Consider the following 251332-nt stretch of genomic DNA (forward strand, 5'->3'; position numbering starts at 1 on the left):
CATCATAGCAACAGGGGGCTGAGCTCCATCAGCCCCCGCCCTTCATGTATAAAGAAAAGATTCTGTTCTGCCTGGACTATCATAGCAGCGGGATGCTGGGCTCCTCTCCCCCACACTGCTTAATGTCCTGTCTGGACTATCATAGCAGCTGGAGGCTGCCTTCCCCTCATATCTCACTAACAAGTCACTGTTTCTTATTCCTGCATTCTTTATTACTTCAGCACACAAATGGGGGGACACTGAAACGGTAGCACAGGAAGGCTGGGGGAGGAGGGAATCAACAGGTGGGGTTGTTGCAGGGGCACCCCCTGTGAATGGCATACAGCTCATCATTTCTGTGGGATCTGACACGGAGCGGTTGTGCTCTCTGGTTCTCTGATACACTGGTTCTCTAGTACACTTGCCCCATATTCTAGGCAGGACTGATTCTATTTTTAGATACCATAAAGGAGGGATTGACTCGGGGAGTCATTCCCATTTTTGTCTTTTGCGCCCCCGGCCAATCTCAGCCAGGGGCACCTATGACAGCAGCAGATGGTGCAGCACAAAAGGACTGGTAACCGTCATCTCATTGCCAATTTACAATGGCATGGTAGATGGTACAGTACGGCTGATAACCATCTCTGCTATCATGCAAAAGCAAATGAATGCTGCTGTGTAGTGCTGCTGAATCGCCTCTGTCAGCGGCATCTAGTACACATACGGTGGCAGTGACAAGAGGCAAAACAGGCTCCATGGTTGCCATGATATGGCGTCTGCCAGGGCAATCCAGGCAAAAAGGGCGCAAAATGATTGTCTGCCGTTGCTTCCCCGGAGGAAGAAATGACTGACGACATTGACCCAGAACCACCCGCGACAATGATTTTTGCCCCATCAGGCACTGGGATCGCAACCCAGAATTCCAAGGGGCGGGGGAGACTGCAGGAACTATGGGATAGCTACGGAATAGCTACCCACAGTGCAACGCTCCAGAAATTGACGCTAGCCTCGGACCGTGGATGCACACCACCGATTTAATGTGCTTAGTGTGGCCGCGTGCACTCGATTTTATACAATCTGTTTTACTAAACCGGTTTATGTAAATTCGGAATAATCCCGTAGTGTAGACATACCCTAAGTCAAACAATTCCTTGATCCTGATCAGGCTTAGGTGTGATTGGAAGAAATAGGCAGGGTGTGAGCTGCTCTCAAGTGGAATGCCAGCTATGCATGTTGATAAATCTGAGTTGTTTCCTCTAACCCAGTCATCAGGCTCAAAATGCCACTAACTGCTCCCACCTAAATAGGAAGTGACAAAGCAGGGGCAGGACAGGCCCTCTGTGCTTTCACCCCATGATGGAAACAAGGCAGAAGGTGACAAGAGTCAAACGTGTGGGAGGCTAGAAGGCTCCGTGAAGGGACGCAGGGCCTTTCACATCTGGCTCAAGCTCAGCAGTGAGCAGAAGTTAGCACTATCCATTAGGCAGTCGGTGACCCATGTGGAGTGAGTTTGGTGGATCTCAGCCTAATTAATAGAATCATAGACCATTAGGGTTGGAAGAGACCTCAGGAGGTCATCTAGTCCAATCCCCTGCTCAAAGCAGGACCAACCCCAACTAAATCATCCCAGCCAGGGCTTCATCAACCCTGACCTTAAAATCCTCTAAGGAAGGAGATTCCATCATCTCCCTAGGTAACCCATTCCAGTGCTTCACCACCCTCCCAGTGAAAAAGTCTTTCCTAATATCCAACCTAAACCTCCCCCACTGCAACTTGAGACCATTACTCCTTGTTCTGTCATCTGCTACCACTGAGAACAGCAAATCCATCCTCTTTGGAACCCCCTTTCAGGTAGTTGAAAGCAGATCCCCCCTCATTCTTCTCTTCTGCAAATCCCCCCTCATTCTTCTCTTCTGCAGACTAAACAATCCCAGTTCCCTCAGCCTCTCCTCATAAGTCATGTGCTCCAGCCCCCTAATCATTTTTGTTGCCCTCTGCTGGACTCTTTCCACATCCTTCTTGTAATGTGGGGCCCAAAACTGGACACACTACTCCAGATGAGGCCTCACCAATGTTGAATAGAGGGGAATGATCACGTCCCTCGATCTGCTGGCAATGCCCTTACTTATACAGCCTAAAATGTCGTTAGCCTTCTTGGCAACAAGGGCACACGTTTGACTCATATCCAGCTTCTCGTCCACTGTAACCCGTAGGTCCTTTTCTGCAGAATTGCTGCCTAGCCATTCGGTCCCTAGTCTGTAGCAGTGCATGGGATTCTTCCTTCCTAAGTGCAGGGCTCTGCACTTGTCCTTGTTGAACCTCATCAGGTTTCTTTTGGCCCAATCCTCTAATTTGTCTAGGTCCCTCTGTATCCTATCCCTACCCTCCAGCGAATCTACCACTCCTCCCAGTTTAGTGCCATCTGCAAACTTGCTGAGGGTGCAATCCACGCCATCTTCCAGATCATTAATGAAGGTATTGAACAAAACCGGCCCCAGGACCGACCCTTGGGGCACTCCACTTGATACCGGCTGCCAACTAGACATGGAGCCATTGATCACTACCTGTTGAGCCCGATGATCTAGCTAGCTTTCTATCCACCTTATAGTCCATTCATCCAGCCCATACTTCTTTAACTTGCTGGCAAGAATACTGTGGGAGACCATAATTCTCAGTGGGCAAGTCCTAAAAATCGACTGCTGCTCATCCATGCCACCAATCCCATGAACGCTGGGACAACTCTGAGCCAGTGTCCAGAATGCCCCTCGAGACCCCAGGAAATGTTAGCAGTGGTTAGCTCCTACAGTCATTAGAGGCTGCTGCTAGGGCTGCCTGCATCATGTGCTCTGCCCTGGCTTCGCACACCAGCTGCAGCATTGTCATGAGGACAAATGCAGCTAAGAAGATTCCAGTTTCATACTCCCCCTGAGCAGAGATGGGAGTATAAAGGGGAGATGGCACATGCAGGTGCTGGATGGAGAAACAGACCAGGTCACCATCCTTGGAGGGAAATGAGCCTGCTCTCTGACCCACACATAGTGGTGGGGACAGGAGGCCACTAGACTTATCTGCTCCCTCAAGAAAATAGCTGTAGGCTGTGTGAGAGGACGGTAGGTCTCCAGGGGTTTGGAGGTGCATCCAGGCTTCTTCCACATTGGCCCTGAACCCTGAGGGGAATTATACAGATTTGTGGCGCGGGCAGAACGGCTACTAAGGCTCTGACGAATTATGTTATTGGGCTGAAACCTCCTTGCTTGTTGCCACAGCCCAGGAGCAGCATGGTCTCGACTCTAGCACACAGGGCACTGGGCTAGGACTTGAGACACCTGGGTTCTGTTCCCGGCACTGTCTCTGCTGTGTGACCTTGGGCCAATCATTGCCTGTCCCGCTCTTGCCCCTCCCACCCACTACCTCTCCTCTGTTTTGCTCAGTGACAAGACCTTAGTGGTTCAGGCGCTGAATTAGGCATCAGCATTACCCAAAAAAAGCCACAGTCGTGTGAGTTCATTGTGTCATCTATTATAGTACTATTCATATTTAAACAGTATGATGGGCGAAATATTTAGTTTTGCCGTGAGAATTAAAATATAACAGTGCAAGTTGATAACTTAATTGGTTAATAACATAATAAAAGCATCCTGATTGGTTAATAACATAGGTTAGTTAATAATTAAATCACACAGTGTTTTAATACCATGTGCCACAAAGAGCCGCAGGAGAGACATTAAAGAGCCACTTGTGACCCACAGTCCAAGTATCCAATTAGCTGCATGTACTGTGCCAAGCAGAGTAGGAGCCCAATCTTGGTTTGGCTATCCCTATTTCAGGGTTCGCTTCTTTGAGGCACACAGCAAGGAAGTGAGTTGGCCAACATCACATCTGTGATGGAGCTGGAAGTAGAACTCATGTTGCTAGAGTCCTACTCCAGCACATTATCCCCTACCCCAAGCTGAACAGCCTGAAAACTGCCGTCGTTTGGGTGTCCTGATTGTTTCAAATCAACAAAGTTAAACTCCATCTAGGACCTGGAGTTACAGATGCCTACATAAGCTAAAGGTACATGAAAAGAGGGCTCAGGAAAGAGCTAATGAATCTTTAGGCAGTGGTCTTCAAACTGAGGTACGTGAGCTCTCCTTGGGGTACACGAGAAAACTCCTGTAATGACGGACAACGCACTTTATTTGTCTTATCTCAGGAAGTGAGAGCACTGTCATTCAAAGCACTGCTGGTTCAGAGAGCTAGAGGGTGAGTAGACACTGGGGGTTGAATGGCAGGGGATCCATAACAAGCTAGAAAACTTTTCACTTCTGGATCACCAGTTCTGGTCCATACTCATTGCTCTCAGTCCAGCAGAGGAGCAACGGCTTCAATGGACCATGGGAAGCAAATTCCTCTCACCTTTAGAGGGAGTCCCTTTAGGTCAGAGTTAAGTTATAACGGTGGGGAGTGGGCAGTGGTACTAGTTCTGGAAAGAGGGAGGATTTCAGTGACCAGTGCTGTCAAGACACCGCTTTTCAAAGCACTAAAATCACACACAGCATATAAGGAGAGTCACAGTTCAGGGCACCCGCTCTAAGCTCCAGGCTCCTCAGCCTCTGTTGGGTAGAGACCCACATCTCTTTCCCTCCTGTCTGGGGTATTTCCAGGCTGCCCAGTTCCCTGCCTACATTGTGAGTTCCCTAGTAAGGGCATGGCTACACTTGCAGATGTAGAGCCCTGTGAGTTAAACCCGCCTTCGTGCAGCGCAGTAGGGAAAGCGCTGCAGTCTGTCCACGCGGACAGCTGACAGCGCACTGGCGTGGCCACATTTGCAGCACTTGCAGCGGCATTGGGAGTGGTGCATTATGGGCAGCTATCCCAGCATGCAAGTGGCTGCAGCGTGCTTTTCAAATGGGGGTGAGGTGGGGTGGAGTGTGACAGGGAGTGTGCGGGGAGAGAGAGTGGGTTTTTGGAGTGCTGAGTGTGTCAGCCCGCTGTCTTGTAAGTTCAGACTCCCCTCCCTCCTCCACCCCCTCTCACTCACTGAAAGCAAACAGCAGCTGTTTCTTTTTTTCTCATAGACCAGATAAGCAGCCTCTGGCCAAAAGGGATCCCAACCCCCCTTCCGGCCTCTCTCTTCAAACAAACATTAGCTGTGGGTACTCCAAACGGAGCCCCCCTGCCTGCCTCTCACTCATTCAAAGCAAACAGTAGCTGTGTTTGGTTTTTTTGATAAGCAGCCCCCAAATGGAGCTTTGAAAGGGCACTTCCTCCTCTGGAGTTCACAACCAAACAAGAGAGGATGCGTCAGTTAAAAGGATTATGGAGAGTTTCTGGAGATCAATCAGTGCGTAATAAACGTTTACACTGGAGCCCAATACGCAACAGCTGTTATTCCTCTCAGGGAGGTGGAGTACCAGCGGCGCTGTAACCACGGAGACACAGCGCTGTACGTGCCTTGCCAGTGTGGATGGGGAGTATGGTACAGCGCTCTGGGAGGCTTTACACTGGCAAGCGTAGCCAAGGCCTAAGTCAGACTGCCTAAGCGGGCCTGCTTTGCCTTCCACGCAGAGGCTACCACATAAATGCCCACAGTTAAATTACCAGACAGCTCTGTCTAAGCAAGCACATTTATTCTTAAAACAAAAGCATTACACAGAAAACATTCTGAAACAATAAAAGCACCTACACACATGCTGACAGCTTACCAGAGATCAGCCCAGCTCCAGCAGGGCTCTGGTAGGCGAACAGTCCGTCAAACTCCACCAAGGGGTTTTTCTGTGGTCACAACTTGGGAACAGCTGTTAGCTCAGAATAAGCACCCCCACAGCTCTGTCATTCCTTTCAACAGGTGGGGCCTTGGGGAACAGGTGATCAGCAGACGATAGGTTGCTCCTCAGGGCGTAGCTTCAAAGGCTGAGTCCGGAGGTGAGAAGCTGCCTTCCCCTCTTCCCAAGTATTTTCTAGGAAACCCACTGAACCAGAAGTGCACTCTTACCTGGCACATTGTTTAAAAGAGTTCGCTGAAGCTCATAACACTTCCCAGGGTTGACATGAGCCATGTCTCCCTCCCAGAGATGTTACATACAATCCCACTATAATACGTGAACATTTGCATTTTTAATACAAGACCTCCTGGGATACTTATTTCAATAAGGTTTGTCCTGGATATTGCAGGAAATTACCGTAGCAGTCATAAGGGGATTTGAGTTGGCAATTCCACCCTCCCGTAGCTCTGCTGCTGATAGCAAGTTGTCCTGTCCTCCCTACAGACTATTGGGTTTGCTACCTTCAGATTTTCACTCTGGACATTGCAGAAGACTTACATGCAAGTCCCTAAGTATTCTGCCATTCGCCAGCTGCAAAAATTTGCAGGCCATTTCATTAAAAGAGTTGTGAAGAAAACCTTCCGTACACGAACCGCCCTATTTCTCTGTTAGCTACAACTCTGAAACCGACCGTTGACAATTTAAATGGCAGCACTGTGAACTATTGCATTGCTGCTTATTTTAGCAGAAATTAGCAACTCCCGTGTTTGTGCCATGATCCCAAACTGCTCCCCAGGTGCCAAGCCCTCATCCTCCCCACGCAAGTTCTACTATGTAATTGTGTGTTATGAGTACATCCTGCAGCGTACTGAAAATGCAGGGACAGTGAAAATATCTAAACACTACAGATTATCCATTTTCAGATTTAATTCTGTAAAAATCCTCATTTTTTTTTTCATTTCTCTAAAGCTGATGAGGAATTGCTGCAAAATCCAGGGGTGTTTATATCACAGAATGGGATAAACCTTTAAGGGAGGTGGGTTTAGCCCCACCTGTGACTTATCCTCCTAAGTCATAGGCGCCGACTCCTTGGTGCTCCAGGGCTGGAGCACCCACTGGCAGCTCCAGGGCTGGAGCACCCACTGGCAGCTCCAGGGCTGGAGCACCCAGAAAAAAATTAGTGGATGCTTAGCACCTACTGGCTAAGCATCCACTCCTTAGCACCTACTGGCTAAGCATCCCCCACTCCTCCCAGCATCTCCCCTCTGCTGGCAGCCCCGTCAATCAACTTCTCCCCTGCCTCCCAGCGCCTTCCGCCCACCGTGATCAGCTGCTCCACGGCATGCAAGAGCTGGGAGGAGGGGAAGGAGCAGGGATGGAGCAAGCTTGGGAGAGGGGGCAGAACTGGGTGGGAAGAGGCGGGGCGGAGGCTTGGGAGAAGGAGTGGAGTGGGAGCAGGGCATGGGGCGAAGTGGGGGTTGGGAGGAAGCCGGTGCCTATGTCCTAAGTGATAGGTCTGAGACCAGGGATCAATTGATAGCCTACAGGTTACATGGTCTTTAGATTAAAGATCAACAGTGCACCTCTGTTGGAGAAAGCCCTGCAGGTGACTCTGGGGTCAGGGGAAAAGACCTGGAAAGGGGCCAGGAAAACAGGAGCTGGTTTACAGAAATAAACCATCTCCGAAGAAAAGGACTGAAATTCTGCTGCGTTGGGAGCTTTATTTGATTCACTGCCCTGTGAGTCGGCCCACCAGCTTCTAGTTTGTCATAGAAGTTAGGTGCCCCTTTCGACAGAGCAGAGAGGACATGATTCCATGGGCCACATGGATGAACAGTCTCTGCTCAAACAACATTTTATTGATAGAAATGCAGGTGAGGGGAACGCAATCCCAAGTCTTACAAAATTGAGTTTAAAAAAAAAAAGTCAAAGACAATAAAAATAATCCATACGTAAAAAGGTAGAAAACCAGCCCACTTCCAGTCCCGGAGATCTCAAGCTTTGCCTGCTTCCTGGAATTTCTTCAGCAAGGCTTCGTCTGCCCGGAGGGCAAAGGTCAGCGTACGCTTCTGGTAGTACTGGGGGTCGAGCTCCAGATTGTCAATAACGTCCGACAGGAGGTGAGCTCTCTCCACTGAGCAGCCTGGTGCATCGTAGCTCAGAGCGGTGAAATGCACATGCAGGTGGAAGTAGGATGGCTGGTAATGCAGGTAAATCCGCAGCTGGGAGCCAGCCACGCCAAAGCGCTTTAATATGGCTTCCTGGGGAAGAAAGGGTAGAGAATTTAATCTCCCAGATAATACACTGAAAAGTTTTAGCATCATATCCAAGGGCGGGGGATTGGCTCGGAGCACACTGGTACATCCGATGACCTAGCCCACTCTCTTGTGACGGTGAATTAACATCAAGGGACAGAAATACTCCTCCTTTCATCCAAAGATCTCAAAACATTCAGGAGAAACTTTCCAAACTGTACAAAGGAATTGCTGAAATACAGCAACCTGCAAGGTGGAATATAAAAGTTCAGTTCATACCGACGCTGTGGATCGTTTAGAACAGAAAGTGCACAATACCAGCTGAAACGGCCAGGGGATGGGATAAGATTTAGGTAGCAGAATGCAATTACTTGACTGGAATTTAGCCAGGACAACAGGATTAATACTCCTGCTTTACAAAAAGTGCCATGGGACCTGTAATGACCATGAGGGATCAAGCCCTCAGTTCCAGGGCTTGTCTGAGAGTCACAGAAGACGAGGTTTTGGTTACACACTAAGGAACTTGTTCTCCGATGTTTTTACATATTTTCCCCTTCTCGGATTCCTGCCGAAGGAAATTGATGGACAGGGTCATGCAATACTGGATACTTGGCCGACAGTCCGTCCAGCTGTAAACCCACCACTCGGTGTCTCTGTGAGAATTCTAACCCAGTGCAGACAGAGGCCAGCTGCACACTAAAGCTTTATTGGAGAGGAGGGAAAGGAGGGGAACGGACTCTCAAAGCATTGCTTAGCCAAGCCCTGCCCAAAAGCCTGTTACCAGCCAAGCTCACTGGCCATCAGGTACATGCCTGCAGAAGAATTTAAAGGGGTGGAGAACTACTTTAGATTCAGACATACCATGCAGGAAAGAACTATAAAAACAGACCAAGCTGAGGGCTTACTGCACGTGTTTTACCAGAAACGATTTAGGCAAGCAGATGTCAAGGCTGTGACGATGTCTGAGCATCGGAGCCGTTACCGAACGTTTAAAGCACAAGCTGGGAGGCAGAAGGTGAGCAAGCGGGAGGTGGAAAGGGAGGAGATGGTGTCCGCTGTGTGGGAAAGCATCCCAGTACCATGTATAGAGGAGCAAGGGGAAAGGGAGGGTAGGTCACAGTTTCCCCAACTGGGCAGAGGTGGGAGTAGTTTTGGCCAACACCCCACACACATAGTTGAGCCTAGTGGCACATGTCCCCTCATGCATGTTATTCTCCAAGGCAGATGCCTGCTCCAGCAGTGATCCCAAATCACCAGGCCCGTATGCGCGGGACACATCCTCATGGGTAGGAAAGCAAAGCGCGCCTGCTCAGCACCTACCCAGCACAGGGAGAGCGGTAACAATAGGCCAGATTCTGATCTCAACTCTGCCAGGATAAATCTGGAGCCACCACTCTACTGAAGTCCCTTGAGTCTGTCCCCACAGGGTCACCCGTGAGACAGACCCAGAGCTGGCCCCGTACAAGCCCATTTGCTGAAATGGGGGGGGGGGTCGCGGAGCAGAAGGCTGCCTCCTTCCCATTAACTACCTCCACAATGAGGCCTGTTGCTTGTGGGGGCTGGATAACACACCCAGCATGTTTCCCCTTAACAGTGCATTCTCTCAGCTTTTATTGTTCCGCATCCCTCATCGCTCCAGTTTGCTGGGTGAGTTACAGGATCCTGTTACCAGTCGGTGTAATTAAAGCTATAAACAGCGACAGTGAACCTGTCAGGGACCTTCCAGCATGCTGCGCTCGTGTGCTGGTTGGGAACGCTAAGATGCCTCACCCAATCTTTTAATTAATCTCTGCTTTCCCCAGTGCAATTACTTCCTGAATTTCCAGTGCAACGAAGGGGAAAAAACTCAAGTCCCTGTTACTGAACATGCTGTATCATGGGCCTAGAAAGGTCATCAGGAGCAGAAAAACAGGCAGGAGTTTAGACGCAATTTATTAATGCAGGGGACAAACCTCCTGCTTGACTCAGGAGAGTAACTGCCCCTCAACTCCAATGGGCAGTTTCTGCAGGGGTCACGGTAATAATGCTTAGCACCTCTACATCCCTTTGTATTCAGCGATTCCAAGGCCAGAAGGGACCCCTGGGATCATCTAGTCCGATCTCCTGTATGACACAGACTTGATTAAAAAAAAACCACCCCGTGATAGAAGAATCTACCACAATCCTTGGTGAGTAGTTCCAATGGTTAGTTACCCTCCCTTAAGAATCTGTCTTAATTCTAGTCTGAACTTGTCTGGCTTCAACTTCCAGCCAGCCACTGGATCTTGTTAGACCTTTGTCTGATAAATTGAAGAGCCCATCATCAAATTTCTGTCCCCCATGTAGGTACTTACAGACTGTGATCATGTCACTCCTTAACTTTTCCTTTGGTACGCTAAACAGACTCGAAGGCATGTTTCCCAATTCTTCTAACCACGTCACATATTACCTAGCGCATTTGTCAGACCCTGGCAAAGTAGGTATTATCCCCGTGTTGCAGATGGGGAAACAGAGGCATGGAGTGGGGAAGCCCATGATCACACAAGTGAGTGGCAAACAGAAACAGACCCGTGTTGTCCTGACTCCCAGTCCCCTGCTCTAACCACTACCATCCTATTTTCCTCTCTAGAGCTAGGAGTTTCATATCTTGCAGCCATCCCGAGTTCAGCAATCTGCAGAGCAGCAGTGAGCTTTCTCCGATGGGCCCAGAGCTCCATTCTAAGTGCTAGTGGCTCAAGCCAGGGCAGTTATAGTTGGAATCATAGATTATTAGGATTGGAAGGGACCTCAGGAGATCATCTAGTCCAACCCCCTGCTCAAAGCAGGACCAATCCCCAAATTGCCCCCTCAAAGATTGAACTCACAAACCTGGGTTTAGCAGGCCAATGCTCAAACCACTGAGCTATCCCTCCCCCCACAGCGTTGGAAAGGAATGGAAGAGGAGCCTCATACAGCACATGCTAAAAACAGTCTCCGTGAAGGATTGACTTGGCTCTGGCTAAAAGTCCCAATTCCAAGTCAGACTGTGTGTTCAGACTTCAGCGCTCCAAGCCCAGGTGCCAAGAGGAAAAGGGTGTTTTATTTTAAAAGAAGCGTCAGATTCTGCTCCAAAGAATGGGGAATGTCACAGCCAGGGTTACATCCACCGTCTCTCCATGGCTGTTCCATAGGGCCAGCTAATGCAGCGACTTGGAAGCCAAGAGACAATAATCAGGTGGGAGGCTGAATTCAGTCAAGATGGACGCTGCTGCTCTAGGCCCTGAGACAGACACTACCAAGAGTTTGAGCCCAGTCCAGCTTAGGATGAGCTGCTGGCATCGAAAGTCAACATCCCAGCGTAAGAAATGCACTAGTCTGCCATGGAGAATCCTTGTCCTGCCTGCAGTTCTGAAGCTGGAGGAACCTTTTGCTCTTCTTGGGTCATGTTCACAGAACTGGGAGCTGCAGATTGGGTTTATCCCACAAGGACGACCCTGGCAAAGCTACGGAAGAGTGTGCTAGCCTTTGGAGCGCTGTGCTCTGAGCTCAGGAGCGAAAACAGGCTGGCAAGACAATCGAGACTCCCTGCTTCTGTCCAATGGGAGCAGGGAGATTGAAGGGAGAAAAGCAGAAAATGCTTCCCATGGCCCTAAAGAGACACGTTGCTTTCTTACGCACAGAGCCCTTATTACTGCCTGAAGCAGTTCAAGCAAGGCCCCTGTAACTCCTCTGGCCTCTAGTGAATAAATCGTGCGTCACACTTAGATTTTATCTTTTTCCTTTGCTAGTTTCTCCCTCTAACACAGAAGGACCACCAGGCGCGTCATATACAGCGACACAAAGGCCTTCGGTGGTGCCAAGCAGGGCAGCCACATCTAGGCATAAATTAGTATTTACCTAACAATTTTCATCCCCAAGAGCTTCACAAACGGCACTCAGTATCACTGGAATTGCAGCCACCTCTGGGGTGGGAAGGAACATGCCGGGTATGCAGTAAAGGCAGAGCTCTTTCAAACTGGATCCTTACACTTCTAAGCCATTTCCTCCACTTTGTGTTCCCATTTGGGTAGCAGCTGCTGTCAGGACCCTGTTTCCAACATCTGGTCTCACAGAAAGTGTCACTTTTCATTTTGTCAGTGACATATGACCGCAGAAAATTAATCACAGTCAACTTAGTGTCCCCAGCAGAATAGGTGCGGCTGGAGTACGAAACTGTAAATGCAGGGCTGGGGTGAGTAGGCTGGTGGGTATTAAACACTCCGGACAAAACCCCATGCGGAGAGATTGTGAACTCCGCTTGTGGCATATCCAGACACTTTCCAGTCTGCTCCCTGAGCAAATAGCTGTTATGACAGCCCAGGTCAACTCCCTAAAACCTCACTAGCGGGAATTCAGCATCAGCAGGGTGAAATTGGTTGCTATTCCCTGCTGATGGGAAACCGAGGCAGTTCCCAAACTGATCTTCCACGAGTAAAACAGAGACCCTGATGGGTGCTTATATGCTAAGGTTACAGGGGCCATAAGAAGCCGGATAGATAAATGACATAACACCCACCTTCCCTTCTTGCAAGATGTTCCTCAGCAAAGGCAGGTGCTCAGCGGTGAGGTCTCGCAGTGACTTTATCCCCCGACGGTGGCAGATGGCTATCAAGTACAGGTCATCTAGCTGCAGAGACAGGACATTGTTACCACCAAAATATAACATAAAAAGCAGCAGGAGATTCTAGGTCTTAGAGCTTCACAGAAAATATAACTCCAGTAGTGCAGCTATGAGAGGAGTCTTGCCCCATGTCGATATGGACTGTTGTCATCCATCGCACTGCCACCGAGATTTGGCTGAATAGTATTTGTGAAATAGGATACTAGATATCTTCCCCCCCATATACGCAGACACGCTTCAAACCAAACGCGCTGCTTCAGGTAGAATAAACAAACAAATTTATTAACTATGAAAGGCAGATTTTAAGTGATTATAAGTCAAAGCATAACAAGTTGGATTTGATCACATGAAATTAAAGCAAAACGCATTCTAAGCTGATCTTAACACTTTCGGTGCCCGTACAAACTTAGATGCGTCTCACCACAGGCTGGCTGGTTGCCCTTCAGCCAGGCTCTCCCCTTTGATCAGCGCTTCAGACGCTGGGTGGGGATGTCTGTAGACGGAGGTGGAAGAGAGAGGAAGAGCACGGCAAACGTCTCTCCCTTTTATCGTGTTCTTTCTTCCCTCTTGGCTTTGCCCCCCTTCCCCTTCAGAGTCAGGTGAGCATTACCTCATCGTAGTCCCAAACTGGCCAAGGGAAGGGGGTGACTCAATTGAGAGTCCAACAGATCCTTTGTTGCGGCCTAGGCCAGTGTCTTTTGTTCCTGTGAGGCTGGGCTGGGTTTGTCACATACATGCCCTGATGAGGTGCGAACTGCCCCTCTGTTCCTGGAGAGTTTTGCCTGGGATTGTTTTAAGCCATGAGGACACATTTTCAGCCTCATAACTATAGGCATGAAATTACAACCTATAACATTACTATAACAACAATGCTCAGTGCATCATGAGCCTTCCAAAGACACCTGACATGACAAACTTTGCACTGGATACCATGCAGTCATTTTATAAGGATAAACATGGAGGTGAAGGGTGTTCCCCCGAGATAGAGAGTGTCACAGTGACTCCCATTTTACAGCTGGGTAAAACGAGGCACAGACTTGCCCAAAGCCAGAGTGAGGCAATGGGAGAACTGGGAATAGAAGTCAGGAGCCTATATTCCCAGCCACTTGCTCAAAGCATTGTCTCCCTGCAGGACAAGAGAGCAACGTGTCCCCGTGAACAGATGATAAGAAGGAGATTTTTCTAAGAATTCAAAAGGGCAAAAGCGTAACTTTAGATTTCAAAATGGAAAGGTCCCATGTGTTTCTGTTTGAATATTACAAACTGGGCCAGTTTCCAATCACTCTGGTTCTTTAAATAACTCATCTCTCAAGAATTAATGAGTCAATTCACAATACCAGTATAGTGAGGCTACATCTCATCTACAAGATGATCAGCCAGGCTTCCAGCATTGCCCAAGGTAGTCGGTGAAACAAACATTTGATCACCCTTATGGACATAAGTCGTTATAAATGGAAAGAAACATTGGCTAGGTATTACATACAGGGTAACGCACATACACAGATGTTCTCTCAAGATTCTTATTGAGTTTCAAGGGCTGTACTGGCCATGAAATCAGTTGTAAAGTTCTGATTTGTCAGAACACACATGCATACTATTATTATTGATTATTTGTATTCCAGTAGCATCGAGAGACCGCAGCTGAAACTGGGGGCCCATATAGAGCCACACCTGAACCCCCATCTATATTCTGCATGTTTTCTGCCATGGGATGACAACGCTCTACAGAACACGGCTTTTGCAGCACATTCAATCAGCTGCCCCATGCTTCCAAAGCGTCATCCTTCACGTATGTAAACATTGTAGGGTTCTACAGCTTGTGCTCCTTGTACTGAGTTAGCTACTCTCTGAGGCACCTTCAACATGTGTGTATAGAACAAATAATTTAGATGTCTAAGATCCTCTCTGCTTTTTTTGCTGTTAAAATAATTCCACCTGGCTATTCTGAAAGAGCAGATGATTTGAGAATATGGCTCTCAAGATGCCTGCTCAGACACCCAAAGCATGACATTTCCAATTACATCTTTTCGTTTCCAAGGCACGAAGTGATTTTCGTTACTCGACGCTTATTTATCATTCTCAGGCTGACCTAGTTAGCTCAGTGGGTTCACTTTATAGCTCCTAGACAAGACAGCATATTATCGAGGCTTATTAAAATCACCCTGGGCTCCCTATTGGACCTGGACTACAGAAGCAAAGCAAATCTCTCTCTTCTCCTTAGAACATCTGTATGTTGCTGTTTAAAATAAATAAGCCTGTTGCTAAAAGCCTCTGGATGATGTAATGTACAACATTTCAGGCAACGCCTCAGGGCTCCTCTGGGTTTGAGAAGAAGTGAATGGTTAGAGAGATCTAAAACGGGCTTTTAGCAGCATGTTTAACTAAAACGCATTCCTCCATGCTGACCAAAAAACCAGCTACTGTATTTCCTAGGTATCAATTTGCTCCCATTATATATGGCCTGGTGATCCTGGAGAAGATCCTTCTAATCCAAACCTCAGCAGCTGAAATGGATGATTAGAGGCACTTCCTGCACTAGTTCAAACACTTGGAAAACTCAGCTAGTCCATGTGGGAATTCCCATTTCCCTGACATCACTGGGCTGGAACAGAACTTCACCCACAATTTCAATTTTGAAAGTTACAATTACACAGGGAGGTCTGTAGCTCTGCCCACTTGCCGCCCGTGGGGAGTGGTCAGACCAAAGAGAATCATGCAGACGTGTAATAAATCAGTGGCCACATGGAGTTTGTAACCACCCTTTACAGAGCGTGCTGTGGTCCAGATTCCCAGCTAACGTCAACCGGTGTGGTCTCACTGAAGTCAATGCAGCAGCACTGTTCAGAATCTGGCCCTATGACCGCTTAGGCTTTATAGATGTCAGCTGAACTCTGAACCTGTGTAAAGCCCAAATGCCTTAACCATGGAAGCTGCCCATTATCTGTAATCATACTAAGGCTTATAAACTCTGTGGGTCCCCAGCCGCTAGAGAAACACACCATTACACACAACTGGGCAGGTCAAATTCTCCCCAGCAGAGCAATAGCCAGCATACCACATGCCCACGTTGTGGGAAAAGGTCACACAATATGTACACTGCACAAACAGCTCCAGTCTTCTCTTTATACCCAGAGCATGCAATGTTTTGGAAGACTCTAGCCTTGCAGATGCTGATGCTGAAGCCTGAAATCACAGTTCTAGCTGTCCAGCAAGAATGTCACCTCCATTGCATTATTTAGGTTGGCGGCGGGGGGAGAGATTGTGCAGGTTTCACATTTTGACAGCGAGGACCGTTAGCAGCTTCTGTTCGTTTTATTGACATTCAGAACCATTTCAAAGAGTAAACAAACAAGAATTCCTGCTGCAATCCACCAGCCTGAAATAATTAAAAGGTCCACCCGCGCGTCATCCTCAATTAAAGTGCGACGTTAGCGGAACAGAACCCTACTGAGCAGGCTTCTAAGTCCTAGCTCGAGAGATGCTTTGACAGCCCTACTGGGAGCCATGTGGAGCTGACGTCATGTAATTTAGTGGCCTACGGCTCTGGGATGGAGCCTGCCACGCGTGCCAATTGGATGAATCGAAATCAGACAGTTCAGAACAGATGAGTGCTTTGAAGAATCACTGCTGAAATGGTTGTTGTGACAGACAGCAAGTTTAACGCGATATACTCCTTGTAGGACTCGAGATGCATTGGAGTCCAACTCGTTCGGTGTTTTTCAGACCGTAATTTATTTACACCGGGTGTCTGTCTTCTCCTAGATATTCTCTCCTGACTGTACATCCCTGAACTTCCCACAAGTCAGCTGATCTGAAGTACATAATTCTGCTCTTTCCAAGACTATGAACTGCGTATGCAACCTGCTGACTGCACGAGACCATGCAGTGCATTGTAACACAGGCTCTAGGATGAGTGTTTTCTTTGTTCTCACTCTATCCTCTTCCTCCCACTTCTTAGGGGATGTCCCTACTGAAGCCGCATTTTCTCAAAATAAAATAGTTTATTATTTGTCTAATGCCAACCGTGTCCTGAGGGCACTTTGCAATTCTAGAGCGACTTCCATCCACGGATCCCCCCGGTGTCTTGCGGATGTTAATGAAACTAAACGTCACAATACCCCATGCAAGGTAGGCAATTGTTTCCCCCATTTTAAATAGCAGAGAGGGGCCAGAAACCCAAGCACTTGAGGAGCTCCTCCCCAAAATGTGCATTAGGCGGCAGAAAGCAAGTGAGAACACAAGTGCTCTAGCCGGGGAAAAGCAGGTGGAAGATGGTCCTGGGAAACCCAGGGAGTGGACATTAAACAAGTCCACTTTGAAGGCCCAGGGAGGTCGCGTGCAGAAGGAAGGAGGACAGGACAAAACCGGCTTGCCTAAGGCACCAATACACATGGAATGAACCTGACGCCAAATGGCCCAGTGCTTGGTCAAAGCCATTCACAGCCAGGGACCAATCCCTGGTTCGCACGGGGCCAAAGACAGTGTTCATCACACTTCCTGGGCAGGCTCTCCGCTGGGGGGAGCGGCTATGAATCCTGGGGGTATCTAGATACTGGAGATGGAATCTAAACAGCCTCCTTGATCTTTTTACTGCTCCAGTGAATCATTAATTGAGGACGCTCTTACATATATTCGACGGGTTTTTAAATCTCAGCAGCGGCTCTGTTACCGACCGTTTCCACACATGCAGATCACTGAGCAGAAAGGGTCCGACGTCCTGCCCTAGCCTCAAGCTTTCTAGCACCCGAAAAGAGCAGAGGCCAGAAGACAGGATTTGCGTTTAAGAAACCAAACAGATTATCCTGTAGTTTTAAAGACAGTGGAGACCTGTGGGAAAGAAGGGTATTTTACGCATGCCAGTATTTGGGGATGAAATGGAAGGGCTCACACTGCTTGTTTTTTTTTTTAAATGAAGGAGTAGGAAACAAGGAAAAACAATACAATCTAGGTATCACCTGGCCTAAATATCTGAACTGGTTCCAATGATGCTGACAAACTAATTTCTCTAGAGCAGAGGTTCTCAACCTTTTTCCATTCTGAAGCCCCCCCCAACATGCTATAAAAACTCCATGGCCCACCTGTGCCCCAATAACTGGTATAAAAGCCAGAGTTGGCGTTAGGGAGTAGCAAGCAGGGCAACTGCCTGCGGCCCCATGCGACAGGGCCCTCCCCCAAAGCTACATTGCTCAGGCTTCAGCTTCAGCCCCGGGTGACAGGGCTCGGGACCCTGGGCTTCAGCCCCATGTGGTGGGGCTTTCGCTTTCTGCCCTGGGCCCCAGCAATGCTGGCCCCGATTGGAGGCCCTCCTGAAACCTGCTCGAGGCTCCCTATGGGGCCCTGGACCCCTGGTTGAGAACCACTGCTCTAGAGGAGCTCGTATCAGCACTTCTAATCCTGGCTGGAGTCGCACGTTTCAGTTCTAGGGAACTAGAATTCAGGCTTTTCGGAATTCCTACATGAACATATTTTCAACGGGGGCGGGGGGATGGTTAATTATAAGTAGCACTTTTCATCCTGAGATCTCAAAGCACTTGTCAAAGATGGATAAGTATCACTATTCCCATTTTACAGATGGGGAAGACCAAGGCACAGAGATTAAGAATTTTACCCAGTGTTGCACGGCAAGTCAGTGAAGAAGCCAGAAATAGGATCTCCCAGTCTGGTAACACTATTTGCTGGACCACACTTGAATACAAGAGTATAAAGTTATTTTGCAGCATTAACTCAGAGTGCTCATGAGTTATTTTCAGTCCTGGTCCATGTTTTATAAAGTGGAACAATAGAAAGCCTTTCCCAGCTTAGCCTAGATAAATGTTCTGGGGATCAGAAACCCAAGGCAAAATCCATGTTCCACTGAAATGAATGGGAGTTTTGCCAATGATTTCAATGGAGCCAGGACTGCAACCTTGGAGTCTTGTTATTTTGAGCTTTAGGGTTTAAACTCCATTTATTTGGTCCCAGGCCTTGCAGTTTCTAGACCACAAAAGTACCACATTAAACATATTTGGTATAAGAACCAGTACATTTAGGATTATAGGCTGGACTAAGGTCTGTGAACTTCAAATTGTGCAGAAGAAGGAGTATTCATTCCATAAGGGGTTAAGTAGTTGCTTATGAGGTGACTGTGTGATACAAGCTATGACAGTAACCTTGATGCAAGTGCAAATAGTTAACACTCTAGAAAGAAGGAAAGTTAATTGCATCAGTTAAAAGGGACACTGTCAGGTTGATTTATGTCTAATATTTAGGTTTACAAAAATGAGGCTTTACAAAATCTAAAAGTCAATACAAATTTGTCAGGATAAACAAATAACTTTGGCTTTAAACATGCGCCAGCAATGTTGGCGTAGGTGCAAAAGAACCAGAAAGTGAAGTTTATTAGTAAGTCACTAAACAAAAGTGAAACTGACCAGTCTGTTCTCATTGTCAAGCAGAGTGAAATGTAAAGTGTTACATAATTAACTAACACCACCATTAAGAATAGCAGTACAGTAACACCTCACTTAAAGTCATCCCGGTTAACGTTGTTACATTGCTGATCAATTTGGGAACATGCTCGTTTAAAGTTGTGTAACGCTGCCTTCTAACGGTCGTTTGGCAGCCGCCTGCTTTGTCTACTGCTTGCAGGAAGAGCAGTGTTGCAGCGAGCTGGTGGGGGCTTGGAACAAGGGTGAACCGGCAGCCCCCTATCAGCTCCCCGCTCCCCTAAGTTCCCTGTGCAGCAGCTGCCTGCAGTTCAGCTGTGTCCCTCCCCCCACTGCCATGTGCTGCTCCTGCCCTCTGCCTTGGAGCTGCTCCCTGAGACTCCTGCTTGCTATGCCGGGGGGAGGGAAGGAAAAGGGGGGCTGTCAGGGTATCCCCCTCCCCCCTGCTCCTGCACCCCGCTTACCCCATCTTCCATAGAGCAGGACTCAGGACGGAGAGAGCTTGTAGCAGCTGCAGAAAGGAAATGAGCATATCTCCTCCATTCCTGCTGCCTTGCAGAGTGAGAGAGTTAACCCTTGAGGGCTCAGCCAATTGCTAGTTCATCATTTAGCAGTAAGAGAAATATCCCACCCTCTGACTCCTCCACCTCAACCAAGCTGCACAATCATCATCACTGCGTACCAGTATTAAATTGTTTGTTTAAAACGTATACTCTGTGTGTGTGTATATATATATATATACATAATATAGTCTTTTGTCTGGTGAAAAAAATTTCCCTGGAACGTAACCCCCTCATTTACATTAATTCTTATGGGGAAATTGGATTCGCTTAACATCGTTTCGCTTAAAGTCGCATTTTTCAGGAACATAACGACAACGTTAAGTGAGGAGTTACTGTACATTTAATTTTTAAAACCTGCAGTTTTAATAATCTCAAATGTTGTTAAAAATACAGCTAAGGAGGCTTCTTGTGTGTTACTTTGAAACAGGCATTGTCCCTTTAAAGAGCTAGAGGATCAAATGAGAAGCTAACCTGTTTCTGATTCCATTTAAAATCTGGAATGAGAATGAAACCATTGGAAGAATCAGGGTTTTCGTGGATTATTCGATCAGCCTCAGCCGTCTTCTCCAGGATATTATACACCCACTGGAAGAAAGAAATACGCAGTTTACAAAGACAGCAAACAAACAAATACTGCACCCTTCACCTCAAGAGCTTAGATTAATTCAGATTCACTGCAAATAGAAGCTGCACTTGGATTTTAAAAAGGACCAAATAATTTTATGGCCAATAACATTTGTAGTTAATTATCCATGAAATAATCAAATATGCTCCAGGGCATCAGCTGATCACTAGAGAGGTCAGGAGGGAATTTTTCACATATGTACAGCATTGCACAATTGACTAGATGAGTTATGGGGGATTTTTGCTTTCCTCTGAAGCATTGAGGGAGATTTAGGTTAGATATTAGGAAAAACAAACATTCTAACTGTAAGGATAATTAGGACAGGTTACCTAGGGAGGTCATGGAATCGCCCCACTGGAGGTTTTTAAGGACAGATTAGACAAAAACCTGCCAGGAATGGTCTAGGTTTACTTGGTCCTGCCTCAGCACAAGGGAATGGATTAGATGACCTGTTGAAGTCACTTCCAGCCCTACGTTTCTATGATTCTACACCTCTACCCCGATATAACGCTGTCCTCGGGAGCCAAAAAATCTTGCCGCGTTATAGGTGAAACTGCATTATATCAAACTTGCTTTGATCCACCAGAATGCACAGCCCCCCCGCCCGAGCACAGCTTTACCGCGTTATATCTGAATTCGTGTTATATCGGGTCGCGTTATATTGGGATAGAGGTGTATTAAGTATTGACCACTGCTGGAGATGTGATACTAGACTGAGATGCTTTAATCCAGTTTAGCAAATGCTACATTCCTGCATAAGAGAGCTTGGAAAGAACTATCCCTGCCAGGCTCATTGATGCTATGAAACAGAGATTGCTGAAGCACGGCCGTTTAACATGCTTGGGAAGAGTCTATCTACGGTATTAAATGAGACTAAGGGTATGTCTACACAGCAATTAGACACCCGTGGCTGGCCCATTCTAGCCAACTTGGGCTCGAGGGGCTTGGCCCGTGGGGCTGTTTCATTGCAACGTAGACTTCTGGGCTCGGGCGGGAGCCCAGGCTCTAGGAACTTGCAGCAATGAAACAGCCCCTCAGGCCAAGCCCCATGAGCCTGAGTCAGCCGGCACAGGCCACCTGTGGATTTGCCTTTGCTGTGCAGATGTACCCTAAGGGATTTGGAACAGGCAGTCTTCTCTTACTGTGAGTTTGTACAGCATGTAACACAATGGGGCTCTGATCCTGATTGGAGGCTACCACAATAATAATTCAAAAGACTGCCAGTCGCCACAGAAAATATGGTGGGTTCCAATATGGTTTGCTCCTGCCTGTATGGCTGGACCAACCTATTTTAAAATCAGGTTAAAAAAAAAAGTGCATTTGCCCTGGCTTTAAACAAATTTTGATCCATCCACCCAGGCTATACCAAATGGTTATAACACAGCTTTAACACGGTTAGTTTTGCAGGGTAGACAGGTTCTGTTAGTGCTAATATCCATGGTCAATGTTTGATGTTACGGTCATTCCCGTTAATTTCTCTTTAAGGAGGTTTGCAATATGGTACGTGTACGCATGCATGCTCTGTTTTGCTAAATGACTCCATGGTAGTTTTGCTTGCATATGACACCGTCAGTAAATAATCTGTAATAAGAACAGCGCTTTAAAAAGGGAGCTGGGATCTCATCACAGCAAGACTCAGCTCAGAGGCAGAGTTAGTGAATCAAGAATCTTGACTTTATTAAGGCTTTTGATACTGCCTCGCATGTCCTCATAAACAAACTAGGGAAATACAGTCTAGATGGAGCTACTAGAAGGTGGGTGCATAACTGGTTGGAAAACCATTCCCAAAGAGCAATTATCAGTGGTTCACAGTCCAGCTGGGAGGGCATATTGAATGGGGTCTCGCAGGGATCAGTCCTGGGTCCGGTTCTGGTCAATATCTTCATCGGTGATTTGGATAACGGCATAGAAAGTACACTTATAAAGTTTGCAGAGGATACCAAGCTGGGAGGGGTTGCAAGTGCTTTGGAGGATAAGATTAAAATTCAGAACAATCTGGACATACTGTAGAAATGTTCTGAAGTAAATAGGATGAAATCAGCAAGGACAAAGAGGTTTTTAAGGCTCAGCTCCACAAAGCTCTGGGTGGGATGATTTAGCTGGGGTTGGACTAGATGACCTCCTGAGGTCTCTTCCAACCCTAATCTTCTATGATTCTATGAATTGCAAAGTACTCCACTAAGGAAGGAACAATCAATTGCACACACCCAAAATGGGAAATGACTGCCTAGGAAGGAGTACTGCGGAAAGGGATCTGGGGGTTATAATGGATCACAAGCTAAATATGAGTCAACAGTGTAACACTTGCAAAAAAAGCAAACATCATTCTGGGATGTATTAGCAGGAGCGTTGTAAGCAAGCCATGAGAACTTCTCCGCACTGATAAGGCCTCAACTGGAGTACTGTGCACAGTTCTCGGTGCCAGATTTCAGGAAAGATGTGGACAAATTGGAAAAAGTCCAGAGGACAGCACCAAAAAAATCCTTCCTGTCAGGGTAGCTAAGCACTGGAACAAATTACCTACGGAAGGTTGTGGAATCTCCATCATTGGAGTTTTTTAACAACAGGTTAGACAAACACCTGTCAGAGATGCTCTAGTTATTACATGGTCCTGCCTTGAGTGCAGGGGATTGGACTAGATGACCTTTTGAGGTCCCTTCCGAGGTCCCTTCCGGTCCTATGATTCTATGATCCACCAAGGCCCGAGGTTTCCTGCAGTCCCAGGAAATTGATCATGGGACACATGGTGGTATCTGCTGAGCCCCATCCTTCCTCCCATTTCCCAGCCAACATGCCATGGGGTTAATTCCATGGTTAATAAAATGTGAACTGCCTTTGAAAACACTACCTCCTCACAACTACAGCTGAGCAGCTACCTTAATGAGAAGAGGGAGCAAAAAACACATCTTAGATCCAAGCAGAGAAGATACCACCATGTCCTTCTATTGCGTTTTATACAAGGACCATAGGTCTCGTCACCGGCATCTCAACCTCTACCAGTGAGGCATTATCCCCATTTTATAGAGGAGAAAATGGAGGCACACAAAAGTGATAGGACCTCCCAAGACTGAAAGCAAGTCAGAGCTGGGACTAGCACTATTGAAATAATTGGAGCCTGACAGGCCTACCCCAATTGTGAGCCCAGCGGCGGGAAAATGGCTACAAGTTTATAAAATCACCGTTCCAATCACCGATAACAACTGTTGCTGGGGAAAAGTACAAAAGGAAAACTCCGTTAGTCCAAACAAAAAGCTTTGCGGATGTAACTCAAGGACTGCATTAAGATCACCCTGATACACAGGAGTGTGGGACCAGAAACCAATGGACCAACACTTCTTGTGTATGGAAATTAGTGGTGGACAAAATAACGAGGGGATGGGCTATTCCACCCACCATTCCTTTTTCAGGGCCTTAAAAAATCCTAGAAGCTGCCTGGAAAGGGGTGAACCAAACGAGGCGAGTTTTGGCATCATGGCTGCCACCCGCAGCAACTCCTGGGGCCCCAGGATCCACCGTGACACTCCTGGACCTTCATCATCCTGATCCTGAAAAGTGTCTTGCCCGACTGGGCCAGAGACAGCGACACAGGGATCATCGCCACCTCCGACGGCTTCAGCTAAATCCCAAACACCACCTGGCACGAGACACTTTGGATCCTGCTGTCGCCCGCTCTTTCATGTGTCATTTTCTCTCTCCGTTTTATTTCTTCTCTTTCCAAACGCTCTCTTTTTTGCTTCCTGTTTAATAAGAGTCTCGCTTAGCCAGCCAAAACTGCATATTTTGCATCACACTGGGCCTGTGACTGGAAAGGCAAGTAAAAACAATGCCTACGCAGCCTCAGGCTGCTACAAGTTTGCCAGATCTTGGAGTGGTTGATAAAATCCATGTGCTGTACCTGTGTTTCTCCAGCAGTGAGATTGCAAGCGAGAGCATCAAAGACAGAAGCTGCATTTTCTACCTTGGTTATGCTTTTCTTTCCCTTAGAGTTTTGTGTGTTTGTCTTGTTTCATCTTAATTTTTTTACACCCTTCTTATTTTGTCTGCTCTGCTGGTGTCAACAAGAGGAAGAGGATGAGAGACTGCAGTATCAACAGTGGATGGCTAGGGTATATCAGACCTACGTTGCGGGACCTCTCCCAGTTTACATCAGAGGTGCCTTGGTTACGCTGCTTTCCCAGGAAGATAGCACAACTCACAAGTGCAGACTGGAATATATACAGTTCATACAGTGACAACAGAGAGGGTTTATTCTAGTCTGGTGCCAACAGCAGACAAGTCCAGGCCGCTTACAGTTGTCAGAGCAAAGACATGGAGAAAAACGTTTGCTTTAGAAAGTTACAACAATCTACACAAACATCCTCTTGTTTTCTCCCAGCTAATAAAGGCCTATTGTATATGATTGTGCTGCAGTTTGATGATGCTGGCATGAGAGCTGAAAACTGTAGCAAACAAAAGGATACGAGACAGGAGAGTAATTGAGAGCACATTGCTGCCTGCAAAGTGGCCTCTCTCACTAGATGCAAAGAAGCCCAACCATGTTCAGCTGTAAATGATTAGAAAACAAACATCAACCGCTTCAGTGCTGCGTAGGTTAGTAGAGAAACATGGACAACTCTCCTGGCTGCCTGGGTACCAGGTACAACACTGATGGAGCCCCAACACTCCAATGAGAGATCAGCACTTTAGAGCGGTGGTTCCCAAACTTTAACAACCTGTGAACCCCGTTCACTAAAATGTCAAGTCTCGCAAACGCCCGCCTAAAAATGTCAAGTCTCACGAACCCCCTCCTAAAATTTCCAGGGATTTTCTCCTTTACCTGAGTATAAATTATAAAAGCAGTGATCCTGGAAATATAACATTGGTTTGTATGTCATGCTTAGTACACACTATTTATTAATCATTAATAAATATCATTACAGTATTTTTATTACATTATGAAAACGGCAACACTTTCCCAAGATCTCACTTTCGTAGCTTGTAGCACTTTGAATAAGCCTGTTGTAAGACAAGGCTCCTATGTTTCACCAAGGAGTAACAGATGTGAAACAGCAGGAAGGGATTGAAGAAGCCAACTCAGAGAGTTCCTCCTACACAAGCATTCAGGTCTTGAGCAGTCCAGGCAAACGACAAAGCTTAAACTTGTTCTTCATAATAATTTCTAAAACAAAAACAAGCTGCCTGTTTAATTTTAAAAACAGGAAAAAATATCCACCTCCCTTTCCATTTCTTATAAGGAGTCCTGACATTTAAATCTCCGCAGTGTGATAGAGATGCTTGCTTTGATCTGCTTAGCTCTTGGAAGTCCAGGGGCTCCGGGCAGCCAGCCCTTTGCTGCACAGGGTCCCTAGGGACAGCTCTGCCCACCATTAGGGAATTTTTTCCCCGAGAACCCCCTGTAACATTTTGCAAACCCCCAGGGGTTCAGGACCCCGTTCGGGAACCACTGCTTTAGAAATAACCTTTCTCTAACGTATTGCCTCAGTGGACCCTCACTTGTGGTCCTACGTCAGGGCATGCAACTCCCTCATCGGGAATCAGCCCAGGCAATTTCACAAAGGAAAACACATGGAGGCTGCAGCAAAGAGGGTTAGGAACAGTTTGGATTGGGGGCTGGTTTTGATTTTATACCAGCTGCTGCTCAGATTAGACAGAAGTTAATTACTATCATCACTTTTAATGCACTTTTCAAAGCCCTACGCAAATATTACCTAATTAGAGTCAATGTTGCATGTCCGGAATAATTACTCCTACTTCTGTGCAATCAGCATAAGTTGGTCCCGGCAGACTAGTAGAATTGTTTTCCTCGACCCTGCGAAGCTCAGAAGTGTGATGGCAAGAGGAGCTGTTCAGTCAGAAGGCGAGTAAGAAAGGAGAACAAACCCCTTGCTCCAAAGTGACCAAAATAAAAAAAATCTAAAGAGACAGAAACCATCCAAAATGGTGGGTCTGTGGATACTCAAGAGAGTATTTCTCTGCCTCTGGTGACCATCATCCTAGCACAGAACTGAATTTTTCCACACGGAATATTCTAATAGTAAGTTAGGAACTCGGCGGTTCAGAGCTTGTTTCGAAATAGTAACATAAAGGATCACCAATGTGTTGCGATGAAGCAAATCAAGGAGAAGGATTACAATGCCTCCCGTTTCTGAAACACTTTTCTTTCCGAAAGATCCCAAAAAACTTGAACTGAATCGCGAAAAGGCAGCCACCTCTCGAACAGCAACAACCCGCCGGGCAGCAAACTACCTCACTGGAGGGATGATGAGAGATTTTGGACAGGCAATCGCAGCAAACCCTGTCTCCTGAAAAGGGTCAGGGGGATTTCAGTGTCCAGCCACAGCACAGGTGTTTAGGGCCTCATCTGAAAGAACCGCGCACAGTAAACTTCAAGCACTCAATTATTATCCGTATTGCACGGGGAGCACAGATCAGGAACCGACCGTGCTAGGGGCTGTACAAATACAGAACAAGAGGATAGGCTGTAAGCTCTTTAGGTCAGGGACAAGGGACAACAGCTGGATACAGACACATAGAGAGGAGTACAAGGAAACAGTGAGGCAATATCAGTCAATATGCAGGGAAGTGGTTTCAGAACACCAGCAGCCTAACCGTTGTCAAGTTTTTTTGTAGGCATCACAGGCAAGGAAAGGGCCTTAGAGAGAAGACGAGTCATTTGTGTTTGGTATGCTGGCGAAAGGGGAAGCCGTGGAGATTTGCAAAGAGAGGGGCGATGTTTACACCAGTATTATGCAGGCAGAATGGGCAAAATTTACACACAGCCCTCTCTAGAGCCTCACATCCAGGTTAAGGGGAAGATGATGCCTTGGTTATGGTCTTGAGCGACAGGGAGGATGATGGTGGTGTCCGCGGTGACTATGAAAGGAAGTAGGGAAGAGGGCTTAGAGTGACAGATTAAGAGCTCAGGGCTTATCAACACTTACAGTGCTGTAGCGCTTAGTTAAGATGCTACTTACACTGAGAGCTTCTCCCATTGGTGTAGGGACTCCACCTCCCCAAGAGGTGGTAGCTGTGTCAACGGGAGAAGCCCTCCTGTCAACATAGTGCTGTCTACGCAGGGAGTTAGGTCAGTAATAACTGCGCTCAGGGGTGTGGATTTTCCACATTCCTGAGCAACACAGTTATACCGACATACGTTTGGAGCATAGATCAGGGCTCGGACTTAGCTACGTTGAGCTTAAGCTGACGGCTGCACATCCACGAGAACGTGTCAGAGATAGAGGGCAAGGTTTGAGTTTAGACACAGGGAGAGAAACCCAGCACAGAGAAGCAGATGTGAGAGCCATCGACAGAGACAATAGCTGAATTTAAGTTTGCAGATGAGATTACTCAGAGATCAGGTGCAGAGGGAGAAGAGAAGGGACCAAGGACAGAGCCCTGTGAAACCTCCCCCAAACCCGAAAGCTGGAGGGGGATAAGGAGGATCCTGCAAAGGACACACTGAAGGGGGAGTGGAGAATTAGGAGAGGACAGAGTCAAGAAAGCCAAAGGAGAACAAGATAGCAAGAAGCAAAGCATGTCAATGGTATCATAAACAGCTGACAAGTCAAGGAGGAGGAGGAGGATAGAATACTGTTTCTGAGCTTTGGCCCGGAAGAAGGCATTAGCAAGTTTGATTAGAGGGGTGAAGAGGGAAGGAGCTGGAATCAGAGGAGAGGAACTCCAGACAGGGAATTACAGACAGCGTGTTCAACGAGCTTGGAGTTGAACAGTAGAAGGGAGACGGAAATAGCTGAAGAGGCAAGAGGGGCTAAGGGTGTGGTTCGGTTTTTTGAAAGATGGGAGAAAAATGTGTATATTTGCACTGTGAAGGGAAAGAACCAGAGGGGAGTGGGAGGTTAAAGTGAAGGTAGGGGATGAGAGTGGAGTCTAGGGAGATCAGGAGATGGGATGGGATCAATGAGGCAGGTGGAGAAGTTAGAGGAGAACAGATGAGAAACTTTTGTATCGATGATGGGAGGTGAAGGAGGAGGGAGGGGTAAGAGGGAAAATGGGGAAGGTGGCCAGAAGGGAGGAGCTATCACAATTTATCTACCCTTGAGCTGAGCCTGCCAGGATCTGATCCTGCGAGCAGAGGCGCTCATGATCTGATATTTTCAAGAGTTCACCTGCGCAGATCAGCGCAAGCTGACAAAGACAGCAGATTGCCAGAGTGCTGCTTCTGCTCCTAAGACTCCCACAAATTCAAGTTTTCTTGTAGCTATTTGGCTCAAAGACAACTTTTTATTTCTGGTTTGTTTATCTGAAGAGCACGATGGGACATCTGCTGTAACATCATTAAGTTTGTCTCACACTTTGCAATTTTAAACATCATGAACGATATGTGCTCCCATATGCACAGCTAGCAAGATGGTGAGAGAGAAAGAGACATCAGAAGTTATTGAGAGAGAGAGAGAGTATACAGAAATTTCAAACTCAAGGTAGCTACCAAGCTGGGGAAAAATTCTCTGGATTAGAAGCCAAGGGCAACCAAATCCGGGCTGAACATATGATGTCTGACAAACTGACAAGCAGCCAACCAATACTATAAGGTTTTGGGTTTATCAACCTTTTCCCCCTCCTTAACTTCGGAGTTACTCCAAACCTACACCAATCCCATCCAGACTGGAATCTGGTCTTATTTATTCAAACTCAGCAGCCAGTGCCACACAAACTAGAACATAGGGGACTATGCCATTGTCCAAAAGGCTCACCCTCACAGACAGTCTTAGAAAAACAGCTGGATGCCCCAGATAATACTGGGCCGCAGAGGCGAGAACCTACCGTACCTGGATGCTGAAGCTCTGGGATTGTATAAAGGGCAGCGTAATGTTCTTGTAATCCTCCCCAGTCTCGCGGATGAGATACACCTCTTGGCGCAGATATTTCTGAAGGTGTTTCTCGGTGGCTGGGTACACCACGGTGGTTTTTATCTCTGGAAAGAAACACATTTGCAATGTTATAATCAAGAGAGACTAAAACTAAATTACGTCCTGTCACTGACAAATTGTTTCTCATTTTTAATCAACATCGTGGTAGCAGATTTCAGAAATTACTTCGAAGGTAGTGGGAGATTTGCATAAATAACACAGGAGCGCTATGCCTGAGAGCTCATACTGCTCATTTGCATCAAGAAAGGTTCACAGAACCCGGATGCTGAAGATAATCAGTTGATAAAACCGAGAGTGCATATTTCCAGCGCAGGCTGGAAGGGAACACATAGGTGAAAGTATTTTTACACAGTGGCATAAAAAGCAGCAGCCTGGATTTATGCAACCACTTCCAAGGGAATAGCTCTCAAACCGTCACCAATCAGATGAATAAAATTAATACAACAGCGCTGCACAGAAAACAGTCGTGTATCCGGAAGTGGATACACACAGCAGGTGGTCAGTCTAGAATCCCTCATTTTTTCTTTCGGCCAGATTGAGCTCAGGTTTTTGCTGGTGGAAATCCACCTAGGGAGCTCTGGAGGTGAAAAGGCCACCTGGGAGGGAAGTCTGCAGCAACAGAGAGTAGTCACCATCTCCACTCCATTAGGGCACAACAAAAGGAGGCATGACCTGAACAGCTGCAGCATGTCCCCGTTTTGCACATCACCACAGCAGCTTCAAACAGCAGGGCACCTATAAAATCTCCCCCCCCCCTCCCCCCGACCCACTAAAGCTGCCCACCCCCAACCACCCGGGAAAGGATGCAGAATAAATGCCTGGAATTCCCTCTCCTCCCAGAGGAAAGGCAGAGATTGCAGGGGGATGTAAATTACCCTTCCCTTTTGTGAACCTGGCCCTTCCAAAACCAGGACCGGCAGGCTACTACTCTTGAATGGAATTGGAGGGAAACTCGTGATCTGTTTCGACCCCGGGGTACAGCACTCCAGAGTCACAAATATTTATGCTACGCCAATGGCTCCCAAGCTTTTTAGCCTTAGGGCTTGGCTACACTTACAAATTTGCAGCGCTGCAGCAGGGTGTGAAAACACACCCTCTGCAGCGCTGCAAATTGCGGCGCTACAAAGCGCCAGTGTAGTCAAAGCCCCAGCGCTGGGAGCCGCGCTCCCAGCGCTGTCCGTTATTCCCCACAGGGAAGTGGAGTACGGACAGCGCTGGGAGAGTTTTCTCCCAGCGCTGGCGCTTTGATTACACTTAGCGCTTCAAAGCGCTGCCGCGGCAGCGCTTTGAAATGCAAGTGTAGCCAAAGCCTAAGATACTGGCTGTAGGAGGAGTGCCTGCGGTTCCCTCTCTGGCTTAATGAGGGGCCTCTTTGCCCTCTGCTGCCTGCTTGCCAATCAATAGTCCTTGCTCAAACCTGGCAATGTCTTCACGTTCTCCCCAAGGCTGAGGGTTTACAACTGGCTGGAAAATTTAGTCAAACTGTCCGTCACTGAACAGATTTTAAATCAGAGAAAAGAAACCCAGGCTGGGGTCTCCTGAGCTCGGATTTATTTATCGCTACTTCTGTAACGCAAAAACGATTCCATATTTACACAATAAAAAGCACAAATGCCCTGAGCGCCTTCGCAAACTGATCACGGACAACTGGGGAAGTGAGCTGGGGAAAGCCAGAGCAATTTGGAATGAGTTTCCCTCACCTTCAGGTGCACGAACAGTTCACACCCAAACCCCAGTGAATTTTAGTAAGGATTGGCTTGACTGAATACTCCGGGCTACGCTGGCCTGGCTCGGCTCAGAGGTGCCCATCACAGGATACGGAATCCATGGTGGAACTTCAAGGCATTGTAGAGCTGCTCTTCAGCTAGAATCTGGCCCAGATCAGCAGTCATCTGAAACTGTCTCTCCCCTCATGTCTGTCCAGTGGCCTATGAGCAATGAGCTTGGTGGGGGTCGGGGGAGTCTCAGTGCCGCTCTTGGTGCCCTTGTGTCCACATCCCAAAGTCACCACATCTGCCGTAGGGTGACCCGATGTCCCGATTTTATAGGGACAGTCCTGATTTTTGAGTCTTTTTCTTATATAGGTTCCTATTACCCCCCACCCGCCGTCCCGATTTTTCACACTTGCCGTCTGGTCACTTTAACATCTGGCCTCTCCAACGGCAGCCTCCTCAGACAGCCAAAGGCCTGGGTGGGCCATAGAGACCGAACTACTTACCAAACCTATCCCTGGTGGGGTGGGCCCACCTATGAGACACATTAGCAGCATGAAAAGCAGCCTGGGCCAGATTTTTAAAGGTATTTCGGTGCCTCAAGACACAGATAGAATCATAGAATCTCAGGGTTGGAAGGGACCTCAGGAGGTCATCTAGTCCAATCCCCTGCTCAAAGCAGGACCAAACCCAACTAAATCATCCCAGCCAGGGCTTTGTCAAGCCTGACCTTAAAAACCTCTAAGGAAGGAGATTCCACCACCTCCCTAGGTAACCCATTCCAGTTCTTCACCACCCTACTAGTGAAAAAGTTTTTTCTAATGTCCAATCTAAACCTCCCCCTCTGCAACTTGAGACCATTACTCCTTGTTCTGTCATCTTTTACCACTGAGAACAGTCTAGATCCATCCTCTTTGGAAACCCCTTTCAGGTAGTTGAAAGCAGCTATCAAATCCCCCCTCATTCTTCTCTTCTGCAGGCTAAACAATCTCAGTTCCCTCAGCCTCTCCTCATAAGTCATGTGCTCCAGCCCCCTAATCATTTTTGTTGTCCTCCGCTGGACTCTCTCCAATTTATCCACATCCTTCTTGTAGTGTGGGGCCCAAAACTGGACACAGTACTCCAAATGAGGCCTCACCAGTGCCGAATAGGCGCCTAGTGGGATTTTCAAAAGCATCTAGGAGCCTAACTCCCACAACAGGGGTCGAAAAATTGCACTGAGCGCCTAGCTCTCCATTGTGGTGCTTTTGAAAATCCCACTAGATGCCTATGTATCTTTAAAAACCTTGCCATGATTTCCTGGGCTGCCTCCTGTCCCACAGAAAGAGGGTTCAGTCTCCCGAGCTGGCAACTGGACAACTTTCTAATGTAGAAAAGCCCTTTAGGTGCTTAAGTGGGAGCTGAACGCATTTGAAAATCCGCCCCACACTGGCTAGTAAGGGGTAAATGGAGCCCTAGAGAGGCTGTGTGTAAAGCAGCCCATAGGAGAGGAGTTGTGAGGAGCAGCCAATCAGGGCCCAGAAGGCCCACATAAGAAGAGCCTCAGGGCGGAGCACAGTCAGTAGCTGCCTGGAGCTTGAGGAGGGAAAACTGTGTCTGGCGTAGACTGCAACCCTGTAGCATCTTGGACAGCAGTGCAGAAAGGAACTGGGTGAGAAAAGAAGGAGCTTCAGATGGGCTGCTGAGACAGAGGAAGGTGCTGAGACTGTGGGGAAGTGGCCAGGGAAATGCAGCGATAGTAGAGGCAAAAGAATGCAGTAAGTGACTGTGGTTTGGTGGGTCCCTGGGCTGGGACCCATAGTACAGGGTGGGCCTGAGTCCTCCCCACACTCACTCGCCACTGGGGAAGTGGCTGGACTGGGAGCTAAACTCCCCTGGCAGGGGGGAACATGGACAGTGACATGGCCGGAGGGCTGAGCCACGAAGCAGACACTGCAGTTCCTGACGCTGCAAGAGGGGTTGCAGGTGGACTGCAGAGAAGGAGTGATGGGGTGCAGACCGCGGATGGGGGAGTGAGTGACACACCCCGTGACGCTGCCCCTTAGAAGATATTTCAGCTGGCTTAAAAAGTAGCAGCATCTCCTAGAGGCAGAATGACATGAAATCTTGTTAGGTCTCCAGCAAGAAAGAGGAATCTGAATTACTGTCATTCCACGAGTCTTATCTTAACAGCTCTTTCTGATGTGGTACAACCCAGAAGGAAAAGGTGCATCTCAACTTTAAGTCTCTCTTTTGGGAACTGGTGCAACCAGGGGGGAGGGATAGCTCAGTGGTTTGAGCATTGGCCTGCTAAACCCAGGGTTGTGAATTCAATCCTTGAGGGGGCCATTTGGGGATTGGTCCTGCTTTGAGCAGGGGTTGGACTAGATGATCTCCTGAGGTCCCTTCCAACCCTAATAATCTATGATCCCGTACCCAGCTTGAGGCAGAACCTCACAGCACAAAACCCCACACGCCTGCCTTTGCTGAGAAGGGAAAGTAGCAAGTAGAGGGGGACAGTCCCGGCATTTAATTGACTTCCTGCTTGCTCTACCTGAAGCACACAGTCAGGAGCTCTTCCAAGAGTACAGAGTGGAGCAACAGAGTGCTCAAGTCTACCTGCTCTTACGATTCCATGCCACCAGGGGGCGGGGAGCACTCCTGTGATCAGAAGTCCACTCCCTATCTCATCCAGGCTGAGCAGGGAGCAGAGCAACTAGAGTCTAGACACTGAAGAGTTAACCACCCCGCTTCCTAAGAGGGTGTCTGAAGATAGGGTGACTGACTAGACAGCAAATGTGAAAAATCGGGGTGGGGGGTAATAGGAGCCTATATAAGAAAAAGACCCCAAAATCAGACTGTCCCTATAAAATCGGGACATCTGGTCACCCTATCTGAAGAGCAAGTCTACCCTTTACATAGACTGAGAGCAGGGGGCTGGACAAAAGAAACCTTCAGATTTAACAGTCACCTGCTAGCCAAGTTTCCAGGGATAACCTCTTGGCAGGAGGAGAGGAGCAGAGAACACTGGGCTTCCAATTCGGTCACTGCCTCTGGGCCCCAGGGGGCTTCCTCTCCTCCTCCCCAAACGTTGGCATCTGTCTCTGGCTAGTTACTATCTAGCCCAGGAAATTTTGTCTTGCTAAGGTGCACTGGAAGCATTCCTGAAGCAAAGCGAGTTCCCCTGGCTGAATCTTTAAGGTGGAGGCTGTTTTAAATCTGAAAGCTGTGTCTGTAACCCCTGCTGGAAACAGAGCTAGACAACTGGGTGAAGTTCTCTGCAGCCGATCTCAGGAGAGGCAGAAGGGGAGATCTTTCTAAAGCACATTGATTTCTCTCCAATACCCTTATCCTTGCAGCCCAGGTGCTCATTGTTATTTGTTCTGCTGACCTTTAGCTCATTGTTTTTTAATTTATTTGATTTTCTCATACCCCCTACAAAGCCTGGAACAATCTCCCTGATCCCACGAACTACGCAGCTCACTCCCCTTCAGATCCCTCCCTTGTGACTCACAGCTTTTGGCCAGACTCCCAGGGCCAACCCCCATCCTTGGCCGTGGCTCCCAACGTTGGCTCCCAACTTTCCTATATTCGATGCACATGAAAGAGCTGACGAGATGCACGTACGATAATCTGATTATCTCCTGACCGCTCGCCCCCAGAACTCCCACTTTGTACCACTCGGTCACAGCCGAGTTAGACTGAAGGCCTGTTCTTTGAGTTGTTTAAAGCATCACATGAACTTACACTACTACACAAATAATGATACTTGGCTCTTCTGAAGCCACTCCCATCCTAGGGCCTCAGTCTTAACCCAGCGATGGCTTTGAGTTCGGTGTGGATCTCTATACACAGCAGCTGGACCATCCCCTCCACCGTAGCAGTCGGCTTCCTGTTGACCAACCAGCTCCACACTCCCAGGAAGATACAAGGGCAGAGTCTAAGGGTACATCTTCACTACCCGCCGTATCGGCGGGTAGCAATCGATTTCTCGGGGATTGATATATCGCGTCTCATCTAGACGCGATATATCGATCCCCGAACGCGCTCCTGTTGACTCCGTAACTCCACCAACCCGAACGGCGGTAGCGGAGTCGACATGGGGAGCCGCGGACATCGATTCCGCGCCGTGAGGACGGTAGGTAAAATCGATATAAGATACTTCGACTTCAGCTACGTTATTCACGTAGCTGAAGTTGCGTATCTTATATCGATTTTCCCCCGTAGTGTAGACCTGCCTTAAGTTAGTGCATTAGTTTTGGTACAGATATGGACCTGGATACTCCCTGCCAGAGACAGGGGATGCGTCATGGAGTACGGCTCCCTTGCTCATTCTCTCCCTGCAGAGCTCTAGCAATGAATGAAGGCGAGATGCAAAGCCAGTGCCTCACCGTTTACACGCTCCCCACCAAAGATGCATCCAATCTGGTTTCCTCCCAAGCATGGAGAGGCGTGGTGTCCAAAGAAAACTGGAAAAGCTCTCAATGCAATTGAAGAGAAGGCTCAGAGAAAGGAAGCTTCAGTGATTCAATTACTTATTCCTAGATCCAGCTGACATGTGGACAGTGTTTAGAAAGAGTTTATAGCTCACAATGGAAAAACAATTTGTTTAATCTTGAGATTAAAGTTCTTGGCATGTACTTTCCACGGCAGGATAGGGGATATAGCCTTCCACCCCTGCAGCCTGACAGCTTTGACCTCAGCAATGAATCCAACCACAGCATTACAACAACAAAGAAATTTAAAAAGCCCTGCTTTTAAGCTCTTTAGGTGGGGATTCAGTGTGTAGCACAGAGCCTACTGTAACTTTAAGTGTGTGATCAATCCTCTTGCTGTGAAACTTGCATTGTTATGGAAAGCAGCTCTAAAGTTTAATGTAGGAGACGGAAAAACAAAACCTTGAACGACCATCTGATCCATTTTAAACAAAAGGTGGGGGGGGCAGAAGGAGAGGGGGGCGGCAGTTTCATTCAGTCCTAGCAAGCAATCGGGGCCATTTCAAATGAAAATATTTTCTCCAACCTAAAGGGTCCCCTCTCCCACATTTACTTTTTCAGCATGGATCGCCTCCACAAATACTGCACAGTACCTGTCAATTCAGATTTAGGCTTCGAGATGTATGCTGAGCATTTTATATATCAGGAAGGCAACATGGTTTAGTGACTAGGGTACAGACCGGGGATTAGGGAGACCCTGAGTTTTAATTACGGCTCTAACATTCCTTGACTGCATAAGGGTGGGTAAGGCACCGGGACACAAAATGATTTTGTTTCCCCATATGTAAAATGGGGTTAAATACCATAGCTGCCAGGCTCATGGAGTCTAAGCGATTTATCCATCGTGCAGCATTTGGAGACCCTCAGTTAGAAAGCTCAATGTATACATGGTGACTGTGCTTCGTGTAAATATATATATGTCTAAGTCTGGATAACATAAATATCTATTTGTCCTTAAAGCCAGGATATAACATTTTTTAGGTCAGAGCTGCACAAGCTGGGAGACAGGGCCTTTTCATTTCATGCCAAACCTAGCTTAATGAAATCACAGGAAAACGTTGAAATATGAAAATGGGAACCATAAGGAGAGTCTGGTCTGATTCCCACCATACACATGTCCAAACGAGAGCAGTTTCCAGCCATCGGTTAGCACTTCTCTGGATGAGGTAAGAGCAAAAGACAAGGCCATGACTTTGCTTAATCCCCCTCAAGACAAGGCCGTTTAAAATAAAACACAAACATTGGCAGCACAACAGCAATGTAGACAAAAACATTCTGAAAAATTCAGAGGTGCCAGGAGAAACTTCGGCATCTCAATTTCTTGCCTTCAAGCGAGGGTACAGATTCAAGTCGTGGCAGACTTGGTTACTGGAGACTACTATTTCTCATGCAGTCTGGAAAGTAAGTGCTCCAGCATTTTTCGCAGAGTTCCTCCTTAAGCCTGGGCTTTCCAGTGCTGAGGACTGCACACCATTCGTGGCTCGTTCCCCAACATTTAATCAAAAACTCGCCAACAAGAAATAGGCACCATTAGGGCTACAGTTTCCGAGTTGCTGCTTTCAGTGGAGATTGCAGCTTAATGCACTTTATACATTTCTAGAACCCAGTGCAGCGGAAAGGAAAAAATAAACCCTTAAGGCACAACTGTGGTCGAGAATTAAAGACTATGAAAGAAAGCGGAAGGCAGACTGTGGTTCATTAATGATCGTTTCACTTCTAAAGGGCTCACCTACCCCGGAACATCCGGAGACCACTAATTAACGTACATGACTAAAGCAAGAGAAGCTGTTTTAATACAGATCAAGTTCAGACCCTGACTTCAGTTAGGTGCCTGGAACTTCAGATCTGGTATGCGAGGGATCAGCTTGATTCACTTTGAACAGCTTCACCTAGCCACAGCCATGGTCCTCTGCACAGACATCAATGAGGCAATGCTAACCACTAAACTGCTAAATCTTTCCAGTCGTTGGTGACCAACTGCATTGGTTCTTCCTTTAAAAATGATACAGTTCCTGAGAAACTAGACACATACTGAAATAGCATTTATGGCTGAAACCTAAAGGAGCTGATGAGTTAAATGAGTCACTCTATCCTCTGCTCAGCCTGTGGTTCTGAGCTCTCATCAGGGCCTGGGGGATTGTCTGAACTAGAGGGTTTTTTTAATTGAATTAACTAACTTGCTTATGCACGCGAGTGTGAAGACTCCACAAATGTTTGTGATTTATCCTGGAACAACTCATAATTGACAGTTAAATGGAGTTAAAAACCTCTAGTGTAGACAAAACCTGAGGGCATGGCTACACTTGCAGATGCAGAGCGCTTTGAGTTAAACCGGCCTTCACGGAGCGCAGTAGAGAAAGCGCTGCAATCTGTCCACACTGACAGCTGCAAGCGCACTGGCGTGGTCACATTAGCAGCTCTTGCAACTGCCACAGAGAGCAGTGCATTGTGGTAGCTATCCCAGCATGCAAGTGGCTGCAACGTGCTTTTCAAATGGGGTGTGTGTGTGTGTGGAGTGTGATACGGAGTATGTTGAGTGTATGTGGTGGGAGAGAGAGTGGGTTTTGGGGGGGCTGAGAGCATGTCAGCATGCTGTCTTGTAAATTCAAACAGCAGCAGACACCGCCCCCCGCCTCTCTCTCTCTCACACACACACAGCGCAGTTCACAGTAATGGTTGCTTTGTCTTGGAGCAGATAAGCAGCCGGCTGTCAGAAATGGAGCTTTCAAAGGGCATATCCACATTCCTGCAGCAATTCCAAAACAATGATAAGAGCGGCCACTTGATTTAAGGGGATTATGAGACGTTTCCAGAGCTGATTAGAACGCAGCAATGCCACTCCTGGTTCACACTGACGCCCGGGCATTTCAGCCAAGGCGCACCAAGCGTTAATCTTCTCGCCAAGGTGGAGTACCAAGAGCGCACTAGCCCTGGAGTCAGAGCGCTCCACGTGCCTTGCCAGTGTGGACGGGTAGTGAGTAGGGTGCCCGGGGCTGCTTTCATGCACTCTAACTCGCAAGTGTAGCCAAGCCCTGAGAGAAGCAAACAGGAGCCACACAGAAGAGCCACTGTAGGTACTCTGATTGCACAAAATGGCTACCTGCGCAGCTCATCCTGGAAATGGGTTATCAGGTCCCATGGAATCATTCTGGTGCATCCACTGTAGCTGCAGCCTTGTAGCTGTGCAGCCTTGTAGCTGTGCTTATTCCAGTGCATGTTGGGACTCTGCAAGCACCTATTTTTATGAAATCTTGTTCAACCGATACAACTGCACTGATTGAGGCATCCCATCTACACTGGCTAGAAGCCACTGCAGCATGCACTGATTCAGCTGGACCAGTGCTGACGTCTTCACGACCGGTGTTGCAACAAACCTGTACAATCAATGATGGCAACCCCCCTCCAGATGTCCAGCTCTTTGTTGCAACGTCTAACATAGGACAGGGCTCGTATACACTATGATGCTGAGACACAATGAAGGTGGAATATAAAGTACAAGGACAACTTGCACTTTGATGGAAGTCCATATCTTGCCTGGCTTTCACTCAAACCCAGAGTGTTACGTCAGGATAGTTTTTTGTCTTAGGGTCTGGCTACACTTGCAGCTGTACAGCGCTGGGAGTTACAGCTGTCTTCGTACAGCTGTGTAGGGAAAGCGCTGCAGTGTGGCCACACTGACAGCTACCAGCGCTGTAGTGTGGCCACATTTGTAGTGGTGTTGGGAGTGGTGCATTATGGGCAGCTATCCCACAGAGCACCTCTTCCCATTCTGGCGCCGTGGGTTGTGGGAAGGGGGCGGAGGGTGAGGGGCATTCTGGTTCCTGTCCCAACGCCCCGTGATGCATCGCTTCACATCCCAGCAATCCCTGTGCTTCCGTCCACATTTGGCGCCATCTTTCCACGGTTTTTACCTTGCTTAATTAAAGAAGTAGGCAACCCTGCTCAGACAGTTAGCAGCTCCTTCTGAAGAATGACCCATTATGACCAAAAAAAGCTAACACAGATATTGCAGCATTCCAGTTTCAGATGTGTTTAGTATTCTAGCTTTTTAGCAACCTCTCCTTTGCCCCCCCATTCCTCCCACATACTGCAGTCTCCCCTGCACTCTCTCCAAGACATTTTAGAAATTCATATCTAGCTGAGTGTGTCAAATTTCAATCCAATGCAAATGTAAAAGGAGCGCACTACGGGGAGTCCCAACCGAGCCAGCTGGAGCAGAGAAGCCTTGTCCGCTCTTCTCTCATCCTACCCAAGCACACAGACAGCAGTATTAATGAGGTAAGCTTTTTAACAAATTGAAATGTATTCAGGGTTTGAATTAGGGCAAGATGCCTGCAGGGCTTGACACTTTGTTTTGGATGGGATCAAGTGACAATACACATGTTTTCCCTTAAAGAGAAATGGAAGCAGCGGTTGTTTGGCTCCTAATTGATAATATTGTCTATACTTTTAAGTAAATTAACACTGTTCCTGAAAAGTGCCCTCCCCAGCTAGGATGCCACAGAAATAGTAATGGAAAGTTTTAATGACAAGTTTGCAATCTTCCTCAGGACCCTTCTCTCTCTGCTTCTCTTATGTCCTACACTTGCTCTCATTTAGCCTTCAGGTATTCACTTCAATAACCAACAAAAAGCAGTAGCGGCCACGATCAACAACATGACACAAAATCCCCCTCTCTAGTACGCTCAGGACAGTTCTCTCTGACTTGTGAACACATTTGTATAGTTCTCTCAGCTAAGTATCCAGCTTTAACCTACTCTGCATCAAGCCCTTTCATAGACTCATAGACTTTAAGGTCAGAAGGGACCATTATGATCTTCTAGTCTGATCTCCTGCACAACGCAGGCCACAGAATCTCACTCACCAACTGTTGTAACAAACCCCTGACCTGTGTCTGAGCTATTTAAGCCCTCAACTTGTGGTTTAAAGACTTCAAGGTGCAGAGAATCCTCCAGGAAGTGACCCGTGCCCCATGATTCAGAGGAAGGCGAAAAACCCCCAGGGCCTCTGCCAATCTGCCCTGGAGGAAAATTCCTTCCAGACCCCAAATATGGCGATCGACTAAACCCTAAGCATGTGAGCAAGACTCGCCAGCCAGACACCCAGGAAAGAATTCTCTGTAGTAACTCAGATCCCACCCTATCTAGTGTCCCATCACAGGCCATTGGGCATATTTATTGCTAATAGTCAAAGATCAATTCATTGCCAAAATTAAGCTATCCCATCATACCATCCCCTCCATAAACTTATCAAGCTTAGTCGTGAAGCGAGATATGTCTTTTGCCTTCCCTGCTCCCCTTGGAAGGCTGTTCCAGAACTTCACTCCTCTGATGGTTAGAAACCTTCTTCTAATTTCAAGTCTAAACTTCCTGATGGCCAGTTTATATCCTGTAATGAAAACGCTTCCCTAATTATCCACTCATCAGGAAAAAGAAAAATGCCTCCATAATTTAGACCTTATCAGGCAAATGCTTGGCTGCTATTTAGCCTTCTCAAAAGGCCAACACGTTAACTCTACTGGACATTATCTTTGAAAAATCATGGCGATCAGGGGAGGTCCCGGATGACTGGAACAAAGCTAATGTAGTGCCCATCTTTAAAAAAGGGAAGAAGGAAGATCCAGGGAACTACAGGCCAGTCAGTCTCACCTCAGTCCCTGGAAAAATCATGGAACAGGTCCTCAAGGAATCAATCCTGAACCACTTAAAGGAAGGAAAAGCGATCAGGAACAGTCAGCATGGATTCACCAAGGGCAAGTCATGCCTGACTAACCTAATTGCCTTCTATGACGAGATAACCGGCTCTGTGGATGAGGGGAAAGCAGTAGATGTACTATTTCTGGACTTTAGCAAAGCTTTTGATACAGTCTCCCACAGTATTCTTGCCAGCAAGTTAAAGAAGTATGGGCTGGATGAATGGACAGTAAGGTGGATAGAAAACTGGCTAGATGGTCGGGCTCAATGGGTAGTGATCAATGGTTCCATGTCTAGTTGGCAGCCGGTATCAAGTGGAGTGCCCCAAGGGTCGGTGCTGGGGCCGGTTTTATTCAATATCTTCATTAACGATCTGGAGGATGGTGTGGACTGCACCCTTAGCAAGTTTGCAGATGACACTAAACTGGGAGGAGTGGTTGATACGCTGGAGGGTAGGGATAGGATACAGAGGGACCTAGACAAATTAGAGGATTGGGCCAAAAGAAATATGATGAGGTTCAACAAGGACAAGTGCAGAGTCCTGCACTTAGGACGGAAGAATCCCATGCACTGCTACAGACTAGGGACCGAATGGCTGGGCAGCAGTTCTGCAGAAAAGGACCTAGGGGTTACGGTGGACGAAAAGCTGAATATGAGTCAACAGTGTGCCCTTGTTGCCAAGAAGGCTAATGGCATTTTGGGTTGTATAAGTAGGGGCATTTCCAGCAGATCGAGGGACTGGTGAGGCCTCATTTGGAGTACTGTGTCCAGTTTTGGGCCCCACACTACAAGAAGGATGTGGATAAATTGGAGAGAGTCCAGTGGAGGGCAACAAAAATGATTAGGGGGCTGGAGCACATGACTTATGAGGAGAGGCTGAGGGAACTGGGATTGCTTAGTCTGCAGAAGAGAAGAATGAGGGGGGATTTGATAGCTGCTTTCAACTACCTGAAAGGGGGTTCCAAAGAGGATGGATCTAGACTGTTCTCAGTGGTAGAAGATGACAGAACAAGGAGTAATGGTCTCAAGTTGCAGAGGGGGAGGTTTAGGTTGGATATTAGGAAAAACTTTTTCACTAGTAGGGTGGTGAAGAACTGGAATGGGTTACCTAGGGAGGTAGTGGAATCTCCTTCCTTAGAGGTTTTTAAGGTCAGGCTTGACAAAGCCCTGGCGGGGATGATTTAGTTGGGTTTGGTCCTGCTTTGAGCAGGGGGTTGGACTAGATGACCTCCTGAGGTCCCTTCTGAGATTCTATGATTCTATGACAGCCACAGGGAGCAAGCTGCACAGCTAAGGAGACTCCACCAAAATCTCTCAGCCTCTGCTTCTCAATTGTCAACACTTAGGGACTACCATGACTTAGCCACTGCTATAATGCACGGGAAGGATTTGAGGGTGGGAGAAGAAATCTTTCAAGTGGCTGGTTCCCCAACCATGGAGGACTTGAAAGAGTCTTGTCAACATCTAGAAATACTCCTGGAACAAGCAGCATAGGTTTGTAAGATCTTTCCTGAGTCCAACCTCCCCTTTCTGGGTTGTTCTTCCTCATCTGTTCTCTCCCTTATTCTTCCTTTGTTTCCAGGTTCTATCCTCACATCCTGCATTGCTGCTGAAAGCTTTACTAATCGTTTCAGCACGTAGTGTGGTCCAGATAGGGACTGACTGACAAAAGGAGAGAGACTTGAAAGTGCTAGAGCACCTCAAAGATAAAGAGATTTCCATGGTGCAGCTCATTTGAGAGCATTTTCTGCTTCTGCAGCCTGGAACAGGGTACCACCTGGATCTATAGGAAGCAGTATCACCTCCTGTATGACTGAATCATTTTCTCCCTGGCTTCTAGACTCTCCTCTGCAACCTCTCCGCCCCATGTGCTCAGCAGCAGAGTGAGGTCACTAGAATGCGAATCACTGATGTACTACTGTGAGAGAGCTCAGGAGACTACAGTAGTAAGTTTCACTCTCCATGTGTTGCGGAAGCACTCAACTCTCCTACACACAATGACAGATACCCAGGAACTTGCTAATCATTAAAATGCATAGCTGTGCATAGCTAACTAGAACATCCTCCGAAACAGGGTTCATAAGGAAAGACCTTGAACTACAACTGTGCTTCCAGGTGCCATTCACACAAACCCTGTAGATTTTCCAGAAAATGCAACATCTTTCAGTGGCTAGACCAGATCAGACCATTTCTTGTTGGCACTTGGAAACACTGCTTACTAAGCACAGTTGGAATACTCATGCTGTCCCACAAAATATGAATGACAGGCTCTGGATAGTAACTTAAAAGAAACCAGATGTCAACTAAAACAGACCAGCACAAATAAAAAGTTAAGGAATACGTAGTTTAATTGATCTGGCTTTTACTCATGGAGCCTTTGGCATGAGAAACCCTTACTTCTGCTGTGGAAGCAAACTCTGCTCTCCGATTATTCAGCAAAGTTAGTTAGGGAACTATGGGTTGTGTTTTGTCAGCATTTCAAATTTTCCAACTTACAGTAAGTTGCCTATTGAATGAGAAAGAGAAAATTGTTGAACAGGCATTAATGTGTGGCAGGGAACTTGTTTAAACCAGCAGAATACAGAGAGTACTGGTTTTAGGGAAATCAATTCAACCCAGTTTTCGAAGCACATTAAAAGAATATTTAATGTTTGTCTCCACAGATCTATGTAGATGGATCACAAAGGCTTAGTGCTAAATGATCTCTCTCAAGACCAATGATTGGTTTAAAACAATCATGGAAACTGTGATTTTTAGAAGTTAAAAACCGTTTCTCTTCTGATTATTAAGTCACTCATGGATGTAGGAAACTGGTTAACATTCTCCAACAGCAAGTCCCCACTGCCCCCTAGAGTCAGTGTCTCGAACAAGGTCTGACTCCAACAAGATAACGTTCATCGCGTGACTCAAAAGCTAACTGTAACCAAAGTATTTTCTAATGAATTTCCCACTTTACATATCAGTGTCTCTTTCCTGATGGACAATGATACACAGGTGGCCTCCAAAGAAAGTAAAAAGAGGACCCAATCCTATTTTCTTCTTTGTGCTGAAAAAAGGAGGACTGGGAAAGGAGTTTTTTCTGCCTCTTTTTTGCATAAGAAATTCAAGTCTTGCCAAGTCCAGTTTTCCCAGAAAACTCGATGGATGATGGCAGAACTAACAGGATGAGGATCCCACAAACAGCAAGGAAGTGAAAGCTGACTGAGACAGGAATGGATTTTTTGAGTGTAGAGCACACAGATTTTATTTATTTATTTAGTCTTGTAAACACAGTTTTACTCAAACACACTGGAAACGCAGGGGAGAAGAGATGTCATTTCCCCTCTAGTTCTTTTCAACCTCACAAGATGAACTCATCAGACCACATGGACTGCAATATACAGATAATACACAGCTTTACCAATCCTTCACCACAGACGTCCACACCACTACCCCCAAGGCGGCCTAATTCTTAGATGGAATCAGCTCTCGGACGAAGAACAGCTGGCAGCCCCAAACTACCACACTGTATTCAGCAGGTGCAATAATTAGGGCACTGGTAGATTTCCATAAGGTTGCCATGCTAACACCCTATGAGTTGCCAGAAAACCCGCAGAGGAGTGCAACCCTCGACTGGATTTTACCACCTGTCTTCTTGATGTGTTGTCAAAAGGACAGAGCCTGGTCAAGCTTTATCTCCAAATAAGTAGGATACAGTTAAAAAATGATCGGTTGGTTATTCAGAAGGCCCCGCAGCTGCCAATGAGATTCAGGTGATGAGATGGAAACAAAGTGGCAGAGTCTTTAGTACATTTAGTTTAAGTCACCACTTTGAAAAGTACTTGGTCAAGGGGTCAAGATCAGATGACAGGCAGGACTCCAGCTCCTCAAAGCTCCTTCTGGCTACTTCCAGGCAGATGTCATCAGCATACACGAACTGAGTTGCCAAGATGAGCAGCAGACCAGCTGCATGTATATTAAAGAGCATCGGAGCCAGTACAGGTCCTTGGGGAAGTCCGTTGTTCATATGACATGGTCGATTCGAACCATCTCCACACTTGATGGTCACTATTCTGTTAGAAATCATCTGCATAATAAACGCTACAAATTTCTTCTCTGGGACCATGGAGTATAATGTTAGAATTAGTCCACAGTGCTGAACTGTGCTGATCTTCTGTCCTGCATCTTCAATAAAAGACGTCAGTCTAATCACTTGATCCTCAGCACTATGACTTGGTCAGAATCCTGCCTGGTAATAAGGTAACTGTGGGTTGATTGAAGGCAACAGTAATTTAAATAAAAGCCTCTGAACAGCATATACAGAAAGCTTCAATCTCCTGTGTTGTCAAGCTACACCCACCTAGCTATGTTATGTGCCCTCAGCTACGGCCAAGGACCTGGGTCTTAACACTAGCCATTTCCATGGCACTTATCACAGTATCCAAGCTTTGCAAATTTTAATTGATTAACCCTCACACAACTCCTCTGAGATAGGGAAGAGTTATTATCCCCATTTTACAGATAGGAAACTGAGGCACAGAGAGGGAAAGTCATTCACTTAAGGTAACCCAGGTCTGACCACATACACACAGCAATTTAATCAGCATTCCAGGCCTCCCTAAGTATGTTAACAAGCTTTAATTAAAATAGCATCCGTATTAGCCTTATACCATAGGAGGGTGAAGCATCAGTTTCACTTAGCAGCGGCGGGGGTCACGGGGGAATCTCCACATGCAGTGATCAGGAAACTACAGATTAAATCAGAACCTGCCATGGCCTTCAGCCCGCAGAGCACTAAGTGAAAAGAACGTGTCCTGCACAGATAAAGGTGTTCTGTTTCTTGAGACTTCCATCTGAAGTCAACTAATTGAAAGAGGAAACATACTGATTCTTCTGCTATGCGTTTACCCCTTATGTAATTGATTTAACAGTAGGCTCCCGCATTAACAGTTTGAAGTTGCAAATTCCTCTCTTGAAAGGGTTTGCAGGAAATGATTTTCCCTTAACTTCAAGGGATGAAGTCCCCACTGTGTATGTTTCATTCCCACAAACTAGGGGCCTAGATTCTATAGGGATGGGCACTGTGAAATCCCTCAGATGGGCAGAGATTGGAAAAAGCTATGCTTTAACCACAGATACTGAATCATTTTAGATCCCTGATTGCCACAGACTAACACAATTTCATAACTTGGTTAAAATGCTGTTTAGCCCCATCTATGCAGGCAAGAGAAAACTGAATTATAACCTGGCAAGGAGTTAAGCCTCAGGTTCTCCTTGGTATGTGTTTCCCCTACCTCAGGCCTATTTATCTTAATTTCTCCTGCTGACTCCCATCTTGACCTTGTGAACCCGCTCACGATACCAACTGCTTGTTTGAAATCTTTCAAAACAATGCGCTCTTCTGTAAGCCTTACAAAGCTCTGAGATCTAAGTGGGACTTCACCTGCTATCTCTAGTGATAGGAAAGCATAGAGACACAAACTTTGAGCTGGGTCAGCTAAAGTGATTGGTCTACAAATGCAGCTACCAAGACGACACAGCAATTTGCTAGACACCAAGAAGGATCACCCACACTACCAGCACCAACTGTGCAGCAGAGAGACGAGAATCAAGTGATTAGACTCCATTGATTTCTGAAGCCTGGAGCAGCATGTAACAAATTTGGGAAAGCAAAGAGAAACCTGCAGAGCCTAGTCAAGGAGAAGTCTACGTTGCAGTTTCTGAAGCTCTTCAGGGAGCAAGGCAGCTGCTACATCAAGGGTCTCATTTCCTTATAGGCAGAATTTCCTTTAAAAAAAATAATGATTTTCACTCTGTGAAAGTGGGACATAAACTGCCAAAAAGGGCTGGAGGGTTGGAAGATTTCTCCTTGCCGAGTTCATTATTTACCCTACTTACATTTTCCTCTGTGAAATTTTAATGAGATGTCGGCGTAGGAAGCTGACGAGATTAAGGTCCCATAAGTCATCCATATTCTAGTCAAGAGAGGCTTACTAGACTCTGAACCTTCACATAGCCACTGCACAGTGACAGCTTCCGATCTGAATGGCAAGGACTGTTGCTGACAAATGGCAGGGAATTCGTACCTCGACTGATCTTGCTGATCAGATCCTAGCAGTGCAATAGGCAGCTGTCTGGGTCCCTGCTGCAAGGTGGCACAATAATTCATTGCATGCACATACTGCACTCCTGTTGCCTCTGCAGCCCCTCCAAGGTTTCCATTAACCCTCCTACTGATGCCCTCTAGCAGGACTTTTTAAACATTATAAAGCACAAAAATAGATATTACTCCTGCGGGAATTCCTCGTCACTGCGCATGCGCAGAATTCATGTCCCCTGCAGATTTCTTTGCTTCCCCGCAGAAAAATGACTTCTGATAGGGAAGCAAAGGGAGGCCACAAGAGCAGTCACGAGCTCCTCCCCAGCAGCTCAGGCAGGTTGGTTCAGGTGCCCAGAGCAGCCAGTACACATGTAAATCACCACAGAGAGTGGCCGGGCAGTCGTGCAGGTGAGACAGAGAGAGAGAGAGATACTCTGTCCCTCTTGCTTGCTATTATGACACACTTGGCATGCAGGGGCAGGACTCTGGGATATTTCTGAGGAGGTAGGTGTGGGGGCAGGTTCTGTCCCCTCAGGCAGAACAGAATGTAGCAGCCTGCCTGCTTAGTGAATTGTTCCCATTGTCTTTGTGAATTCCCCCAGGAGTATAAAACAGGTGTAAAAAGGTTCCACTGCCAGAGTGGAACAAAGGACAGTATGGCCCTATAAATGCTTCTGGTGCTTTAGTGATTAGAATTGGTCTAAATTTTTGGACTGAAAAAAATTTCCTATCAAAATTGGCTCCATGAACTGTTTGGTACCTTTGTGGCGATGGCCAATAGCCAATATAAATTGTGAGTTTGATTCCCAAGCCCTCACTTGCTCTTCAGTTGCCTGTGATGCAACACTGAGCATATAGCTGCATATATTTGTTGAATACTAACTAGAAATAAAGGGTTAAACCTAGCTACATTACAATTAGACAAAGGGGGTTTGGGATTTCCTCCAATGCTCCCCACTCCCATTCGCCATCCACTGTATTGCAGTTTAAATGAATTACCAAAATAATTGAAACCAGTGTGATTATATTGCTTTATTTTGACAAATAAAGTATGCAGAATTTCAAAATATTGTGTACAGAATTGTTTGGTGCAGAATTTTTAATATTTTGGCACAGAATTCCCCCAGGAGTAAAAGATGTGGCTCTTCAATAGGGTGACCAGAAGGCAAGTGTGAAAAATTGGGAGGTGGGTCAGGGACAATAGGCACCTATATAAGACCAAGTCCTGAATATCAGGACTTCCCTATAAAAATCGGGACACCTGGTCACCCTGTTCTTCAGAGCTGTGACCTCCTTGCTTTCCAGAGGGAGGTGGAGATGCAGAGAGGACCAGGGGAGATCATGCAGGACTCAAAAAGTTGTCACTCAGCAGGTGAGAGACAACATGCACCTGGACAAACCTCTATGTTCCAGTTGTCACGCCGACCATTCTTTAAGCCACAGCTAATGCAAGTCCCTGTTAAAAATCTTACAGCCTGATCAATCCTAGCCCCTAGCCCCACATTCTCAGCGGGGCCCATTTTTATACTCGTTACACCATGTAGTCTACAAACCACATTAAGCCAAGTTCTTTTCACTCTCCTTCACTGGGTAAAGCAAATTGGAGGCCTGGGTATGCATGGGTGTGAGAGAATGCAAATACAGAAGAGAAAACCAAACAAGCCCCTTCAGGAACAGAAAAAGGCATTTGATGCATCAGCAACAGAAAGTGCTTCTAGAGCACCTTCCATCTGAAGATCTCAAAGCACTTTATACAGAGTTTATAGGCACTCCCAATCCTCCTGGGAGGTAAGTTTCTATCCCCACCTTGCAGATGAAGAAGTGAGGAAGAGGGCGGTGCCGTGACTTGCACAGCAAGTGCATGGCAGAGCTGGAACAGAACTCGTCTCTTCCAAATCCCCGTACAATTTCTCCATCCTCACTTCACTTGCTTCTGTCCTATCTTCCCGGGAGCAAAATTCATGCTCACTTCAGGTATATCAAGGAAGTGGGGGGAAAAAACCCCAAAAAACCACACACAGCACTTTGCTAGCCATTCAGGATAGGCAGCAAATGCCTGTGCAACCTTGTGGATTAACCCAGCCTTAACTGGGGGAAGCTGCGAGGTTATTCTCTTACATTACAAGTTTGGTCCAGCAACAGCAAGATGCTATCAGTGAGGTCTGACACAGGCAACAGTGTATAACAAAGCTACAACACATGGAAATATAATAAAAACCTGTGTAAACATTTCACTAGCACTTTTTGGCCTTTTGATGGTTTAATTATGGATATCAGTTTACGTATTGTAAAGGCAGGAGACAACCCTAGAAAGGAAAGTTTACTAGAGTAATAAAGTGAGTGTTTCAGACACACCTGTGAGGAAGGCTGGCCAAGACATGGCAGGGCGCAAGGGGAAAATGATCCTTCAACTTGTGACACTCAAATGCTGCCAGAGAGGTAGGATGTTTGAAGAGTAAAATAGATACTGAGCCCGCAGGTTTCAGCGGCATGACCTCTTCACCCAGCTGGAGCATCACTTTTCAGACATTACGGGGACAAGCAGTATGATCCAACACCCATTCAAATCAATGGGGAGATTCATCAACTTCAAAGGGAGTTAAATCAGGCCAGACTTAAGTGCAGCTCAAGGGATCGGTAATTTTCTATAAAGCTTTTAGTGGTCCCAGGCCTTATTACCTAGGAAGCTCATCTTTCCCCGTATATCCTTCTGTGGCATTTAAGACAGTCTGGAGGGTTTCTAGGCTGAGAGTCTCCGGGGGCAGCCTTAGGCAGGGGTGAAAGTAAAATAGAGCTATTACCGGTACGGGGCCGCTCTGGCCCCCCTGGAAGGGGCGGGGCCTCAGGTGGAAGGGGCGGGGCCTCAGGTGGAAGGGGCGGGGCTGGAGGTCAGCGTCCCCCAGCCAGTCCATCTGAGCTCCCTGGCCCGTGCTGCCCAGGGCTCCAGCGGCGATTTAAAGGACTCAGAGCCCCAGGCCCTTTTAAATCGTGGCCCCGGGGCAGCTACTTCTTTGGCCCTGCTCTCCCCCTCCTCCCCCCAGCGGTGGCCGGGGGTGGGGGTAAAAGGGGCAGCAACGTTAAAGCGCTGCCGCCACTTTAACGTCACTGCCCCTTTTGTGCCCTCCCATCAGCGTCCCTGCCAGGTACGGACCCGGCAGGGCCGCCGTTGCGGGACGCAAAAGGGGCAGCAACGTTGAAGTCAGCAGTACGGGCCGGTACTGGTGGCTACCTTTTACCGGTATGCCTGGCTACCGCGTTCCTTTCACCCCTGGCCTTTGGTCTCTCTCAGCACTGCCTCTGGAACTCCCTCATGCTTGATAATTCAGAGCCTGGGTCTAGTGGCCTTCGGGTTAGGATGCACTGCTTTGGCTTAGCTTTGGTTTAATTTTTCTCCACTTTGCCATTTGATGTCATTAATGTATTTTAATGCTGTAAATAAGCTCCTACCTTCTATGGCCACTGGCGCTCTACTGGACACTAAGTACAGGCCCCGGATGGCCACGGCATGTCGTTTTGATAGAGAAGCAAACTTTTCCCTTTGCATCGATAAGCCCCGTTTCCTTTTGTTAGGTCTTGTCAGCATGCCAGAGCAACCTGGCCTGGGAGAGGTTAAACCAAATGGCCAAGTTTCTCTCTGTCTCCCATGTGCGTGCTGTTATTCCACTTACTGCTGTAAATTATTCACATCAGAAAAAGCCGGTTCAGGAAACTGTCCACACCATTTCAAGCTTCAAATATCAATTTATCCTTTATCTGGCACCGCTCACCCCAAAGCCCTTTACCAACAGGAATCATTTTACAGTGTAATCAGAGAAACGCAGCCACTTCTGGGCTAAAACATGGCAGCTGATACAAAACATATTACAGCTCTACATAATTTAGGTCAGGAGATGAAGAATCCCATTGCCAACTAACTGCAAGGTCAGGGGAAATTCAGGGAGGCAGAACGGAATTATCTGGGTTGGGAATCTAGTCAGGACACTGCAACAAAAAGGGCCTTCTATGGGATCTTTAGGAGCCAGAAATCAGCAGGGTTTGGGGTTTTACGTTGCAGCTGAAGGATGCCGCCACTGGTACCACAAGGCCCCTAATCATGTGGGGCATTTGTTTTTTTATGATTCAGAGGGAAGAACACCTATTACTGAGTCACCAACACTGCTTCCTGCTGTGCCTAGGGGATCTCTCAACCAAGTATTTCCATTTTACTCTTTATAGTGTCAAAGCACTTTACAAACTTGAATTACTTTCTCTCCCCCGGTGCTTTTACCGACCCTTCCATCCAAGGACCTCAGATGGGTTACATACACAAACTATTCCTCAGAACATGCCCATAGGAAGATGATATCCCCATTTCACAGATGGGTAGACTGAGGTAGGACAGTGAAGTGAGTTGCCTACAGCTACAGAGGAGACAGTGGCAGAGCAGAGATTACAGCTCAGGAGTTCATGGCATCAAAACTACACAGCCCAAGGCAAATAGTCAACTGTTCACATGCTAGGCCTCGGTCCAGCACCACACCTGAGCCATAGCAAGTGCTGGTACGGCTGTAAGAGGTGAGCATCCCTGCAATTACTTTTTTAATCACAGGTGGCTAGTCTATGTAATACGTGGCATTCTAGATGGCCTGATCCATTGTGGCCGAGATATGGCTTCCTTGCACCAGTAGAACTCACTCCCTGCAATGGTCCCTCCAAAGCTAGAATTTGGTGCTGTTCAGGTGACAATGCAAGGCTGCTCTTTTTCACAGGCCTCCATTTTATTTTCAGGGATGGGTTGTCATCAAGATTGGACAACCAGGCATGTGAGGGGTAAGAATTTTATTAATATGTCTGAGGGTTAACTAGAGCCATTTGAGGGTTTTTTTGGGGTTTTTTTCCCCTCCAAATATATTCTTAGACCACTAAATACAAGGTCCTGGGCCTGATATAAATCGAGAAGAATAATACTGCTGCCATCAGACCGATGATAAAGTTATACGCTGCTGTAGCAAGATGGTAAAAGAGAAACCAGTGCCTAAGGTTTCTCATTACTCAGTACTATTACTACGGAAAGAGATTCTGGCATTCTAATGCAACGATGCCACCTTGTGGAAATCACTGCTTCTCATCACCCACTGAAACAGACAACTCAAAAGCACTGCCAAACAATACCAAGCTACAAAGCAAGATTCCTTTGAATTATTGAATGGTAACCGTGCAAAGGATCTGATGCAGACAGCAGCCTCTGTAATGTTCTCTTTATGTTGGACAATGGGAACCATCACCGTATCATACTTTCTTGCAATGAACTAAGGCATTTTCCCACTATTAGGATGTGACATCATGGGAAGGTAAAAAGCTTCTTATTTATAGCCACCTGCTGTATGGTACAAGTTTTACACGGTTAATGGATTGAAACTGGACAGCATGTTTGATCCTAGTCAGTGTAAGAGAAAGACTCTGTGGTTCTAAAATCAGTGTCTTTGAGACCAGATCAGAGATGTTTCTCCCAAACCTGGTGCCAAACGCCCTTTGGAAAAAAGCCTTCCCACAGTAACAAAGGAGGGATAGCTCAGTGGTTTGAGCATTGGCCTGCTAAACCCAGGGTTGTGAGCTCAATCCTTGAGGGGGCCACTTAGGGATCTGGGGCAAAAATCAGTACTTGGTCCTGCTAGTGAAGGCAGGGGGCTGGACTCGATGACCTTTCGAGGTCCCTTCCAGCTCTAGGAGATAGGTAACTCCAACTCCAAGCCACTGAAGCTGGGCATGAAGAAGAGCTGGGTTCCCTATAAACAATCTCAATTCTGTAACTGATGCCTAGATACTACCTTGAAAGGGGCATTTGAAACGCCAAAAATAGATTGGTGACTTGCTGATTAGGCTCGTGCAAATTCCTCCACAAATCCCCTTATTGCACTAAACAGTCCCTCCTTCCTTAGGAAAAACAGAGGCTTCACAACCATCGGGAGATGGTGAGATTCCTGACCTAGTACATTTGACTATTAACCAGTTATGCGTGAAAGAGTGAAATCACTACAAAGCAGACAAAAAGGGAGATAAACCCAGGTGCCCGTGTGCACCAGACATTCAAGGTCACACGCATCTATTAGTCCCACTTCTGGCATGTTACTTGCCTGTCCTACAAGAAAACGTTAGCCCAACAAAAAGAAAATGTGAGATGTTGTCCAAGAACGAGGGGAGGCTGTCGCAGGAAAGGTTAACAACTCCACAAAGGTTATTTATGATGCCCTAATGCAGGACAAGGAACCCAAGGCTGTGTACAAGTGAAAGAGAGAATGTGGGAATGGATAAGCATGAATGTTCTTCGGTTTGTGCCATCTCTCCCTCTCTTTTCCACCCCCTCCAGGGTTGCTGCTCTCTATTAAATTGTGGTGGGGATTCGGCTGTACCAAAAGAACCAGCATAAAGGTTATTTTCTGGGTATGGATGCGAGGAATTCTCCAAACGTAGTAACAGCTTGCATTATATACAGTCTCCCATCAATGGCCCCAACTTCAGAGATGGGGAAGTATCATTAGCCCCACTGACAGAGGGAGAGATGGCACATTCAGAGTCAGAGCTTTATCAGCTAAGCCACATGGTTAACTACAAGGTGAACTATCCTAGCACTCTGGTTCTCTTCCCCTCACCACAGCACCGCAGTAACACTGGACCCACCCTCCTCCCGAAACACACAAATACGTTGCCTAAGACATGGGAAGCCCCCACTGCACCCTCGGCACCATGGTTCTTTGGGTTACCAGCAGGTGTCGGAAAGTCTCCACACATTTTGTCTGCTTACCACTCAGCTGCGGAGGTGGGTACAGGTGGTAGGTGCTGTAGATATCATTGGACATCTGGAGCTTCAATCTCGTGTGTTTCTTCAGCAGATCGGAGATGCTTTCCTCCTGGAAGGGAGTCTTCTCCAGGATCACTACAGCATCCTTTGCGTCGCCAGAGGCTCCATTCACCTACAGTCAGAGGTCAAGATCAGCCTGCATACATCAAATTTATCCTAGTTCAGCACTTATATACGCCCCATCACTGCAGCAGCTACGTAGCTTCCTAGCATTAGCCGCTTCCCATCAACGGGATGGAGAGCTCACCTGCTAACAGCCATCAGCATACTTGCCTCTGGCCACTTAACCTGCACCGTTGCAGATACTGTTCTTCACTCTGAAGAGGATGTGAGGGCTATGTAAGGGAGAGAAGTGGAGGCTGTGACAGACTGGCAATACCCTGGAATATGCTGATTGAACTTTATTGGATTAAGTTAAACCTTACTGATTGAAAGTTAATACCTTTGGGGTACATTGTATTGGAAATGCAAATGTTTATGTACTAGTGAGAGATTGTATGTCACTTCTTTAGCAGGCAGATAACATTAATGCAATCTCTGAAAGGCACAGGGAAGTTCAAAGATCTTTTTGGTACTATACGTGTGATGTGGATTTCCTTAGGAAATGCCATGAGGTGAGGGGAATGCAAATTCTCCCTCTCCCAAGCCACCCGTTGGAGATACGCCCTGTATACTAACTACCTGCTTCTGGAAACTCCAGCTCAAAGACCCCTGAGCTGAACAAAAGGGTGGACTGAACTTGTCATGGGTGTGCTGAAGCTGTGAGATGACCTGTAATCCCAAGGACTCACCTAGGGTGGGGCGGGGGGGTAGAGAGAACTTATCCCACCATAACCCAAGTGAGAATTGGGATGAACTCTGGTAAGCTTATTAGCACGTGTGTAGGTTCTTTTATTTTTCTTTTAACTGTTTTCTCTAACACTTTTAACCTTAAGAATAGTGTAGATACCTGCTTAGAAAACTCTGCGTAACCTGTAACTGTAGCAATCACTCTGTTATCAGTCTCTGAAGAGAAAGCGAGCAGATGTGCTTGGGCCGCCTCCCTCTGCTGCACATAACAAAGAGAAGGCAGGGAACTGTACCGCCTGGGAATACCAAGGTCTGAAGAAAGAGAGACATGGGTTTCCATCCAAGACAGGCAACAGCTGGGGACTGGAAGCCCGAGAGAGGATGCCATGGCTGGACCACTGAAAGGAAGTGCAGGTGCAGTCGCCCTGAACTGCGATAGAGTCGTCAGATGCATCAGCAGCTAAACACACAAAACAGATGCACAAATACTCACCTGAGTGCTCCAGCGAGCAGGCGTTTTTCAAAGAATGTTTGCCCTGGGCAACTACGGGAATAAGCCATCCAGCTTCCTTTTAAGTCTTCGGTTTGTTATGTGAATTTGGGGCTGAGTAAGGAAGTTCTGTCACGGGTGATGGGTGGTACGGCTGTCTCAGCCCGTTAGCAGATGTTGGAACCCCACAGAGAGATGCTGACTGTTTTCTACCGACTCCTGATATCGTTGATTCCATTCCATATATAAAGGAGGTGGAATTGGGCTGCTGGGCAGAAGGATATAGGGTCTGGGACAGAGACCCCTTTGAAGAAACAGCCAAACCAGAGAGGGGGGAAAGACCTGGGGTGAAACTTATATTGCATTATCAGTTACTTTGTTAATAAAGCCACATCCCAGAAAGGCGGTGAGTTTGACCTTACAGACTTTGTCTGGAGCAGAGTGGGAACACCACCTGCTTTATGTACCATTTCAGCAATCAGGGGATCCCCAGAAATCTCGGGCCTTTACCACAACCCATCCAAGAATTTAAGATGGGTGTGAGCTGTATAGTTCAGGTGACGGGATGCGATGGTTAGACCCAGCTCTTGCCACACTTCCGCTTTGTTCCAGGTTATGCAGTAATTAGGTACAGGCCCAAATTCCTGTATCACCACTGAGAGAGATGGCACAGATTTATTCAGAGGTGTTGTGTCAGGTGAGGTAAATTGCAGAACAGCGAGCAAGTCTAAGCTGGGGTAATTTACATGCCAAGGGACGAGAAGAGAGGAATGTAATAAGAAGGGCAAACCAACAGGAGGATGCAAGACGCATTAAGCTAAAGTCCTTCACTTTCCCAGACTTAAGACACCTTAACTCACGCCCTCGGTATGTAAATTATTCTAACTCACACACCCTTACACCCACTGACAATGTTTAATTGGACCCACGTACACCTACTACCTGAATTTGGCCCACGGAACCTAATAAACTCTAGTCCTCTCTTCTAAAGCATTTATTCATCCAACATTAACATGCTGCTTTGAAATTATGAGACACTTTGCAATTTCCTGACACTTCTTCATCTGCTTCAGTCCTCTCAAAGGTGGATTTACTGCAGACAATAAGGACTAACCCAATAGTACGCCAAGCTTATATACTGAGCTGTGAGCTACAGTCAGACCTTTTCTGGCTGCTGTATGGCTGTAAAAGCTGAATTAAAAGAGCACTTACAAATTTCCCATTTTATGGCCCCTGAGTGGCAAGTGCATCTGTCTTATTTACAGCGTTTGAGTTACCAGCTAGTTTGCAATTCAATTTCACTTTAAACATGAAAAACTGATCTTCGGGCCAAAAGCAATAGATATGCTAATAAGAAAAAGAATCTAAGGCTTTAGATAGGTTTCCGATGCTTTGTTACCGAGACCAATTGCAATCGCCCCACTCCAATATTTGCCTGCTTCACAGCACAGTACACTGGATCTGGACAGCACACCCCAGACTTAAAAGCAATTGTTGAGCCACTCTAACACGCTTAAACTTATTGTGAAAAGAAGTCTCTCAATGGAAAGACATTTTAATAAGGTTAGTTTAATGGGGCTATTAAACTAACCTTATTAACCCACCAGTCAGTTTTGAAGTCTGTCACTAGTCAAAGGCAGAGACTATTCAGGGTGTTAAAAAGCTAAAGCCTGTTTGAAGGTTTGGGGCCAGGTCTTCCGGATTTTGCCAGCTGGAATCTCAGGCGTGTACCTGGCTGGCTTTATACCACCGGGAGTATGTGGATCTGAACTATCAAGTAGCACATGACTTGCTTATATAGATCTGAGCAGCTTGGGGCTTCGCACTTCTCAGTCCCAGGTGTGAATCCAGCCTGGGTGGGAAGGGAAGGCTGTTTAGTGACAAAGCTGGGGGTCGGTTGTGTGGGGGGGAATCAACATCTCACAGGCAAATTCCACACCACAAAAGCCAACTCAACTGGGGTTGTGGGGTTCAGAGGCTGGAGTTCAAATGGCTCATGAAGACTGAACTCCTCTTGTGATCCCATGGGAGATTCCCTTCGGGTAAGGGGTGAGGGAGACAAACTGGGCCAGCTGGGACAGTAACTGTGGAAGCTAACACTGCTCTTGCCTGTGTGGATGGACTTTACAGCTGTCAATCCAGCATCGTTTACTAGTACTGAATTCACTCATCAATCCAGCATCGTTTACTAGTACTGAATTCACTCATCAATCCAGCATCGTTTACTAGTACTGAATTCACTCATCAATCCAGCATCGTTTACTAGTACTGAATTCACTTCAGAAAAGTGAGGAGCTAACCCTGAGGAGCTAACCAAACGCAACCCAAGCAATAGTCAATTTCCACTAACAAAAGTGAATGGGAGAGTGCGGACTTAACTGGGCAAGTAATGCTATAGATTTCAGGCCTGGGGGACACAATTAGGTTCAAGCAGAGACTTGCAAGTGTCAGGATGGTGGGAATTCCTGAGCAGAAGGACACGGAGGAAAAGAAGAGTTTCCCGCAGTGGGGCTGGGTAATTTGTGTCTCCTGTTCTATGTCCAACATTGCTTAGAGAGGATCATGTAACACTCCACAGTAGTTGGAAGTGGGCAACACCTAGCCACAAAGAGCATGATCCTGCTGTCTGCTGAAGAAAACCATTTCACCCGGCTTGCAGCCATATTCTAGTAGATTTCATCGGGCTTTTCAGGGATTTTGCCAGATAGAATCTTACCGCCACCTGGTAAGAGACAGACCTGTTGTATGTATTATTGTCGTCCTTGGGTAAACCTCACAAAGGCACCTAAATTACCTGTCAAAACAAGAGGTGGCTACTTTTGAAAGCATTACCCCTCATTTACATAGCACCTACATAGTGAGTTACATAATTGTCATAGACACTGACTCTGGTATTCCTCTCCATTCTTTTCTCACTGCTGTACTCCAGGATCTCTCTCTGTCAGCGGGTGGCATTCCTCCACTGCTCCAAAACAAAAGCCATACATGTCGCACAGGTACAACACACACACGCCGGGCTGGATTTAACAACAAACCTAACAACATAACAACCTCAGCCCAAGTTTGCTTCCAGGCTTGGCTGTTTCCAAGGGTCCTTTAGAACTTCTCATCCCTACATCCCACTGCCCAAAGGGCCTTTTCCACCGCCCTTAAATCCAGGGTGGAATTAACCAGCTACACCTGGCCCGGGGAGTCAGCAGGAATCAGTCAGCATTTCCTTGCAGGCTTCAAACACCTACTAATAGGCTGGGGCAACAGAAGAGCTCTGCCACCCTGTTCCAGCATCCTGGGCCTTTATTTAACAACTCCTGCCTTGAACACACATAAGAAAAACTAAGACTGTTTCAGCTTCTTCTTGATCAATTTTGACTCTATGCCTGTCTCTAATTTCACATTCAGAGCACAGTAGAGTTGCCCCAAATTAACAATTTGTAAATAATAATAAAACACCCCTTTGGGGGCAGTTTTCCTTACCCTGCACTTGTGCCAAAGACTAGGAGTTTTAAAGGGCTTTGGGGGAGAATTAAAGCAAGAATGAGAAGGATTGGACATGACCTTCCTGCTGCCCTAGCACGATCTCCTTTGACTCTAGCACAATACAGCGGCAGGAAGGATGGCCTCAGAGGACCCACAAATGGGAGATTGCTTTTTGGCTGGCACTTTTGAAAACTTGTTTTTCTTCAGGGTTCAGTTACTCTGTAAAGAAATTACAAAAGAGGCAGCCAAGGGACTGTGGCAGGGGATCTGTATTCCGCTCTTTTGTATTGTTCAGTATTGGAATTAGTTACGTTGGAGTCTGCTCATGCTGAAAATCATAAGCATCATCTCAGCGGAGCCTAGGTTTCAGACAGACTTCACACAGAAACATTTACTATATGCAGAGAACAGTGTGTGTGTGTGTGTACACAGCCATTTTACAAAATACTTAAACTCCAGACCAAAGACAACTCCCAGGGACAGCTCTAGGTCAAATCAGCAGTGATGTGAAGGGTGGTATAAATGGAAGGAACAGCATATCGAGCACCAACTTGACATTCAGTAGGTATGGAAAACAAGGGCAGCATACATACTGAAGGGATGAAAAGCAGAAACAACACTAGGATGGAATAAGAAAAGGCAGCCCCTCTCTTACTCACTAACTGTCCCCAGCGCTCCTGGGGCTAGTTTCATTCCTGGTGGTAAGCAGGTGTGCAACTCCATGTGACTTCAATGAGAAATGCACCTGCTCATCACGGGGCTGAATTTGAATCAGTTCGAGTACAATGGATTTCCACCTCTAGAGCCCGAATCTGACCTCTCATACCAGTGCCAGGCAGGAGTAACTCCAGTGAGGACAATGGGATCCCAAAAATACAAAAGATATTCAGATTCTGTAGTGAACATGCTTAAAAAAAATATATCAGTCTAAAGCCCAATTCATTTCCTCCATACTCCCCTTCCCCAATTTGACTGGACAAACAATGTGCTTCCTCCTATGATGACGACTCTCACAGTACCATGTGATTTGAGGAAAGGTGGATGATCTAGTGGTTAGATCACAGGATTGGGACTCAAGTCTGCTCCCTCCCCCCCCCCGCTTACACTGCAGTCTGATCATCTGGAAAATGAGCATACCTGCTTCCCCGAGATGTTATAAAGCGTCCTTAAAGCTTGCAAAACACTTTGTGATTCTTGGGCGAAATGGCCATTTATAATTATTACTGCTGAGGCAAGGAGTCCCCAGTCCAACTAATCCATTCACACAGCTAGTGAGAATGTTACAACCAGAATGACTGCCATTTCCTCTTGCTGCCCTAGGGTGACCAAATGTCCCGATTTTATAGGGACAGTCCCGATTTTTGGGTCTTTTTCTTATATAGGCTCCTATTGCCCCCTACCCCTGTCCCGATTTTTCACATTTGCTGTCTGGTCACCCTATTCTGACCAAGTCAGTCCAAATTCTTTTCCAAGCCCAAACCAGGTACACACAGCAGCAATAAATCTTCATGAGAAAACCAGGTTGGTGGATCTTGCTTCTGCTCATGTGTGTTTCAAGCAAGGAGCTGCTGAAATCATGAGATGATGCAGTCCTGCCCTCTCTGGCTCTCCTCAGGCTTTGAAGGCGAATCAGCGCCCATGCTGACTATCTTGCTCATTAAAACACAGCACCAGAGGTGCTTTCCTCATATGGTTTGAAGCTCACACCACTTTTTTTTTTTTTTTTTAGTTATTTGCTCCGTGCTTCTTACATTCCAGGGATTTACTGGGCATGACAGAAGGATTTGATTTACTTGGATAATTTTAATAATGGAAATTGGATTTAGTCTCCTTTAAAAAAAAAAAAAAAAAAGAGACTCTCACCCAGAGCACAGAAGGAATGCAATTCCAGCACGTCACTGCCAAGCAGAGAACTGAGAAGAGGGCTGGAAAAAATATTAACAGGCACTGCAGGCATCAGCTATGGCAAATCATAACCCAGTGAAAAATCTACAGCATCACAACATAGAAGTGCAAAAGACCCATTAGTTCATCCAGTCCATCTGACCTGGGGACAAAGGCAAGATGGTAGCTCGCAAAATATTTTTAAGTCTTTACTCCAGCCTAGTTTTTAACAGCCCAGGCAATGTGGCTCCTAGCACTTCCCTTGGGTGATTATGTACAGTGGAGTCGCATCATACGCGCATTTAACTTATGCAAATTCAACTATATGCACACAATGAGCGTATGCCCCGGAGTGAGCGTGAGATGGGAGACGTGAATCTGCTGTTCCCTCAGTCAGTCTCAGTTCCCGCGTGCCTCTCACAGTGTGAGCATCTTGCTACTCTGAGTGTGATTTTAGTATTTAAAAATATGTATTTTTCGTACAACATGGCCCCTAAATGCAAGGCAACTACTTCATCTGGTGCTCAACTAAAGAAACAGTGATCTGTTCCAACGCTGGAGGAAAAACGGCTGTGTTGCACTTATTGAGAGATGGTATGTTGGTCTCCAACATGGCACATAAATATGGCCGCAACGAATCTAGCATCCGTGCCATCAAGATTCGAGAGAGAGAAATTCATCAAGTTGTGGAATCAGGTGCTCCAATAACTGCTAAGGTGACGAGCCAGGTGCGTGATAAGACTTTAGTGAAGACTGAAAAGGCATTAAACTTATGGCTGGAAGACATGAACCATCAATGTGTGCCTATCGATGGCAACACGGTGCGAGAAAAGGCTCTTCGCCTCTACGCGCTGTTCAAACCTCCTGCCGAAGAGGGACAGCCTTCTGATGAGAAGGAATTCAAAGTCAGCCCAAGGTTGGCTTAACAGTTTTAGGAACCGCTTCAACCTCAAAAACGTGCAGATTACTGATGAAGCTGCATCTCCGATGAAGAGGCAGCAAAAGCCTACCCAGAACAATTAAAGAAAATCATAGAAGAAAAGGGCTATCTTCTGGAACAAGTTTTTAATGCTGATGAGACTGGGCTCTTCGGGAAAAAAATGCCCAACCGCACTTATATTTCAAAATCAGAAAGACAAGCCCCTGGCTTCAAAGCAACTAAAGACCATGTGACTGTGTTGCTTTGTGGCAATGCGGGTAGGCATTTAATAAAGCCAGGCTTGCTCTACAGGGCTGCAATTTCCCGTGTCCTAAAAAGCAAGAACAAAAATCTCCTGCCTCTGTTCTGGCAATCAAATAAAAAGGCTTGGGTGACGGCAGTATTATTTCTGGATTGGTTCCACAAGTGTATCATTCCAAAGGTCAAGCAGTACCTCAAAGAGAAAGGACTTGACTTTAAAGTGCTGCTGATCGTAGACAATGCTCCTGGCCACCCTGATGCACTCCGGTTTGCGCATAACGACGTTGAAGTCGTCTTTCTTCCCCCCCAATACCACCTCCATCCTCTCGACCAAGGCGTGATTCGCTGTTTCAAGGCCACATACATGAGGCTTACGTTCTCACAGATACGTAGCACTATGGATGCTGATCCCAATCTTAATGTGATGGAGTGTTGGAAGTCCTTCAGCATTGTTGATTGCATCACTTATATTAAACAGGTAATGGATGCAATCAAGCCTGAAACAGTCAATGCATGTTGGCAAAGCTTATGGAAAGAATGTGTGAATGATTGTAAGGGTTTCCCGATCATTGACAAAGAAGTGAAACACATCGTTCAGGTGGCCAGGCAAGTGGGTGGTGATGGCTTCGTCAACATCTTTGAGGAAGAAACTGAAGAATTAATTGAGAGCCATAGAGAAACATTGACTAACGAAGAGTTAGAAGAACTGATAAAATCATCTACAGAAGACAAAGACGATGATGACGAACAGTAAGAGCCAGCAAGTTGGAATCTTCATAAATTTGCTGAAGTATTCCAAGCAGTGAAACACTTGAATGATTTAATTTCTGAATATGATCCCTCTCTGGAACGAAGCCTCAAAATCACACGTAGTATTATGGACGATTTGAGACCATATCAAGAAATGTTTGAGCAGCTCAAGAGAGAACAGCGACAGTTGTCAATCACCATGTTTTTCAAGAAAAAACAACCAGCAGCACATGAGCCTGGCCCATCTTCTCCTGGATTGACATCAAGACCTGACAACCCCTCAATAGCGTCATCGTCATCGTAGACTAGCAAGAATATCCAGGATAAATGGTGAGTGTTCAGAGGCTGCAAAACTCTCACCTAAGGCTATGTCTACACTACAGCGACTACACCAGTGGTGCTGAAGCTGTGCCGCCATAGTGCAGACGCTTCCTACACCAAAGAAAGTGATTTTTCCTTCAATGTAGTTACTCCACCTCTTTGAGAGACGGTAACAAGCTTGACAGAAGAATTCTTCCATCAACCTAGCTGTGTCTCAACTGTGAGTAGGTCGACCTAACCATGGCATTCTGGCCACTAAATTTGTCACAGCCCTGAGTGACGTAGCTAAGTTGATTTATCTTTTAAGTGTACACCAGGCCTTAGTCTTCTGGCAAGCAAAGGGAAGCAAGACCCTGATATTTCACATGTACCAAACAAGGAGGGAAATGGATTTTTTTAAAGAAACTCAGGGCAGTTTTTAACCACCAAGTGCCAGGGCTGGGCAAAGGAGCCAAGTCCCCCAGCTGTCTGGGTGTAACTAAGCAGGTGCTGGTGCTTCCATGGGGAAAACAGTCTTCCAAGAAGGTTGGGGATGGGAAGGGCGGATGGAAGAGCCCAAGTGACCCCACGAACAGGCAAGAGAAAGGAAGGAGTCTACAACAGCCAGAGACTTGGGGCCATTTCCCCAGGGCATGGCAGGGCATTGGGGGGCCGTGCCATGGGAAGTGCCCTGCTCCATCTGTCTCTCCTCTGGACAAAGGGTAAAAAGAAGGAACAGGGACTTTATCAGGAAAGATTGTGGAGCAGGACAACCACCCCATGGACATGCCCCCCCCACAACCCGCATCCTTGGGTCAGAGCAATGCCCCCTCTTCACCTATCCCTCCCCGGGTCAGAGAAATGGCACCTGCCCCCCTTTCACCTATTCCCCCCCCCCAGGGTCAGAGCAATGGCACCCGCCCCCCTTCACCAAGCCCCCCCGGGTCAGAGCAATGGCACCCGCCCCCCTTCACCAATACCCCCCAGGTGAGAGTGGTACCGCTCCCTCCGTCACCAACCCCCTCCCCTCCCGATCAAAGTAGTACCGCCCCCTCCGTCACCAACCCCCCCCATCAAAGTGGTACCGCCCCCTCCGTCACCAACCCCCCCCATCAGAGTGGTACCGCCCCCATTCCTTCTCTCCCCGCGGCCAGAGTGGTACAGCCCATTCCCCCCTTACCTGCCCGTGCAGGAAAATGGTCTTGTCCCGCGCAGACTCCCTGAGCACCCTGCGCACGCAGAGCTCGGCCAAGGGGAAAGAGCCGCTATCGCCTCCCGGGGGCTCGGCCGACTCCTCCGGGCCCTCACGCTTCCTCTTCGCGCCGGTGGCCTCCGCCATCACTGTGACTGCTGGGGGTGTGCGCATGCGCCGCGACCAGAGCGGGTAAAGGCGAGAGGACTCAATCCGCTAGACCCCCCACCCCCCCGGAGAGGGCTCCCCCTGCTGGGCTGGGGCTGCTACTGGAGGGAACCACTGGGAAAATGGGGGGGAGGGGTTTGGATGGACGCTTCCATTCACTGCAAGACGTAAGGATCCAGGTGCTGCACAGGGCACCCACCCGTGCGTGGCCAGAAGCGCAGCCGAGGGTGACCAGACAGCAAGTGTGAAAAGCCAGGAGCAGGGCTGGGGGGAGGGGGGGTAATAGGAGCCTATGTAAGACAAAGCCCCAAAGATCGGGACATCTGGTCACCCTAGCCGAGCCCCCACCCTCGGGTGCAGGAAGCCACTGCCCCGCCCGGGTCCTGCGGGGGCGGGGGTGGGGGGAGACATTTCCCAAAAATACAAGTTCGCCCAAAAGCCAAGCAGCGCTTGTCACCCTCTCTCTCGTTCCGCCCATCTCTCCACCCAGCCAGGGGTTTGCGCCCACCAGCAACTCAGTGTTTTCGTTCAGATCCACCCGTTCGCATGGCACGTGCACACGTGCCCTGGGCTTCAGTCCGAATTGGGACATTTCACTGTTTCCAATGCACGGCAAAGCAGTGCACGTTGTAAAGCAAGCTATTACGCGCTGGGTGGATTGAAAACGTGGGCTGTTGGATGTCCCCAAGGCCCAAAGATGAGAGTCCCTGTCTTAAGCGACGTCCCCTGGAAAGTCTCACTCTTTGGCCTCGAATCTCTCTCTTATGGACAGCCCGCCCTTGGAATCTCTGGGCATCTTGGCTCACAGAAGATAAGGGCAGCCCAAGTAAGGTGGCAATTAATGTGCCCGGTCCAGGGGTGGCAGGTTTGTATAATGTGCCAAGAATGGGTCCAAGTCCCATCCCCCACACGCACACCTGCCTAAGGCTCTGGGAGAGAGTTTGGGGTGCAGGCTCTGGGAGGAAGTTTGGGTCTGGGTGGGGTGCGGGCTCTGGGATGGAGTTTGGGTGCAGGCTCTGGGCTAGGGTAAGGGTGCAGGAGGGGGTGCAGGCTCTGGGAGGGGGCTTGGGTGCTGGGTGCAGGCTCTGGGCTGGGACAGAGGGTTGGGGTGCAGGGCATGGGGCTGGGCATGAGGAGTTTAGGGTGCAGCAGGCAGGCTGCCCTGGGACTGGAGCAGGGAGCCAGAGATGACTCCCCCCAACCCTCTCCTTGCTGCAGCAGCAAGCTGGGGGAGGCGAGCCCCCTTCCTGGCCCCCTGGATCCACACTCACACAAGCTCCCCCAGACTGCTGCTCAGGAAGTCCAGCCAGGATAAACCCCCCTGGAATCAACTCAGAGTCACCTGCCAGGGGGAGGAACAGGCTGCCATTTGCCTCCTCCCCTCCTCCCTCCGCAGGCACAGCAGCCACTTCAGCCTGCCCCCGGCGCCAGCGCCGCTCCCTTGTAGCCGGCAGGGGCCAGCGAGGGAGCGCAGCACAGAGAACTGCGGCCAATGGGAGCTGCAGGGGCGATGCCTGCAGGCAGGGGCAGTGCGCACAGCGCCTGGCCGCCCCGAGCCTAGGAGCTGCTGCTGGACATGCTGGCCGCTTCCGAGAGCCGCCCGAGGTAAGCGCCGCCTGGCCAGAGCCTGCACCCTGAAATACCTCCTGTACCCCAACCCCCTGCCCTGAGCCCCCTCCCGCACCCCAACCCCCTGCCCAAGGCTCAGCCTGGAGCCCCCTTCCACACTCCAAACCCCTCACCCCCACCCCAGAGCCTGCACTCCCTCCCCCAACCCCCTGCCCCAGCCCAGTGAAAGGGAGCGAGGGTGGGAGAGAGCGAGTGACGAGGGCAGGGGGGGGAGGGAGTGGGGCCTCGGAGAAGGGGCAGGGCAGGGGCGTGGCCTTGGGAAGGGGCGGGGCAGGGATATTTGGGTTTGTGCAATTAGACAGTTGACAATCCTATACCTGGACTTTCCAACTATTGCTGAACACCTTCCACTTCCAGTGACTACGGAGGTGCCAGTCCCAGGTCTATCGTTAAGGCTGAGCTGTGCACTTTAAACAGAGGTTTAACCTCTTCGAGATGTGTGAAAAAAAATACTGCGTGGCCTCAAAATTACAGCACTTTAGGAGTTGAGAATGAATTTTCAAGAAAATCTGTTAATTATTTTAGGAGTCAGGTTTTTTAAAAAATGGGTTCTGTAAAAAAAAAAAAAAAAAAGTAAGCAAGCACCCAGTGCCAGAGTCTTTTGTTCTCTGGATCTTAACAGAGTAACATGGACTCTTCAGACTTTCCTAGGCTACAACTCAGCCAGCAAAAAAACCAGGAACATGCTACGAGGTGCGATTCTGCATCTATGCTAGGAAAATGGTCAAGTTTATGTTGAGGTTAGCTAGAGTATAAACTAAGCCTAAACTAAAAACTCAACCACTTTTCCTATACAAGACAAAGCCTGAGACTGAACAATCCCCAACTCCTCTCCCAAGGCGGAGACCTTCCTGGTCTGAGCGAAGGGGTGTGTGTGGAGGACGGGCAGGTGGAAAGCAAAGAGGAAGAACAAGAAAAACAGCTTAGAACCTGGGCAGTGACTAACCAGTTCAGTGACCTGTCAGCTTAGGCCTTTTCACCAGCATTAGATCCACCCATTAAAAAAGCGTGAGAGAGGATTGGGTAAAAATAACACTCTTCTGCATTCATTTGTACACACGTTTAAATTACAATTGTAAAAATCAAAACTAAAACTGACGTTACACTAGCTCCTCTTCATACGAGCGTCACAGCTCCAAAAGGGGAAACTTCATGTCAGTTTATACTCCTTGACATAGGCGCTGAGTCCCCCGCCACCCCCGGGGGTGCTCCACTGTCCTGCCCCAAGGCTCTGCCCTCGCTCCACCTCTTCCTGCCCTGTTCCATCCCTCACCTGCCTGCTGCTCTCCACCTTCCCCCAAACGCCTTCCCCAACTGATCGGTGGCTGCCACCCAAACAGCTGTGGAGTGTATATAATGGAGTCGGTGCCTATGCTCCTTGGGGCTTGGGGGAATTGAACATAGGTATTGTAAGAGCTCCAAACTGGCTTTTGGAAGGTCGTTAGCGATTTAGCTGCCTATCAGCTTCCTGAAAGGAAGAAACCTAAACTAGACTCCCTACTCCCCAAATGAGAAGTGGGTAAACGCCATTTACCTGTGTTTACCCTCGACTACTTGGAGTCACCAACACTCAAGCTCCAAGTTCCAGCCAAGTCTCCTGCACTGTACAGTACAACGTGGAACAAGCCTCATGCTTCTTCCAAGTCTTTAGCACCAGAAGCCACACGTACGCCTCACTCTCCATTGATGGTAGACATTTTGCTTGTCCTCTCAGCAGTGCCTGGTATTAGTGTTCATGGTGTTGAGCAGCCTGACGCGAGAGAAATGCTTCCGTTCGGAAGCCCTCGTGAGAGTCGGTTCCCATTTGTAATTCTACAGGTGCTTTGTGCATCGGGGAACTTGGCCGTAGGCCACCTGGAAACTGCTCTCCACTGAGATCAAATGAGGCAGCTCCAGAGACTTTGGAAACAGCAGTGTGGATTCTTGTTCCATTTCCCGTCGGCCGGGATCTGCTTTCTCAAGGTGCTCCCTTCCCCTGCAGGACTCCAGTCACTCTATTCTGCTCACAGTGCTTCGACAGAGCTCCTGCAGGTCTGAGGGACACAGGAAAGAAACCAGGGTCACTATAAGGGATATCAGCTGGACTGATGTTCCAGCGCTGTCACACTGTAACATATTTGTACCTCTCCTCCCAGAGAGAGAGATCCTACACTGTACCCCACTCCAATGGGATACAGAGGCCCCAGCCCCTTCTCTTTAGATCCTCCCTTGCAGTTTCAGAGGGACACAGGATTCTCTACTTCCCATCCCAGAAGGTTGTACAGTGTGGGCCGTCAGACAGCTGCTGTGTTCCACCCCGTGGCTGGTGAGAGTCACTCCTGGAGCCCAGAAGGTGCAATGGAAATGCAGGGTCTGATCGAAGGGACACTCCAGATTGTTTAGCAGAGTGAAGAGCAAATACCCTATATGGGCCCATTATAAAGCCGACTGCCCCCGACAGTTTACTTACAGCGCAGGATCGTGTCCTTAATCTGCCTGAAGCCATTCTCCTTGCGCGTCACATCGATGTAATAGAGGCACCTCAGCTCCCGGGGGTAGTCTCTCCGGTCAATGCCCTTCAGCACGGGGATGGTGCGTCCATTGGCCATCGGCGCCTCTGCCAACGCCTGATGCATCTGGTACCTGCACCAGGGATCCTCGAGGAAGCTAGGGGTTATGAGCAGGACCCAGCAGTGGCTGTTCTGGACGGCGTCGCAGAGCTCTGTGGTGATAGCACTCCCCGGCATGGCATCCCGCAGCTGCAGGAAGCAGCGGATGCCCTCAGTCTGGCTCTCCAGATACGAGACCATCTCCTCGACAAACTCAAAGTCCCCGTTGCTGTGGCAGATGCACACGTCGTAGCTCTTGGCCCAGCGGGCACTCCCTGAGCTGCTGATGCTCACCTGGGAGGCAGGAGACAGTTGTCCTAGGCTGGCCACTGAACTGCTGGTGGAAGAGCTGGCGGTTGTCACCGAGGAGGAGGAAGAGGAAGAGCGTGACTGTTTGGTGTTCAAGCTGCTTCCTGTGGAGCTGGAGCTTTGCTTGGGTTTCTGCAGGAGCCGCCTGACCCAGCCTGTGGAGTTTAAGAGATCAGAGTCAGATTCACTGAAGGCTGAAATGCCTCCTGGGCATATTCACAGCCCCTCCCCATGAACCACAAGAAGCATCTCCAGACATCGAACCTCCTGCTTTCTTATCATGGGGCCATCTGGGAGCTGAGTCGCAGAGACCAAGTGTCAGCCCTGCCCCAGGACCTGGGCAGACAGGTCTGGTGCTAAGGTGGAGGAGACAGGTCTAGTCCAACAGTGTCTCAAGAGAGAGGCCTTTCTGTACAGCTCCAGGCATGGAAGGGCACAGGGAGATTAGGATCTGAGTGACTGGGCTGTAATCAAAAGCCAATTAAAAAAAAATCCTGGCTTTTAAGGAGGTTTTAACTGGAGCCACTGGGCATTGGGTCTAAAATACCCAGATTCTCTGGAGCCTCAGGATAGGGTCCTAGTTTGGATCATTCTGTCCTTCCTGCAGAGGGAGATCCAAGCTCCAGGTAGTTGACTGCATATGGCACCCCGGTGAGCTATAAGTACTGAGGTTCTCCGCACAGCACAGACGAATGTTTGCACGGGTGCCCTTGGACAAAGTTTCCCCCTCCACTCACTGCTCTGTGGGATGGCAGCTGCTCCAGCCCACCCCACATGGGGCAGCCTTTCCAAGGCTACGAGAGTTAGTAAAATAACAGGGGATGAAGTGCGAAATCTGCCTCCTTACCGCTTACTTCAGCTCTCATCACCCCAAATCCCTGGCTGCTCTAAATTAGGAGTTAGGTCAGGTTTACATGGGAACTGCCAAACTGGATTAGACCTGAGGTCTCCAGCAGTGGCCAACAACAGATGCTTTAGGGGAAGATGTAAGAATCCTGCAGTGCCCCCCCCACTGTTATAGTTAGAGATCAGCTCAAGCCCCGAAGCAGGAAGTTTAATATGTCACAAACTGAGACACGGATGGTCACACCTAGTGGTCCGTGTGGTGGCGGTCATGCCAGGAACTGGAGCCAGGGATCAGAGCCAGAATCAGGAGTCAAGAGCAGGATCGGAGCAAGGCAGGAGTAGGGCTGAGAGCCAGGCTGGACCCAGAGCAGGGCTGGAGCAGGCTGAGGCCTGTGGAGTGTGTCCCTGCTGTTGGGCAGGGATGAGTTCCAAGCCATGAAGTGAGCTGGGCAGACAGAGTTGCCGTGTCTCCCCGAGCGGTTTATATACCTGCCCTGAGAGTCACCAGACCAGCTCCTGGATTGGCTGGAGCCTCACACAGGAGTGACTCATTCACATGTGTGGTTTAGCCAGGCTCTAGTTCAGGGATGACTCATCACCTCACAACATCCCAGCCAGAATTTGTCATCATGTATTGTGGTAACTAAGGATCCTCTGACGGTGCCTGACTGGAGCTAAGAGAAAGGCTATTGTTCTGGAACAGGACAGGTGCTGAGAGGAAGGGCTGTGGATGGGGTGGAAGATTTGGGGTTTTGTTCTGACCCTAACTCCAGGAGGTGGGATTCTCCTGACTCACCTGGAGGGTTAGGTCACCTGGGTGATCTAAATGCACTTTCTAAGGTAAACAATCCCATCTTTTCTCCTAGGGAAAATTCTCATGGCCTTGCTCATTCTTCCTGCCTCTCTTGGAAGCCTCGCTAACTCCCATCGTCCTCCTAGAGGCAGGATGGCCGTTCCGCTCACAGTATTCCAGAGAGGACCACACAGTTGATTTACATCGGTCACTGTTGATAGGTTTCGGTTTCTCCGTCCCATTCCTTGTGCAGCCCACCATCTTACTTGCTAGGTTGGGGAGGGGGGTTGGACTGCAGCTGCACATTGAGCTGAGATCTCCATTGACGCTGTCCGCAGCCGTGGCCAAGTCCCTGCCCTGAGCCGATACGGTTCATTTAGAATCTTACAAGGTGTGCGAGAGTTGAAATGGACAAGGGTGGGGGGGGGGGTTTAGTGGTTCGCTGATGTCCCTTCTCAGCTATGAGAGCAAAGCACTTTACAGAGCTGGGTATGTTATCCCTAGTCCACAGAATGGGGAAACCGCACCAGAGTAAAACCGACTCTCCCGGGCTCATAGCAAGTCGGGGACAGACACTCTGCCTCCTGTTCCCAGCCCCTCGCTCAGTCAGATCATGCTATCAACATGCTGCTTGTTTACTCACCAGCCATATCGGGGTAACAGTCAGATGAGAAGTGCCCACATGAATCTTGACCTGTAACAGAGAGAGGCGGGGGAGGGGCAGCGGGTCAGCAGCTGGTCTGCTTCCTTTCATGCTGGTATTAAATTCAGCATATTCTGTATTTGTAGGCCCATAGCACTTAGGAGTCAGTCAAAGACCAGGACCCACTGGGTACAATTCCAGAATAAAAAGATCGTGCTTGCGTCTTTACCACTGCACCCCATGCCCCCAACTCCTGGGGGAAGAACACTCAGTGTATTCCACGTGCAGACTCCATCAGCGAGCGCTGCGTAAGAGATCACTCATTGCCATGGGTGTCCGGTCTGGGGTAGACAGGGCACGTCAGTATCCCAGGCCATCTAGCCTGCATTAAATCTACTTACTTAAAAGCTATCCTGCCCACCAACAGATATCACACCCTTCCATCACGAATCACCTAAGGTGTTGCTAAAGATATTGGCTGTAGCATGGCAGGCGGACAGCTGCTCCATAAGAGCCAGCACCAGACTGGATACTTCGGGTACTCTTGTGTTGCAACAGCAGGAGCCGGAGTGTGGTTGGATCCTTATTGTCGAATATGCAGTTTCTTTAAAATAAAGAAATGAGAACAAAGGCCATTTATTGCTGACGCTCAAGGTTTGCTTAGACAAGCACAATGTTTTGATGGCCTCAGCATCTGGAAACGCACCCAAAGGTGTCAAGACCCTTCCACCCAAATAGGAATCCTTGGGAGCATGAGCAGAGCACCCTCTTTGCAGAGTGGACACTTGGTCCCCTGGGCTTAAGTCCACCTTCCCGGGATGCAAACAGGCAGGCTCTGGCCTCGTAACAACTGTTCCCTCCCACCCAAGAGCACAACTCAAACAGTGGGGTGGTCCCACCTATGTGCGGGCTTCTGCAGCTGGGCTCATGGCTCAGCCTCCCCCTGGCTCCAGGTGTCCCTCAGGCACAGGGGAGCAGGCAGGCTCTGTTTCAGCGCAGTCTTTGTGGTGTTCTCTGTGGCATCTTCATTGCCCAAATCCCTGAACTGCCAAGAGTACTCCTGGGGGAATTCTGCGCCACTGCACATGTGCAGAATTTATGTCCCCTGCAGATTTCATTGCTTTCCCACAGGAAAATGACTTTCTGACAGAGAAGCAAAGGGAAGCCACAAGAGTGGTCATGCGACCCTCCCAAGCAGTATGTTTCGGGTGCCCAGGGCAGCTGGCAGAGAGGTAAATCACTGTGGGGCAGGAGGCAGGACTGGGGAAGATCTGGGTGGTGGTTCCTACCCTATGCCGAGCTCAGCTGCTAGTCCTGGCTGGGCTGGGGAGGACAGGACTTCCTCTTCCCCTGCACAGCATCCAGGGTTGGGTCAGACCCACCCCCAGATTTCTCCCTCAGTTACAGGAGTCTCTGGAAAGTTCTCTCCTCCCCCCGCTTCCTGCGCCCATCGCATCTCAGCTGCACGGAGAGGGAATCCCTGTACAGAGAGCTGCTCCCTCACCCCGCCCCAACCCCTGTGCATCCAGGCCCCCACCCACTCAGACCCTCCCCCGCTGAGCCCCACTCCCCCTGCACCTGGACCACCCCAACAAGCCACCCACACCTGGATCCCCATCCCACTGAGCCCCAACCAACTGCACCTGGATCCCCACCCTACTGAGCGCCAACCAGCTGCACCTGGATCCCTGCCCCACTCCCACAGCATCTAGACCCCCCCACTGAGCCTCCACACCAACCCCCCTGCTGAGCTCCAACCACCTTTACCGGAACCCCCCTGTGAAGTCCAATTACCGTTGCACCCAGAACCTCTCAATAAGCCCCTGTGCATCCAGATCCCCCCCACACCCAGATCCCCCACTGAGCTGCCCGCACCCAGATTGCCCCATACAGAATCCTGTCAACCCACACCTGGATCCCCCACATTAAGCCCCTTCACACTTGGATCCTGCCTTGCTGAGCCTGCCTGCCCACACCTGTCACGGATGGGCAGAGAAGGGCAACACAAATGATTAGAGGTATGGACCAGTGTGCAGATGAGGAAAAATTGAAAAGACTTTGTTCAGCTTAGAAAAGAGATGACTAAGGGGGATATAATAGGTGCCTACAAAATCATGACTGGTGTGGAGAAAGTGAATAGGGAAAAGTTATTTACCCCTTCATATAAACACACAAGCTGGGGGTCACGGAATGAAATTAACAGGCAGCAGGTTTAAAACAAACACAAAGAAGTACTTTTCCATCCAACGCACAGTCAACCTGGGGAACTCATTGCCAGGGGATGTTGCAAAGGCCAAAAGTATAACTGGGTTCAAAAGAGAATCAGCTACGTTCCTGGAGAATAGGTCCATCAATGGCTATTAGCCAGGATGGTCAGGGACGCGACCCCACGCTTTGGGTGTGCCTAAACATCTGTCAGAAGCTGGGACCGGATAACAAGGGATGGATCACTGGATGATTGCCCTGTTCTGTTCGTTCCCTCTGAAGCATCTGGCACTGGCCACTGTCAGAAGACTGGATACTGGGTTAGACCCAGTATGGCCATTCTTATGTTCTTAAATACACACACTCTATTTCCAGGAACACAGTACAATTATTTCTGGAAAGCTGATCTCAGGGTCTCCCTCCTTGGTTACAACAAAATGTAACTAAGAACACAAATTAATAGATTCAGCAATTCCTCTCCCGCTCTCTCTAGCAAAGACAATCTTAACCCAAGATGGGAGGGGTAGAGAATGGGGGAGCACCTGGCTCATTTAATATTTTAATTTGGCGGTGTGCGTGATTTCCTAGGTTAAAAAAAAAACAGCTGTGTGTAATTATTCATTCATCTAGGGGTAGCCCCAAGAGCACCAGCCACACTATGTTCTGCACCATGCAAATGTGTAACAAAAAGATGTCCCTGCCCAGAAGACCTTACAGTCTAAGTATGACAAGAGATGATGGATGCAACAAACAGATGGAGAAAGCAAAGGGGCAGTGAGACGATATACTATGAGTGGTATCCTCGCACATGATGTGCATCCTTCTAGGGTTGGTTGTTTCAGAATCTTGTCTGAAAATAATGACACCGCTGAGGCTGGGGAGGTTGGGGCCAAAAATCGGATTTTTTACAATGATATATCTTTGCCAAATGGTAATTTGTGTTTTCCCTCCTAAAATAAATGCTTCAAATATGGTAAAAATTCTCCCTTGCTCACCTTTTCCCTCCCCCAACCAAAACGCCCAGGACCCTACAATGACAAACTAACGGATGCAGTCTGAGCAATAACGAGCCAGTGCATAGCTCGAGAGCCCACAACTCTACAACAACAAGCTGCGGTCTGCCGTCTTAGTGCTCATGAGCGACCCTCCAATAGCAGATGAGCGAGCACTGTCTCAGCCCTCATGTTACTCTAACGAGCCAATGCTTAGTAAGAACTAAATGCACGAGTGACCTTACAAAAACAAAGCGGCATGTGCAGCCATAATCTGCTATGCACAGCAGCAAAGGACCTCTGTGCTCTGGGAAGGGAGTTATATACTTAAATTAGCATCAGCGCATCTCATCTTCTCTGCATCTGTCCCTTAAAATGGGGGCTACTTGGGGCAGGGGCTCTTTATGTTTGTCTCATAAAAGGTTGAGCATAGGGTGACCAGATGTCCTGATTTTATAGGGACAGTCCTGATATTTGGGGCTTTTTCTTATATTGGCTCCTATTACCCCCACCCCCCGTCCCGATTTTTCACACTTGCTGTCTGGTCACCCTAGCTGAGCACGTTGTTGGGCCTTGCCTCATAAACCCTAACAACAGTCATGTGAGGGGAGGTTTGGTAGGGGAAGCTGCATGGAGACCTCTCACGGGCACAGCTCAGGCTCCACAAGTCGGGAAGGGGCTAGGCCAGAGGCGTGGCAAGGCTCCGTGGTATTGTCTTCGTTCCGCCAGGCGGAGATTCCCCATCCTAAGTCAGCGCAAAGAGCACAATGTTACGTGGCGTCCCCCTCGGCTCAGCCACCCCTGGCCTGGGGCAGCTCCTGGTGAGGCCAGCTGTTGGGAAACGGGAGCTGTGCAGAGCCACTGGCCTTCTGTGAAATGGTCCTGCCCTCATGGAAGCCCTATCGCTCTTGGAACATCCCTGAGCTTGGAGGCCCCATTCCATGGGGGCAGGGTGCAAGCCCAGCGCCCCCCACCCAGCTGAGCCTGAGGAAGTGGGTCGTGATGGAGCCATCCTGCCAGGCCAGCAGGGTCGCAGCACTTTTTAAACCCCTCTAACCCTTTCCAAGGAAAGCCTCCAACTAGTGACCTGGATATGGGGCTATCTGGGTAAGCCTGCAGAGAGCCTGAAATGAGAGCTCAGAGTGGCAGGGGCTCTCCCATTAATCTCACCGCCTGATAACCCTGAAACCTAACAATGTCATGTAAGTGGCAACATTAACTGTTTCACTGTAACAGAAATACCCAGCAGCTTGGGGATAGCAGCTCTAATTTTTTACATCCATGTGCGGAATGAATTGTGTTATGTGCACCAATATGGAGGCAATGTGTGACACGTCACCTTCATATTGGTGCACATAAAAGTCATCTGCTGGGGGTGGAGCCGAGGGGTTCGGAGTACGGGAGGGGGCTCAGGGCTGAGACAGAGGGTTCGGGAGGGGGGGATGAGGGCTCCGGCTGGGGGTGCAGGCTCCAGGGTGGGACAGAGGGTTGGGGGCTGCAGGCTCTGGGGTTGGGCCAGGGTTGAGGGGGTTGGGTTGTAGGAGAGGGCTCAGGGCTAGGGCAGAGGGTTGGGGTGCAGGGGGCGTGGGCTCTGGGGTGGGGCCAGGGGTTTGGGGTGCAGGCTGCCCCAGGGTTGCAGTGGGGAGAGATGACTCCCCACAGCCCTCTCTTGCTGCAACAGCTTGGGACCTGGGAAGGCATCTCTCCCCAGCCGCGGCAGCTCCTGCAGGCCTGGGCCAGGCCGAGGGAGGTGCTCCCCTGGCCACAGCCGCTCCCCGCTGGGGCACGGCACCGCTTCCCCGGCCGCAGTAGGTCCGCGCTGGGGCTGGCGGGGAGGGGCGAGTGCCTCTCCCCTGGCTGCAGCGCTGAGCCCCTGCATAGGGCTTAATAGGCAGGTATGTAGCCACGCAGCTTAGTGGGAACTTAGGATAGCAGGTGGAGTTTTGTAGAGCTCCCCTAGGCTTTTTTCCTACATCCCACGGATTTCCCTCTGCACAAAACGGACTGAGAGCCAGCCCCTCGCAAAGCTCTGGGTCTGCACCCTCTAGGGTTGCCAACCTCCCGGTTTCGCTGGGAGTCTCCAGAATCAGGGTCCATCGCCCAGAAGCTACTGAAGCCAGACCGAGAAATTTCAGGCTGCTAAAAGTCTGGTGGTGCAGGGGGCTGGCCTGGAGCTGCTCCCAGAAGCAGCTGGCACGTCCCTGCATCCCTGGGACGGGGACAGAGGGTTTCCACCTGCTGCCCCCGCCCCGAGCACCGACTCCGCAGCTCCCATTGGCCGGGAACTGTGGCCAGCGGGAGCTGCAGGGGGCGGTGCCTGCATTTCTGGCCCCACTCCAGATCCGCGCGCCCCCAGCCGGAGCCCAACCCCCTGCACCAGTGGGGTGAAAATGAGTGAGGGCAGGGTAGGAATGAGAGGGGGCGGGGCCAGGGGGCTGGGTTTGGTGCAGCAGTTGGCACCGCTACCCACACCAGCAGCTGCCCGCTGCAGCCTGCCAGCCGGGCGGGCACAAAAAGGGATCTGAAAAAAAAGTGAACCAACCGGGCTGCCAGGCACATGATATCCGTCCACCCTGCCTCCCTCCGGCTGCAGCTTCCTGCCTCGGCTGGGGTGCCCCGGCCCCCCGGAGCTGCCCTGCCCCTGCCCGCTCACCTGGCGGCAGGAGCAGCTGCCGGTGCCGTGCGCCTAGGCTGCCCCGGGGCCCCTGGCCCAGCGCTGGCGGGGAGGCGACAGGTGGCTACTCACCCACCCGGCGCTGCGCCTCCGGCCGGGCTCCCGGGGTCCCTCCGTGCGCGCCTCCCCGCCGGGTCACCGGCTCCGTGACCCGTCCGCTTCGGGCTTTCCGGGGCCCGCCGCGCCGCTCCGCTGCAGCCACGGGCTGGGGAAGTCGGCGGCTGCTCCCCGCCCCTTCAAGGAAACAGCAGGCGGCCAGGGCGGGGTGGAGCCCCAGGGCGGGACTCCCGAGCTTCGCACGTGGGCTCGCGCTCCCAGGTTCACCGATATCCCCGGGGGTCCCCAGGCGCGCGTGGGGGGGCACCGATTTCCCCGGGGGTCCCCAGGCGCGCGTGGGGGGGGCGATTTCCCCGGGGGTCCCCAGGCGCGCGTGGGGGTGCACCGATTTCCCCGGGGGTCCCCAGGCGCGCGTGGGGGGGACCGATTTCCCCGGGGGTCCCCAGGCGCGCGTGGGGGGCACCGATTTCCCCGGGGGTCCCCAGGCGCGCGGGGGGGGGGTGATTTCCCCGGGGGTCCCCAGGCGCGCGTGGGGGGGGGACCGATTTCCCCGGGGTCCCCAGGCGCGCGTGGGGGGGGGGCGATTTCCCCGGGGGTCCCCAGGCGCGTGGGGGGGGCGATTTCCCCGGGGGTCCCCAGGCGCGCGGGGGGGGGGCGAACCGATTTCCCCGGGGGTCCCCAGGCGCGCGGGGGGGGGGCAACGATTTCCCCGGGGGTCCCCAGGCGCGCTGGGGGGGCGATTTCCCCGGGGGTCCCCAGGCGCGCGGGGGGGGCGATGTCCCCGGGGGTCCCCAGGCGCGCGCGGGGGGGGCGATTTCCCCGGCGGTCCCCAGGCGCGTGGGGGGGGCCGATATCCCCGGGGGGTCCCCAGGCGCGTGGGGGGGGCCGATTTCCGCGGGGGTCCCCAGGCGCGCGGGGGGGGGCACCGATTTCCCCGGGGGTCCCCAGGCGCGCGGGGGGGGGCACCGATTTCCCCGGGGGTCCCCAGGCGCGTGGGGGGGGGGCAGGTGCTGCCGACGCGGCTTGCACAACCCGGCGGGGGGCGGCCGGGCTCTGCTGACGGGCCCTGAACACGGCTCGCCCAGAGCAAGGGAGAGACCCCCCCACCCCTCCGGTGCCTCTCCCCACCCGCCCTGCGTGACCCCAGCCGGGCTCCGCAAGTGGCCCTTCTCCCGCGCTGTCCTGCCCCCAGCGCTGCTGTCAGCTACAGCCCGCCTGGGGCCGCACGGCAGGGACATCGGCTCTCTCCCGCCCCGTCCCTTGCGATCAGATCAGACCTACGGACCCACCCCCAGCTCCGCCCTGCTCCTCCCTGGGTGTCTCCTGCCCCCCTGGTTGGATGCCTGCGAGGCCCACACGCCCCTTGACTGACAGCGGCTTGTTTCGTAACCTCACTTCCAGGCTGGGAAGCCGAGGGTTACCCAAGCGGGCTGGGGGAATCCCAGGCCAGAAGGCGCTGTGGCCGGCTCCTGGCGGGCTCTGCAGGGAAAGGAGCCGCCTGGTGTAGCTGGAGGGGTCCCTGCTGAGGAGCACCCAGGTGAGGAGGCAGTAGAGCTCCAACGGGAATTGAGTCAGGGAAAGTCCTATGGCCTTTGCTATGCAGATCAGACTGGGTGAGGGCAGAGTCATAGAATCTCAGGGTTGGGAGGGACCTCAGGAGGTCATCTAGTCCCACCCCCTGCTCAAAGCAGGACCAATCCCCAGATTTTTTTACCCCAGTTCCCCAACTGGCCCCCTCAAGGATTGAACTCGCAACCCTGGGTCCTTCTGGCCTTAGAATAAATGCAATGTGTGTGGCTGGACCGAGCCCTGAATGTGTGAGCCCAGATCCTCCAAGGTTTCAGGTGCCTAATTCCCACTGATTTCCCAGATCCCAAGGTATTTAGGCACCTAACTCTCATTGCTTTCAGTGCTGTTTGGCTTGGGGGGGGAGAGGAGTCACATGCCTGTTCTCAAGGTGATTTCCTTTGTTTTCCTTTGCCCCCAGGAGACCCGACACTGAGACAAAGGAGAAGAAAGGCACAGACCGGGGAGCCGAACCCTCAGGATGAAGCACATATCGATCCACTGGTTCCGTAAGGGTCTTCGCCTTCACGATAACCCTGCCCTGCTGGCAGCGATGACAGACTGCCACACGCTCTATCCCATCTTCATCCTCGACCCCTGGTTCCCAAAGAACATGCGGGTCAGCGTCAACCGCTGGAGGTTTCTGGTCGAGTCGCTGAGAGATCTGGACGAGAGCCTTCAGAAACTGAACTCGAGGCAAGTCCTGTCCAGGCAGATATTCAGCCCGAGTACAGGGAGGGTTAGAGTGCTGGGGTTGTCGCTGATACCTGGAAAAACAATGGGCCTAATTCTGCTAACCCTGTCCACGTGGGACCCGCACTGCATTCGCTGGGAGCTGTGTACATACAGGGCTTGCAGGGTGGGCCTAGTAGATGCGAGAATTCTGCTTCCTTGGGTCCCTCTGGTCCCAGCTGCCTGGAGCTCCCTGTCCCAGAGAATACGGTGCCATTGAGCTGCAGAGTCACAGTGCAAAGTGCTGGCAGGTTCTGTGCCTGGAGAACTGCCTTCCTCTGAAAAATTCAATCCAAGTCAAACAAATGTATTTTCCCCTCCTCTCCCCAATTCACAGCTGTTACTTTTAAACAATTAAATGCTTCCATCTGCTAGATGAATGAGCCATGCAGGGGTAGCTGCTTCTCCCACCTCTCCCCCCCCAAATACCCAGGGCCTGGTTCTCTGTAGCTCTGCACCCTGTGATATCGTGACACCAGTGCACAGTTCCCATTCTCACTTAATTGTGTGTGACGTGCCCTTCGCCCAGGTGTGAGTGACAGCGTGTGGGGCAATGCAGAAATGGGCTCCCAATGCACATCCGTCTAGGCGGTTCCAAAGTAGGATCAGGAGCAGCCCCAGAACGTCAGGGAGCTGCTTGAGCTTAACTGAATGAGGCTTGAGAGGCCCTTTCTAAAGGGCACTTCATTATCAGAGCAAGTGCAGCGAAGGAGGGCTGCAGGGCTGGAGTAACCAGCAGCAGAAAGGCTTTTACTGAGTTGATGGGGATGAATTTGTCCAGGGGTGAGGGTGGGGTGGGGAGGTTCCTCACAACCCTCTTTGTCTCCAGCTGCCTAATTGAGATGAAGCATGCAGCATGCTTGAGAGGTCTTACACATGAGCCGCTTTGCCAAAGGGGTAGAAGTTAGGTTCCAAAATATCCTCATTGGTCCGCTGTCTTCCCCAGCTATGTGGCCTGCATTTCCCTTCCCACCCTGGGATGAGCAGACTGCTGCTTACAAGCCGTGTCTCAGCTGTGGAGGGCTAGGGGCTCCTTGCACAGCTCATAGGCTGGTATGGTAAGACTATCAAGGGACTCGGCATGGAGAGATCTCACGCTCCTGTGTTCCCTGCTAAGCTGTCAGAAGTAGAAGCCAGAGCAATATTCTAAGCCTGAGGAACCCAACCGTCCCTCAGCCACGAGCCTGAGGGATCCACCCAACAGGCCATAAAATGGAGCAGGTTGTAGCTGCCCTGACTTTTGACACGGAGGTGTGACCCACGGAGACAAGACCCAACATGCCGTGCTTGGAAGTGGCCTAGCACGAGTGTATGTGTAGACTACAGTTCTCACCATGCAGTGCTCTCTCTTGAGCCCAGCTACCAAGCCTGGGCTCCTGGGCCTTGCTGTGTACCTTGCCTCTGGCTGACTAGGTTTTGGTGTCATCTCCACAGGCTGTTTGTGGTACGTGGCTGCCCCACGGAGGTATTCCCGGTCCTCTTTAAAGAGTGGAAGGTGACGCGGCTGACGTTCGAGATAGACACGGAGCCCTACTCCAGGCAGCGTGATTGCGAGGTGGTGAGGCTGGCAGCTGAACATGGCATTCAGGTTATTCAGAAAGTGTCCAACACCTTGTATGATACTGACAGGTGGGTCCCAGGAGTGGGGTCCTCATGTTGCTTGCTCATTGCTGGGCATTAAAGCCCCTGGAGTCCCAGCAAAAGAGGGTGGCAATGCCCTCTGCCCCGTGGGCTCTCCCCAGTGATAGGTCCCTTTGATTATTCACAGAGTAATTGCTGAAAACAATGGCAAGGTGCCTCTGACCTATGTGCGCCTGCAGACGCTCCTGGCGGCGCTGGGACCACCGAAGCGGCCCGTGCCAGCTCCCACTCTGGAAAACCTGAAGGGTGAGTGGAACAAAGGGTTTGGTAATATTTTAATGATTTGTATAAGGGATGAAGAGTGGGCTTCTGAGGAAACTGGTTGCTCTCCCTTGGCTGGGACCGGACAAGGGAGAGAGACTGGGACAGAGATGGAGTCTGACCTAGCGTGGCTGGCATTTGCGCTGGCTTGGCCAGGGTGGCCTATGGCTTAATGCTGCCTCTCTGGGCTAACGTAAGGCCTTCCAGCTTCGATAGCCAGGTGACTCAGAAATGGCTCCCTTGTTAGGAAAAGGCTGCGTGGGTTGTTGCAAATACCCAGTGAGAGCACTGTGCCCTGACAGGCCCAGTACAAGCCTCTGCGGGAGTCTGGGTTGGCTGGATTCGCTGCAGGGAGCCGCAGAGAGAGACAGGGTTTGTTGCTGCCCGAAGGCCCAGTCTCAGAGTCCTGGAAGCCAGGGGCTGCCTCCGTGGAACTGGGTGGGTCCTTGGGGCCGGGCACAGTAAAGGGATTGGGAACAGGCTGGGTACAGACCAGATCATGTGGACAGTGAGTATGGGACAAGCCTTTGTCAGTGTGGTGGTTCTCTGCTAGGGGGACATGTCCCAGCACTCCAACTAAAAGCTTCCGTGGTTGGTATTTTAGGCTTCCCTGGTGTGTTCCAAAAATCCCTATGCAGTTTACATGGGATTCTTCTTCTGCTAGACTCTGGTGTAGCGGTGTTATGAGGCTGTAAAACAGTTGCCGTGTTCCACCCCAGAGGTGGCTGCATTTCAGTGCTGGGTGCAGCAATCCCTGTTAAGTTCTATAAAGCACTTTGAGATTCTTTACAACTAAAGAGGCTAGACAAACGTACGGTATACTTTAGTGTTGGTGCACGGAAGTACTGACTGTGCCTATTACCCCAGATTGCTGTACCCCCTGCAAAGACAACCACGATGCAGAGTATGGGATCCCTACGCTGGAGGAGCTGGGTCAGGACCCGGAGCAAGCAGGTCCTCGCCTCTACCCAGGAGGAGAGTCTGAGGCGCTTTGCAGGCTTGACTTGCATATGAACAGAACGGTAGGGTAGTTAGCATTGATCGCCTCTCCCCCTCTGAGGCCTTGAGCTTTCATGCAAACGGTGTAAGAGAAGCATCTTAGGTTGATTCCCTGCAACGTTGTGCTGAGCCCACATGGGCTTTGCCAGGAATGTCCTGGAGAGATCTAGGAGCATGGCTGTAAGTACAGCACTGCCAGCAGCTCCATTAAAGACCCCAGGCCTAATTCATTGTTGCCTGGCACCTGCGTTCACTTACCCCTGTGCTAAGTGACTGCAAAGCGGGTGGAAAACGCTAATTAGAATGGTAGTGCCTGGGACTACTCCCCTCTCTGTTTTATTTAGGTACCAGGATCATAGGTGCTGGAACTAGGGGTGCTGCTGCACCTCTTGGCTTGAAGTGGTTTCCATCATATATAGTTAGGCCATCGTCTTCCCTTGGGCAGGGAGTCCTCTCTGCTTTTCCCTGTCTGGCTTTGGGCACCTCTCATCTGCTTCTCTTGTCCTTTTCCAGGCCTGGGTGTGTAATTTCCAGAAGCCCCAGACTGAGCCCAACTCCCTGAACCCTAGCACCACCGTGCTGAGCCCTTACATCAAGTTTGGATGCTTGTCAGTGCGAACCTTCTGGTGGAGGTTGGCTGAAATCTACCAGGGGGTAAGGAGGAAACCAGGTTTGCTCGGCAGCTCTTTTATCAGGCAGCTGCTTGCCAGCACTTGCGTTGGGTCTAAAGGAGCCGGTAGGTGCACTGTGCAGGTCAGAGTGCTCTGCTGGATCATACGGATGTGGGGCATTTGGAGTAAGATCTATTGCTCTGGGTAGGCAAATAAGCTTCCTGGCATGGTCAGTGAAGATGCTGCCTCTGTGCCAATGGGAATGGGGAACAATGGCAGCAGAACCCCTTAGCAGGAAGAGGATGGGTGAGCTGGATGGTGCAGTTGATTAGACTTAGACCATAACCTCTTGGGTTTAAACCCTAGAATCACAAAGGAAAATCTGTTTTATGGCTTGTCCTAGGCTTAGTTTGTCCATAAAACCAGGGGATTTTAGGGTTTGGCTCTATCGTAGCCTCTGAATAAGAGAGACCAGGCCTAGGCAGGGGCTCATGTGGATCAGGAGTGAAGTACCTTAGTAGAGCTGCATGCAAGGTGGAAGCTTTTACAGCACCTCCCTGGATTATGCCCAGCTCTAGCCAATCCTATTAATCCCTCATTTTCCAGAGGCCTTAAACTCCTCTCAGTGTTCGGGTATATGAATGCTTTGGGAAACCAATAGCAGTAATCCCTGCCAAGGGACCACCATTGGATCCCTTCTCCGGGACTCTCCTCGCTTATGTGCCAGAGAGAAGAATGACATCTGCCCTTTTTTGACAGAGGAAACACTCCAACCCGCCCGTGTCTTTGCATGGGCAGCTCCTGTGGAGGGAGTTCTTCTACACGGCAGGAGCTGGGATCCCCAACTTCAACAAGATGGAAGGCAACCCCGTCTGCGTGCAGGTGGACTGGGATAACAATCCAGAGCACCTCAGAGCCTGGAGCGAGGTACCCATTTTTTGGGAACATAGGCCAATGACAATGATGTCCCAGTGACAAGAGCCTTGTAGCAAGGTGGTCTGCCAGGGCCGTGGGAGAGAGATCAATTATTGGACCCAGTTAGGAAGGGGTCAGGTGATCCTTGCAAAGGGCCGAGAGAGGTCAGCTGGAGGGAGAATTTAATCTGAATTAACAAAGTGCGCCCTGAGGGAAGGGCCTGGTGAGTCCTCCCTGGCCTCTGGGAGCCTGGCCAGCAGCCTTACGTGTCTGATCTTCGTTCTAGTGCACTCCTGGAAGGACCGTCCCTCTGCCTCCCAGCACCGGTGGGGTTATTCCCACCGCTGAGCACTGGAGAACCAAGTGCTGATGCCAAGGAGGTTAGCGGTTGTGCTGGCTAGAGGGAACGCACTTAGAGACGGCCTGGCTGTCGGGTCACACCCTCAGGCAAGGCTGGCATAGGAGAGCTCTTGGATTGCTTGGAAAAGTGCAGCAAAGCTTCCTCAATTACATGTTTGTTGGGAGCTGCAGGATGGTTACATGCCCAGTGCTTGCAGGGCCCGAGTTACACCAGGGATTAATTTGACCCATACTTGCTAATGCTTGTCTCAAAGGGAGAACTGCTCAATACAGGGACGAGGTAGAGACGGTGTGAGGAACAGACTCTCAGCAGACAATAGACATGGTCACCAGATACCTCAGGCAGGCATGGGCAGCCAGGGCTAGAACCTTGGTCCTTCAGCTTCAAAATACAGTAGCTGCCACTCGAGGTACCAGAGATCTCCCTTGGCTAGTGGCAGTAATTGATTGCTTAGTTCTGTGGGTCTGCCCACCAGCCCCACACCTCACTGGTGACGCCAGGAGTGTACCTCACACATGGCTGCCTGGATTAGCTTTCTGGAGGTTTAAATTCAAGCTCTTTCCCTGACAGGGCCGGACAGGCTACCCCTTCATCGACGCCATCATGACCCAGCTGCGCACTGAAGGCTGGATCCATCACCTGGCCCGGCATGCTGTGGCCTGCTTCCTGACTCGAGGAGACCTGTGGATATCCTGGGAGCAAGGGCAAAAGGTCAGGCATGTCGCGAGGGGCTCTGCTGAAATGGTGGGAGCCTCCGGAACCTTCACGGTTGACAAAGAAGCTGACGGGCTGGTTGAGGGCTGCACCATTGCCTTGCAGACGTACATAGCCTGGAGTTCATCCCAGAACTCTCCACCGTGCCTGCCAATGAGCAAACGGTGGGGAGGGAGGTTCACCACGGCCAATGGCCACGAGGAGCAAGGCTGGCCTTATAACCCCCCATGCTGCTTTCAGCCACTGGGAACGAGGCTGGGAGTTCCCTCCTTACTCCAGCCCAGCTGCCTGAGCCGGAGGCAGCTCACTGACCCATCCCCGCCTCTGGCAGCAGGAGCTACCTGTGGTCCCACTGCCAGAGGGGAGATCAGGGTTGCCCTTGGGCTGCTGAACAAGACCTGCAAGGACGTGGGACCTCCAGGCTGTCATTCATGGTGCTGGGCTCTACGGCTGGTCGGGTGGGAATGGAGACTGGAGAGCGGCCAGAGACTCCTGCAGCCTCTTACCCAGTGAGAAACCAAACCCGTTCTGATGAATTAGGCAGCGTCGGAGGCTCTTCCCTGCCTGCGACTCTGGGCCCCACCACACAACTAAGCCAGGCTTGCGAAGGGAGGTGTGAATAGCCACGGGCCTGCGCAAACCTGTTCCAATGGCCCCTTCTCCCTGGCTGCTCTGACAGCCCTTCCCTAATCACAGTTATATGGCACCAACCCACAGGCACGATCTTTACCCTCCACTTCTGGTGCTACACAGGAGGTGCCAACTCTTTCCGAAAGCTGGCAGGGTTCCTGTCCTTTAAATCGGCTTCGGTACCCAATGACTGGAAGTTAGCTAATGTAACGCCAATATTTAAAAAGGGCTCTAGGGGTGATCCCGGCAATTACAGACCGGTAAGTCTAACGTCGGTACCGGGCAAATTAGTTGAAACAATAGTAAAGAATAAAATTGTCAGACACATAGATAAACATAAACTCTTGAGCAATAGTCAACATGGTTTCTGTAAAGGGAAATCGTGTCTTACTAATCTATTAGAATTCTTTGAAGGGGTCAACAAACATGTGGACAAGGGAGATCCGGTGGACATAGTGTACTTGGATTTCCAGAATGCCTTTGACAAGGTCCCTCACCAAAGGCTCTTACGTAAATTAAGCTGTCATGGGATAAAAGGGAAGGTCCTTTCATGGATTGAGAACTGGTTAAAGGACAGGGAACAAAGGGTAGGAATTAATGGTAAATTCTCAGAATGGAGAGGTGTAACTAGTGGTGTTCCCCAAGGGTCAGTCCTCGGACCAATCCTATTCAATTTATTCATAAATGATCTGGAGAAAGAGGTAAACAGTGAGGTGGCCAAGTTTGCAGATGATACTAAACTACTCAAGATAGTTAAGACCAAAGCAGATTGTGAAGAACTTCAAAAAGATCTCACAAAACTAAGTGATTGGGCAACAAAATGGCAAATGAAATTTAATGTGGATAAATGTAAAGTAATGCACATTGGAAAAAATAACCCCAACTATACATACAACATGATGGGGGCTAACTTAGCTACAACGAGTCAGGAAAAAGATCTTGGCGTCATCGTGGATAGTTGTCTGAAGATGTCCACGCAGTGTGCAGAGGCGGTCAAAAAAGCAAATAGGATGTTAGGAATCATTAAAAAGGGGATAGAGAATAAGACTGAGAATATATTATTTTGCCCTTATATAAATCCATGGTACGCCCACATCTCGAATACTATGTACAGATGTGGTCTCCTCACCTCAAAAAAGATATTCTAGCACTAGAAAAGGTTCAGAAAAGGGCAACTAAAATGATTAGGGGTTTAGAGAGGGTCCCATACGAGGAAAGATTAAAGAGGCTAGGACTCTTCAGCTTGGAAAAGAGAAGACTAAGGGGGGGACATGATAGAGGTATATAAAATCATGAGTGATGTTGAGAAAGTGGATAAGGAAAAGTTATTTACTTATTCCCATAATACAAGAACTAGGGGTCACCAAATGAAATTAATAGGCAGCAGGTTTAAAACAAATAAAAGGAAGTTCTTCTTCACGCAGCGCACAGTCAACTTGTGGAACTCCTTACCTGAGGAGGTTGTGAAGGCTAGGACTATAACAATGTTTAAAAGGGGACTGGATAAATTCATGGTGGCTAAGTCCATAAATGGCTATTAGCCAGAATGGGTAAGAATGGTGTCCCTAGCCTCTGTTCGTCAGAGGATGGAGATGGATGGCAGGAGAGAGATCACTTGATCATTGCCTGTTAGATTCACTCCCTCTGGGGCACCTGGCATTGGCCACTGTCAGTAGACAGATACTGGGCTAGATGGACCTTTGGTCTGACCCGGTACGGCCTCTCTTATGTTATGTTCTTATGTTCTTATGGATGCTTTGCCCACCCAGGTTGTGTGAGGATTGGGGGAGTTCCCCTGCCGCAGCTGGGGGGGAAGGTAGGCGGGGAAGTGCCACCTAGGGTGACTCCCTGGGGATCGGCTGCCTGACGAGCAGCTGCCACCCCTCCTCGGTGCCATGGGTCAGGAGCCCAGCTGAGCCCAGGCTGAAGGGAAGCGGAAAGTTTTGGAGGTGGGGGCGGGTTACGAATGATCTCACCCTTCCCCAAAGCATCCACTCCTCCCACCCCAGGTCTTTGAGGAGTTGCTGCTGGATGCTGACTGGTCCCTGAACGCTGGCAACTGGCAGTGGTTGTCGGCGAGCGCCTTCTTCCACCAGTTCTTCCGCATCTACTCGCCCGTCGCCTTCGGCAAGAAGACGGACAAGGGCGGAGAGTATATCAAGTAGGTGCAGGGCAAAGTCCAGCAGAGCCACGGCAGAGCCCAGCCTCTTCCTGGATCATGCGGGCATCTGCTACAGCCCAGCGAGCGCTGCAGTCCGGGTGCGGCTCCGGCACGGCCTTGCAGAGGGGACACAGCGAGGGTGGGGAGGGTTGGGGGTTTCTGTCTTTCTAGCTCCACCCAGGAGACTGCTGGTGGCAGTGAATCCTTCCAGCTCTAGGCCGACAGTGACTGGAAGTAACCCACGTTGGGTGGGCTCTGAGGACAGGAAGTTGGGAGCTCTTGTCAGATAGCTACCCCCACCCTCGGTTGGCAGCTTCAGTGGACAGTCCAGGAAATGAGTGGGCCAAAGATCCCGTACCATGCTCCAGCCCCCTCAGCCTGGGCTGGCTAGGACATACTGGCGAAGGCGGTTGGCCCTGAGGGACCTGTGGCTCGGCCCTGAATTCCCATGTCGGCTTGTTTCTTTTGGGGCTGACTGACCCACCCTGCCTGTTCCTTTGGGACCTGACCCTCCTGCAGGAAGTACCTCCCTTTCCTCCGGAAGTTCCCCGCTGAGTACATCTATGAGCCCTGGAAGGCGCCGCGAAGCGTGCAGGAGCAGGCAGGCTGCGTGATTGGCCGAGATTACCCCAAGCCCGTCGTGGTGCACGAGGTGGTGAGCAAGAGGAATGTGGAGCGGATGAAGGCAGCCTACGCCCGGCGATCAGCCAGCGCCACGGCCCAGTTGGAGGGAGGGGGTGGCAAGAAAGGTAACGACCCCCCCTTACCCAGAGCTGCTCTGTGGCTTGGCCTCTGAGGCTGAGGTTTGAAGTGCAAGGTACTGTCTGTGAGGAATGGGAGGAGACAATCCAGAGCAGCCCTCCCTTGGGGAGACATCATGGCTAGTGGCTATGGCTGGGACTCCAGGGCCCTATGTTCTAGTCCCAGCTCAGCCACTAACCTGCTGGGTGACCTTGGGATGTCATGTGACCGCCCCGTGCCTCGGTTTCCCCATATATAAAATGGTGATAACACCAACCTCTTTGTAAGGCACTTTCAGACCTATGGATGAGAGATGCTACACAAGAACTAAGTGTTAGTTGTTTATTATTGCTGTATGGTTCTCCCTGCCATCTGAGAGATGCCAAACTCTCCTGAGTCTCCCAATCATGCCACCACATGCCAGCATCCACAGCTCTTAGGGCTGTTGTGCCGTGTCTGAGCAGGGAAGACAGGACAGTCCTGCCCTCTTCAGCCTAATAACCTGGCTGCTTGTTTCTCCCATTAGGTGCCAAAAGGAAGACACCTGCGGGTCCCTCTGTGGCCGAACTGCTGACAAAGAAACCAAAGACTTAAGAGCAGCTGAATTCCTCAAGCATTGCCAGTAGATCTTGACAATGGGCCAGTCTCTTCTGTGCCACACGGGGAGAACCCCAGGCAGCACAAGATCTCGTTTGGGCTTTATGAAGAGAGGCTTTGGGCTCTGTTCTAATCCCTTGACTGACAGCTAGGAGCCCTGGCCTTCTGAGACTAGGGAAAGCTAGGGTGGGGTTTTGGCACTACCTCTCCTATTGGCTCAGGAAACCTTTTCATGCTGCACCCTTTCATTCAGCCCCTTGAGCCTGTTCGGCGAACTGTCCTTTGACGCTGGTGCTTTCTATGCTGCTCCCAGGCCAGAAGCGGAGTTTCTCTTCTGGAAAGGCCATTGCCATGGAGTGGATTAGTTTGTCTGCGTACCTTAGGGTGAATTCACCCTATAGCACTCGGGGAGGTAGATGTTTCACCACCCCTGTTTTCCACACAAGTGGACTGAGAAACAGAGATTACTGGGCAGATTTCCAGTGGGAGCTGCTGGATCCCTTAAAAATCTGGCCCTAATTGACTTGCTCAGCTCACTTAAGGAGGCAGAGCGGGGAACTGAACCCACATCTTGCGCTACATTAATAACTTGCTGGTGCGCCGAATGCCCCAGCCAGCCTGGCTGGGAATCGGTACTGAACTCCCCATTTAAGCTTTGCTGCCCCTTTTTGGCAGACTGCAGCTTGGGAGGCCAAAGTGAGGGATGCTGGACATGGATGTGGCCTTTTGCCCATCTTTGTACTGAGCATGAAATGCTGGTTACTCATTGCCACCGTCCTTGGGACCTGTATGCCCTGTTCTGTGGCTTGTCCAACCCAGGCATAATTTCACTATCCCTTGGCTGTGGTCTCCTCGGGTATTACAGATATCCCTGGAAGCACTAGGTGGAGTCTTACAAGACCATGGGGGCAGAGCTGATCTTGATGTCCCAAAGTCAGGAAAGTAACTGAAATACTTCTCTGATGGATTGTATTTACTGAGGGGCAACACGTCCTAAATTCTCAGTTACTGAGGGACAATCTACACTCATGGCTACATTTGCTTCCCACAAGCTACTCTTAGTAGAACCTTTTAGGAATGAGGTTTGAGCATTGGCCTGCTAAACCCAGGGTTGTGAGTTCAATCCTTGAGGGAGCTATGTGGGGATTGGTCCTGCTTTGAGCAGGGGGTTGGACTAGATGATCTCCTGAGGTCCCTGCCAACCCTAATAATCTAAGATTCTAGGTACCCAAATATTGGATGCTAATATCTAACCTGTATTGTTAAATTTATTTACCTAAATTGGGGCTATTGCACATTGTGGAGTAGGTATATTTTATGACTTTTAAACCAAACTTTGTACTTGTGGCTAATCTAAGCATTACACCCAGCTGTACAGACACTCTTTCCTTAACCTGTGTATTAGATAACATTAGCTTTAATCAAATTTAAATTTTGCTCTTTCATTTACATTGTCTGGAGGTTTTGCTTCTGTGGTGGGGGAGGCTCAGGATGCCTGTGCTGTTGGTCCCTACTCCCTGTCTTTACTGAATATATATTTACTTCCGCTGAGCATTACCATTTTAGACAGATAAGTGACTGGTCGTTATAGCACCTGACCCATGACTGAAGGCAACAGCTGTGTTACCTCTTCTGGTTTATTTCCATTGCCCCTGTTAATGCATTAAGTGGCTGACGGTGACAAGTTTTAGATTAGAAGCTCTTTGGGGCAGGGATTATGTTTTACTGGGTGTAGGGTGCCCAGGGCTACAGCTGGGAGCTCCAGGTGCTATGGTACCATAGACACAATCACTGGCTTTTAGTGAAATATTTAAGATTCCTGGAAATCAAGTAAGCTTATTGCTGTGTAGCCACCACACTAAGGACAAAGGGGAGTACTTCAAAATTCATAACTACTCAAGCTGCTCAAAAGATAATGCTAAGGCAGCCACATTGAGCTGGAGACAGCCACTTCCCCCCAGCTTGCCTACAGGGGCCTGGGGCCAGGATTGGGAGAACAAAAAACTACCCGCACTAGATGATGGAACCAGATGCTGGTGGTGGGACTATTAAAGCAAAGAGACTCTCTGCCTGAGCCACAAGAGGAAGTGCTGGGTAGGAAAGAGGAAGTGAATGAACCAGCTGATATCGGAGAAATAGGGAGAGACGTCTCCATGGTTCTGAACACAAGACATGCGCTGCTGCAGCAGGAGGACCTCAACCCAAAGCATGTGCTAGAGTGGTGAGGAAAGCGAGGCAGGAAAGGGTGTAGAGTTATTTTTGTATAGATCTGTTTCTTGTACTATTAAAAAAAAAATTGCTCTTCCTTTAAGAACCCTCTGCAAAGCCTCGGTGTAGCACATACCACACGCGTCTGAAGAGGGAAACGGGGCACAGATCACCCCCCAGGGGAGTTCTGGGAGAGGGTATGTTTAGAGGGCAGCTCAGGGGCCTGCTCTGATCTGGGGGCTGCAGAGTAGGTCACATGGTCACAGTGCCCTAAAGCATCCCTCAAAGACTGCAGAGCCTTAAAACAGCTGAATCCCCTCACAGCTGTCTGGTAAGCAGCCCAGCGGGGATGCAAATGCAAGCCCAGGTCCCCCATACATTCCTGCTCCGCTCAGGGTTCCTTACGTTCTCCCAATGCTATTTGCCAGTGGCACAGGGCAGGGGCTGGCCCATGTGCTCAGCCAGACCCTGCTCCACAGCTCACTGAAGCCAATGGGAGTTTTTCTTGTGACTCTGGATGAAATGCAACTGCCAGGAGTGCAGCTCAAGGGGGTGAGCGGGCGGTCCTTAACCACAGCCACATCCTGCCACCATCACAGCCCCATGCTGCATAATCACTTTATTTCAGTACAAATCACAAGTGAGGCTCTGACACAAATCTCTGGTGTGCAAGTGGAGCTGCACAGAGGCAGCGCAGGCCTACAATGAGGTAGGTGGGGGGCACAGCCCTCCTGGGTCATCTGCCCCCACTCCCCTCCTAGAGGATTGCAGCACTGTTGGGATGGAACAGCAGCTGGGAGCTATTTCCCATTCTAAACTCCATCCCCCACCCTACTCACCCACTGTGGCCCCCAGGCATCACATTCCTCTTAGCCCGGCTCCCTGCAGAGTAAGGGTGGGCTCAAAGCTGTGGTAGAGTTCTAGATAGCAGCAGCCTGGCCCTGCTGGTTCCCAGCCCAAGGCAGGGGTGACCTCTGCCAGCAGTGGCCACTTCCCAGGGAACGCCCATCTCAAACCAGGCAGGGGTTGGCAGCAGCTCAGCTGACAGACAGCCCAAGCATCCAGCCCATGCTGTGCCAGTGACGGGAGTGTGTGTCTCACCAATCTGGGCCAGCTGTGATCTGTCACCTCGGGAATAGCTTTGATCTTCCTTCTCTGGGCTGTGCAGACCCCCCCCAACTGCAATTCTGTTCCTCTGAAATGGAGTCAAATAAAATGTGGTGGCTCCAGCATGGCATTGGGGAGCACGGATCACTGGATGCACAGAGGTGGGAGATCACTGTGCAGCTCCCCACCTCCCCCCTGGGACATGGACTCAGTGGTGAGGCTGCACCCAACCCTGGCCTGCCCCAGAAACACTCCAGGACCAGGTGTGGGAGGAAGGCTCAGCAAGGCAGGATCCAAGTGTGGCGGGGCTTAGGGTAGGGAGGATCTAGGTGTGGGTTGAGAGGGTTCTGTGTGGGGCACTCTGGGTGCAGGCACCTCAGTGGAAATCTGGGTGCCGGGGGTGGGTCAGGATGCACAGGGGCTGGTTGGGGGGTTCTGGGTGCAACCATAACAGGACTCTGCAGGGGTGGGGTCCAGGTGAAGGTGATTAGGACTCAGCAGGGGTAGTGGTTTGGATGTGGGGAGCTCAGTGAGGGGATCCAGATGCTGGGAGAGTGGGGCGGAGATCCAGCTTCAGGTTGTTGGAGCTCAGTAGGGTGGGGATCTGGGGCAGTTCAGGTGCAGGGGGAGTGGGGCTCGGGGTGGTGGTGGTGGTTCTGAGTGCAGGGGGTGGATGAGGCTCAGCCAGAGGGTCTGGGTATGAAGGGGTCTGGTTGCACGGGGGTTGGGCAGATGGGGGAGCAGCTCCCTGTGCAGTGATCCTCCCTCTGCAGCTGAGGAGCGATAAGTGAAGGAAGCGCAGGGGGTGGGGGGACAGTTTGCAGTTTCCTACAGCTGGGGGAAGGTCTGACACAGCACCGGATGCCGTGCTGGGGAAGAGGAAGTCCCATCCTCCCCCACCTAACAGCTGAGCCCAGCGCAGCGTAGGAGCCACCAGCCAGGTCTTCCCCAGTCCCTCCTGCTGCCCCATAGTGATTTACCTCTCTGCCGGCTGCCCTGGGCACCGAAAACATACTGCTCGGGAGAGTCACATGACCACTCTTGTGGCTTCCCTGTCAGAAAGTCATTTTTCTGCCGGGAAGCAAAGAAAGCTGTGGGAGACACGAATTCTGTACATGCCCAGTGGTGCAGAATGCCCCAGGAGTAATCCAGTCAGTATCTGGCTGAGGAACAGCACTATCCTCCGGCCTTGGCCAGTGCTCCATGTCCAACAGGAAGAATCCACGATTAGCGGTCCAGCTCCTTGCCGGGATTCATGAGTTTTTGCTCCTCTTGGCACCTTACAATCAAGGATCTCATAACATTTTGGGAATTTAATGCTCTGCCTCTCGGGGTGCTGCTGGGGCCTGCTCCCGAGGGCATTCAGGGGAGGATCGCTACAGACAATAACAAGACACTGGCTGTAAAAACACATGCTGTGGCAGGATGTTTGTTTTCCACCGCCACCAAGACCAGCAGTGCCAATGAACTTCCATTCCTATAGTGCCTTCAGTCCAAACGGCACCAAAGCATTTTGCAACCCCACGGGGGGGGGGGGGGGGAAGGGGGATTAAAATTCTACACACAGGGACCATTTTAAGTAATGTTGGAATGCAGCCACCTCTGGGGTGGAATGTGACATCCATATAACAGCATACAACAGTTTGGGATGGGAAGTGAAGAAAAGGGACACACACTGGAAGGGCTATGGAGGTAGGCAGAATGATTAGCCAAATTGGAATTTGACCAGAAAAAATGAGGCCTTGAAGAAACAGGAGGGTGGGATTAAGATAAAGCACTCTAAGAGCCATATGAACAGCCTCTAACATGGATGTTCTTAGTCTCCCAGCTGTTAAGGATTTCACTCTACATGCAGGAGTTGGAAGACAATAGGCTGTGGAACCAAATCGGTTAATTCCTGTTCCCAGGATGAGCAGAGTCTAGAAAAGAGCGAGTGCCTTTTGGAGAGTTAGACACAGGGGACAGGCGGATGTATCACAGGCTCTGATGGAGAGAGAGCCTATTTCTGCTATGGGAACAAGGAGTGAATGGCTCCGAGGGGTGAAGTGGGATATGGAGCCTTTCACCTCACATCAGCAGGCTGAATTTGGCCCATAGTAGCAGTAGCTGGACACAGCAATTATCTGAGATCTGTATATGGGTTGTGGGATACACAGAAGCTGTTAATCTCTGGGGCGGATGAGCCAGCACCAGAGACCTCGAGAGACGTCAGGGACACCAGGCAGGTAGAAAGGGCACACAGATGTGTTTGAGTACAGTCTGCTGCCAGCCCTGTGCTGCAACCTCCATCACCGAGCAGGGGCACGCGTTTTCTCCTGCAGCTAATGGGGTGATTGGGTCAACAGCTGGGAGGAGGGGAGAGGGGGATTCAGGAGTCAAACCCAACAGGAAGCGTTGCCCAGTGAGTAGAGCAGGGGCCTGGATTCTATTCCCAGCTCAGACACCAACATACAGCATGGCCCATGGCTAGTCGCTTCTCTCCGTACCTCAGTTTCCACATCAGAATCCTGAGCTAACAAGCAGGCTGTCAGGCTGCAGTGCTCCAAGATGCTCACGGGCGCGGACAGTGTGTTACGGATCTGGGGAGGAGAGGAGGTGGGACCCACCTGCTGGGTGGTTAGTTCCAAGCTCTCAGACAATGTTCCTCTCGAGGATCTGCTCCCCAGAGACGAACCTTTTGAAGGAGAACTTCTCCATGTCGATGGTCTTGAACTTGCCTTCCACAATGAGCTCGGCCACAGCCCTGCCCGCTGCCGGCGAATGCTGCAACCCGTGCCCGCTGAACCCCGTGATGAAGAACAGGTTCTCCACCAGCGGGTGTCGGCCCAGCACGGCGTTCTGGTCAAACGTGTTGTAGTCGTAGTAGCCAGCCCAGGCACTCTTCACCTGCCCAAAGAACACACACTCAGGGCCCTCCACCAGGAAACCCTCCTCACCCTGGCACTGACTCCCTGTGCTGGCAGCCAGAAATGAACAGACCAACCAAACTCACCTCTCACGCCTGAGGAGTGTCTCCTGGGGAGGGCTGCGTGAGGGGGAAGCTTGCTCTGCGTTGTTCTGAGGACAGAGGCCTCCCACCCCCAGGGCTGTCGCTTTAAAGCAGCTCCCCACTCTCCTCTCACCTGGCCCATCATCATCCCCACCCATCCTGATACCGCTGCAGGGATATGAGCTGCTGTAGCTCTGCCAGCACTGCCGTGCTACCCATCAGATCACATCAGCAAACCTTCCCCTTCCCCAGGGTTCTCCGAGCCAGGATGGGGAGAGGGAGGGAGAGACGTTCACGTCCTCATCCTCTTTTCTCAAGGTGAACAAGCACAGGGATGGGCAGGCCCATTACCTTCAGGGACTCAAACGCTGGCACCCGACGGGCCAGACAGGGCCAGATCTTCTCCTGGAAGAAATCATGATCGACCTCTAGGTCTCGGATGTCTGGCTCTTCCTCCTGGGGGTGGGACGAGAGCGAGGCTTTGTACCCCAAGCAGACAGCGACCCACGGCCCTGGTGCCAGAGCTCAGCAGGGAGCTACCTGTTAGCAGCCTGAGCTGGGAGAGGCTGTTCGAGAGCAGGCATTCAGGGGGCAGCTCAGACGGTAGCACTGTTTTGCATGGCAGCGTGATGGAGCTGCGCTTTGGTGCTTTAACAGCACAAGTGCTGGCTGTGGGCTTACAGAGCCCAATCTAGGGGAGCAGGTCACTGTCCGGGGACGCTGATGGGCGCGGGGGCTGGTTCCATTCTGCTCCTGTGAAGCTCCAGGGCTGAGAGCTCCCAAGGGACCAGAGGTGGGGGGTAACGGTACGCACTTGAGATTGGGATCCCGTAAGGATGGGGTGGATGCATCTGCTCCCGACGCTGGAGACAAGCCGCCAAGCCCCATGAAAAATTCCCCCACTCTAAAAGGGACCGATTATATGGGCTCAAGGGCCATGTCTGACAGCATAGGAGCACAGCAGCTCAGTCAGAGGGGGGGAGACTCGGATTTGCCAAAACCCGTTTTCATTACACGGTCTCCCTCCTGAGTCCTACACTGCGGCCTTTCCCTCCTAGGACAGAGTGCTCCCTGCAGGTCATCAACACTACTCCAATCAGCCAGAGAGGGTGCTGGCAAGCAATAAAAACACTCCATTGAACTGAACCCAGGTTGCCCGCTGCCGTGGGCGAGTCGTGGGGGTTTCGGGGAGGGGCACAGTGCATCACGGCTTGTCCTGACTGCGCCCGCGGTCTGAAGTCACTAAATCCAGTTCACCCATATCTATAAGGTTATCGCTCCCCTACTGCCCCCTCCCACCCCAGTTGCGGGGCTGTCACTCCCCCGCTGAGCCCTCCCCGCTCCCCCCTTTACAAGACCCCGACCAACTCACCTCTGCCGGGCTGAGGCTTCCCAAGTAGTTGCCTCCCAGGCCTTCCCGGCGGAAATAAACCCCTGTGGTGTCAACCAGCATGGGACAGTCCAGGCCGGGCCCATCGGGACAGTGCCACACAAAGATGTACCTGGGGGTAGTGGGGGTGGGGTCAATTGGCTAAGGGACTGAATGCCAAAGCCCCTCCTCTTCCCGGGGTTCAGCCAGAGCCCTGGCAGCCAGAGCAGACACAGGGAAGACGTTTCTGGAGGGTGTGAGCAGTTTGGGGCAGGGGCTGCCTTTTGATCAGCCTCCTGGAGAGCTCCAGGCACTATGCCAGCGCTTGCCCAAATCAGGCAATCAGAATCCAACCTCCCAGTCCTTCCCAATTTCCAGGGCTCCTGCTCGTCCACCTTCCCAGAGCAACAGAACCAAGCACAGGGTATTTCTCGCCGACCTACATTCCCCTAGCACAGCGCAGTCGCCCTGCGGGAACGCACCTCGTTTCACAGCTTAACCTAGTCACGGTAGTGCTGAAGTTTCACTTGGCCCAACCAGCTACGCTCCTCCCCAGACCACCCCCTTACGGGAGACACTGAAGCCCCCGGAAAAGGAATCAAACCTGAACGTGCCAATCAACGCCCACGCCTCACAGAGCCCGACCTCCCAGGGCGTCAGCCTGCAGAGCCCCCCTCAGATCCTGTGCCACCTCTCCCGCTCCAGGCTAGTTCTACCATTGGCCCACGCCAGGTCATTTAACCTGCACCTTTTCCTGGGCTCCACTGGCAGCTCGATCCCTTCTTGGGTGTCGGGTGGCCCGATCCCAACACTGGCCATCTCGGCCAGCTTCTGTGACCAGGGACCAGCTGCATTGACCACCAAGGCGCACTCCACCGGCTGGTACTCCAAACTGTTGGGCATTTGGACCTGGAAGGCCCAAGAGGGAGAGCAGTGAGCTTAACAGAGCCCCAAGAGCCCTGGGTGCCAGATGCCCCAGGAAGCCTTTCCAGGCAGCCTGCAGGCAGAGCAACAGGGCTACACTGGAGGGGGTGTCATGGAATAAAGAGGGGAACTGCCCCCCCGAATTACCCTGCACTGGAAACAGATGTTGGGGAGCCACTGCTTCATGGGGCAGAGCAAGAGAAGGAGGAGGGCAGGAGTGGCCGTGCATAGGGTGCTAGAGAGCAGGAAGCGGTGAGGAGAGACAAAGATGGTCTTTTGCTGTCCAGCCTCATGCTATAATCACGAGAACCCAGTTCTCTTCCTGGCTCCACCACTGACTCAGAACGTGGTCTTGGGTGAGTCCCGTCATCACTCTGTGCCTCACTTTCCCCATCCGTTAAAGTGAGATAATATTAGTGATTTACCTCACTGGGGGGAGGAGGGGGAGTGGGGAGAAAATGAAGCAAAGAGGGAGCATCACACAATGAGTCCATGGCAGAGGTGGGAGTAGAACCTGGAATCCCACCTCCTGTGGAGACCCACTGCCTAGGTTCTCAGACTAGGAGGTATTGCTGTGTTGGTACCCTGGCTCCCATGGACACATGGCCCCACACAAAGGAGAAGAAAGCTTTTTCAGTTATGGGGTGTGTGCGGATTTCAAGACCAGAAGGACCAGCTATTATCCAGTCTGACCTCCAGTGTAGCACAGGCCAGGGGATTCCGCCCAGCGACTTCTGCACCGGGCCCAAGTGACTTGCAGTTGAGCTACAGCGGAGCTTTTTGGAAGACAGACAGTCTCAGTTTGAAAAACTCCAAGTAATGGTGAACCCACCACGTCCCTCAAGGAGCTGTTCTAATGGCCAGTTACCCTCACTGTTAAACTATCCCCTGGTCGGGGTTCCCTGTACGACCCCAGCTCAGCCCCCTAGTGCGTATGTCTTAGGATAGCATCATTCAGTACATGAACTGATAGTTTTCTTCCACACAGATGGTCAGCAGGATCAAGCCCAAGACCCAGCACAGATCTCTCCTGTCTGAGCTACGACACTACCAGTAGGACCAGACCACGGGGGGATTACTTACGCGGACATGCTTAATACGGGAGAAGGTCAGCTCCCCTTCAGGCGTCATTACTTCTATGGAGGAGACGGTAAAGGCTGGGAAAGAGAAACAGAAAAAACATGCAGCAAACAGCAATTTGCTCACTCCCTTCAAATACCTCTGAGGATCTGGGTCGCTCTGCAGCAGGCACAACTGGGTAGTCGGCACAGCTTGTAAGTAACACACAAAGACGAGCTCTCCCATCACTGCTAGAGATTAGCCTACAGTCCCTTGGCTAGCACACAAGGCATATTCCAATAAGCCATTCAAACTAAAATCTCTAACAGCTGTTCATTTGTTTTCAGTACATTTCATGATCCCTGCTCTGTCTCTGTGTTCGCTCACTGATCCGTAACGTACAGCGATCGGTAACGGGCAGGCACACAGCTCACGAGGGAGTCACAGACACTAGACAGGTTACTGAGAAATTTAACTTGTGCTAAACCACCCAAGACCAAGGCTACATCAGAGATATTGTATGCTAGATGCTGTGTGCACTAAATATACTTAGCTTTCATACAGTGCTGGTCAGCCACAGATCTCAAAACGCTTTACAAAGGTAGGTAACTGTCCTTAGCCTCATGTTACAGACGGAGAAATAAAGACACAGAGATTAAGTGACTTGCCCAAAGTCACTTAGTGATACTGTGGCAGAGCTAGGAATAGACCTTATGCCCCCTGACTCCCAGCTCTGTCCTTATTCCATTAATCCCCATCTGCTCATTTACCCATTCCACAGTACTTCAGATACACAGCCATGGAATTTAACATCGAATTGCAGACATCAGAAATGGACTGTCCCATGTGGTACAGGCCTGCATTGTTCCTTACAGGAGATCCTCTCCAATGCTGCTGCTACTATAATTTGAAAAGAGCAGATGAGGAAAGTGACTAGAAAAAAGTTTGGCAGGTTTGTCTGTTTATTTTTTTAACTAAATGTTTGGCAGGTAAAAAGCCTTTGGTTCCAAGCCCTGAGCTCAGAGCTCTGTTTCTCCAGCGACAGCTGATGGAATCCCTGGTTTCCAAAGCAGGGCACAGAGTTACATTCCACGCACTGCTTTAGAATCTGTGACATCCCCACTAAGCGGCGACAGGGGAAACAGAACCCTGGACTCCAATCTGGGTCAACAAATGATATTAATTTTCCATTGTTTCTAAAATACATTTCCAGAATGGACACCTGCACATTTTTGTTTCCGATTCAAGGTCTTAAGTGGTTTTGGCAGCTATTTATTTCATTTTATCAGCTGTATTAATTTTCCCATCTTATTTTAAAGATAGCAGCACAGCAACACCTTGGACCAGCTGAGCAACCCTGAGTACTCTGCTAGATCAGTACCAAATCCCTAATGCTACTACTTGCAATCCTACATGCTCCTTGGAGGTCTCCCATCCAAGTAATAACCAGATCCAATTCTGCTTAGCTTAGAGAATCTCAGCACATGGTATTGTGACAACCCAGGGGGGGGAGGAGGTGCAGGGTGTCAATACTACTTCAGCTTCAGTGAGAGGGGCTCACTTACATGTCACTTCTCCGAAGCACTGATAGACACCCATGGACATTGCTTTTCTCCTGAAGGCATTGAGGAGGGACCAAGGATCAAACCAACCCTCATTTTCTAGGCCTAAAGAAAGAAGAAATGGACACATGGAAGAGCAGGCGTGAACGAAGCAACCATTCAACCACACAAGCTCCCGAAATGTAGGATGCCTGCAAAGCACAGCCCCAATTCTACAGATACTTGTGCTCACGCTTAACGCTATGCATGAAAGGTTCCACTGAAGTCAACAGAATTAGTCATAGAATATCAGGGTTGGAAGGGACCTCAGGAGGTCATCTAGTCCAACCCCCAAAGGTAAGCGTGTGCATAAATACCCGTGCGTTTAGCAGATGCACTATGCGGACAAGTATGTATTATTATCCCTATTTTATAGAGGAGCTGAGGTAGCTAGGCCAACTACGGTTTGTTGCTGCTTAAGGTATCGATTTTTTTCTTTAATATACAGGTATCATTCAGCAACAGACAAGAATTTAATGTATAGTTAAGTATCAGAGGGGTAGCCGTGTTAGTCTGGTTCTGTAAAAGCAGCAAAGAATCCTGTGGCACCTTATAGACTAACAGACGTTTTGCAGCATGAGCTTTCGTGGGTGAATACCCACTTCGTCGGATGAAGTGCATCCGACGAAGTGGGTATTCACCCACGAAAGCTCATGCTGCAAAACGTCTGTTAGTCTATAAGGTGCCACAGGATTCTTTGCTAATGTATAGTTACATAAAAGTCACACCAGTTTCCAGCAACAAGCACTTTAATGAAGGGTGAATTCCAACTTCCATTCTACCTCCATATTTGTTTTTCAGTCTTGTCAAACAAATTCTCATTGGTCTGACTGGTTCCATTTTTGATCTCATCCAAGAGATGAATTTGTTTGGAGAGTCTGAATGAGATCAGTCCTGTTTCTTCCAAGTCAAGCAGCCAGGAAGATAAAACACTTTCCCTACACATTCAAACTGAGGACTTTATGTTCAGATAACTCAAGTGGGTGAAGCTAGAAATTTTAAAAACTTGGCTCGATTTATAGACCTCAATGGGGAAGGGAAAACAATTCAAATTGGAAGGAAGTCAGTATGATAATTTTAGAGGCGTGAATGTGTAAAGTCGGCATCGCTACACACATGGATTTGAATTCTATTTCCCCACCCCAGTCTGATGCGGTGATGGTTAAGTGTGTTCTCCACAGATAGGTCAGAAAAAGTATTGCTGAGTTTCTCCCCTCTATTTCCCCGAGGAAAAAAACAGGGAAATTAAATACAAAAACCTAATATTAACGTACGGTTGAGAAATCAAGCACCCAAAAGTTACATTTACATGGCCATATTGTACATACATTCTTAATGGTATTCCCGTCTGCCTTGTTAAAAGAAAGCCCTCTTGTACTGTTGGTTTTATTATTAGAGGTGTGCCAGGAAACAGACAAGACACATAACAAGCTGGGTTAAATATTTATCAGAAACCTTAATTTTTGGCACTCTCTTACTTTGGACTTTGATTTTTTTAGCCCTAACGTGGCATTTAAGTGTGGTTTTGCACTTAATATCTAAGAGCAGGATTGGCCCTTGTAATGAAAGCTGGTCTTTTCGGCTCCTTCCAAAGTTTCAGAGACACCCGTTACATTTTCCTTTTCATTTCATTTCTCTAAGATTTAGAGAGACTGAAGTGCAAAGGGAGTTACAGTTCCCCATGGGGTGGGCAGGGGTCTAGCATTTAGATACCATAGGATGCCACAGCCACACCATCGGTATTTATCCATGGATACTTCTTCTTCAGTTGCGCTGGTGACAGAAGGGAGACCTCAGCTCCTTCGGCCCTGAAAAGACATTTAATATACATCAGAACATGCTGGTTTTAGTCCCAATACACCTATTGTTAGGAAACACGTGGGAGAAGATCTGGAGAGAATGGAGCATAACCACTAGGAGGGGGGAAAAAAAAAAAAAAAAAAGGAAACCCAGGACGTTTTCTGTGACTTGAAAGTTTCCTCACCCCACCCCACCCAGCAGTTCTGCTTCTCTCTCCCCAGATCTCCTCCCCATGCTAATGGTACAAGGCTCCTCATCCCTAAAGCCCTTCGTGTGCTAGGTCTCAGCTGGCTCAAGCCCATCTCTCTTCCTGCTCCTCTTCAGCTGGAGAGCCTCAGTGTGAAGGTCACAGGGGCTGGGGCATCTCAGTAGAAGGCCCCTGGCTACAGAAATCGCTATCCATAGACTCGGACTTTAAGGCCAGAAGGGACCATCGTGATCATCTAGTCTGACCTCCTGCACATTGCAGGCCACAGAATCTCGCCCACCCACCCACTCTTGTAATAGACCCCTCACCTCTGGCTGAGTTACTGAAGTCCTCAAGTCATGGTTTAAAGACTTCCAGTGACAGAGAATCCACCATTTACACTAGTTTAAACTAGCAAATGACCCGTGCCCCATGCTGGAAAGGAAGGAGAAAATCTCCCAGGGTCTCTGTCAATTTGACTTGGGGGAAAATTCCTTCCTGACCCCAAATATAGCAATCAGTCAGACCTCAGCTGTTTTGTGGTGTGCAGGAGGCCCTGGGGTGGGAGGGGGAGGAGCGAGGGCACGGCAGGCTCAGGGTAGGGGGAAGGAAGGGGTGAAGTGGGGGACAGGGCCTGTGGCAGAGCCAGGGGTTGAGCAGTGAGCACCCCCCCAGCACACTGGAAAGTTGGCGCCTGTAGCTCCAGCCCTGGAGTAAGTGCCTATACGTATTGCAAATATGCCCAATGGCTTGTGATGGGATGTTAGATGAGATGTGGGATCTGAGTTACTACAGAAAATTCTTTCACCAGCCAGACGCCCAGGAGTCTTGCCCACATGCTCAGGGTTTGGCTGGTTGCCGTATTTGGGGTTGGGAAGGAGTTTTCCTCCGGGGCGGATTGGCAGAGGCCTGGGGGGGAGGGTTCGCCTTCCTCTGCAGCGTGGGGCGTGGAAGATTCTCTGCACCTTGAAGTCTTTAAACCATGATTTGAGGACTTCAATGGCTCAGACACAGGTTTGATACAGGAGTGGGTGGGTGAGATTCTGTGGCCTGCATTGTGCAGGAGGTCAGACTAGATGATCATAATGGTCCCTTCTGACCTTAAAGTCTATGATTCTATGTGGGCAAGACCCACCAGCCAGACACCTGGGAAAGAATTTGCTGCAGTAACTTAGGGCAGGTCCATACTCACCGCGCGGGTCGACGCGGTGAGTTCGACTTCTCCGAGTTCGAACTATCGCGTCTAATCAAGACGCGATAGTTCGAACTCCCCGCGCGCTCCGGTCGACTCCGGAACTCCACCACCGCGAACGGCGGTGGCGGAGTCGACCTTGGAGCCGCGGAGTTCGACCCCGCCGTGTCTGGACGGGTAAGTCAGTCGAACTAGGGTACTTCGAGTTCAGCTACGCTATTCGCGTAGCTGAACTTGCATACCCTAGTTCGACCCCCCCACCCCTTAGTGTAGACCAGGCCTTAGAGGCCCCCCTGTCTCCACAATCTAGTGTCCCATCACCAGCCATTGGAGATATTTGCCGCTAGCAGTTGCAGATCGGCTACATGCCACTGCAGGCAGTCTCATCGTACCACCCCCTCCATAAACGTATCAGGGTCAAGCGTGAAACAAGTTCGGTTTTCTGCCCTCCCTGCTCCCCGTGGTTACCACTGGAAATGGCCAAATCCAGCTACCTTCAAAGGGCCAGGCAAGACCCACCTGTTCGCACAGGACTTGTGACCATCTCGGTTCATTGCCAGGGAGCGTAGAATGCCAGTGGGTCAGCACCTTGTGCGACCCAGGGCTGCTCAGTGCCAAGGGTCCAGGACCTCTAGTCAAATCTCACTCTGCGGGAGGGCTGGTGGGGAGTGGGGGCAGGAGGGGAGCTCAGGTGGGGCAAAGGGCTAATGAACAAGCCCCTCCCATCTAAAGATCTGGGCTCTAGCGGCTTTGGTCACATGGGAAAAGGAATAATTTAGTGGCCTCTCTTCCTGGCCTTTAGGGAAGCACCACTGGTTTTCCACCACCTCAGGAGAGGCTCGAGGCTGAGGTTAGCAGGGAGGGGTGGGCAGGCCAGGGTTGGGGTGCAGCAGCAAAGCTGGGTGAGGGGGGGCCCAGATCTCACAGATCATGGGAAAACCCCAAACTAGAACAGCAAGGGACAGTGATGGCAGCTGCCCCTGCATACAGATGCTGGAGGTTTCACCTCTGCAGAGCTGGAGGGAGTTCAAGACTTCTGAACTGGTGTGGCAATAAAGGCAGTAGCCCCAGTCCTCTGCCCCAGGAGCCCAAGCCTGGCTCTGCGTGGGCTGTTTGCTACAAGGTCGGCTGGCCAATATCAGCTGCTACAGCCACAGCCTTGCTTCCCAGCTCCCACTGTTTCACCCACCGAGGGGCTGTACCTCTGAATGCGCACGTTCTCCTCCAACTTGGCAGCTTCATCTTCCGAGGCCAGGAAGAGGTACCCCGAGGGGTTAAACTGAATATCTATGGGTGGCTCATTCAAAACCCCCAAATGCTCCTGGGGACAGAGAGCACCTGTCAACACTCCAGGCACTGGTCTGATTCAGGCAGACGCAGGGGGAGAAGGACCTGGGACCCATTCGAGAGACCATCACTGCATTATCTCCCCATAAAATGGAGGAGCTGCTCTGGTTTGGCAGCCCCCTCAGAGTGACCTGTCCTCCTCTGCTAGAGACATCCCTAGGAACCCCTCAGCTTTTCGCTCTGCCAGAGGGGTCGCTGACAAGCTGCATAGTTCCCCTCAGCCTCCCTAGCGACTGACAGCATCACTCACGCACATTTCCCAGCACGTGTCAGCTTGGGAGCAAAGACGAGACTCGAACCCAGGTCCTTTGCGTGGCCACGCAGAGTGTGGCCTGGTTACTGTTTGTTCAGTGCTTCAGCATGCAAAGAACAACAGAAAGCCCGAGGTATTACTGATCATTCTCTTCCAGAAGGGACAGAGGGTCTAATAGCAATCTGAGACACCGGTGTAAATCCAGAGCAACTCCAGATTTACACCAGCGAGCAGCAGACTCAGGCCCACAAGCAGGTACAATCAATGCAGCGATGAATACACTGTCACACACACGCGCGCGCAGCTAATTAATGAACCATACTACGCTCCACCTGCAGCCACAGTGACAAGGGGGTTCTGCATGCCTGTAGCTCCCCTAAGCCTCCTGATTCCAAACTCTCTCTAGCACGGAGCTTGCAGGCGTCGAGACCCCTGGAGAGTCAAGGCCCTAGCGCCTCCCTTCCATCCTTGGCCAGTGTGACGTACGTTGATCGTGCGCAGGAAGAACGCTGAGTAGAGGGACATCTGGATGTTTTCTGGCAAGGAGAACTGCTGCCGAATCCCTCCTGCAGAGAGCACCGTGGAGGCTCGCGAGTACTGTAGGGAAGCCAAAGGGGCAGGGGAAGGATGGCCAGGATGGCAGAGTTACCAGAACAGAAATGAGGCAGCAAGTTTTCAGTTCTTCCCTCTCACAGGCTCTAGTGAAAGGCCCAGGCCCAACAGCCCTGGAGACTGAACTCACCTATTCACAGGGAGAAGAGCCAGAAAAAGTAGCAGTGGCATAAGAATCCCCTGATGCTGCTCTACCAAGGAACCCTGGCAACTCCCTCAAGTGGGCAGAGGGGAGATCGGTTTCCATGGACCGTTCATTCCTGTGTTGGTCTCCTAAGACTATCAACAGGGTGACGTGGGCACTTGCCCTTTGGGAACCGGAGAGGCCACGAAACACCTTGCAGATGGCAACAACTTTTGGTCCCTTCCATCCTGGGCTGGAGTCCAACCACTGACCTTGAGTCTGCATCTCGCATTAGCAAGCCCTGTCCCCATATGCTGTCCCTAGCCCAGCATTTGCGGGGGGGTTAGCCTGCAGGCTAGGGAGACCCGAAAAGAGCAGGGATGCAGTTACCCCATCATGGGTGGCCAAATGGGTCATTAACGGGTAAAGAAATACGATGGTGAGGAACAAGGATGAACTCACAGATGCAAAGACAAATCATAAGATCGCAGGACTGAAAAGGACCTCCTGGGTCATCACATCTCATTCTTAAATTTATCAAACTCCAATGCAGAGAGAGCAGAGACCAACTGACCCACTGGTGTGTCCTGGCTCTGCCTAAGCAACGTCTTAAACATACAGGTGCTGATCTACTTTAACACCATGGAACATGGGAGTCCTTGATCAGAATAAACAGGCTGGAACACCGGAACCCCCTGCATGCTGGTCTCAGAGTCACTACTGGATCACCCAGCCCAACCCTGCTCTCTGCAGGGCCAGCCACTACATTGTTCCCCACCGACCCCTTCTCTAATCAGTCTCTGCAGCCTCCAGCCCTCCCAGGGGGAGCCCATTCCACTGCTCTGGCTGCTAAGAACCTCTCTCTCCCCATAATGCTCAGCCTAAGGTTTTCCTTGGGCCATTGCTCCTTGACTCCCCACATTAGTACTGTTACTCTGCAGCTCTGTATGGGCTCTGATTCTCCTCCCACACTGAGCTGGCTCTTTTCTGGACTAGTCCCAGTCAGCTCCTCTGGTGCAATTGGCCTCACCTTTTACGGATGCAAATCTTCCTTGTGGGGGAGGGAGATCTGGTGCAAGGAGAGAGAAAGTGGGGGTTGGGTCTGCAGTGTAGCCACAGCACTTGGAGTTCAGCTCAATTTCTAAACCCTTGCCTAAACCAGACTCCAGGATGCTGCATATTTTTGTAGCAGCCTCCTCAGAGGTAACTTACCGTTGGGTCCTTCTCAACCACGACCACTCGGAGCGTGTCTCTCTTGGGCTCTAGCGCCTTCAGCCAGTAGGCGACGGACCAGCCCATCACCCCTCCCCCCACGATGACCACATCGGCACGCTCAGGAGGGAGACCCTTTGTGATACGCATGGGGGTCCAATCACTGCCCGGGAGGGCTTCTTTTAACTTCTTGTAGAACTGCAATATGTTCTTCTCCAGGTCTGTAAGGAGAGACGGGACTGTTAGCTGGCTCGCCCTGTTCCAGCATGACAAATCCAGACAGCGGGAACAATCACCAGGCCAAACAGGGCTATGCAAGCGGCACGCAGGAAGAGTGGGGTGGTGCTAGGCGGAGGGGTAGCGCGTTTGCTGGGCAAGTTCAGTCAAGGCTCAAGAAACACTTCCCTATTCTATTTTCCATGAACCCTGTGGTAAGGTCATGAGATACCCCAGGCCCAGGCTCTAGTGAGATGCAGATAATGGCACATCTCCCTTCTCCACTGATACAGCCTCTGCCATCCCTAAGACATCCCGACACCGGGGGAGTTCTGCAGGTGGACGAAGAGTATATGGCTCTGGTTCAACTCACGAAAGTCACAAATGATGATTCTAGGAAGGGGAAAGACTGAAGTGCTCTAACCTCACCTACAACTGAGCCATCAGACCAGGCAGGTGGTGCAAAAAGCCTCAAGGTGCTGCCAGACCCTGACTAGCCCTGGACACAGAAATTGCCACAAGGGCAAGGAATTCTTCCTTCCTTCCTTGTGTGGCAGGAAACTGACTTCCCTGCTTTCAGATGAGGATTTAGCCACTGACATTCACAGCGCCTCCTGCGGGTTAGACGACTACACTTCAATCAATCTAGGGCTGAATTCAACTGACACATGGGTCAGCCTGCAACAGCGTCTCTCATTAACCAAGGCCAATTTGATTTAGTTGGGGATTGGTCCTGCTCTCAGCATGGGGTTGGACTAGATGATCTCCTGAGGTCCCTTCCAACCCTGATATTCTATGATTCTAATATAAACATGTCACACATGTGTATTGTACATTCCACTGGCTTCCAGTTTGGTCTAAAGGTCCTGATGCTAACCTCTAAAGCCCTTAATGGACTGGGATCATCCCAGCCTACAAGAAAGCTACACTCCACAGGAACTCTGCAACTGGAAAGACCCAGATTTAGACTATATGGTGCTGGGAGCAGAGCTGGCTCTGGCTCTCAGACCCAGTGGAATCCCAGTTACGGGACTCCTTGCTTCTTAGGCTCATTTCTCAGTCTGACAGACTTGATCAAAAAGGATCCTTACAGTGCAAATACAATACCACGCACCTCTCGGTCCAGTCTTCAATGGCTCACCAAAGGGCTTTCCCCACTTCCCTTTGGAAGGCCGGGGGAAATATTTACATTGACTTTTTTCTCTGTTAAGTGGATTCAGTGCAGGTGAAAGATGCTCAATTGACAGCCCTGGAAATCAACTTTTCTGTTCAGGTTCTGCAGGTGCAGCCTGGGCAGTATCAGTACAAGCACATTGCCCAGCCGCTACAGCCTCAGTCTTGCCATGGAGTGACCCCCTGGGGCCAAGAAATTACTCGAGTCCCAGCTCCTCATTCATTCCTTGGCTTCTCTGCTCAGACTGCCAACAAGGGAGACAACAGTGCCAAAGGTGGTGGTGGTTTTGGAAGAGTTTTTTGAGAACCTGCCTGAAACTCAAAAAAACCCAAACAAACAAAAAAAACCATCTTCTCTGTTATGTCATTTCCAAGTCATGCTGCAGTTACGATGTGTAGTTCAATTTCTCTGCTGCGTGGGACCCACACAGAGGTTAAGTTAACTTTGAAAGTGCATCAGAACAGCATATACTGAACCCATGGAAACAAGAGAATAAGTTCCAGTCTCCCCAGAGGCCAGTCACTTGTGCATCGTTCCGGGGTGCACTCTATAGGTTCCCCTTCTTGGCATGTGGGTTAGCGATCTAGATCGGCACATGGTCGTTCAATCCAGTTCCAATGCCAGCCCAGTGTTTAATGTCACTCTTTTCTTATCTCATGGGGCATCACACCCAAAGCTGACACTGGAGCCACTGATGTGACAGACTTGTTAACCTTTTGTAACCCCGATCAATGTCATGTAACTGAGCCCAGGAAATAGAGTTCAGTCTCTTTCCACCACCCCTGCGCATCACATATTCATTGCCACATAAAACATGGATCAAAGTTCACTACCACCACTGGACCCGCACTAGGTTGGAATCTGACCCCCGGGATTTATCTTTAAGAGCTGGATGAATCCCATTTCACAACCTAACTGTCTTTATAAACACGTACAATAATAATACCTAACTTTATATAGTGCAGTGGTTCCCAAACTTTTGTACTGGTGACCCCTTTCACATAGCAAGCCTCTGAGTGCGACTCCCCTTATAAATTAAAAACACTTTTTTATATACGTAACACTATTATTAATGCTGGAAGCAAAGCAGGGCTTGGGGTGGAGGCTGACAGCTTGCAATCCACCCCACCCCCCAAGGTAATAACCTCGTGACTCGCAACCCACAGTTTGAGAACCCCTGATATAGTGCTTTTCATCCACAGATCTCGAAGTGCTTTATAAAGGAAGTCAGTATCATTAGCCTTGTTTTACAGATAGGGAAACTGAGGTACAGATTTGACCAAGGTCACCCCGTAGGCCAATGGCAGAGCTAGGAAGTGCACCTCTCTCTTCTGAGTCCCAGTCCAGTGCCTTATCCACTACATGACTCTTAATGCTAAAATCCAGGGGCTGAATTACTCACTGGAGTGCCACCAATGAGATTGCTAGGATACCCCAGGGAGCAACTTGGCCCCAAGAGATGAAAGTTGTAAGGACAATATGAAAGGCGGGTTAATAGTGAACACATCCTATGTGATAAACTCTGACTAACACAGAGAGAGTCTAGGTTGCTTGGCTCCCAGCCGTATGCTTGAGCCATTATAGGAAGCCCCCCCCGCCCCCGGCTTCTTACAGCGCAATGAGGCCTTGAGGCAGGCTGGTTAAGGTTTCCAGCCCCTATGCAGCAAGTCTCTGGGTACAGCCCGCTGGTGCCCTCTCCATCCTTGACAAGGCAAAAGCAGTAGGGGCTCTGAGCAGGTGAGTTCACACCCCAGCCCCAGGCCACGCCCAGCTCCTGCTGGGGGTCTCCCGGACCAGGGAGCTGGGGCCATCCTGCGACAGCCAGGCAGCAGGATGTAACATCGCACTCCAATGCCATGGGAAGCCCGGACCCCCGGGTCCCAGCCCGAGGCCAGACTCCACCGGGCTCCCCTCCCCGAGCAAAGCCACCCACCTCCTTCCTGAGCCGAGCTCGGACCCCCCCCCCCACCAAGCAAAGCCCCGCACCTCCTTCCCTGGCCCTGAGACGAGCTCGGACCCCCCCCCGTCCCCGAGCCGAGCTCGGACCCCCCCCACCTCCTTCCCGGGCCCCGAGCTGAGCTCGGACCCCCCCCCCCCCTCCTTCCCGGGCCCCGAGCCGAGCTCGGACCCCCCCCCACCTCCTTCCCGGGCCCCAAGCCGAGCTCGGACCCCCCCGGTCCCTGAGCAAAGCCCCCCGTCTCCTTCCCGGGCCCCGAGCCGAGCTCGGACCCCCCCTCACCACCTCACCGGCGAAGATGTCCCGGCGCTGGGGGTGGCCGGTGCGCAGCCGGCGGGACGGCGGCGCGGAGCCCGCGGCGGGGTCCGGCAGGGGGCGGGCTCGGAGGAGCCCCAAGGCCCGGTGCAAGCGGCCAGCCCGAATCATGTCTGCCAGACAGGGCAACCCCGCACGCGGACCGCAGACAGGCACCGTGACCGTGACAACCAATGGCCTCCACCCACACTACGCCACCCCCCGGGCAAGCCTCCAATCCGCGCCCCCCATGTTGGCCTTTCCGCGTTGGACCACGCCCACGAATAGGACTGACTAGAGAGGCTTACCATAAGGGACCAATCAATGCCGCCAATGCCGCCTCCACGCAGCGCGCGCGGATAGGCCCCTCTGAGCTTCTAGGTCGTACGCATGCGTAGAACGGACCAATCGCGGTCCCGCGCTCGGTTCTCCCCTAACGCTAGTAGGAATAGGACAGGACGGTCACTAGATCCCGCCCCCAACACGAAACGGACCAATCACCTTCTCCTTCCGGCCCCACCCCCTGCATTGTGCCCCAGCCGTGGCGTGGTGTTTCCGGCGGAAGTGAGGCCGGGAGTTAGTCTGACGTGTGGCGAGGCGGTCGGGCGGGTTACCCGGCGCCCCGGACCCCGCTGCCCCCGTTCCCCCGGGCACGGCCCGGAGCCGGCCCCGCCATGCTCGACTTCTTCACCATCTTCAGCAAGGGCGGCCTCGTGCTGTGGTGCTTCCAGGGCGTGCGCGGCCCCGCGGCAGCCTGCACCGCGCCCGTCAACGCGCTCATCCGCTCCGTGCTGCTCCAGGTGAGGCGGGGCCGGCCTGCGGCCCCCGCCCCCCCCGCTCAGCCCTCGGGGCGGGAGACCCCCCCGAACCCTGCTCCTCCCCCCCCCCGCTCAGCCCTCGGGGCCGGAGACTCCCCCCCCGAACCCTGCTCCTCCCACCCCCCGCTCAGCCCTCGGGGCGGGAGAACCCCCCGAACCCTGCTCCTCCCCCCTCCGCTCAGCCCTCGGGGCCGGAGAACCCCCCCCCCGAACCCTGCTCCTCCCCTCCCCGCTCAGCCCTCGGGGCCGGAGACCCCCCCGAACCCTGCTCCTCCTCCCCCCCGCTCAGCCCTCGGGGCGGGAGACCCCCCCGAACCCTGCTCCCCCCCCCCGCCCCGCCCTCGGGGCCGGAGAACCCCCCCCCCCGAACCCTGCTCCTCCCCCCCCCGCTCAGCCCTCGGGGCGGGAGACCCCCCCCGAACCCTGCTCCTCCTCCCCCCCCCCGCTCAGCCCTCGGGGCCGGAGACTCCCCCCCCCGAACCCTGCTCCTCCTTCCCCCCCACCGCTCAGCCCTCGGGTCGGGAGACCCCCCCGAACCCTGCTCCTCCGTCCCCCCCACCGCTCAGCCCTCGGGGCCGGAGACTCCCCCCCCCGAACCCTGCTCCTCCTCCCCCCGCTCAGCCCTCGGGGCGGGAGACCCCCCCGAACCGGGCTCCGCCTGCCCCCCCCCGCTCAGCCCTCGGGGCCGGAGACTCCCCCCCCCGAACCCTGCTCCTCCCCCCACCGCTCAGCCCTCGGGGCGGGAGACCCCCCCCGAACCCTGCTCCTCCTTCTCCCCCCACCGCTCAGCCCTCGGGGCGGGAGACCCCCCCTGAACCCTGCTCCTCTTTCCCCCCCCCCCGCTGAGCCCTCGGGGCGGGAGACCCCCCCCCATAACCCTTCCTTCCTCCCCCCCCGCTCAGCCCTCGGGGCGGGAGACCCCCCCGTAACCCTTCCTCCCCCCTGCTCAGCCCTCGGGGGGGGAGACCCCCCGTAACCCTTCCTCCCCCCCCCAGCTCAGTCCTTAGGGAGGGGGGAGAAGAGATGAAACTTTCCCCACTCCTTCCCCCTGGAACCCTGTCCCCCCACCTTCACAGGGAGAGATCCTTCTCCCTTCCTGGAACCCTGCCGCCCCCACTCATCCTTGGGGAGTGGCTCTGGTGCCCCTGGCTTAATTTTCTAGTGGGGGGAGAGATCTGCTTGGGGGTCCCTGGTGCCCCCTATTCTGTCCTGTGGCGGATGTTGCAGTTGATAAAGAATAGGGCTTCTCTGTAGGATCCCCTCCAGAAAAAAGCATCACTGTAATTTCTGATCCAGTTGCCACCCAGTCCTCTGGAAGACTCTCCCACTGCTTTGTAGTTGGGGGTGTTGCCTGGGCCTTGCCTGTATATATCCCACCCACAGTGTCCCATTGCTGTTCCCCAGGAGATGCTGAGATGTGCCTAGTCCCCAGTCTGTGTTATAGCCAAGTGGGGCTATGATCATCTCTGGTTTATGCCAGTTGATTGTAGGCCTAGAACTTCTGGCAATTTGCCAAGGCATCTGTCAGCAGCACAGTGGTGGGGCCTCCCCATCTCCTTTGGGCTGGGGGCTCATGCTGCTTCCTTAGCTCTGGTTGCTCACTGGGAAGTGGGGAGGTTAGGTATAGACTGCAGTCCCAATTCCAGCTGTGTTTAGGTGAGATCAAGCAATGTTTATGTTCCCTGCCCATGTAATTTACCAATCATTTGACACAGGAAACTGAGATTCTGGTCAGCATAGGAAAAACTCTGTGCTGCTTATAAACAGGGCTTTGGAGCTGTCCTCAGCTCCAGCTCCAGGCTCTGCTCCAAAGCCCTGCTTATAAGATATGTTGCATGAGTTGAAGTGTTAACTTTGGTGTCCAGGACTGATTCCAAGGGTAATTACAGCCTAGCTCCTTAAAGTCCCTGTGCATTTTCAGTTGACTACAGAAGTCTTCGTATCTTGTGCTAAACAATTGTGTATCATAGCTGTGTATTGTCAGGTGGTTGCCATGATCCGCTTCAGAAGTGACTGCTTTATGAGGGTAGATTAAATTGTATAGAGACTGAAATGCATTTGGTCCTCTTGGGATGAAAGGTGCTATGTTTGGCTGGTGTTTACCTTTTCATCTCAGTGTGGTTTAGCTGGTTGCTACGAAGTAGCTTCAGCTGCTTGTGGGCTGAGGACTTGAATCATTCCTGCTACAGCTGTATTGAGAAAGGGTTTTTGCCAGCCTGATTGGGAAGTTACCACTCTCTTGTGCGTACTGCTGTGAACAACCTGTTGTGGTCTATAGCAGTTTCTTACGTTTGTAACTACAGTACTTGGTGTGGCTGCAAACTGTGTATAGTTTGCATTAGGTTGTTGCTAAGTCTTAAACTGTTGACAGGAGATCCAAGGCCTAGTGTGGACATGCAGATACTGTCTAATAGCCTGTGGTTTGGAATATTGAGCGATAACCACTTGGTTCTAGAGAACTCTGAAGGCTGGTTTACAGCCTTGATTTGACTAGGTCTCCATACTCTTCAGAGTTGAACCTATTTGGTTATAGAGCTAAACATCTGAGGGATATAAAATGAAGGTATAAAGATGCATAAGAAACAGGTGATTCAAGAAGGCTTTTCCAGTTGGCGTGAGCTGCAGAAGAGAGCTTTTATGCTGACTTGGGGGGCGGGGTGTACACAAATGATCTGGGAGGAGGGTCCATGAGGCTGCTGGGGCTATGCAATGAGGGGTTTTACATACTCTCCCTATGAAAAGCATGTTATTGAGTAACAATTCCCAGTGCAAGAGAACAGGTTATGATGCAAGGCAGATGCTATGAACTAAAGGTGAGGACACAACAGGAGCCTGCAAAGAAGACTCCAGCAACTAAAACTCTGGGCATTTGTATACAGGGAATTCTTCTCCAGCTGTAGTGCAGGCTTATATCCCGCCATGTGAAGTGTGTACAGCTCTTCTGTGGTGGATTAATTGTTTTATTTGTTTTTCTTTTAGGAGCGAGGTGGCAACAATTCTTTTAACCATGAAGCTCTTACACTTAAATACAAACTGGACAATCAGTTTGAGCTTGTGTTTGTGGTAAGTAAACTATGTTAACAGCCCCTCCTCTCTGCCCAGGTGTTTGGGGCAGCTTTATAGGGCTCTGTGTCATCCTGGAATGACATAAAACCCCTAATAAACTATACTGGTGTATTAATAAACAGATACTTATTAGAACATAGACTCAGAGACTTTAAGGTTAGAAGGGACCATTATGATCATCTAGTCTGACCTCCTGCACAATGCAGGCCACAGAATCTCACCCACCCACTCCTGTAACAAACCCCTAACCTATGCCTGAGTTATTGAAGTCCTCAAATTGTGGTTTGAAGACCTCAAGCTGCAGAGAATCTTCCAGCAAGTTACCCGTGCCCCATGCTGCAGAGGAAGGCGAAAAACCTCCAGGGCCTCTACCAGTCTGCCCTGGAGGAAAATTCCTTCCCGACCCCAAATATGGCGATCAGTTAAACCCTGAGCATGTGGGCAAGACTCACCAGCCACCACCCAGGAAAGAATTCTCTGTAGTAACTCAGCTCCCACCCCACCAAGAACAGTATTTCCACAAGACCATTCAGTATGCAGCATGGACAGAATTCTTTGGGGGTGATGATGCTAGGATTAGTGGTGCTAAGACATCCTAAACTCAAGACACTGCGCATGGCTGAAAAAGCCTCTGTTCAGAGCAACTGTCCAGTCTTGCTTCATGACCTTGAGTCAGTTACTATCGCAGATGCAACAATGAAGCACAATGTGATGTAACTGATATCTGCCTCCAAGTGTAGAGCCTTTGAGGTGAAATTAACGTCTGAAAGATATTTTGAAATCCTTAGATAAAATGTGCTCTACAAGGTGTATTTCATTTTAAAAATAGCGACAGGCTATTGTGATTCCAGAACAGCCATTTGTTAGCGAGCAATAATAGGGTGTATGGTTTGTTATAATATTGACCAAGGACTCCTGGCTGCTATTGTAGTGAAGTGACTTGTCCAATTTACTTGTGACGTTGAATTGAATCGCCCAGGTTTAACAGGGTAAGTTAGACTGATCCATACAAGACTCAGTGGCCAATTGTAACTGGTACGTCAGTTGCATTTTGGGGTTGCTTCTGGTCCATTATGTATAATGGAGGTGCCATTGGTGAGTGGGTTTAGGAGCCATGGCACTAGAGGAGAGTGAGATGTCATCTTTGTGTGGGTGGCTGGTATAATTCCAGTGGTGATTCTATCAAGCCTTTCAAGTAAGGCTCAGTCGACAAAAGTCTCTCTGAAATCTAAAAATCTGCGGTTTTTACCACAGGAGGCGGCCTGGGGTGAAATCCTAGCCCTACTGAAGTGGGTGGCAAAACTCCCATTGACTTCATTGGGGTTGAGAATTTATCCTTGGTCTCATCTGAGTGTGTCAGAGTCGAACAGGATCCTGTCAAAAGCCTCAAGTAAAGTAATATGGGAGTCCCCCTTCCACTTTGCTATAAGTGGGAATCTTAGAGCCTTGAGCAGTGATAATGGTGCCAAATATTTGCATTCTTTGCTTGGCATGGATTGAATTGTCAGCAGCTTTTTATGTACATTTAGCCAGATTTCTTTCAGTTTACAGTTTTGTTTTTAGTGTTTGATTTAAACGAGTTTGATGAGGCTAGCCATGGGTTACAATGTGCACATTAAGGCGTCCGTGGCACGTGTATTAACCAGCAGATCAGTTCTGCCTAACTGTTCTGGATGCCCTTGGCTGGGGGTCAAAAGCCAATCTCAGATTAGCCAGGTCCCTCTATAAGGTCATCTTGGATGCAGTTCTTACACTCTTTGTCCTGAGACTATCTGCTCTATTTGGGGATGTGAGTGAAGGCTCTGTATTGTTGTGAGGTAATCCGTCGCTGCTCCCTTCCTAATGTGGTAAACAGTGCCTTTGTACAGGATAATCTGTACAGTAGGTATGAAGGAGAATCCCCCTCACCCTTTAGTACACTTTAAATTTAGGGATAATTTAGGGCCTGATTCTGTGAGATGTGCCCTCAGCAGGAGAAAAGGACCGCAGAGTTGGACCCTAAAAAAGTCTGCTTTAGTGGGTGTGTACTAAATGAACTTTGAGAGTAGTTTTTAGCAATACCTGCTGCTATTTTAATATATATTCAGTAACGTGTGTGTGGCTAGCGGCTATTTTAATCGTCCAGCACTGTAGATACTAGCAGTTCTAGCCTTATGATGTACATAGGATTGAGATCAGTCTCCATTGGAAATTGGGCTTGTGAAGCTGTATCATATGTTACAGTTTCTAAAAACTAATTTTGTTAATGTAATGGTTCGAAATAGTAAAATGAGGACACATTTCAAGTTGAAATCGAGTACATTTAAAAAAGTTAAAAATAGCTTCATGTCGTATCCCTGCCAATTTGTGATTTTTACAAGAACATCTTCCTATTTAGGTTTTTTCTACCCTATCTGTAAAAGTCCAATTCAAAGGAGAAACTGACTATACCCAAAGTGCTCTCAAATGTACAACAGCCTAAGAAAAATAAAGAGTTTTTTGCCCCCGATAGTTGTTAGTATCATCTTAGGTGTTTGTAACAGTAGGAGATACAGTATTTTCCGACCTGTGCTTTTTTAAGTTGATTGTTTCCCTTTTAACCTAAAATGCTAATACATAGAATTTTCCTTATAGCATCTTTGAAAGTCTCTGATCTCCAAAGCTTTGAAGTGGACTCTGTAGTCCTAGATCAGGGGTCTCAAACTCTCAGCCCATTGGCCATCTGTGGCCTGAGAACCTCTCCAATGTGGGCCACAGGACTCCAGCAATTGTGGGGCTGGATCTCTCCCTTGGCCCCACCTGCTGCCCTGGGTGCTTCCCCCCACACACACACACATCCCTTGGGCGATTTTTAAATGGCCTGGGGCCCCACGCACCACTGGCAGCGCAGCAGAGCTTCCTGCCCGCTCACTCCACGTGGCTGCCAGCCCCTCCCTGTGGGCCTGCAGCCAATGGGAAGCTGTGGGGGTCGTGCCTGGGGGCAGCAGCGCAGGGAGGCCCCACCTTGGAGCCCCAGGTAAGGGCCGCACCGCTTGACCCCCTCCCAGAGCCTGCACCCCTTCCTCACACCCCCTTCTGCCCCCAGAATCCCTACCAGAGCCTGCACCCCAGACCCCCTCCCTCACCCAAACTCCCTCCCAGAGCCCAACCTCTCTCACCTTCTGCTCCCAAACTCCCTCCCAGAGCCTGCACCCCAGACCCCCCCCCCACCTCCTTCCCAGAGCCTTAGGCAGGTTGGGGGTGGAGTTTAGGGTGGGAGGGTTCTGAATGGCATTATTGGCCAACTGGGAGGATTTGAGGTCTGGCACTGGCCCTAAGGTAAATTGTCCTAGAGTCATAAATTATCTGATTGTCAAGATGGCAGCTTCTTCTATCTCCCTTCTCACATTTAAGCTATTTAGTGGTTGTTCTTGCTAGTTAGATGTAGCCATAAGAATGCATTGCAATGTATCTTCCTTTCAGCTAATAATACACATAGTGTCTGCTTTCTGTCAACGCTTGTAACTTTCTGTTCGCTTCCTTCCAGGTTGGATTTCAGAAGATCCTGACTCTAACCTATGTGGATAAGTTGATAGATGACGTCCATAAGGAGTTCCGGGATAAATACCGCAATGAATTCCAGCAGAAAGGCACCCTGGGGCTCCTCAATGGCACCTTTGATTTTAAAGAGGATTTTTTACATCTCCTCCGGTAACGAGACCATTTCTGCTGTGGCTCAGTTTCCTTGTGTATCTCCTTTGTGCTGTGTTTTGAATGCCCTATATTAAGAATTGGCAAGTGGTCTGTGTAGCCATATTATGTCTGTGCACTCATGCAGTGTGCGCTGTTTGGGCTCTTATTTTGGCTGTTTGTCTTCTATTAGGAATGTTGGAGGGAGTGTTGTATAATGGTTAGTGCAGGGGACTTAGTGCACTTCCACTGACTTGCTGTGAAGCTCACTAGGCATAACCTAAGGATCCCATAGTTTCCAAAAGAGTTTGACTAAACAAAAAGTCTCCGTCAACTGAAGTCCTTTGTGAACCGTATCTGACTGGAGCAAGAGATAGGAGCTCACGTGTTCACAGGCTGTTATGCAGATGTGGCTGCTATGCCAAAGGACTTCTCATACAGGAGATGTGACCTTGGGCTAGATACTCAACATCCAATGTCCTGGATTGGACTAGCCAGCATGGCTGCTTTCAGTGCCCCTCTGTATCGGGACCAGCGGGACACTGAAGTCATCTCAGTCAGAACGCTTGGGTCGGGGTCGTGCTGCATTGTCAATTTGGAAATAACTGAGCTAGCTGTACTGCCCCCAGCTGGCTCTCAGTGGTGTATGCGAGTCAAGGTGGTGGCACTTGGCCATCTTGCACCCAACCAACTGGCCATAAAATATCAACCTCACATCAAGGGTCATCCCATCAACAGATCTTCTGTTCTGAGGCAGGCTTACCCTGTGAGTGGGAACAGAACCCGGTGGTATAAAAGGCGTTCCTTTTGAGTCCATCTTCACTCCCCATACAGTCAAGCTCTCCTTCCCCCAGCATCCCTGATATGAGTCACTGCTACTTCACAAGTGCCAACTCTGATCAATTTCCAAGCTACTTGATTGTAGAAGCCTTTGGAGTGTGTTTCATTGGTGATTGAGATCCTTGATTGTGAGGTTAGGGTGGGGCAGATAATGTCCTAGTTAATATGAAGTCACGGTGAGTAAAAAGTCTGTTTCCCGGAAACAGGTGAAATCGGTGGTTTCAGGTTCTGGAATGATTGTTCCTGATAGGCGTGCCAAGATTTGGTCATGATTTAAAAGGCAAAAATAGTAACTTAGTGATGCTAAGTTCTGGACCTGGACTGTATTTTGGAGCGTGAATAACACTCTTTCTTTTTGATCAGGGAAGCAGAGGAGAGCAGTAAAATCCGAGCTCCAACTGCCATGAAGACATTTGAACAGTCTGTGAAGTCTCAGAAGACTGTCAAGTCTATGATAGAAACTCGAGGGGAGAAACCAAAGGAGAAAGCCAAGAACAAGAAAAACAAAGGTTCCAAAAAGGAGGGTAAGTGGATGCAACTGACAGATCCGTGCAATGGGATGAGCAAATAGCCCAGAGGGCTCCAGAACCAGGCTGTGACCAAGCCCTCAGTGAAGGTAAACCAGCGCATGCTTGTCTGCAGGCACATCTGCCCAGTAGCATCTGTTACTGGAACAGGTTGATTCAGATCCACTATTCCAGTTGCTTTTGCCCTCCTGTGGCTGCCAGCGTCCCTTGCCCTGCATGTAGCAATTGATTCAGTGAAACAGACCACCAGCTGGCAGGTCCAGGTGCATGACATGCAGACTTGCTGCTCATTTGCTCTGCCTTGTTTCATACAAGTTTAGGTCAAAATTTTCAAACTTGGGTGCCTAAAGGTAGGGACCTAAATCAAAGTAGCCTGACTGACTCCAGTGCTCAGCACTTGTGAAAAACAGGTTCCTTTGATTAGATTCTTAAGTATGGATTTAGGGTCTGACTTCAGTGCCTTTAAGCCTCCACCAGGTGCAAGCCCTTTTGAGAGAGACCTCGGAAATTAGCAGAGGGGTAAACTAGCATTAAGGTTATGGGATTAAGTGCTGAGGTCAGGGAAATCCCAAAATTCAGGTCACTTTGTCACTGGCTCAGTCACTGCCCTACTTATCATTCTTTCCCCCTATTTAAATGGAAAACTTACTGTATGCCATAAATCGCAAGCACGAGAGATGGCTTCCTTGGGAGCCAGCTCATAACACTGCAACTTCTGGAAAAGGTTATGATCGCAAACCTCGCTGCCTTCAGACTGAAATATAAAATTCACTTCCATCTAGTTCCAAACTCTTCAGCTAGGGGCTAGAGACACACACAGATACCTTACACAAAGGGGTTTATGTCCTGATGGGCAGGGTGTAGAAACCTGGATAAATGTTTAGCATTGCTGAGCTAATGATTCTAGGAGAACTCGTCTGGGATTCCCTGACTCCTGAGTGCTTGTCAATTGCTTGATCACCTTTTAGCACTGAGTAAATGCGGTTTCCCTTCAATCATGTGTGTACGTTGTGGTGAGGGCTCTGTCTTGTCCAGCTTCAGGAACCGAAGCTGCTACAGTCCCCAGTAAAGCAGCCCCAGATGCAAAGCAGAACCCCCCTGCGGCAACTGGGGACAGGGAGGAACTGACCAAGGATGAGATCCTGCAAAAGAACCGTGAGGAGTTCTTCAAGAAGCGCCTGAAAGGAGGAGAGAAGTCCAAGTGAGTGAGAGGATGACAGACCTGTGTCCCCCTCTCCAGTCTGAGAGAGGTGGTGGTGGCAGATCTGTGTTGGGGGAGGGTTTCATCCATTAACAATGGACAAGGAGCTATTTATCATACTGCTTTTGAACCACCAACTTTTGTCAATTGTTCTTAATGTGTTGGGTGGATGGTGGGCAAGATAGCTTCAGACTCTCTTCCTTAGGGTGGAACAAACAGATCTGCTTTTAAAACACCCCTCCCTAGCATTACAATGCAGGAATATCCCATTGTTCCAATGACTGAGATGACCTGTGCCCTTTCTAATCCTGAGGACTGGCACATGGTGTGGCTTTTAAGGGCTTGTGCTCTTTGAAATGTCATTGCCAGATTTCCTGGGTGAAGGTGAGGCAGCAGTAGGTTACCTTAGGGCTCCAACGAGGCAGGCTTAAACAAGACACTGGCTTTTGAAAATGTATCTCCTTGAGCTTGCTTGAAAGTGTGGAGATGGCACCTTTTGGGCCCTCTCAGTGATCCAGTGCTGTCCACATGTGTCTGCCCTGTGCATGACCAGGAACTTAGACAAAGGGTGAAATCCTGGCCATATTGAAGTCAGTGGGAGGTTTAACGTTGACTTCAGTGAGGCCAGGATTTCACTCAACGTGAGCTTTTTTGAAAATCACCTGATCAGACTGCAACAGCTATTGGAATGCCAGATGCTCAGTCTGCCAGCGGTGGCAAACTGCCATCATTCAAACATCTCCTGTGGCTTTTAGCTTCTTTAGGATGCCTGTGTCATTCACTGGAGGGTGGGGAGAAACACTTTTTGGATTCACAAACTGACCAAATTCTATCTGGGACAGCTGTACAACCCTGTTCCCCAGTGGTACGTGTGACTCAAAAGAGAGAGGTTGTATTGGACAAACAGTTAGAAGCCTCCTCAGTGATGGGACTCTCCTGGTAAGAGCGGAGGGCCGCATGTTGAATTGTACTGGGGACACCTACAGAGCAAAGCAATTTGTTGCACTAAGTTTGACAGCGGTACGGGGTCAGAATTGAGGCTGGTTGGGTGACCTTTGCAGTACGCTTCCATACTTCATCCTTTTTTCAGTTTAACCATAACTTGCTATCTTTCTAATCTTTGGGTGGTTAACACGAGTCTTCCCTAAATGTTGCCCAGGCTTTCTTGACTACCTCCAGATTAAAGGGATGCTAGCAACTTACCCTACAAACTGATGGGGGTCAGAAAAGAATTCTCAAAGCTGGGGAGGGATGTTATGGAAGTTCTCTCATTCACTGAAGCATCAACATATTGGCCACTATGGAATACCTGGTGAACCCAGTGGTCCAGTCCCACATGGTAAACCCTATAAACTCATCCCATTCATATGGGAGACACCTCCTGCTTAAAATCTCTTCTTGTAGAGTCCACTCATGGTGGGACTGTCGCTGCTGTCATCGTAGAGTTTGCTTTAATAGCTTCTTCTCTGCCTTCCCAGCAAGTCCCCAAAGCCTGAGACTCAGAAGGAGAAAGGGAAGAAGCCCCGTGTGTGGGAGCTGGGGAACTCTAATGCCAAAGTACTCGATTATAGTAACTCCACTACCAACGGAAACACAGACACTTGTCCCACAGAGGAGTACGACCCTGACATGGTACGGTCCTAAACCTTCCCCTTCCTATAGAATGATTAGCCTCTGTGCTAGGCACTGGGGCATTGCCACGGCAGCTTACCTTCACCTGAATTGTACTCTCAGGTGGAGATTCTGAGAGTGGCCCAAGCTCCATGGCTGGATTAGAGCATGCAGAACCGAACAGAAACTGGGGGGGTATGTCTGCTACAGATGAGGTCTTAGTTTGGCAAACTAGTGGGACGGCACTGCCCAAGTTATTGCTCAGTCTCCACTAGGTTGTGGAAAGCTGCACCCATCTGGCTCCTAGTGGTGCTCTTACAGTTTTCAACCTGAGTGCCAGAGGAATCGTCTCTCGAAGGAACTGAAATCAGCTCCCCAACTGCTAGCAAAGCTGTGGGGGGGAAGGTGGGGGAACCTACCTTAGGGGGATACCCATGCAATATGGAAGGTTGTTTTGTAGATGAAGCAGAGGGCTGGGAATCGGGACCCCAGAATTCTATTCCTGTCTGTCATTGTTTTGCTATGTGATCTTGGGGGAAGTTATTTCAGCCTCCTGTGTAAAAGGAAACCACCACTTAGCTCGCTAGGGAGTTGTGGTGATTAGACCATATTAATCAAACTCCCTGAAGTCCCCGCAGGTGCTACAGATGGTCACATTATTCTGACTGGCCCCTCGCAAGCGTTCTCTGTAGCAATGAGCCAGTGAAACAAGTCAACTAAGGCTTAAATGCCAGGTTCTGATTCTCTGTATGGCTTCCCCTCTCCCCTACCACCTTCCTTTTCAGGCCCTAGGAGATCGAGATCGGGAGCCTGGCCGCCTTTATGATCTTGAATATGAGAGTGATGAAGAGGAACCTGAAGAGGAGAAGGTTATTCAGAACCCTTCACAGCCCAGGTAAGTCCTTCTGCAGCCCCCCTATCCCAGCTATCTCCTTGCTTATCTCCTACAGCTTTTCCTCCAGCATGTCCAGTCTGCTAAGCTTGTATAGAGTAGCTTACATGGATCTTGGGCACTGCTAGCTGGTGCCTTGGCTTCAGGAAGGAAGTATTGTCCTAACGCACTACATGGTTTTGGCCTGCTTTGTCCCAAATGCTGGTGCACGTGGTGAATAGGCAGTCTGCTGTGGATGGCCCTTCCATTTCTGCAGGCTGAGTCATTAGACTAAATGATCCTGCAATCACCACTTCCAAGCTGGATCTGTGTTCCCTCAATGACTCCTGATATACCATTGGTACCTCTCTGGGCACAGTAACTGAGCAAAACCCGTGCTAGTTCCCAGACAACTTTGGAACTTGTTTCGTGCAGAAGTTTTGTACAAGGTGGGGTTTGCAAACCTAGCTCTGTCTGTGCTGCTCACAGATCCGCTAATACAGACCAGTGCCCAGTGTGAACTACTGCCTGTTAATCTGGTTCTCCTGTTAAAATGCCATGAACTAGGGAGTGGCTCAATCCCAGAAGGCAAAAGTGACCAGCTGCATTATTAGCTTGAGAATTGCAGTCTTGGCTGTCCAGCCTTCCCCTTCCTTTAGCTGCTATTCTCTTCAAGAGCATCACCATCCCTTTACGCTTGAGAGCTGTAATGTGTAACCACACGTTGCTTGTTCACAGGGCTAAGAAGGGTGGTTTGGGAGGCATGTTTGGGATGCTGAAAGGCCTGGTGGGTTCCAAAAGCTTAACAAGAGAGGACATGGACTCTGTGCTGGAGAAGATGAAGGATCATCTGATCGGTAAGTCTGGAATGTCTCTTACAAACTAGTACCCTGTGGCCTTGCTTTCGGGGCCAGGCCCTAGATCGACTGCTCTGCATTTGGAAGGAGCCATTTCTCCAGTCCTGTCGCTAAAATTTTGTTTCCTGGTTTTGGATCAACATTAAGGATTTAAAGTGACTCTTCCAGGAAGTGGGGTTGTAGCTCCGCCACGGAAGCTGTAGGTTGCCCTGAATTTTACCCCGTTAGCCAGTGATCATGGAACTGTTGCTATTTCCAGCCTGTCTCTTGAACTCTTGAAAAGGGGGATAGAGAATAAGAAGGAAAATATATTATTGCCCTTATATAAAGCGATGGTACGCCCACATCTTGAATACTGCATACAGATGTGGTCTCCTCATCTCAAAAAAGATATACTGGCACTAGAAAAGGTTCAGAGAAGGGCAACTGAAATGATTAGGGGTTTGGAACGGGTCCCATATGAGGAGAGGTTAAAGAGGCTAGGACTTTTCAGCTTGGAAAAGAGGAGACTAAGGTAGAGGTATATAAAATCATGAGGTATGATAGAGGTATATAAAATCCTGAGTGATGTGGAGAAAGTAGATGAGGAAAGGTTATTTACTTATTCCCATAATACAAGAACTAGGGGTCACCAAATGAAATTAATGGGCAGCAGGTTTAAAACAAATAAAAGGAAGTTCTTCTTCACACAGCGCACAGTCAACTTGTGGAACTCCTTGCCTGAGGAGGTTGTGAAGGCTAGAGCTATAACAGCATTTAAAAGAGAACTGGATAAATTCATGGAGGTTAAGTCCATTAATGGCTATTAGCCAGGATGAGTAAGAAATGGTGTCCTAGTCTCTGTTTATCAGAGGGTGGAGATGGATGGCAGGAGAGAGATCACTTGATCATTACCTGTTAGGTTCACTCTCCTTGGGGCACCTGGCACTGGCCACTGTCTGTAGACAGATACTGGGCTAGATGGACCTTTGGTCTGACCCAGTACATCCGTTCTTATGTTCTTCTTCCAGTATTGTTCTAATCTCTCCTTAGCGGAGTTTGGAGTTCGGTTACGTCCTCTCACGCTGTCTATAAAGCGTGCTGCAGAAGTGTTGCATATGCTATTTCCACAGCATGTGTTCTGCTGCCTTGAATATATGTGCAGAACAGAGCTCGTGGAGGGAGGCTAACAGAACAAAGGATGTTTGGGATGTGTCCCACATACAGCACTCACCATCAGAAGTCCCCCTTGATGAGCCTCTCCCTGGATGCGTGGGCCTGATTTTAAACTTGTTGAACTGGGGACTCACTTACCCAGTGTCCTACATTGAGGTAGATCCTGGTGTTTTGAATGATATTGAAACAAACCTGTAACATAGCTCTGACTACAATGCTGCTGTAAAATTTCTCTCAGGGACTTTTGCAAGTGGATCAAGTACATTGAGTGGCCAACTCTCCTGTGATATCAAGGTCGTAGGTGAAATCCACGACTGTCTGTAACTTATCCTTTCCTGTGGCCTGACACGCTGGATAATCCCAGTTGAGTTACGTCTGACATGATACCCTGTTGTTGGACTAGTTGACGGTGTGGTGCTTAGGATAGTAGGCCTGTAGGTTTGTGTGGCTCTGCACATTGTATTTAACAGAGATCCTGCTCTTTATATATACTAATTGATTTGCTCACATTCTGTAAAATGCCTCTTGGGTTGTACTGGTGACGAGGTCGGGAATGGTCAGGGTCTAGTGACAATCCTAGATTTTTAAGAGGGCAGTAATTCGCCCACATCAGATCGAATCAGGCTGAACTGAATATAATGCACTTTTGGAACAGACTCGGAAGGGGACTTGTGTCCCAAGCAGTGATGTGGATGGGTTCGGAAGGCCTTGTCTCATCCAGAGGACTCTGATGGGTAGGGGAGGAAGATAAAATGGTTGGGATCATTGGCGTTGACAGATGTAGAGAGAAACCATTGGCCCCAAAACAGAATCTGTACTTCCCTGGGGGTCTGACAGTGAAGTCCTTGCCTTGATCTCCCTTCCCATGGGGTGCAGGGGGTTGCTTTGGGGCTGAAAGATCATTTGAGGAAGCATCTGGGCTGTGGGTTGTGACTGGGGATAAGAGGGCACATTTCATGCCCTTCTCAAGGCCTTGGAGGCTATCTGCACTCTGTGTCCATATTGCTGTCTGCTCTAGAGCAGGGTATGATTGGCAACCCAAGCTCTGCTCTCTCTCAGGGGTGGATTACCCTTCTGACTCCTCCTCCCTTGGAGCTGGCTGGGATAGAGACCTTCTAGGGGGACTGGGAGAACCCTGAGTCCTGTAGCCCAAGAGTCTCGCGACGCTAACATCCGCTCCTTTGGCTTTTCTCTTCCAAAGCGAAGAACGTTGCGGCTGAAATAGCTGTCCAGCTGTGTGAATCGGTGGCTAAGAAACTGGAAGGGAAAGTGATGGGCACCTTCACCAGTAAGTGTTTCTGTCCTTCCATTCCAGGAGCTGCTCTCAGTTCTCTAACCTGTTAGGCCCAAGTCTCTGTAATACTGTCTCATTCTTCCCCCACCCTCTGCCCTGATGCTTGAAACAAAACGTGCTAGTCCCCGCAGATTGCTGCTGCTTTTCGGCTGTGTTTCGGCCCTTCTAATATTCCGAGGGACATGGGACCCTGGGCTTGTTCCAGCCTGCCCTTGAGGCCTGTTTGTGCTTGCGTAGCCTGGTCTCTAGCTGCCAAGTGGCTTGTGACTCTCAATGCATGTGCAGAAGGGGAAAACCTCAGCCGGTGTTTCTCCTGCTGGGTAAGCACCTCTCCATGGTTTAGGAATGTCTAATCCACTGCAGTTCTGGATTCCTGTAGTTTGGCCTTCAAAGGATACGTGGGGGAGAAGGTTAAATCTGTGATGCCAACCTCTGCAGCAGTTCACAGGTCTAACCCCTTTCACCCAAGAGCTGAGATTTGCTAATGGGAAGCTCTGCTGCAGTCGATGAAACGGGCAGAGGCCTGGGAATCTATAGAATGGTGGTCGCTCAATTTCACACCTTTTCGTAGCAGTCTGGGGCAGGAGTGAATTAATTCATCCATCCCTGTTCCAGGATAGAAAGGAGGCAGCAATTGTTCTAGAGACGCACTATCAGGGGAGGTCAGCAAGTGAACCTAATGGCACAATCAGCAGATTAACAAGGGAACAGCCAGTCTGCTCCAAAGGGAACCCACATTCCTGGGTGTGGCAGTTGTGAGCCAATCTAGGTTGCATTTGACTGTTATGCTGCTGAGATGCTGTGGGGGAAGGATGGGCAGTACTCCAGCCACCTCATCTGGGATCAAATGCTGACAAAGGCTCCTCTTCTAATTCCTTTCCCAGCGGTGACCTCAACAGTGAAGCAGGCCCTGCAGGAGTCCTTGGTACAGATCCTGCAGCCCCAGCGCCGCGTGGACATGCTGCGTGACGTCATGGACGCTCAGCGCCACCGCCGGCCATATGTCGTCACTTTCTGTGGTGTCAATGGGGTTGGAAAGTCGACCAACCTCGCCAAGGTAGGGCGCAGCCTGCCTGCGTTCTCAGGGATCAGCCTGATCACTTCAGGAGAATCCACCCTCCTGTTCCTACTTGTATTCTGGGGACACCATCTCAAATCCCCTTGGGCTATGGCACCCAGATCCCTAGAACCAAAATGTTAGCCAAAACCATTCCTCTGTTGAGTTCACTTCCTTTGTGGGTCCAACAGCTCTTTGAATTTTGTTGTGCTGATGGGCAGCTCAGCTTCCTAAATCATGCACTAGTATATTGCCACTAGTCTGCACTACCTAGTGGGGAGGGAGAGCTGGTGTGTGCTCTGACTCCATTCACATGCACACCTCCTTCCCTGCCGAAAAGCCCCTTGTCAACATCAGCAGGGGAGAAGAGATCCCGCTAACAGATCACTGTGCTAGTTAAAGGGACTTCTACCAGCCTAGTCAATTTCAAAGCCCTTCACGTTTATCTTTAAACCCATGGCTTGGCTAATTAAACCGAGGATCTGGAGAAGCTGCCGCCTAGGACTCTTCCCTGTGTCCTTACCTCCCTCAGGCTCAGTCTGGCTTAGATGATCAAGCTCTTCCTACAATGTGTGCAACTGACTGGAAGGCTTGACATGGTCATATGAACAGTGCTGTTAAATGCCAGACTCAGGCTGTGCTCTGGGAGCAGCAGGAAGGCAGCCCTGAACTGCAGCAGTGATGATGTCATCCCTAGGATAGAGCTGCCACTAGAGGCCTGGGTGTACCGCCCTGAGCAGGCAATGGACACTGGCATCCTTAGAAGGCTGTGCAGACGTGCAGGGTATTGGTTACTACAGGCAGAGCTTAGTGATGGCCTGCAAGCACGTGTGGGGTTGGAGATAGGAAACCCCAGTGTCCATTGGCTTGATCACTGCCTCGGCGTGGTGTGTTCAAAGGGGCATTTCTGTGGGGATGGCCGGACTAGGGGCTGTAACTCAGCCAAGGCATTCGGCTGGGGCCTGAGATGGAAGCACCTGTATGGATTGTTGGCATTATAGAAGAGCACGGAGTAGGTTCTTTTTGGGGAGTGCGTGGGGGCATTGCCAACATGCTCACCACTCTCCTCTGGAGACTCGGGCCCTTGGTTTACGCCCCTTCCCTACTTGATTTGTCAGTGACTGCCTTGGGCTGGGACACTCGGGGAATCTCCTTTGTCGACCTTTGGGGTGGGGGGAATGACACCGCAAGCTGCCTGCAGGTGGCATATGGGGCTCAGAGGGGCTGGGAGCTGAGCAGAGCTGGACTCAGGCTGGGGATGGTAACAGGATCTCTTTCCCCTGCCCCCAGATCTCTTTCTGGCTGATTGAAAACGGGTTCAGCGTCCTCATTGCCGCCTGCGATACCTTCCGAGCCGGAGCCGTGGAGCAGCTGCGCACGCACACCCGCCGCCTGAACGCTCTGCACCCCCCGGAGAGTCACGGCGGCCGCACCATGGTGCAGCTCTACGAGAAGGGGTATGGGAAGGATGCTGCTGGCATTGCCATGGAGGCCATTGCGTATGGTGAGCCCTAGCCCTGCCTTGGCCGACTCTTGCTTTCCAAGCCAGGAGCTGGCTGTTCTGGGGTGGGGGGAGTGGTCGCGGGGTGGGAATACCAGTCAGGACTCCTGGCGTGTGGCATAAAGGTTTCAGCTGGGCTGTATTCCTGGCTTTGTCATTGACACTGCAGGTTGCCATTCCTTACTGCTTCCTCGCCACCACACTCGTAATAGACCCCACTTCCTCTTCAGGTCCCCGGGCCAATGGACAGGTCAAGAACAGCCCTGGGTGGAGCACAGACTGGAGATCAGGGAAGGCTTCCAGCCGTGGGGATGGATTCCTCCTTCCTCCAGGAAATCAGTGACCTTGTGCATTAGCTGCTGTGCCCCCTCTTCTGAACTTGAACGGCATAGAGGAGTGGGGGTGGAGTGGAGTAAGCCAGTTTCATAAGGGTCAGTGTGTGCCTCAGTTTACCTAGTGAAGGTTGAGTAGAAATCTGCCTACTGGGAAAGGTTTGAAGCTACCTGCTTGAGAGAAGGGCCCAAGCTGTATCTGACCTTCCCTAGAGTGCAAGGCTCTTCATCTGGGGTCTTGCTTGGGCCCACAGTTCTAGTCCCTTAATTTTTATATGGACTGGTCCTATCCCAGGGAGGGGATTTATTATGGATTGTGGGTGTCTTGCAGTGAGAAAATATTGTGAGGGGGGGGGGAAAGAGACTTGAGTAAATCGCTGATGCTCTGCAGAAGGGCAGTAGCTGGAGGAGCAGAGTGCGTGTGACTAGAACTCTCTCACTTTGCTTCATCTCTTTTCCCAGCACGTAACCAGGGGTTTGACGTGGTGTTGGTGGACACTGCTGGCCGCATGCAAGACAACGCCCCCTTGATGGCAGCTCTGGCTAAACTCATTGCAGTCAACACCCCGGACCTGGTCCTGTTTGTTGGGGAAGCCCTGGTGGGAAATGAAGCTGTGGATCAGCTGGTTAGTTTCTGATTCTTTAACCTCAAACAAAATTCTACCAGAGGGAAAAGGCCCCTATTGGCATGCGCCTCTGTGTACACTTTGGGAGGTGCTCGCATACCAATGATGGACACCTGCTTAGAAGAACCTACATGGACTCACTTCCTGGCTGTATTTTTCCCCTAGGTCAAGTTTAACAAGGCCCTTGCTGATCACTCCATGGCCCAGACACCACGTCTCATTGATGGAATTGTGCTCACCAAATTTGACACCATCGATGACAAGGTATGATGGCCATTCACTTTATACCCAGAGATTGCTGATTCCTTCTCTCCCCATTGGAATCTTCTGTTTTTAATGTCTTTTTAAATGACCCCGTATGGATCCTCTCCTTGCTGAGACCAAACAGCGGGGGAGAAATTGAATAACTGTTTCTGACCTCAACAGGGCATGTTCTTTTGATGCATCAATCAGATACCTCCACCCTGAAAAGGCAAAGTGTCATTGTTCTTCCAGGATGTGCTGGAGAGATGTCTTAGCCCTCTGAACTTTGAGGTTGCTGACCTGAGCAAACAGTGTCGGATCTTTTCTGCTCCTGACTCTGACAACTGAGTATTAGTGTCAGTGCTGGACTTCATAAACATGGCTCAGCTGCTGCTTACAGCTGGGAACTAAGAGCCTTGCTACAGTTCCATTGAAAAGGTGGTAGGGAAGGCAGGGGATGGTTCATTTTATGCTGAGCCATCCACATCTGTAATTAGTTGAAAAGAAATTAAGGTCAGGAATGACCAGGTCCTTACTTTTGCTGGCCCTTCTGACTGTTCACACTAGAGCTTTTAATTTCCTACTATTAGTACAAGATGAAAACTTATAGGTTAAAGCCCAAGAGGCCATTGTGACTGTCTGTGACCTGCATAACAGAGGCCAGAGGACTTCCCTAAAGTAATTCCTGTTTGAACTAGAGCAGATTGTTGGGGGGGAGAGGGGGAATCTCATCTTGATTAAAAAAATTTCAGTTATAGAGAATCCACCACAAACCACGGTGAGTTGTTCCAATGGCTAATTCCCCTTGCTGTTAAGTGTACTCCTTATTTCCAGTCTGAATTTGTCAGCTTTCACGGCTGGCCATTCGACTGTGAGACCTTTCCCTGCTAGATTGAAGAGCCAGTTATCAATGGTTGGTTCCCCATGTAGGCACTTAGAGACTGCGATAAAGTCACTCTGCAACCATCTGTGTCTCAAGCTGCTCAATCTCTCTAGCTTAACAATTAGTATAAGGCAGAGTTCCAGTCCTTTAATTGGTCATCTTGAGGCTCTACTCTGAACTGTCTCCAATTTATCAACATCCTCAAACTGTGTGCACAGTAACTTGACTCTTTCCCTAGCCCTGGAGAATACTGGACAGTGAGGGGGGAGCCTGCACAACTACTACCAATTCTGGGGCTGGCAAAGCAATTCCCAAGGCTGTTGAAAGTGAAGAATGAAGCTGCTTAGTGACAGAGGATGTGGAGAAAGCTAGTGTACTCAATGCTTTTTTTGCCTCTGTCTTCACAGACAAGGTCAGCTCCCAGACAGCTGCACTCTGCAGCACGGTATGGGGAGGAGGTGACCAGCTCTCTGTGGAGAAAGAAGTAGTTCGGGGCTATTTAGGAAAGCTGGACGAGCACAAGTCCATGGGGCCGGATGCACTGCATCCGAGGGTGCTAAAGGAGTTGGCCGATGAGATTGCAGAGCCATTGGCCATTATCTTTGAAAAATCATGGCGATCGGGGGAGGTCCCGGATGACTGGAAAAAAGCTAATGTAGTGCCCATCTTTAAAAAAGGGAAGAAGGAAGATCCAGGGAACTACAGGCCAGTCAGTCTCACCTCAGTCTCTGGAAAAATCATGGAACAGGTCCTCAAGGAATCAATCCTGAACCACTTAAAGGAGGGGAAAGCGATCAGGAACAGTCAGCATGGATTCACCAAGGGCAAGTCATGCCTGACTAACCTAATTGCCTTCTATGACGAGATAACCGGCTCTGTGGATGAGGGGAAAGCAGTGGATGTACTATTTCTGGACTTTAGCAAAGCTTTTGATACAGTCTCCCACAGTATTCTTGCCAGCAAGTTAACGAAGTATGGGCTGGATGAATGGACGGTAAGGTGGATAGAAAACTGGCTAGATGGTCGGGCTCAACGGGTAGTGATCAATGGTTCCATGTCTAGTTGGCAGCCGGTATCAAGTGGAGTGCCCCAAGGGTCGGTGCTGGGGCCGGTTTTATTCAATATCTTCATTAACGATCTGGAGGATGGTGTGGACTGCACCCTTAGCAAGTTTGCAGATGACACTAAACTGGGAGGAGTGGTTGATACGCTGGAGGGTAGGGCTAGGATACAGAGGGACCTAGACAAATTAGAGGATTGGGCCAAAAGAAATATGATGAGGTTCAACAAGGACAAGTGCAGAGTCCTGCACTTAGGATGGAAGAATCCCATGCACTGCTACAGACTAGGGACCGAATGGCTGGGCAGCAGTTCTGCAGAAAAGGACCTAGGGGTTACGGTGGACGAAAAGCTGAATATGAGTCAACAGTGTGCCCTTGTTGCCAAGAAGGCTAATGGCATTTTGGGTTGTATAAGTAGGGGCATTTCCAGCAGATCGAGGGATGTGACCATTCCCCTCTACTCAGCACTGGTGAGGCCTCATTTGGAATACTGTGTCCAGTTTTGGGCCCCACACTACAAGAAGGATGTGGATAAATTGGAGAGTCCAGCGGAGGGCAACAAAAATGATTAGGGGGCTGGAGCACATGACTTATGAGGAGAGGCTGAGGGAACTGGGATTGTTTAGTCTGCAGAAGAGAAGAATGAGGGGGGATTTGATAGCTGCTTTCAAGTACCTGAAAGGGGGTTCCAAAGAGGATGGATCTAGACTGTTCTCAGTGGTAGAAGATGACAGAACAAGGAGTAATGGTCTCAAGTTGCAGAGGGGGAGGTTTAGGTTGGATATTAGGAAAAACTTTTTCACTAGTAGAGTGGTGAAGAACTGGAATGGGTTACCTAGGGAAGTAGTGGAATCTCCTTCCTTAGAGGTTTTTAAGGTCAGGCTTGACAAAGCCCTGGCTGGGATGATTTAGTTGGGTTTGGTCCTGCTTTGAGCAGGGGGTTGGACTAGATGACCTCCTGAGGTCCCTTCCAACCCTGAGATTCTATGCTTCCCTGAGTTACTCCAGGATGTGCTTGAACCCTTCGTGGTAATGTTCAAGCTCAGTGTTTTGCCCTGTTCCAGTGAAGTTTCAGGTGGTTTGATCAGTCTGTTTCCTAGCAGCCTTGGGGAGCCTTATTCACAGCAGTTAGTTCTGACAGATGATGCTGAGCCACACTAGCAACAAGCCTGACTTCCTGCAGGGGCGCCTGGCCATCACTGCCCCCCCTTTCAGGGTGGAATCAGAGGGATGAGCTGCCCTTTCCTGTGAGATTCCATGCTGGAGTCTGTCACTGCAGCTTCTCCCTGCCCAGATCGTGGGCAAGTCGGCCATGGCTGTTACTGCATGATGTTGAATCAGACACGAGTGCTGATTGTTTTGGCCTGGGTACCACTGCCTTGCAGGGGAGTCCATGCATGGTAAACACTGGGTGGTGTCCTCTGCCCCAGGTAGATTTCAGCTGCACTGCACATTTGCTTAAGTGTTAAATCTTTGCTCTGGTTCCCTGCCAAATCAACTATTGACTTTGAAAGACAGAGCTCTGAACTGTTGTGGCCCAGGAAGACAAGCAGCTGCTTTACGGTCTGTCCAGCAGGCTGTTTACTTAGCTCCAGCTATCAGCTTTAGAACTTGTTCTCTGTTCAGTGTGAGACTATGGAAGTGCTTAATGTGCTGATTGACTGGCTACTCCCCCCGACTTGTGAACATACTGGGAAATCAGTTTAAAGAAATTCCTAGGCAATATAATACCTTCTTACAGTGTTTAGGCTGTTGTATTCTAAAGCTACAAACCTGGCAACTTGGAGTTAATTGACTAACAACCATAACATTAAACTGCCACATCTCATCTACAGTTAAAATAGTCACACCATCTTCTTGCATAGCAATCAAATTCAGCTAGCCCCAGCTCCAGTTCACCTGGCTATTCAGTGAACCATTTCCCTTCTTTTGATGTACTTGAATGCTCCCTCCCTTTGCAGTGGAACTCTATGTGCCTGATGTCTGAGGAGGGCCAGGTCTCAGGTACTTCCCTAGCTAGTCTAAACAAACTGGTCTCCCAGCTGGACACAGGAGGCTTTCTTGCAGCAGAGATGGACTGTCCAGAGTTGCTTTGATTTATCCTCTCCCATGGGGCAGAGAGGGAGTTCAGGTTGTTTAGAATCTTAACTCAAGGGGTTGACAGGAGTTTGAGTTCTCTGGTCTATCAGAAGAACTCTTCCAACTTGCTGGAACACTAATGGAAATTGAGCATGCCCAGAGTACAGGCTTCTGCTCTAGCCAATCACATGCTGATGGTTTTGTTAGGAGTGGGTTGCACATTCAGGCAAAGTCCTGTTCAGCAGATCTCCTCAAACCAGCTAACGGATGTTTTCTTCCACAGGTTGGTGCTGCAATCTCCATGACTTACATCACTAGCAAGCCAATCGTGTTTGTTGGTACTGGACAAACCTACTGTGACCTGCGTAGCCTTAATGCCAAGGCCGTGGTCACTGCTCTCATGAAGGCCTAAAATCCAATTATTGCACCAAATTGCTGTTTGCAGATGTCTCAGAAGAACATGCTTTACAATGTGACTGACTTGTCTTTTCAGTGTAGTGCAAAACAGAATGAAGGGATAACAGAGCAAGGGGCTGCTGCATCCACCACTTGCTTGAATACTTCACCAATGCACACCCCTCCCTTCACCTGATGCATGACTTTAACCTTGGAAGGAGGTTGCTGTCTTCAATCATGTTGCTCACTCTGTTTAGCTACACTTCTTCCATATTTATTGGCTAGAAAGCTTATTTTTGGGAAGCAATTGTCTCCTTCAGGTGGAGCACCTGGGCCAGATCAGCTCTGTGGCCTTCAGCCACTGAAAGCCCTTCCCCTGGATTCCTTCATTCTAAGTGACTCAGCCTCCATGCTTTGTAGAGGCTGAAATTAGAGCTTTGTATTGTTCATATCTTGTGAGTGGTGTCTAAGCCCTGCAGCACTTCAGGGCTGCTCTGCTACTAACTAAGCATCTATGGACTGTCTGTTTAAGCTATTGATTCTATGAGCCAGTCTGGATTTTTAGACTTAGTGAGATCCAAGAGTATGAGTGTCCCAGTCCAGGGGCTGATCCTCTGCTGAGCTCTAAGGCTAGAGCAGAAATAGATGCTGCTTTGTGACAGTTTTAGTGTCTCCAACCTGATTAATACTTGCTGCTAGCTTTGACCATGGCAGCTCACCAAAGTTGATAAACCAAAAAGAGTAAGTCCTACCCCTCTGTGCTTGTCAAGCAGGGGCCTATAGCGAAGATGCTGAAGTTGCCTTAAGATCCCTAGTTCTATTGTCACTGGGACTCCTAAAGCAGGGCTGCCTTGGGCCACTATAGCTCGTAGCAGACTTCCCCCAGGCTGGAACTGTTAGTTGCCAAGAGCTGCATCTCTATCGAAGCTGCAAGCACATGGCCTGGATTCTGGCAGGCAAGCTGCACTGCTTTAGGGAATAGGCTAGAGCTGGTTTCTGTACTGCAAGACCCCCTTCCTCCCTCAGAAGCTGTTTCTACTGACTCATGCCTCCTTGTCTCAGTGCTGAAGATCAAACGGATGCTACTAGAACTCTTGCCTGCTGTCCCTACAGCATTAGCTTCTGCCTCTGATAACCAGCTAGGGAAAGGAAACTTTGGTGGAAGACAATGCGGGCTGCTTGCTGCTTTCCTGCCCCCTTCTCCCTCCCTTCTGAGTGCCTCTAGAGATCCTGGTCTAAAGTGCTACATTGAATAATACAAAACTCTTAAAATGTCTTGTAGCTCTGTATTGCAGATGTGCTAGAGTGCAATAAATTGAATGCTGTCTGCTAAAAGAAATACATAATTTATATAAAATAAATTTCATAAAGAAGTTGAGTGGTGTGGGTTGCTTCTCTTGCTGGAGGGACACAGTGCCTGACCAGCATAGACAAGAACATACACTAAAGGTTTAGCTTGCTATAGCATATTTGTCCCTTCAACCCTACTGTAAACTGAGCTAGTGCCATGGCCCAGGTCTGTACAGACAGCTTGCACCCTAATCAAATGAATCAAGCCAAAGCAGCTAAGTAAAGCAGGCTTTTAATACACCTTCCACATACAAAATACTGTACAGTATAAAGAAAGGACTAGAAAACTAGAGCTTCAAGTAATAACTGCTCAAGTTTCATTTCATTGAAATGTACAGAATACAGAAGTACAAGGTCTGAAACTGCCACAGCTGCTGCTGTTCAGAGGGAGAGAAACTCTCCTTGCAGATTCTGCAACCTTGAGAGACAGGATATCACAGCTGCTGTGTAAACGACAAGCAGTCTTCACCAGCCAGGACCTTCCAACTGGGACTCCATGAAGTCTGGTAGTTTCTAGCTTCTGGTTTTCTAGTTTCTGGTTTTAGAGTGGCAGGATCACAGCTGCTTAAGAACTAGCTATTGAAAAAGGTGAGATTCTTCTGACTTTGAGATTCACAGGCCTGTGCAACAGGTGCCAGGGTCTTTAACTCAGATTAACCAGTAGCACAGTCAGTTGAGCTGCAAGGGTAGATGCTCAGGTGCTGCACCCTCTGTAAAGTTAAAATATCCTTTCACACAAGTCTAGGACAGTATTTAATTCATCCTAATTAAACTGCTCACAGCACCCCATAGTGCTAATTTTGATCCTACCAGTACCAGTGATCAGCTGTAGCCCCCAGAAGAGGAAGAGTAGCATATGCTCCATTCTGTGTTAAGTGTTAATTTGTGACTAGGTGCAAGCAGCCTTTAAGCTGGTTTTTGCTCTGTGTTCCTGGCTAGCCTTCAGTAAAAGCTGCTTTCAATTCCACCCCTCCAAAGTCAGCCAGTTGAAGACAGATGGTTGGTTTTGAATTAGTGTTTTCAGATCCAGCATTACTGGCACATCTAAAAGCTGCTACTACTCATTCCTCCATGCACAAGCAGTTACCTTTAGCACCTTTGGGAGAGGGATACCCCCCTCTGGACATATGCCTCCAGAGCTGCCCCACAGGTTAGGCAAATGGATGATCAGTTTTGCCATGATATCTCTTGAGCTTCAAGAGTAAGCTCCATACCTTTGATTTCAGTGTGGGCTGTAGAAGAGCCATTTAGCTGTCCTTCTCTAGGCAGACCTGGGGAAGACAAGATACCATTTCTTAAATGGTATTTGGTATGGCTACAACCAACTAGAACCCCACGAAACAAAACCTGAAGCAGTGAACAACCCAAGGAAACTCACTATTTCCTGTTCCTGCTGTGCTGGTGCCCCCCCCATGCAGGAGTGGGGAAATGAGTGGTTTGGAAGTTGCACCTTGGCAGGGAAGGATCAGTCTTACACCTCAAATCTAGATCAGCAGGGTACTGTAGGCTGCATGAGCAGCCACCATTTACACTGGAAGCATACATGTAGAATTCAGAACTACAACGGTGACCAGTAAAGGAAACTATTTGGCTTGTGTGGCTGGTGTTTTGATGGCTAAAGGCCTGAGCTACTTTCAAACAAACAAACAATCTGCTTTCCACTTAGAAATGGAGGTCCTCCGTCTAGACTGCCAGCATGACTGGAGAGCTAGAGAACAGAAGCACCCAGAGAGAGACAGCTGAGTTGTTGGAAGGGAAAAAGGCTGGTTACAGAAAGGGGCAATACACTGCATTGTTTCTGGAGGCAAAGCTCATTACATCATCCCTGCCCCACTCATGTCTGCTGACTTCAGGGATTCCCTGCACACCTCCATGCCACAAGCTCCATGGGCCCTGCCATTCCCCCCTCCTCACCATGCTTCTCTCCCAGCACCATTATTTCCTGTCTCTAGGGGAAATAAGTCTGATCTATAGACAACTAGAGTTATGTTAGACATACAAACACCATGAAGTTGAGTGTCAGGCATTGCTTTGCTTAGGCAATGAACTTCAGGGACTAACAAGCTTCTCTTCCCCCCTGGAATGTTGGAGACTCAAACCACCCTTCAGCCATGCTGTCTAAACATAAATCAGACTTGCCAGCTATCCTCCAGCAAGTTGGTTCCTTTCCCTGATAGTTCTAAAAGGTAAATGCAAGAAGCCAAAAATTTGGCCTTTTATACATCAAAGCATCAGCAAGAGGCAGAAGCTGGTTTATTTTAAGTCATTTGCAGGTCAAGCAATCCAGCTGCAGGAGTGTTCCACCACTCATTTTGCTGAAGGTGTAGAGCGGAGGAAAATGATGACTGCTAGAAAACAAACTAGAAATCATGTTTGATGTGTAGGAGGTACAGTACCCAAGCAACAGTACCAGAACCACCTACTGTAGTTACATTTAACCAGCACTAACGTGAAACCAGACCCCAACTGCATTACTTCAGCAGAATAATTTGGGGAGAACAAATGATTCAATGAGTAATAAAATGTGAAAAAGGAAGATTATTCCTTTGGCATAATCTGTACAGGAATTCAAATCTTCTGTTAACTGGTATTTTAGTGTCACCGAGGGAGTAGAGAAAGGGGCAGTAATACCTAAATGAGATTCAAGGCTGAGAATGGGTAGCTTGGGCTTTACCATTGTAAACCCCCCCTCCGAGCTTGCTAAACTATCATTTAAACACAGAAGCCCTTGCTGAAGTGGCTTGGAGAGATGAGGTGATGCATGCCAGGGTGTGGTGCATTGCTATTCACCACAGAGCCCACCACTCTATGTACCTGTTCGATCCCGCACGGAGATCTCACTTGTTAGCCTCTCAAAGTAGTCAGGTAAGTCTGCGTATTCATTTCCATATGAAATGACTTTAATCCCTTTATCCAGCATGTTTTCACGGAGCTTCTTAAACTCATCCACGTCTCCCCTCTGCACAAGCATGAAGTGTTCCAGGTCCGACTTGCGCTTCACAGCTTCTAGGAAAAGAGCCTGAAACGTGGTGTCATCAACAGTCCTGCCACAGCCCAGGAACAAGAATGATTTGTTTTCATACAGCTTCTGGATCTCCCCCTTTAAAAGGGACAGATAAAAAGTATCTTAGCAGTTTGGGCAGGTTTTATTGCAGCCTTCAAAATGTGCAAGTTGCACACTAGCTGGCTTTTACCAATTACATCCCAGGCTCCTTGCAATTATTTAAGTTAGGAACTCCAACAATAACTGAACTATACCATGGCAACTCACCCATTCATCTTAAACACAGATTCACCCTAAACTCCCAGGATAGAATCCCCCACCTTGTAAGTATGGCCTACCTTGTGTGCCCAGGTGTATACATTAAAATGCATATTAGTTGCTTGCATCCATTTTACCAAGCGCTCCAGATTGCTCTGTGTCCATGACCTATCCTGTTAGTTAATTACTAATCCCCTAATTTGTGTGTCATTGCAAATTTGTTTTCTGCCAGGTCATTAATAAAAATGTTACTAATGTAGGACCAATCCCTGCAGAACCCCCTAGAAACACACCCGCTGAACCATAATTCCCCATTTACAATGACCTCTCAGTTAACCAGCTTTTAATCCACTTAATGTGTGCCATGTTAATTTTATATAGTACTAGTTTAATGAAAATGTCATGCAGTACCAAGTCAAATGTCTAAGTACATTACATCAACCAACCAAACTTGATATTTTGATGAGGTTACAAGTTAGTTGGACAGGATCTATTTCCATATGCCCATGTTGATTGGCATTAATTATATTACCATCTTAATTCTTGATTAATTAAGTCCTGTATCAGCTGCTCCATTATCTTGCCTGGGATCAGTGTCTGACTGACAGGCCCATAATCACCCAGGTTATCCTGTCTGCCCTTTTTAAACCACATCAGCTTTCTTCCACTCTTCTGGAACGAATTTAGGAAGGTCGGCTTTAGTAGGCCTGAGAAATTCAGTCCAGACTGTCTGATCAAGAGGGGGTTTCTGGATGTTTCTGTACCCTGTAACTGAACATCCTATTCTAAATATACTCTAGTCCCACACTAAGGACAGTGTTCGACGACACACGAGATCTATAGATATTTACATGCAATTGCCAGGAGGTAGAAAAAAAACGCTGATTTTATCCACCAATCCTACCTCCAGGCAGAGAAAATTCAGTCTCTCAGGGTAACTATCATATCAGCAGAAAGCCAATACCAAGTCTGCCATGAGCAACAAGTGACAGTGAACATGTAAACACCCCACCTCTCAATACAGTCCGAGTCTTGTCCCTTTCAAGGCAAGATTTTTTAACTCAGTGAAATCTGAACCGTCTGCTGAAGCAGAACTATTAACTGGAAAAGCCAGCCTCGTTACCCCCAAAAGATGAAGGGAGAAGCCAAACAAGCACAAGACTGTAGATAAGCGAAGCAGTCTCAGCTTGGGTGTCTGGGGGGAGGGAGGAGGGCACAAGCCGGCTGAAGCTCACCATAACCTCTGTATTGCGCAGCACATTCTGATACCCAGCTGGATGAAGCACTATTCCACTAGGGTTTGTGTAGACTCCATGGATATGCAAGACACTGAGCCTCCTTTTTTCTTGCGCCCACTCCAGCACCTGCACAAAACAAACACAGCCTGCGGAATATCAGCGAGAAGTGCCCATCCCTTTGGGTTCCTAGGCAAGTCAGAAGTTAGTGGGGGCAGAGTGGGCCATTACTTGAGGTCTTCATTTGTCAAATCTCACATTGCAGGAATTAAACTGTTAAGGAACATTCCTGAAACTCTGGAGGAGGAAGAGATGCAGAGAAATCCCAGTGCATGTGAAGAAAACAAACCCACATCATCTTCAAGGCATCTAAACCACAGGAGGCCAGTGCTTATCCAAAGCCCATCAAGGGTCAGCTTGGGCCATTTCTCCATAGGGGAACCAGATGCTCTTCCCAAGCTCCTCACTGCAGGTCTTGCAGTCATCATTTTTCACTAATTGCTTCAAGTTATTACCAGCATGTAGCTTTTCAGGAGCGTACTGAATTTCAGTCTATTTGAAAAGTTAGCTTCTCCTTCATGTCCCTACTCTCATGAGTTCCAGATACAGCTTGTCATACCTCAGACTAAAATGGTGCCTCAATGCTCATTTGCACCAGAGGTTCAGTTGTTTGTCCTGGTCTCACCCACTGTTGATAGGAAAAGGTGGAATCCTGACTCAGAACTCAGCAAGGAAAGGATAAACAAGCTGACATTTTAATATGCATTTCTCTTAAATCTACATGTTTATTCTATTTCCAATCTAGACTCAAAACAGTTTTGAGAAAGCTTAGCGGTTTAGCCTTTATGCTTCAACAAAAAATCCTTATCACGTTTTCATAGTTTCTTACCATGTTTGCAAATTCATTCCTATACACCTCATCTCCGTATTTAATCCTGCGATGACTGAGAATGTTACATTTGTATCATTGGAAATATATCCAACGGTACAGACTGGGAGGTCATGTCAGAGACTGGAGTTTAGAAATGTGAACTGTGGTATATTTTACTTAGACCTAATGGGGGGGGGGGGGAGGGAATCACTAACTCCTTACACTATTTCTATAGCCCCTGCTGCGTGCCTGCTACTTTACGGACAGTATGGAGAGCCGATTCTTGCCCAAGATCTAAACTGACAATGTAAGGATCAGGAATAGGATGCAGAGCGCCAAGTGACTGAGTGGTGGAATTTAGAATGTGCTGTTGGTTAAAGTAATATAAAGTTAGGATTTTATGTCTATTGGGTGACTGATGCATCATGGGAAGAACTAGGGATCAGAAACCTTGTTGGGGAAGCAAGGAGGGACTCAGAGGAGAGTTCTGACACATGGCAAAGTGCATGGGGTCCCAGGAAAGAGGGTGGGCTACATGGAAGAAAGTAGAGATTACAGGAAGACAACGACAAGAAGCCACATGGTGGATGGGAGAAGGAAAGGAGACAAAAAACAGAAAAGTAGATGGGTTAATTTGTGCAAGGCCTTGAAGGTTATGACCCTGTGTGCATTACATATTCTAGAATGTACCCCAAAAGGAATGTGTTTTATCTAAAAAGACTGATAGATTTGTTTGGGGCATACAGCTTCCTGCATAGTTCAAAATCTTAAAGCCAAGTCCCACCTGGAGTCAAATAAAGCTGGGAGTACATTGGCAACTGAAAGCCAGGAGTCCTAACAACAGATCAAAGCAGTATGAAAGCTGTTAAAGGTGTCTGGAGGCTTCTCCTGAGTTACAAGGATGTCCACGGCATTTCTAAGGATCGACATTTGGGATGCAAGGAACCTGAAGGATGCACTGTTCTTACCAACCCCTCTCCCAGAATACTAGAGACACTTAAACGTACAACACTATGGATCATCCAGCCTGGTGTATTTTATCTACCACTATAAATTGATGTCAGTGTCAACAGCATGACATTTCACGTCGGTGCAGGATGTTCTACCACCACTGACCTATGATTTGTGTGAACAAAGAGCAGAATGTTTAGCCTGGCTGACACGCTATTTACCTTTTTTTCATCAGTAAGGTCAAGAGATTCAAGCTGTTTCCCTTGGTCTGCTGCATACAGTTCCAGCAGGTTATCAAAGTTTGTGGTTAATACTAGTGTTCCATTTTCCATTAAGCGAAGCACAGACTGAAGCAGTTGTTTCCCAGAATCTTCCATCTTGGACTCCAGGTCATCAAACACCTCGTATAAACAGTCTTTGAAAAACGTGGAGCGGACATTGCTAGTGCGCTGTGGAGGGAATCAAACAAACCAAGGTCAGAGGTGGGAATCTGATTCCCTGTACATACACTGGGGACGAGGGCAGTATAGAAACCTACACACATAGCGTAAAGCGCTTTGCAAAGCAATGAGTTAGCGGGGGACACAGATTATGTGTACGGCAAACAGAGCAGCAGATGTGTGATCAGAAAAGAGCTTTCAGGTTAGAGTGCAAGGCTGCATTAACAGCGGAGATGGAAAGTTGGCCAGGACATCAAACTGATCATTTGCCCGTCTAGGCGTGTCTAATATGCTCATCGCTTGGAGCCAGAAGCAAGGCACCCTGCTCTTTCCTTCAAGTACAGTGCGATCTTTACGCTTTACTGAACACTCAGGCAGGCAGAAGGGATCTAGATTTAATCATTCAAAATAGAACACTTAACTGCAACACCTCTAGTACGGCCCTTTTGTAGGAGCACAAGGCCTGAGGTCGCATCTGAACCCACAACCCCAGAAATAAGACCACTGGCAGCCAGGCCTCCCCAAAACCCGTAACTCAGAAGCACGTTCTTCCCCAAACACCACATCCTCAGGGCTGCCGCCCCACCTTTGAGAACATGCTTACCCGTAAATCACTAAGGAAAAAATAACATTTACTTTAGGCTGCTAAGGGAGCAGGTACTTTCTGCAATACAGCTATGTAAGGAAACAGCGTATAAAGCAAGTTGATCTCCACAGACAAACTAGCATTTGAGCCCCCAACATCATGACATTCTGGGCCAGAGCCATTAAGCTAATATGACTGAGGAGCCATCTCACTGATCCCAGCCAGACTGGTTTGGTGCCTTGGTCCTGGCACACTAAGTGGTGGGAGCAGCCACTTCATGCAACTCTCTCAAACCTGAGGTTGCCCCAAGGACAGGCCCAGAACCACTGGATGGGTTTCAGAGAGAGCAATACCCAGCTTTGACTGGAAGGTCCAGCCAGGCCCAGTCAGGGCAATGGCTGGGGAGAATCCTTGGCCATCCCCCTGCTCTCAAACCCACATTCTACACATTGAAGTTGATGAATCCTGCTGCATGTGCTCACTCACCGGAGATAGTTTCTGGATAAGGTCATGGGCAACATGAACAAGGTTCTTATCTTCTTGGAGACCTTTCTGAAACTTTCTGCTCTCCTCCTCTTCAAGAAGATCAAAGTCAATAGCAGCATCCAGCAGGGCCTGGATTAACCCTTTCCAAGACTTCAGTGCTGGGACTTGAGGAGCTACTGCTGCACTGATCCCTGTCCCAATTACCAGAACAAGTTCCTGGGGCTTTTTGGTTTTAAGGCTTGGCAACAGTTTTCTGGAATGAAGTAAGAGAGAAGCACATTTGTGCTGACATAAATGAGTGTCCCAAACGCACACATGGGTCCCAGAACTTAGAGGAGACAATGGCCAAGGCTGAAGGGGTTGGCATGCAGGACGTGACAGAGTGCCCTCAAAAGGCAATGCACAGTTCTACAGGCCAGTAACAGCCAGCTATAGGGATGAGAGAGTCACAATTTGGTCCTTTACCAGCCCTGTTAAGGCAAAATGCCCCATTGCCCTGGCCAACTTCTAAAGCAGAGAAAGTCAAGTAACTTTAGTTGCAGGACAGCAGAGATCCTGGCAATTGGCCCCATTTAGAAATGCAGGTTAGAAGGATGGCTGGATTTTTGGTGAGCCATGAAAAGGAGCAGAGTCAAAGCTTAGACCACGCAGAGTCTTATACAGGGACCTTCTGCCCGCCCACCCCCTTACTTTGCTGGCGCTGTACCTGTACTATGTTTTAAGTCATATTTTGTCAACACCGTACTGAATTACCATCTCTGGTGATTACACACGAACTACGGCAGGGTTTACCCAGCAGAGGAGCCCAGAGTTTTTCCGGTAATACTCAGAGACTGAGCAAAGAGAAGCAGGCCAAATACAGAAGGAACAATCTGTAAATTCTTGACACTCGGCAAGGATGGGAAGTAAATACAGAGATACCTAGGGTACCTTTCTCAGAGCCCAGGTCAACTAACTCGGGCTTGGGTTATGGGGTTTAAAATAGCAGTGCAGACGTTCCTGCTTGGGATCAAGCCTGGGCTCTGAGAGCCTCCCCCCTCAATGGGTCTCAGAGCATGAGCAGGAACATCTACACTGCAATTTTTAGCTCAGTAGCGCAAGCCCAAGTTGGCTGATCCAGGCTCAGACTTGCTGCAGCAGGGTTTTGGTTTTTGCAGTGTAGACATTCCCATAGTCGGTACAGAACCTGCATTGAGACACAGGCACTAAGCTGTGGGGGTACAGCAGTAGATTTGGCCTGAAAGCTCTTTAGAGATCCGCACAGTCCCGTGTGCTAGCTGCCATTTGAGAAAACTGTTTGATCCTTTGGTTTGTGCAGTATGCGTTATTGGTTGCTATTGCAAATCTGGCTCTATTCGGTTTATTCAGAAAATTTAGGCAATTAATTCTGAACCCCAATTCTCCCCCCCCATCATCTACAAAAGAAACAAGCTTTCCCTAGTAATATGGGAGTGAAATGTTAACCAGGCCTTTTTATATTTTCAGAATCCCGTTGGTTGAAATCCAGAGTATCAGAGCATGAGCCAAATAAAGTGATGATTCTAAACAACAACAGCTCAGGAAAGAGATTCGGTTCCCACACTGATAAGCAATAGGCATTTCTATCACCGCATTCCTAGCAAGCGAGCCTACACTTCCAGCTTCCTCTGTTCATTTTAAAATTCAGCAGGGTGGAGGAAAAACACATTCTTCTCCCCCCCAAATTAAAGACCTGGATATTTTTAGTTATTTAAATTAAATTTTATTTCACCCACCTTCCTGCCTTTTCACAGCCAATAAATAAGTCAGGTTAGTTGAATACACTTTCCCACAGAACCAACCCAGAGAGAACATTGAGTGCTAGCTAATATCTAAGCACCCTCCAGCATGATAGGGAGCTGAAGAAACTAAAGCAAAGCAGATGCCCTTTTCTGCTTTGACAAGGAACAAGTCCTGGGGATTTTCTTAATCTTAACCTGTAGGACAAGGGAGTTAAAACATCACAAGAAACAGGATGGACTGAATTAAACCAAGGCAACTTAAATCACCAAGTGGAAAGCCTCAATTTGGTACATATTTTTGGTAATGAGCTACATCAGGGGTTCTAAAACTGGCGGTCAGGACCCCTCGGGAGGGGTTGCGAGGTTATACTTGGGGGAGTCATGAACTGTCAGCCTCCACCCCAAACCCTGCTTTGCCTCCAGCATTTATAATGGTGTTAAATATATAAAAAAAGTGTTTTTAATTTATTGTGAGGGAGGCGCAATCAGAGGTGTGCTATGTGAAAGGGGTCACCAGTACAAAAGTTTGAGAACCACTGAGCTATATGATGGGACCTGACCTCTGACTTCAGGAGACACCAACATCTGTGATAACTTCCCTAGTCTCTTGCACCCAGAAGCACAGCCCCTGGGTCTCTCACAGGATCAACCCTTTAATGCAGTACAAGAGCTATTGTTCCATATTTATAAAGCTTTACCTCCACAGTTAGGGGCAGGGAGGGGGAATCTAAGTCCTCCTTTAGATAGGAAAGCAGCCTTTCACTCCATGTTTGATAGAGGCTCATGGAGTCAGTATATTTATTTTTTATTTAAAATGTTTTAAGAGATTATAATAAGTAGACTAACATTTCGTATTAAATTCAGATTTTAAACCGGTTTCATGTAAAAAATATAAATTAAATCAGATTTATATCAAAAATATAATTTATATAAAATCTGATACTCTTCCCTCCCACCCTCCCCAAAATAAAGAGAAAGAAAGAAACAGATATTTATCCACACAGACAAGAAAACAGTGGTTCTAATGGATTGTTGAAGACAGCATATATTGTCAGACAAGCATTGGGAAGATCACTGAGTCTTAGTGCCAGATGTCACACCCCTTTCTAAAATGAATGCAGGGTCATGGAAAAAAGCTCATCATTTGCCTCTTACTAATATTTCAATGTCAATGTAGTACAAGTAAGTTTACCTGGGCTTCTTCACAGGTGGTATTCCATCCAATGTGTCGTCTTTATCCAAGTTCACACTCACTGTAGAAGCCATCCAGTTTCTGCAGCAGACAAATTTACAATAAGCAAAATGAATAGATCTGGAGCAGTCTAAATAACTAACTTTGAAAACGAAGAAGAAATATTTAGTCTCATCACTTTTTGGCTAAGGACTGCACTATTCTGGACTCTGCACTTCAGCTCCAAACTAGCTGCTCATCTTTACTGAGCCAAGAAGTTATTTTTAATGAAGTTTTGCAAAGTATCCAGGAGACTATTCTAATGGATACTGATCACAAATAGCTTCAAACTCCCCATTAGCTAGCATATCCTCTCAGAAGCTTAAAAAGAAGAATTCCTTACCAGCTCCCCACTAACATTTTTCACCCAGGTTCAATAGCTGAAATTAGCATGGTTGATTTGGTTTTAAAAAGCATCCATAATCATTGTGCCACTGCATTACCACTCCTGAGGCCAGCGTGACACTAGCTGTGCAGCAGACCTCCCCCAAGATACTAGCATTGGCATCAAGGCAATACCTCAATCCTAGTCAAACACCTTCATTTTACCTTGCCCACTCATCTTGCTTGGTTGGCCTAAATCTTTGGGCAATGTTGGCATCTCTCTGAGAACAAACTCACAGCTCCAGGGCCGGCAGGAGAAAGCACAAAAGATTTTTGTTGACTTTCCAAAAGCGACTATTGTGGATTTATTTTTGTTCTTCAGTGATGATCATATTCATTAGATATCTAGACGTCAGAAGACTTTTTCATACTGACAATTTAAACGTCAAATTCTATACCTGAAACCCTTTGTCAATACCCCTTCAAATGAAATCCTCAGTCAGGAGAATTGCCAGTACATGTCTCCTGTTACTAAGTCAGTCCCTCCGGAGTAAGACTGTTCCAAGGGGAAGAGAGGGTCTCTCTCAGTCTCTATTGCCTACTCAGTCCTAGGCCATCTCAAAGGGGCCAGCAAGATTCTAGTTTGTGCTAAATGTGACGGCCATTTTTGTGACATGGAAGTCCGTTCAGTAGCAACTAGCCTGAGACCATCATTTATTTTACAGAGGGCCATTCAACCTGGGCCAGATCCGAACAAATGACCTACAGGGGAGTAGTCCCCTGAGTCAAACAGCTTTTAAGGCAGATTCTTTTTTAAGGTAAAAGCTCAGTGCCCTCTTAATACGCCTCTACCCCGATATAACGCAACCTGATATAACACGAATTTGGATATAACGCGGTAAAGCAGTGCTCCGGGGAGGCGGGGCTGCGCACTCCACTGGATCAAAGCAAGTTCGATATAATGCGGTTTCACCTATAACACAGTAAGATTATTTGGCTCCTGAGGACAGCGTTATATCGAGGCAGAGGTGTATTAGTGGCTGCAAATTGGGGGGACTGAACCTAATGTCTTCTGCATCTTAACTTCACGGTCCCAATTCCATTTTAGTAACACCGACACAAACCCAAGGAGAGCAAACAGTGCTGAACATTTTCCCCGCAGCGGTGTAATTTAAGTGTGACCAACTTGGATTTTCTGTAGTTTACAAAAGAAGAAAAATAAAACTTTACTCCTATATCTTGTTTTGATGATGTCTCAAATTCCAGCCCTTCAGGAATTTTAATAGCCAAGTGATAACCTTTATGAAAATAAGATAGCTAAATAAAGTGGTGGGAAAGTGTGTCTCCGGGTATCTAGGAAATCTAGTGTTTTAAAAATTTTCCTACATGTATGCAACCTACAAATCCATTTCAAACACTGCTGGCTAATTTCCACACACCCCCTGGTAATGCAGCCGTGTTGTATGCAATACTGGGGTCTGTATCAACAGCATCACTGGTTTCCAGAACTAGAACGATGCTCATTTACAACTTACACTGACAAAGCACATTAAATGATGATCAGGAAAAGCCTACTGCAGGCTCCCATTGACACATGCGCCTGACTTGCATCAGTGTCCAACAGGAATTACTAGAATGCAAAGAAGGGAGAACACATCATATTTTTAGAATTCCATTGGCAAAAAAAAAGCCTTCAGCGTGAGCCAGCACATTTAGCAACCTTATGTTTACATCCACTGAACACCACACACACTATGACACACCTGAAGGCGGTGTGAGCTAGCATGCTCTGCTCTAAAGAAATTCAGTACGGTAGAGACTTTGGTGGTTGGCTTGAAGGCGCAATCTGGAGGGCAGGGACTCTTACTTGCCTGGCCACTATAATGGCAGAATTACACTGATTCAGAGAGTACGAGTCTTTTGGAAACCTCAGCCAGCCAGTTCCAGTTGATTTAATTTAATATTGCTGAAAGCTACAATCATTACATTCAGCCTGTATTGATGGACTTAAGTTTATTTCAGTGACACATTTAAATAGATTCTATTGCAAAGAACAGCTCTATCAGTGTTGAAGGTTTCTTAATATTTTTTCATGTTTGTGTATGTTAAGTGCTACTGTCCACATTAATACGATAAAGATCTGTTAACAGGGATAATGTCATTTTTAAGGAAATTAAAACATTCAGTGAAATCTATGGTGGCACCACATACAGGTGAGTCACTGTCACTCATCTCCATCTTCAGCTTCCACCCAGCACTGTAGAGAGGGAATCACCCTGCACAGGCACCAGCATAGACTGGATGGTCCAGCAGGTCTCATTTCTAACTTAGATTACATATCCCTGTGACATGGCACTTTCATCATCATTTCTTCCTGTCTGAGCCATCACGTTCTCAGCTGCAGGGCAGAAAGTATCCCATGGGACAGGCAGTCCCCTAATCACCTCTGAAACAAATCACTGCATGGACATCTTACCACATTGACTGGAGAACAAAGATGGAGAATCCAGGGGTTCAGCCCACAGAGCTGACACTGTGACCCAGGATGATTTGGAGGCATGGGAGTACAGAAGAGACTATATTTGCTACGTGCAGCTCCCAGGCTTCTGGCAAGTAAGACTCAGACTTTAAGGCCAGAAGGGACCCTCGCAATGATCCAGTCTGACCTCCTACACATTGCAGGCCAAGTTACCAGTGTGGCCTGCAACGTGAGATCATCATGAGTACTGTTTACAGAACTCAAAATACACCCTGGATTTCGTCCCACATGCTGATATAATATGTGCAGGCTGTGCCTCTTGTAGGCCTCAGATGGCCTTTACTAGTATCCTCTTTTTGGCAGGGGGTACTCACTTCTAGAAAGTTTTGACCTTCTGCATTGGACTACTTCTTTTCTGCAGTACACTGATCACCACAACATTGGAAAAACCTGTGAGTGTACAAAATGAAAATAATTTCACCACATTCCTTCTGACTCAATATATGTTTGTGTAAGTTTTTATATTAGTTTCACCTTATCATATATCAGGCAATTGACATTCAAATATCAAAACTGTTTATGGGAGTTTGGATGTAAGCATTTCACTGTACTGTTTGCAAACTCAAATTGTGCTTAGCCATGGGAGTCAACGTGAAACTGACTATAAACAAAAGTTAAACTGAATAGTTGTGTGTTTCACTCAGCCTGGAAAGTGTAAACAAACATAACTGGGGAAGTCAATTTTTTAAAGTGAATTTATGGTATGAAGGGCCTTTTAAAATAAATTCGGATTTTAACTTAACTGGACAATATGTCTAAGTTATTGTCAGGAACTAGACCTTTCCATCACACTGAACCTCCGAAACAAGAGAAATTATTCCTAGGACAGACTTCAGGAAAGAGTGCTTATATTTAAAGCATTAGCAGCAGTCAGGCTATTACTGGCAGGGATTACTGTTCTTAGGATCAAGGTTTTAATTCCAGAATCAAGAAATGTAAGTCTCCAGGTCATGTGCCAAGGCAAATGGCTGCTCTCCAGGGGGGATGGAGCTGAGAGAAAATGAGCATCTTTTGAGCCAGGTTATTAGGCACTGGCAATATACAGCGCCTGACAACTGCATTGTGGAGAAGGCTGCAGAGGGGAGTCTTATGCTAGCTGGTATTGCTGTGAATGGCAGCACAATGAAGAACAAAAGTGAAGACAAAAATGAATAGCAACATGCAGACAAAAAACAATTGTTCATTCTTCCTGAAACGTCCCAGTTTATGCTACAGTAACTTTGGAGACTGTGTGACCATCAAGCTCTTAAGGTTTCTTGGCTCCAGAATCCTATTCTCCCATCATAAGACTATCCCTCTTCTATGGAGGGAAGGAAGATTAAAAGCATTTTTTGGATGGTTTGAATAAGTCAATTTTTTCCCCCCACAATGGAGAAAGTCAGTTCATATTTATCTTGTGATAACTAGCTCCTGTTGATCTAATTCCTGGAGTGAAAATCTGAGCTCTTTATCCTGATAGCTCTGTACAATGCTGAATGCAGGTGAGAAAAGGTTTTTAAGATAATGTGAAGTGACTTACACTTCGATTTGAAATGAGTGTGCAGAGTCAAGAGATATAACTGAACACCCACTATGTGCAACCAAAGTGATTTTTAAAATGGATCATCCTTAAATCTACACAAATGTCACCTAAAACTGTATAAAACCTACACAAACAATAAATCCATAATACTTAGACAAGATGCAATCAGACAGCTGTGCAAAAGCATTCAAAGGAGAAGAATGAGGGTACAACTACAGTAAAACCAAATGCTTCAACACAAACAATACAGGCAGTCTCACAGCTATTCTACAGATTAGACCCATTCTACTTATGAGGACACCGAGGCACGGAAAAATTGTGGCTTGCTGAAGGTCACACAGGAAGTCTGTAGCAAAAGCACAACTGCTAATAGATGATAGATAGATTAGCACAATTGCTAATAAATACCAATGGATCCCCCAACTGAGGAAGTTAAAGCATATTTCAGTGGTGAAAAGCATGATCAATAGAAGTACCATCTTCTATATAAGTACATAGATAGCTTCTATCATAGATCATATAAATATCGTAATACATTGCATAGTACGCCGCATCTTCCTGAATGGACATAGGAACACTACAACCTAGTCTGTATCTAGGTGTTCTATTGGACCGTTCCTTGAAAGTCAAGGAACATCTTACCAAAGCCTTGCCAAAAATAAAGACAAGAAACAACCTGATTAGCAAAACAGCTGGATCACCTAGAGAGCCAATGGGCAGACACTGAGGGTTTGTCTACCCTTACTGTGCTGCAGCTGCACCATGGCAGTGCTTAGCGAAGACACCAGGAGCTTCTCCCATTGACATAGGGACTCCACCTCCCTGATAGGCAGCAGCTACGTTGATGGAAGAAGCCCTCCTGTCGACACAGTGCTGTCTATGCCAGGAGTTAGCTCAGTGTAACTATGTCGCTCAGGGGTGTGGATTTTTCACACCCCTAAGTGACAGTTATACTGACTTAAGTTGGTAGGCAGACCAAACCAGAGAATATGGGCTTGTCTTGTGCTATTCTGTAGCAGAATATCGCTCCCTAGTGCGGCTCAGCTCTTTTCACACAGGACTAGTAAACACTCAGCTGAACGAAACAATGCGTATGGCAGGTACTGTGAACCTGACAAATCTGGCCTAGCTGTCAGTTCCGTCCAACATTGCCCTTCTGACACAGGTGACAAGTTGCCTTGCAGAATCTGCTCCTTACAGTGCAAGACGTGCGATACCTACCCCTCTAAAGATGTGTTTAAGCCATGGAGACACCATTTTAGCTCAAGGCAACCCCTTTTGGACAAGTCCCCTAAGGAACCTTGACATCACCTCCAGGAGGCAGAATAGGTGGCAAGAACAAGCTTCCATAGCCAAAGCCCAAGGCTATGAGTTGGTCAGTCAGGTGGTTCGAGTTGTCAGCTGCTCCCACCCTCTGGGCAGCGGGGCACGGGCCGTCAGCTCTCCCCCACCCCCCTTTATTTTTAGTAAGCATCATAGACAGATCACGACCTCCATGAATTTTTGTTTTCTGCCCACGACCTGTCCATGACTTTTACTTAAAATAACCATGACCAAATCTTAACCTTACCAATGCCTACCTCTGACAGATCCACCAGTCCAGCTCCCTGGTTTTGACCTTTCCCCAATGTCTTTGAGTGAAGTTCGATTGCTTCACATGTGCAGTGATTAGGTGTGCTGCTAGTGACTAAGTGAGGCCTCTGACTCTCCCCTTTGCAGCTGTGGCCAGTCAGAAGATGCAGGCCATACCCATCGGTAAGTGCTGCCTGATTCCCTCATGGACTTGCACAGTGCTCTCCCCTCAGCTACTGAATGGTTAGACACTTAGTCTATGCAGATGTAATACACACAAATTCACAGCCATGAAAAATGTGTCAGACTGCCTCCATGAAATCTAGCTACTGGAGGGGAGGGCTAGGGGTTGTGTCTTGTGTGAAAGATCTACACACAAGAGCATACAGAAAGAAAGGAGAAGAGAGATCCATCCACGAACACAGTAAGGAACAAAAAATGCATCATTTTTGCTAATTTGATTAGAAAGTCTGAGTTACTGAAAGTAATGCAAGTACAGTGACTGGAGTAAATGGAGTTAAATCAAGTTTGTAGTAGAGTTTGTACATGGATTTTTATTAAAATAAGATGCATATACAAAGCCATACTGTACTATAATTTTTCTGAGTATTTTTATTTTAGAACTGAAGGAATTGATAGCTTCAGTTTCCAGGTTTGCACAGCGCGCACACACTAAAATCCCCATAACAACTGACTCCCTTACAGGCAGTCTTAACTGAGAAACCAAGGACTGAATGAGTCATGAAAACTGAACTCTCCCCTTCTTATCCCAAAGGTAGGCCCTTCAGTGAAGATTCAAGGCATAGTGGCAGTTTGCACTGCAAGGGGAAGCCTGTACTGCTTCTGCCAGTGCTGTTGTGTGACTTCAGCCTACAGTGAGGTCAAGCCTGGACCTGCCACCAGCACAGAGATTAATCTAGGGCAGGGGTAGTCAATAGGAGGACTGCAGGCCAAATCTGGACCAACAGATGCTTCTGAATGCACTGTGAAATCTTTCTATTTGCTTATTATCATCATTATTATTTTTGTATTATTTTCTCTGGAGTCTGCTCCTTGACTATATCTTGACAAAAAATAATTGATTACCCATGATCTAGGGCCTCATCCTGCTGTCTTTGCATGCTCCAACTTCTCACTGACTTCATGCGAGTTTGGAGTAGCACGTCCCCAGGGGTTTTAGGACTTAGCTGTACAAATACGTTGTCTTAAACAAGAGAAAGTAATTCAAGTTAGGAGTTCCCTCTGATATGGAGTTATATACAGACATCAGAGCAGATGCTGAACCGGCACGATTTAGGATACAATGTCACCTAAGAGCTGTGTCATTTTCTACCTCATTTTGAATTTCTGCAAAGAATGAACTGCAACATTACCGGACTGCCCATGCAATGAGTACTATCAAACATAACAGATCATCCCTTCACCGTTATCTTACCTTTATGTTTTGTTCTGCTGTCCTCTCACCATCCCTTTGATTAGATTGTATCACTGCAGATCCAAAGAAAAATTAGGTTTCAGAGTAGCAGCCGTGTTAGTCTGTCTCTGCAAAAAGAACAGGAGTACTTGTGGCACCTTAGAGACTAACATTTATTTCAGCATGAGCTTTCGTGGGCTACAGCTCACTTCTTCAGAAAAAGAAAAAAGAAAAGTTAGGAAGACTCCAAACACGTAAGAGTTTCTTGCCAGTTCTACCCAACATGCTCTCATTATTCCCACATTCTGACACAGAGGAGATCAATGGTCAGATGTTTCTTGGATACAGGAGCATGTAATGAGATGTACCTTAAAGAACCCTTGATTGCACGTACAAAACAGTCACTGATAACAGACCAATTTATCTCTGAAGTATGATACTTCTCAAAGCAAAGATCTGTGTGTCAGGAGGCACAATAGCACACAACAAACAAGAGCTCTGTATGAAGAAGATAGACATTATCATTGTCTAATCCTGTAGATGTTAAGCACCTGATCTTTTAACTCTAATCAGTTCACTAAAGAATGTCACACACCCCTAAAACATGAGTTGGTATGTTTGATAAATTCTTGGTTATTTAACTAATAAGTTTATTTTCCCCTTATGGAAGCAATTCTAGGGTGTTTACTTGAGAATCTTGCAGCAGGAGGACACAGAATCAAAGATAACTGTGCTTTTCTGGCAATGTTGTGTAATACTGTCTGCTCCCTGCATTTTGCAAAACATAGCCACCAGGGTGGATTTGATTTCAATCATTTATTTAAATCACTAGTCAGGAAGACTTGATTTAGTTATGGTTTTCTACATAAAAGTGCATTCTTGTTGGTTGTTTTAACCTTAATACATATGCTTCACAACTCAGATAGATGTAGGTTTCATTTTTAGAAGATACACACTATACATTTTTAAAAAGGGATTTATTTTGAAATCTTTTCAGATTAGTTTTGCAGCTATATCAGAAAATGAATGATTGTTTGGTGATTTCATTTACCAAATGTAATTGAAGTAGATATTTATGAAGTCATTGGGAGGTGAACTATCTCCAATTCAACAGGTTAATCAATAATATTTGGAGGATTTTCTTGCCATGCTGTATTAGGAGGAGATCACCACCAGACAGACACTTAAATTGTTTTATTTAACTAAAACAACAACGTTATGTATTCTGGATTTTTTTTCTTCAACATATAATATTTTAACAAAAAGCATATGTCCCTCGCTTCTCACATTTATCTCCAGACTTCTCCTCCTTGTCCAGATCTATTCTGCCCCCAACAATCTTCTATTCATTGAACTTTTTGAAACTTTGCACTTTGAGAGAGGTAAGGGATTGACTCTGTGTACACAAATTTGCAGAGGGACAATAGAGTTGAGGTCTGTTATTTCTCACCTCTATATATTTATTTATTTTAAAATATTGTTGCTGTTAACAAGCATGTTACCCTCTGGGGAGACACATCCACAGTTTGAGAACTGCAAAACTAAGCATCTCTGATGGTATCTTCTAGGTTGAGAACTGAGTCCCATTGGGTAGATAGAAAGATTAACCTAAATAATCTATACAGAAGCTTGTGGAAACTCATAAAATTGGGTCCCTAATCCATGAACTATTGGAACTCATTTACAAAACTTTTCTTAAACATTACATTAATATATTGTCTCATACTATAGAATTAGAATTTATAATCCCTATTCCATGATGAGAGTTTTAATTAAGATACATTATGGCTCAAAGCTATCTTTAGATAGGTTTTTTCCCCCAAAATCCAATTAAAAATCCAATTGTTTTTCTTTTTTAAATCATTATTTTTATCCACCCTGGAAGCCACACAGATCATTTCAGTAACTTTTGGTCTAACCAGTTCTTGAATCTCAGCAGTGATTGTGTTCTAAACCACCCCCTTTGGAGCTTAGAATTCTTTCGTAATATCTAGCCCAAACTTTCCTCCTTTAACTTCAGATCATTCCTCCTACCAACTTCTGAGAATTAAGCACTGCCTTCCTACAACACATGGTTATCTTCCAAGGTCATCCCTGGGATTATGTCCCCCGCACAAAGTCATCTCTGAGTAGATAAATTCAGCTCCCACGGTCTCTCCAAGTGACCTATCCTCTAATTCTCAAGAGATTTTTGTTTTTCTTTAGATTTCTACATCCTACCTAAATTTTGAGCCAATACTGTAGGCAATAGTCCTGGTGCAGCTGGTTGGACAAGACTTGCAGGGAGGCAGTTACAGGACACTAATTTAGCATTGTCATCCTGCTTCACACATCAGAATTCAATAGTATTGCTTTTTTCATGCTCCCATCCCTCTATATGCTCCTGTCTGGTTACCGATTTATCTGTAACCTCAACAACTAAGTCTGTACTTGAGTTTCCATCTATACTATTTGCTTCTCCCAATATGTTCCCAACAATGAGGCACTGCTTCTCCTGAATTATAACTGATTACACGCTAGATAAACCATCACTCTTGATCTGAAAACAGGAGATTAATTTACTTATCTGATTAAACTTATTTACAGTAACTTAGGGTTCATACGGGAAGCCTGTTAACTTCACCAGGGAGGTCCCAAACTAGCTTGCTCTTTGTAGATTTTGCCAGCTTGCTAAGGCTCTAGCAAAACTATTGAAGAGGAGTGAGCTGTCACGTGGAAGTGCTAAACGAAATAAATAGTAAGGAATTTGTTCAGATAGTTTGCCCATCGCAAAGCTGAACCAGATTGTTTGTTTTAATCTTGGGTCAACTTAAGAACTTTGTCTGAAAGTTGCACATTTTATTCACATATTGAACAATAAATTAAAATGACTGTTAAATACTAAGAATGGAACTTGGTTTATGATCTTAAGTGCTGCGGGACCGCAACACCAATGTCACTTTAATAAAAGCTCAGAAATTTCAGTTGCAAAACAACTATTTTCAAGTACTCCTCCCTGGCTGACCATCCTATGTTGTGCTACCCGGGAGGTGAAAGTTTCAAGAGTTAAGCTTGGCCTAGGGCAGGCACTACAAAGGCAGCAAGCTCAGTCCTTCAGGGAAGGGACAGCCTCATTCATTTAGGGAAACACCTCACTCAATCAGAAAAAGCGAGACAGGTCGGGGGAAAGAAAATACAGTAAATAGGAGGCATGGAGGCTTTCAGGGCTGGGACTGCACACACAGTAAAAAAAAGTTGACACCAATCAGCTTTAAAGGGTTTGCTGGGAAATCCTTCAAAAACTAGGAGTATGCAACCCAAAAAGAGGATTTTAAGTTTATAGAATGAGTATTTTTAGCAAAGGGGTTAAGACGGAAGCAAGATTGCATCAGAAGGCACAGTGGAAAACAAGGGCTGCAGGGCCTACAGAGGCAGAACAAGGAAGCTAGTGGCATAACAACCAGGCACTGCCAACATTTTAAAGTGAGTTCTTTATGTGCAAGATCAAAGGATGAGGACGGGTTCCAAAGACTATCAAATCCCATGAGAGGAAGAAATCATTAGATTCAGGTCAATCCAGAACAGTCAGATTTCAAATTTTCTAAGAACACTGAAAACCTGACAACTGAAACTTAACCTGTATTACACTGATCCATCAAATTCCCTTTGTCTGTTCCCTGAGGAGCAGCGGGTATGGAAGAGCTCCACTTACTTGAGAGAAGACAATAAGGGGCTTACAGAGCAACACATCTTACCAAAAGAAAGTCTATCACTAAGCAATTGGCGATTACCTTTACCTCAAGACCAGAATATTATTTTGGTCATGGAGAATGGGAGGGACATTGCGGAGTATCCTCTGAATAAGTAACAGAAATACCTCAATATGCATGGGAGTCAAAAAGGGGTAGAGCCCATGGTCTAGTGGTAGAGAACTGAGCTGGGATCCAAGTTCAAGATGTCAGCTGGATTCTGCATCAGGGCAAACAAGGGTCTGGGAACGGTAGAGAGTGATAAAAGTGGGAGCTTTCTATAATATTTTTATGACTAGGAGTCTCGGTTGAGCAATTTGATTTGGTATTGTTACCTACTGGATGCAGAGGAGTGAAAACACTTCTCCTGGAACAGAGGAGTGACATGAGGTGTTTGGGTCCCACAGCTGATTGGGGTGAGATAAAGGCATCATCGAGAGATGTCTGAAATCAACATATTGACAGAAGACCCAGAAAAAACCATGGAAACCCTCATGACTGAACATTAACACTTAACAATGGAAGGCCCAGACAGGCTGAACAGTGAACTCAGTATGATTTGGCAGCAGGAGGACAATGGATTGGAGATGTCAGGAACCTGCAATAAGAAGTGTTCACAGACACACAGCAGCTCTCATTCAGGATTCCCACACAGAGAGCAGTCTCATGGGACTCAGAGACAAAGGGACAGGGAGAGCAGAGATGAATTCTACAGAAGGATGGCTTGGCAGAGTCCCAGCTTTTGCCAGCGTAAACTCTGCCTTAGGTTAGCATACAGAAAGCAAAATTTAAGTGCTTCTAGATGCTGCATCGCAACTGATTCAAAACCTACTCTGGTTTGGAAAAGGCTGCTTGATATCACAGCAAACAATGATGTGCACTGATACCTGAAACTGGTGAAAAGTCTCTGAACAGGATTCTCTCTCAGTCAGATTCACTGTGCAGCCCTAGCACTCATAGTGACAAATAGGAGTGCTGGAGCCTGAAAACCCTGTCTCTGGGGCATTAAAGCCGCATGGCCTATCCCTGCAGAAAAGTGTGACCTTTTAGCACACTAATGGGTAACTCCCAGCACACTGTTTAAAGGCCACATGACAGCCCAGACCCTGTCAATCTGTGACACAGCAAACTATCTTAAGCAATGTTTCCACTCTCCATACACTAGAAATAACATTTCTTGGTCAGCAAAAGGGAGGGGGAGTTATCAAAACATTAACCTGGCCACATCTATACGAGGAAACCAGTCCTTGAATAGCGCTAACACATTAAAACTATGCCCTACCAATTTACAGTAGGATTTTAACAAGGATTACCCAACATGTTTAAAAAAAAAACCCACCTTCTTGCTAGTGAAGAAACGGTCTTTCGGGGAAGCCTAGTCAACACAAAGTTTTGCTGACCTGTAAGTGTCAGCTAGGATGGGGGCTGCATTTTAATGGTAGGCGAGCAATTGCCACAGAGCATTGCCAGCTGCCCCACCCCAGAGGGGAGCTGCATTTCAGTGCTAGGTGAGCACTGGCCAGACTACAGCGCTGCCCCGGGTACCAGCTGCCGCCCCAGCAAGGGCTGCATTTCAGGGCTAGGTGAACACTGGGCACACAGCACCGCCAGCCCGGGGACCAGCCACTGCCCCGCCCCAGCAAGGGCTGCATTTCAGAGCTAGGTGAGCACTAGGCACACAGCACCGCCGACCCAGAGACTAGCCGCGCCGCCCCGCCCCAGAGGGGGCTGCATTTCAGCGCTAGGTGAGCACTGGGCACACAGCACCGCCGGCCCGGGGACTAGCCGCCCCGCCCCGCCCTAGAGGGGGCTGCATTTCAGCGCTAGGTGAGCACTTGGCACACAGCACCGCCGGCCCGGGGACTAGTCGCCCCGCCCCGCCCCAGAGGGGGCTGCATTTCAGCACTAGGTGAGCACCGGGCACACAGCACCGCCGGCCCGGGGACCAGCCGCCCCGCCCCAGAGGGGGCTGCATTTCAGCGCTAGGTGAGCACTGGGCACACAGCACCGCCGGCCCGGGACCAGCCGCCCCGCCCCGCCCCAGAGGGGGCTGCATTTCAGGGCTAGGTGAGCACCGGGCACACAGCACCGCCGGCCCGGGGACTAGCCGCCCCGCCCCAGAGGGGGCTGCATTTCAGCGCTAGGTGAGCACTGGGCACACAGCACCGCTGCCCCGGGTACCAGCTGCCGCCCCAGCAAGGGCTGCATTTCAGGGCTAGGTGAACACTGGGCACACAGCACCGCCAGCCCGGGGACCAGCCACTGCCCCGCCCCAGCAAGGGCTGCATTTCAGAGCTAGGTGAGCACTAGGCACACAGCACCGCCGGCCCAGAGACTAGCCGCGCCGCCCCGCCCCAGAGGGGGCTGCATTTCAGCGCTAGGTGAGCACTGGGCACACAGCACCGCCGGCCCGGGACCAGCCGCCCCGCCCCGCAGGGGGCTGCATTTCAGCGCTAGGTGAGCACTGGGCACACAGCACCGCCGGCCCGGGGACTAGTCGCCCCGCCCCGCCCCAGAGGGGGCTGCATTTCAGGGCTAGGTGAGCACCGGGCACACAGCACCGCCGGCCCGGGACCAGCCGCCCCGCCCCGCCCCAGAGGGGGCTGCATTTCAGCGCTAGGTGAGCACTGGGCACACAGCACCGCCGGTCCGGGGACTAGTCGCCCCGCCCCAGAGGGGGCTGCATTTCAGCGCTAGGTGAGCACCGGGCACACAGCACCGCCGGCCCGGGGACTAGTCGCCCCGCCCCAGAGGGGGCTGCATTTCAGCGCTAGGTGAGCACTGGGCACACAGCACCGCCGGCCCGGGACCAGCCGCCCCGCCCCAGAGGGGGCTGCATTTCAGGGCTAGGTGAGCACTGGGCACACAGCACCGCCGGCCCGGGACCAGCCGCCCCGCCCCGCCCCAGAGGGGGCTGCATTTCAGCGCTAGGTGAGCACCGGGCACACAGCACCGCCGGCCCGGGGACCGGGCACACAGCACCGCCGCCTCAGAGAGCTGGAGGAGCCGAGCCGGCCGCAGCACGGCGGCGCGGGGGGCGGGCCCTCCTCCTCTGGCCGGCCGGGCTCCGCCGCGAACTCACCTGGCTGTGGCGCCCCGGCCGCTGTTACCGGCCCACAGGCTCCCCCCGTCACCAGCCGCTGCCGGCCCACGCAGGCGCGCTGCGCTGCGCTGCCCGGAACGCCCCTTCCGTCGCGCAAGCGCATTACAGTCTCCTCGCGTGTCTTACTGCGGAGGCGTCTTGCAGACGCGACTCCTCCCTGTGCGCAGACTCGTCCCGTCCTCTGCTCTCCATTCTGCCGCGAGAGCTCCGGCTCGGCACTAACCAGCTCTCCTTGCGCCCTCTGTCTTATCGCGATGTTTCATGGGCTATATAAAGGGAGCCGTGGTCGGCCCCTGTGGTGTTAGTCAGTCACTCTTGTGTGTTAGGACGGGGTGGGGGGGTCGATGTCTCTGCCAGTTTCTTGGGGCTCAGGGGGAGCCTGGCTGCTGCTTTAGGGCTTGGGCCCTTGCCTGGCTGGAGTCCCACTAGGGCTGTCCTGGGGCCTAGGGCTGACTGGGGGACCCAGCCACTCTCTAGTCATCCTCCCCAAGGGTGGTTCACACCCATCGCCTTGGGTGTGAAAACAAATAACTCAGGCCTAGTCCCGAGCTGAGCTGGACTAGTCCTCGTGCCACCCCACAGCAACCTGGGCAGGGCTCGCCAGCACCCTCCTGGCCAGGCTATGCAAGGATGAGAAACCTGGGAAACTCAGCGCAGCCCTCTCACTAAAGTATCTATAGGGGGTTGGATGGAAATCCTATGCAAGTTTTGAGACCTGAAGGGTTGCTACAAAAACCATGCAAAATGAGGGAGTGTGGCAGTAAGAGCCCTAGGAAAGCAGGGTGTGTGGCTATTGCATTCTGAAGTCCGTGACTGATCAAAAGGGTGAAAAAGTAATATAAACAATACCTTGCAAACAGCCTTTGCTTAGGCTGTGGTAATTGCAGAACCGGCTGTGCTAGCAGTGGTAATGGCATTGTACTGAGATAAAGGAGTTCTAGCAATGTTACTCATGCTACCCTTTGTTTTAGATGGGTGTGTTAATTAAGGATATGTAGTTCTTAAATAAAAAAAAATTAAACATCTCAGTCTTTATAAAGTGATTATACTTTCTGCTTAAATATCTCCCACTTCAGTATGTGAGCCAAGCGCTTACACTAAGTAACTATATGCAACCTTGTCCTTGCAAACAGCAACATGAACAATGAAATCATTTTAAACAAATGCTATGATTGACATTTGTTGAATATTTAAAAATGTAGTCTTACTCATCATACTAGAATTAAAGTGTCTTCCTTAGTCTTCTAGTCTGATTTTTCTCAGGAAGATGAAAAGCCTTTTTTTTTGTTAGTTTTGGTACACTGTGATATGGATAAACCATTTCCCCTTTGAGGAATTTGTTAGGTTCCTTAAATATTTAAAAACAGTATAAATTAGGAACTTAAGAAACTTATTTTAAGATATTCAGGATGCTTGCCTCTTCCCCTTGTTTTGTCTGAGAGATGACTGTAGGTTTGTGAATCAGTAATCTTCCTAATAGTAGTATGTGAACCTACCCTGTTTTGAAAAAGTCTGCTTTAATTTGCTGCAAATACTGATTTGCATTGACCCCTAAAGGGGGTAAAAAGTCTCTGAATAGGAGCCTACCTCAGTCAGACTTGCTATACAGAGCTCATAGCGAGAAACAAGGAGTGCTGGAGCCTGAAGATCCTGTCTTGGAGATGTTGAAGCCACATGGCCTATCCTTATGGAAAAGGGTGACCCTTGGAGGTTTGGCACACTACAGGGTTAACCCCGGCAGCCAGTTTAACGGCCAGAGCATAACCCAGACCGTGTGAATCCGTGACATAGCAATCTGTCTCAAGCAATGTTTCTGTTTCATATGGTGGAAGTGGCATTTAATTATTCCTTTTTGATCAACAAAAAGGGAGTGGGAGTTAAAATAATGACTTGCCCCTTTTACAATAGGATTTTAACCAGGGTTAGCCACTAACTCTTCAAAATATTAAGTGTTGAAACAATTTGTAAATTTCAAAATGACCCTATCTTGACTGTTTCTCTACATAATCACTCATGTAATTAATAATGTTACAGTAAAAACACTGGAATTTTCCAAGAAGCAGCACTTCCTTGACTCCCTCCTGTGTCCCACATCTCTGCCAGAAATCCAGTAGCTCTTCCCCCACCTCCTACAACCCTGGGTAGAAAAGTGGCAGATCATGGGCAGACGATAATGGCTGGGGTTAGCTGGAGGTGGGGAAGGGAGGGCAGTTAGAGAAGAGCTGCTGTTGCCTCAGGACAGTCCTGAAAATCATAAGAATGAAGGAGCTTCTCTGAAGGAGTGAGAGCTTGTCCTTCAGATGCCAAAATCTATAATGGGTGGAGTTTGCAATACTGGAGATAGTTTCTCCTGCATTAGACAAATAGTGCTGTCTTCAGATTGTTAATGATGGATATTGGTCTGCAGAAAACTGAAAGTCTTCCTCGTCTGGGGATAGTTATGATTCTGAGCCTTAATGAGCTTCGCTATGTTTCTTGGGGACAGAAGTAGTTTTTTGCTTTGTTTAATCTCTCAAAAACGTTGGTGAATTTTTCTTGTATGGTTTGATGTCAGATGTCAGAGCAACTTTTATAGAAACTGGTGATGAAGGCTATGGGGCATTCCTCTCTAGAGAGTGTTGATTTCCTGCTTATTCCCTCCCATACTGGATTTGTTTTTCCCTATTTTGCAGTAATCTTATTTCCTACGGTCTCCAAAATGTTTGTGTCAAAGTTTTGGAAGCAGTATCTGATCTACGTATTGCAGGATGGCATTGTCCAGTTGTGAAGGGTTTTCTGAAACACATGGGGGATCTGATGTATAAACCCAGTACAAAAAGTTCTAAAAATTGGTTTTATTCTGATGCTTGCCTCATCCAAGACTCTGCGGTCTGTCCCGACGAGTAGGCATAATTCACACAGTAACTTGAGATTTCAGATCAAAAGCACAAACACAAAGAGCCAAAGAAACACCATGGGGAGCCAAGAGGAGCAGAACTGCTGCGGTTTCCTTGGATCTTGCGCTGGGGGCGAAACAAAGGAAAAACTCAGAAATTCAAATAACTCCTACCAACTGTTTCCATTTTGCTCTACCTGGTTATTTATATTAAGTGATGGAGCATGGCTGAATTATCATAAACAACATTAAACCTGACTACCTTTCAAAAAACAAATGTGTGGGGTGAGTCACAAAACTTATTTTCAAGATTGTGCTTTCAAGGTAAGATAGTGACAAGAAGTGTTACATGTGATCCATTGGATGAATACCAAACCCATTCCTCATACTCTGATCCAGAAGCAGGGAGGTTAAGTAGTTTGGATGCAAACTGAAATCCAATGTCTGAATCACAGCCTAGCATTACCATCTTTTAAACGACCTCCTGGATAGTGATCACGTCATTGGTGTGGTTGAGTGTGGTATTCTATTACATAGCCAGGGCAGGGCAAAGAAACATATTGGCCCCAAAGAAAATGTGGGATGCTTTTAATAACGTGCAAGAACAAGTCACAAAAATAATGGGGTGGAGCAACTCTAACCCACCAGATGCACATCATTCACTCTCCAAATGTCTAATTCACCTCCCTTTAAGGCCTATTCATCCTGCCTACTGAGAATGAGACTTCAGTCTTTGATTATCTTACTGCCGTCTTCATACCTCCCAGTCTTGTACTATGATTTTGCATCAGCTCCCTTGGCAAATTAGGATGATTTTCATACCCTTTGAGCCTTATTAGATGGAACCCCTATCAAAATTATGATTGAGCAGGCCATCCACCCTAGATCAGCTTCTTATCAGCATCCTGGGCTATCCAGGCTCCTCACTGAGCTCTTTCTGCTCTAGATAAATGATGTGACTCTCCCAAAATGTCAGTCCACATGAGGCTTTGCTTTAGTCATATTCAACTCACTTATACCCACTGCTTCAAAGCCAAGGTGTTATGGGCAGTACAGAATTAAACTTTTGACTCCGGGGTAGGGTTGGATTCTGGTTCTAGCCACATGGTGTGGGTGATGCCCCACTTCCCATCAACTGTGTTGCTACAGGAGCATGTTAACCTTATGACACAAACATCATCACCTTGTGACACCAGCTCAGAGGAGTTTTGACTTAGGCTTCAAACCTGTCTCAGGAAAGAAGGTGCTCTCTTGTTCAACTAGTACTTTCTTTCCACCCATGCTTTGTGCACCTACCCGTGGGGTATGGGTGGAAAGAAAGTACTAGTTGAACAAGAGAGCACCTTCTTTCCTGAGACAGGTTTGAATCAGATAGGTTATGACGTGATGATGTTGCAGAGTGAATGTCCAGGCACTGCGTTTACTGAACCCCCAAATCATGACATTCTGCTTATCAGTGGCAGTGGCAGGTTAGGGTGTGATTGGATGGTTCTTCCACTTTGGCTTCAGAGATGGAATTATCTCCTTTTCTGACTCCACTGAAATGCCCCGGAAGCTGCATGCATAGCACGTCGGGGAAGGAGGGAAGTCGCATTGATTGACTCAGATAGGAAAGTTTTGACTTAGGCTTTTGCCCCTTTCCAAATGAATCTCAAATGAAAAGGAAACTAACACTCACAGGCAGAGCCCAGTAGATGGGGATGTCGCTGCAGAGAATATTCAGAGTTGTTCCTAGTGTAGTGCGGTCAGCCGGTTCTGCCTCTGTGAAGTTGTAAGACATTTTGTCTCCAGAGACCTGCTGGAAGAGAAGTTGCCACAGTCTAGCCCTTCATATGAGCAAGGTGCAAGGCACTGGTGCTTGATACCAGCAAGCAAGAAACCAAGTAGAGCTCTAGTCAATTGAAATGTTTTGTAGCTTTCCTATAGCATCTGTGGAGCACAGTTTCGTTAGCTAGAAGTAAATCTCTCTCAAAGTCACAAGAACTGTCTTTCACACCCAGGACCATGACATCCAGCCAAATGCAGAACATTGGGCTGCCACTCATCTGGGCTTCAGCAATTTGATCTAGTGTTCCCAGCTACCAGGGGATACCTTCCCCTGCAGGGCAGGACAGGTGCCTTGGTCAGTTTTTTACAGATTTTTAAAATGAGAAGTAATCTATTGAACTGTCAGCGGAACCTTGGTGGATGATTGACACCACTGTGAGTCCTATGAGACTCATCCAGCTCCCCTCTCCCACCCCCGAAGTCAGACATCACTGGGTTCCCAGGGACTGTAGTTCAACAATCCATCTCTAACATTATCCCTCGGTTCTGTCAGAGGGAGGGGACATGAAAGGGCCATGAAAGTAAGGGCATGCCTGCACTGTATTTTAAAACCCATGGCAGCAAGTCTCAAAGCCCGGGTCTACAGACTCGGGCTCACGGGGCTTGTGCTACAGTACTGAAAGCAGCAGTGTAGATTCCCTCTGAAGCCTGGGAATGAGGATGGGTGTCAGAGCCTGAGCCCGCAACATCTACACTGCTGTTGTTAGCGCTGCAATGCAAGCCCAAATCTGTAGACCCAGGCTCTGACACTCACTGCCACAGGTTTTAAAACGCAGTGTAGATGTACCCTAAGAGGCTGAGGTGAGAGAATTTTGTATCCAAGTATGCCAAGAGCAGGATCTCTTGGTAACAGCAGAGAGTGCAGCAGTTCTTTAACATCCTGCTGAATACAGCCTGTATTTAATAGGAAAACACATTTGTAGACAGCTATCTTGAGTTTCTGATTTGAGCCCTATATAGCAAACAGGTAGTGTCATTCAGAGCCATCCTAGAGAGTATGGCACTGGCCATTCCACCAGCTGCCTGGGGAGATCCGGTACACTCAATGTATCCAACTGTAATTCAGAAACTCACTTTCAGGGGAAAGGTGGGTTCTAAAATAGGGTGTCCAACTCAGAGCGGGCCAGAGTACAATTTAAGTTATGGATTGTGGACTGGGTCTATGAAGTTAGTGCTAAAGATCCAAATCAGATTGGCCACTGCTGTCCCTAGGAGGCTTGCAAATGATTGAGGATAGAATATGAACCTTATATTCTAGTTACTGTTGCATTCAGTATTACTCGGTGGGGAAAATGATGCCAGGTACATTTCCTCCCTTCATTTATTTGGTCATTTGTACATGCAATTATTTAGTATCCCTATATAATTGTGAGCACAAATTAGCTAAATTTGTACACTTAGGTTACTTGGAAATTGTCCCTAGATGATCATTAGGCTTCAAGGTTAACTACCCACCAAGATGAATTTGGAGCAGTTTATCTCTCTCTTAGAGCTGCTTCAGTCTACGAGAGTATTACATTTTGAAAGTTTATTTTCAAGCCCTATGGGCTAGAAATATAACTTTAAAAATATGAAATCTTATATACTACCGAATCTGATTCTTTCAGAGAGGCTGGATAAATACATTAAGTAGGCCAGGAGTTTGGCACCCCAGGTTTAAAATTTGTTGCTTTCAATCAAAGTCTACAAGAATGTGATAAAAGCCCAGACTTGAGAACCTTACTTTGGCGTTAAAATGTGGGAGATCTCTGGAAATTTCATCCAAGCTTGGTATGTTGAGTTTATCCATCTTCATCACAAAACATTTTCTACTGTTAGTGATTCTGAGACCTATTAGACCCTACAAGCAAACATCCAAAACATCAGTATTAGGCACTTACAAGAAATAAAGTTCAAAGTGTTCATTGACCAACAAGATAACCTGTGACGTTTCCCTGGGTAAAAGCTCGTATAGAAGTTGTTTGTTATTTCCCCAGTAGAGATGCCTGGGCTGGTCTTGCCTATGCCCCCAGCAAAGAAGCTGTGCAAAGGTTATGAAAAGTTTTCACAAAGTTTACTGCAAACGCTGTCATCCATTCTTCTTTTGGGCCATTTCACAACCTAGAATTTCAGTGGGTGTTTGTGGAATAGCCAAATTCTAAACTTTAAGGGCTACATTTTCTGTTCAGCACAGGAGCAGCAGAGAGGTAAAGATAGCTTGAAGCCATCTTTACATTCCTCTAATCTTGGAACTTCTGACATTAGAGCAACCTGGATGCTGCACTAAATTATACCTAGCCCCACAGTTCCAAGGGTCCACTCAGGCAGCTGGGGATGACTGAGGTTTAGGAATACCCCAACCCTACCCTTTTCTTCTGGGAACTCTTCTCCATACACCAGGCACTTGAGTGTGGGGGAGAAGAGCCACTATGCTTTAGTCCACCTGCTAATTCCCCCTTACACAAAGGATTAGGGGGCTGGATTGCCCACTTTGCCTTAGTGGGGTCAAGAATCTGGCCCTAAGTGTCTTAACAGCAACTGGTTTTCATCTGAAAGGGAATTTGAAATTTGTACCTTTGAAAATATCAGATCTTCAGTGAAAAGGAGAGTCCTTTTCATTTATAGTAGTTTATTTTTGAGCAAAAAATAATGATTTTTTAAAAATTGTCTCATTCTTAAAAATTCAAAATGAAATATAAAACTCTGGATGTATGTTTTAGAATAATTTCAAACTTATGTTTAGCTCTCTCTGAACCGCAGTCTGCCAACTAGATGAACTGGTGTTTAGTTTAACATTGGTCTATCCAGCATTTCTGCCTCCATCTGGGGCCATTCAGATAAGGAGCGATGGTGTAATTTTCAGCTCAGTAAAGTTTAAAATTAGTTAGAGAGAGGCTACCTCCTGCTCTGGCAGGTACAGAACATCCTAGTGACTTGGATCAGACCAGTGGTTCTCAAACTTTGTTTTCCACGGACCACTTGAAAATTGCTGAGGGTCTCGGCGGACCACTTAATGATCTTTCCAAATGTTCTTTGTACCATTTATCATGCACGCTCCAAGGATAGGTTCACTAATAACGGAATGGGCCAGTCCCACCTGGTCTCCCTGCCTAAGTAAAACCTACTGTCTCCTGCACAGTAGTCTGGAAGAACTTATTCTAATGGGAGGCCTGATCAGAGACCAGATTGGCAAAGATCGTGGTCCTCTGCTGTAATTCCTGGAACACAGTGGAAAAGGCAGAACTTTCTTGGCATAAGCAGAAGTGTGGCCCTGGTTTGTTGATTATCTGAAATCAACCTTTTCCTCTTTCCAGTACAATCCAGCTCTTCCAGCCCATTTGCTTGCACTTACTTGGTTATAGTTGTACACAACAGTGGCTGTGGATTTCTTTCTTTTGACGTGGAAAGCGGCCACGTTCTCCCGTTCATTTACCATGGCCGTCTGCTCTTCCTCTTCCCCCTTGTTTCCCTGGATGACCATGTCAAGGACCTCAAAGAAACATTTCAGGGTATGAAATACCATCCGTAGACCCTAGCATATTCATCAGGGAAGTGTGGAAGTGCAGTGAGCCAAGAGCCATTCCAGATACCCATAGCCTCTGAGGGTATGTCTACACAGCAAAGAAAAATCCATGGCTGGCCAATGCCAGTCAACTCAGGTTTGCGGGCTCGAGCTGCAAGGCTGTTTCATTACTGTGTAGACTTCTGGGCTTGGGCTGGAGCCCAGACACTAGGACCCTGTGGTGTGGGAGAGGCCCAGAGCCCAAGAAGTCTACACTGCAATGAAACAGCTCTGTAGCCCAAGCCCTAGGAGCTGTGTCAGTTGACATAGGGCAGCTGCAGGTTTTTCTTTGCTGTGTAGACATACCCTGAGGCAGCTGGGAGTCCACCCATGTATAGAACGGAGATACACAATCAGCTTTTTTGAAAGGCTGCTGATAATGCCGGTTCATTAAGTAGGCACTTGAGTGACACAATCTGATCCTGCATGTGCATCCAAGGGTAGAGTTTGGCCCAGTGTATTTCACACAAATACAAGAATAAAAATAACAAAGACACCCAGAGGCAAATATTGCAAAATTATAGCCGGAAGCCAGATTTCACCCTCTGTGCTGACAGGGTTTCTGTTGAGTTCAGCAGGAGCTATGACCACATCAGAGGGCTAACTGTGCCAATAGGGGGTGAGTTTTCAAAGTGGTGCACCAGGCTGCCCACTCTTACTGTGAATGGAAATTTGCATGGCTAAATTCCCCAGGCACTGAGCTGGATTTACCTTAGTTCATTTCCTAACTCTGCTAAAACACTTACTACAATCAAGAACCGCTATAAAGGCCTGATCTGTATAAACAGTGCTGGCTGATTAGAATGACACATGCAAATGGCAAGGAACCCATTGCTTAAATCACCCATGAGGGATAAATTGGAGACATCCTTGCTTTGATATGAATATATATCAGAGCCCTTTCAGACACCTTTTGAGGTTTATAAACCTGAGTTTAAGAATAGTGCCTTGATGTCACGATGATTTCTAGATCATGATGTCATGTTGTCTGAAATGGACAGTTTGAGCTGGTAAGGCGAAAACTTTGCATTTAAGAATTATTGATAGGACTGGTAAATGTGCATTAGGGACAGAAATGCATGTTTGTGCCAGGCCTGATATCTCAGAGAACAGTTTGTGGCTGAAATTGCCGGAGGCATGTTGCACAAGTTAGAGTGACGACACAGGCTTCCCACTGGCTGCTCTACTCACCTTTTCTGTGTGTTTTTGGGTCAGGTAAACTCCCACCAAAGTGCCGGCAACTATGAAGAAGCCCAGGAGAATCACCATGACTGAGGCAAGGATGATTCTTTGTTGGGTTGTGCTCACTTTGGGCATGAAGCTGTAAACCTGAAAGAAATAACTGTCCCGTGTTATTGATAATTCCCAGTTACAAAGTGTGTCTGGGGGTGATAACATCAGAAATAGGAGACTTGTTCCTGGTAAAGTCTTGACTAAATGGTTTGATCTTGCAAACCCTTATTCAGATAAGTAGTTCTCAATCACACTAGTCCAGCTGACTTTGGCGGGACTACGTTAATGAGTAAATACTAGCAACGTGAGTAAAGTTTTAAAGGATTAGGCCCTAAATGAGGAGAATAAAACTGGAGAGAGGTAGCAAAAGCAAAAACCAAACATTCCTCCCCCGAAAAAACATCTTGTTTGCAGAGCTGAATTTGATGTTCTCTAGCCTCACGTTAAATTGCGCGAAACTCAAGTCAGAACATACAATGGGTTGTGCATTCAGTCAAGATAAGCATCTTCTGGGTGTGCATGCCAAGGGCTTCCCCAGGCCAGATTGGGCTGCATGCTGACCGAAGGCAGTGGTGTACTTTATAGAAAAGTATTTAAATGTTAAGGTTTAATTTCTAGAGACGATATTTAGAATGTGTGGGTACCGGTGAAAACCAGCCCTCATTTAAATCATGCATTTTTAAATATTCAATTTTAAAAACAATGTCTAAAATGTGTAAGTCACCATTTCAGCCATCTGCCTCACCTCTCTGAGCTGACATGCTGCCAAGGCTCTTCCCTACCATCGTGAAGGGCATCTTAGATTTAATCCATGCATTGAAATGTTCGCAGTTTGCTTCAGCGCAAACTTCCCCCAGCTACTCCCCATGGGCCCTCTCATTCTCCCCACCTGTCCTCTCGCCACCCACCTGTATTGAGCTACCCACCACCTGGACCTCTGGACAGAGCTGGCCCCAAACCATCTTCTCTAAGCCTAAGGACAAGATTCTCCCTCCTCCCCCTGCCCTCCCAGTAAGGGTAAATACCATTGTCCTGGTTTAGCAATTGGGAGATATTAACTGGGGAATGTACTTTCTTCCTTTCTGAGAATCATGCTGAATGCAGGCTGTTTAAAAGCATGGCCGGGGGACAGACTTCAGTCTCCTATCCAATCTAGGTGTGTGACATCAAGCTGATTCATCTGAGACAAATACACTCTGCGCATAACTCCTTGTTTGATCAAATCACTAGCTAACAGGCATTGATTAAATATTTCAGGAAGACACACGCTACCAAACAGGGGATATCCAATTCCTTCTAAGCACTGCAAAAATTACATGTTACTTACAGGTGGCTGAGCAGGCATGGTGAGCTCGGTAGTACTTTTGCAATCCATCTTTTCTGTCCCCAACGGTTTTCCCTCTCAGGAGCCAGCCCACGCTTTTATAAAGCATCCAGGGATCCAGTGTTCTTTTTCCCAGTATGATTTTTAAAGCCCTGAACTTCCTTGTTGTTGCTGCAGGAATTTTTCATGATTGTCCAAACGTGATAATAGAAACAAACCATTATAAAACTATCAAATTTATTACCAACAGGGCCTCATAAAATCATCTCTTGTCTGGGAACTGGGAAGCTTTTAAAAATTCAGCTGGAATCACATTTTGGACATAAGTTCTGCTGAACTTTAAAATGTGTGTTTAAAGGAGAGAAGGCTTCTGGCAGGGTATTCTCCAGGAGGGGTCTTTAACATAGGGATTGGTTCCCCCTTGGTCCAATCAGTCTGAACTGAGCTTCTCAGGTCCACTAAAGCCAGCCTTCCTAAATTAGTTCCAGAAGATTGCAAGAAAGCTAATATGGTGTCAATATTTAAAATGGCCAAATGGAATGACCCAGGTGATTATAGGCTGACATCAATTCTGAAGTCAAAATAATGCAAAATAATGAAGCAGCTGCTACAGGACTTGATTAATGAAGAATTAAAGAAGGGTAATATAGTTAATACCAATCAACATGGGTATATGGAAAATATGTATGTCAACCTGGGTATATGTCAACTAACTTCTAATGTGAATGAAAAGATATCAAGTTTGACTTGGTACCGCACAACATTTTGATTAAACAAAGCTATATGATATAAAATGAACATGCCACATATTAAATGAATTCAAAGCTGGCTGACTGCTAGGTCTTAAAATGTCATTGTAAATGGGGACTCACCATTGAGTGGGTATGTTTCTAGTGGGGTTCCACAGAGATATGTTTTTGGCCCGATGCTATTCAACATTTTTCTCAATGACTTGGAAGAAAACAAAAAGCCGTCACTGATAAAGTTTGCAGGTGAGAAAAAAATTGTGTGAATGATAAATAAGGAAGAAGACAGATCACTAATACAGAGCAATTTGGATCACTTGATAAACTGGGCATAAGCAAACAATATATGTTTTAATCTAACTAAAAGTAATGTATACATCTGGGAACAAATGATGTAGGCCATAGGCACTGACTTCTCCTCTACCCAAGGGGGTGCTCAATCCACCCCCTCCACCAGGCCCAGCCCCGCCCTGCATCTTCCCGCCCTGGTCGGTCCCCCAACACCCGCAGTCCACCCCTTCCCTGAAGCCTCTGCCCCGCTCCTGGTCCACCCCACCCGGCCTCTTCATGCCCCATTCCCTGAGTGCACCCCATCCCTGCTCCTCCCCAAAGCTGACCTGCATTCCGCAAAACAGCTGTTTGCAGTACGCAGGAGGTGCTGGGAGGGCAGGGGAGGAGTGATCGGGGGGGCTCCAGTGGGGGAGAGGTGCTGGGGGGTGAAGTAGAGTCGGGGGAGCTTGGCTGCCAGTGAGTGCTGAGTACCTACCAATTTGGAGTGAGAAGAGAGAAGGGCCCAGTGGACTCTCCTCCCCAATGGCACAGGCCTTTTACTTCCATTTCAGCACAGTGCTGTCACCTTTCTCTGAGAATACAGGACATGAATGGGTCCAGTGACTCCATCCTGCATAAACAATGCCCATACCCCCATGCTTACCTGACTCGGTGTAAATAACAGGTTACAGGCTGGGGGATGATTTTAGCTGCCACCAGCCTCCTACAGCAGGAAGAGTGGAGCCCATCAGCTTATGCTGGGACCACACTTAGTTACCAATATTTGAACCTGTTGAGAGATAAGCCAGGGTCCTGCATGCTGGGGGTCCTCTGCCTTTCTTTCCACATATTAAACTACAGAATCCTGACTAGCTAGAAATCTTTAATATTACATAAGTGCTCAAAACAGCCACCACATCCTTTCCCATTTCTCCTGGGATGCCTGCCAGGGAAAGAGAATAAAGGAGAGGGACAGGAATAAATTCAATCAGTCCTTCAACCCAGAAATTATTTGCTCTTTCTCTCTCCCTTTCCTTATCTCCTTTTTCTCTTCTTCCGTCTCCAACTCATTCTATGTACCTCCATGCAAATTCCTTCCTTTTTTTTTTTATTAGTAGAGCCAATAAATTGTTGCAGAAACATTTTTATGGGGCTAACTTTACAATTCCCAGAAGCAGCTTGATGTATAAACATTTCAGTGCATAAGCTGGCCTTCAGGATTTCATAAAACTAGGGTGAGATCTGACTAGTAAGGTAACAGTTTAACAATTTCTCCCTTCCTTGGTATTCAAAATCCTCAGTCTCCTATGTTGCATGGCAGGGGATGATTCTTTTCCAGCAAATTCCATCAGGTATCTAGCTAATTATCCTTTTTTCCTTCTTCCCTGTAGAACACTGACTTGATGGGTCAGCTTTTTCAGTTGGTGTTTCCCACGCTGTTTGAAATCAATCAGTTGATTTAGGGTAGTCACGTCGCTTCCAGTACCTCGTGATTGTGATTCTTGCTGCAACTAACAAAAGGTAATCAGTTTAGCTTATACACTGAATTTTGGGGAAAATTCAACAAAAACCCCTAAAAGTTATCCAACAGATGGCAACTCACAATCTTCTTAATGGCATCCCCAACCTCCTTCCAAAACTGTCCCAGCTTTTGGATAGGACAACAACGTGTGAAGAAATTCACCTGTTTTGTTACACTCTTTCCGGCCCATCCCTGTACCACAAATGTATGTCTGACTTTAAGGTGGGGTAGGTGTGACGTTGCACTCTGTATGATTTTATGAAAGTATGCTGATGAGTGTGAATACAATGTAACTAAAATATGCTTAATGCAAAAGGTCTCTTGTAAGGTATCATTACAAAGCATATAATCTACTGAGTATGGTCATCCTATTTGTATAAATGGTATCACTCCTGTATCTGAAAACATCAGCCTCAAAGGCTGGTACTGCAGGCAGCTTAGAGTCCACTGAAGTAATTTCACCATGTGTGATGTGTCTCCTGCAGATTATCCAAACCACCAGCAGCAGAAGCAATGGGGAAGTGATTCAGCAGACGATGGTGGTGAGCAGCCAGGAGAAAGTGGCTGCCTTTCACATCCAGGGCAATAGAAGCTCAGTCGTGTGCGACTATAAACATGTGAGTCCCACAGATGTTCAGGCTGACTTGAAAGAGTAAATGGGATCTCAGAGTGCTGGGTGTCAAAAGCCTTGCAGTGGATTGGCACACTGAGGCAAGTCAGGACAATAAACAGAACAAGAGCTTACATAATGTGGTGCTTTGTCTGTAGTGGCTAGATCACATATAAAGGTTCATGAGTCTGCTACTGCCTTTAAACTAATAGACCTGGTTCTTTAGCTCAAGCAATAGAGTCTAAAATGTTGTGCTTTTCACAGGGATTTCTCTTCTGAATAAGCGACTTCTGGTTTGGCTTTAGGAAACTCCACTTCTCCATGAAGATTTCCATCAAGAGCAGATCCAGAATTAAAATACTTCTAGTTGAAGACAACCGTCTCCATGTCCTTTGCATCCAGCTTTTTATGACCAACTCTGTTCTGCTTGTAATGGCCAGAAATGGAGGAGCACACTGCCATCTGTTACATTTGTTTCATTCATTAACTCACTGCCTATGATGCACCTTACAAAATGTTCTAGGTACATGAACACTAAATGAAAATACATTGGCAATAAATCTAAGCCAGCTAACAAATCTGTGGCTGACAGTAATTGCAAGGGCAGTGCCAGCCATGGTGCCTGATGGACACAAATCTGTTCTCCTAGCTGGCACACGGTATTCTGGGTTTGGAGCGACCTATTTTATATTCACTGCTTTGCTCTTGATTTATGCAGCAAATGCCTGAGTGTTCTGTGACTTGTCGCAAAGTTCTTTCCCCATTGGCTTCCAGAGGCTCATTGGCTTTTGGGTTCAGGACAGAAGGAAGTGTTTGGTTGTGAAGATGGATAAGGTTGCCATGCCCAGCCTGGCTGAAATTACCCAGAGAATCGAGAACTTCACCATGCAGTGAGAGGAGCAGTGTGAAAGGCCCCAGATGTCTCTGCTGAGTGGTGCCTCCAATGCCTTTGGTAACTTTATCCCTCTTTTTGCTATTACCAATATAAACATCTTGTTTCCCAGCAGGTCCCAGGAGACAACAGCTTGTCCTACAGCTACTGCGAGGGGCAACTGGCCGACTACAGAACGCTAGGAATGACACTGAACATTCTCTGCAGCAACGTTCCCATCTACTGGGCTGAAGTAAGAGCCCTCTGTTTAGAACTTTGCGTGCTCTTAAAGAGGGTTGTGTAGTGCAGGGACAGCATGATGTACCATGAGTTCAGGAAAGGATGGAGTCACTGCGCCCATACCCATCTTGTGATCTCAGGCAATAACTCGCAGGAGCATGGGGAAATTTCAGCAAAAAAGGCTAGCCCCATGGGGGAGAAGAGTCTTCAGGACTGCTCTGCCATCTTCCCGATTGTTTTCTCCTTCTAACCTCACAGTGACTCTCCCACTTGGGTGGTCAGTACACAGCACATTCTAGAGGTAGGACTCCATAGGGGACACTTGCCCAGAGAATACAGTAACTCTTCCATTCTGGAGAGTGAAAGATAACAAGTGGTGGATAAACATAAACCATTTAGAACAACTCAGTGGTCCATCTACACAGTTGGTGATCATGTGGGTGCCAAAATCTTGCTCATGATGGACAGGCCCTGAACTTCCAATCCAACCCTGTTAAGGACCTACCTAGATCAATCTGAATGGCGCTTGATCTGCAAGGAGGCCACGTCCCTTTGGGATTTCCCATGATGATGAAGATGATTTAGACCAATCTTGGTCTCTTTGGAGTGATCCAAAGAGTCTTACACACAGAAGCCCTGGGGCTTTACCGTTATCGTTATTTAATTCCATCACTTACAACCTCTCCAGCTCATTCAGCACAGAGGTGCAGTTCCAAGGATTGCTGGTTGCTGTTCCTTTTCCTTTTAACACAGAGCTGCAGTGGCGAGTCGGCTCTCACAAACTATTCACTTCTAAAGGCTGAGCAGTGAAGCCCTGTAAAGAGCTGGGAAAGCCACTGGCTGGCTGAAAGTGAGGTGAGGCTGCAGCTGGAAACACAATGCTTCGGGCTGGGAATGGCGAACACGTCTCATCTGAGAATGGAGTATTTGTGGGGAGAGTTAATTCGTATGAGCATTTTAGCATGATCTCTGATTTCCACTCATTCTACACGTCAGTTTAATGCAGAATAATTAGAGCCAAACCCTGCCCTCACACACGGAGTTCCAGCTGAAATCACTGCTCCGATTCTCCTCTGACGATGATGTAAATCAGGAGTCTCTCCATTGGGGTAAAATGGGTGTGACAGAGGAATCAGGCCCAAGCTCTGCACTTATCTGAGAGCAGAATGCGGCCCCGAGTTCCCAGCTTTTCTTTATTCAAAGGGCCTTCCCAGTGTAAACCAACATCCTGCAGCCCTGTTAGCCCAGCCCTGCAGAAAACAGCTGGTCAGCAACAACAAAGGCGGGAGTTCTTCCTACCCTGCTGCTCATACAGCTCCATCTCTGCAGTAGCGGAGCTCCTCACGGTCCCCTCACAGTGCCCCTGGACGGCAGGAAGGATTATTACCCTCATTGAGCAAAGCGGGAGCTGAGGCCAGATAAATTGTGACTCACCTGAGCTCACACAGAAAATGGGCCAGGGCCAGGAACTTAAAGCAGGTCTCCTGAGTGCCGGGGAGGGACAGCTCAGTGGTTTGAGCATTGGCCTGCTAAACCCAGGGTTGTGAATTCAGCCCTTGAGGGAGACATTTATGGAACTGGGGTAAAATCTTCTATGATCTTCCCATGTGCCTCACCTCAGTCATCTGACCTTCACGGCCTGGGGAGGGCCATTCAGTTGCTGGAGCTGTTAACCATAGGCCAGAACAGCACTCCAGCTGAGTCAAGGCCCTGTGACAAATTCCAGGTCAAATTCTCCTCTCATTGACTTCAAGCCACCCTGGCTGATCCATCCTCAGACACCTTTAGCTTCAGCGGGGTCACCCCACTGCAATGGAGAAGGGAATGGCTTTCTGCTGGTGTGTGGAGGAGGGCTTCAAAATGGAGAAGGGTTTATTTTAAACATTCTTGACTATGTTATATTCGTTGAATGGACATCCCTTTAACAGCCGCTTTCGTAATGGAGACGGACGCTAAATGGTTTGGGACAGACGGCTGATTCCTAGGACCATGCTCTTCTTTTATCACTCATCCTACTAAGAGGCCACAGTCACTGGGCCAAACCAAACTGTTGTACTCCTTGCTCATTTGTATTCTGTGGTAGCTATCTGAAGGCAACCAAGCTAGGAATGTGCATGTGAAACATGCTAAACCACTGGAGAGTATCTCCTCCACCTCTGTATTCACTTGGAAGATAAACATACTGACCAGTGTATCACAGTTAGAAGCTTGTAACTTAAAAAGTGGGCCAAAGGCAGGTAGCAGGCGCTATCGAATATCCCTGGGGGGGTCTTAGGGTTGGCCTTTCCAAAGCAGTGCAGGGGACTGAGCCATACAACTTCTGTTCATTGAAGGGAAGGCATGGAGCTGAAACCCTGATGCTGATTTGAAAAGCTTATCCTCAGTACATTAAGGACATCTGTACCAGGAGCACCTAGGGGTTGGAACAGCTAAAGCTGCTCACTAACAAACTTTGGAAACCTTGGCCTCTTCGTTCAATTCAGATGCTTGGCTGGCTCTGAATCTACTGCGCTCTGGTCGTACCCAGACTAAACTCATTGGTTGATTGTCTCAGCTTTTTCCAATGGGCCATTCTGGGATATTCCCAGTTTTGCCCACAATTCACATTGTGGCTGGGGGTAAACGGGAAACGTTCCCCCTCCCCCCAAGGTTTGGAGTTTCTCACCCAAGAGTGTTGGCTCCTCTCATCCATAGCAAATATCAGAAAATTACATTTCACCATCCGTCAGCGGATACCAGGGCTGGCTCTAAGTCTTTTGCAGCTCTAAGCAAAAAATTTGCCACCCCAAGCTCCGAGAGCGCAACTGTCCAAGCAAAAAAAAAAAAAAGAATGGCTGGAATGCCGCCCCTGGAATTGTGCCATCCCAAGCACAAGCTTGCTTGCTGGTGCCTAGAGCCAGTCCTGGCTGATACATTATGGAATTTCAAGTTCAGTATGGACGTTCACTAACATAGATGATTAATACTGAAACCTGCTCTTACACCCACTCGTGGTGCTAAAATGGAGCAGCTGAGGACCGCAAAGCAGGTGCCAATAGCAAAATTGTTTCTCTTTCATTTTCCAGAACATGCGGAAAGAGCAGCGTGGATGGAGCATCTGTGTGGGGATCTTAATATTTAGTGTTTGCTATAATTTTTAAACCCACTAAAAGTCTGTTGCATTTTTGCAACGTTCACTCTGTGCAGCCTGTAGTGTTTCTATGAGCCAAAGTTGAAATTCAGTTTGAAATTTGCTATGAAAATTAGCCCTTATAAAAATTCTTGCCTAACCCATCATCAATTTAAAAAATAAAATCTCCATATTGCTTTGAAATGTCACTTGTTTGTCTAGCATGAGTTGCTGAGTCTAGCTTAGACTGTAAACTCCATGGAGCAGAGATTATGCTATGTGCAGCACTCAGTAAGTAAAAGCAGCAAAGAATCTTGTGGCACCTTATAGACTAACAGACTATAAGGTGCCACAGGATTCTTTGCTGCTTTTACAGATCCAGACAAACACGGCTACCCCTCTGATACTCAGTAAGTAGTAATGATAAAAATCCCATTGTGTTCCCTTCGCACTGATGGAGCTCTAAGGCACTGCCGGGACAGGAGGGGGATAAGGATGAGGCTATCACCCCAGGCTTGTTCCATTCCATAGTGGTACCCATGTGTCCATGGATGGACAAGAGGTTTGCTTTCACGAGCACCGCCCTGTCAGTAAACGCCTTCGTTCTCAGGCCACAGCTGGGTGGCACGGTGACAAATTCATGCTGCAGTGTCTGGGGCAGCACAATGGAAACGTCAAGGCGATTTCTTTGTGCCAAACACAATGGGTTAGATCACGGCGCTGACAGCCTCATGTTTCTGAAGGAACAAAGCATGCTGCCTCCTGTTTAGATCCTGAGCAGCAGGTCTCCAGCATGGTCAGGTTTGCTTGGCAGGACTGCTCAGGTCTTGGGGCTCCTGCACTCTGCATGAATGCCTGTCCCACACCATGCTGAACACTGGAGTAGAAGACCACGCAACGAAGGAGCCAGCTGGTTCCCCACCCTCACATTAACACTGCTGGGGAAGGAGAGACGGAAAGCGATTTGGGGCCCATGGAGGGGAAAGATAAATGGGGAAAGGCAGTGGAGTCCAGGAGAGAGCAAGTGGGTGCAGCACCGTGAAATCAAACACAGAAAGGAGTTATTGACCTATCATATATACCCTGTCCCCACTAGGACACTGTATCCCCGCCTGGGCTAGTTGAGTGACCATGTGAGGAGGTGGAGTCAGGCGCAGGTGTTGCTGCTTCATGTCTATGTAACTTCACTGTGAGCCAGGGGGTTTCACTGGGAAGGAAGCTGTTTGGGGGTTTCCCCCTGCCCCGCTACCCAGTGGGCCAGGGGCAGCTGAGAGCGTCCTAATAGGAGATACTACAAAATACTTCTCAGCCTATCATTTTGTCCTTAGTCAGCACAAGGCAGAACCCAGAATCATCCTACAAACTTAACAGAGACTGCAGCAAAATGTGTTGGACTGAAGGTCACAGGTTCACTCTAATCGCTCCTCTCTGGGCTCCTTAGTTATGTTCACTGGTCCCCTTTCTTCGAGGGCCTGGGCTTTCGGCTCCTCTCCTCCTGGCCAGGTTGGGCCCTCGTTTCCTGGGGCTATTAGCGATAACAGTAAGAACATATCTCAGATTTCTATAGCCCCAGTACCCTTAATGATCCCAAAGCGCTTTATAGACTGTACATAGTAAACACAAAACTCCCTTCCTCCACAACTAAAATTCAGCCATGTCTGGGGTGGAATGTGGCAGAGGATAAAACCACAAAGGAGTTGCATGACAACTTAGGACCGGAAGTGTAAAAGGATCCCTATGCACAATTGAAAACACAGAGAGAGTGGAGGAGGGTCTGCATGGAGTTACCCATGCTGGAATCTGGACAGGTGGGCATGGCTGGCAGTACAACTCTGAGAAGCCCTATCGTACCTGTAATTGTGATAGTTGTCCTGGGTCTTGGTTCTGCATTTTATCTGGAAAATGGCATCTTCATCAGCACAGCACCCCAGCCCTCCCTGCCGTTAACTCAGAAAGCCACCTACTGTGTCACCAGCACCACTTCCTACAGCACCAGGGCTTTTCCTAGAGGTCTCCCATCCAAGTACAGCCCCAGCTGTCCCATAGCCTGTGATCACATGTCATTACAAACCAAAGCAGTATGGCTGCTGGGCTCTCCTCCTGAGAGACTCCTTCTCCCAGTGCTGCTGGGTTCTTCTCATCTTCCGGCCCTGCTGGCGTCTCCTCGCTAGCACTGTTAATTGTCTCACATTTCTACAGCATCCGCACACACACAACTTTGTGAGGGTGCAATACATCATCATCTCATAGAAACTTGCTGAAGATGATAAATTAATTTGGGGACACAAGAAGCTAAGGGTCAAACAGGCCAGCCGCCAGAGATCTTGGTAAAAGTGGGGGACTGGTGCTGCCAAATAATAAACATTATTATTGGGCAAGCCAAATGGGAAATTTGCTGTGTTGGATACCTCCAGGCTCTAATCAACACTGGATAGCAGTAAAACAGACACATTGTCCTATAATCAAACTCCACAGGATTCTTTGCATAAAGAAACTCTCTAAGGCAAAAATAATATCTAGCCACTTTTTTATGAGGGCAACAATAGAGGTGTGGGATCACACTTACAAAAACTAAGCCCCTCCATATCACATCTAACGCCCACAGCAGTTATGACAGAATGCAACTCTAATAAAACTCTGGGAAACGTTAAAGCCTGGGAGCATATCGGTATTATGAGATTGGGCCAGTAATTCAGAGAAGCTACATTTAGATTCTTTGAGGAGATTGAACAGCTTGCAAAAGATGCTAAAGTTCTGTTGCACCAACACATGCAACGGAGACATTTTTCAATCCATCCTCTTAGAAACCAAACCTAAGCATAAAATTAACAGTCTTTGAAAAATTACTTGTCACACCTATAAAACACAAGGGTCTATGTTCCACCTTGTATAAAGATATTTTAAGTTGTTTCTTGGCGAAAAAACACATGTTCATAAAAAGGTGGAATGCAGACTTGGATATGGAGATCAAGAACGAGGATTGGCAAAGTATTTGGAACAGCGGTTTCTGTACCTCAATATGCACACTCATAAAAGAAAACTATGTTAAAATCCTCTACCAATGGTACTTAACCCACCTTAAACTTAAATGCATCTCTGGTATGGAGATGGGCAAATGCCTGAAAGACTTTAAAGAAACAGGCAGATTTCTCCACACATGGTGGACCTGTCTAAAAATGAGGATATTTTGGAAAGCGATTGGAGACTCCATTGAGGAAACAATGGGTTGCCAATTATCAGATAACCTGGCAGGGTATCCCCCCACCCCTCCGCAATTCTGCACTGTTAAGACCCACAAAGAACCAATTACCTGTATGTGATTTTCAGCAAGAATCACAATTGCAAGGTGGTGGAAGAGATGTGACTTCCTCTATATCTAGTGACTGGCTCCAGAAAGTGTGGGTAACATCAGAAAAGCTGACCCATCAAGTCAGAGTTCTATGGGCAAGAAGGAAAAAGGATATTTATCTAGTAAACCCGGTGGAATTTCCTGGAGTTTGGTGGGAAAGAATCATCCCTTGCCACAGAACCTCAGAGATTGAGGACTTTCTGGGAATACTGAAGGGGGAAATCGTTAAACTGCTGCTGTACTAGTCAGACACCTCCCTAGCGTATGGTCTTCTGAAGGCCAGTTTATGCATTGGAATGCGTGTGCACCATGCCTGTTCTTGGTGGAATTGTAAAGTTAGCGCTACAAAAATGTTTCGGGAGCAATTTATTGGATCTGCTAATAAATAAATAAAAAAGTACAGAATTTGCATGGAGGTGCATAGAATGAACTGGAGAGGGAAGAAAAGAAAAAGAGAATAAGGAAAGGGAAGAGGGAAAGAGCAAATAATATCTGGGTTGGAGAAGTGACTGAATTTATTTCTTCTCCTCTTCTTTATTCGCTTTTCCTGGCAGGCATCCTAGAGCTCCACATTGAAGACAAAATGATGTGGTGGCTGTTTTGAGCACTTACGTGATATTAATATTTCCGGCTAGTCTGGATTCTCTAGTTAAATAACTGGAGGGAAAGGAAGAGTATCCCTCACCGTGCAGGGCCCTGCAGAACTGTCTCGGCACACAGGTTCAAATGTTGGTAACTAAGTATGGCCCAGCGTCAGTTGATGGGCCCCACTTTTCCTTCAGCAGGAGGCTGGTGGCAGCTAAACCCTCCCCCAAAACTGTCATCTGTTATTTAAAGGGAGCCTGGTGAGCATGGGGGTATGGGCATATGGAGCTGGAGAATGAGATCAGTGGCCCTCCCAAAACTCCTCTGATCAGCAATGAGCCTGCTACCTTCCTGAAGCATTGGTTCAATCCTCCCTGTGAGAGAAGAGTGCCACCTAGCGAGCTCTCAATACACCTGCCTGCAGCATCTTGGGTTGTCCTTGCAAGTCTCCCATTCAGGAATGAAACTACTTTGCTTGTGAGAGCGGAGAGGAAGTAATTACTCAACTGGAATTTAATTGGGACCCTGGAACTAGGAGCCCCAAAAATGCTGGGGCTTGGTGTTGTGAAAGATGGTGCCTTCAGCAGCAGAGCACTCCCTTGATAATTGCCCTGTACTGTTCACTCCTTCTGAAGCACCTGGCATTGGCCACTGTTGGAAGACAGGATACTGAGCTAGACGAACCATTGGTCTGACCCACTAGGGCCGTTCTTATGTCCTTCTTCCTGCCTCCCTAATGGCTGGGCACCAGCTGGGGGAACAAGGAGAGGGGAGGTCAGTCTGCACAGCAGGTGGGAGAAGCTACTGCAGAGGAATCCCTGCAGCCATGTGGGTTGGGTGAAGGCCATGAAGAGCAGTGTGGGGCTGCCTATGCGTGAGGGACACTTGGCAGACTTGGCAAAGGGGCCCCAGGAGGAGTTAAATGGGGAAATGCTGACAGTGGGTCTCTGGAACATTTCCAGTCAGTGAGATCTGCTCAGCAGGGGAATCCATGGGGACATTCCCAGAGGGAAGGGGTGGGAGTCCTAACATTGGGTCGGCACATTCACAGCTGGACTGTAGGGGCCAGTCCTGCCCTGGGCCCCCAAGTCTGACTGGGTTGGCATTTTCCTTCCCTAACCTCTGTGATCCCATGACTTGAAAGGTGAGTGCTCCTGGCTCTCCCAGCAGAGCAGCCTGACACCTGGATATGTTTGTAGAGTCCCTGTATCATCCTCATGGCTCTGTGTCCACTCCAAGGGACCCAGGACTCCGCTCTGTGTTTTTCTGTCAGGAAAGATAAACCCAGAGCTGATCGGTACCCCCATTTCTGGAATTGCCACAATAACATCCCCAAGCACTGATAGGAAGTGGGAAGGAGCCCCCTGGGATCTGTCACATCCCCACATTAGCTCAGGGCTGCCTGCATTTCAGGGGGCTTCCCGTGGCTAATTATGGAAACAAACCAAGCCCCTGAAGTTGCTCAGGGCTCCTGGAGAAGGGGCTTTGTGCACCTTCCAACTTCTCCTCTTTGCTCCTTGGCCAGGGAGGAGAGGAGCTCTGGCTGCTCCTTTCTTTGCCTCCTTCCCTCATTTGGGAATGGGGCATTCCAGACCCGGGGGCTTCTCCCCAGTTGTCTCTCTGTGTTGTCACCCTTTCCTGGCAGGGGGAAGAAGGAGGGGAGATAGACCATTCACCCTGCAACCCTCCTATTCTCTTCCTCCAGTCACTGGGGGAGCTGGTCCAGCTGACATCCCTGCAGTTGGCCAGCGGAGTGTTCCACCCCAGCTCCACACTGGCAAGCCAGGTGGTGAGGACAGATGAGCAACACTAGGGAGAGCGCTCCCAGCCAGCTGGAGGCGAGCTTCCTGTGTGCTGAAACGGGGAGGCAGGACATTGGCGGAGACTGGCCTTTCCAAGAACAGGTTTAAACAACCATAGGCAGTCCCGGATTAATTGAGATTGTGGACAGCTAAATCATGACAACCAAGAAGCTGTACATTACTGCCAATTTATGGCAATATGTAGGCACCTCACTCAAGTGCTGTGAGGCCAAATTCAGCAGCATGTTTTGAGATCCTCAGGTGGAGGCCTCTGAGCTATGCAAAGTATTATTACTGTTATATTTATTTTGGAATGTCTACATTCTGTTTCTTTTTCACATTGGATTCCCTCTCCCCAATCTCACCTTTATTCTATTATGGTTTTAAAGTAACAAAAATATATTTTGCAAGGAAATACATTTCTTTGTTTGTATTAATAACACCTCAGATGATTCGGAAACCAACCGAATAGGGTGACCAGATACCCATTTTTAAAGGGACAGTCCCGTTTTTGGAGACTTTTTCTTATATAGGTGCCTATTACCCCTCACCCCGTCCCGTTTTTTCACAGTTGCTGTCTGGTCACCCTACACCGAATCAGCTTCCCTTTTTTCACTTATGGTCAACGTCACTTTCAGGTGCTGACAGCTGAATGTGAGTTGCAAATACTAAAGAGGAAGGGTCATTTGTTTAAAACCAGCTGTTTCCTTTGGAACTGAAAAAAAATTGTGCAAACATAGCTACTGGTCTTCGCTTTTATAAAAGTTTGCCTTTACAGTGTTTAACTGTTGGGCACAAATTTAAGTTGCCTTTGCCCTTTAAGTGTGTCGCAACACAGAGGGTGGTATGAGGACATTTGGGCTTTAAAAATAACATCAGTTATTATTAATTAGACATTAAACTCCATTTCCCAGAAACTCAGAGGATGCTGCGAAAGAGCCTGTCATCTGGACCGTCGAGAACTACATTTCCCAGACAGCTCTGCGTATCCATCTGGCTGTGTAGCCGACTCATATTATTTCTGTTTTACATTGCAGGAGAGGTTAGGAACTACATTTCCCAGTGTGCTCCTGAGAGACATGCTCTGTGCAGAGATGTCCAGGGCCTGGGACAGGGGAGCTGCTTTGTTTTGGACCTGTACAAGGAATTAATCCCAGCACTTAACACACTGACAGGCGTGGAGACCCCAGTGGAGGCCAGCTGGGGAGCCCCAGGACGTAAGTCACAGCCTGCAGAGAGGGAGGCAGAGTGGGAAATGCCTGGTTCTGGGGGCTGAAAACATTGGGACTCTGATGGGGACAGGTTGTGTGTAAGGCAGAGCAAGGGCACATGCCTGTGTGTTGAAAATATGGTAGGGGACTCTTCCCCCTGCATGCAGGTGGGTGCTGGGTGAAACATGAGCAGGGATCCTAGTTTCCCGTGATTAACCCCCCCCCCTCCAAATTCTCTGATTAAAAAACCATAAACATCTACATTTTCCCGCGATTAAAATGAAATGTTGAACTTTCGTTTCCGTAGCCAGAATACAGCGGAACTCCGTTTATCTGATCTAATTAGGACAGGGGCCGGATTGGATAATCAAAAATTTGGATAATCCGGAGAGCTTCAGCTCTGGGCAGCGGGTCCTGGGTTGTCAGCCCTGGTTTGATCAATACGGAGAGCTGGATAACGGAGGCTCAGTTAAACGGAGTTCTGCTGTATATGGTTTTATTTTTTCACAAAATGTAAAAACTAAAGATTCTCTGTAAAGATGCAAATTGCACGTTTTTCTGTGGCAAATGGATTTCTAGGAACCCTGAACATGAGTCACAATTTGGGTCTCTGTTGTGCCAGGTTGGACAAAGCAGTGTGTGGGAGTGTGTGTCAGGGAGGACATTAATACCTTTCTCCCTGCACAAGCAGGAGTTGTGCCCTACCATGTCTGTCAGATGGTATGATCTTTAGGGTCTTTTCTTCCTACATGGTACTAATAAAAGCATACAACAGATAGGGACCCTAATTTAGATATTAACTGTATGTCTGGTTGACAAGCCATTCATTCAATCTAGTTTACTGAACTCTTAATAGCTACAATCCTGCCAAAGCGTTCCTGTGCCTTTCCAGTTACTGCTCGGCTGATAAAACTGAATTATTTGTAAATCTCTAGTGTTCAGTCAGGGAAAAAAACCTGTGATTAGGACATATGTGAGGGGAATGGAGCTTTTTATTTCATTTTATACCATGCTCAGCCATTGGCAGCAGGCTCCTCCAGCCCCAGACGGGGAGCTCAGATCCTTCACACTAGCTATAGTGCTGTTATAAGGGATTCTGGGCCACATTCCGAGAATCCTAGTACCTGCTGCAAAGTGAACTGCAACTGTATCTAACCATCTCTGCAATCTCTATAAGGAAACCTGTTTGTAGGGTGAGATATATATATTCTAATTGCTGGAAGTTTGGAGTGGTTGTTAATTGTAAGGCAGTCAACCAAGTCGTGAATAGGCTTTTGAGTGAGGAAGTGACAGAAAACTGAATAGTCATTGAATTTTGCTCACCCAAATTCTGACATCAACTTTGAACTTGACCTTGGTCTTGTGCTTGGACTGAAGGGACCCGAGACCAAACCTGAAACAAAAAAACCCTGTATTGCTACCTTAATTTTCTCTCTAAAGGTGTAAAACCAGTAACCACATTTTCAAGGGAAGATAACCAGCCCAGACTTCATAATAGTTTGAAGGTGGGCTGGATGCAGAAGGGACTGTTGAAAGTGCTACTTATAAATTATCATATGTTGTGTTATGCTTCAGTTTCTTATGCTTCAGTTTCTTGGCTACGTGTCTCCTGAAGTGGGAAGTAAAAATCAAAATGACTTGGCCCCAATCCTGCACTCGCCTCCATGCAGGTGGGCTACTGTCTCTGTGCAGAAACCAGTACACTTCAGTGGGGCTCTGTGGAGGCATAGGGGCCTGACTCTGCAGATCCAATTGCAAGGTCAGAGCCTTGCAGGCCTCTGATACATATTTGATGTATAGAAGATTAAGAGATCTGATGGAAGGTCTCTAGCAGAAATCAGCTGGTTTCATTCTGCAGGCTGTAGTTTGATATTGGCAGCCCATTCTTTTGAATGATGGTTAAGTATTATTATTTTTTGCTTGTTGCTTTAATAGGGACAAGTGACCAGAACGGTGGTTCTGGGGAAGGTACATTAGATAAGATTTCTGAACCGTTGTGAATGTGCCAGAAGAATTAAAAAAAAAATAATAGGAGATACCAATCTCCTAGAACTGGAAGAGACCTTGAAAGGTCATTGAGTCCAGCCCCCTGCCTTCACTAGCAGAACCAAGTACTGATTTTTGCCCCACATCCCTAAGTGGCCCCCTCAAGGATTGAACTCACAACCCTGAGTTTAGCAGGCCAATGCTCAAACCACTGAGCTATCCCTCCCAAAAGTTAATGGAGATATACCAATCTCCTAGAACTGGAAGGGACCTTGAAAGGTCATTGAGTCCAGCCCCCTGCCTTCACTAGCAGGACCAAATGTATCTGTCTTTTTAAGGAACATGCCCACACAACAGGAAAAGACTTAGGAACAGGCTAAGCATGAATAGCTCCAAGGGTGATAGCAGATTAGCATCAGGGCTGGCGTGGTTACTCTCCAGTAGGCTGGTCCCAAGCCTTTGTTCTCCTTCAGTGCACTTCCTGCCACACTTCTGGAGAGTTTCTGTTGCAGTTCACTTTGCAGCAGGTACTAGGATTCTCGGAATGTGGCCCAGAATCCTTTATAACAGCACTATAGCTAGTGTGAAGGATCTGAGCTCCCTGTCTGGGGCTGGAGGAGCCTGCTGCCAACGGCTGAGCACAAAAAGGGGCTGCATGGGTGAATATGTAGATGGAGGAAGGTTGCTGGGGTGGGTGGGTTTGTTTGCAATAAGAATTTTTTTGTTTTGTTTTTAGTGTGCAGAGGCCACTAATCCTGTCTTCACCTCCTGAATCAAGGCTTGTAGGGTCAGGTCAGTCCTGCTCTACCTCAAATACCAAGGGTTAGCATATCTCCTATTATGAAGATGAGGCGATCTGTCCTAGAGAATAACTCTGAGGCCTAATTACACTTAAAAATTTGATCGAGCTAACTACATTGCTCAGGGCTATGAAAAATTTTGCTCCCGGTGGAATGTAATTAGGTTAACCTAACCCCCATCGTAGATGTAATAATTCTTCTGTCAGCCTAGCTATTGCCTCCCAGAGAGGCAGCTAAACTACAGCAATGGAAACCCCCTGTCTATTTATGCAGGAAGCATTAACACTATGGCACTACAGTGGCACAGCTGCATCACCATAGCTGTGCTGCTGTCGCCGTTGTAGTGTAGACATACGCTGAGATAATTGAGAAACATAGAACTGTGTTAACTGAGTAATGCACTTGTTTAACCAGTTGCTATTCTAAGCTCTGGAGAAGGGAAGGGTGTGGGGTGATGTCCCCTCACACAGTTACTCCACACTCATTGGCTTCAGAATGCTCTGATTAGTCCAGAGCATTGGCTTGTTGTTATAATGAGATAATTGCAGGATACTTCCTGTTTACAAGGTAATAACTACATCCTGGGCAGACATCCTGAGATGTTTATTACCCAGGGCACAGTTATTATTCAGTTAAAAGGAAGAACCATCTGTTGCACCGAGAGATGCGCATTTGTGTCATTACCCTGTCCATCCCTCTGCTCCTCCTTACTCTTCACAGAGACTTAGCCCCATCCTCAATAAGTGAGTGATTTGTAATGTAACGATATTCTTCATAAAGCTGTCACAACTCTCCCCCACACTAATTAATATTATGGTGCATTAATAGCTGGAAGGAGAGGTGTATGTAGAACTGCTGGCATGCATACAAATTGGCTCATCTGCTCTAAAGCCATCATAGGAGGAGGCGGTACATAGGGCATGGTCTCTTTGCCCATAGGAGCAGAAACACAGGCCTCATTTTCACTGAGACACACATCCTGCCACTTTGTGGGAAACAGGTACAAATTACAGACAGTTCTACTTGTGTCATTTACTGAATTTTCCTTCCCTGTCTTTTATCCTTAGCTCATCAGTGTAGCTAGTCCAAGTTAACCCTAGTTTGGGATTAGAGGGTTGACTCCAACAAGATACATAGAGGTAAAAACTACCTGTGCCTTGTCTCCACTAGGATTTTACATTGCAATAGCTATCTTAATGTCAAAACAAGCCTATTTTTTGCAGTGAAGACATAGGCATAATCCTCTCTATAAAACCACAGTGAAAGGCTGGAGAAAGGAGTCTATTACAGTGGGTTTCATGTCTTCAGGAGAGGGGGGGAATAAGTGGCAGGATCAGATGTAAAAGATCCTGGGCCTGGTTCTCCTGTGAGTTGTACCATCATAAATCAGGAGCAGCTGCACTGAAGTCAGCAAAAGTTTTCTGGTGCAAAACTGGAGTGAGAAACTGGACCCATCTCCACGAATACGACTACAATTATGAATCATAGGAAGTGTAATATAGACAAAAAGACAACCCAGCTGTGAGATGGGCCTAGGTTCTCCCCCTTGTACAGAAGCGGAAGTGGGTCCGGAGATGCCTGAGGTCATGGTGAGAAGTGGGGTGGGGGGCGGAATAGAACCCAGGAGTTGGGTGATGGGGCAGGGCCCAGGTGGGAGCCTGGCAGGCGGGGCACCAGGCTCAGCTGTTGTGTGTGTTCCACCATGGGGGCCCCAGCACTAGGCTGGAGGGGGGCCCAGGACCCAGCAATATGCCCAGCCCCAGGGTTACTTCAGCAGGGGGCGTTGAAGGCTGCGCTTCTCCCCTCGCCCGATGGGGACGGGCTGCGCATGCGCGGCCTCAGGCCGGCGCCGCCCAGCCGGCTCCCCTGGCGGCCGCCGTGAATGCTGCAAGGCTGAGGAGGCTGCTGGCGCATGCGCAGTGTGTCTCGGCCGGCCGGCGCGCTGGGCTGGGAAGTCCGGCCTGGGAGCGAGACGGAGCCTCGCCCGCTGCGGCGTCCGCGGAGCCCCGGAAGCGTCCCCGCGCCGCCGGCTGCTGCGGGTGAGCCCCGCTCCCTGCCCCATGCACGGCGCTCTGCCCCGGGCTCCCTGCCCTCCGCTGGGTGCTCCGCCCCAGACCCCCTGCCCCGGGCTCCCTGCCCCGGGCTCCCTGCCCTCCGCTGGGTGCTCCGCCCCAGACCCCCCGCCCCGGGCACCGCTCCCTGCCCCGGGCTCCCTGCCCTCCGCTGGGTGCTCCACCCCAGACCCCCCGTCCCGGGCACCGCTCCCCGCCCCGGGCACCGCTCCCTGCCCCGTCCTGCCCTCCGCTGGGTGCTCCACCCCAGACCCCCCGCCCCGGGCACCGCGCCCCCCCCCGGGCTCCCTGCCCTCCGCTGGGTGCTCCTCCGCAGACCCCCCGCCCCGGGCACCGCTCCCCGCCCCGGGCACCGCTCCCTGCCCCGTCCTGCCCTCCGCTGGGTGCTCCACCCCAGACCCCCCGCCCCGGGCACCGCTCCCTGCCCCGGGCTCCCTGCCCTCCGCTGGGTGCTCCACCCCAGACCCCCCGTCCCGGGCACCGCTCCCTGCCCCGGGCTCCCTGCCCTCCGCTGGGTGCTCCGCCCCAGACCCCCCGTCCCGGGCACCGCTCCCCGCCCCGGGCTCCCTGCCCCGTCCTGCCCTCCGCTGGGTGCTCCACCCCAGACCCCCCCCGTCCTGGGCACCGCTCCCCGCCCCGGGCTCCCTGCCCTCTGCTGGGTGCTCCACCCCAGACCCCCCGCTCCGGGCACCGCTCCCCGCCCCGGGCTCCCTGCCCTCCGCTGGGTGCTCCACCCCAGACCCCCCCCGTCCCGGGCACCGCTCCCCGCCCCGGGCTCCCTGCCCTCCGCTGGGTGCTCCACCCCAGACCCCCCGCCCCGGGCACCGCTCCCCGCCCCGGGCTCCCTGCCCCGTCCTGCCCTCCGCTGGGTGCTCCACCCCAGACCCCCCGCCCCGGGCACCGCTCCCTGCCCCGGGCTCCCTGCCCCGTCCTGCCCTCCGCTGGGTGCTCCACCCCAGACCCCCCGCCCCGGGCTCCCTGCCCCGTCCTGCCCTCCGCTGGGTGCTCCACCCCAGACCCCCCGCCCCGGGCTCCCTGCCCCGTCCTGCCCTCCACTGGGTGCTCCACCCCAGACACTCCCGGGCACCCCGTCCCGGGCACCATGCTCTGCCCCCTGCTCTCTGCCCCATCCCGCTCCCCACTTCCTGCCCCCGTGCACCGCTCTCTGCCCCCCCCCCCGTGCACTGCGCTCTGCCCGCCCGCTCCCTGCCCCATGCACGGCGCTCTGCCCCGGGCTCCCTGCCCTCCGCTGGGTGCTCCACCCCAGACCCCCCGTCCCGCTCCCTGCCCCGGGCTCCGCTCCCTGCCCCGGGCTCCGCTCCCTGCCCCGGGCTCCGCTCCCTGCCCCGGGCTCCCTGCCCCCCGCCCCGGGCACCACTCCCTGCCCCGGGCTCCCTGCCCCGTCCTGCCCTCCGCTGGGCTGGGTGCTCCATCCCAGACACCGCCGGGCACCCCGTCCCGCCGCCTGCCCCCCGTCCCTCCCGTCCGTTCCCTGCCCCCCATCCCGCCGCCCGCTCCCTGCCCCGGGCTCCCTGCTCCCCGGACACCGCTCCCTGCCCCGTCCTGCCCTCCGCTGGCTGCTCCATCCCAGGCACCCCGTCCCGAGCACCATGCTCTGCCCCTCGCTCTCTGCCCCATCCCGCTCCCCACTTCCTGCCCTGGGCACCGCACTCTGCCCCCTGCCCTCCGCTGGGTGCTCTATCCCAGACACCCCCCGGGCACTTCATCCTGCCGCCTGCCCCGGGCACCGCGCTCTGCTCCCTGCCCCAGGCACCGTGTTCTGTCCCCCACTCGCTGCACCGTCCTCCCTCCACTGAGTGCTCTATCCCAGGCCTCCTGGTACTTTTCTGGTACCCTGCCCCGCTTCCTGCTCCATCCTACTGCCTGCTCCCTGCCCTGGGCACCATGTCCCACCGCCTGCTCCTTGGCCACCATGCACTGCGCTCTACTCCCCGCTCCCCGCCCTGGGCACCATGCTCTGCCCCCTGCTCTCTGCCCCCGGCTCTGCCCTGGGTGCCCTATCCTAGACACCCCTTGCTCCAGCCTTCCTTGCCCCGGTTGCTGTGAGTGACATCCATTCCCTGCCCCAGGCACTCCCCCCACCTGCCTGCGTGCCCCGGCCCAGATGCTTTCCCCCTCAGGTGCCTCATCTCCTTTGTTTTCACCCCAGACAACTCCGTAGGGCTCCCTCCCCGGTGTCTTCTCTCTGGGTTGTCTGGGGTGACACCAAACTCCTCGCTCTTCCTCTTCTGACCTGCCCCGTCTCCCTCTATTGGGTGCTACCCCTGATTCTGTGGGGAGAGGGGCCCATAGCCACCGAGCGGGTCCTTTCTCCACAGGAGAGAAGGGTGGGGAAGAATCGCCCATCACAGAGTGAGGGGTATTGTCTACCTGGATGTAGGGGAAGGGAAGGCAGTTTTATAGGGACACACTGAATTGGGGGTGTGATATGCGTCTGCTTTATAGGGATGTGCTGAATTGGAGGCTGAATCCAGTGGGCGCAGCTGCTTTGTAGGGGATCAAGTAGCCTGGGGTGGTTCTTTCTAAGAACATTTGTTAGGAAGCTGACTTGGCTTAATGATAGTGACTGAAACTGGAAAAATGCCACTTGCAGAGGAAGTGTTCAGCCAGTGCCAGCAGGTGAAGAGAAGAGCTCTGCTCTTTCAGCACAGCCATCATCCCTTTTATTCCTGGACATTTATTCAGCCCAGGATTTTTTCCACTTAAATTCTTTTAGACTTTATTCATAGACTTCTCTCTTAACTGCGATGATACTGTCCTTTGGCCCATCCCAGCTGAGGGGCTTCTGCTGTCTATTGGCTTAATTGCCAAAAACCACTTTCATTTGTAACCATAAATGTGACTCGTGTCCTTATCTGACACAGATCCATTAGTACCGTGGTTTTCTATCTGTGGTGCGTGAACCCCTGGGGGTCCACAGACTGTGTCTAAAGGGTCCATGAAAGGTTGTAGTTACTATAGAACAGTGGTTTTCTACCTGTGGTGTGTAGACTCCTGGGGGTCTGGAGACTGTCCGCAAATGAAAAAAGGTTAGAAATCACTGCGTTACTATAATCATTGACTTCACTGTGGCCATGTCTATGTGACAGCAATATCACTACAGTGCCGTAGCTATGCCACTGTAACTCCATAATGTAGACACAGACTACAGAAATGGAAGTAGTTTTTCCATCGCTGCAGGAATTCCACCTCACAAGCTTACAGGAACTGGGTCAATGAAGCATTCTTCCATCAGCCACATCTACACTTAAAACCTAGGTTGGCGTAGCTACATCACTCAAAGGTGTGGATTTTTCACACCCCCTGAGTGATGTAGCTATGGTGACCTACATTGTAAATGAGCAACAGTGAGTCCTGTGGCACCTTAAAGACTAACAGATATTGGAGCATAAGCTTTTGTGGGTGAATACCCACTTTGTCAGATGCATCATTTTAAATGTAGACCAGGCTGAGTGAAATAAGAATGTGCAGAATGGGGGTCTGCAGAGTCTCAGGGTTGCACCCATGTGGATCTGATTGCAGAACTGGGGCCCAAATTTGGGGTGACAACTTAAAAATATGGGCTAAAGCTTTGCATTCTAAAGAAACCACAATAATGAAATATAATTTGTAGGGTGGATTTGATTGAAATCATGATTTAGTCAGGAAGACTCGATTTAATCATGGATTTCTACATAAAAGTGCATTCTTGTTGGTTGTTATAACCTTAATACACATTCTTCACAACTCAAGATAGATGTAGGTTTCATTTTTAGAAGGTACACACTATACATTTTTAAATGGGGATTTATTTTGAAAACTTTTCAGATTAGTTTTACAGGTAGATCAGAAAATGAATGATTGTTTGGTTATTTCATTTACCAAAATTAATTGAAGCAGATATTTATGAAGTCATTGGGAGGTGAACTATCTCCAATTCAAAAGGTTAATCATTAATATTTGGAGGATTTTCTTGCCATGCTGTATTAGGAGGAGAACATCACCAGACAGCCATTTAAATTGATTTATTTAACTTATGTATTCTGGATTTTTTTCTTCAACAGCAAACATATAATATTTTAACAAAACAAGCATATGGATTTTTGAATGTAGTTAAACATTCAAGTTTTTTAAAATCAGGTTTGTTTTTGTTAAAATTGTTTTTAACTAAAATTGTTAAATGAAATTTTTTAAAAATAAATTAAATCGACTGTCAGCCAGCTCAACATGAGAAACTTAACATACTGGCTTCTGCAGCTAACTCAGTCGTCTTCACCTTCATTTTCCTGTTTGTTCATAATCTGGAAAAGAAAAACAAGCTTTCCTGCTTTTTCAGGATCCCAAACGATTTCTCAGTTTGGAATGAATTAGTCCAAAGGAAAATATTCTTTCTATACCGGCAGAAGAAGCTACTGCTGTTGAAAGTGAGATTATCACTCAGCAGTCTCTGAATCCAGATGCTTAAGTGACTTCCACCAGTTCACTGGTGTGACTTGCTTTAAAACATGATCAGCAAACATCTTGAATGGTTCTTATTCCCAAACTGGGTCTCTCTTATGGCCTGCTGCCATTATAGGTTTTCCCTTCCAGTGAGAGAATGGAATGGTAGATCTCAAATCAATGAAGGCTGCACTCAGAAAGACCTCAAGACTTCTGGAATATGCTGCTCAAACAGTTTCACTTTTGTTTCTACTGCCTGTCCCTCCCTTCTCACATTTATCTCCAGACTTCTCCTTGTCCAGATCTATTCTGCCCCAACAATCTTCTTCTATTCATTGAACTTTTTGAAACTTTGCACTTTGAGAGAGGTAAGGGATTGACTCTGTGTACACAAATTTGCAGACGGACAATAGGGTTGAGGTCTGTTATTTCTCACCTCTACATATTATTTATTTATTTAAAAACATTTTTGCTGTTTACAAGCATATTATCTCTGGAGAGACAAATCCACAGTTTGAGAACTGCAAAACTAAACATCTCTGATCGTATCTTCTACACTGAGCCCCATTGGGTAGATAGGAAGATTAACCTAAATAATCTATACAGAAGCCCCTGGAACCCCATAAAATTGGGTCCCTAATCCATGAACTATTGGAACTCATTTACAAAACTTTTCTTAAACCTTACATGACTATATTGTTTCATACTATAGAATTAGAATTTATAATCCCTATTCCATGATGAGATATCTTTGAGCTATAATTTAAACTATTAAAACTATCTTAAGGTAGGTTTTTTCCTCAAAAACCATTTTATAAAAAAAAAATGGATTTAAACAAAAAAAAAATCTTTTTTATTTATTTTTTAAATCATTGATTTTTATCCACCCTGATGTATATTAATTTCAAAGCGCGCTGTGATGGAGTTGATTAGCCTCCTACTGTGGAATGGGGTTACAGGAACAACTCTGGACCTAAGAAGCCCTTGCCGTTGGGCCTGCTGGGCCTGCTGCAGTCCGAGGAGGGGTTTAAAAAGAGGCTTTGCAGTGCAGTGGGGCAGGGAGCAGAGGGAGATGGATCTGTGCTCACAACAGTGGAGGGACTACACAAGGAGGATTCATCACCAGGAGGAGGCTGCTGCACAGGCAGCCCGCAGAGTCCTGTGGCTCCCATTGCACAGTGTAACCGCAAGCCTTGACATGCCTTGAGGAGGGACAAAGTGGTAGGAGACCCAGAGAAGTGTGTTAGCCAGATTGCAGGGAGCGAACAGCATCCTTAAGTACTCAAGAGGGCCCTGAGTCGGAAGTGGTGGAATGTCTAGCCCCCAGGTTCCCTCTCTCCTTCTTTCTGCTGCTTCAGACTGTAACCCCTAGGCCACTGGGAGATATGCTCTAGCTGGTGAGCGATGAGGCCTTGCCCAACCACTGGCACCTTGAAAAAAAAAATTACCACTCTTCCTGAACCTTTTTTACACAGAAGGTTGCGATAATTGAAAGAGATCAGAGAAAACACTTTTTCTCTACCTGTGTCAGTTTGATGATTGTATACATTGTAAACTTTTCTGTCTCCTCTGTTTGTATGAATCTTCCATACAGCAATATGGGAGGGGGAGATTTTTAAAAATAGGAAAATGTAACTTCAAAACCACAGAAATTATCAGGGTCAGCCCTGGGACCAAAAACTACTTACAATTTTTAAAAGATTGATTTCAAGTTGACTGTGTCCATTTGTGAGTTAACGTGGGGCTCATGAAATTGAGGGACTAATAACATGGGTTCGAGATCGTCACAAGCCAGGCTGGTTCTGTGCAGGATTACCTTGTATAGTTCTGCCTCTGAACGTCTATCCCAGCCTGCGGCACCCTCTGCTATGCCAGACCTGGACTCTTTTGAACTGTGTTCTCGTTCTTGTGATGAGGACAAATGTGTTGAAGCATTAATGGCTTATATTCAGTGTTTTAATTATATGACAACAAAGATAATAAAGTGACAAATGTTGTAACACAGACCACTCAGGAATGAACTAGTCCTTCTGCTCCGTCTCTAGTGAAAGAGTGAGGTTAGCAGCTTGTTTTTCTCTTAATTGGGAGATGGAGTGATTCTGTGGGTTTTGCGGTTAGTACAGTCTATAGTCTTTAGGTGATGATCCACATGCTGGACCAATGCTTTTTTGACACTTCAAGAGAAGCTGAAGGCTCAAAATTTGATGGCAAGAGTGCTTGGAGTAATTAGTGCTAAGAGCACAGGAGTTGAGAGACCCTACAGTAATAATAAGTATCCTTTTATGTTGTGCTTTTCATCTGTAGATTTCAAAATTCTTTACAAAGGAGGTTATCATGTTACACGTGAGGCAGAGAGGATGAAGATTACACAGCTGGATAGCGACAGAACTGGGAATGGAACCCAGGTCCTTTGACTCCCAATCCAGGCAGTCCACTGGGGCCACACATCCCTTATAATAAACTAGTGATAGCATAGGACTTGCAGGGAGACTATTTTTAGTACAGAAACATGTTTCTGATTTGAGCTTTTAGGGGGATTATCATAAACCACTTTCTGTGGACACATGCACATAGACACTAGAGTCATCTGCGGATCACCATCCTGAGCCTGCGGCTGGAGGCAGAAGGTGCATCTCAACATTGCAACACTAGTGATTTCTTTCACCATGGAAGGCCAATGTAGGACTGTAAACAATATGGGTTTCTATTTGACACAGGTCAGAAATCCAGTGTGTTTCCTTTTTAAAAATTGAGTGGGAAAATCTCATAGAAGAAGATTTCACTGGATACATTTAGGGAATAAAATGTGTCTGCCATACTTGCCCTTTAACTTGTGTGTGTATGTATACTACTGGAGGAGGAAACGAGGAGAGCTCTTTTCACATTGTGAAAAATGTTTGACTCCCAAGTCACTTGGTAATTTCTGCTCTTACGTGTTTCATGACTGTCCTTTCATCCTGCATACTCATTCTGAGATCTCTTGTTTTTCTACTGGGCTATTTCACAGATGAAGTATTATTTTCAGATCTCTATGTCCAGTTAAATGTTTAATACTAGCAGACATCATCATCTTCACTTAGGTTCTGGTCTGCCTCTCTTAGACCCCACTCAATGTTATGGCCCATCTGTTTTGCCACCTTCTGTGCTCTTACAACAAATACCATTCCCAGATTAGTTTTGGCCGCTGAGTTTTGGTGCTTAGAGATAAGGACACACCCAAAAGGTCTTGCTTTGATCAACACAATGTCTGATTTCAATGCGGTAGATATAAAATTTCAAAACAGAATGTGTGTGAAGGTCAGGGTTTAGATCATTGACTGACGTCAGTGTCTGCTGAAGGCTGTTGCTTATTGATACAGATCCTGAAACTGGGTATTTATAACTCTTCAGTTATTGTAGAAATTAAATGATTCACTTCTATGGATGTACATTTCTGTGCTCCTGCAGGAAGAAGAACGTGATGCTGGAATAGGTTGACAAATTGCTGTTTAGTTGCCAGTAGTGCTCTTCAAAACACAGCTGCACCAAGGAATTTACAGTCTCTCTCAAACAGAGTTTTTCAAGAATAATTGTAGTACTCAGATTTGTCCACAGATTAAGAATATCTGCATATTTAGAGTTCAAATGTTCAGCAGTTAAATAGTTAACAATGTTGACATTTAACTTACCACTATTAGACTTCAGATCTGCTATTTTAGACTGTCTGCAGACACTGTGTTGGTTGGGTATTTGAAGTGTTTTGTTCCTAACCAGAAGGGTTTTTTTCGTAACCAGAAAAAACTTCAAAGCTTAAATTCTAGGGAAACTGACGAAGCCAGGATGGCAGAGCAGCCAATACTCGCACCTATGCAACTCCTTAACACTAGGAAGTTGTCACTCAGGATTTTTTTGGTCAAAATACCATAGAACCATACCAATTAGTCTTGAAAATCAATAAATCTGCTTTTTTTAAAAGAAGCAAAAAATAAAAAATTCAAAACACAGCTAAAATATAACACTAAAGACTATAATGTGGTGACCTCTTGTATTACGAAGTTACAGAATACACTCAAGAATATTCCAAGTCAGGGCAAGTCTTACTGGTGCAAACTCCTCTTTACTTTGGTGCAGCACACCTGTGTTGGGTTTTGTTGTGGTGTAGCTACATCAATGTACACCAGTGACAGTGCACAAATCCCTAATGTAGTCAGAGCCGTAAGTCACTTTGTCTGTCTCTTCTGGCCTGCCCTTTACCTCCTGCAGTACTTATTTCTTTGCTGTAGAATACACTATGTCTTCCTGTGTAAGGAGTCCTTAGCCCCAGAGCAAGGAGAAGCTTGTGTTTCCAAAACAAGTCGTGAACCTAATTTGAACTCTGCTTGTCAAATGCAGCCCCTGTTCTGACCTGGGTTTTGTCCCGCTGTTTCACTGTTCACCTCAGCCTGGATACTTTCTCACTTGCCATTGCATATAGTTTCTCGTTTAGGGGCTTGTAATCTTCATATAACTTTCCTTTTTGCCACTATGCATATAGGAAATCTAGGAGGTTTGAATGTACTGAGGCCCATGGTCATTCTTCTCTGTTGTGTGAGTGGTTTCAGACACCGACCACCCTCAGCCGTACCCTCCACCCTGACACCGCAACCCTAATCCCATCCCAGGGAGGAGGGGAGGCCATTGGTGTGGGGGCTCTCCCTGAGTGGTGGCTTCTGTCCCACAGGCCTGGGCCTGTGGCTTGAGAGCAAGCCTGTCCTGTGGTCACTCTGGGCACGGGCTGCAGTGGCTCCTGCATCCCAGGCATTGTGACCTGGCACATCGGTTCACAGCTCTGCTCAGGTTTGGCTTGGACACCCTGGGGCAGTGGGCTAAATTTGAGTGAATGGCCACTCATCATCCAGCAACCACACACCGCACCATAGTAACTCTAACTCAGGAACCAATCATAGAATCATAGAATCTCAGGGTTGGAAGGGACCTCAGGAGGTCATCAAGTCCAACCCCCTGCTCAAAGCAGGACCAAACCCAACTAAATCATCCCAGCCAGGGCTTTGTCAAGCCTGACCTTAAAAACCTCTAAGGAAGGAGATTCCACCACCTCCCTAGGTAACCCATTCCAGTTCTTCACCACCCTACTAGTGAAAAAGTTTTTCCTAATGTCCAGTCCATGCAACAAACCTCAATGCCAACTCTGCCCACATATTTACACCAGCGACACCATCACAGGACCTAACCAGATCAGCCACAACATCACCGGTTCATTCACCTGCACGTCCACCAATGTTATATACGCCATCATGTGCCAGCAATGTCCCTCTGCTATGTACATCGGCCAAACTGGACAATCCCTACGAAAAAGGATAAATGGACACAAGTCAGATATTAGGAATGGCAATATACAAGAACCTGTAGGGGAACACTTCAACCTCCCTGTACACACAATAGCAGATTTAAAGGTAGCCATCCTGCAGCAAAAAAACTTCAGGACCAGACTCCAAAGAGAAACTGCTGAGCTTCAGTTCATTTGAAAATTTGGCACCATCAGCTCAGAATTAAACAAAGACTGTGAATGGCTTGCCAACTACAAAAGCAGTTTCTCCTCCCTTGGTGTTCACACCTCAGCTGCTAGAAGAAGGCCTCATCCTCCCTGATTGAACTAACCTCGTTATCTCTAGCCTGATTCTTGCCTGCGTATTTATACCTGCCTCAGTAAATTTCCACCACATGCGTCTGACGAAGTGGGTATTCACCCACGAAAGCTTATGCTCCAATACGTCTGTTAGTCTGTAAGGTGCCACAGGACTCTTTGTCGCTTTTTACAGATCCAGACTAACACGGCTGCCCCTGTGATACTTAGCTTTTTAGAAGTAATCTGTTGAGTAAGTAGAGCCCAATCCCATGGAGAGCTTTGTATATCAGGACAGATGTCTTGAATTGGACAGTTGTTTGATGGGATCCATTGCAAAGAGCAGAATACTGCGGTGATGTGCTCACGGTGACTTGTGTTGTAAGCAGATAGGCAGCTGTATTTTGTACTAGCTGGCGCTTTTTCAGGATATATGGCTTCATTCCTAGATATGGGTTGCAACAATGAAGACTGGAGTTAATGCAGAACTTTATTTCATTAGTTCAAAAGTCTGAATTTTACCACTTTCAAATCTTTAGAGGCCCTGCACCCATCTTTTTTGCGGGGTGGGGGAGGAGGTTATTGATGTGTTTTCCAATTGTCATGCCTTTTCTTCAGAAATGCTGCACATTAATGTAGTTGTAAGTGTAGCCTGGACAAATACTGCCTTCTGTTTAAAATGGCTGAGATGCTATTAAACTTACAATTCCATTACACACATCAATGCGTAAACCAGGAATTCTTTGTTTACATTTACCATGGTAATGTTTCCTTTTCTCTTTGCCAGGCTCCATCAGTTTCCCATCTCTGCACCATGACAGAGGTTTGGGCTCGTCTCTTCCCTTCTCCCTGTAGTTGATAGTTTTGGAATCGGAGGTGATGCTGGAGTAGAGATGGCAGACAGTGTGAAAACCTTCCTTCATGATCTCGTCAGGGTAAGTCTCTCAATTTGTTTTGAGCCCAGAATCTCTTTGGGTTCTTTTTTTCCCCTGGCGTAAGTGGCATAGTGAGATTATAGGCAAAATAGATTTATAGACCAATCAGTATTATATGTCTTGAATATTCAGATTATATCCTGTTCTTCAATGCTTGGCATGCCTCCCTTTCCATGTATCCATTGGTGGACTAAGAATATATCCCCTCCAGTAGTAACCTCAAGTTTCACTCCTGGTTACCTTTTTAAAAAAAAATATGGAGCAGAATAGTGGTTGTCCACCTAATTTATATGTGTGGGATCACACACACAGACCAGGATTCTAAACTCCTTCCAACTCCACTCAGTGACATTCCTTTGCTCTTGTGTGTGTGGAAATAAGAGGGCGCGACTCTTGTTCAGCACGATACCACTACAGATCCACACGGCTGAGCATGGTCTGGACAAATGTTGAGCCGCCACTGCACCTCCAAGCATCTCTGTGTGCTGCAGAGTGCCCTGCAGAATTGAGCCGTAATCATTGGCTTTTCTGCTCAGACTGTTGTCAAAGGAATCAATTATGGATTTTTTGTGATGAGAATGCTTGACTGATCACAGCTGATTTGGATGGTGTTTCAACACATGGCTCACTGGTGAAAGGCTAACTCCCACCTATTTAAGAAAATGCTGCTTCCCCCCACCCATTTTTTTAAAAAGTTGGAAATCTCTTAAATGCTTTCTGGAGCCCTCTGTGGGTTTAACACAAGTGTTCGGTTTGGACAACATGGAGCTGATGTTTCTTTGCAACCAGGAAGAGCCAACTGCCTTGGTTTTGTAACTAGAGGACACCATCAAGTAGTGTAAACACCAACTTTTGATTAACATTCGACCAGAAATGCCTTGCATATCCTAAATGTATATTGGCCTTATATTTTCTGCCTCCATGGATTAAAAAAGCGAATAAAATAATAGATAACTTGTATAAACATGCATCATAAATTGTATTAATAACTCCCCACTCTTGGTGAGAAATTACAAATAAAATGCACCAGTTCTTGGGAGATCCTTGAAACACTGTCTTGTGGATTTATACTTCTATTGATAGCACCGCATTGAGAAACTAATAACTACGCTTCAGATGGCTGCGACAATCTTGCTTATCAGCTTGTGTTACAAACAAGGCAGTAAAGAAACCCAGCTGGGTTAATTCCAGCTTCATATACAAATTGGCAGGAGAAAAAGCATTTTTTGCCAGATAGGAGAAAACAGACAAGGAAAGAAATGATTCTCTGGCTTCTGAGAGAGGGGCTATAAATAATGGGAAGTTAACAAGAAATTACACCTTTTAAAAAAAGAAGACAAATTACTTTCTACTGTCCCTTTTAGAGGTGACTAAAATGTTTCTGATTTAGGTCACTGGGCCGTTGAAAATAGTTGGTGTAATGTATTGAACTGAACCTTGGCTACAATTAACAGTATTGGCTTCCCCTCCTGACTTGAGTACTGTTGCTGGCTTTCATCCAAATTGCGGTCTGAGGGAATGATGGGAGCTGAGGGAACACAGGACAGGTGTTAGGAGCAGCAAAGAGAACAACCTCTCCCTTCTTTGCTGCTCCTAACAGCCTCTCTATTCTCCTTTGAATTCTACCTCAGAAGCTCATGACTTTTGAGCGTCCTTCCACCATTGATCTCGCCACAGGTGCTCTCTGTTGCCACTTCTGAGCCTGGCCAAGATGACATAAAAAAATAGGGCAGTAGAGAAACATAGCTTTTATTTTTAGCGTGTGCCAAAATGACTGTCTCAGGAGCATTTCCTCCACTTCCTTTTTTTTGTTATCCCACTACTGTAACACGTTATCTTCATTAATTGTCTGTCTACACTAGACTGAGCTCCTTGAGGCTGGGCCGTTGTCTTTTAAAATGCTATGCACACCTGCGGTTTTATATACCTCAGTTTTATATATAAGCCTCTCAGACCCACCTAAACTGTGAGATTTTCCTTGAAAGGGAAACAACTGCGCAACTCAGTACTCCTGAAATGTAGGTCTTGTTTACAATTTTTTTTTTGAAAGGCCAATATGAATAGAAATGTTGACATAAAATAAATGCAAGGAAAACTGTTTTATAATTCATATCTTCCCCTGGAGAGTTTGTAACCCAAAGACAGACGTTTAGGCCAGTGCATGCACCAGAAAGTGAAACTGCTATTTTTTACTGTCCCTAGCTGACTGAAGCGTGCAAAAGTAAACTGTGACTCAATGGTCATAATGAAGAGATTTGTAAAATTCTTTCAGTTTCTGTAATATAGGGAATTACAGATAATATATGTAATTTTTATGAAGATGATTTTTCAATTGACAGTGTCCCTTGTAACTTTTATTTTGACTGCCCAAAGTATGTTGAGTTCGGGTGTGCTGTTTCCTTGTGTCTGCAGGGAATTAAGGACTCCATCTGGGGGATCTGCACAATCTCCAAGCTGGATGCCCGGATCCAACAGAAAAGAGAAGAGCAGAGAAAAAGGAGAGCAAGCAGCGTGCTCGCCCAGCGGAGAGCTCAGAGTGAGGAGAGGAAGCTGGAGAAGTGAGTAAAGGAGCTTAAGTGTTAAAGACAAACAAATTTGTTTGTGCCCTCTCAATTTACCAACTACTGAGGACAGGGAGACAGAAAATCATTTGTAATCAGAATGGTTCTGACTCGGACTATGGAGGTCCTAAATGACCGGGAAAACTGAAAGTCACACTGAATTGGGAACAGTCTGCCAGAAGATTTGTCCACATATGTGATATTTCAGAGTAGTCCAGATAGTGCGTGTGAGCTGAGTGGGGATTTCCATGCTTACCGCTCCATGCATTGGGATGAAAATATGCCCCTTAATAGTAGGGACATACTACCTGAAGGTCCATGGGGTCAGAATCTCTCTTAAATACTGGATGTCTCTGAAATACTAAAACTGGATTCATGAGCCAACTGTCATTAAAACAGAAAGGTAATAAATGTAAAATGGATTAAAGGAGATATGCTTTTTATACAAGGCACCTGTAGCAGTGACTTCTACAAGATATCATTGAGGCCAAGAGCTTAGCAAGATTCAGAAATGTTATATGGTTAATGAGAGAGGATTTAAAAAAATAGAAGAGTTATAAACTCTTATGCATCAAGACATAAGCCAACTGAGAACACGGATTTTTACATATTCCTCTGAAGCATCTGGTACTAACCACTGTTGGAGACAGGATACTGACCTGGTGGGTAACTAGTCTGATCTATTGCCTGTATTCTGTGGCTGTCTTATAGAAGAGACTTATGCAGTGCTGGCAGTTGTGGGATTTGGGAGTAAGCTTTCCACATACAGTTCTGCCATCATACCTCAGAATTTGTTTCCTATCTTTTAACCAGTTACCAATCCATGAGAGCATCTTCCCTCTTATCCCATAGCAGCTTACTTTGTGTAAGAGCCTTTGGTGAGGGACCTTGCTGAATGCTTTCTGAAGATCTAAGTACACTGTATCCACTGGATCCCCTTGGTCCACGTGCTTGTTGACCCCCTCAAAGAATTCTAGTAGATTGGTGAGGCATGATTTCCCTTTACTTAAAACCATGTTGACTCTTCTCAACAAGTTATGTTCATCTATATGTCTGACAATATTGTTCTTTATTATAGTTTCAACCAGTTTGCCCGGTACTGAAGTCAGGCTTACAGGCCTGTAATTGCTGGGATCACCTCTGGAGCCCTTTTTAAAAATTGGTGTCACATTAGCTATCCTTCAGTCATCTGGTACAGAAGCTGATTTAAATGATAGGTTACAGACTACAATTAGTAGTTCTGCAGTTTTACATTTGAGTTCCTTCAGAACTCTGTGGTGAATACCATCTGGTCCTGGTGACTTCTTATTGTTTAATTTATCAATTTGTTCCAAAACCTCCTCTAATGAGACCTCAATCTGGGACAGTTCCTCAGATCTGTCACCTAAAAAGAATGGCTTGGGTTTGGGAATCTCCCTCACATCCTCAGCCATGAAGTCGATGCAAAGAATTCATTTAGTTTCTCCAAAATGGCCTCATCGTCCTTGAGTGCTCCTTTAGCACCTCAATCATCCAGTGGCCCCACTGGTAGTTTAGCAGGCTTCCTGCTTCTGATGTACTTAAAAAAAAATTCCTATTACTTTTTGAGTCTTTGGCTAACTGTTCCTCAAATTCTTTTTTGGCCTTCCTAATTGTATTTTTACACTTCATTTGCCAGTGTTTATGTTCCTTTCTATTTTCCTCACTAGGATTTAACTTCCACTTTTTAAAGGATGCCTTTTTGCCTCTCACTGCTTCTTTTACTTTGTTGTTTAGCCACCATGGCTCTTTTTTGGTTCTCTTACTATGTTTTTTTATCTGGGGCATACATTTAAGTTGAGCCTCTATTATGGTGTCTTTAAAAAGTTTCCACGCAGCTTGCAGAGATTTCACTTTTGGCACTGTACCCTTTAATTTCTGTTTAACTAACCTCCTCATTTTTGTGTAGTTCCCCTTTCTGAAATTAAATGCTACAGTGTTGGGCCGCTGTGGTGGTTTTTCCTTCCAGGGATATTAAATTTAATTATATTGTCACTATTACCAAGCGGTCCAGCTATATTCGCCTCTTGGACCAGATCTTGTGCTCCACTTAGGACTAAATCAAGAATTGCCTCTCCTCTGGTGGGTTCCAGGACCAGCTGCTGGAAATAACTGATGGAAATAAGCCTGCTGGATATTGGGCGGCATCCTAATACTGAATTCTTGATATCTTTATGCACAAGAAATCCTACGCCGTTGACATGCTTGTCCTCTTCACTTCCCCCTGTGGGTCCGGGGACAGAATAGGCCCACTGCTCCTCCTGCATGTCGTTAGAGGCTACTAAAAGGGGGCTGCCTGCAGAGGGATGGGCTCCTCCAGGTTAGAAATTTGCCCAAGACACACCATATGATGGGCAAGTCAACCATGTCCATACTGGATTGGTCGCAGCCCAGGTTAATAATGACTGCGCCATCCGTCTCCCACCAGGGTGGACGTGACAAATATACTACTGGTGTAACCCCAACACAGCAGAGGATCCATGGAAGAGATAACATCATCATAGCCACATGGAATGTAAGGACATTGAGACAAATAGGGAGGTTGAAAGAACTCGCGTACGAAATGGAACAATACACCTGGCATCTCCTAGGAATCTCTGAGGTCAGATGGAAGAACTTTGGAGAGGCACTAACGGACTCTTACTACAGAGGAGAGACTGCAGATACAGTTATGCAGTAATCATAATTCAGTAGTTACTGCATGGATGTTTTAACTGTGCATTTCCATTCCTTAACATTTTGGATTTAACTTTAACTTTGAATTTCCTGGATTTCTAATGCTTGTTCTTGGAATAATTACAATATCCTTGTAAAGTCTTTTACTCTAAATTACTGATATATAATCTCAATTTTAATTCCATTTTAAAATAGTTTCTGCTGGGAATAAACACTAGGTTGAAATGGACTTTCTGATGCAACAGCAGTAGTTTTCTGTAAGAGTTGAAAAATTAACTTGTGTGTTGCAGTGAGCATATGTCATGAGTTTGTGTGGTGAATTGTGTGGAGAATTACAGTGCTGCTGACTTAATAAATTCTATTACTAGAATTAAGTTGGTATTATATGTATTTTTGAAGGCACCCAGCACATTCTTAGTTAAGATATTGTATAAATGTGGTTCTCAGTGACCCAGGATGCTGGGGATAATTTGCTTTGAAGAGAAGCAGCTACAGTGATAGTCTCACATGCATGTGTTTTATTGCTCTCCAGTGAACCTCGGATTGTAAGCCGGATTTTTCAATGTTGTGCATGGAATGGAGGCGTATTCTGGGTAAGTGTAATTTTTTTTAATTTTCTAACTTAAAAATTGAAGCACCAGTTTAAACCAGTGCACTGCTTCAGTGCTTTTATGGTTTTAAAGGTAATATGTCAGCATGGCTGCCTGGCTAAGCTGGAAGGCATTATGAATTGAGAGAAACCAGTAAATTTCTAAGTTTTGATGTTTTATATAAAGGGGGACCCTCCTTAAAATATATAGTTGAACTACTGTATTCCCTAAACAGACCATTATATTAATCTGGAGTCTGTTTCTCGAGTTCCTAATGCTGCTTGTTCACCCGCTGATCAAATGAAGTCTGTAGTGCTGCTCCACTGAATCGAATATTACATTTACTCAGGTCAGCTTTCCAAATAGCTGTTAATGAGTTTGGCCAGGTTTATTCATGATTGTAATAGGTGCTTTGCAGCCTAATAAATCACTTGTTTCTTTTCATCTTCCATTAGACTTTGTCATGATGGGTGAGGAATCAACATGGAAATGTTGAAAGGAAAAAGTTCAATGATATATTTTGGTTGTATTTAAGTAGAGCAGCGATCTTTCAGCGCTCTGCATTGATGGGTCATGGTGTTTAATTTTTAATAGATGGCAGGCAAACATTTTGCTATTAAATAGAGAATGCACAGTGCCTGCATGAAATATGCCTTTAAATCAGTGTTTATGGATCTTTGTCACTGTAGATGAAAGTTATTGCCCCATCTGAAGCTGAGGTGTTGAGGTGCCAAATATGAAACAGCCTCTCAGTTTGCCAAAGCCATTGAGCGTGGCAATGGCAGTGCAGTCAGACAAGATGGTACTTTTAGTAGGGCTCCTGCAGGAGATGGACACTTTGAGACAGTTGAGGGTTTGAAGGATTGATGGGTTGATGGATAGAAATAAGAGTAATAGAAGTGAACCTGTAAATGTCATTAACAAAACCACTTTTTTGGTTTCCTTGTTGCCTTTTTCCTTTAGCTTAGTCTCCTCTTGTTTTACCGAGTGTTTATACCTGTACTTCAGTCAGTCACAGCACAGATAATTGGTAAGTATATAATTTGTTTCTTTAAAGAGTTCTAGGACATCAGTTCTCCTCAGGGTAAATGATTATCAGCATCTGTGTAGAAGGCTAAAGAGACTCTTCCCCCAAGTGCTCCCACATCCCACCTCTCCATCCTTGAGTTATTTCCCTCTCTCAGGTATTTAACTGAGGGCAAAATCCTTAGAGATGCTGAATATCTGCAGCTCCCATTGACTTGAGTGAGGGATGTAAGGGCTCAGTACAACTCAGGATTCGATCCACTCAGTGTGGGCAGTGCCCGCCTCTTCCTGTGTGTTTCATGCATTAATGCTGCCACATCCTCTTTAGTGAACTGACTCAGATCAAAATTTCCAAAACTATGGGCTTTGGATGCTCAGGTCCCATTAAAATTAATGGGAATTGGACAGCCACATTCTTTAAGCTTCTTTGAAAATCTCAGCCAGATTGTCTTTCCCTTGTGAAAACTGACACATTAGCCTTAAAAAGCACACTTTGACAAAGTTAAACAATGTTCCAATGACTTGATCAGCATGATTGTGTATCAGATAGAAAGATTGATGAGCAGTTCTGCTAACAGACTGTGGAGCGGGGGAGACTTTTTTTTTGGAACCCTGTGTTTTAGTATTAAGGTAGTTACATAAGAATGGCCAAACTGGGTCAGACCAAAGGTCCATCTAGCCCAGTATCCTGTCTTCCCACAATGGCCAGTGCCAGGTGCCCCAGAGGGAATGAACAGAACAGGGAATCATCCAGCGATCTATCCCCTGTCGCCCATTCCCAGTTATTTTTTCTCCATGTGGGAATCCTACTTCTGTTTGTAATTACTTTCATTTAAATACTGTTCAGAGTGAATTTCATCACAAGCTGTACATCCTCCTCTTTATTGGGGAATGTAGCTTCTCATGGAGTTCACAATATGTAACAGGGACATTAGACATGGGATGAGTTGTTTTTTAATTGGTGTATTCTCTTACCAGCTAGTAAAGTCTAAAGCTGTTAACACTTCTTATCCCAGACAATTCATTTTATATTTTGCAAGAGTCCTCATTTAAATGTTGTAAAGTGCTCTTTAAGTTAAGTGGCATGGACCGCAAATTCTCTGTATTACTATTCACACTAACAGAAAAAGTCTCCACTCATTTTCATGGTCTCAGATTCTTATTAAAACCATTGAAATTAAGCCTTAATACTGAAAGAAAATGTAAAATCCAACATGTTAAAACTCCGTGCATGGGAACAGTAACATGTATTGAACGCTGGGGGCGAATGCTAGGAGGCGCTGGGGGGTCTGCCTCTTAGTATCAGTGGAAGTCTGTTTGTTAGCAATGTGATACAGTCACATTGCTTCCAGTTTTCTGTCATGTGAGGAGGAGCTTCAGCACAGATCCAGAACAGCCACAGGCATGCCCAATAATTGCTGATGTGAGGCAAGCTAAAAGTAGGGCTGCCAAGTGTTTTTGGGCTCGGAGAACACTGAAAATTCAGGGGAAATGGATCTTTGGTTGCATCATCCCTGAGTAAGTTCTTCTCACATAACACAAACAAACACAAAAAAGCTCCAACTATCTAAACAAACAACTTTTTGGGAAGAAAGGGAGATACAGTCAGTGATATTGACTGTTTTTAATTTTTGGGAGGTCCTCTAACACTACAGTGATAGACGCCATATAAGTATCTAAACAGGGAAATGTCTTCCCCTTACCCTATGTCTCCTGACCTGTCTGTCTCCCCCATCCTGTAGTTCTGTTCTGTTTAACACTATTTCCCCTTTTCTTTGTGTCCTACCCTCTTCTCTCTTGCCTCCCCCCACATCTTTGTCCATCTCCTTTCCCTCTTGCTGTCACTCTATCCTTTTGCCTTACTCCATTCTGTCCTTTTACTTTCATCCCGGTCCCTTCCTTCCTGTTGCTGGATGAGCTTTCCCCACTGGTCAGCTGTCTGGGCTGCTCATGATGTGCCTGCTGTAAATGTTGCTTCTTGTTTCCTTTCCCCACTCTGAGTGTTCAGGCAGAGCAGGGAACAGAATGCTGCTGAGAGTGAGCACTTGAGGAGCAGATAGGTCAGGGAATCTCGCTACAAGGATCAGAAACCTCTTACAGAGTTATCCATCAAAACAAAGGAGAACCCCCTTTTTTTTTCCCCTGGGTGTTCTGGGCCTCTCATCTCCTGAGTACCAAAACACACAGCTTTGATAACATCTGTTCAAAACCGTATTTGAGGTATAGGTGAGAGCTGTCTTCCCGTGTGTCTGCTGCATGACATTTTAGTTGCAGAATGCTTTCTCTTCCCATCCATATATGTTTTCAGCAAATAAATGTCGAACCCAGAAACCTTATTCCTAATGATGGAATTATGTTCCTGCTTATACCACAAGAAATTGAAAGCCATTGCTTTTGAACTAGCAGGATGCTTTTTGGCAGTCCCAAAGGATTAAACCACTGGTTCCCTATGGAAGTACTGCTGCTAGGATATTATTAGAAGTAAATAAAGAGCAGGTGCATGAAAATGGGTCTGTAAGGAACGGAAGTTGATAAAACCTGGAAGGGCCATTTCCTATCTCCCTTTTTGTAGTAGGACCATCTGTACCAAGAGGCTGCTGGCAGCTGTTTTTCCATTGTAACTGTAGGTTGTGCAGTCTGAAATGAAGAGAATCCCATGTGCATGTCGCTGATGGGGACTTTATTCTTATTTTGAAGGTGACCCCTCACTACATGGTGATGTCTGGTCTTGGCTGGAATTTATCCTCACCTCTATTTTCGGTGCCCTTTGGGTCCTTCCCCTGTTTGTGCTCAGTAAAGTCGTCAATGCCATCTGGTTTCAGGTAGGTGAGGATGACGAGGAACAGCCCTCGTTAGCTGTGGGAGCAGGAGTTCACATTAAACAAGTGACATAGTATATGCTGTGTTACGGGTGGGTCAGTTAAGACCATAGAGCAATAGTACAGCCCACAGCCTCCTTTGTGTTTAGTATGGAGGATGACCAATCAGATTGAGACGCAACATTGCATGCTGGAACATGTAGTTTCTGCAGACTGGCACCTCTGTAAATGAGCCGTAACCTGCTTTATTTCAGATGTATTAGATAAGGCCTTCTGGCTCAAACAAGCTGCTCGCGTGGCCCTTATTTGGGCAAAATGTGGAAGGCCATGTGCTCTGTTATGTATAATGCCATAAAAGGAACATTTCTACACAAAGGTGGTTGTTCCAGATGGGATGTGTGGTAGTTGCTCGTGTTGCGTGTGTTGGCAGGATATGTGGAATATGTGCACTGTGTTTCATGATGATGAGGAGATGTCTTGCTGCTTTCTGGGAGAAATGACCACTGTTCTTTTTCTTGCCACCGTTATTTGATTGACAGTATGTTTGGAAAATATGCAGTGGAGGCAGCATGGTGATGTGATTAGAGAAAGGGACTGGGAGTTGGGAGACCTGAGTTCTATTCTCTGCTCTGCCACTGGCTTACTGTATGACTTTGGACTCTGTGCCTCAGTTTCTCCATTTGTAGCAATGGGGTTAATGATACCCAGATGTCTAAAGTACTCTGAGCCACTTGAATGAAAAGTGCAAACCCTTATTATGACATTAGCTGCTGAGCTAAAGCTGTTACTGCCTCAGTAAGAAGACAAGATTGCATCCTGAAGGTGTACTCAGTGGAATCTGCATGCTGGCTGCAGATCAGTAGTGCAGTCACTCGTGTTAATTGTCTTTGTAAATGAGTTTCCCTGAAATGTGTTTCTCTATTTCAGGACATCGCAGATTTGGCATTTGAGGTTTCCGGAAGAAAGCCCCAGCCCTTTTCCAGTGTCAGTAAAATCATTGCTGACATGCTCTTTAACCTCTTACTGCAAGCACTGTTCCTCATCCAGGTGAGATTAGACCTTTCTCGGGTTCTGTATCTGGGTCAGTAGAGAACCAAATGCATATTAGCTGTGAAATGCTGAGGGGGAGATGCCAAACCATTCTGCTGTTTGAATGCAGCTGTTGGCATTAGTGACAGCCTTGGAAGAGAGAGCCTCTTGGCTGGAGGGCTGAGCTGTGACAAGGAAACTGTTATATGCAGAGAATTGTGGCCAAGTTGATTGATGTTCCCAAAGTGACAGGATGAGCTTTGCTAGAAGGGAGGTGGGGTTCGGAGGGTCCTATTGGAGGGCGGGAGGGAATAAAATGAAAACTACACGAAAGCAAGGTCCTCTCTAGATGTGCTCCCATATCACTCTCAAGGGTGAAGATAAATGTATTGTTTTCCTGCTGTGCTGTACATAAATCCACCACTGCAGAAAGCAAACTCAATCAATTTCTTCTCTTCCTCTGCAGGGGATGATTGTGAGCCTCTTCCCAATTGATATCATTGGCCAGTTGGTTAGCCTCCTGCACATGTCGCTGCTCTACTCACTGTACTGCTTTGAGTATCGCTGGTTTAATAAAGGTTAGTGCTACCCTTCACTTCCAAGGCTAACAGCATGTGTCTGGGGACATTCTGCATTGCTGGAAATATTTTAAATGCATAAACTCCCCGATAGGCAGACGATCCAGTTTCAAACACACTTTATCCAGACAAGTAACTTGGGAATTTACCAAGTGATCTCTCTCTCCCCCTCCATCCCTGCTTCCTCCTCCCTCACCTCAAGAGTATGGAATATGGTCTTCTCTTTAGAGAATGAACCTCTGCTGTATTTGCAAATTGTTTTTTTTTTAGAGCATTAAACCTTACTGGTCTGATTGATTTATTGTGCTGTTTACACAAGAGAGATTTAACTAGGAGATGATTTTCACCTGTACTACTCTATTAAATGGTCTTGCCTGTTTATTCTCATTTGGATGTTAGTTCTCAGTAATGGAGCTGAGGTGTTGCCCAAGGGTGAGACACATCAATAAGATGAATAAAACAGAGCAGCACCCCAAAGCACCTCATAGTTGGGAGTGAGATCCTGCTGTTATGGGGACTGCATAGGCAATGGATCAGCCATACCACTAGTGGTCCAAGAGACAGTTCTATTGAGAGAGAGGAATGTTGGCTTCAACATGGCATATTATCCCTGATTTTCTTCAGAAGGTGCTATGGGAACATTTCCACCTGAAACAGTCACCAGAGATGGGCAGATGGGACTTCAGCATCTTGTCTGAAGTCTGGCAACTCTGACATCGCAGCCAGCCCTTCTCTGACGCATGCTTCATTGCAGTGTGAATCCAAATCCTGATAGGGATCTTGACTCCACACCTTTATGGGATCAAGGTGTGAGTGCAACACACACAGCAGTACAGACACCAGGGGGGTGAATACATCATTTCACAATCTATTTAACACTGGCAGAGAAGGGGCCACTATAGATGACTTACTGCCCTTCTCTGTTTTTCTGTAACTGAACACTCTGGTTGTGCTGTCCTGAATCTCTTGCCTGCTTATTCCTTGAGGCTATAGCAGAGATGAGAAATAGTCACGTGGTGTTTGAAGCAGGGCAGGGAAGATGAATAGAATAATAAACATTTGTTTGAGGGCCAGATACAGTCTGAAATTCTCCTGGTGGCTCTCACTTGGATTTGGTCCCCTTCTGACTTGGTTTGCAGTGTACCACAGAATTCTTAGTTCCAGGGGAAAAAACAAGGTTGTCTTGTGTAATGGTTTTTCAGCTCCAAATATTTTTCACTCCGTGGAATTAAGTCAAACAGGAACTAAATCCAAAGAGGCAATCTTACCATCATTGGAACCATCTGAATTCTAAATTCAGCTAGAGAAAAAACACTAGAAGAAAAGAGAACTTTCGTTTCTAATGCTATTGCTCTGGATTGGGAAGGAGCCTGATGATGAGTGTCAGGTAGGCCCAGGCCATCTCTTGCCCTGTAATGCACATATCCAAACATGGAGAACATGAACATTTACTTGTCTCTCACAGCTATGGTAAAATTGTTTTTCATTGTTTAACCTTCTCCAGCAAAGGTAATAGAAGAAAAACAGAAATGATGGTATCTTTTTCCTTTCAGATTAGAGAGAGATGCCTTGACAACTTGTTGCTGATAAAAGATCCCATGTTACTTTTCACAAGAAGAGTGTTAGTTCAGTTTTACAATTGGAATAACTAAACTTTCAACTATTAGTGAAGTTTCAGCCGAACATAGCGTTATTTTGCATCACACCATATGCTGCAGGGCATTTTAAGCATAAAAAGACAGGAAGCTCATAATCTAAATTAGATTCTTCATTTAACACCGTAAGTGTTCTGTATTTTTACAGTCCACTGATAAGTTACTGCCACATTTATTCCAAATATGTCTGCATTTCAATGATGGTAAATGTGATTTTTATCAGGGGGGAAAACCTTTACAAGAAAGTTTAAAAAAAGCAGTGGGGAGAAAGATAGAAATCTACTATATATTTTTTTTTATAAAGCATAGTCCTCCGTATTTTAACTGAGCTGACCAGCTTTTCTGAGGTTACTCTTTGAAGTCTTGAGGTTATCCAAACTTGGAGTTTAATCAACTGCTTTTTGTCTTGTGCCTTTTGTCTTATCAACTCAGTGGATCCAGTAAACCAAGTTTATATTCTGTTTTTTACTACAAAAGCGGCAAAACAATTAGATTTTTAGACTCTGAAGAACATCTCTATTTCTATGGTGTTGTAAATCAGGGATCCCTTGTCAGATTTTATTGAAGCATGATAGAAAAATTCTGCTGTTGTCTCAGGCTTCACACACCACTTTTGAGGCTGATATTCTTTTGTTTGTGGATTTTATAGGGTAGAGCCCAAATCTAATTTATAATAGAAACTTGTTTGCAACCTTATCTATGGAATGGCCACTACAGCTCCCTTATGTAGTTTATAAATTACTTTGGGATCATTCAGGATGCCTGGCTCTAGAAATATGAGATTTAGTGACAGCACGCGCTCTTTATCCAAAACTTTCCTGCCTTAGTTCCTTAAATTTCTGTACGTTAACTTGTGTTTTTATTAGGCATTGAAATGCATCAACGGTTATCCAACATTGAGAGGAACTGGCCCTATTACTTTGGATTTGGTTTACCGCTGGCTTTTCTCACTGCAATGCAGTCGTCTTACATCATCAGGTGACTTTCACTGTAAATTGGGACCACTGGGCATCCTTGCTTTGAGGGTGATGAATGCAGAGGTAACATGTCCCCCAGATACCACCCGAAATTCCCACCCTCCAAGAGACCACCAGAGAAGTGTACCTTTCCCGAACCTCTGCAGATCAGAGGAGTATATCTGCTTCCACAGCACCATAGGAAAATAGCTTTGCTAATAAGTAGTTGGAGGGAAAAGTACATTTCGGAATAAGGAACATTTTTCCATTAAAATCAGAAATGTAGTGCAGATTCTTCCACCGAACTGCCATACAACTATGAGACATATTTGGATAGTAGACTCTTCCCTACTTCCTGCCCCACTGTATTGACTGTTCTGGAGGCACAGTGGCTGGGAAAAGCTCATAAATCCTCTCTCTGCTCAGAAATCTTCTCTCTGCTGAGATGATGTCATGCTGTTTGCTTTATGATTTCTCGTCCTGCTCTGACTCTGCTGTAACCTTCTCCCATATGATTGGAATGCTCTTACAGATGGAGCCAATGTTAGCGGCATGCTTTCTTTTATACTTATAATGCAGAGCAGTAAGTAGAGCTAGCAGGGGCCACAGTTTATTGATGCAGACAAGCTTTTCTGTGATGAGCTGCATTTCTAACTGTGTTGCCCCTGCCTAAGGTAACACTGAGACAGCATATATGTGGGAGGTAAAACCCAATTCCAGTGTCAAGCTGTGTATCTGTCCCTTCTTCTGAAAGTTCACTGAATACTTAAAAAAACACTGCAGTGAATCCCAGCAGGGAAAGATTTAAACTTGCCCAGATCCTACTGGAGTTACTTGTCCTTTATTTACATTGTCAATGCCACACCTTTTACTCGTCTTCCATGTGACTGAGATTGTCTCCCTTAAAGCTGCAGTGAAGTGCTGATGGTTGCAGTAATAGTCCCATGAAGCCCACAGCAATCTCTATTTAATATGCAGGTGCAGCCTATGGAAGCTACAGATCCCAGCACGTGATACTCTCTCTTGATCTGAGCTGCCGAAAAATGTAGTCTCTGCACAATGCTTTTCCCTATAAATATTGTGACAGGTGCCACCTGCTCCATTTATACAAATTCAGTGCGGGAACTGGAGGAGGGATAGTTCAGTGGTTTGAGCATTGGTCTGCTAAACCCACGGTTGTGAGTTCAATCCTTGAAGGGGCCATTTAGGGAACAGGGGTAAAAATCTGTCTGGGGATTGGTCCTGCTTTGAGCAGGGGGTTGGACTAAATGACCTCCTGAGGTCCCTTCCAACCCTGATATTCTATGATTCTTGGTTGGGCTGTTTGATTTCCCCTGTCTTTAATGGTGCTTCGCTCCCTGCAAAGAGATGTCCTGAAATCAGTTTCCATTGCGCGGGAGGTCATTTTCCTGTGTAACCTTATTATGACACCAACTTCTAGTAATTGGCTTTTTGCTCAATGTGCCTTTTTCACTTTGCAGTGGCTGCCTGTTCTCCATTCTTTTCCCTCTATTTATCATCAGCGCCAATGAAGCAAAGACACCTGGGAAAGCATAGTAAGTATTTTCCTTAGGAAACTCATGATAATGCTAGATGCAGGACGAACAGACACTTGAATCAATGACCTAAAGCAGAGCTTTAGCATTACTGTGTCTGGTAAGCCAGGGGGTGCCCTTGGGCATCTCTGAACATATTGGTCACGTAGTGACGAAAGAACAAAAGTGTTGGGACACCTTCATTAATTTAAAATAAGGGAAATTAAACAGGATTTTATTAACAGAGAGGACATTATGTTAACATTTCAAAAGGATGTGTTACTGGTAAGGGAAAGGTTCTCTGAGGTTATTGATAGACCTGCACTGAACTGAAATCCTCTTATGTCACCCGCCCTGTATGCCAAAACCCTGGAATTCCTGGGCAGCCATCAGCTCAGCTCTTATTTGCAGCTTCAAGCTTTTCAAGACAGACTTAACCCCAAGGTTGGAATAATTGGGTCTGCTTTGTCTTCCCTGTGTAGATACAAGGGTGGAATGGGCATCCTGCATTTCCTGGGGGGTGGGTATGACAACTGTGCCTGCCACTGTAGAGTGTATCTACTAATCTGTGACACTCATTATCCTAGAATATACTAAGCAAAATATAAAAATGGACAAAGGGAGCTTCTTGCTGCACTATTATATTAATGTGTTTGTGTGTGCGCCCGCGCGTGTGTGCAAGAGACACCAATTGAGACTTTGGGATGGGAACTCACAGCATTTGTTCTGTGTTTCAGCCATTTCCAGCTGCGTCTCTTCTCCTTGGTGGTTTTCCTCAGCAACAGACTCTTCCACAAGACAGTTTACCTTCAGTCCACCCTGAGCAGCTCCTCCTCAGTAGATAGATTGCCCTCTCCTCACTCATCCCCTGCCAAACAGAAGGCTGCTTTGAGGCACTGAACCACAACCAAAGGGGTGTGTGTGTGTGTCATCCTTGGCTGCTACATGTGCCCCTGTGACCTAGGGAAGGGCAGGACCCATTCTGCCAAGGGGCTTGTGCATTTCCTCACTAATCACCATTGTAAGCGCCACTTGGACATTGGTTTTGTGTCACATTGAGAGCGTGGATGGAAATCTCTGGAAAACTCTGGATTTTTAACACCTTTGTGAGTTTTAAAACGCCGGGTCTCTGTGCTTGTTTTATAGAGTGTAACAGACCTGTGCCTGTACTGTTTTGTATACTCTTTTCCTGTGCCATTTCCCTCGATACCCCAGGAAGAATGGTTTTGTAATCCACCTTTTGCTGTAGCTTTGTGGAGCTGATGGGAGTCTCTAAAGTAGATTGCGCCACAACTGTTGGATTCCTCAGTGATTATAGTTCTTTGTATATTGTATCTCAGGTCAGGTTTTTGTAATTCCTGCTGTGCTGAAAAGCAGAATTGGAAGACAAACTGGATCATGCTGATCTAGGGGCAAGATCAATTTATATAGAGAGGGGACTCTCCCAGCCCACTATCCAATGAGCTTCAGTCAAGCTCTTTCTGTCAGCTGGCAAACTTTGGGTCTTTCTTCAATACAAGACCTGGACAAGTGCCACCTTTCTGTATCCAGTATATATACTGGAGAGCATCGACTTTCATCAGGATGAAGCAAATTCCTAACCTAAACAGCAGAATGTGGTGGGGGTTTTTTAAATACTGTTTGGAGCTGGGGAAAGCTCCTGAAATTTCAAAGGGAAATTGTATAAACAAGGTCAGGAACTGAAATGGAAACTTATTGAAACACTTTAACTCTGTAGTTGGGTTGTGAGGTTTTTTAATGTATCTTTTTGTCTCAGCAATCAGATGCTTTTGAAAATTAGTGTCTGCCAGTTTTCCGTGGAGACACCATGCATACTGGCGGTATTTAATAAATAATTCAAAATTATGAGGTTCCAAACTGTATCCAGACAACACAAGGGAGAACAGTCAGTTTCCACTGGACTCATGGGAGAACATACAGAGCTGGGCTGCACCATTGCCCTGCTTAAAATAGGTAGTGCGCGTCTTGGGGAAGAGAGAGAGCTTGTTCAATTAACATGAAAAGCTCCAAGTCTGTTGCCATGGGCAACACTATCTCTACTGCAATTGTTGTCCCAGGTAGGTGGAATGGTATTGGCCAAAGTACACTTACTTGGTTGTAGCTGCAGTGAAACTGCTTTGTCAGCTCAGGATATGTGAATTCATGTGTGTGCGTGTAAGTCTCTCTGTGTATGTGTGTGTGTGTATATATATACTCTGTATACACAAAGGGAGGGTGAGCAATCCTGGTTCTAGACAGTGTTCTTGCATGTAAAATTTCTGTTTGGCAGAAAAAATCTGTAAAATTCAAGAAGCCCTTGGTTTTTCAGAACTGAGGTTGGTCTACAGATAAACTTTTCTCTAGTATTTTCACACTGAAATATTAAATGAAAATGAACAAAAAATCAAAAATTGCAGTGGGTTCTGTCTGAGCGCTGAAGTTAATGTTAAAAGGAAAAAACTGCATTTTACTGTGGCTGGGCCATTCTTAAATTGCAATCCGGGGACTTTAAGGCTCTACATGTGGGAAGGGAGGTGGGGGAGATGTGGGGAACAGTTCAATACAACCTGCTCCTGGAGGCAAATGGAAATGGAATTTGAACTTCCCTTAAGCCTCTCTAAATAATGTAAATGACTCTCTCAGCTTGCTACAAAGCACTCTCAAAGTAATGCTAGAGAGCGCCACTTCTGGGTGTTATGTACTCGCTCGAGCAAGCTAGCGCAGGGGTTCTCAAACTTTTGTACTGGCAACCCCTTTCACACAGCAAGCCTCTGAGTGCGACTGCCCCCTTACAAATTAAAAACACTTTTTTTATATATTTAACACCATTATAAATGCTGGCGGCAAAGCGGGGTTTGGGGTGGAGGTTGACAGCTCATGACCCCCCATGTAATCACCTCGCGACCCCCAGTTTGAGAACCCCTGAGCTATAGGGAAGAGAAGGGGCAGATTCATATGAGAGTATTTTGAAAATGAACATTTTTTTGAAAGAGACTGTATACAATCTTACTTTACGGTACAAACAAAACCTTTGTTTTAATAGTAGTAAAGGTTGCTAAATGACAATATATTAACCTATTCCATTATTGACACAAATCAAGTGGTTCAAAGCAAGGAAATTGTTTTGGACACTACATCTGACATTGCCCACTTAATAAGCAACCATACTGTTCTTATCAGGAATTCAGAGATGTGCACATACTTAACTACAGCAGGTGCATGAGTTTTCAAGGAGATGTAACTCCATGGAAAGTTTGAAGGGGCAGTAATGAGCTTGTTTTAAGCCAAAGGGAGGAAGACAAATGATAGACAATTCAGCATTCAGATCAGGGTAACTTTAATGGCCTGTAACTCCAGTTTGACTAACTTTGCAAAAACTTCCTTTGTTGCTTTCTGAGTAAACATGGCAATTTTCTAATTCAAAGTTATATTGGGGCTAAAAGTGGGCAATGGAACGGAAGTTGGTTCCAAATTTAACTGTGAAGGGGCTACTGCCTTTCTCCAATATGCAATCTGTTATCCACATCTATTGTTTGAGCACACATAGATAGATTAACGTGGCTATGGGAATCTCCCTTCTCGGGCTAACATAATAAATTAATGATGCCTTACCTGAAATAAATACCATGGAGGAGAATTACACTGGGCATGTAATCTAGTACCTTTTCTAGTTTATCATGCTTAAACATGCTTCTTGCTAGGAGGATGTAGCAAGACTTCCCTGGCCAATGGTACTGGGCTGAAGTCTGGCCACCATCAGCTGGATAGTGATTGAAGGCTATGAAAATGACGGGTTATGTGAGGGAAACTCCATGTTCTAATCAAAGCAGCAAAGAGTCCTGTGGCACCTTATAGACTAACAGAAGTATTGGAGCAAGAGCTCTCGTGGATGAATACCCACTTCGTCGGATGCATGTGGGTATTCTCTCACGAAAGCTCATACTCCAATACGTCTGTTAGTCTATAAGGTGCCACAGGACTCTCTGCTGCTTTTCCAGATCCAGACTAACACGGCGACCCCTCTGATCCATGTTCTAATCTACTCCTCATTGTGGTCTGGGCTGCATGAGTAGCTGGGTTTCGAAGAGTTAATGAAACATAGAACAGGCGAAGGTATTGCTGCTTTTTCGCAAGTGCACCAGCCAGCTCCCTCCCTCTAACCCTAATAGCTTTCCAACCATCCGTTTTCTAGACAAAGACCTCTGTTCCAGAGAAGGCCTGCTGTTTCATCTTCACCTATGCACCATCAAATGACCGGTGCTGCTTGAGCTACTCGCAGCGGTGGTCTGCTGATTGCCAGAGGAGGCCAAATTCCATAGTGAGCTACAGCAAACACAAGAGGCAGGCAGCAGTAATGCAGTGGAGTTCAGCAGACAAGCTCATTACCAGGCTTCCCCTCCCTGCCTAAGCAAACCAGGTACAAAAGGCTACAAACCCATACTGTGGGTAGGATTCTTCTCCCTCTGTGTGGCCTTGTTGACTGCCAGCAGGTCTTGCCTATCTAGGAAAAGGGAATAGAAGCTTCTCCTTCGTTCGCCTGTCAGTGGGGGCCTCCTATCTTTCTGTTGCAGTACACTACACAGTGCTGCATTATTTAGAGGTGAACAATGTGGAATTCACAGGTTCCAAAGAACGATGGTGGGTTTCTGGATGTTGTTACAAGGTAATGGACCCTAGCTGCTGTTTGTTCCCATAGCAATCAGAGCAAGACAAGCACTGAGGAAGGGAGCAGCACAACATGAGGTGCCAGTGGGTTTGCAAGGGCACTGCTGTGCCATCGAGTATGTGGGAATGTTTCCTAGGCCGTCAAAAATAAAATGGAACGAGGAGATTCAGTTAAGCCATCCCAGGGGTAAGGATTTCAAGAAGCCAAGTGTGGAACAAATGCTCAACCACATCGCTCCTGTCCACTGAAAGTGCATGAGTTGGGGACAGAGAAGGGAAAGTATAGTGAGGCAAGTAGGATTTAATTCTCTTACATATGTAACTGATGGGAGATTTAAGATCTGTAGCCTAAAGATGTTTGCGGGTAGCTTGGTGGGAGGGGTTCTACCACTTCTGTGCCATGTCCTTGGGCAGACGCTCCTGCCCCTTTTCCAAACCCTACCCATGACCTTAACTCACCTTTATGTGGCCTCCTTTTGTAGCTAGCTGAATGTTGCAGTGTGAGCCACATAAAATAGGAGGTAGCACTGGCCACTAGATGGTTGCAAAGGATTGTGTAATTAGTGCAGTGTTACCTTTAACATGATTAAAGCTCCAGGTCAAATCCTGCTCATACAGGCAGCCACACTGAAGTCAATGGAACTGGTTATAGGAGTACAATGAGCCGAATTTGGCTGGGACAAGGTTGGTGAGAGATCTCCTGGGCTTCACAGAAGAGGCAATCTCTCACAGATATTCCTCATCTCCCAACATAACTTTGAGGCTGCCAGAAAGTCATTGCATCATGCTGTGATGGGAAGCTGCTGGACTCCAGAGGAGTCTCGCACCAAAATTCCCCTTCAGTCTGAGAAATATGCAAACCTACAGGAATCCAGCCTCTTCTCAGAGAGCTATGTGAGCATATAGTCACTCAGTGTTGTCCCACTACCGCTGCTAGAATTGTATTTAATCCACAGCAATACATAGCCCATAGACTATCAGATCTATTTAAAGATTCAGAATGACTACATCAGGCATTTGAGTTCCCCCTCTTTTCCAACTGACTGCATCCACAATTTGGTGGAAGTGTACCCAGATGTGAGGAGAGAGAGTCAGGGGAAAGAGACAATGTAACCTTGTAGAAAGCAAGGGGTAGAAAGTAACAACTGGACAGAAAAGTCACTCTGCAACAAGTGAAAACAGCACACATGAGAAGGAAAAGAAAATGGCTTGGAGATGGAGAGAATGGGTTGGAAATGTAAGGAGAAGGGGGGGGGAATGGAAAAAGATAACGAAGTTGACATTGTTTTCTGGTGAGTAATTTCAGTGATGCTGCTTTAGTTTATTATACTATCTCCAATTTTGGAAAAAAAGATTTTGTGCTTATGCACAAACCCTGGCATACGCAGCTGGGTCCAGCTCCCTCTGCAGCAGGAAACCTGAAGCTAGAGGAACGAATCCCCCTTCTTCCCCCAAATCCACATAAATCCAGAAAGAAACCAACCACCTAAACCCAAGAAAACCATGGAGAGCTTTTACCCTGGGAGGGGTGGAGAGCCAGAGCCCCCATGAAATACCTTAAGGACTGTGCCTCGATGTTACAGGGAAGAGTTCAGCAAGCACGAAGCTGGGGGTCGTGGCATGGAACCCTCAGGTTTGGGCTACACACAGATTTTGTACTCATGTACCTATCTGGTTCAGGGGTGATTTTTGCCTTTACAATCACAGCAGAATAGCCCTGCTAGGGGTATGCTAGACTCGTGTACAGATGCCTTGCCTGTATGGACACAGCAAGACAGCCCCCTGGGGGGAGTGAGCCCAGGTGCTGATGCCAGCCCCACACAGGCCTAGCAGAACAGTCCCAGGGAGGTGGTTCTGGGTTAGGGTTGCCAGGCATCCGGTTTTCGACCAGAATGCTCAGTTGAAAAGGGACCCTTGTGACTCCAGTCGGCACTGCCAACCGGGCCATTAAAAGTCTAGTCGGCAGCACTGAGGGGCCAGGGCTAAGGCAGGCTCCCTGCCTGCACTAGGTGGCTCCCGGAAGCGGCCACATGGGTGGCCAGGGAGGCTCAGCAGCTCCTATTGCTTGGGAACCGCAGCCAATGGGAGCTGTGGGGTAGGGCCGGCTCCAGGCACCAGCACAGGAAGCAGGTGCTTGGGGCAGCCAATGGGGAGGGGCAGCGGGTCCCTCAGTCCCTCTGGGAGGGAAGGACCCACCACCAAAGAATAAAGTGGCATGGTAGAGCAGCCATCGAACTGCTGCCAATTACAGCTCCCTCCCCCCACCTCGCTTCGCTGCTTGGGGTGGCAAAAAGGCTGGAGCCGGCCCTGCTGGGGGGAGGGGACGGTGCCTGCAGGCATAAGGGCAGCACGCAGAGCCTCCCTGGCCATCCATGTGCCTAGGAGCTGCAGGCCACTTCCTGGGAGCTGTGTTAAGTGCTAGCAGCACCCCATACCCCCTCCTGCACCCCAAGCCCCTGCTGTAGCCTAGAGTTCTCTCCCACACCCAAACCCTGTCCCAGCCCACAGCTCCCTCCTGCACCCCAAACCCCTCATCCCTGGCTGCACCCCCAGCTGGAGCCCTCATTCACACCCCCTGCACCCCAGCCTGCGTCCCCCACACCTAAATTCCCTCCCAGAGCCCACCACAGCCTGCCCCCCCCAACACCCTACCCCAGCCTGGAGCCCCCTCATCCCTGGCCCCACCCTGGGGAAAATGCGTGAGGGTGGGGGAGAGCAGGGGCAGGGTTAGGGGGTTTAAGTTTTGTGCCATCAGAAAGTTGGGACGGGGGTGGGGGTGGGGTGAGCCCAGGGGCCAGGCCCGCCCCGCACAGCGCTCCCAGGCCAGGCCGGGCCGGCCCAGCCCTGCCCACGCTGCGGGAGCTCTCGCGGGATGGACCACGTGGCTCAGGCCCTGACACCGGAAGTTGTCCTAGGGAACCGCCGCCACCAGCAGGCCCCACCCGGCCAACACCACGGCCGAATCCGGTCACGTGACACCCTGCCCGCCGGCCCCTTCCGGGCGTCTCTAGTCTGGACCGACACGTCACTGCTCGCGCCTCAACCAAACTGCCCCACTCTCCAGACCCCGCCCCTCCTCTCACCTTTCCACCAGCCACAAGTCAGTCCTAGAGCGTCGGTCCCGGCCCTCGGACTGAGTGACAGGCACGGTATCCAGTCAGCTCAGGCGTAGCGGGTCCCATCCCCGCGGCGCGGTGAGGGACAGCGGTGTGTGCCAATGGGGTGTTCCCAGGAGCGAGGGGGGGGGCGGCAGGCAGGGGTGGGTGCGCGCAGCGGCTGGATGGCTGAGGGAGCGGGGCGGAGAGCAGCGCCCAGGTGAGGGGCTGAGGGCCCGGGCCGGCCTGCGGGGCACGAGCGCGCGCGTTGTCGGGCTGCGAGGGGGGGCAGCCGGGGGGGGGGGTGACAGCGGGGCGGGGGGGCTGGGGGAGGGGCCGGCTTGTTCCCACTCCCTCCGTCCGGCATCTCCCCTGCGCCGAGTCCTGCCCCCCCCCGCCCCCCCCGCACACACCCGCCTCGCTCCCGCCTTGGCCACCAGGCCTCGGCGCCCATGGGCGCTCCGGGACCGCTGCCCGCCGGGCTGACCCCCGCGGGTGCCTCCTTGGTCCGCCTGTACCCGCCGCTTGTCTCCCGCTCTGAGCGTCGGGCCAGGGGCGCTCTGGGGCCGGGCTTGCTTCGGTTTGTACAGCGCCGAGCACGAGGGGATCCCGGTCCATTGCCGGGGCTCCTCCGCACGCCTGCCACGCTAGAACCAATAACGGGGGAGGGTGCGTGGGAATGGCCGAGGGATAGCAGCCAAGTGGAACAGCTGAGTATGGGTGTAGCGCTGAACACGCCGAGGCCACGTATCTTTTGTGGCAGCCAGTTCCGTAGTCTAGGGCAGTGGTTCTCAAACCTTCTTTTTTTTTTTGCCGCCCACTTGAAAATTGCTGAGGGTCTTGGCGGAGCACTTAATGATCTTTCCAAATGTTGCTTGTACTGTTAGCTAACTATTGTAAAGCACTTTGGATTAAAGTGCTATATTAAAAAAATCTTAATGTTTTCTGTTCTGCAAGTAAAAGCACACCACTCGTATTTTAATATCAGTAGTCTTAGCTTTCTAATGCAATGGATGTGCCCTCTCTCCCCTGCTGCAGCAGCCCCCCGAGCTGGAGCTGGGAAGGAGGGCCGTCTTTCCACAGTCCTGGAGCCGGGCAACATCGCCTCTTTCTCTGGCTGCCACAGCCCTGCACATCCCAAGTTCTCCCCACCCTCTCTTCTCAACCCACTGTCCCCTTCCAAAGCCATCATCTCACCTTACATGTGTGTCTTCTCCAGGGTCCAGGCACCTAATTAGTGGAGCCATGTCTGCGCAGCTCTACTAATTAGATGGGTGGCCTTCATTCTCTTGTGTGTGGCCACCCAGGCACTCATCTTAGAGGGAACTATCTGCAGACCACCTGAATGGAGCTTGTGGTCCATGGACCACAGTTTGAGAACTTCTGGTCTAGGGTCAGCTCTCATGAAATTTCTGTCTCGTGCACTCAGGAGCCTTCCCCTGCAGTATGATAGTTGCATAGTCCCAGTGACAGGTAGCTATTGTGAGAGGTCATGCTCAAGGGCCGGGGGTACCAAGGGCCGGTTCCAGGGAGGGCTATTGAGCTAGAGACTTTGAACTGAACTGTTCAGTGGTGAGAAGTGCAGAGTGTGGAGACCTCTGATGAGTGACTTAGGATGCTAAGCTGATGGGCTGCTGTATTTTGTACCATCTGAAGCTTTTTCAGGGGAATATGAATTGCAATAATTTCCTCAATATGAGTTGCAATAATCAAACCCCCAAGGCCATGAATGACATTTATTATATTGATCACCACAAGGAGCTCTGTATCTGATAGAAGTACAATCACCTGGCCAGTCATAGATGGAAGTGGGCACTTTTTTTACATCATGATCATTTGGGTAGCCAGTGCCATGGAGGATTTTAAAACGGACCCCAAGGTTACTGACTGACCTGCCCTCATTAGTAGGGGGAGTTGTAGAGGAGCCAAATTCCTTGAAGGACTTTCCCACATCCTATAAGCATCACCTTCATTTTGCCTGAGTTCAGCTCTAGGGAGATGCTCTTCATCCAGATGCTGATTTTGACTGGACATTGAGAGAGCTGGGAGATAGTGCTGTGTACATTAAACGTAAAGAAGATGCAAAGCTGGGCATCATCTGTGTTTGGTTGGCACTTCCACCTGTGTTAGCTCTTTAGCTCCCCGCAAAGGCATCATAGAGCTGTTGAATAATGTGGGGCAGAAGATTGAGTCTTTGGGGACTGCAGGAGAGGGAACAGTTGCCTGTAATGATGCACTGTTCAATCGGAGAGGAAGGAGAGGATGTGTTGTCTTGGTTCCAGATGTCTGGGTGGTCTTGGTGGTATCAGTTCCACAGTTGTTCCCTTTTGCTTATTCCTCTTACTGAGGGCAGTTACTGTACAGGAACTGCAGGTTGCCCCATCCTGATGGCAAAACCATGGCTGGACAATGTTCCCTAGACTTAGTAGAGCGACCTATAAGGCAGACTGACTGTCTGGATTCCAGATAGTGACACACAGAGTAAATCTGTCGGCAGCAACTCCAGCACCATATCCTTTGTTACCCTGAAGTTCCTGGGGCTGCTGCCAAGCTCAGAGCTGGATTATCTGTTATCTAGAAAGTCTCCAAAGCCAGTGCCAGATTCTCTTGCCCTAACACGCCATGGGCATTTGCATTCTGTTACCTTTGAGTAGAATAACAATGGTCTTTCTGTGTCCCCTGAAATTGGGAAACTATTAAAAATGTAGCATCAGTGATACGGTCTTGGATAATATTTTTGGGCAAGTATGTAACTTTTCTGATAGGCAAAGTAGATGTGGAAGTGTTTCTGAATGTATCTTTATTTTATTTGACAAATCCTAAGATTGTCAAGTCTGGTCTCTCTGGCTTAATTTAAAGGCTCATTGGGTGTCTCAGACATATGGACATGGAGCTTTCTTTGTCCTTGACGTGTTAGAGACTCTAAATCAATAACAAACAGAACTTATTTCCCAACTGTATTTGTTAAAGAGTTGTCAACAAAATCAAAGAGTCTTATGTATTCTGAATTAAAATCCCGTCTCTTTTTTAATCAAGTTTCACTTCCCTCTTGTCTGATATCAGTCCTATTGGTTTTGTGTTTATAGCGCCTCTGGGCTTGTCAGGATTAGAAAAGAAGTTTCACTGGTTCAACCAGATTGAATCAATTTAAAATCAAACTGGTGCAGTTTTACTACCCTATCCTATCCTGGTCCACAGGAGAAAAGTCCTGAATTTCTAGTGTAAACAAATCGGGGGGTGGAGGGGAGGAGATCCTGTCAGGCTTTCTTCGTGTATCAAATGGGAGTAAAAAAGAGCACAAACTCTGTGTCCTGTTTTGTTTGGGATTTCTTTGGCCTTTGCAGGTCACATTAAAAGATGAAGGGAGGGTTTTAGGCCAGGGAATGCTTTTGAAGTGTTACTTTTTGAAGTATTACTTACTGCTAATTGCTTATATAAGTTTACATTTACATGGCACTTTACACACAGAGAAACAGACACATCCTCTGCCCCAAAGAACTTACAGTCTAACGCAAGACAAACACAAGACAAGACTGAGGACAACTGATCAGGTGAGGCGGTTATTGGTGAGGAGGGATTGCTTGAAGAGCTGTGTTTAAAGATGAATTTGAAGGGGGAAAAGGATATCTGGCAGGTGAGGGCAGGGAGAGTGTCCCAGCCCTAGGGGGAGTATAGTAGAAGGCATGAAGCTAAAAGTGAAAGGAAGTGAAGAATGGCAAAGTAAGGGGAGAGGGACTGAGATCTAAGCAGGGCTGAAATTAGTGAGAAATTTGAATCGGATTCCACAAGAGACTGAAAGCCAGTGAAAGTATCCAGAGGGGGTGACATGGTCAGAAAGACAGGAGGGGAGATTGCCTTTTGGGGCAGAAATGGAGAGCTTTGTGGCATGGGAATATTGAGCTGTTAATTCCTTATTTAGAGAGCTTCTGAATAAGCTTTGTAACTGGAATCCAAAATGCTGCTCTTGGGCTGCGGGCTGCCTTGCTCTTGGCTCATCCCTTCTATCCTGTTCCCTTTCAGGTGTTCAAGCGTCATCCATCACAGCCTTTGATGTGAAAATGACCAAGTTAGGGTTTCTCCGCCTGTCCTATGAAAAACAGGACACGCTGCTCAAGCTTCTCATCCTGTCGATGGCAGCTGTGCTATGTAAGTCTGAGCCTTGATAATTCAACTATGAACATCCTCAAAAGGCAACTTCCAGAATGTTGCTAGCTCAGCTCCATGTTCTGCATTTCTTAGGGTAACGGAACTCAGCTACTTTTAAAATAGCTTTAAAAAAATCTTTCCATTCTTTTTAAAACATTGAAAATAACATCTCCCCTTCCCAACTCCCTCAAGGGGTCAGTTTGAGCCAGTCCTGGATATCAGGCCAAACGCACCTTCTCTGATGACGCCACTTTTCACAAGTTTTAAGCTTTCATCTAACAAAGATATTGAGCTAAATCTAGTTTCCCTTGCTGTGTGAATGCTGTTCATTGACTCTCCCTTCTGCCTGTGTATTGCAGCTTTCTCCACTAGACTCTTCTCTGTGTTAAGATTTGAAAGTGTCATCCATGAATTTGACCCGTAAGTATCCTCCTTGTGTCTTGTGGGCTCCAGTCAGTCTTTTTCCTTGTGAGAATGCAGAGATGGTGCTGTGTTTGTCAGGGTCACATTACTCTTCATGCATGAGGGTGCTGAGCAAATTGCTCTGCGCTAAAGATGGGGGATTGAAAACATATCTTTCATCACAGGCCTTTAGATTCCCCTCCCCCAAAAGCTGGCACTCCCCCTGTTGCCGGTGATTCTTGCTGGAGTGTGGAGCTGACTTAGATGGAGTTGACTTGAACAGGTTCCCTGGTAGCTTTGGTATCATTATGTTGCTGCCAGTGGCTGCCCTCTGGACCTGGTGGGGATCAATGCAGGACCCCCCCAAAAGTAAAAGTACAATAAAATACACTTAGGTAGCAAAGCTCTGAGTGCCCCTTGCAGGTTTGAGCTCTTATTGATTAATCTACTGGAATTTGCGGTCACCTTTGAAACCAGTAGAAGTACCCAAGATGCCCAAGGGGAGGTGGATAGGGCACCTTCGCTACAGAGGTGCAGGGTGGTTTAGTGAAGCTGGAATAAAGTATTGAACAGTTTTGTGACATGCTTGCTGGGAGGATGGGGGATCAGATTGGCTCTGCAAGCGGTCTCTTCTGGCCCTGCTTTTACTGAGGCTGTCCCAGTAAAAACACAATACAGCTATCTTGCAAAATGTTAGACAGCCCAGATATGCAAAGATCTGAGCTGCATTCTTTCTCTCTTCAGAAAATATATTGCCAACTGTTGTAGCTTTGTATTCGGTATCTTTAGTCATAAATATCTACATCTGGAGAGTGATGCAGCTGATCACATTGATACCTGCTAAAACTCAGAATGCATAGTAAAGAAATGTCCAGAGCTCCTTGTATCTAATACTCTGTGCTTTTGCACATGAATCCCCTCAGGATTTTATTTCAAGACTGTATACTGCTGAGCACTTGGGCTGGCACACACGTGTCATAAGTGGTGACACTTTCTCGTGCATTGATTAGTTAAAGGCTGAGATTGGAACCTGAGGAGCAGTAAACAGCATTTCCCATGTCCATGCTGCAGACACACTCAACATCTCATGATATTGCAGGTATTTTAACTACCGCACGACCCGCTTCCTGGCAGAGGAGGGCTTCTATAAATTCCACAACTGGTTTGACGACAGAGCCTGGTACCCCTTGGGGAGGATCATTGGTGGAACCATTTACCCAGGTAAAGCCAGGGTGTTTCTTTTTCACTAAACCGCACTTTAAAGTACAAGAAGTTCAGATGGTGCAGATTCCAAGCCCTTATCTTGGTTCAAGAGATTTATCCCTTAATCTTCCCTCTCCTGTTCCCTAGCTCAGAGATTTTTGTGGCAGGGCAATCAAACTTGATTTCTCTCTCTCACTTTACATCAGTGTCATGAAACATTAGACTTGTTCTTACTGGTTGCATAGCTGAAATGGTACCTAAGAAGTAATTTTGGATAAACAAATTGACTAGTAATATGATAGCCCTGGGCTAGCATCTGATTGTGGTAGTTCAAATAATCCTTGCTGGGACTTAGGGATTCTTCATCTAAGGGCTAGTCTACACTTACCTGCCGGGTCGACGCGGTGAGTTTGACTTCTCGGAGTTCGAACTATCGCGTCTAATCTAGACGCGATAGTTCGAACTCCCCGCGCGCTCCGGTCGACTCCGGTACTCCACCACTGCAAACGGCGGTGGCGGAGTCGACCTTGGAGCCGCGGACTTCGATCCCGCGGTGTCTGGACGGGTAAGTAGTTCGAACTAGGGTACTTCGAGTTCAGCTACGCTATTCACGTAGCTGAACTTGCATACCCTAGTTCGACCCCCGCCCTTAGTGTAGACCTGCCCTAAGATAATGTGAGTGGAGCTGCACATGCCTGTGTCTTTCCTTTTCCCCCACACCCTCTTCTCTTGGTTTGGGTTTTGGACAGTAGTTGGCTGGCGTGAATTATACTGTTGATTGTATTTGCACTGTGGTACCTGATTAATACAGAGGTGGAATTCTCTGAGCTCACACATGATCTGGGCCTTCATAATTCTAATACAGCCCTGAGATAACAGACTCCACTTAAATGTAGTCCAGTTTTGTCCTGCAGGGTTGCACATTGCTGCAGGTTCTCCAAAGGTAGAACATAGTTCAAAGCTGCTGTCTGGTTTACTCAAGGCCAGCTGGGGGAGGAAGTCTGCACTTCATCCCATGCTCAGAGCCCAGTTAAGACAGATGCCAGATGTCTTTTTAAAGGGTCTGGAGTATTTTGATGGCTGTCTCTTTAAATCTGACCAATATCCTCTTGGATCAGAGGCACTGGCCAGACATCCCCTGTTTTATATCCTCTCCCCACCAAACCCCTAATTTTAGGAAGGTTTGGGGGTCCCTGAGACCTTCAGATAATACAGTGTTAAGGGCACTATAAGTACCTAGATGTTCATAATGTACGTAAGGAATTAGTTTAAATGCTTTAATTTGATAGTGTCCCTCTAAGCTCTCTTTACCACAGCTAAATTATCCCTTTCTCATCTTAAAACAGCATCTCAGTTGCCTTCTGTGCTAAATGAAGTATAGCTCATGTATTGCTGGTGAATCAATGACCCCTTGCTAACAAGTTTGTGTCTGTCACTCAGGTTTGATGATCACATCAGCAGCGATTTATCATGTTCTGCACTTCTTCCACATTACCATTGACATCCGAAATGTTTGTGTATTCCTGGCTCCCCTCTTCTCTTCCTTCACCACCATAGTAACTTATCACCTCACCAAAGAACTCAAGGTAAAGAGTAGATCTGTGCATAGCTGCTGAGTTTTGTAGCTTTCAGCAGGGGGCATGAGATTTGCTGTCTGTTGTACCCGTATGACAGAGCAGAAGCACTGAGAATTGCGGGGAGAGCTGAGATTATGGTCCTTAATACTTCTGTTACTTTGTTGTCTATTGATTATTTGCTGTTCGAGAGCCAGATTCATCAGGTAGTTCAGTTTATTCATCTGGCCATGAAAATCCCCCAAACTATTTGTGAGGCCTGTATATTCTTGACTGGGCTTTTTATTGACTCCTACCCAATGGGATCTTTTCCATGCGCTATTTCATTTTGCACTGACCTCTGAGTGCTTGGCCCTGACTGGCTTTGATGGGGAGGCCAGCAGGATCGCAACCATGTTGGGGTCTTATAGACTAGGAAGAAATAGCAGCTCTCCCATTCCGTCACGTTTAGGGCCTGTGTCTCATGTGTTGCTCTGTGAGTGCTACAACTCCCACTGTGCCTGGGACTTGGTAAATGGCAATAGCTAGCTTAGGTTTCCAGCTTGCATCCTGTTTCCTTGCTCCTTGTTATGTTAAATATTATAGGGAGAATGGGAGTAGGAGGGGTTGGGACTTAAATGTATTGCCTCAGCTTGACCCAAAGGCAGATTTCTGAGTTGAGTCAAGATCTCTACTTGTTTGAGGCATCTGGGCCACAGGTTATTTTGTGCCCTTTAAAATTGTCTGCTGCCCGGAGATGCCTTTCGAATGACCTGCAAGGCTTGTAATTGCACAGCAGTGTGTGTCCAGAGCCACCGCCCTGTCATGTTCACCTGCACGAGCAATGCAGTTCGGTCCCAAGAGCCTGGTTTTTATTCCCCCCCCAGAGCTGCTTTGCACAGTGATAGTGCAAAGTCATTCATGTTTGCTTACTTCTGCCCGCTGGCTTTTAAAAAGGTGTTTGAGCTGGAGAGGGTGACCTTGGCATTGGAGCTTGGGCTACTGCCCATCTCTTCCACTTCCCAAACATCCTTCCTCATTCAGTCTCAGATGTTTGTGTTCCCCATGCCAGCCAGCCCAACTGGGAGTTTCAACCTTACTGTCAGCATTTTGTAGCTGTACTGAGGGTAGTTTCGGGATCCTGTTTATATGCAGCTCTGTGAATTCCTTCTGCCAGGGTGGTACATGCAGTAATCAGGTTTGACTCTCTGGTCTGTGTTTCAGTCTCTGTACTGATCCCCCTCTAACAGACAAGAACCCCTCTTATGGGCCCCAAAGGGGATCCTCCTCCAGCTCTCCTCAGCTGAAGGCAGGCTCTGACACAGGTCTCAAAGGGAGACGGGTATGGCGAATCTTCTCTAGGGCCCCTGGGGCTGGGAGAAGTGATTATTTTACCCAGTCACTAAGCAGGAACTCTGCCTTGGATTAGTTTGCTTTTGACAGCCATGCTTGTTTGTAAATCTCTCTAAAGACTGAAGTTGAATCTCTTTCCCTTTGACCATATGTGGTTCCTAGGATGCAGGGGCAGGTCTCCTAGCTGCTGCCATGATTGCCGTGGTGCCTGGTTACATCTCTCGTTCTGTGGCTGGCTCCTATGACAACGAAGGTGAGATCAGTTGGACTCCAAAATGGGGTTCTGTAGAGACCGAAGGTAACCCCTAAAGAACCACTATGTGCTGAAAACTGACTGTAAAAATAGCTTAGTGAGATTCCTCCTGTATTTGCTCCCAGAGACACACAACCGGGTCGTTCCTAATCAATAAAGATTCACCAGACAAAATCTTCACTGCATTGAGATGTGGCTTTTCTCCTGCCCATCCAGCATGTTTTGCCCATCCGGTTGAGGCAGCTGACCTCTCAGGACAGAAAGCATCGTCTCTTTTGTACAGAAATGAGCATGCTAATTATACTCTAATAAGAATATCATCCATTTCAAGTCACCAAGTGATTCTACCAGCTCCATAAACTCTACTACTCTTGCTGTGTTTCTTCTTCCCCTTACCTCACTGCCAGGAACAACAATTCTGCAACTGAGATGGAGACAAGTTTGCTCTTGTTTAGCTAAAACAGAATAGAATCCAGCTTGCTCTTCTGTAGCTGTATTGGTACTGCTGGGGTTGCCAAGAATCATCTTGTCAGTAAAGTTAGCAGATGTGACTTGGAGAGGCACCAGAAGCAAATGTGTAGAGTCAGAAGGGACTGTTTTTACCTTTTAAAAACCTTTAACAGCACTTTAAATTGTAATTTATTTACATTTAAATTCACATATGGGGTAAAGTATCAGAGGGGTAGCCGTGTTAGTCTGGATCTGTAAAAGCAGCAAAGAGTCCTGTGGCACCTTATAGACTAACAGAAGTTTTGGAGCATGAGCTTTCGTGGGTGAATACCCACTTCGTCGGGTAGATGTTTCTTCCAGGGTCCCAAGGCAACATATGCAGTGACATGTTAAGTTGTCCCTGTAGCAGCCAGTAATTTTGTAGGCCTCTACTCCTTGGGATAAGGATTTCTGGCGTTCCCTCTGTGAAGGGTGCACCCAGCTTGTAATATGTCGAAATCTAGGTAGGCGCTGCCACTGCACATGAGGTTCCCAAACCAGTGGGGGTTGTCAGGAGCTGGACTGCATGTGGTGTGCCCTGGTCACATTTCTGAACTTTGAGGGAAGGACATTTTGACATAGGGCATAACTTTCATAGGAGATCACATTGCCAGTGATGCAATGGCTATTACTACCGCGAGGAAAACTTGTCTCCTTGGACAACAGGGTGGACCTAGGGTCAGGTTTACCAAGGTTTTTAGATGCAGATGTTGTCTAGTGAGATTTACAAAAGCGCTTAAGCAAGTTGGGCACCTAATCCCCATTGAATTAAAGGGCTTGTCCTTTTTGCCATGGTGAGGTTGTCCTGGGCCCTTCAGGGCAGATGTTTGTTTTTGTGTCCATAGGCTTTCCAGGCTGATTTCTGTACATTATTTTGCTCAGGTATTGCAATATTCTGTATGTTGCTAACTTACTACATGTGGATCAAAGCAGTGAAGACTGGCTCCATCTACTGGGCAGCCATGTGTGCCCTTGCCTACTTCTATATGGTAAGTATCTGTTTCTGCTCATAATATTGAGGAATCTCCAACAATCCAGTGACCACTTCAGATGTGGGAGTTGACCAGAAGTAACCAAAATACAGCCTGGGTGTCAAATGTGTCCTGCAGCTGTCTTTGTCTCTGTTTCAGCATGTAGTCTTCCATCCTATGTTCCTTGGTGATTCCTATATGCAGGGTGTATCCTCCCTGCGGCGCGCCTGGGTATTGAAATTGAGGATGGCTGCATTTTGTATCATTTTATGCCAGTTACATGTGTCTGCCTAGTTCCCACCAGATTGCTAATGGGGCCTATGGTTGAGAGCCCTTGAATTGATTCCCTGCTGATTGAGCTTTATTAACCATTGAATCTTTTTATTATAGGGGGTGCTGTTGCAGTGTCCAGGTGTCAAAGGCCTTGTCCTCACTAGGAGAAAAGGTGTCTTTTTAACACATTAGCTGATCAGAGTAAAGCCTAGGGTTTCCGCTGACAGACTGACATGTTAAAACTACAACTTGCCTTGCCTACACTAGGATTTTAACCTGTGTTGGCCTTCACCTCTTTTCCTAGTGTAGACACAGTCAAAGCAAATAGTAAGCAGAGCTGCCTAGCATGCTGTCTGGTGTCCCAGGACTCCAGAGCAGCCCAGCAGAGAGACTCTGTTAGCAACTCCAGTGTAAAGAAAATTTATCTGAAGTGTAAAAAACTAGAATTTGATTTCAAAGCCAGTAGGACATGTTTTTCCCCCTCCCATGGAACATTCATCCTGATCTGTTGAAAAGAAGTGAGGGGAAAAGCTTTCACTCCTCCTGTTTCCTGTGTAGTGGGTTTCATTTTGTCCAGTGATCTAAGCCTGTCTGGATGCTGTCATTAAGACCCAGTGGACGCTGTATATTCTCAGATGCTATCTTCTGTCGCTTTCTCTTTGTGGCTTTTTTGATTGGAGCAAGCAATGCTCCATTCAGCTTTTATGAATACTGTATCAGATTAACTGCTAATGATTCTCAGTGTTGCATGCCATATTGTTTGTGCATAGTGGTAGCATTGGAGAGTATGGGTAAGCATAACCTAAGACTATATTCATAATACAGCAGATAATGCATGATCTGAGATGAGCCATCCTGAAATTTTTCCATGTGACTACAAAAATAATTGGATTTCTCCTTCTTTGAGTACATTTTCCTGTCAGGTCAGTGCTGGAGAGCTCATTTAAACTAGCAGAGAAAAGGCAGATGTTTAAAGAGGAGTCACTTGTTTAAAAGGAAAGATGTGTGGAATTGGGGCAGCACCATGACCCTTACATGTTCTCTTCCCTCTAGTGGGATGTGCTAAATGTACAAACAACAGTAATGTTTGCCCAAACCTGCTGAGAAAAACAGTGAACTAAGTGTTAGAAAAGCCAAAGAGGGGCGTTAACTCTGCATTGTTTGAAGCCATCACAAGAAGGCTGCTATATATGGACAATGTTCATTCTGAAGCACGTTTTGAATTGGTAACTGTTTGAAAACCACTGGGGTGTGATCATGAGTCCCACATGTGTGGCATCGGCTATTATGAGAAATTCCAGTTTTCACTTGGGTTTTGATGGGAATTTGTTTCCTTTTAAAGGGAATTTTGAAAGTATTAGTTTGCTTAAGAATCAGATCACTCCTGAGTGAAAATGATCCTTTTTTTGAGCAAAAGCCCATGATACTTTGTGGGTATGTTGTAAGATTGGACCAGTTATCCTATGTGGGTAGCTGTAGTCTGTCTTACACAAACTATGAGCATACCACGCATTTCTGTGAAGTTGGCAAGCATGGTCCTGTGTTGGATAGAGTTTGGATGCCCTGTAGTGAAAGATGCACAGCTCAGCTTAGATTGTCTTCCTTAATATATTTTACTTAAATATTGATGGTATTTGATCTGCTGCATGTTTGTTGCTTCCCTGAGTGTGCCGTCTTTCGTCCACTCTGCAGTTACTGTCCCGGTCGCATTAGCCACGATTTTTATAAAAGGGAGAATGGCTTTTCCGCATTGTAGTACTCTGGGCCCAGTTGTCTCCCTGTGAAAAGGAGTAAGAGAATGAGAGATGGCCTGTAGAATATTAACCTCTTTTCCATCCCCACAGTGCAACTCGTTCTGAGCATAGAATTGTTCTTTTCTCTTCTTACCCAGGTGTCCTCGTGGGGTGGCTACGTGTTTCTGATTAATCTGATCCCCCTGCATGTCCTTGTGCTGATGCTGACAGGACGCTTCTCCCACAGGATCTATGTAGCCTACTGCACAGTGTACTGCTTAGGAACCATCTTGTCTATGCAGATTTCCTTTGTTGGCTTCCAGGTAAGTGAAGCAAATGAAACAATGAGATGGAGTATGTATGGTCTACCGGTTAGAGCAGGGGAACTACAGGTTGATGTTTGAGTTTTGTTCCTGGCTTTGCCACTAACTTACTGTGTAACCTTAGGGGAGATGCTTTACCTCTCTGTCTCTCAGTTCATCTGTAACAGAGAGATAAGACTGAATTTCCTCCCAGAAGTGTGCAGGGCTTCATGAACTTTGGTAAAGCTCTTTGCACAGTTCCTCACAGGGCTGCAGACTGTTATCAGTGCTAGCAAATACCCTGACCTGCTGTGTTTTGGATATTTTAAGTTGTTATAAAATCCATTATTATAAAATAGCTATAAGTTCCAAATCACTTGGGTTTGCCTGTTCTTAAAACCACTTGGTCTTCATGGACTTGCTCAATTACATTGTGATTAAGGTAATTGTTTCTTATTACGGGTTATACTAGTCCTAGTACTAATTATGGAAAGTGGGGTTGTCCAGTGGGGGATGGATTCTGCTTCCAGCTCTGCCATACTGACTTTCTGGGGCCTTGGGCAAGTCATTTAATCTCGCTATGCCTCTGTTTCCAGCTCTGTGAAATGGGGAGAATGCTGCTTTACAGCTTCTGTAAAATGTTACAGGAGACTTTATCTGAGCCACTGCCATATGCTAAATATTACGGTATCAGTTCAGGTCTGCTTCTTTGTTTTAACAAATTCCTGGGGAGAGAGTATATGGAAAAAGGGATTGGTATGATCAGGGCTCTCGTGGCTTCTGGATTTAATTTTCCGTGTGGCTTCCTCAGAGCTTTAATTTGTGTAAAAAAGTGACTCCTCCTGGCACCCTCTGCAGAGAGGGGAAGGCTTCATGTGACTCAGTGAGAAAGTTGCTGGAGAGCACGTTGAAATGTCTCTGTTGTCGTTCTCCTCCGCATCTGATCCCGTTCTTTCTCCTCACAGCCTGTCCTGTCATCTGAGCACATGGCTGCCTTAGGGGTCTTTGGCCTGTGTCAGATCCATGCCTTTGTGGATTACCTGCGCAGCAAGCTGAACCCCCAGCAATTTGAAATTCTCTTCAGAAGCGTGATCTCCCTGGTTGGATTTGTTCTTCTCACGATAGGAGCCGTGCTGATGCTGACAGGTAGATTAAGATATGTGATAAAGGCTGGGCTCGTGGTAGTGACGGAACACATGAATTTTCTGCTTCACTTCCCTGGTATTGCTTTGAAAAGTGGCCTAATGGTTAATTTCAATTCATTCCTTTAATGAAACAGGAAAGAACCCTTATCTTGGCTGAAAAATTCTACTAGCTTTTATACCAAATTCTGCATGCAAAGTGTAGCTCTACTCTGAAATGTAGAAATAGCTCCTTCTTCCTCAAACCTGATCCCCTGTGTGTATGTTCAGAGTCGTCGTCATCTTACGTTATTCACTAAAAGCATGTTTAGTATTTTTGTTAGCCCAGCAGAGCTAGCACAACTCCTGGAGCTGGACTGTATTCTGGTTCATGCATCATCAACAGAACAGTTAACTAATCTCCAGTGGTAGAGTCTGTGTGGTTGGTGATAGAGTTAGAAAGGACTCTCGGATCCCACACTGAGTTTGCTGAGCTTGGAATCTGAACAGATCTGATGTGGAGTCAAGGAGAGACTATTAAAAAGGGCATGGTGGAGCTCCATGCTGAGAGTGCCTTTCAGAGGAGGGCTGCACTTTACAGCTATTTTAAAACCTAGCAATTGAGGAGTAATACATTCAATATATTAATAGTGTTGCATGTGATCAATATTTGTGAGATAAAATTACAGCTCTATGTATCCTCCTCTGTAGAAGTACTTTTTGGTGTAAACTGACTCGTGACTCCAGTACATAAATGTGGATTTCTCTCCTCTCTGCCAGGGAAAATCTCGCCTTGGACTGGCCGTTTCTACTCTCTGCTGGATCCTTCCTATGCAAAGAATAACATTCCCATCATTGCTTCAGTCTCTGAGCACCAGCCCACCACTTGGTCCTCCTATTACTTTGACCTGCAGCTTCTTGTTTTCATGTTCCCAGGTGAGTTCAGTGCATTTATTTATGGAATATGCTCTCAAACCAATCATCTTCAGATGAAGAAAAAAGTTGCTGCAGAAATTCTAATGACAGGACCCTGCCCACACCAGTTGGGCAAAAGCCCTAGAATGGAGGAGTTTTTTATACCAAAAGCTAAAAACCTTGTCCTGCAGAAGATCAGTAGGTTTATTGCAATGTACACCTGGTTAGGACTATATTTTAGAGCCATTTAAAAGCTTTAGCTAGTGCACCATGGAGCTGCCCCCGACTTAGCATTGTGGTTCTTAGTACATCCACTCTGAAACCTGCACTTTTACTTCTGGAAACATTTCAGATTGTTGACCCTATGGCCTGGCCTCTGTGGCTTGGGTCCCAACTGCCAAGAAAGAGCATTGTCTAGCAGACAGAACACGGGAATGGGAGTTAGGACTTCTGGGTTCTGTTGCCATCTCTGCTATTGTGTGACCCTGAGCAAGTCATTCCATTCTATGTAAAATGGGATGATAATGCTTAACTGCCTTGTTAAATACTTTGAGATCTATGGATGGAAAGCTATAGACACAATAGGCTCTGGGTATTATTACCACTGGAGAAACGGCCTATCCCCACCATGAACTGTTGTCACTGCTGAGGTTACCCCAGGGGCCTTTGCCCTCAGTCTTTAGACTTGAGCATTTGGGGTTAATTGGTGCTAATATTTTGAATTACACCCAGATATGAATAAGAAGCCAGTGCAGTCTGCAGAGCATTCGTTAGTGAGGATACTACAGCCTAGTATGCTTCATACACAAAAACCCACTAAATCAGCAGAAGCATTCATTACTGTGCCAATAACATGTCCTGCTCATTGTGTCTTAATGCTGTAGTACACCACATGCTCATGGGTCTCCTTGTTATGCACAATAAGCCCAGCATTTGCTCAGTCTTCTAACCCTCATCCCCATACTGACAGACTAATTCATCGCAAGACAGCCTTACAGTACCTGACCAGCACTGCCCCATCCCTGGTGTTAATGCATTGTAGCCTTGCATTCCCCTTGGACAGCCTAATGCTGCATGTAGCTGATTTCATTGTTGGCATCAGGTGATGCATTCTAAAATCAAGTGATTCATAACATTCTGCTTTGGTCCGGCATTTGTTTAATGCAATGCTGGAAGGAAATTGCCAAGCTGGCTACTGACCTGTCTCTCTCCCTCTCTTACAGTTGGTCTGTATTACTGTTTCAGTAATCTGTCGGACGCCCGCATTTTTATCATCATGTACGGCGTGACCAGCATGTATTTCTCTGCAGTCATGGTGAGAGTTGCCGCGTGCTGAGGATTGAATGTGCAAAGTCACGGGATTGACTGTCCTGGGAAAGAAAAAATGGGTAGAAAGAGGAAATGGGTAAAGTGGAGAACTAGGATGGCTCCTAGTCAGTCTGCTATTGACTCACTAGTGGCCTTAGAGTAATTTCTCCTCCCTGTGTCTGAACTTTCTCAATTGTCAAACGGGGCTGACAACCACTTACCCACAGAGGTGGTTGAAAAAGTCATGACATTTTTCTGTTTTTCAATCACACATGGTTGTGAGGTTTTGTTAAGGAATGCAGCCTTGTGAGATTTTTGAAGTGGCAATGAAATATTAGTCTCTCTATTACCATCGCTGTGGGTGAATAGATTTTTGGAAGGGGTTAGTGAATGTTCTTTCTAGTTTTACACAGCTGAGTTGTAAAGCCCATCGAGCTCCCCTGGTGGTAGGCTCTGGGTTTCATTATTAAAGCTGAGTGGCTGATTGTGAGCTAGTAGTTTAGGATTTTGCTGTAGCACATTGTGCCCCAGGTGAGAGTTGACCTCTGTGCATGGAAGCATCCGTTAATTCTTGGTTACAGTACAACACTATTAGAGGTTCTAGAAGTGATGTTAAATTAAGATCCCTCCTGCACATGGCTGGTGGCCATCGCAGAGAAATCCAAAGACCTCATGGAACTAGATCAGGGGGTAACACCAGTGTGTTCACCATAATGACTGCCCACCAGAAAACAGTCTTATGTCCCAGGCTGGGATGGTTATTGTGGAGTATAGAATGGCTGTTTGCCTGTACTGTAAAGCTGTTTGCCTGTACTGCATCGGTGGGGAGGAGTTATATGCACCTACAGTCTGTATTTCATTTCTGTACTCACTGTGCACTTTGCTAGGAGCTCATCGTTTTGTGTCCTGCTGTCTTCAACAGGTGCGTCTCATGCTGGTTCTGGCCCCAGTTATGTGCATTCTGTCCGGCATTGGGGTTTCTCAGGTGCTCTCCACTTACATGAAGAACCTGGATATCAGCCGACCAGACAAGAAAACCAAAAAGCAACAGGACTCTACCTACCCTATTAAAAACGAAGTAGGTTTTTGTGCATGATTATAATCCAGGCTTCAAGGGGAAGCCATGTGGGGACTGATCTGGGGGAAGTGCCCCAAACAATGTAAATAAAGAAGGTGGGGGGAGGAAATTGTCGGGGAGTGACATGGGGATGGTCTGTAGCCCTCCTCTTGAGTAGTGCAGAGAGGATCAGTGGGAGAATCTCTTGTCTAAGGATACACCAATCAGCGCTTGTGATCCCTGCACTTGGGTTGAGCACAGCTCTGTGATATGAGGTTGAGTTCTCTTTCAAAATGCGTGAACCTTCTGACGTGCTTTTGATACTGTCTGTTGCTTCCCTAGGTTGCCAGTGGCATGATCCTGGTCATGGCTTTCTTCTTGATCACCTACACTTTTCATTCGACTTGGGTAACCAGCGAGGCCTACTCCTCCCCCTCCATAGTGTTATCTGCTCGTGGGGGAGATGGCAGTAGGATCATCTTTGATGACTTCAGAGAGGCGTATTACTGGCTGCGTCACAATACGCCAGAGGTAAACTGCCGCAGGAGCTCTGCACAAACAAAGTGATCTTAGGGCTTGGTTTCCGGTTGGGCAGGGAGACTTGAATCCTGACATCTTATAGGCCTATTGCACCTTCTGTCACAGGGGAGACAATGGCAACAATTTGGGCTAAAATGCCAGACTATTTGGCTAAATTAGATTTATTCCTAGTAAGGCTCAAAGAGGAGGCACTGATCAGGTTTATTATTTAAATGCGCTAAATCAAAACTGCAAACGGAATTAAATCTGTTTCTGATGAGCAGGGTTTTATGTTTATTTTCTCTACTGCTGTACCTGTCCACAGTGCACAACTGGGAGTCTGGACCCCGGGTTCTAATTCCCTATGGCATGTGACAGTGGGAGGTCACTTATCCAATATGTGCCTTAACTATTCCATCCGTAAAATGGAGATAATAGTTGCATAGCTCCCTTCTAGGACAGTGAAGAGGCCTAACTAATTGTTGTTTGTAAAGGGCTCTGATAGCCTGGTATGAAAGGCACTACATGAGTGAATATTATTACACGGAGGGTACGCATGGTGTTACATTTTTAACCCATCCCTAGGTCCCAAGCTTCCTGGCAGGGGCCACAAGGCCCTATTTACAAGGTACTAATATGCAGCACGACGGCATCCCACGCTAATGGAAAACTGGGGAAATGTAAGTTAGCTGCTTTTAGAGTGTATCTGTACAGGAAGGACCCTGATGGAATACCCTCCATCACTTGCAGAATGACTTGCTTTTACATTAAGTTCTTGGGGAAGTGAAGGTTCTTTGCCATGCTGTCTGTTGCACATCAGCTGGTTTGTTTTCTGTAGAGTTACTCTACTGTTCACGAGCGCTGGGCTGCTGGCCTAGACTTGTGGGAAGCAGACAGCTTTGACACATTTGTTTCGTTTGTGGGAGGTTATGAAAGTGTAGGTCAGTCGTTGCTCTAACTAACTTTACCATTATGTCCCTTTGAACTGGCATTGGGGAGTACAGCTCACCTCTGCAGAGGGATTGCCTGTGAGGATGAACCTCAGAGTTCTGAACTCCTTGGGAATGGAGGTTATCCGTAACTCTGAACAAAACGTCATGGTGGTTCTTTCAAAAGTTTACAGCAGAGCATTGACTTAATACAGCTTCGACACTTTACTGTGCAGAAGAAAAATGCTGCTTTTAACCATCTTAACGTAAATGAAACAAGCACAGAAACAGTTTCCTTACGTTGTCAAATCTTTTTTTTTAAACTTGCCCTTGATGTTTTTAGTAGTTTGTTTAACACAGTACTGTATTATATTTGCTTCCCCCCCCCCGCCCTCTCTACTGCTGCCTGATTGCGTGTTTTTGGTTCCACCTGGGGTATGTGGTTGACCAGTCAATTCATAATTGTGGTGTTCTTAAGTCTGAGATTCTACTGCATGTCTCTGTCTTGGCCTCCTGAGACCCAATGTGTCATTTTAAATTTAAAACTGTCCAGTGCTGTGGGTAGTTCTGTCACATGTAACATAGGTTCAGAAATTACCTTGGTCTCTGGAGCAATTGGTTGTATTGCAAGACGGTCAGTCTCCAGAAGGTAACATGTTAGTGACTAATGAATGGAGCAGTTCCTGTGTTGGACCTATCTAGTCATGCAAATCAACCGTTTTAGATGGTTGCAGCATAAGGCAGTTTGATCCTGCCTATGGAGTCTAGAACAAACTGCATCACAACTCCACATTCTAGCGTTATAGTCTGGGTCTTTGCACAGGTGTAACACACTCTAACGTGGTTGTAATACACCTTGGTTCAGTCTGTGAGCAAGAATGCTGTCCACTGACATGGTCAGTTTGGCTGTGTAGATATGCCTTTGGCCACAGATTTCAGACTCAAAGGAAGAGACAAAATGGCAAGGTGGGGGTCCCTCTGGATACATACTGAACTAGAGGTGATCTGTATGTTGAAATGGTTGCAGGGCCTATTGGCAGGCACAGCATCTTTGAGCCTCTTCTCCATTTTAACCAAGCCTTTCTCGGCAGCTTTCAATGAATTCCCTGTTGCAGACTTCCCCTCTGTGTATTTTGTAGCTGGGAAATGAGATAGCAGATGGTTCTTTTCCAGATGTCTTTATTTGCAGAGGTGGCCCAGTTTTCTGCAGAGCTCAGCTGTTTGAGCAAGCTTTTAACGCCTTTCCCACCCCCCCTTGCTTTGTCTCTGAACCTTTGGTATAGGTGGCTCTGTGGCTGCCCAACTTTTTTCCATCAAAAACTAGTTGAACTTCAGTGAACTCTGTAGTGTCCTATAATGTTTATTCCTAAGTGACCCTAGAGCCAAAGGCTCTGGGAACCTGACACAAATGTTTAAGCTTCTCAGGGCAGATCACTCAGGCCTGGGACTGAAGTGTGTTGTAGTGGGAATAGGACCGCGCCCTTTCTGGATGTTGGTTGAAAGCAGGTGACTAATTGGTTCTTTTGTATTTGAATGCAGGATGCAAAGGTCATGTCCTGGTGGGACTATGGGTATCAGATAACAGCCATGGCAAATCGGACGATTCTTGTAGACAACAACACCTGGAATAACACACACATCTCCCGTGTTGGTCAGGTAGGTGCAGTGACTCCTTGAATGCAAGACCTCTCTTCTTAGTGTACCAGAAAAACCTCCATGGATGAAGATTAATTCTTCTTGGGACCTTCAGTGCATAAACTCGCTCTCATTTGAGTGACCCATGCTCTTATTTAATGATGGAGACAATTCCATGATGCAGCTTGTACTCCCATGTGATGGGGTTACTGTGCATTTCATGGCTATTGCTTGACTCTGGCTTTGTTTTTCTCCAAGGCAATGGCATCCACCGAAGAGAAGGCCTATGAGATTATGAGGGAGCTGGATGTCAGTTATGTGCTGGTAATATTTGGAGGCCTCACTGGATATTCCTCAGATGGTAACATATGTCACTCTGAAACCCTTTGCTTACAGCTCTGCTGTGCAAACTCCTGCATGCTAACTCATCCCTCTAGCTCAATTGCCCACACTCCCTTCTTGCATGAATAACCCTTATTTCTGTGCTGTGATGCTCCCATCTCCTGCCTGCACAATGCACAGTAGCAGCTGCTGCACCGTGTGACCACTGAAGAGCTGGCTGGAGCTACTGCAGTGCTGAGTATACTCTGCACAAAGAAAAGGGGAAGGACAGACCTGGCCCCTGGTTACTCTTAAATTGGAAGGGTTTGTTACTGATATTTTTCTTTTATTCTAATGTAAATTAATCCCAACACACAAACTAGAATGGACAGGTAGGCTGGAGGTTCTGCTGGGCTTCTGGACTGGATAATCAGTGTAATCAGTGTAGGGGTGAGCAGGTGCGTGGCAAGGCCGGAAGGCTGGTGAAAGCCTGGATTTGTTTGTACAGAACTGTGTGATCAAAGGGTGTCTAGAGGGCTTGCTAATCGTATCTTCTGAGTCTTCGGGCTGGCTATTAGAGAAACACAAAACCAGTTCTCTGCCAGGAACAAGAACAATCCTACAATTCAATTGTAAGTACCCTCTGGAACTTACAATAGTGCATTATGCAGCAATTTCACACAGAATTTACGTTACCATGAGACTTACTACAGAGGTAGTGATTAAGTGCCTCATGATCACTGATGTGGTGTGCATGTTTGAGGGAAGGATGCAGTTTGGGTAGCAGGTGGAGTATGTGTTCCTGGGCAAAGTCACTTACACTCTCTGCCTTCATTTCCCTGTCAGTAAACTGGAAATAATTCCCTACCTCCCGGTGGGTATTGAAGTTTAATGAGTTCATGTTTACACTTGAGAAGAACTTAGATGGCACCTTTTACTTATTTGCTCACTAAGGCCCTAGCCTGTATGATTAGGGGAGATTATAGAGTTCAAAGTAGCTGTATCTACCTTCAGCTTTCTTCACTCAGATCCACTGATACAGTTTCAGCTTCCAGGAGGTCCAGCTGCTACTGACATTTCTGAATGTAGGGATTGAGGGCACCTGCCTTTCAGCTTTGTGCCTCCAGATGGGCAGTTGTCTCAATAACCACATGCCCTGTGTGTGGTCCTTCACATGGGTCACAGGTGGAGGCCTGAAGTCTGAAAGGTGACCCTACTGAGTGCCATGCTTAGCTGCTTTGACTGCTTGCTTGAAGTACACGTGATGCGTGAAATACTTTGACCTCTCTCTCCTACCTCCTTTAGATATAAACAAGTTTCTGTGGATGGTGCGAATTGGTGGAAGCACAGACACCGGGAAGCACATAAAGGAGCACGATTACTACACACCAACAGGAGAGTTCCGTGTGGATAGGGAAGGTTCCCCTGTGTTGCTCAACTGCCTTATGTACAAGATGTGCTACTATCGCTTCGGGCAGGTCTACACAGAAGCCAGTATGTAGTAATGGTCCTTATGTTGGTATTGCAGGAGAGCATCAGGAATACTATCTAGGTGTTAGAGCAGGGAACATGGGTACCCAGATACTGAGGTTCTGTTCCCAACTCTGACGCTAACTTGCTGTGTGAACTTGAGCAAGTCCTTCCTTTTTCTGTCTACTCTGTAAATGGAGAGGGTGTTGCCCCACCTCCTGAGGGTGAGGAAAGAGGGCTTCTATTGGCAGGGCTGTCATTCCAGCGCCGCACACCAGTGCAAAGTTCTATTTTGGAATATAAAATGCATTGCCAGGCTCTGGGCTTTCTTTGAAGGCATTGGCAGCTCCAAGCCTGCCGTGCTGATGTTGGCACATGACTGCCTTTTCATGAGAACATCTTGATACCTGACACCAAAAAGTTAAGGATGCGTTTGGAAAGGAATGCAAAAAATAACACCTCCCACTTACCTTGTGTCCCTGCTCTGGCTTGCCCGAGGAGGCTTGTACTGCAGCCCTTTAGAACATAAAGAGATGAAAATCCAACTTTAAATAGGGGGCACAGACTTTAAATAGGGGGCACTTTGGAACTCTCAGTATGCTGTACATTCAGAATGGAGTCATCTGGGAAAAGACGAGCCTGGCCTGCTCCATGTTTTGAATGCATTGTCTGCCCACTGGGTTTTGAGAGGTCTTGGGAAAGGATTTTCATTTGGGTTGGAAGGACCTGTATTATTTCTGCCAGAAATGTGGACTCTGAAGCTGTTGGTCATTTTTCCCCATCCCTTCTTTCTAGAGCGCCCCCCAGGTTATGACAGAGTGAGAAACGCTGAGATTGGAAACAAAGACTTTGAACTCGATGTGCTGGAGGAGGCATATACCACAGAGCACTGGCTAGTCCGAATATACAAAGTAAGCAGGCAGCGGGTGCTATCATCCCTCTACAGGGGAGCAGGGGAAAACTGGGACCAGTCTGGGTATCTGGGGTTTGCCTGTGCTGGGATATGACCCTGTCTGACAGCCTTTTTGGAAGTGAGACTTTGGGAATTTTTTTTTTCTTTTAAACAAAGGATGGAGTTCAGCTTTCTAGGCAAGTTTAGGCTACTGATATGAGCTACAAGTCCTGGGAAGCTGCCAGGAATGCCATAGTAATTGGACTGCTAAATTTAGAAAGGAGTTAAGCTTTAAACTTTCCTTTGGGGCTCTTTGTTTCTTTAGTTGGCACTTTCTATATTGTTATACAGGAAATGCCCCATTTTGATTAGGATTCTTGAACATTCCTTGCATGCCCAAACGGGTGTCAGAGAGGATGTATTTTGTCAGCTGTGCTGCAGCGGAATTGGGAGGGGTCGGCCACCAGATGGCCATGAAGGTGAAGCTGCATAGATTAGATCACAGATCTTATTTCTGCTATACTAAAGTAAACAAATAATGAATGCAGAGTGTGGCACAGGTCTTCAGTTCCCCTGTACTGGTGCCATTTGTTTGGTCGTTATATGTGATCACATCATACCTTCCCTAAAACAGCAAATACCGTTTTTGCCCTTTCCATTAAAATACTCAAAGGCAGCATGGGTCCAGTGAGCAGGGCACAAGACTAGGAGTAAGTAGAAGTGGGTTTTATTCCCACTTCTGCCACAGATTTGCTCTTGGACAAGTCTGTTCACCTCTCTGCATCCATTTCTCTGTCTGTAAAATGGGGTTGATGATGATAGTAAGTCCATCAGTGGCTATTAGCCAAGATGGTCAGGGATGCAGCGCCATGCTCTGGGTGTCCCTAAACCTCCAGCTAAGAGGAAATGGGACTGGACAACTGGGGATGGGATCATGCTGAAGCATTTGGCGTCAGCGACTGGATACTGGGCTAGATGGACCATTGGCCTGATCTAGAGGGGTCTTTCTTAGGTTCTTATCTTAGTTACCAAGTGCTGTCAAAATCCACATATGGCTCCTATCACCATGGTACCAAAGCACTATAGAAGTACAAAGTGGTATTCTGTTACACTGTGTTTGAAAGTGGATTATATCTGGATAGTAATATGCAGCCAGCAGTCTAAAGAATTTGGGCTGACCGTTTTATTAAACTTTAAACACTGAAATTTAAAATTATCCTGTGGCTACTTCAGCTAGGAATTGGAACCAATGGAGCATGTGTGTGGAATATAACGTTAGACAAGTGAAATGATCCTAGAAGCCGTTGCTTCACCCCTCGCTTAGTTGGATAGCTTGTGAAAAGGTCGGGAAACAGTATAAGTGAAATGACTTGCCCTTTTGGTGTTTAGAAGTGCATTGAGCTACAGACTGCAAAGTATTTATGAACAGGAGTAAAAAGAATGTAACTTTGAACGTCGAGTTGCCAGTACAAAGTGGACAAATCAGTACTAATTTATGATTTCCCCTAAACATGTGCTGGGATCAATACAGTATAGTAGTTCCCTGTGTTAGTGGAACTATAGAAAGCTGCAAAGATTATTTGTGTCTTGCAGGTAAAGGACTTGGATAATCGTGGATTGTCAAGAACATAAATTTGCCTTCAGCTTTAACGCAAACTGCACTGACCGAGCCTTTGCCTGTGAAGCAGAATTTTTTTTATACAGTTTGTAAGTGCAGAAAGAAGTTGGATTTAACTGCCTGTGAAGTCCCATCCTCATGCATTCAGTCTGTATTCGATGGAATGATTTTTTATAAATATGAACCGGTTACCAAATCAGAAATATTGGCTTTACGGTGGGTTGATTAAAGGGAGAATGAAAAAAAGTTTCTTTTTTTCCCTTTCACTGATGGTGCCAGATGCAGCAATCCAGATGTCCACACTTCCCCTGATAAACAGGAAAGGCATCTTGGCCTCTGTCTATCAACACTCAGCAGTCTATAAAACAGCAGTCCTTGTCCATTTAGAATTTCAGATCAAATCTATGAAACCTCTCCTCCTACTCAAACATGCAGTAAACTTCCTTGTGGTTTGCTGTACTGGAGGGCACTGAACATATTGCCTAATATAAAATGGCAGCACCTGCTCCCTTGACATATAAAACAAAGCCTCTCCCTGCCAGCCTGTATCTTCTGCAGCCTGTATCGTTCTAGGCAGCCTCTAGTTCCCTGAGCCACCTTGTTCCAGACTTCCCTCTCTCCTGCATCAGTGGCATGGTTCACTGTTAACAGCCTCTACCTGAACCCTCCAGTTTGCTTTCTCCTAGCAAGGTCAGTCCATACACCTCATTAGCAATGGAAAAAAAAGACTGAGATGCATCACCCAAAAGGTGATTGACCTGGTACCATGTGACATTTTGATTAAAAAGCTAGAATGATATAAAATTAATATGGCACACATTAAATGGGTTAAAAACTGGGTAACTGCTAAGTCTCCAACTGTAAATGGGGAATAGTTATCAGGTAGGTATGTTTCCAGTAGGGTCCCCCAGGTATCTGTTCTTGGCCCTATGCCATTTAGCATTTGTATCAATGACTAACAAAAACAAATAATCACTGATAAAGTTTGCAAATGATGCAAATTGGTGGTAAACAATGCAGAGGACAGGTGATTGATTGTTTGAGAGTGATTTGGTTCACTTGGTAAAGTGGGCACAAGTAAGCAATATGTATTTTGAATATGCCTAAATGGTATGCAGCTAGGAACAAAGGATGTAGGCCATACTTATAGCATGGGGGACTCAATGCTGGGAAGCAGTGACTTTGAAAAAGATTTGGGGGTCATGGTGGATAAGCTACTACTATGATGCTATGACCAAAAGTGCCTGTTGCCATCTGACAGATGAAGCAGGCTTGTACACACCCTGGGCTGGGAGTTGCCTCAAAGCCAATAGATGGAGTTGGACATAGTGTTCCAGGGACCGAGGGAGATGGTCGGAGGAGAGCATGGCTGAGAGAAGTGAAGCAGGTTAGGGTAGCATACGTCCTGCCAGTGAAGTTTATGGTTTCCTACAAGGTCCGTCTATGAGGCAGTACAAGGTGGGCGTGTCCCAAGGACTAAGCAACTAGTGACAGATTAACCACAAACTAAAAAGAACAAACCATATCCTCTGCCCCCAAAACCAACCCCCCAGGAAAAATGTATAAACTGACATCTCCAGGTCTGCACTGTGGGACTTCTGAGATGAGTGTAGTAAATGCCCAGAGAGCAGCTTAAGGTGAGGAGTCTCAATGTGAAAGGGCTTGTCTCCTGCATGATCCAAGTTAGACCTTGGGATGGTAATTATCTTGAAGCATGAGCTGATATTTCGTGTGCACACGTCGGTGGGTGGAATCTCCTGCAGCAGGGCTTCTCAACCGTTTTCTTTCTGAACCTGCCCCCCCCCCCAATACTACAAAAACTCCATGCCCCACTTGTGCCACAACTACTACTTTTCTGC

General features: G+C 47.9%; 10 protein-coding genes across 30 annotated transcripts; 5 read left to right on the top strand and 5 right to left on the bottom strand.

The window, feature by feature from the left end:
- Positions 1-7565: 7565 nt before the first annotated feature.
- DCPS (decapping enzyme, scavenger) lies at positions 7566-64138 on the bottom strand. The gene is made up of 6 exons (XM_044996843.1): positions 63948-64138; positions 53841-54009; positions 28999-29144; positions 20059-20172; positions 12495-12605; positions 7566-7987 (listed from the first exon to the last, which is right to left on the bottom strand). Exons 1-6 carry the CDS (start codon positions 64131-64133, stop codon positions 7721-7723), a joined length of 993 nt encoding a protein of 330 aa, XP_044852778.1. The 5' UTR covers positions 64134-64138; the 3' UTR covers positions 7566-7720.
- On the top strand, positions 64021-91157 carry LOC123354695 (cryptochrome-1-like). Of its 2 annotated transcripts, none has more exons than XM_044996825.1 (12): positions 64021-64151; positions 65524-65732; positions 78851-79125; positions 80596-80790; positions 80930-81048; positions 81931-82085; positions 82576-82716; positions 83433-83600; positions 84520-84660; positions 87303-87454; positions 87974-88203; positions 88722-91157. In XM_044996825.1, exons 3-12 carry the CDS (start codon positions 78911-78913, stop codon positions 88787-88789), a joined length of 1584 nt encoding a protein of 527 aa, XP_044852760.1. In that variant the 5' UTR covers positions 64021-64151; positions 65524-65732; positions 78851-78910; the 3' UTR covers positions 88790-91157. The 2 variants fall into 2 exon arrangements, with proteins under 2 accessions (XP_044852760.1, XP_044852759.1); XM_044996824.1 differs by lacking the exons at positions 64021-64151; positions 65524-65732 and adding exons at positions 77108-77124; positions 78265-78400.
- LOC123354700 (TIR domain containing adaptor protein) lies at positions 66803-77144 on the bottom strand. Of its 5 annotated transcripts, none has more exons than XM_044996844.1 (5): positions 76879-77144; positions 71390-71539; positions 70936-70986; positions 68206-68808; positions 66803-67789 (listed from the first exon to the last, which is right to left on the bottom strand). In XM_044996844.1, the coding sequence occupies exons 2-5, from the start codon at positions 71442-71444 to the stop codon at positions 67746-67748; spliced, it is 753 nt and encodes a 250-aa protein (XP_044852779.1). In that variant the 5' UTR covers positions 71445-71539; positions 76879-77144; the 3' UTR covers positions 66803-67745. The 5 variants fall into 5 exon arrangements, with proteins under 5 accessions (XP_044852779.1, XP_044852781.1, XP_044852780.1 ...); XM_044996846.1 differs by having other exon boundaries at positions 76883-77130; XM_044996845.1 differs by having other exon boundaries at positions 76786-77130.
- A 447-nt stretch (positions 91158-91604) lies between the features above and the next one.
- On the bottom strand, positions 91605-110810 carry FOXRED1 (FAD dependent oxidoreductase domain containing 1). Of its 2 annotated transcripts, none has more exons than XM_044996827.1 (11): positions 110726-110810; positions 106777-106997; positions 105315-105425; positions 104431-104549; positions 101763-101857; positions 100014-100115; positions 98473-98546; positions 97214-97374; positions 96469-96598; positions 95448-95552; positions 91605-94993 (listed from the first exon to the last, which is right to left on the bottom strand). In XM_044996827.1, the coding sequence occupies exons 2-11, from the start codon at positions 106924-106926 to the stop codon at positions 94739-94741; spliced, it is 1302 nt and encodes a 433-aa protein (XP_044852762.1). In that variant the 5' UTR covers positions 106927-106997; positions 110726-110810; the 3' UTR covers positions 91605-94738. The 2 variants fall into 2 exon arrangements, with proteins under 2 accessions (XP_044852762.1, XP_044852761.1); XM_044996826.1 differs by lacking the exon at positions 110726-110810 and adding an exon at positions 110414-110625.
- A 162-nt stretch (positions 110811-110972) lies between these two features.
- Positions 110973-135861, top strand: SRPRA (SRP receptor subunit alpha). Its single transcript, XM_044996823.1, has 14 exons — positions 110973-111217; positions 114215-114298; positions 117807-117970; positions 119153-119313; positions 120352-120517; positions 121996-122149; positions 122914-123023; positions 123738-123856; positions 126213-126299; positions 127190-127362; positions 128653-128866; positions 129658-129821; positions 129987-130085; positions 134371-135861. Exons 1-14 carry the CDS (start codon positions 111092-111094, stop codon positions 134497-134499), a joined length of 1950 nt encoding a protein of 649 aa, XP_044852758.1. The 5' UTR covers positions 110973-111091; the 3' UTR covers positions 134500-135861.
- A 186-nt stretch (positions 135862-136047) lies between these two features.
- On the bottom strand, positions 136048-161000 carry FAM118B (family with sequence similarity 118 member B). Of its 14 annotated transcripts, none has more exons than XM_044996834.1 (11): positions 160837-160998; positions 154048-154100; positions 153699-153816; positions 149833-149908; positions 148515-148609; positions 146617-146697; positions 143665-143917; positions 142374-142601; positions 140331-140459; positions 138648-138933; positions 136048-137104 (listed from the first exon to the last, which is right to left on the bottom strand). In XM_044996834.1, exons 6-11 carry the CDS (start codon positions 146688-146690, stop codon positions 137001-137003), a joined length of 1074 nt encoding a protein of 357 aa, XP_044852769.1. In that variant the 5' UTR covers positions 146691-146697; positions 148515-148609; positions 149833-149908; positions 153699-153816; positions 154048-154100; positions 160837-160998; the 3' UTR covers positions 136048-137000. The 14 variants fall into 14 exon arrangements, with proteins under 14 accessions (XP_044852769.1, XP_044852767.1, XP_044852777.1 ...); XM_044996832.1 differs by having other exon boundaries at positions 154048-154154; XM_044996842.1 differs by lacking the exon at positions 153699-153816 and having other exon boundaries at positions 136048-136543; positions 137048-137104; positions 154048-154154; positions 160837-160997.
- Positions 161001-163094: 2094 nt separating this feature from the next.
- On the bottom strand, positions 163095-168166 carry LOC123354702 (pulmonary surfactant-associated protein C-like). Its single transcript, XM_044996849.1, has 4 exons — positions 168113-168166; positions 167283-167399; positions 165411-165530; positions 163095-163859 (listed from the first exon to the last, which is right to left on the bottom strand). Exons 1-4 carry the CDS (start codon positions 168155-168157, stop codon positions 163776-163778), a joined length of 366 nt encoding a protein of 121 aa, XP_044852784.1. The 5' UTR covers positions 168158-168166; the 3' UTR covers positions 163095-163775.
- Positions 168167-174665: 6499 nt separating this feature from the next.
- Positions 174666-179229, top strand: LOC123354615 (gastrokine-2-like). The gene is made up of 4 exons (XM_044996731.1): positions 174666-174812; positions 175580-175691; positions 175805-175929; positions 178982-179229. Exons 1-4 carry the CDS (start codon positions 174666-174668, stop codon positions 179054-179056), a joined length of 459 nt encoding a protein of 152 aa, XP_044852666.1. The 3' UTR covers positions 179057-179229.
- A 6606-nt stretch (positions 179230-185835) lies between these two features.
- EI24 (EI24 autophagy associated transmembrane protein) lies at positions 185836-219661 on the top strand. 2 transcript variants are annotated; one of them, XM_044997319.1, is made up of 11 exons: positions 185836-185978; positions 201660-201807; positions 204220-204365; positions 207595-207655; positions 208616-208682; positions 211376-211500; positions 212425-212544; positions 212993-213104; positions 215626-215737; positions 217197-217271; positions 217988-219661. In XM_044997319.1, the coding sequence occupies exons 2-11, from the start codon at positions 201766-201768 to the stop codon at positions 218148-218150; spliced, it is 1023 nt and encodes a 340-aa protein (XP_044853254.1). In that variant the 5' UTR covers positions 185836-185978; positions 201660-201765; the 3' UTR covers positions 218151-219661. The 2 variants fall into 2 exon arrangements, with proteins under 2 accessions (XP_044853254.1, XP_044853256.1); XM_044997321.1 differs by lacking the exon at positions 185836-185978 and adding an exon at positions 190668-190797.
- Positions 219662-225162: 5501 nt separating this feature from the next.
- On the top strand, positions 225163-249731 carry STT3A (STT3 oligosaccharyltransferase complex catalytic subunit A). Its single transcript, XM_044997194.1, has 19 exons — positions 225163-225230; positions 228479-228561; positions 229031-229156; positions 229516-229576; positions 230658-230779; positions 232202-232347; positions 233830-233920; positions 235292-235398; positions 237545-237709; positions 238654-238834; positions 239590-239745; positions 240948-241039; positions 241955-242110; positions 242432-242620; positions 245077-245193; positions 245431-245533; positions 246799-246987; positions 247759-247874; positions 249449-249731. Exons 3-19 carry the CDS (start codon positions 229069-229071, stop codon positions 249485-249487), a joined length of 2118 nt encoding a protein of 705 aa, XP_044853129.1. The 5' UTR covers positions 225163-225230; positions 228479-228561; positions 229031-229068; the 3' UTR covers positions 249488-249731.
- Positions 249732-251332: the final 1601 nt, after the last annotated feature.

The sequence above is a fragment of the Mauremys mutica genome, chromosome 22 (assembly GCF_020497125.1).
Source record: "Mauremys mutica isolate MM-2020 ecotype Southern chromosome 22, ASM2049712v1, whole genome shotgun sequence".
NCBI classification, from domain to species: domain Eukaryota; kingdom Metazoa; phylum Chordata; order Testudines; family Geoemydidae; genus Mauremys; species Mauremys mutica.

Coding starts and splice junctions, on each gene's coding strand:
- LOC123354700 (XM_044996844.1), bottom strand. CDS start 71,444: ATGGAGCAGCTGTCCGCCTGCCATGCTACAGCCAATATCTTTAGCAAC. Junction 68,809..70,935: donor CTGTTACCCCGATATGGCTG/GTGAGTAAACAA, acceptor TAAACTCCACAG/GCTGGGTCAGGCGGCTCCTG. Junction 67,790..68,205: donor TAAGGACACGATCCTGCGCT/GTAAGTAAACTG, acceptor TGTGTCCCTCAG/ACCTGCAGGAGCTCTGTCGA.
- FAM118B (XM_044996839.1), bottom strand. CDS start 146,690: ATGGCTTCTACAGTGAGTGTGAACTTGGATAAAGACGACACATTGGAT. Junction 140,460..142,373: donor ACCTTACTGATGAAAAAAAG/GTAAATAGCGTG, acceptor TGTTTTGTGCAG/GTGCTGGAGTGGGCGCAAGA. Junction 138,934..140,330: donor TGCGCAATACAGAGGTTATG/GTGAGCTTCAGC, acceptor TCCCTTTTAAAG/GGGGAGATCCAGAAGCTGTA.
- LOC123354702 (XM_044996849.1), bottom strand. CDS start 168,157: ATGAAAAGGACTCTCCTTTTCACTGAAGATCTGATATTTTCAAAG. Junction 167,400..168,112: donor AAGATCTGATATTTTCAAAG/GTACAAATTTCA, acceptor GTTTGCTTGTAG/GGTCTAATAGGTCTCAGAAT. Junction 165,531..167,282: donor TCCCACATTTTAACGCCAAA/GTAAGGTTCTCA, acceptor CTTCTCTTCCAG/CAGGTCTCTGGAGACAAAAT.
- LOC123354615 (XM_044996731.1), top strand. CDS start 174,666: ATGTGTCTCCTGCAGATTATCCAAACCACCAGCAGCAGAAGCAATGGG. Junction 174,813..175,579: donor TCGTGTGCGACTATAAACAT/GTGAGTCCCACA, acceptor ATTGGCTTCCAG/AGGCTCATTGGCTTTTGGGT. Junction 175,930..178,981: donor TTCCCATCTACTGGGCTGAA/GTAAGAGCCCTC, acceptor TTCATTTTCCAG/AACATGCGGAAAGAGCAGCG.
- FOXRED1 (XM_044996826.1), bottom strand. CDS start 110,549: ATGATTCGGGCTGGCCGCTTGCACCGGGCCTTGGGGCTCCTCCGAGCC. Junction 100,116..101,762: donor TGTGGCTGTGGCATCCTATG/GTATCTAAATGC, acceptor TTCTTTCTTTAG/GCCTAGAAAATGAGGGTTGG. Junction 98,547..100,013: donor GTGCTTCGGAGAAGTGACAT/GTAAGTGAGCCC, acceptor TCTCTTTCCCAG/CCTTTACCGTCTCCTCCATA.
- DCPS (XM_044996843.1), bottom strand. CDS start 64,133: ATGCGCACACCCCCAGCAGTCACAGTGATGGCGGAGGCCACCGGCGCG. Junction 54,010..63,947: donor CCATTTTCCTGCACGGGCAG/GTAAGGGGGGAA, acceptor CTCTGACTGTAG/GTGAATGGAGCCTCTGGCGA. Junction 29,145..53,840: donor CCCACCTCCGCAGCTGAGTG/GTAAGCAGACAA, acceptor GTTTCTTTCCAG/AGATAAAAACCACCGTGGTG.
- SRPRA (XM_044996823.1), top strand. CDS start 111,092: ATGCTCGACTTCTTCACCATCTTCAGCAAGGGCGGCCTCGTGCTGTGG. Junction 123,857..126,212: donor GATGAAGGATCATCTGATCG/GTAAGTCTGGAA, acceptor TCTCTTCCAAAG/CGAAGAACGTTGCGGCTGAA. Junction 127,363..128,652: donor AGTCGACCAACCTCGCCAAG/GTAGGGCGCAGC, acceptor CCCTGCCCCCAG/ATCTCTTTCTGGCTGATTGA.
- LOC123354695 (XM_044996825.1), top strand. CDS start 78,911: ATGAAGCACATATCGATCCACTGGTTCCGTAAGGGTCTTCGCCTTCAC. Junction 80,791..80,929: donor ACCTTGTATGATACTGACAG/GTGGGTCCCAGG, acceptor GATTATTCACAG/AGTAATTGCTGAAAACAATG. Junction 81,049..81,930: donor CACTCTGGAAAACCTGAAGG/GTGAGTGGAACA, acceptor CTATTACCCCAG/ATTGCTGTACCCCCTGCAAA.
- STT3A (XM_044997194.1), top strand. CDS start 229,069: ATGACCAAGTTAGGGTTTCTCCGCCTGTCCTATGAAAAACAGGACACG. Junction 239,746..240,947: donor TCTTGTTTTCATGTTCCCAG/GTGAGTTCAGTG, acceptor CCTCTCTTACAG/TTGGTCTGTATTACTGTTTC. Junction 242,111..242,431: donor CCTACCCTATTAAAAACGAA/GTAGGTTTTTGT, acceptor TTGCTTCCCTAG/GTTGCCAGTGGCATGATCCT.
- EI24 (XM_044997319.1), top strand. CDS start 201,766: ATGGCAGACAGTGTGAAAACCTTCCTTCATGATCTCGTCAGG. Junction 207,656..208,615: donor GGAATGGAGGCGTATTCTGG/GTAAGTGTAATT, acceptor TTTTTCCTTTAG/CTTAGTCTCCTCTTGTTTTA. Junction 211,501..212,424: donor TCAATGCCATCTGGTTTCAG/GTAGGTGAGGAT, acceptor TCTCTATTTCAG/GACATCGCAGATTTGGCATT.